This window comes from Amphibalanus amphitrite, unplaced genomic scaffold (genome assembly GCF_019059575.1).
Source record: "Amphibalanus amphitrite isolate SeventyFive unplaced genomic scaffold, NRLGWU_Aamphi_draft 000228F_arrow, whole genome shotgun sequence".
Classification (NCBI taxonomy): domain Eukaryota; kingdom Metazoa; phylum Arthropoda; class Thecostraca; order Balanomorpha; family Balanidae; genus Amphibalanus; species Amphibalanus amphitrite.
In genome coordinates, this window is record NW_024881723.1 from 543,447 (window position 1) to 800,176 (window position 256,730).

Consider the following 256,730-nt stretch of genomic DNA (forward strand, 5'->3'; position numbering starts at 1 on the left):
ACCGAGTATGGGTAACGGCCGGCGTGGCCGCGTGTGCTCGCTGGTGAGAATACGTCATGCCTTCGGGCTGTGCAGCGGGCACGGCAGCTGCCGACCGGCGCGGATACGTTTATGCGTGTTGACTGTTGCTGCTCTGGTCTTACGCGCGATTATCGAGTGTGCAGCCAGCGTGTGCTCGCTGGTTGGGACCAGCTGCCGCCATTCTCTGCACGGCAGCCGTCCGACCGGCACCGATTTTCTGTGGTTTGTGGCACACCGCTGCTATGTTACGCTCATGGGGTGTGGTTTTTAAGTCCTTATTAGATAAAAGATGTTAAAAAAAGTGCGTGCTTTGAGTTGCGTGCGTTAATTAAATTGCGTGCGTGCCTAATAGGGGTAGGTATGCAGGCGTTCCGCATTGTCAGCGGCCATTTATTTCGCATTGCGTTAATTTTACGTATGGATATAACTTGTAATTGAGTTTATGGGGTGCAAAATTTAGCAGTTTAAAATTGTTAATATGGTGCTAAGTGGTGACTTCTTTAATTTTTAGCAGTCATTTAGCACAAAATAACGAACTTAAAACGGCTGAACTTTGGCGCCGAGGGTAGGGTTAGTAAATGCAACACATTAATTAGCACCACGAATAGCAGGTAATTTAGCAGCTCAAGGCTACTAAAATTTTAGCAGGAAGCGATTAACAGGGCTGATAGCAGCCGAAAATAGCAGTTATAAAGTGCTGAAATTTGGCGCGAGAATAGCAGGTGAAACTGCTAACCTTTTTTACAGTGTAGCCATCGAAATTGTCGTCGATGTGGAAACTTGCTCTGCCCGAAAACCTCACGTTATTGATCGGCGATCGCTTACGCTTCATGTAACTGTGTTCCAGCTTGTTGCTCGGTGCAAAGGAGGCAGCTGACCCGAAACGGGGGGGGGGGAGGCGAAACATCTTTTTGCTCCTCCAATAGTTTGTTATATTTATCCTCACCGGCCGAGAAGAAGAGGGGGAGGGGGCGGCCCCCACTACTTAGACGCCTCTCTGCTGCTGAGGTCGATGCTCTTCTGCTGGGATCGTCCCTCTTCTGCTCGGCGAGACTTCTGCTGGTATCCCTTTTCTGCTGGAGTCGCCCGGAAACTGTTATTTTGGCGCCAGGAATGATCTAAACCAAGCTTAAGCACATGGAATCGTGATTTCAACGCTCCTTGCAAGGCCCAATGCTTCATTTTTTAATCGTTGACCTTGCGTTTAGTTTTTCGTCTATTACTCCCTATCAAATTCAGCTAGCGAGTCGGGAAAGCCACCAACGGGTTCGGGGAGACCTGCCAAATCGAATGATATACCTACCATATAGCCTCCTTCGACAAACTTCGTGATCTGAGTGGCTCTGACCTGACCTTGACGCGAGGTCAACACCTAAAGTTGACCTAAATAAAACAAAAAGTATACCCTCGGGCAATTATGACATTTATACGATGAAATCACTGGCGAGGCCCATTTGTGCTGTAAATGAAAATGTTGAATGGTGTGCAATTCCCTGATGAGGAGGAAAGACACGAGGAAATTTCTGAACGGGAGCGTGGTTGAAGCAAGCTTACTACTCGTTGAAGGGTATATGATTCAAGGGTAGGCATGTGGTGTAGATGTCTGCTGACCCTAAAACCATGACCCCCATCCCAGCGCGGTGACCTCGGTGCGGTAGCGTCCCCACCCGCGCCGTCCGCCCGCCCGCCGAGGCCGGTTCCGGTGTCGACTTCTCGCTCGGCTCTGGCCGCCGCCCCCTGTTTCGGTAATCCATTGAAGTGCCGGCTGGCTCCCCGCGGCCCAGTCCGCCGATTTAGGAAGGGTTCTTCCCTAATCCCTGGGACGACCTCCCCGGGTTTGGGCAGACCGGTACCCGTCTCGAGGCCGGTCACCCGGGACGACCCTCCGACCTTCTCATCTGCGACACACTGATCATCCTTCTAACAGCCCATTAGAATTCGCCACGGAAAAACTCCCTTCAGTTTCCCAGTATGTTTTTTCTCATAAGATCAGCTCAGACCGTCTCTCGTAAAAGGAGATGATCCATGTAATCCCCAATCCTCGAACGACCTTCGGCGATTACCATATCCAGTCCCTGGACTGTTAAGTGTTCCTACCGTTCCATGGCCAGGCCCAGACCGCACGCAGGTGGGCTCAAACCGTTTCATAGCTAGTTCCATAGACCTCTGTTCATACACCTGACTGATGTACAGAGGTCTATGCTAGTTCGTTAGCTGTTAAAGGGACTATCCCACCTTTACATTAGGTTTGAGTTGAGATAGCCAAGTTTTCGGCGAGGTTCAGAAACCACTATCTATCTAGGTTGCAACCCCCGCGGCCTCGTGGTGTTGAAGAAATTCGTTCCCTTCATTTGAAAATGGGCCTTGTACAAGGCCCAATCTCTTAACCATTAACGGCATTCTGATGACGTCATTTGCCCTTTGAACACCTCTTACGCATTCGAGTAGAGTATCACTTGATTTACGAATAAGCTGGCGTTGGCTGACTCGGCGCCCCGGCGGCACCCAGCGGCGGCCTCGGCGATAATAATTGGGTTTGGACTTGGGTTTGGATAAATTTACCGTTTGTTTTATTTTTTCAATTTGTTTCCATTTCCTGAAATGGAAACAAGTTAAAGATTTGCTTGTCTAAGGCAGCAAGATTTATAAACATCGCCAAATTTATCATATGCAATTGGAGCTTGTTTCAGTTTTTATAGCAGGGTCAAGAATATGATACAATTTTCTTTCAATGGTAGATTCGTCATGGTACAGTACAATTTCAATGGTTATTTCGAGTAATTTATGTCATTGAATTGAAACTGCAAGTACATCCCACAAAAGAGCTTATCCTCTTCAAGTTTCAGTCTTGATCCGACTGATTTGTCAAGAGTGCGAAAAGTGAGGCGACGAAAGAGAGCTACAGGTTTTTCAAGATTTAAGTGTTCTTGAATAGCAGGTTATACAACATTGTGCTGTGACATAACCACTGGGCCTTGTGCCCCCTGTGACAGAGCCCCTGCATCAGCTGGTCTGACACGGCTGGGCTCGCAAGTCGCAAAGAACGTCTTGGTGCTCTTAATTATGATTGATGCTTGTGCTGTAAAAGAAGGGTACCTACATGGCAAAATACATTTGTATGTAATTTCTCGCCACAGCACCCACCTACATGTACATTTTTGTTGTCTTTGTGTGAAAAATGAATATATTTTAAGGAAATTAAGGCATTTCTGTTTAAAGCATGCAGAAATTCATGTGTGATGCTGTCCCGGTAACTCATGTGGAACAGAACAGGCTGCAGACTCAGATCGTGCTTGAACAGAGACAATCATCAGTTATCTACATATGCGCATGCTTTGTAAGTTCCCTGCCTTTTCCCAGATTCTACTTGCTAGTTGTGAAAAGGATCGGACAAGGCAAGGTACTCATGCCCATGGTGCCACCATATGCAATTACTGACAGGTGAATTCGGTGGCTAAAATCCTTAACGCTCAATGGATAATTATTCTGCTCTTATGTTCAGTATGTTGACATCAGAAACTCACCGAGGTAACCTGCCCTGTGGCATTTCTTAGTTCAAAAATGTAAGCATTACACTCATCAGTCATGTAACTTGTATTTACATCCATGAACAAACAATGTGCAAAGGAGCTACCCAACCAGGTACAAGCAGTAGTGTCTACAGCGTAGCGCGTACCGCCTCCGCAAGGGGCGCGCCCCTCTACAATGGGCATGCGCGAACCCCTTCTCTGCAATGGGCGCGCCGGCGAACGTACGCGAGCGATCACGGGTCGCCACCACCAGCTGGCGAGTGACGGCGCAAGGCCATAAAACTACGACGGCGGGCCCGGCAGCAGCCGGCGCTCGGCAGGCGCTACAGCGCGCGTTGTGGGGGGGGGGAGGCGTTGGACGCGGGATGGGCGCACAGTCGCGCACCACGACCGACGGCGACATCACCTGCTGCGTCTGGCTCGGCAAGCGCAGCTGGGAGCCGGCTGGAACAGACAGAGCGGCGTCACCCGGCGGAGAGACACGCGGGGGACGGGATAGACAGACACACGGGCCGACAAACTGGGAGAGATTCGAACGCCCGCACGGCAGCAGGGCAGGGAGCAAACATGCCCGCTATATTCACGTGTCGATTTTCATGACGTCAGTCTTGAGCACAAGCTGACTTCATCCCTACATCCCGTTTTACTTATAATCATAATTGAGGTCCTGGATCGGTACACCGGCTCAGTCACCTGTTGACGGCGGCGCACAGCGTGACCTACCCGCCCTTCAGCCGGCCCCAGCAGGGTGAGTAGTGAGTACTAATACCCGCCCCCATGCCAATGCCAAAATCACTAGCACTGAGAGTTTTATGGAAAAGCCCTCCTCAGCGGCCGGTATGAGCTGGCCGTGCGGCGGCCGCGACTGACCTGCGGCCGCTGAAGATCTGGTGAGTCGGACGGGCACCTCCGGCACTGTCGGCAGGGCGGCCGATTTGAGCGCAGCGCTGTCCAGTCGGACTGACGGCAGCACAGAGACCAGCTGTCCGTGCAGGCAGTACCGGTGGCCCGAGTCGCTACTGCTGCGGACCCGGCCCGGTACCGGCGCCGGGTGGTGGCCGGCCGCGGCGGGGAGCGGGTCCGCCGTCCGCTCCGCGTCCCCGGCCGCCCCGCCGCCGCTCTCTGGACCGGCCGGAACGGTGACGGTGACCGCGCTGATCTGAAGGCACACCTCCAGACGCTCCAGGGCCGGCAGCCAGGCCAAAGTCGGAGCGGCGGGCGGCGCCGGCGGAGTGGGGGAGACGCAGTGTTCCATTTTTGGGAATTTTGGGTGGAAAATCACACCTAATGGGCAAAATATTTTCATCCCCAAAACCAGGTAAATTGGAATTCTTTCATCTTTGAAAAATGCTCAACGCATGCTCAACAATTAACAGCCAGATTACCAGATACATCTAGCAGCGCCATATAGACAGAACTTACAGGTTTGCTCCATAATACGCAATTTCCATGAAAAAAGATGCTAAATCAAGGCACAAACCCAACAACTCACCCTGACTGACAACGAAAGAAAATAACCTTGCACACTTCCAGCTGTTAATAACAAATATGCGTTGAATGACCTTGATCACCTCAACTGTTTGTAAAAACCAGGCTTGTGTTCTGAATAAATGCTTTTGGATATTCATAACAACTATGATTGGTGGTTTGCTGCCAACGCAAAGCGGATGAGCCGCTGCTTGCGCAAATTAAACACTACCTCTGCAATTCGCTTTTGACTAAGTTACGCAGGATACGCCTACAAAATTTTCATCTTTGGACCCGCAGTCAGCTGGGCACACCCTGGCACACCCTAGGGATGAATTTAAAACTTGGTGGGCTATAACTTGTTTCATATACAAAATAGGGTTATAAGACCGATACCAATTTATTCTACATTCATTTCTGATCCTGTTGTATCAATTTCACCACAAGTTATGTCCGTCAATGGCTTCTAGAGGACTTTAAATCTCGATGTGTCGGGCCTGGCAGAGGTCCAAGATGAGAGAAGCCACCCTGCGCACACCCTAGGGATGAATTTAAAACTCCGCGGTCTCTGGCTGGTTTCATAGGTAAAATAATGTTTTGAGACCGATACCAATTTATTCTGCGTTTATTTCTGATCCTATCGCATCCATTTCGCCACAAATTATGTCCGTCAATGCATAGGCGGCGGAACGATTTGAGACAAGGGGGGGCACCATGGCTCAAGGAGCCAAACCTAGGGTACCCCCAAATCCTGTTTTCTCATCGGATTTAGGCCTCTTATTTTTCGTCACAGCCCTGACACGATGATTTTTTTAAATTTTATTTTTTACTAAACGAAAATGGCAGTTCACCCCCGTATGCAGGGGTGTAATTTTATATCTCTTTGTGGGGGCATATGCACCCACAATCCTGAATTATGTATGCCCACACAATGATGAAAATGCACCCACAAGTCTTTTACAAGGCTGCAAGCGTCCTTTCGAGAGTACGGTGCCCTTCGCATGCTCTAACGGCGTCATCCTGACCGTCTCGCGTTCATGGATAATATAGCGTTTTTAATCACTCGGCGCCCTTCTGGGAGAATGGCGCACTTTTGACAGCACCGCGCCATTCTCATGGTCTAACGGCGCTCTCCTGACCGTCTCGCGTCCTCAGGTCTCTGTTCACCGTGCATCCCTCGACTGTTCGGCGCCCTTCTGGCCTCTCAGCGCCCCTGAACCACATATAGCGTTTTCAATCACTCGGCACCCTTTTACGAGAATGGCGCCCTTTTCATGATCTCAATGCGCCCTCGTAACCATCTGGCGTCCCCACGTCCCCACCAACGTAGCACTACTGACTGTGCGGCGCCCTTCTGGCCTCTTAGCGCCCCTGGACCACATAGCATTTTCAATCACTCTGCGCCCTCCCAAGAGAATGGCGCCCTTTTCATCGTCTCACGGCGCCCTCGTAAGTCGTAACCGTCTGGTGCCTCCACATTTGGTGCCCCTCCTACTGGATGGCGCCCTCTACAGCTTTTTACGTCCTTCCGGTCAGTTTCCACTTTTAAGCGTGTATTTGCTTAGTCAGACACGTCACTTGAAGCGCCATTCGGCTAGCAATGTTATCAAATTCGGTGTTAATTTAGGCTCCCACATAAAGAATATCTATCGCGCCCCAAAACGGCCTGGCGCCGGGCGCCCCTACAGCTGGGCACCCACAATCATTTTAGGAAAATTACACCCCTGCCCGTATGTGTGGTTAACTTTAAGCTGATCCCCAAGTACCTATGTGTTTGTCTCTTCCTTATTCTCGTTTGATAAATTCCATTAATCCTACATGTAACAAATTACCAAGAAGCCATCGCATGGTACTAATCAATGGCGAATCCCAGGGTGGAGGTCACATGGGTCATGACTTAGGGCCTGGGGTCACCACATGCCTGCCAGGAGCACCACAGGCCTGACAGCCGACAGGGGCACCACAGGCCCGCCAGGGGTACCATAGGCCTAGCAGGGGCACCACGGGCCTGTCAGTGGCACCACAGGCCTGTCAGGAGCACCATCGGCCTAGCAAAAGCACTACAGGTCTTCCAGGGGCACCACAGACCTGCCAGGGGCACCAGAGGCCTGCCAGGGGCACTATCGGATTCGCAGGGGAACCACCGGCCTCGCAAGGGCACCATGGGCCTGTCAAGGGCACCACAAGCCTGTCGTTGGCAATTTAGGATTGTCAGAGGCACCACAAACCTGTCAAGGGCACCTGCGTTCTAACAGGGGCACCACAAACCTGCCAAGGCCCAGGGACACCACAGGCTTAGCAAGGACACCACAGGCCTGTCAGGGCCCATGGGCACCTAAGTCATGTCAGGGCCCACCGTAGGCTTGTCAGGGGGCAGGGTAGGTAGGTACCACAGTCTTTCCAGGGGCATCAGCGGCCTAACAGGTGCAGGGGCACCAGTCATCACATGACTAACCAAAAATAAAGAAAATAAAAAAAAACTGAAAATAGGGCACCACCAAAATTAAGTGGCCGAAATCCGTTGAGGTTTTAATTTTGGGCATAGGTAGGGGCACCACTTCGAGTCATGGCACTCCCCTTGGAGTTTTCCCCGAATCTGCCCCTAGTACTAATACATCAAATTTAAGGGGGGGCACCTTGCTATTGGTGCCCCCCTTGCAGAATTCAAGGGGGGGCACGGTGCCCCGGTGCCCCCCCCGTTCCGCCGCCTATGCGTCAATGGCTTCTAGAGGACTTTAAAGCTCGAGGCGTCGCGCCTGGTAGAGGTCCAAGATGAGAAAAGCCACCCTGGGCACACCCTAGGGATGAATCTAAAACTCCGCGGGCTCTGGCTGGTTTCATAGGCAAAATAATGTTTTGAGACCGATACTTATTTATTCTGCGTTCTTTTCTGATCACATTATATCAATTTCACCACAAATTATTAACGTTATTAGTTTTTAGATGTCTTTAAAACGAGGCGTCGGGTCGGGCAGGGGTACAAGATGACTGACACGCCACCCTGGCACACCCTAGGGATGAATATGAAACTCTGTGGCCTCTGGCAGGTTTCATACGCGAAATGAGGTTATAAGACCGGTAATGATGTATTTTACGTTAATTTCTCATGCTTTTGCAATAATCTTACCGTCAATTATTCATTTCAATTAGTTTCTAGAGGTTTTTAAACACGAAGCGTTCGGCCGAGGGAAAGCCAAGATGAGTGAAAGGATACCTTGGCACACCTCTAGGGATAAATTTAAGATACGGTATTCCCAGATCTGCCCAATACATGTTCTGAAGCTGGTAGATTGGATTAAGAAGGCCCTAGCTTTTTAATAAATTATCCCTCGCCCGTATGGGGGGGGGGTCGAGCGAACCACCCCCTCGTTTTTTTCGAGAATAACTCGCGAAAAAGCGGCCGATTGCGACGAAACTTTCAGGACCCTCGAGTCAATAAATTGGACACCTACTCTGAAAATCTCATATTCCTGACCCAAATGACCTTTGACCTGTGACCTATTTCTTGAGGCCATGTTTGGCCGGAATCGCGATTCGGCGTATGTCGGCTCGCATTATGTCCTGATGTCCTGATCAGCGATGCCCTCCGTTCCGTTGCAGTTGCTCTGATCAGTGATCACTGATGCCCTCCGTTCTGTTGCGGGTGCTCTGATCACTGATCACTGATCAGTGACGCTCTCTCACTCAGCACTTACCACGTGACATGATACGTAGCTACCGCTCCGTTTCGGTGGCCGGCCATGAGGTCGGTGGCAACCTTTTATCATTTTTTTTTTGCGTCCCGTTCCGTTCCGATACGGATGCCCTGGTTAGTTGCACACTTTTTATTGCGATGTTGCGCATTAGGTATGCTGCGCAGTGCACATCGTTCCGTTTGGGGTGCCCTAATCAGTGACCCTTTTCTAGTCTCATGTAGTGCACCGTTCCTTTCGAAGAGTTGCGCTGACACCGTTTCCATTTTCACTATGCGTAATGAGTACCGACTATCGCTGGCCGTTCCGGCGTTCGGGCCGGGAGATTCCCGGCGTATGTCATGCTGCATAGTGCGACTGCAATTGCATACTCAATACTGCGTCCCGTTCCGTGTGCTCAGAGCGAAGGCACCATTTCCAGTATCATCCAGCCATTGTCATATCTGTTGAAAATGGAAAGCTCAAAGCTATACTGTGTACAGTCTGTCTTAAAAGTACCGCGCAAAGTGGCGGTGGATCCATCAAGCCTGACCGAGAAAGGTCTGCTTTAATTTGAAAGTCACCGAACCAATTGAGCTGGGGAATGGACGAGAATGTCCATTGCTTCGGTGACCCAAATTTAGCAGGCCCTTCCTCAGTCAGGCTCGATGGATCCACCGCCACTTTGCGCGGTACTTTTAAGACAGACTGTACAGTCTGTCTTAAAAGTACCGCGCAAAGTGACGGTGGATCCATCAAGCCTGACCGAGGAAGGGCCTGCTATAATTTGAAAGTCACCGAACCAATGGAGCTGGGGAATGGACGAGGATGTCCATTGCTTCGGTGACTCAAATTTGGCAGTCCTTCATCGGTCAGGCTTGATGGATCCACCGTCACTTTGCGCGGTACTTTTAAGACAGACTGTACACTGTACGAATGTTACCAGGTCAGATGCGAACGAAAACTACGTACTTATATTGCCGCATATTATCTCAAATATACAGTAATCTTGGAAGCAGTGCTGCCATATTGTAGGCGCAAAACGTCCCAGAGGACAGAACACATGAGTTATACGGTTTCTGGTTTCATAGCGATCAGTTACGACAACAAACTGCCCATCAGGGTATCATGATTACCTAAGATTTTATGTCTGACAGTGTCACAGTGATGACCACGCCTCACGCATTACACAGTCTGAGTCAACTGCACTAAATCAATAATACAGGACGACCGAATGATACCCTTTGCAACGGCAACGACAGGTTCCTTGCCACTTCCTTTGCTTAAAAAAGAAAGAAAACTTATCCACATGGCAAATTACACTACACCAGACCAGATACCTACCTTGACCAGTGACTAGAACCAAAGCCTGCATATAGGGAGAGCTCCCTCACCCGCCCCTCCCCCACCCTCCTTAACCCTATTAGTGGCAGGGGGGGGTTGTTTTCATCCACCCCTCAGGTTTTTCGGGAATATCTCCGAAACCGCTGAAGCTACGATGCTGAAATTTTCTGACTTTTCCTAAAACTAAATTGGGCACATTCCCTGAAAATTTCAAGTTCATAACTTTACCAAGGGCGGCTCCAGAGCACTGGGAATTGGGGGGTCCTATTCGTGAAGCGAGTCATTTGGGCGATGATCACGATGCTGATGTATTATAACTGTATGCACCAGTTTTATCATGTGATAACATATACAAAGTTATTGTGCATCCTCTTTTGACACGTTTTTGCTATAATAGGCGGATCCAGGCGTCCAAAAAGGGGGGTTATGTTTTACCTCCCAACATAGGTGCCCTGACACCGCCTATGCATGACCAATACAATTGTAGTCGTTCTCTCATAAGAAAATTGTAACATAACAAGACCATTACCACCCTTTTTAGAAACAGTACCAACAAAAACCTTATTTGCTATACTTTTTGTGTACCCCCAATCTCAATGATCTGTATCCGCCTATGATTTTTGAAAATGCATATTTTTAGGATCCATGTGAATTCCTGGTTCATTCTTTATCGATCGGCAAAAGTTGCGTTAAGATTGGTTCAGAAACCTGGCCGTGATAAGCAGTCTAAAATGTATCTGCAATTTGCCCGTTTTTACCCCCCCTCAACCCCCCTTTTGACATTTTCTTAATTTTTTTTTAGAAATGTAGATCACGTTGAGCGAAGTCGAATGCCGTTTGAATTTTGAAAATCGGCCCGTTAGATCTCGAGATATCAAGGGGGGGTTGTAAACAGCCCCCCCCTGCCACTAATAGGGGTAGCCAGGAGCCTGCCACTAATAGGGTTAAGATATGACAACAGATTTCAACAGAATCATTGCATCTTCTGCTTCTTAAAGACCTAGTTCGCTCGCATGATGGCGACTGGCGTCGCGAGGATGGAGGTCCGCGGATGATCTTCTTTAGGAGAAATATACAGGCAGAAGGACCGTCCTGGATCCGTGCCAGTAAGCATGAGTAGGAACTTAGCAGATGCTGACGGTAATATCTGCTGTCTGCATCTCAAACGGAAAGGAAGGCATTGATTTAAGGCTAGGAGAAGGATGGCCACTGGACTGTCATTCAATTGTGACAATGCATTTTGACTTGTGAGGAAAATGAAATCTCACTGGTTGAAGTAGGTATTCATTCTTTGCTGTATAAGAGACAAGGGTGATTCTTAAATTCATTAGTCTCAATCAAACACAAATGTTGGGATAAAATGGGACGGATTTAGAAACACTTGGCGATCAGATGTTAAAGCTATAATTCTGCCGTAGATCATCCTTACCTATTTGCATCGTCTTTTTCGGTTAGTTTTGGTGGTCAGGAATGGTATGTTCTTTTATTATCAGCCAGCGTAGCGTTACGCCTTTATTGCGAAAGTGATATAGGTTTTCACTTGTTTTTTTCTCATCCTAGATTTTTTGGTCATCATCGTCACACCCAACCAAAATCCAATTTTAGAACACTGGGGAGACGGCCGCCGCAGCGGGGGTGTTGGGTGACACTGCAGGTAGGACGCCGCCGCCCGGTCCTCCGCTGGCGGCGGCGGCGGCGGCGGCTGGGGCAGTGGCGGCGGCGCCGGGCCACTCAGCTGCTGGCCAGCTGAGTGGCCAGGGACAGCCAGAGCGGTCGCGGCCGAGACCAGCACCGCCTGGTCAGCCGTCACCTGTAGGGCGCACGGGGAAAAGGGATACAGTCAGGAGCCGCGGCCGTAGTTATTCATTTCCAATCGACAATAGGGCATTGGAGCAGTGTTCCCGCCACTTCTAATGAGTAGTTATGTCGAGCCTACCACAGTGTACTTCACAACTAGAAAACGCACTCAACAATAATCACACAACAACGGCACACTCTCAGGGCCATTCTAACAAAACACCCGCGGTTATAATTAGCATTACTGGTATAATGACTGACCGTGCATCGTGTGTGGACGTGGCAGTTGTAGAGCAGCGCAGCGGTCGGCCGGCGCCGCTCAAGCTGGGAGACACACCGGCACAGCCGGGACGGGTACATGGGCTGCTGCTCGTTCCACTGGATCGTCTGACAGCGCAGCTGGAGACGCACCTCACCGGCCTGAGGACGGGGGAACCGGGACAGATAAACAATACACCAGCAATGCTGGGAGACGCACCTCACCGGCCTGGGGACGGGGGAAGACTGGGTGATACAACCGGGACAGACAAATAACACAGCTGCTGTAGACGTATATACCTCCCCGGCCTGGTGACCGCGCGCGGGTGATGCGACCTCATAGATCAACAGCGATCAGCCGGATCATCGGAGCAAAAAAGCACGCATCTCAGGAGCCCATCTCCTTGCAAGTCTGCGATCATATCTCAACGCCTAACTGCAGCAGCTCTTCAAACAATGCAGCTGATGCTGCCTTTTCGAACATCCCCGCTATGCACGGACCCACGCCGCCCAGCTCCCCGTTGGCGGCCACCACTGTCAGCCGCCGCCCCTTCCTCCGCTGCGCGGAGACCCACCTTTTCCAAGTCTCCATGGCCAGCCACCACGGTGACTCGCGGCTCCAGCACCGTCAGCTACAGGCCGCGAGCCGGGGTGTTGGCCTCCAGCGCCGCCGCCTCTCCGTGCGGCACTGGGCCCGGGCGGGCCTCTCCGTCCGCTGCGGGAGAGGGCAGAGGGTAGAGGAGAAGGTCAGGGCGGGCCTCCCCGCCTGCAGCAAAACAGGGGGAAGGAGCGGTCAGGTGGGTCTCCCCGTCCGCTGCAGGAGAGGGCAGAGGGGCGTTAGTGATAGTGGGCAGATGAAACGGAATGTTTATTTCAAAGATATACGCTTTTTCACTAGTACGGCAACTACACTTCTCAGAGGTGAAAATCGCTGATATAATTGGGACGCACTGCCGAAAAAAAGGAACTTGCAAGTCACAAGCAGCGATGGGGACGACTCATGAAGAACAGTGCATCATGTTAAACAACTTCAAGCTAACTCTGAGCGCTACTCAGTACACACTACTCACCCTGCTGGGGCCGGCTGCAGGGCGGGTATTGGTACTCACTACTCACCCTGCTGGGCCGGCTGTAGGGCGGGTAGGTGACGCTGTGCGCCGCCGTCAACAGGTGACTGAGCTGTCAGAAAGTCACACGTCAATAAACGAGTCCTTTCTACACGCTGCGTCTAAATCACTCTAATGGACGTTACAAAAACACGCCAGGATTCTACGATCCTTGTCCAGTTTCTGCAGCAGCAGCGCGAGTCACTGGCAGCGCTGTTGCTGCCAGACGACGGCCGTCGGCGCCCGGCGCACGCGCACCGGTCGGCGTGTCAGCTGGTAGCGGCTGTGCGCTGCCAACGCCGGCGCAGCAGCTGGCGGAACACGACAACCTGGCGGGACGCATGGCCGGGTCAGAGGGGGAGTGGGAGCCGACAGGGTCAGCCACATCACAGTGGATGCCTACCTCACCCCACACTGACAAAGTGCCACCATGCCAGGAAAATGTTTCACCTCAGAACAGCATGAACCTAGAAAGAAAACAGGATTGCATAGCTCCTGTATAGCATAGTCATAGACATAAAGCATAGACTCAAATTATTGAGCCATAGCCAAGATTTTACTGAGGGAGGGGCCACAGGTCGCGGCCTAGCGTTGTACCCCCTCCAAAAAGGAAAACTCGGATTTGGCCCACTATTTTTGGGGGTATGGTACAGCTGTTTTTATTTATCTTTATTTTGTTTTATTTAATTTCTCGCCTTTGGGGTAGACCATGACAGCCGTGGCCACTCCCTTGGCTACATCCCTAGATTGAACGAAGAAGCAAATTGAAGAAGCAGCTTTGACCATAGGCGCAAACATAATATGGAACAGACTACATTTTTATACAGTATGTTATGAAGTCAACATTGCATGCTTTATATAGGCAATCTAATCTTCACCAATCCATTTTGTTAAGCACTTATCTACTTTTCTAGTTTCAATTGATTGGTCAATGCTCGTATACATAATTATCAGCATTCAAATATATGATGCTGAGACATGTTCAATCTCTGACCAACTCCCTGTATACAAAAGAAATAATTGTAGCATTATGCATAGGGTCATAACTTACTGATCACTTTCTGTCAACAGCCTGCAAGCAGCATTGCGATCTTCCCTCCGCAGTGACGGAGACCTCTGTCATGTGCGCATGGTGTGTTGTGTTGTGTTGGCATTCAAGAAATTTCAACAGCTAAGAAGGAAAAACAAAACATTTCTTTAAATACCTGCATGTTTGCTATAATAGCAAGCTAGGATGCAATGAGTATAAAAGTATACAAAAATCCCAATCAATAGGTTCAGAATGGAATAGGTTGTGAGGTGTTAGGTACTGTAGTAGGCTGGTTGGAAGGTTTGTATGTTGTAGACATCTGGCATGGGGGTTTTAGGTTGGTATTAAGGGTATTACAAACTTTTTAGGAAAGTAGGTAAGGTTAGGTCAGGAATGTTGGTTATTTTCATTCAAATTTCACAATTGTTCACTTTAATTGTATTCCAAATTGACACAAATTTTTAAAAGTTATGGTGAAAATATGCTCCTTTCCTATGTGAATTGTGATGTTAGTATTTGAATTTTATATGCAGGAAGTCAAACATACTTACATTGACTATCATACCACCAACTACAAAATGCCCAATCAGAGACACTTTTGTTATTGTATGAGCCGCGTCATATTTGAAAGCAAATATATTTGCTGCCAAGTTTCCCCCTTCATTGGCATGAAGTAAATCCTTCATTACGTCACAGATCCGATCTAAATGACGTCACGATGAAATATAAAAGTCGCAATATTTCAAAAAGTATACAATGAAAACGCGTAAAAACTTGCAGAATTCGTCACAGTGCCCTAAGTAACATTTCCGAATCCTAAACAGGATTTTTTCGAAGGTGGGATAGTCCCTTTAATGCATACATATCACTGAAATTAGAATTAATGCGTTTCTGACCCAATGCACTTTTTTAGGAGTCTTTGGTCGGCTAAACACGCAAGGGTATCAGCTTGTATGCATGCATTGGCACTATAACGAAAAGCCATTTTGTCTCTGACTAGTCTAATGTGAATTGTGTAGGTATTGCATTTTAGCTTTCCATGTCAGTGTAGTGAATATTACTAAAGAACAATTCATATTTCCTTTTCAGACTGATTCTCATTTGCTTCACAACCTCTATATGATGATGGTGCAAGAAGAGGAAGTGCCAAAAGACCTGAGCACTATTAGGAGAAAATGCAAGTTTGTTGTTCCCATTAAAAACCGTCCATGTCGCATGCTGGCCTTGGATGGAGAAGTGTTTTGTGGTGAACATATAGTGCTTGACACGGAGTATTTATCACAGGTCAGTTTTATTTTTCAGTTTAATTATCTTACATAGGCAATTGATGCTTATTTCCATTGTTGTATGATAATCTCTTACAAAAGCAGGTTCCAATAAGTGTGAATCTGTAGAAGCAGCAGGTGCTTAAGAATATATTTTAGAATATGTTTTGCAATGCAAAGTTTTGCTTTATTTTTTAGTATTTTTAATTATAAATAATTGTTTTTGCCCATGATTAGCATGTTCCACTCATTGCTTGGTGAATTGGTGATGGTGTTATTCTATGTGATTTATTTCAGAAAGAAGTTCCAGAGGATCGTCTCCGCATCAAGTGTCCCTTGGACCCTCGACAGTAAGGTCACATGCTTAATTGAGCTTAAGGATTTAGTTGCATCAGTACTTTTTGTTTATCGTTCTTTGTTGTAATGAGTGTCAGTAAGCCATATTTCATCATATTGAGCATAATCCATAATCCAACCATTAAAATAGAATCCATCATATTTGGTGGATAACACTAAAAATTATAGCCGCTGTCATTGGGATGGGCTTCAGATGCATTTTTATAACAAAAATGTAGTCATGGCTAACACTGGGCTTGCATAGCTCCAGCTGGCTAACATTGTTCATGACAATGTTAGCCGATTTTCGATTTTCCAACTCGGAAAGAAAAGGATGCAGGAAAGTGGGGAGGAAGAACCCAAACCCAGATTGCTTCTAGTCAGCCTGAAGAACAAAGAGGATGTGGAATCATTGATGACGAGGAGATGGGAATTGAAGGAGGTCGGCTTTAGCAATGTCTACCTCACACGGGACTTATCCCCAGAGGAAAGGGAGGAACAGAAGAGACTGAGGGAGGAACTGACTAAGAAAGGAAGAGAGAACTACAGAATCTTTCGGGGGAAAGTCGTCCCCAGGTACTAGCACCATAAGTACACCCTGTCAAATGAGTGGTATGTACACAAATGCAAACTGTTTGACCAATAAGCTTAGTGAGTTAAGAGGTAGAATTGATGAGAAAAAGCCAGATATGATAGGCATTACTGAAGTTTGGCAAAAAGGCGACTTTGAGATACAAGGTTACCAGCAAGTTCGGAAGGATAGGACAGCAGGTAGACTGGGTGGAGGTGTGGCCATATTAGTAAGAGACTGCTGGAAGATTGAAGATTGCAAAGATTTAAATGATGAAGGTATTGAAGACTGCGTATGGTGCAAAATAAGAATCTCCAGACATGCCTGTCTGTTGGTCGGTGTGTGTTACAGAACTCCAAGTAATACTCCAGAAGAGAACAAGATATTGAATGATATGCTGAAGAGACTACCAACTGTAGATGCCAGGTATGTTTTGATCATGGGAGACTTCAATTTCAGACAGATAGATTGGGAAAATGAAACAGTCAATGGAAGTGAGGAATCAGAAGAAGCAAAGTTTCTTGATGCAATACAGGAGCTCTACCTATATCAGCATGTGCGCGAACCCACTCGTTTCAGAGATGGCCAAGAACCTTCCAGGCTTGACTTGGTGTTTACAAATGAGCAAGGCATGATTGAAGAGATCAGTGTTGGGGTCCCATTAGGGAAAAGTGATCACGCTGTTCTCTCATGGATCCTCTACTTGGGAGACCGACCAGACAGAATGGCAATGAAAGATAAGGCAAACAGTCTGAACTTTGAACGAGCTAATTTCTCAGGGATAAGAGAAGCACTAGGAACTGTTGATTGGAATGTTCTAAATGATTTTTCAGTTGAAGAAACTTGGCAGTACATAAAAGGCAAGATAAATAACTGTTTTGAAACCCTAGTTCCAAAACACAGGAAAGGACCATGTAAGAAGGCTGCACCCTGGTGGAACAGGAAACTGACCAGGGCAGTGAAGTTCAAACATGAATTCTGGAAAAAATATGCTGCAACCAAATCAAGTGAAGACTATAAAGCATACACTGTGCAGCGTAATGCAGCTACAAGCAAAATCAGGGAGCGGAGACATGAATATGAAGCGGCATTAGCCAAAAGCGTCAAACAAAATCCAAAGAAATTGTACAAGTATGTCAGGGCCCAGCAGAAAGTTAAACCAGCTGTACACGCAGTTGAAGATGGAGCAAGATTGACCTCAAGTGACAAAGAAACTGCTGCTGCCCTGCAGGTCTTCTTCAAATCTGTCTTTGTAGAAGAGGGTGATGCTCCCTTACCAGGATTTGAAGATCGATTGCAACCAGAGGAAGCCATCACAGACATAGAAATAACACCTGAATCAATCAAAAATGAGCTTGTCAACCTATGCGAACCAAAAGCACCTGGTCCTGACGGCATTCCCAACATTGTATTGAAGAGGTGTGCAGAACAGCTGACTCAGCCTCTCCACCAACTGTTCAACAAGTCACTGCAAGAGGGTCAAGTACCGCAGGATTGGAAGGATGCAAATATTGTCCCGATATACAAGAAGGGTAACAGAAATAAACCAGGAAACTACAGACCTGTAAGCTTGACCAGCCAAGTTGGGAAAGTGTTGGAAAGGTTAATTAAAAGGAGTGTAACAACTCACCTCGAGAGAAATGACCTCTTGAGCGAGCACCAGCATGGATTTGTATCCAGGAGGTCTTGTCAATCCAACCTACTCGAGGCTCTAGAGCACTGGACGAAAGCTATCGATGATGGACGAGGAGTTGACATACTTTACCTAGACTTCCAAAAGGCTTTTGACAGTGTGCCACACAAGAGACTTATGAAAAAGCTTTCTGGGTATGGCATCAAAGGAAATGTACTGTCTTGGATATGTGACTTTTTAACAAACAGAAGACAACGAGTGGTGATAGGGTCAGACCACTCTGAATGGTGCTCGGTCACCAGTGGGGTCCCCCAAGGATCGGTGTTGGGACCTGTCTTATTCATTATGTTTGTAAATGAGCTCCCAGACCTTGTGCGCAGCAACATGAAAATGTTTGCGGACGACGCCAAGATATATAGACCTATTCAAGTACAACAAGATGCTGAGATACTTCAACAGGACATATTATCCTTGCAGAAGTGGTCCGAAGAATGGCTTTTGAAATTTAACGAATCAAAATGTAAAGTAATGCATTGTGGCTCAAGCAATCCAAATGTTGACTACTTCATGTCTGACGGCACAAACAGTAAAAAGCTGCAAGAAAGTACCTTGGAGAAGGACTTAGGAGTTCACGTGTCAAGTAACTTAAAACCGTCAATACACTGTCAGAAAGCTGCTGCTAAAGGCCGGTCAGCCCTCCGAATGCTAAAACAAGCGTTCGACAGACTCGATCTCGTCAACTTCAAGCCTCTGTTCACCACCTATGTCCGTCCACATCTTGAATATTGTATGCAGGCTGTCGGTCCATACACTGCAAAGGATATCAGGCTGCTGGAACAAGTACAGAGGAGGGCGACAAAGCTTGTCAGACCTATAAGGAACCTACCCTACCCAGAACGCCTCCACAAACTTGGACTTCTTAGCGTGGAAGACAGATTGCGTCGAGGCGACCTCATCGAAACGTACAAGCTCCTAACAGGGAAGGTTAAGGTGGATAGTGAGCAGTTCTTCGAAGTCGACCATGAAGACCGCACTAGAGGACACCATCTGAAACTGAAGAAAGGCAGATCAAGCCATCTGTACAGGCTGAAGTTCTTTTCAAACAGAGTAGTAAACGACTGGAACAAATTGCCAAGAGATGTGGTGGAGGCTCCATCTACAAATACGTTTAAAAACAGGCTAGACCACAGGGCTGCCGAACCTGCCTCCTCGCACCACAATTGACCTCATTCCTAGTCCGGCTCGATGTGAGCACTGAATAGACCTAGTCTACTACAGCTCACTACAACTTCAACTTCAACTTCAACTTCAACAAATTTTGATGATAAGAAATCAAAAATGTATACAATCAATTCTAGTATTTTAAACATGAGGAGCATTTTGGTTTCCAAAGTAAACAGCCATTGACAGAAATGGTTGTAACATTCACCACGTGCCTTTCCCAGCACCTGCTACCTGAAGAAGCTCCAGAAGCATCTGAAGGTGTGTAACGCCCGCGAGAAGGAGCGGCCGCCGTATTACGTGCGAGACATCAACGCCGGTGACAGGTCGGCCGGGCCGGGCGGTCCGACCATCCACGAGCTCTCCGACCAGGCGCTGCTCGACCTGCTCGACAAGATCAGCGCCCTCCACAGCGGTGAGCTGCCGGAGACGGCGGGCGCGGGTCCCTACCGGAGACGGCGGGCGCGGGTCCCTGGCGGATGAAGAGAGCGCATACCTGGTAGATGTAAAGCGCGTGTTACGCTGCTGCTGAATGGGCGTTAAGGTGGCCGTGACTGGCTACGTAACGTTTAACTGGGACCCGAACCGTCTGATTGGGACCCGCGCGGTGTAACAGGAACCCGTACCGTGTAACTGGGACGCGGTCCGTGTAACTCTGTGACCCATACCGTGTAACAGTTGCCGTACTGTAACTGGGACCCGTACTGTGTAAGGGGCCGAACCGTGTAACTGTGGCCCATACCGTGTAACTGAGACCGTACCGTGTAATTGGGACCCGTACCGTGTAACTGGGACCCGTAGTGTATAGCATGGTCCCGACTCCCTATTGTGTAACAGGTGCCGCACTGTGTAACTGGGACCCGTGAGGGACCGTGCCGTGTAACTGTGGCCCATACCGTGTAACAGGGTCACTACTGTGTAACTGGGACCCGTACCGTGTAAAAGGGTCCCTACTGTGTAACTGGGACCCATACCGTGTAACTGAGACCGTACCGTGTAACTGGGACCCGTTCCGTACCGTGTAACTGGGACCCGTAGTGATAACATGGTCCCTACTGTGTAACAGGTGCCGACGCCGTACCGTGTAACTGGGACCGTACCGTGTAACTGTGGCCCATACCGTGTAACAGGTGCCATACTGTGTAACTGGGGCCCGTACAGTGTAACAGATGCCGTACTTTGTAACTGGGGCCCGTACCGTGTAACTGGGACTCGGTCCGTGTAACCGTGACCCATACCGTGTAACTAGGACCAATTCCGTGTAGCTAGGACCCGTTCCGTGTAGCTAGGACCCGCTCCGTGTAGCTAGGACCCGTTCCGTGTAGCTAGGACCCGTACCCTGTCTCTGGGACCCATACCGTGTAACAGGTGCCGTACCGTGTAACTAGGACCCATTCCATGTAGCTAGGACCCGTTCCGTGTAGCTAGGACCCGTTCCGTGTAGCTAGGACCCGTACCCTGTCTCTGGGACCCATACCGTGTAACAGGGGCCGAACCGTGTAACTGTGACCCATGCCGTGTAACTGGGACCCGTACCGTGTAACTGGGACCCGTACCGTGTAACTGGGACCCGTACTGTGTAACTGGGACCCGTACTGTGTAACAGGGGTCGTACCGTGTAGCTGGGACCCGTTCCGTGTAACTGTGACCCGTACCGTGTAACTGTGGCCCATACCGTGTAACAGGTGCCGTACCGTGTAACCGAGAATGGTACCATTTAACCGGGACCCGTACCGTTTGCGCCCGCCTGTGACCGCCGCCGGGTGGCCCGTTCAGAGCACGTCTCGCCGCCGGAGGTGGCCGAGGAAGCGGCGCACGAGGCGCTCTCGGAGAGCCTGCAGAACCCGGCCTTCGGCGCGGACACGCTCAAACACCTGCGCCAGAACTCGTCGCTGTTGGCCGTTCTGCGGGACGCTGGCCTGCTGCAGCCCCACGACGCCACATTCGTCGACCTCGGCTCCGGAAAAGGTGCGTTTTCACCGTCCCTGTCCGAACGTCTCTCTGCAACGTTCTCATTAGCTGATGGACTCCACCTGTCGTGACCGCCTGGCTGGATCAAATTTACCATCGACACTCAACAGCAACTGCAATATGTCATGGCGTCGCTATGAATGTGTTTGAGCCACAGTCACTGCTCTGTAACTCGGTGATCACCGGTGTCGCTATGTCATTGGCAGCCCAGCTGTCGTTCTGGCTGGCGCGGGCCGTCAGCGGTCGCTCCCAGATTGTGCTGGTCGACTTCGCCTCCCACCGGCACAAGGCCGAGAACAAGCTGAAGGACGTTCCGGGCGCCCCCGAGGTGCAGCGGCTCAAACTGGATATCCGCCACCTGAGCCTGGCCGGCTGCGAGGCGTGCCGCGGCCGGCCCGTGGTCACCATTGGCAAACACCTCTGCGGCGCCGCCACCGGTGGGTGACCGGGGGGGGGGGGGGGATCACCGGGGGTGGGGTGGGGCTGGTCACCATTGGCAAACACCTCTGCGGCGCCGCCACCGGTGGGTGACTAGCGGGGGGGGGGGGGGCTCACCGGTGGGTGGTGGGGCCCAATGGTGGGTGGCCGTAAGGGGGCTTATCTGCTAACTAGTGGGTGGCCCGGAGGGGGGGGGGTGCGTTTAACATACCTACCGCGCGATCAGTGCAGAGGACTTAACATGACCATCATCGCCTCACATACCGGGGAGGGCTACAGGATGTCTTCCGATGTGAGCTAATGGTATGCTCGCATTGTGTCTGTGTATGTAGGTATTTGGTTAGCGTGTGTCGTGACTTTAGCAGATCACCTCGGTTCCCCCGCCCGCCGCTAACACCCCTGTCTGTCTCAATTCTCAGACCTGGGCATCCGGGCGGCCACCGTGGCTCCCAGTGACGTCCATCGGACGCCGGCGGGCGTGGGGCAGGACAGAGCAGCGGTCTCTGCCAACACCCAGACCGGGGACCAGAGCGGACCACAGACCGGGGACCAGACCGGACCACAGACCGTGGACCAGAGCGGACCGCCGGCCGCGGACCGGACCGATGAGTCGGGAGAGCCGACCGCCGCCGACGTGCGCGGTATCATGATCGCCGTGTGCTGCCACCACCGAGTCGACTGGCCCAGTTACGTGGGCAAACAGTTCATCCAGGTGAGTCTGCGGCGGGACATATCATCAGTGGACAGACCGTTCCCGTAGGGAAGTCTGCGGCGAGGCATAGGGGACGGGTGGTGCCGCAGCACATGTTCCTGTCGAACTAACCGCACAGTGCACACATTTGCCGCACACATCATAGCCCCACTGACATTGCTATAGCATTCGCTGATGTTTATTGATGACCGCCAGTGACTGCAGAGTAACTGCCGACTCCCTTTGGCCGCTACTGAGCAGAGTAACCGCCATTGACTGCAGTGTAACTGCCCACTCCCTGTGGCCGCTACTGAGGCAGAGTAACCTGTGCCGCAGGATGTGTGCGGGTTCTCGGCGGCCGATTTCGCCGCGCTGAAGGGCGTGGCCGCCTGGGCCACGTGCGGCACGCCTGGCTGGGACCCCGAGCGGCCCAGCAACCGCCGAGGACAGCACGAGGCGCCGCGCAAACGGCGCTACAAGCCCGCCGAGCCGGCCGACAAGAGGCCGCGGCTGGAGGGCGCCGCGCCGGGGACTGGGCCGGCCGGCCAGCCGGGACAGGGGTCCAGCGACCAGTCTGAATCGGCGCCCTTCGACCAGACAGAGTCGGCAGCCGCCGACCAGACAGAGTCGAGTACTACCGACCCGCCGGGGCCGCAGCCGACCGACCAGCCGGGGCCTGAGCCGGCCAACGGACCGGGGCCTGAGGCCGGCGACCAGCCGGGGCTAGAGCCGGCTGACAAACCGGGGCCCGGCTCCCGGGACGCCAGGTGAGCCTCATTCACTGTTTGTTTTGTTGGGTTAGGCCCTTTCGGTCCAATGAGACCATTTCAGAGCCGGGAGGATGATAGGATATAGGGGGAGACATTGGTCAAGTGAGTCGCCGGGGGCTGAGCCCGTCCAGAGGACAGGCCACCCAGCCCCAAGGCACTCACTGCACCCGGCTACGGGGTGCGCTCCCTCGGGAGCAGCGGTGCCGCTCCAAGGGAGCAGCCTGCATGAGATAAAGTTACCTGTCCAGCCCGGAGGTGGGTTGCGGCGTGGAGGAGAAGAACTTCCGTATCCTGAGGATAGAAGCATGGAACGGTGTATTCACTGTCCCGCCAGGCGAGTCTCATTCACTGTCCCGCCACGGCACTAATCCTCGCCGCTGCACCACTGATCCGCGTCCCTCTCGTCTGTTCGTGGCCTGGGCGGTGTTTCACGGGCTGCTGCTACCACGCTGCTATCAAATTGCGCGAGCTGACGTCACACTTGTGGTAGTGTTGGAGCAATGGGCCTGTTGATGTCTCCATGGAAACCCAATTTGACAAGTCGTAAAATCGGCGTGCTGCTATCACCGGTGAAACAGGGCCCTGGTGTGTAAGGTGCCACACTGGTTGATCAGTTGCAGTGAGCCCGAGGCGGGGAGGGAGCACATTCTTTAATCTTTAGCCCGCTTCGGTATACAGGTCGGCTGGCAAGTGAGGCCTGTGCTAGTCCCAGCACACTGTGTCGCCATCTACGTACGTTGTGTAAAACGCAGTTCACACTTGCCCGTAAGGTCTGCCGGTGACGGGCCCGACACCGTCAAAACGGCCGAAACCGACGGAGCGACGGCCGTCAGGTCGACGGGCATGTGTGAACCGGCAGCGATTGACGGCCGGCAACAGCTGACTGCGCCGGCGCCGGACCTGACGGCCGTCGCTTTGGAAAGTTCAGCAATGTTCAACTTTTGACGGTGACGGGCCCGTCGGTTTGAATGTCTGCGTGTTGGAGGAAGAGGAAAAGGAACCTTCTCATGCAGCATGAAGCTTATGTGCATTTTTGAGATCATTTCTACCATTTTCCATCCATTTGTTGAGATGAAAGTGTTTATTACGGCCCGATATCTTGAGATTCGATCCCTGATTTAAACCAGCGAACCGATGTGTCTTTCATTTAAATAAAATCGCAGCATTATTTGACGTAAAAATGTAAATGCGTGGTATTTCATTTCTGCAATTCAAAGAATATTTTTAACCTCTCGGCTTCACCGTCCCCCATCCCCTTCCCCCATCTGCGTCAATCTCGAAAATGGTGCGCCATTTCTGTCACAACATATGGCAGCCAATGGGAGCTACCAAATCTCAACTTTCGTTTGACGGGCTGCAGGCCGTCAGGTCGACGGTGACGGGCCCGACACCGACAGACTGACGGTCATGTGTGAACTGCGTTTAAAACTTGGGTCCAAAATATTGCCGGTGAACCGGGCGCGGGTTGTGCGGCCGAATAGTGGTTCAGTGGTGTCACTGGCGACACAGACACACGGAGCTTATCGGGCTTCCGGGGCTGGATCCTTCATACAGCCATTTATCTAATAAAAGAAAACTGTGTTTATTCCAAAAATCGTTGTTTCGCTCCCGGTTATGATGCTTACCGCCTCGCCTTTATGCATGGTGACTGCATTCTCGCAAGGACGCGAACACCAGCTTGTGACATCACCTATAGGGAACACGCTGCAGCTGTTGAGAAGCTGATGCTCTGGCGGCCCTTGCACGGTCGTGGTTCCGCGATACCCGTGTCTGACATACGTATGGTTTCCTGACGCCATGTTGGGTTGATTGGTCCTCAGATACTCTTGGCCCCCGATGCAGGTGGCTGATGTCTTTTGGTGCCGTGCCTGTGGTCTATTGGTGTTCTGACACCGGTCAGGTCCTCAGATGCCCTAACACCGGTGCAGTGTCTGGGCTGTTTATCACTGACGCCGGTGCATGGTCTGTTGACAACCTGACACCGGTGTGGTCCGTTAATGTCCCCACTCGCAGCTGTCTGCAGTCTGATGGTCCTCAGGCTGGCGCCGGTGTGTCTGTGCCCCTGCGCCGGCCTTTAACAGCCACGGCTGGGTCTCAGCCCCCTGATACCCTGACGCCGGTGTGTCTCTGACTCTGCGGTCGGTCCGGTAGTGTGTGATCCGTTTTTCTCTGACGCCGATGTTTCTCTGTCCCAGCGCCGGCCGGTACCAGCGGCTCGGCCTCAGTCCCGCTGTGTGGTCCTCTGTTCCCCTGACGCCGGTGTTTCTCTGTCCCAGCGCCGGCCGGTACCAGCGGCTCGGCCTCAGTCCCGCTGTGTGGTCCTCTGTTCCCCTGACGCCGGTGTTTCTCTGTTCCAGCGCCGGCCGGTACCAGCGGCTCGGCCTCAGTCCCGCTGTGTGGTCCTCTGTTCCCCGGCCCTGACCCCTGTGTTTCTCTGTCCCAGCGCCGGCCGGTACCAGCGGCTCGGCCTCAGTCCGGAGCGGCGCACCGCCGTCGGCTTCCAGTGCAAGCGTCTGCTGGACGAGGGCCGGCGCCGCTACCTGGAGAGCCGCGGCTTCTGTGCGCGCCTGGTGCGCTACGTGCCGCCGGCCGTCTCGCCGGAGAACGTGCTGCTGCTGGCCACGCGGTGACGGAGGGGGACAGCGGACCCCGGAACAGTAACGGCCGACGGCCCCGAGCGGCGGACAGCGGACCCCGGAACAGTGGCGGACGGCAGCGTCACGGAGCGGCCGACGGTGGGTGCCACACACGGGGAGCGGCTGATTGTTGACCATTGAGGACCGGTCCTTAAACACCGCCGTGTGTCATTGTGTGTTTCAAGACAAGTGTTTTGGTTAGGCTGCAATGCATCCGGTTCACTGTTCATTATTGCAGTCTGATAACGCTTGTGATGTGCAATGGTGGTATTTGAGGGTGGTGTGCTTCTCCACTGGTTTTAGGAGTCGGAGTGACGGTGGGTTAAAAAGTAATTGTTGTGAGCAGTGTTTTTTGACTATGTTAGGAAAGTACAGGGTGAAAAGTACAAAAAAGTGTCACGGTTTTGAACATCTCCCATTTCCTAACTACATGACCTACATCGTTCAAATTTTCCTGAATTAGTGGCAAATAGTATGACATTTTGTGTGGCAGAATTTCAAGTTCTTAGGCAAAATGGTTTTTGCACCGGAACAAAAAATCAAAAAATCTCAATTTTGGGTGCTATAGGAGATGGTATACGTCACTGTCTGCCGACGATTTCGGTAAGACTTCGGCTTTTGCTTGTTGCACCCAGCAACGTGCTCGTCAGTAATTATCTACAACTATAAGAAACAAAAAAAACGCCATGCAAAACAGACAATGGAATCGCAATCACCCATTAGTCTCAGGACAGCGCGGGTGCCATGCCTGACTCTTCCGTCAAAAGCTGCAGTCGCTGACACCGTGCAAAGGACTTGTGACACACTGCACATTGCGCACACCCAGAAGTTCTGCATGTTTGAGTAGGAACTTTAAAACTGTTCATTAGCTATCCTTTCTTCTCTTTATGTGTTTCGGAACAAAACCGAGTAGAGGATTTTGCCATCAAAGATGCCGTCGACTGTCGAAGCATGGAAACTCGCGTCGTCTGAAAATCAATCAGTGTTGATCGTTGCCCATGTTTGTGGCTGTGCTGTGTTTCAGCTTGCTGCTGTGCTCCAGATGGCAGTTGTACACGGTGTTCTTACCTATAAAGGTTTCAAAAATGTATTGATGAGCTTGTTTCTGGATTCATCAGGCGAAAGGGGCCCAGACTCTTCAGGATCGACGGCAGGCCGTGACGTACCACCTCCTACAGCACGAAAATTGAGCTTTTTTTATTTTTTGGTCTAGTGTAAAAACCATTCTGCCTAGGAACTCGTAATTTTACCACATAAAATGTCAAAACATTGCAACTAAATCTGGAAAATTTGAATGATGTAGGCCTTATGGTTACGAAACGGGAGATGTTCAAAACCGTGACACTTTTTTGAGACACCCTGTAATGATACATGCAATCGGAGATGTTTTAATGAGAAAAAAAAGTTGTATTTTTAACTTAAAAATTATATTGCTGAAAGACAGACACTAAAATATAAATTTGATCATGAATATGGAAATGTTTAGCGTATGAACTTTTGAAAGAACTGTGGGTTGTGGGCAGGGGAAAATCCACAGATGAGATGCGATGGCTCAAAAAACAGTCCCAATTCCCAGCTTTCACTGACATGAAAGTAGTAGTATGCTTTTCATGATTCACATCCACTCCTTCAGCAATAACCGGCCGAATTAATGTAGACCGAGCATGCTTGTATCTGCGCTGGTGTCGTCACGTTGTTTCCACGAGCGTCTAATATTTGCCTCACGGCGCCGATGGCACCGGGCTCATGCGCGTCCCGTTCCGCCGCCGCCAGTCACGAGAACACAGTCCCGAAGTGGGCTGGATGCGTCCGGCAGATTTGTGGGCACGATTTGCCGGCGCCGCTGACGGCGGAGAGCGGCCGCACCTCCGGCTGCTGACGACCGTCGTGTACCCCGGCTCTGGGCGCCGTCACGCTGCCGCGGCGGGCCTTCCCCGATTACCGGGGACACGGTGAGACACGGCCCGGCCCCGGACGGTGAGACACGGCCCGGCCCCGGGTGTGTACCGTCGACACGGTGTGAGACACGGCCCGGCCCCGGGTGTGTACCGCGGACGGTGAGACACGGCCCGGCCCCGGGTGTGTACCGCGGACGTTGATTGAGACACGGTCCGGTCCCGGGTGTGTACCGCGGACGGTGAGACACGGCCCGGCCCCGGCGGCGCCGATCCGATCTGCCCGCCCGGCCACGACTCCGCGTCGCCCGTGAGCTGGCGCGGCGCTGCCGCTCCCCGAATCGGCGGGTTGCATCAGCCGGAGCGGATCCAGCGGCCGAGGCGAGCCGTCCGACCCTACGTCCACCGGGCACCGGGGGCGGACGTAGTGTCCCGGACCTGACTACTGGCCTACCGCGGCCGGTTCTGGCCGATCCGACCGCGGCCCGTGCACCACGGAACAGCCCGATAACGACACCGGCCGGGAAGAATGGAAACCGAGCACGGCGATCGCGTCAGATAGCAGGCACCAGGCAGGAAGGGTTCGCGGAAGGCGCGAAACAGGCATCGTTCGTGCCACGATTCACTGTCGTAAGGACTCAGAAAAAACACACCTTGTAACGTGAAGCCAGCTGGAGATTGCAAACTGCATGTGAAAATGCAACATTGCAACATGACATTGTATTGACAATACACCTACTTGCACAAAAGAAACAAAGAGTCACCAGTCAGTGAATCTGACCTTATAATACCGTAGGGCCTCGCGATCAATGGCCCCCAAATGATTATGCTAAATATGCTGCGTCATCGCGACAAAAAGGTCGCGACCATGCCGTGACTCTATACATTCATTTCTAAAGTTATGAGCGTTATTATCATTGACTTTAGAAGTCTCCTCCAACAGTAAATCTTCGTCTCTGTCTCCGGCCGCGGCGTACTGCCGGCGCTGAGCCCTCCGTGAGGCCCACCACGGGACAACACAGTATGTAATGACGGTCAAGTGATAAATGATTACTGAGCTGATGCATCGCTACCACATAAGCTGCCTGATGGCTTACCTTGACGTCTGACAAGTTAGCAACAACACGCTAAAACAAATCCAAAGAGGATTACATGCACGGCGACACTAAAAACAAGCACAGCTCCGCGCGAGGGCCGGCGGCCGACGGTGTGCCGTGCTCCGAGGCCCTCCGAGGCCGCCGCGGCGCGCCGCGCCTCCGGCCGAGGCCGCACGGACGGCACCCGGCCGCCGCCGGCTCCTTTGGCACAGTGCTCTGTCCGCCGGGCCGGACAGACCGGCGCCGACGCCCACCTCTGAGATCGAGCCAGACCGGCGCCCGCGGGCGCCGCGCGCGAATATCATCACAGACAATTGGGGACGGCTCCAGGCGGCGTCCCGCTCCGCACTGGAGTCGGACAGACCCTCCGTTCAGTGGACAGGGTGGCAGAGGACACTGAACGGGGCGACGGGCCCGCACAACCTCCGTTCATCGGAGCTAGAGGCTTCCTTTCTCTGGATGCTGGGACGGCGCCGGGCACCCTATCCATTGGATGCGCCGTTCGCTGGCAGTCCCGCTCGGGAGAGGAGAGCAGTCAACACCATATCTCAGTTCCAGTCGAGACCTATCTCAGTTCCAGTCGAGACGGGTCTTCCAGCAGCGGCCGCCTATAGTGGAGCCGGGTCAGCCCTCAGAGTCGCGGCGCACATTAGCGCGCACAGCCACCAGGTCAGCGGCACCGCGGCGCGGCTGACACCCGAGTGGTCGTCCGGCTCCTGGACGCTGCCGCGTGCCACCGGTCCCCGCGTCACCTGCGCGGGGGGCGGGTCGGCGTGTCCCGCCGGCTCGACCGCCGTGCCCCCGCCCTGTCCGCCCTGTCCGCCCCGTCCGCCCTGTCCGTCCTGCGCGCCCTGTCCGTCCTGCGCGCCCTGACTGCAGCGGTCCGGCGCCGGCGGCGTGCGCCATGCCACGTGCTCGAGCCGCTGGCGCTCCGTGTTGCGGATCTGTCCGTCCCGTGACACACACTTGGGCCGGTAGAACTGTGTGGCGGCGCGCTGCAGCCGCGCCACGCCCTCGGCGTCCACGGGTACTCGACCACGTACTGGAACAGCGTGCTCATCCGGAAGTTGACCGGGTCGATCACCAGGATGTCCTTGAGGATGAGGAAGGGGTCCTGCAGCGCCTCGGGCAGGCCGTGCACGCCCAGCGCCTCCAGGGCGGTGACGTTGTCGGCGCGCAGGTCGCTCATGATGCGCTGCTCCTGGAGCGCCACCTCGTACAGGTGGCGCGCCGTGGCGTCCTGCGCGCTCTCTGGGTCCGGCTCGCCGCCGGCCGGCGCGCCCTCGCGGTCCCATTCGGCGCGCGCGAAGCTCTCCAGGTTGTTGATGACCTGCTGGATCATGTCTCCGGCGCGGCGCACGGGCAGCTCCATGCCGTAGGCGTTGGCCGCCTGGATGCCCAGCTGCTCCATGGTGTGGCCCATGTCTGGCGAGCTCCAGCAGATGGTGAGCGGCACACGCGGGTAGTAGCTGACGAACGCTAGGCACATCTCGTTCTCGGCGCTCAGGCCGCCGAACGTCACGTTGCGCCGGTGCTGGGTGTCGTAGACGCACTCGACCAGCAGCTGGTCGCCGGGCCGCACCAGCACGGGCTGCTGCAGGCTGCGCGTCTGCTGGTAGTTGAACGCGTAGGCAGTCTCCTCGGCGATGGGCGCCAGCTCTGTGCCGTTGGCGGCCACGTGCCGGAGCCGCATCTGGGCGCCGGCCAGGTGCGAGTGCAGCAGCACCGAGTAGACGCGCACGCCGCCGGCCGGCAGCCACTGGCGCGTGCAGCTCGAGTGGCAGAGCCCGTTCACCACGTAGTCGGTCTGGCCGGGCGGCACCATCTGCGTGACGGCGATGTCGTGTCCGACGTTGAGCAGGCCGGCCTCGCTGGGCCGCAGGTGCTCGGTGTAGTAGAGCCGCACGCCCGAGCTGTCCACCACGCCCGGCCGCACGGCCGGGTTGTCGTAGTGGATCTCGGCCATGACGTAGGTAGCGCCGCCGTACTCCTCGCGCAGCGGGATGCCGACGTCGGGCGGCAGCCGCTCGCCGCTGCCGCCCACCGCCCAAACGGCCAGGATGTGACCGCAGCGGCCCCAGTCGGCCGGCATGTTGGGGCTGTAGCAGCGCGCCGCCTGACGCTCCGACACGTACGCCTCGAAGGCGGCGCGCCGCCACTCGGGCACCGTGCACTCGTACACGATGATGTGGTGTACGAACGGCTCGCTGCCCGGCTGGATCAGACCCTCGAAGCCGATAAAGTGCACCTTGCGCGGGAACTCGGGCAGCTTGGTGATGCGGCAGAAGTACATGGTGCGCTCGTCGTCAGGCAGGCGCACCTGCGGCGCCACGATGTCCAGGTAGGGCGTGTCCGGCGCAAAGTGCACGCCGCCCGGCCGGTGCAGGTTGATGAGCCGCGAGCCGCGCCGCGTGCCGTGGTAGGTGAGCCAGCCGGCCGGCCCGCTGCCGGCCGCGCCCGGCGCCACCGGCTGCTCGGAGAAGGCCCAGATGAGCGTGACGGCCCGGTCGGCGGCCAGCGGCACGTCGTCCGGGTCGCACGAGTCGCGCCGCTCGAACAGCAGCTCGGTGTGCGTGCCGTTGGCGACTCCGCTGAGCAGGCGCACGTCCTGGCTGGCGTCCAGCCGCGGCTGCGTCTCGCCGGTGGCGTGCAGGTCCCAGACGGCCAGCGAGCCGTCGGCGGCCGGCGCCGCGGCCACGATGTCGGCGCCGGCCATCCCGCCCGACGGCGAGACGCCGAGCGCCACGTAGCCGGCGGCGGCCACCCGCAGTCGGAACAGGAGGCCGTCGGCGGTGGGCCGCCACCAGAGCAGCACGCGCCCCTCCGAGTCCAGCGCCGCGTGGTGCGGCAGCTCCGGCTCCTCCACGGACGCTGCCGCCGCCGCCGCGACCAGCACACACGCGATCAGCAGCTTCATGTCGGGCCGGCGGCGCGGTGACGGATCACTGGGTGACGGTCTTCGCTCAGCGCCGGGCGGCCGCGGCGCCCGCGTGCCGCGCACTGGCGGCCGCCGCCTGGACGGCACCGCACCGGCCCGAGCGAGCCGAGCGCGCCCGACCAGTTCGGCCCGCCGGCGGCCGGCGCTCAGCGCAGCGCGGCCGGCGCTCACTGCAGCGGCCGCCTCACTCCCATGTATACGGGCAACGAGCGGCCGCTTTGTCTTGTGGCTCGGTCGCATTCCGCGGCTCGGCTCCCCACGGAGAACTGAGGCCACCGGGCGGCTGTGGCCCGCGGCGGTCTCTGAGGGCTCACCTCTGATCCCGGCCGGTCACCGAGAGCCGGCCGTTGGCCTTGCTCCGGCTGACCCCGGCTAAATGCCGGCGCCGACCCGGGACCGCAGCGGCGGCTAATGGTGGGAACGGTGGGACTGCAGCCGGGCCGCGGGCCGCCGCCTCTGCCGGTATTTTCCCAGCGCTCTGCGGCGGCCGGGAGACGGTGGGGAGAGTACTACCGGCTTGTCTCGCTCGGAAACCGCCCGCTGCGCCGGCGGACGGTCGCCACCTGACCCGAACGGCGCGGCGGCGGGATACGTTATCGGTTCTTGTCCCCCTCCCCCCGTTCATATTTCATTTCATCCGTTTTATGGGTACCGCTACTATGCTGCCCTAAATAATTGATAAATCCTGCAATACTGAAGAGCGTTACGCAACATTGAACGTTTTGTCAAAAGTGGACACTTATACTCATATAAAACCTACCGTAACTGTGTCCCGGCGAAGTTGCCATATTTTTCTTTATATGCTTCTCTGAAGTTTGTAAACAAACGTAACTTGACACGGCGGTTGACATTCGACGGCTACTTGTGGCCATTTTACGAGCCCGTTGGGTTCGCTTCCGCTCGAGCTGCGGTGATGGGCCGCTGCCATAACGTCATTAACGCGCGCCGCAGAGGGGAACTGATCCCGATTCCCGAGTAACGGAAGACGGACGCGTTCGGGGCGGCCGTGGATCGGGGAGAGGATCGTCATCGGCAATAAAGCCGCCTAAGGTGAGCCGTGACCACCTACCTGTCCTGTCACTGTTGGAGAGTTCGGCGGTGTCCTGTAGTGCGCTCAGCGGCGCCTGCGAGTTTGTGTCTGCATGGCATGTAAAAAGGAGTGTCCCTTTTTAAAACTTTTTTTCTGTTTTGGTATTGGATCCAGGGAATTCGCTGGCAATGCTCAGAGCTAATATGAATAGCGCTTATGAATTATTGGATAAGATCCTGCTGTTCTTTTTATTATGATGTTTTAGAGACGTTCCCCGGGGGTGATGCCGAATTATCATGCCGCTGCTTTGATGAGGTTTTGTCGGTGAGACGTAGGTAGATGGCATGCAATAGGCACGCGGACAGTGGATACATCGCCCATTAGCACGACTAACTCAATGCGGGTGATGTGTTGATCGGTGAGCGTAGCGTCCCGGCTGCCCATCGTGACAGATCGGCAGCTGTCCCGAGTCCCGAGCCCCGGGTCGGCAGCTGTCCCTAGTCCCGAGTAGAGATGTCAATCGGATACCAACTTTTTGGTATACCGATACCAAACCGATACCAACTCGGTATTTGGTATTTCAATCCTAATGTGTTTGGTATTTTGTTGGTATCATGAAGTATGAACCCTGGCTAATGTTTAAGAGGCAAGAAATCGGTAAAAAGTTGGTATTTTCCTCATGTTCCCATGTTGGTTTGGTTTCGGTATTTCTCCACGGTTTTGGTTGGTATTTGGTTTGGTATCGTTATTCCGATTTTCCGTAATTGACATCACTAGTCCCGAGCCCCGGGTCGGCAGCTGTCCCGCGTCCCGAGCCCCGGGTCGGCAGCTGTTCCGAGCCCCGGGCGGTGGAACAGGCACTGATGAGGCTCTTCCTGGTCACTGAGCGCTGCTCAGAGCGGCCGTTGGCGGTCGGGCCGCGGTCAGTGGGGACGGCGCCCACCCGAGGCCGGCTGGGCGGACGTACTCCGCGGACGGCCGGCCGGCAGCCGACAGTGGCGGTTACCAGCGGCACCCGGCCGGCGCCGCGGAACTGGGCTGCAGCGGCTAACCGGCCCGCGGACACGCGGCCCCGGCCGCCACCTGGCGCGGCGACCTATCGGCCATCGGGACCCTGTGCTCTCCGGACCTAGCCTCCACAGTCGGGGTGCTGTCGGGACCTGCCCTCCACTGTCCAGAACTGTCCGGAACTGTCCCTGCTTCCACTGTCCGGAGCTGCCTTCCACACTCGGGCCGCTGTCCGGACCCGCCTTACACTGTCCGGGACTGTCCGGAATTGTCCCTGCCTCCACTGTCCGGACCTGCCTTCCACTGTCCGGATGCTGTCTGGATCCGCCCTCCACTGTCCGAATGCTGTCTGGACCTGCGCTCCGCAGTCTGGGTACCATCGGGACCTGCCTCGACTGTCCGGACGTGCTCCTCCGGTGTCTGTGGGCCTGTGGTGCCTGGGTCAGTCCACTGCCTGGGGACGGGGATCTGAGTCGTGTCCAACTGCCCACTGCCCAGTGAACAGCCATACAATCTGAGGCTGAGTCACAATCCAGTGTCCAGCGATACGGTGTGCCTCGGTGTCCGAATACACGTTGTGTCGGTGCCCATATAGGATATACACGGTGTGTCGGTGTCGGTGCCCGTATACATGGTGTATGGGCGCCGTCTGCCTGTATATACGGTGTGTCGGCGCCGTCTTCCCGTATATACGGTGTTTCGGCGCCGTCTTCCCGTATACCTATACGGTGTGTCGGCGCCGTCTTCCCGTATATACGGTGTGTCGGCGCCGTCTTCCCGTATATACGGTGTGTCAGCGCCGTCTTCCCGTATACACGACCTGCCGTCTTCCTGTACACACGGTGTGTCGGTGCTGACCGGCGGCCCCCTCCACGGCCGTTCAGGTCCGTGCAGAGACCAGAGCAGCGCATCTCACCGGCTGGCCAAGGTGATCCGGCCGGCCGGCTCACCCCACCCGACCCGGGACCGCCGCTCTGACCGCGTGTATCTCTGCCAAAAATGTCTTTTATTTGATACGCTTTTAGTATTTCTAGCCTTTTATTGGAAAATAAGCACTTATCTAATTACTGTTTACTTAATTTACGCCACGCAATCGGCACCTTTAACGAATGACGTTTGCTAACAAATCGATTTTTATCAAAATTCAAACTGAATGAGGCGAAACAAAGACCTGCGGTCTTCGTGTACCCCAATGTATACTATCATGTATTTTTAGGGGTAAAGTGCATACTAGTTCATCTGTACCTAAACCTACATGATAACCGATATGATATGGCTCCACCACCCCACGCATCACCCACTGTCGCATCGTCCATTCCCAATGTCGTGATGCCACAGTCTATTTAGTCATTATTTAGTGGTCTCAAGTCTCAACCTTCAACTCGTAGCAAGTTCGCCAGAACTGTCGGCAAGACTACAACAACTGAAGACTGTTCAGTTTTTCTTTTTTCCTGCTGGCTGCTTCTGCTGACAGTTTTAACCAATCAAATCCGACAAAGCCTACGCTTGAATGACGTCATATCTTCGCTATATTCTGCCTCAATTCGTGGTTTGGATGGAAAATAGCGTCATAGTGTTAACCGGTCTCGCAGCAGTAGGTAGCTCAAGCTAGGGGCATCAAATGACAATGAACAGCTTTATTTCTGTGGCTGTTGTATACTTATCGCCTATGGCCTCAGCCTTGGAAGGCTTGGAAGTAAAGTGTTTTTATATACCTTGGGAAGTAAGACCCCTTGGAACATAGAAATAAATGTAACAAAGGCTCTGGAAGATTTTGTTGAACGCCTGGGTCTCAATACTACGCGTCATAACCCAGCAACAACAACTTTTGAAGATTTTCAGAAAATACTTGCAGCATAAGAAAGGGACCAGCCCAAGAAGATGGCAGAAACTGATCGTTCCACTTGCAAAACATGGCTGTATTTCATTTCATGTGGCAGTGGTCTTTTTGCTGGAATAGCAGGATGCCTTGTTTTTATATTTTCTTTCAGTAATTATCAGGCTGGGTTCTTGGCATTGTTTTCTGGTAAGTTTGCAGCAAATGTACAAATTGTGATCATTTTTCTTCAGAGTAAACGCACGTGATCACTCAGTGTAGTAAATTTGGTGACAGAAGGGTAGACGTCGCATGAACAGTTGTATGCGTAAATTTTTGTAGATGATGTGATGCTGTGGTAATTTCAGTCTAAGTTAGTTGAAGTACAGAAGCATCTAAGAAAGGTATAATAGTGGCACTTCACCCCTTCGGTTTTTCATGAATACGTTGTGTCAAAAGCAGCCAATCCACACTAAACTTTCAGTCCCGTCAAGTTGATCAATTTTACACCTGCCTGAAAATTGCATGGCCCTGACCTAAATAACCCTCAACCTGTGACCTGTTTCTTCTTCTTGGGACCATGATTGGCCTGAATCGTGATTTGGCGTATGTCAGCTCACACTGTTAGCATGTTTCCAGTTGTTGCTGTTTTTTTTGCAGTTGCTGGCATTCAGACATATGTAATGATGCTGGTCCCATGCATTCTGGTGGGTGTTAAAGGTAGTGTGCCACCTTTGAAAGATTTCCCATTTTATTTTTCCTAGGATAAGAAGCTTCTGTTTTTACCTAATATCGCAAAGAAAATCAAAAATGGGCCTGGAATAGTGCCTTTTTCGCCTAAAAGTTTATCGGTTTTTCGATATGTATAACAACTGTAGTGGGCTGAGCTGCAAACAGGCGTCGGCAACAATCGCGAATGCGGCGCACATGTGACAATAAGCAAAGGTCATTATAGAGTTACAACGTACGGGAATGAGTTATCAGCTGTCTAATCGTAGACAATACAATGTCGAGCCTTAAACTGTAAGCCTGTATTGGTATTGTTTCTTTTATTTGGCTGTCGAACATTATTTATGGTTTGAAATATGATTTTATGTAAAATAATTGATATGAAAAAGCCGTCTCTTAGTTATGACCCCATTTCACCACACGCAAGTGGCAGAAATGACAATGATCAGCTGACGCATTTTTCTTGGCCGAAGTCAGAGCGCGCGGCCCGACGCACCACCACCGCACCACAAAGTATGAGCAGAAGCCGCGCCCAAAGCCAGGGCCCCGGTAACGTGAGGTAGCCGAGTCGGGGCAGCGTGCGCTGACCCAAGCCGGGGCCGCAGCTTTGGGCGCGGTCTACCGCATCCCCGCGGGCAGCCCCGGGCTATCACATGACACCGGGAGGACGCGCGGCCCCGGCTTGGGTCAGCGCACGCTGCCCCGACTCGGCTACCTCACGTTACCGGGGCCCTGGCTTTGGGCGCGGTCTACCGCACCACTTAACAGGCGTGTTCGAAACCGCAGGAGATGATGATGAACGGGTTTATCGAAACTTGATTGGATGAGCATATCGGTAATAGCGATTTCAGTGTGTGCATTTATTGTTCATAGTGGTGTGAAATGTGGTTGGGGTACGACCGACAACCCGTCGGGGCGAATTTCGCACTGGGGTACTCAAAATTTGAAGAATTTATGACGTTTCCATGAGTTTTGAAGGTATGGATAAGTTCTAAAAATCCGGTTCTCCTTATCTGGGCCATTAACTCCATACGGTCCAGGAAAGCTGGCACACTACCTTTAATCATGTGAAGATTAGGTCAAGATCATTAACTGATCATTGACCTTTGGTGACCTTGGCTCACTTTTTCGAGTTGCATGTGACTAGGGCAGTGTTTGGAGCTGATTTTGAAAACAGCACCCATTTCAACAATTACAAAGTAGTTTTGGTGCCTTCATAACATGTTACAAGGTCATCAGTGGTGGTTGACACCTACTATGGATAGCTGGCAGGATGCCTCACCTGACCTGACCCTACATGGCCTAAATGCATGAAGACATCTTTTGTAATGAAAACTAACATGAAATTTGTGATGAGCGCTCCAAAAAGTCCTTTTACAACCTTTTTTTATGAAGTTCTACCAGGTTCCAATTTTCCACACTTTTGGGTCATTGACCTGACCTGGAAGGTCAACCAATGACCTTACCATTGGGTACCATCGGCTTCCTCTCATCCCGGGCAATACGCTCGTTTTTTCGCGAAGATCCAGGTCGATCAGGGGCTGAATAGCAAGCTGGGGATCCAATGCCCCCCCCCCCCCATACGACGCGGGCAAAACTCCAATACGGGCGAGGGTTAATCCTGTCAGTCTTTCTGTGCTTCACCCATGATGGTTTTCCCTTGTTTCAGCTCTGTTGGCCACGCTGTGCCTGCACCTGCTCATGCTGGACTACTACAGTCTGCTGGGAGTGTGGTACACACCAGCGATTCTGCGCCGCATCACGGTGTTTGCCGTGGTGATCCTGGTGGCAGCGCTGGGTCTGATGGCGTGGTACCTGACAGAGGTCGTCACCAAACACCAAGGTCAGACCCGCCACCTGGCACACACTCGCCGGTTGGTGGACACTCGCCGGCTGGCGCACACCTGCCAGTTGGCATACCAAAGAGCAGCTGGACCTTGTGTTATTCATTTGGTTCTTTGCTCAAGGTCAAGTTTTGGTTTGTATCCAAACCAATCAGAATTTCGAATGTTTTTTTGTTGTTAATGTTTTTGCACTCATCTGTTGCTCAATTACGAAATGGAAGGTACACAGCAGACATAAGTCACAGAGCTTTCAGCTACTCAATAGCAATTAGAGTTAAATAGCCAGCCAGAAGTTCTGGTTACTGGTAACACCGCAGAAATAAGGATTGAATGGCCGGACCACTTATACCGCACTGCTTTCCGAAATCCGACGAGCTTTGAACGGTACTACAGTTGCTGCCAATGTCAAAAGGCCGTCCCCGGTCCCGAGCGAATAGTGAGCCCCAAAACATAAACAGATCGAGCTTAGCTCTAACCGCTGGCTGCTCAGGAGACGGGGGGCTATAGGAGCGGGCAACTGATATTATTCCAGTCGATATTTACGAGTGATCAACTTTCATTTTACATGTATTGGAGTGATTATGTCTGGGCGCAAAATGACCACCGCAGTCGACGCGCCCGTAAACCCTAATGAACGAAGGAGTGATTATGTCGCATTGTGGCCGCCGTCCGCTACTGCGGCTGACCTGCGTCCGTTCCGGCCGGCAGGTTTCTACCCGATCGAGACCAGTAACCCGGTGCGCGCCGTCATGAGTCTGATGAACGTCAAGTGGTCGGTGACGCTGCTGGCGCTGTCTGTGTCGCTGCGGCGCCGGCTGCTCGGCGGCCCGGCCGCCTACCGCAGCCTGTCGGGTGAGCCGCCCCGCCCCGCCCCCGCCGGTTTTTACCCCGCCCGCCGCTTGGTTAGCGGTCTGTCCCTGCAATGTGTGTCAGTTTGTGGAGCTGTGCCGGTATCGGGCTGTTTTTGCTGCCGGTGGTGACGGCTGGTGTCTGTGACCTCCAGAGGCGTCTCCGCTCGACCCGGAGGACTCCTGATCTCCCGGAGCTGCAGCCGGTGACCGCCTCCGCCGTCGCCCGGTGCCGCGGGTCGCAGAGCGCTGCCGCCCGGTCCGGAGACCGACCGTGATAACCAGCCTGGTGATATCCACTCGTACCGGGGTGCATGTATCCAATACGTGGGGTCAGTGCTGGCCGCCCGGTGTCCCGCTGGGGTCGTTCGCCGCCCCAGCCGATCATCAGACCACTGGTGCCACAGAGGTATTGGTAGAACTAGACTATACAATGGTTATGGATTAGCGGGATACGGCACAGGCCGGAATATATAAGACATAGGTGATATTTTATAAATAAATTTAGCTCGAATGCTTGAATGCACGGATTGACAGCGGCGGAGCCCACGTGAAGCAGAGCTTGTGGTCTACGGGCCGTATCGTACGGTCGGGCCAGTCCGGGTGACCGGGAGAGTTTAGGGTACCTTGTTTGCCCGTCAAAGTCGGGCATAGTCCGGATGTTTAATGCAATGTTAGTAAATAGGGTTTTAGACGAAGGATGTTGACTGTTGATGCGTAGCCGCAGTGCCGGTCTGTGTACTCAGTGTATATTATGCCCCTGTGAACTGCCAACTGAATAGCGCCAGGCCTTGTCCATGTCTAACCTAGCTGGTTCCCTTACTCAGGCTGTGCCGGTCCGATTGTCTCTGTAGTCACAGTTACGATTACCACATTGAGCAGCGAGGCTAGACATTTTCTGACTGCACTGATGCATACTATGCGCCCGTCAATCCATTATTCTGCTTAGATGCACATGTGGACGTGTGTACGCGCCTAGCTATTGTTAAATCGAAGTCCCGTTCTGGGGTTATTTCAGCAGTGCGCTATTATAACTGAGACGGCGAATCCCAGTAACTTGGTTGTCCTCATGCGCACTGCTATTATGCCAATGATATGACTCAGCCACCCGGAGAAGACGGAGCCGTGAGATATGCTATGCGTCTAAGACGTGTTTCTATTTTTGCTAAATATACCGTATGCATAGACTGTTCTGTTGTCTTTGTTGGGGTCTTAACGCCCGTCCACAGCGGGCTCATACGTCCACGCTCAGCTGTTTGTCTCACTGGGGTTGTCTCAGCGCGTTTGTCTCACTGGGGAGTGGAGCGGTGCCCGCCGCAGTGTCTGAGTCACCCCGTCCGGGCACGGTCTCCATGTCCGTCATCAGTGACAGGCGCCGCGGGCCGCGTCGTGTCCGTGTATTTGGCTCTGTGCGGTACAGGATAGGGCGCGCGCGGCCCCAGTGGCGCGCGCACACAGCCGGACGGCGGCCGCCGGCGCCCGGTCGGCCGGGCCGGCGCGCGGCGGCCGCGCGCCGAGGAATGGGTCGGTGCGACCCCAGCTCGCTCACAGAATAGTCCCGCCACCGCGGCGCGGCGGCCCATCACTCGTCGTACAGAGGCGTCTCGCCGGCCCGCGGCGTCCGTCTCGCGCGGGATGACGGTGTCAAGGGCCTGAAACGGGGACACGGGGTTAGCGCAGCCCGTCGGGACGGGGTCAGTACACACTAACGAGACGGTACGGGGGTCGGCACACTGCGGGGAGGCGGGTCATTATTGGAGTTGTGCGGAATCACTGATTGGATGCTGGACAGGGATCGGCACAGGGGGCGCAGGACGGGCCGGGGTCAGAACACACCGCTTGGGCCGGGATCAGTACACCATGAGAGCCCGCAGCACCTTAGCGACTGGGTACAGCTATACAGCTCTGCCGGATGACCAAGTCAGACCCCTACTGTAAATTACACGCTACTCACTACCAGACTTGTCGCCGGACGCCGAGCAAACTCAACGTGGGCCTACCATCGCAGTCTGAGCGAGCCCGCTGACAGCGGCGGCCGCCCCGCCGGGTGATGAACCCCGCCCGCCCCGACTCCAGACTGCTCTACTCACGGCGGCATATTGTCTCGCGGAGTGCGGCTGCCGTCCCCCCGCGGTGTGAAGCGTCCGTCTGTGCGCGGTGTGCTCCGCCCGTCGGCCCTCGGGGTGCCGCGGCCGTCCATCCGCGGCGTGCTCCGCCCGTCGGTCCGCGGCGTGCTGCGCCCGTCGTGTCGGGGCGTGCTGCGGCCGTCGTGTCGGGGCGTGCTGCGGCCGGGGTCGGCGCGGGGCGTGCCGCCGGGGTCGGCGCGCGGCGTGCCGCGGTTGCCGCGCGCCTTGGCCCAGGCCTCGGCGGCCGACGCCCAGTCGTGCGACTCGTGGCTGACGGACGGCGCCGGGTGCGAGTGACGCCCGCCGGAGGTGGTGGGCCGGCCGGCCGGCGGGTAGCGCGGCGACGCGTGCGGCCCGCCGCCGCCGCCGCCGCCGGGCGTGCGCCCGTGGTGGCCGCTGCTGCCGCCGCCCTGGTACCGCGGCGTGGTGGCGTACGGCGTCATGAACGGGGTCTGGCCGGACGGCGTGTAGGGCTGGAAAAAGAACCGGCGCGGGCGACCGTCAGTGAGGGGCTGGTGGAAGAGCTGGGCTTGTTCAGCGCGGGTCGGCGGGCCTTATAACCAGGGATGCGGAGCCGTGGAAATTTCAGACGGCTCCGGCTCCGGCTCCGGCTCCGGAGAAAAAATCGGCTCCGGCTCCGGCTCCGGCTCCGGGTGAAATGTTATGGCGGCTCCGGCTCCGGCTCCGGCTCCGAGTAAAATGGTCCGGCTCCGGCGGCTCCGGCTCCGGCTCCGACTCCGACTCCGACTCAGTACATCCCCTATGCAATCAATTAAATACGGGTGGAAGAAAAATTGGATTGGTTATACGCGTTACTCTTTGCCATGACCGGCTCATGACCGCGTCCCCGCGCAAACGCACCTCGGAGAGAACTGGCAGAACAAAGGACTAGGAAGCGATGGCATTGGAAACGCAGTCGCCGCGAATCGGAGTTCACTGAACCATCGTAAGCTGACACCCGTCTCGGCAGAGACGGTGCTGGGAGTCGCAGTCCACTGCACTGGCTTGAAAACAATGGCCGTCACCTGATGACCGGTCCTCATGTTCTGGGGATGCAGTAGACGTGGGGGGGGGGGAGGAGCAGACAGGAAGTTGATTGCGTACTGTGGGATACTGGGGATATTCGGCTTTTTTCATTCACTTGATTGCCCATGACGTAAGTACATACCATATGTTTCACTGCCTTGTACTGTCAAACCGAACTAGGTCAATTACTTTTTTTTCCTCTTCAAAAAATAAAAAGGAGCCGGAGTCGCCCCCTTTTTTGGCGGCTCCGGCTCCGGCTCCGGCTCCGGTCTATATTGTTTCACGGCTCCGGCTCCGGCTCCGGCTCCGGGCAAAATATGCCGGCTCCGGCGGCTCCGGCTCCGACTCCGGCTCCGGCTCCGCATCCCTGCTTATAACCAATCACACACACATCGTCACACACGTCCGATCCCGAGTCAGAGGCCGGCCGACCGGCCAGCACAGTCGGGCCGGGGTCGTATCGGCTCCCTCACTGACCGTGTTGGGGTAGTGCCCGGGCGTCTGGTGCGCGGCCGCCTGCGACAGGTTGTGCAGCACATTGCCGGAGAGATTCTGCGCCACGCGCGCCACCGCCTCTGGGTTCACATCTGCCGGGGGGGGGGAGGGGGGTCAGAGACGTGCGGCGCCGCACCGAGCCGGCGGACAGTTATATGGACACATCGACCGGCGGCAGGCTTTAGAGAGCCGAATAAGGATAATACAACAGAAATATTTAGCGATGCAGAGTGATGCGCACTTCCCCGAGAATAGGCCTCAGCGTCCCTGCAGGTCCCCCACGGTACCCCCGTCCAGCCCGGACTCTGGCCGGCGCTCACTGTTGATGTTGAAGCCGGCGCCGGGGGTGAACGGTGTCCGGGCGGCGGCGGCGCGCGGCGTCTGCGGCACCGGGTCCCGGAAGTGGTCCTTGAACCACCGGAACAGCGACGGGATCGTCTCGAACACCTGCTGCCGGAACCGGAACCCCTCCGGCGTCAGCGTGATGAACTCGTGCCGCGGCCGAGTGCGCGGCAGGTACGACAGCATGAACTTGCCCGGGTGCTCCTGGGGGCGGAGAAGAGAGGGAGGGGGTCAGCTCGGCGCCGGACGGCCGACCGCAGCAGCAGGCGGCGGGACGTCAGCGGACAGACGAGACGACCGAGACAGACCGGCTGAACGTCCTGGAGCGCGCTCAGTGTGTGTCCTTAGTACGTGGGCGTCAAGCACAATGTCAACTAACATTGCCACGCGCGCCTATATATTAAACATAGGAATCTATTGCATGGGCCTTAGATCCGGGAATAATCATTTAACTAATTATACCTCGCTAAATACAGTGACAGCCATTGAGTTGAGTGACTTACCTTGGACACGGAGACGATGTAGGGTATTTTCTGCGGGTTTTTCCGTTTCTCCTCGCGGAGGATTTCGTCGGCGCGCGGCCGTTTGCCGCCGTCCGTGTCCCGGTAGTACTTGTAGTTGAGCAGGTCGCGCGCGTGCGCAGAGATGGGACTGACGTGGCGGGCCAGGATCTCGTCCAGGTCCTCGAACTCCTCATTGTCTGTCGGAGCGGCAGACATGTCCGGGGGTGTGAGGCGCCAACTAGGGGAGAGTAGGGCACATTCGTGCCAAAAAAAATAGATAAATCCATATATATGTTCCTTGGTTAGAGCAACGACAAAATTGTTATTTGTAGTATGGAAGGGAACTATTGCAGATATTTTTCCTCTTAAAGTTATCCTTTAAAATTATTGCTTCTATTGGAAAAAAAGGACTTTTAATAACTCTGAACGTTTGCACGAAACTGCCCCACCTATGGAGCACTTTCGTGCAAGGGGTGGGGCACTTCCGTGCACCCTGCAAAGTTCGAGCAATTACCGGGCATTACCAGAACTTTACCAAAAGAAATTGGCAGGGGGTTATTTCACTTGATTTCTTTCGACAAGAATGCATTGCACAACATATGTAGAGAGAATGGGCTGGTCAACAAGAATGCGCCAACTGCCGGCCTCCGTGACCTCGCCAAGGTCGCGTGAAATACTTGTCACGAGGTCGCAAGCAGCCGAGACTGAGTCAGCCGAGCGTCATTAGTGAAACATACTAAAGATAAAGTCATAAATCGCAAAAACGAAAAAAAACATGCACGAATGTGCCCGTAGGCAGTGCATACACGAACCTGCCCCACAACGTTATTTGTAATATACAAATAACTGTATTTCAAAATTTCTTGTTGAAAAATGACACTTTTTCAACAAACAAGTTTGCAGCGGTTCCGTGAATAGTGAGCCTCTTCGCCCCCAATTTTGAAAAGCCGAACCACATTCCCGAGTCACGATTATGAAAATGGATGACATGAGAAAAGTTTGGAAAGCGCACGAATATTACAAATTTGCGTTTTTATCAAGCATGACAGCAGGTACAGTGTTTTCTTCTACACTGTGAACGAAGGGCGGCAATGCTAGACATATTTCCATAATTTACCTGGAGCTCGTGCAGTCACTCGTGTTCCCATAAACTGCTGAAAACGAATGTGCCCCATGCACGAATGTGCCCCACTCTCCCCTACAGCGATCACACCAGCGATGAGACGTCGACAACGATCGACGGTGACCACGCGTCGGACTGAAGGAGCACAGGCCGGACCGACACGTCGGGCAAAAGGGTAACGGCGGACCGCCCCGTCGGGGCGAGACCGAGATGCCCGTCGTCTGCCCCTCAGTGATCAGTAGCGTCTGACTCGGGCTGGAGATAGAACAAACTGGACGGCAGCCTGACCCGGGTTGAAGCGAGGACAGGGTCTGATCCAGACTGGAGAGAGGGCAGAGTCTGTCCCAGGCTAACAGAGGAGGATATAGCACTCATCGATAAGCAGCGTCTGACCGAGGCTGAAGGGAGGGCCTGTATGAGCCAGGCTCAAAGGACAGAGTCTGACCCGGTCTGAAGAGAAACTAATGTACAGTACCCACGTCACTCACCAATGAGCAGCGTCTGGCCGAGGCTGAAGGCGTTCTCCTTGCCGACCTCTTTGACAGCAATGTGCTGTATCACGTCGTCGGCCACCTTCCAGGAGACGGTCAGCTGGTCGGAGCCCTGGCGCGCACACAGGGGGCGAGGGTCAGCCACACACAGGGTACGGTCAGCCCACACACAGGACACGGTCAGCCGACACAGGACATATTGGCAACAGCGTAACGGCGAGGGAGCAGACACCATTTCCGACACAGCTCTCCCCGGGCAGCCGACCAGTCCCGCTGACAGCAGTGAGGTACGGGTTATACAACAGTCGCGGCACAGTGCACTGACGGCGGATTATAACTGGCCACCGGCCGGCCGGCCGGCCGGCACACCCACCTGGCTGCTGGGCCGGATGATGGCCTCGCCCTGGTCCATGGTGGCCAGCAGCCGGCGCGCCTCCTTGAAGTCCACGTTGTGAAAGGCCGGATGCACGATGACGCGCTTCAGGTAGGTCTGCGCCTCCTTCTGCTTCCGAGCAGTCTCGGCGGCGTCCCGGTCGGCCGTCTCGGAGTCGGCGTCGTAGAACGGGTCCCGGGCCGGCCTGGGGAGCACAGAGGGATCACACACCGGTCTGGGGAGCACAGAGGGATCACACACCGGCCTGGGGAGCACAGAGGGATCACACACCGGCCTGGGGAGCACAGAGGGGTGTCACTGGTCGGCTGGTACCACCAAAGCCAGAGTAAATGGGTATACCAAGCATCCAAAGCATAATTTTGCTCTTTCAATCGAGCATGAAAATTGTCACACCTTGTCATTCCGTACGCGAAAATCAGATGTAGTGAGCGCTTTTCAGACTGTATCTCCTCGCAAAGTTGCAGTGCTCAGTGTGCCTCAATGGCCTGAATAAAGTATTAACCCTCGCATGTGTAGGGGGGTCGGATGGACCCCCCCCCCCCCCCAATGGTTTTTCGCAAATAACTCGCGCAAAAAGGGGCCGATCGCGACGAAACTTTCAGTACCCTCGAGTTGATCAATTTTACACCTACTCTGAAAATTTCATGACCCTGACCCAAGTGAGCTTTGACCCGTGACCTGTTCCTCGAGGCCAAGTTTGGCCGGAATCGCGATTCGGCGTGTCAGCTCGCATTAGCCGCGCGTTTGCAAGCTTTTCGTGGTTTCAAACGTTCAAATATGTGATTCAATTTTTCTCCCATGCATTAGGGTGATGTCAAGGTCACCTGAAGGTCAGCTCTGGTCATTGACCTTTGGTGACCTCGGTTCACTTTTTCGAGTTTTACATGTTTCTATGCTAGTTTTTGGAGCTGAATTCGAATTAAGAAACCATTTGAACATTTACGAAGTAGTCTTGGTGCCTTCGGAACATGTTACGAAGCTGTCAGAGGCGGTTGACACCTACTACGAATACCCGTCACGCTGGTTGACCTGACCTGACCTGACCCGACCTGGTCTAAATGCTTAAAGACATCATCTGTGATCAAAACTAACACGATATTCGTGATCAGCACCCCGAAAACCCCCATAGCAGCAACACTTAACGACTTTCTAACAGGTCCCGATTTTCGCGACATTTGGGTCATTGACCTGACCTGGAAGGTCAACCAATGACCTAGGATCTTAAAATTGGGTATCATCGGCTTCGTCTCGTGACGGGCAACACGCTCGTTTTTTTCCGCGAAGCTCTAGCTCGATCAGGGGCCAAACGGCAAGACGGGGGGTCCAACGCCCCCCCCCCCCCTACACGTTAGAAGCTGGCAAACGCCGCACACATGCGAGGGTTAAGCTTGTTAAGTCAAAAATCCCTGTCATGGCCTACCAGATACCCATTAGGATACGAGATACGATCGTCCTCCCAGGTCAGCAAATAGCGATATAACAGCAGCGGCCAGTCGAATTCAATCCCGAACAAGTCGGTGTAAAGGGTGCGTGTACTAATCCAATCAGTGTCAAACTATTTCGCAGCAATTATGCTAACGAACATTGTATGATTTCAAGCTTTTATAAGATAAACGAGTGGTTGCTGAAAAACGTACATTAAACTAGCGAACATTATCTAGTCCGGCATGGCCGCTATTGACTCACCTCCACTCTTTGTTTTTGTCGGCCAGATCGGACGACTTGCAGGTGCACTCCACCCAGAACTTTTCGATGTCGATCTTCACCACGCGGCAGAAGATGGTCTGGCCCGGCTGGACGCGCTCCTCCGGGTTGGTGACACGATTGTCCGAGAGGTTCTTCATCTGAATGAAGCCCGAGCAGCCGTTATCCATTCGGATCCGCACGCCGATGGCCTTGCCCGGACAGGCGTTGGTGTCGAAGTGTGACCACACCTCGGAGAGCTCGGGGAAGTCCTTTTTCAGGCAGAACGGACACTGCCAGAGGCCCGTCTCCGTGTCGCGCACCGGGTTGTCCTGGTTCATCTGCTCCGGTTTCGGTTTGCGCCGCGTGAAGCCGGTGACGGTGCAGAGCAGCAGCTTGCCCTTGTAGAGCGTGTCGGGGGTCTCCTTGGTCAGCATGTTGAACAGCTCCAGCGGGTCGGGCGACACGTACGGCGTGCGCAGGTCCTTGTAGCGGTCGTTGAGCTCGGCGCGGATGTCATAGAGCGTGATGGAGCGGTTGCCGAGCCCCTGTCGCTCTAGCTCCTCGGCGAAGGCGTCCAGGTCGAGGTCGCGCAGCCGTGCCGGGTTCTCGATGATCTCCTCCAGCGCGCCGGCCGGGTTGCCGTCCACGTCATCGTACTCGAGCGCGTCGACGGCCATCTTGCGCGCCCAGTCGTACGTCTCCAGGTGGATGCGCGTGCCGTCCAGCAGGTCCGTGTAGCGGTCCGTGATGTCGCCCAGCGCGTTGGTGTTGATCTTGATGAATCCGGCGCAGTTGGTGAGGATGCGCGGCCCCAGGTGGCAGTCTGTGACCAGCTCGGTGCGGTTGGCCAGCCGCTGACTGGTCTGCTTCAGCGTCTTGAGCAGCGCGGTGGCCTTTCTGACGCCGAGTCCGCATACGAACTGGACGAGCGGCGCGGCGTACGCGCTGGCCAGCGCCCGGTTCACGTCCACGCCCACCTCGTTGGTGCGGTTGATGAACTCGGTCTGCACGGTGTCGAGCAGGGTGTCACGCGGCAGCTGCTCCTGCAGCGGGTGGTAGCGCAGGCACAGGATCTCCTCCTCGGCGTTACACAGCTGCGCGAACTCCAGCAGCGGGTCCTGCATGCGGCGCGCCAGCGACACGGCCTGGCGCAGCAGCTCCGGGTAGTCGCGGAAGTCGGAGACGCCCTTGGTGCTGTTGGCGTACACCTTGGCCAGCTCGTTGTCGAGAATCTCCACCTGGATGGCCGGGAACTGGCTCTCGGTCACCAGCGTCTGCACCAGTGCGCGCAGCTCCTCAGAGATCTGGATCGCCTCGCGCGACTCGCCGCCGATCACGATCACGTGCGGCTTCTTGGTCTCGATGAGCTCGCGCAGCGCCTCCATGTCGCGCTGTTTGCCCAGCCGGTCGGCCTCGCGCCAGGCGTCCTTCCTCTTCTGCAGGTGCTGCAGCTTGAGGTAGTCGCTGACCTCGCCGTCGGCGGTCACCAGGCAGGCGTAGTCGGCCATGTTGGGGTCAGTCTCGTAGGCCACGGCCAGCACGCGCACGCCGTCCGAGCTGTCCCACTCGTCATCGTCGTCGTCGTCCTGCTGGAAGGGCGCCGAGTAGGGCGCGATCGACAGCCAGTTGAAGAGCCGCCGGCGCACGTTGCGCTGCACAAAGTCGCGCGCCTCCTGCAGCAGCCGGGCGCGCAGCTCCTTGCGCAGCGCCGGAAAGATCATCTGAGTGAGCGCCAGCTCGACGCACTCGCCGCGCAGCTCGTTCCAGCTCTGCACCGTCTTGCTGAACTCGTCCTGTCGGTGGAGAGGGCGGGGAGCGGAGCTCAGTCGGACGACGTGGGAGATGGAACATGGGAAGTGTTCTCATCAGACATGACAGCACCAAGAGGGGCCCTTATCTCCATACGCACATCACACTCTACACATATCTATGTTGAGCAGCTGGACCGATCGGCTGGATCGACCTAACCGGCGACACTGACCCTGGCGTAGAGGCCCTTGGCCTCATCCACGTAGTTTTGTCCCGAGTAGTTGGTGATCTTGGAGCCGATGTCGAGCTCCAGCAGCTTCTCCTCCTCGGCCATGTACAGCTTGAGGAACTGCTCGTCGCGCAGCGAACTGACCGGCTTGTCTTTGAGGTACTTCATCCTGCCGGCGGGTCGGCGGACATCAGGCACCGCCGTACCACCGCCACACAGTCAGATCAGCAGACAGGACAACGCGACACGCCGCCCGCGGGGACGGACACCACGGGCCGAGAGACAGCTGGGGACGGTCATTAGCAGAACGACCAGCCAAAGGAGAAGCCTATCAACAACGTAGAAGTCAGTTATAATGGATTGGTAAGACATATTTACAGTATACACCTCACGGAGTGAATTTACACCTGAGGACCTCAAGGGAACGACATCCCACCGGGCAGAACTTAGGGTGAATTACAGGCTCAAGCCAGAAATACCCTCCCTCAGCGTCACCTCATACTAGTCACAGACAAACAGGACGAACAGTTTCTGCCGCACCCTTCCTCACCACTCAGCCCATCTGTCAGCCCCACTGACCAGTGACCGCTGCCGCACAGCCCAGCGCGGTCCAACTCACGTGAACGCGTAGTGGCTCTCGTCGATCTCTTTGATGCCCTTTTTGGTGGGCTTGCAGGAGATGCGCGCCGAGCTGTAGAACATCTCGCGCGCGCACTTGCGCACCAGCGGCTCGCAGGATAGCTGGCTGGCCACCATGAACTTGGCGGCCTTCAGCACGTCCTGCGGCGTGGCCAGGTTTCTGCCGGCGGGGAGGGGGGGGGGGGGGCGTCACGTCCTGCGGCGTGGCCAGGTTTTTGCCGGCGGGGAGGGGGGGGGGGGGGCGTCATGTCCTGCGGCGTGGCCAGGTTTTTGCCGGCGGGGAGGGGGGGGGGCGTCACGTCCTGCGGCGTGGCCGGGTTTCTGCCGGAGGAGAGGGGGCGGCCAGACTCGCCACAGCAGCGGCTCGGGGCGCGGCGCCCACAGTGCAGCGCCGCCACACACCGGGGCCGCGAGCCGAGTCGGTAACGAGCACAGCAACTCCCCGTCGGTATAGCTTTCAACCACAGGGGAGCACTGCCGCTTCAACCCTATTGGCCGTAGTGTCTAACGGTGGCGGCCATATTGCGCAGACCAGGAACCGGCTGCCGCCTGTGTTGAGGAATAGTGAATTCGGGACCTTGATTTATGTTTGCGGCCGCCGTATCTGGTACGTTCAAGTTACGTAGATACGGAACCCAGCATCTTACGCAGAATTGAGTGGGGAAAACGATCGTATCTTCAGAATTCCTCAAATTCACTCGCCCGACCTACATTTCCCCGGCCGAGAGGGTTGATTGAACCCACCTCGCTAATGCGCCGCTAATTTAACTAGAATTTAGCGGTTAAGTGGTCGAATGAGGCAAAGAACAATGCAGAGTGACTGGTACGAATCCGCTTTAAAGGTCTCAGGTCAACCGGTGACCTCTGAGGTCAGGTCATGTGACCTAAGGCACGGGTTCGGTTTTTGGTAAATAACTTCGCCAAAAATGGCTGTAGAGCCGCGATTTTGGCATCATTGTGTTCAGCTAGCTCAGGCGCATCGAGTGATATACTTTTTGTTTCGGTTAGGTCAATTTAAGGCATTGACCTCGTGACAAGGTCAGGTCAGAGCTCTCAGGTCACGAAGCTGGTCGAGTAAGGTCATGTTGCCTATCATTCGATTTGGCAGGTCTTTCTGAGTCCATTTGTGGCTTTCACATATCGCTAGCTCAATTTGATCGGGAGTTATTGAAGAAAAATTGTGGCCCTTGTGACGTCACAAATGACGTCACGCAAGGGCAACAATGTAAATGTGAAGCATCGAACCTTGCAAGGAGTGCATGAAATCATAATTCTATATGCTTGAGATAGTTTCAGATTATTCCCGGCGCCAAAATAGCAATTTTCATATTTCCCCATTGACTTATAAGGGTTTAACGTGTTAGTTCCTTGTATCTGAGGATTTTTTTTAGGATTTCATCTTGTTCTCCACTCAATTCTGCGTCAGATGCCGGGTTCTGTGTCGACATAGCTTGAACGTAACGGATGCAGCGGCCGCAAACGTAAATCGAGGTCCCGAATTCCCTATTCCCCAACACAGGCGGCGGCCGCTTCCTGGTCTGCGCAACACGGCGGCACCGTTGGACACCATCTGGCGGCCGATGCGCCTTCCACATTATAGAGTTCAGTGCTTTCAACACTGAGTTACAACACAGCACAGCACCTCTCCGTCGGTGCAGCTCTCCCGTCAGTCATGGCCGGCGGAGAGTCCCGCGGCGGACACGGCGGACAGTCCCGCGGCGGACACTGACCCACGGCGGACAGTGCGCGGCACCCACCCGGTGATGTACTGCTGCGCCATCTCCTCCGGGTCGCTGGGCAGCTGCTCCACCTCGTGACGCTGGTACGTGTCGCGCAGGTTCTCGGCAAACTGCTCCGGGCTGAGGCCGAACCGGCGCGACAGCGGCTCTGGCGGCGGCCGACGCGGCAGTCAGTGCGATACGGCATTCAGTACTCAGGAGGTACAGCAGTCAGTACACAGGAGATACTGCAGTCAGTACACACCGAACCGGACACTGGTATGTTGCATGTCAGTACGCCCTAGAAAGTAATGGTGGAGTCAGGTCGCACCTCACCCTATCAGTATCAGTCCAGGCGATCCTGGTACAACCGGACACTTTGCCGCGGCCTGCACAGTGCACATACCGGTCGGTGTCGGTACACGCCGGTGACTGGTGTAGCAGTCCGCGTATACCAGCCAGGGGGACACGTCAAACTCAAAACTCGACGCCGCCCCCGGGTGGGCTCGAACCACCAACCTTTCGGTTAACAGCCGAACGCGCTAACCAATTGCGCCACGGAGGCCGCCGGCCCATCCCGGACTCTTTTCTCGTCAGAAACTTCTCATCTCGTTACCATCTCCATCCTCCACTGTGGCTATTACCTCCCGTTGCACCCCGTTCGGTCCCACCGAGGCCGGGCGCCACTCACCGAGTCCGTTGCGCTTGCAGAGCTCGTAGGCGCCGGTGCGGACGGCGTATTTGATGAACTCGCGGTCCTCGTCCTCGTCTTCGGCCTTCTGCTCGGCCTCGTCGTCGGTGACCTCGACCTCGACCTCGACCTCCTCGCCGTCCTCATTGGTCTCGGTCCGCGTCTCCTGCAGGGGGGGGGGGGGCGGTCAGCGCCTCCTGTCCAGGGGGTGATCTGCTGCCGCACGGTCGGAGTGGCACGGCCAGCTGGTGCCCCGCTCACAGCGGCTGTCATCCATAGGCTTCGAGATACATACTCTAACAATTACAGTCCGCTGTAGTGAATAAAAACAATGTGCACATTCATAAGCTAAGCATTAATACTAAATACGTCTGGCCGCACCTCAAGAACGCAACAATTACGAGAGCCTTAATTAGTACCCACTACCCTGCCCTAATCCCGACCGGGCCATTCTCCCCCTTTGCCCACCGGCTGCCCGCACGCCGGTCAGGGCGGCCGTGACTCACGATCCGTTTCTTTTTGGGCTGCAGTTTTTTCTCCTCCTTCTTTTTGTTGATTTCCTGTTCGTGCATGGCGGCCACGTCCTGTCCATAGTAGAGCCGGAAGTGCAGGTAGATGTCTTGCAGCTCCTCGGGAGAGTCGGCCAGCCTCACCCTGACGGCGCAGAGGGGGGGGGGGGGGACACGACACGGCGGGTCAGAGACACAGACACACTGACACACCGATACAGACACACCCTGACGGCGCAGATGGGATGAGAGGAGACACAGCGGGTCAGAGACGCACAGGCACAACGACACAGACACACTGACACGGACACATAGGCACAGAGAGAAACACCTACATGGACACACAGACACACCCTGCCGGCCGGCGCGGGAAGGGGAGACACGACACCAATCAGCTTCCCAAGTCGACCCACCTGTCGATGTCCTCGTTGGAGAGGACGCGCATGCCCTCCGGCAGCGCCGCGTTGATGTCCTTCATCACGATGTCGCCCTGGAAGGTCTGCATCTTCTCCAGCAGGCGGACCATGTTCTGCTTCCGCTTCTGCAGCTGGCACCACTGCAGCGAGGCGCGGGACGGGGTCAGTGATCACGGAACAGCTCATACCACACCTACCCGGCCTACTCGTGTCGTATTGCTCACATTAATCGACATAATTACACTGATGACATCGCTGTACTCGCAAAACGTATTTTGCAAGTAAGCGGTATTCATCATTTGTTACTACCTGACATTATGCACGAATTGGCAGCCCCGGTACCCTTCAACCAAAAACGCCACAAGTCCATCTGCAGTCGTGCCGATATTTCTAGGAGAGCGGCGCGCCACCCTGAACACTCACCTTCTCGTCCCATTTGTAGATGCACCAGAGGGCGTTGGAGGTGAGCTCTGGCACGATGTACTCCTTCTTGTAGGAGGCGATGAAGGGCACCTCCAGCTGCTTGTTGCGCATAAAGTCCAGCGCCGACCTGATCTTGCTGACGGACGAGCTGCTCTGGCGGATCTTGTCCCGGAACTCGTCCTCCTCATCCTTCGACTGGCGGCACGCACAAAGTACGGTGTCACATGTACACACCGTCGGCACACAGACTACACACTGTAGTGTACACACGGCGTCACATGTATGTTCACACCGTCGGCACACGCAGTGTACGCACGGCGTCACATATACACACCGTCGGCCGGTACACCGACTACCTACACACTGCACACAAGGACACTAGGCTGCTGTAACTCGTACTTCCACTGGCGGCAGACACACACGCCCAAGGAAAACTCGACCCACAACAACGGCCAACATAGCGTAAACCCGGGTGGCTACCAACGGGAAGCGCACAGCATCGACATGGCGCGAATTGAGGTTGAGGGGCGGGAGGACCCGGCTCCGGTCCCGGTGTCCGTCCGGTCGGGTCCCGGGGTGTCCGTCCGGTCCCGGTGGGCGGGTGTCCGTCCGGTCCCGGTGGGCGGGTGTCCACGCGGTCCGGTGGGCGGGTGTCCCTCCGGTCCCGGTGGGCGGGTGTCCCTCCGGTCCCGGTGGGCGCACTCATCTCACCTGGGTGCTGATGGGCTTGTCGTTGAAGGCGTGTTTGAAGATCCACTCGGCTTCCTGGTCCAGCTCGGGATCCTCGGAGCCAAGCTCGGTGGCGGTGACGGGCACGGCGCGCAGCTGCATCCGCTCCGGCACGTCCGTCTTACGGATCTGTCAGCGGTGACACACAGCCGTCAGTGACGGACAAGTCCGTCTTACGGATATGTCAGCGGTGACACAAAGCCGTCAGTGACGGACGAGTCTGTCTTACGGATCTGTCAGCGGTACCACGCCAGTAACGAGTTCGTCTGACGGATCTGTCAACACACCATCAGCCACGGAATATTTGCACCTGAGACTGATCAGGCCGCTCCAAACACTCGTCAATACGCAGTCATGTTCACTAAATGACAGTTCTGTTATTGACGGCCAGCCATGGCAGACCGTCACATCCGTCTGACATATGTCAACATATGACCACCAACATAAGCCGTCAGTGTGGGGCGAGTCAGTCCCAGTCGGCCGCCACACCGGCTGGGGACCGCGCAGGAGACCGCTGAGGCATCTGACCCACCCTCCCACCCACCCACCCGCCGCGACCGCGCGCTCACCGTGTTGTCCAGGTCGGTGAAGTGGCCGCGCTCCAGTTCACTCGGCTCGTAGATCTCGTATATGGACTTCTTTTTGGCGGCCTTTTTGCGCGCGCGGCGCCGCGGCGCGTCCGGGTCGTCCTCCTCGATACCCTCGTCGTCGGCATCGCTCTCCTCCTCCACGCCGTACTTGTCAAACTCGTCAAAGTCGAAGTCGACGCCGAAAATGTCCTGCGCCTCCTGCAGGGCCCTGCGGGTCGCCAGAGCAGGGTCAGCCAGATCATGTGTACAGAACTGAGTCAATCCGTGCGACTTCTGACAGTCACAGAACACTGGTCTCCGTTGTAACAGGCGCCCTAGGAAAACATGATGACGCGATGCGGAACACCGAAAATACAATAACACAAGATAGGAACAGCAAACCGTTACTATTGTGCACTGATCAGCCCGGATATCATCAAAGTCCATTTATGAAATAAAACATGAACTCGCAAAACTTACGCGTCGGCGAAGATGTGTTTTTTCTTCTTGGGTCCCTTGGAGAGCGGCTTTCCGTCCTCGTCGACCAGGAAGTCGTCGACGTCCTCCTCGTCCTCGACCTCCTCGTCGTCGGGCTCGACGCCCTCGCCGCCGGCCGAGCGCTCCTCGTGGTCGGCCGGCTCGCGGCCCTCCGACGACGGCCGCTCCTCCTGCACGAGCGGCGGGAGAGCGAGTCAGGCCGGGCCGAGCGCGGGCGCCGGGCGTCCGCACAGCCTCAGCACAATCGGCACCCGCGGGCACTAAACAGGAGCCCTCCGAACGACGCACTCATAGCGAGAATGTGTAGTAGGTAATCATACACTGTATTCATACTATCATGATATCTTGCCTATCCTTACAGCCCGAGACGACGAACGCTCATGGAATGTCTATTTGTACTCAGCATAGAGAAGGACTATTGAGTGAATAATGTGAAGACTGTAATTCCCTGTACGACTCACATCCCCAGAGTCGTCGCGCTCTTTGCCTCCTTCGTCAGAGTCAGAGTCCGAGATGCGACGAATCCGCTTCAGTTGTTGTTTCTGAAATCACACGCAGATTAATGATACGAGTGCATCTTAGTGGGCACTCCACTTAATTGTGCTTTGTATTGTAGCCATTAAAATACAAAAAGAGATGAAAAGGAAAGCGTTTCAACGAAAAGCGAGCAGCGCAATACGACGAACATCTGCCACCAGCCTGTTCACGAGTCAGGCTCTAATCGATTAGTCTGGCCATCCCGGCCGGCGGCGCTGACTCACGCGCGACACTTTGACGCCCAGGTTCTCCTCGATGAGGTCGTAGTCGTCGTCCTCTAGGCCGTCGTCGAGGTCGTCCTCGCGCGATCGTTTGCGGGCGCCGCGTCCGTCGCCGCCGGCGCGCTCGTCGCCCGAGCCGTCGCCGTCCGAGCTGCTGCTGTCGTCGCCGTCCTCCTCCTCGATCGGGTTGTCGTCGATCAGGTCCTTCATCTCCTCGCGCATCGCCTCCTCGTCATCTGTCGGCGCCGGGGACCGTTACAGGCCGGGAGCCTCACAGCATCATCTGCCGCCGTCGGGGACCGTTACAGCGGGGGAGGGGCTCCTTGTCATCTGCCGGCGCCGGGGACCGTTACAGCGGGGATGGGGGGCTCCTCGTCATCTGCCGCCGCCGGGGACGGTTACAGGGGAACCTTGCATCGCCTCCTGCTGACACAGCTATCCTGTCTGAATAAGGAGCATTCGTTCACATACACATCCATAGTTAAGACCCTGAATTAAATTGAAGTCATCTAATGCTAAAAAGCCGAATGAGGTGTTATTGACCATCTTACATCCAACATCTGAAAAGTAGCAGGCATACAAGGCAGGGGCAGTTTACCTTCTTCCTCCTCTGAGGAGTCCTGCAGTCTGTTTTTGTTCATTTTCTTCAGTTTCTTTTTCTCGCGGGAGGTGAGTTCCTCCTCATCCTCACTCTCAGACGCCTCTGAGTCGATGAACTCAGACATGGCGGCGGTTGGGGGCTGGGGAAAGGAGACCAGCTGTGAGCACAGCTCCCTGCAGCATACTGAATGGCACTGCAGCACACACTTCACACATCGAGCCTGAGGGTTGTCATACGGCAGAGTTCACATTGCAGCCTCAGCCCTTATCAAATGGGTGTACAACAGGCACATTACCAGGCCCAAACAATGCTTACCTCAAGGAACTATTGAAAGTGCCTAGTTAGTCATGATAATGATAAGTGACAGCAAATTCTTCATTTTTAAGAACAATAGAAAATTTTATGATGTTTGGAATGAACCACATTCAAGCAGCACTTGCCACTTGAATAGTAAACTGAGGAAAAAAGTTGTTTGGAACTGAAAAAAAAAACATTTACCATTCCTGAATTCTGCATCAAATGAAGATCCAAACCCCTGCACCCAGGAAAAAGAATCATCTATTTCCCACCCAGGAAAAAGCTTCTATATTAATTCCAATATATATAATTATTCTATATTAATTCTATATTAATTCCAAAGAATTAATGTAATGCTATTATTGAGATCATGGATAGCCAATTAAAAAACAGGCAGGTGTATGACTTGACAAGGAAAAAAGCTATAAAAAGTGTGCCTTTGCACAGGCCTCATGCCTTTCTAAATATAGGTACAGGCAGTAAATTAGCTAGGTAATATTTAATCAGATACTTGCTCCTAGGAATAATGCATGTTTCACGGCATGTAAGAATCTATGCATTCATTGATATCTGCAATGTATTTTCTCTTTGCTGCTGCACCACATTCCCACCTAGGGCCCTGTTTCACAAACCCCATTGTATGATACCACAGGATCTACCAGGTTTCTAATTTCTGTGGTAGGTAGGTAATGCAATCAGAATCACCAATTTTTGCTTAAATTTCCATTAAATTGAGTGTCAATACCTGATGCTTCAATACCTGATAGGCAATAGCATCAGGTTGAATCATGCGCTGAAAGAGGGTCCAAGCAAGTCATGCAGTATGCACAGTCACACATTCAGTTCATGCCATTCTTTGTCCATGCGACAGAGCCATCCATTCTAGACACCCTGCAGGAACATGTTGACGCAACAGCAGCTCTGCACATTGTCACCAATCCCAATCCCAAGAACACAGACCAGTTTTACCAACAGAAAATAACCACCTGCTGGAATTTTTTGCCTAAAGACCGCGGTATATGTCAAGTTTAGGTCCTAACTACAACTGTGGCGCTTTTGATACGAATATGAAACAGCAAAAATTCTAGGTTTTAGGTTAGGTTAGGTTGTAGGTTTGTAGGTTTTAGGTTGTAGGTAGGTAGGTTTGTAGGTTAGGTTAGGTTAGGGTAGGTTTGTAGGTTGTAGGTTGGTAGGTTATAGGTAAGTAGGTAAGGTGGTATTTATTTACTTTAGGACCGGCAGCCTTTACTTTCGTCGCGAACCCCAAGTGATAGTAAGAAGCATATCACATGACATAATTTGACCTTTTGATTTCATAGCTGATAGTCATTCATGGCACAAACAAGTTTAAATGCACCAATACAATATTTACCGTCACCGCCGTAGATCCCCACTGACTGCGTACTCCACCGGCCACGCACTGCGCTCCAAGGTTTAGTGAATACATAATAACGATGCTATTCAACTGTGAGGAAAGTGACGTCATTAAATTTCTCGTTGCGAAGCAGCGGCAGTGCCGAAGGCAATGCCTTAGGAGAGATTACAGGCAATGGTAGGTCAAATATTTTTAGGTTAAGTGGTTGTGTATTTGGCTTCAGGCCGAAGGCCTGAAGCCTAATGCACAATCACTTAACCTAAAAATATTTGACCTACCATTGCTTGCAATCTATTCATGCCGGCAACTTTTTCCTTATCCCCGGGTAGGCAAATATCAGTAGGTCAGGTTAGGTAAGGTTAGGTTATGTTCTGATAATTTTTTCCGTGTTTAATTTGCTATTCTACCCCATTTGCTCCCCCACCCAAAAACCCCAGTTCCCAACATTTCCCCTATTTTGTTTGGTATTATGACGTCATTTTCATTGAATTAAACATGCAAACATTTTTCCTTTTCGCAAATGGCAACGGTGCAACCACGTTGTTTATCCTAATCGCCGCATTCGTATAATTTCGTCGGTGTACGTTACGTGACGCGGGGTGAGATGACTGGATTTTATCAAGTTTTTGTGTGACTTTTTGCAGTTTTGGTGACATGTAAGTATCATTTCTTGATTTAGGATGTCAAATAATGGAAGATTGTCGAAAATTTCCCTTTGAAAAAGTGTGCCGGTCCTAAAGTAAATATTTACCGATAAGGTTAGGTCAGGTTTGATTATGTTGTTTTCTTTTATTTGCGAGACATATGAGTATCATTTTTGGATTCAGGATGTCAAATAATGTAGAAATATGAAAAATTTATCAATGAAATCTTCTTAGGACTTTAACTTGACATTTACCAAGACCGCTTCACATACAGAGTGTGAGAGTGTGAGCGGTAAAGCCCGATCCGCTTACGTACCCATCTCGTTTACGCTCTGTTAGAGAAGACTTTTACCGCAGTCTTATGCAAAAAAAAAAATCTGGCAGGCAGTTATTTTTCTGTTAGTAAAACTGGCCTCTGATCCACGCTGCAAGCCAGCCAGCTCAAGCTCTGGAGTGAATAAGACTAATCTAAGTTCAGCCCCCAAACTACAGAAACTTGAAAGCCCGTCAAAACTCTTAGGAACGGACGCCATTTAATTGCGTCCCAGAAAAGCTATTTCTGGCACCTAAAAGCTGACTTGCCCCAAAATTGGTCCTCAGCACCTATTTGGTGGATACCAGCACCAATCATGGAAAATGACCTTAATTAGCTGTTTCTGGCACCTATTCATCGGTACGCCTTACTCTTTTTTCTGAATCTGGCACCTAAATGCTGAGCGTAGCACCAATCTAGTAGAAAAATGAACTACTGGCTGGTAGAATCATGTTGTTCTGGTATAATGACCCCTGGAGTCTAGCCTAAAGGTTGCCAGTGCAGCTACACTCTAAGACAGCCCCGTAGTGATCTCAGCATTGTATATGACGTTTAAGTAAGCAAATAATATTGATTTGTTTGAAAAAACAATGTCATTTAAATATTTAAAAGTATTTATTTGTAATGCTTAAAGGGAAACATTTTTGTGAGTAATTGTCTCGATTTTGACCATTAAAACGGGTATTGTATTTTTTGACGTCATCAAATAGCTCCAAAAAAGAAATGTAATGTTTTCATTCCGTTCAAGGCCGCTGAAGAAACGCGGGATCTTGCATAGGACATTGTCCGTTGTTTGCCGAGCAGAGTTGTGCCGTGGTTGTGCCTTTTTCATCTGTTTCTTACTTATGTCATATGTGTGCATGAAGCTTTGATTTTGTTTTTGGTTATTGTGTGGCCGGTCAGTCAAACGCCCCTGTAGAAACCGGATGCTGCGTTTGATCGAGATGAAATCAGACGATGATTGCAGAAAGCTAATAATATTGAAAAGAGGGCCGGTTGCGTGGCATGTCTGTTCAGAGTTGACATTTTGCTTTACTCCAGTTTATGACCTGAGAGCCTGGCTGGAAGTGACGGATCCAAACTTTTCACGTTAAAATGGCTGAGGGTGCAATAATCTCTAGTCTCTACATAGCGGGCTGGTATAGGAGCGTCTTTGCTATGCTGCACCATAGCTGGCTAGTGATTCTCTTTTGGCTAGAAATGGCATTAATCATTATCTCCACTGGCGAAAATGGCACTTGACATCACCGAATGCAACGTTCATGTTGTTAGGATACATAAAATCAGGAAAATTACGCGAATTAGGTAGGCAAACGTGGAATAAAATAGATGCTGGATGTTTTGGTTTTGGTGCTGAATCAGCAAACAGCAAATACGGAGTTCAACTAGACGATCTGGCAACTTTAGGCTGTGTGGAAGCAATTAGGTGCCAGATTCAGATATTAGGGTCGAATAAGCATTTTGAGGCTGATCAGCAATTAGGTGCCAGAAACAGCTTTTTAGGGACCAGAAACAAATATTCCCCCTTAGGAACTGCCCCTTGGTCCACTCCCTTTGCTATCGAAAAAAAAATGCATTTCAAACAAGCACATTTAAAACTCTTGCTTTACCTCGCCGCGCCTTCAATAAGATGGAGAAATTGAAATAAAACACGCGAACACACACAGACTGCGCGGAGAGGCAAACGGGGCAAACGGCAAACGGCAAACGGCAACAAGCAAATGAAACGCACTGGAATCAAGGATTGCGAAATAAGGTCTTTGTGAAACTTACTAAGTAACTGCAAAAAAGGTAAAAAACAAAGCCTTAGCTCCAACTTGAATTTTTCTTTTTCTTTTGATGAAAAAAAAGTTTTCGAAGATGAACAAAATATATAAAGCCCATAAATGATCGGAAAACGAAACATTTAGTTGACATGTTGATGAAAAGTGGAAGGTGGACTGAATAAATGCAGCAAAGACATAAAGACCTTTATCACCATGGATAGGTACTCTAAATCGTCATTTATCGTAAATTGTTAATCGTTTATCGTTAAATTAATATGAAGTCAAAATTTGGCATATTTTAATTATTGTGTCAAATTTTTACTTGTTAACGATACGACTTAACGATAAACAATTTGCGATAAATAACGATTTAGAGTAACGATTAACGAAAGGTCTTTGCTGCATTTATACAGTCATTTCGTTGACAGCTTATGTTCAAATTGAAAAAAGCCAAATATCTATATGATATACTATTTGTTTGGTATCATTTGTAATGCCATGTCTGCCATATCACCATTTCTAGGTACTAGTCGGTTGCGCCGATCATTTTTTCAAAGAAAAATGATCAAACGTGATGTGTTTCAAACCTAAACTAGTTATTGCGTCAATCATTAACGCAATATAATTGACGTATCCATTGATAAAACGAGTGTTTTATAATTACCTGCCCTGAGCCTCCGTTTACGTCTGAGTGCGCAGATTTGAGTACTAAGCGCAGCGCCATCTGAGCCCCCGCGCCGCGCGTGGGGGAGTTCGTTGTCGATTGATATTCAACGAGAGCGCGCCCTAACTCTTCAACAACAACAACATATTCAACGAGAGTCAGAGCGGGATAAGTGCATTAGTATTATTTTCTGTAAGTTTATTTTATTTTGAGACCACATAACACTTTTTTTCATCTTCAGCTCACTTGTTGAGGTAAGCTTGGGTTTGTTCCCGTCGCTCCTCTAACCTCCTCCAAGCTCCTCTAACCTCCTCTCGTTTCAAAAAGGGACCGTGTATATCACACCACGGTGAGATTTACACAGTACCGGCCATTTGTGTAAATCACACCCACCCCGGTGTGATATACACAAAATCTACTACGTAGTGTAAATCACACCCGGGTGAGGAATACACAGAGAGGGCAGCTGTGTGTATATCTCACCACGATGTGACGTCATAGCAACGCTGAACGTCCATTGGTCAGAGCAGTGACTCTGCTCGCCCATTGGTCAGATCAGACTAAGCACTACGAATATTCCGGCGGGATTCCGGGCGTCCTCTCTCTCGGAATCAGCTGACCGCCTGGCCTAGTGGTGAAGGTGCTTGCACCATGATACGAATGTTGCGGGTTCGAGTCCCGTCGGCGCGGGCGCTTTTTCCCGCATTTTCGCTTTTCCTTGGTAGCGGTGGGTTCGCTGCCGACCGACAAGTTTAAAAGCACCAATACAATATGGAAAGCGACGTCTGAATGCTCGTGGCGAAGCGGTGCAGTGCCGAAGGCAATGCCTTAGGAGAGATTACAGGCAATGGTAAGTCAAATATTTTTAGGTTAAGTGGTTGTGTATCTGGCTTCAGGCCGAAGGCCTGAAGCCTGATGCACAACCACTTAACCTAAAAATATTTGACTTACCATTGCTTGCAATCTCTTCATGCGAGTAACTTCTTCCTCATCCACGGGTAGGCAAAAATCAGTAGGTCAGGTTAGGTTAGGTTAGGTTAGGTTAGGTTAGGTTAGGTTAGGTTAGGTTAGGTTAGGTTAGGTCAGGTCAGGTCTAAGGTTTGGTTAAGTGTCTTGTTACCGTGCCTACTGTGTAAATCTCACCCAGGTGCTGCGTGGTTTGACACCCAGGTGTGATTTACCCACTACCGAGCACACAGTGTATATCACACCCTGGTGAGATTTACACATTGGCTAGGCCTACTGTGTAAATCACACCCAGGTGCTGCGTGGTTTGACACCCAGGTGTGATTTACACACTAGGAACACATTGTGTATATCACACCACGGTGTGATTTACGCATTTGCCGGGCCTACTGTGTAAATCACACCCAGGTGCTGCGTGGTCTGACACCCGGGTGTGATTTACACACTAGGAGCACATTGTGTATATCACACCCCGGTGTGATTTACGCATTGCCGGCCCACTGTGTAAATCACACTCCGCGTGGTGTGATATACACAGGAGTAGTGTATTGTGTAAATCACACCCGGGTGAGGTTTACACTACAGTGCGATGCATTATGTAAATCTCACCGTGGTGTGATATACACGCGTCCTTTCAAAAAATCGTTCCCGTCGCTCCTCCAAGCTCCTCCAAGCTCATCTTGATTTCACATCTCACCACCACTATTTGCCTCCTCCCTCATCCAAAACGGAAGTTGGTTTTTTGGAGGAGGCTCTTGCGTAGACATATTTGGCGCACGTAATACAAATGTGAATTGTTTATAAATGAGATTTGAGGGAAGTGGAAATGATTTTAGTGATTGATGACGATTGGATATCTTTAAATAGTAATGTTTGATATTAATCTAAGGTTATTTTATTAGAAAGCGATTATTATCTCTTGATTTATGCTTGCGCGCCATAAATCGCCGACCGTTACAGCCCGCAAACAGCTGATTTCCTCGCGAAAATGTTCCCGTGGCTCCTCTGAAACGGCTCTCCTCCAAGCTCACGTTTATATACTTAGCTTCAAATTCAAATTCAGATTCCAAATTCATATTCGATGGAAAAAATGATAAAAACGGACCCCTTAGAATCTCACCAAATTTACACCAGCCACTCACCATGACCTGGTCATTACAGAATAAAATTATCTAAGCTCGGCAAGCCCTGCGGGCTGAGATATCAGGGGTCAAAGTTCAAGGTCATTGAGGGCGGACCCCTCAGAATTACCTCAAAATTTGCACACAGATGCAAGTTGACCTGCTGAGCACGATGGGCATAAAATCTAAGCCCGGCAAGCCCTGACCTGGAAGTTAGGTCAGGTCAAAGTTTGCAGCCACGTGGAGGTCACGTGACCCTTTTACAGCGGACCCCTCAGATTTTAATGAAATTTTGTGAGCTGATGCATCTAGACACCCTTATTAATATCCTAAATTATCTAAGTTCGGCAAGCTCTGGGGGCTGTGATATGAGGGGTCAAAGGTCAAGGTCATTTGAGAGCGGACCCCTTCAATTTTTGTTAAAACTCAAATCACCCCTCAACTTTGTCTTCTGAATTTAATGGTAAAAATTTCTAAGCTCGGCAAGCCTTAGAAAAGCCAGAATGAGTATTTTGAAAACGAGCATTTGTATTCCAATATGGCTGACAGGTAGGTATTGTGGCGCATCAATGACAAAACTGACGCGTAAAATGTAAACAAACAACATGCTTCCAAATGAAGCAATTCCTTTACAAATCGATCGATTTTACTATTTCCTTCATAGATAGTGGCCGTTTAATGTCTATTGATGGATTACGAGTCTACGACCTCATACTTATCTTCCTTCATAACGGGCCAGTGACCCCTGATATAAGCCCTTGGTGGATGAGTGACCTCTAACCTTTTCCAGTACCTACAGGTCACACACATTCGACCTATCCCCGAAGATCGCTGACCATAGGTGTCACTTCAACTTGAGCTCTCACATCTCCTAAGTCAGATCTGACCTGAACTGAGATGAATGACGCGTCACGGGCCGCTGACCTCCGTTATGTGGGTCATTGACCTTTGACGTACCCAGAAAGGAATCACTCACCTGACATGTTAAAAGGACCAGTGACCTCTGATTTGTCTGAACTCTCGCCCGTGTGCGGTGTGCGGGTGAAGGGGCCGGAGGTACGTTGGAACCCCGCCCGCCGCCGTTCGGGCCCCTGATGGAGTTAGAGCTTCGCGGAAAAACGAGTGTATTGCGAGCGTTACGAGTTATCTTAGGATAACCAGTTTTAGTCCTGGGTTAGTGACCTCAGTTGACCTCGTATGACCTGCACACCAATATGACCTGCTTTCACATACGTCACAGACATTTTACCATAAAGATGACTGAGTCGTTTTCATCTCATTGTCGCTTTGTAGGTCACACCATTTATTGATGAACCAAGTTAGATAACCCGACGACTTCACGTGAGGATCCATAGTAACATGTCACAATCGGCATTAAGCAGCCTCGCCTCGGCAAACACTGACGAATAGAAAACACTCCGCAGTCCCCACGCCTCCGCCAGTGATAATAAAGCCTACAAAACGTTAACTGGTCAACTCCGAGCAGTCGCGCAGCACTAGTCAGTCAATGAGTACATTGCGACGCCGTCAACATGGGCGGGTCCCGTGGTGGACAGTGACAAGTCGTGCTTAGCTACGATACGTAACATAAGATACGGCCGCGCCCGTACAGATCACCCGCGCCGTACGGCCCCAAACACGACCAAACACTGGCGGCGGTACACGGGCTCGCTCGGACCGCTCCAGTCGCTGCTGGGTGACTGAAGTCACTTCAAGCTGAGCTCAACACATCAGAGATCCCACCTGAGCGTCCGGCGGCGACGGCGAGGTGCCGTCTCACCGGGCTGGCCAGCAGACTGAGGCAGCTGGCGCACGGCAGCGTACCGTGCTCATATTGCGCCGGCACTACGCCGATGGCACCTCGCATTTCGCAACACGAGCTGATTAACAGCTCCGTCCGGTACTCGAGCACCTTGCGGCTGTCGCGGTAGCGTTTGAACACATTAAATGGGTTCATGTCCGTCTGTTGTTGTTGTTGTTGTTGTTGTTGTTGTTGTTGTTGTTGTTATTGTTATTGTTGTTGTTGTTGTTGTTGTCTCCCTCCAGCCCTAGGGCGTATCCTGCCGGCTCTGGAGGGGGACGAAGGCGGCCCCTAGGGCCGCCACTGCGTCGATGCTGCGCAGGTCCTCGTGGGTCGGGTGTATAGTTCCGAGCACTCGGAACCGGCAGTTGCACCAGGGCGGGACACCGCATCAGCACGTGGGCTGAGGTGTCTGCTTCCTCACGACAGAGCCCGCACCGGCAGTTGGCGATACCAGCCGTCGGGCCAGGCCGCTATGGTCCTCGCACGCGCCAGCCTTGCCGCTGCTCTCTGGATCGTTCTGGTGTCCAGTGGTGTGTGTCTGAGTTCTGGTCCAGGGCGGAGGCCTCCCCCGCCAGGGTGTCTGCCCTCTCATTTCCAGGAAGGCCGCAATGCGAGGGGACCCACTGGAGGTGAATGGGTCGTCCCAATGAGGCCAGGGAGCGCAGGGCTCTCCAGATCCCGACTCCGAGCGATGTCGACTGCGCCGCTGGTCCCTCGCGGAGCCGTGAGAGTGCCGCCATGGAGTCGGTCAAGAAGATGATCGACATGATGAGGCGGACAGTGACACCCCGCAACACGTCCTGCTGCGCTGCCCGTGCCTCTGCGGGGCCCGCCTTCTTCTTCTTCGTCGCACGTCACGTGGACGCGCCCGCAGGCGCGTCGGACGGGGGCTGGTCGAGCGGCGGCTCGGACCGCCCCACCCGCCGAATGTATTCAACTATCTTGCCGGCCGGCCCGGAGAGGACCTCGTCGAGGGATGGCAGGGGTCCCCCCCAGAGCCGGCGTCTCGTGGTGGCGAATGCTGGGCACTCGGTGAGGAGGTGGCAAACGGTGTCCTCGGCACCGCACTCCCGGCAGAGAGGGTCCGGGGTGAGCTCCAGACGGTGGAGCGTCGCTCGTGCCAGGGGGCAGTAGCCGGTCCGCAGCTGCGACACGGTCACTTGCCCCCAGCGCGGGAGGTCTTGGAGTCCAGGCGTGGGCTGGGGGTGCGGGTGCCGGTGTGCACGCGTGGCCTGCATTTCCCTGGCGCGCTGCCGTATGGCGGTTCGGGCGCTGGCCAGATCGATGGGCGTCTCCGATTGGGCACACTCGGCCGCCGCACGGTTAGCCAGCCTGTCTGCCGCCTCGTTGCCGGCGATGTCGGCATGGCCTGGGACCCACTGGAGGATGATGGCCGTGTTCTGTTCCCCCAGTGAGCCCATCGCGGCCCAGACGCGCTCGGCGAGGACCAGCTTCTGGGCCTCCGGTCCGCGCTGGAGTAACTGAAGGCCGGAGAGGGAGTCGGTGCACAGCAGGCATGTCTTGATGCGGCTCCTGGTCTCTCCCGGTTGTGCCAGCAGGCAGGTGAACGCCGCCAACATCGCTGCGAGTTCGGCCCGCATGCTGCTGCAGACCGAGCCCGCCGGTACCAATGTCTCCACTTCGCGGTTCTCCCGGTGCAGCTGGATCAGCGCACCGCCGCCTCCGTCCCTGGTGCCGGACTTGGCGGAGCCGTCGGACCAGATGGTGCAGTCCGGGTTGACCATGGCTATGGCCTCGAGGGCGGCAGCTTTCCTCACGGCGGGTGGGTCGTCTCTTCTGGTGGCGCGCGGGAGGGAGAGGCGGAAGGTGACCGCGTCTGCTGGGTTGGTCCACGGCGGCTGTTCCGGGACCAGGGCCAGCGGTTCCCGTGGGAGGTCCGCTAGACCCGCCTCCTTGGCCATCCACTGACTGACCCGCCGGAAGCACGGTTTGAAGGGCAGCGCCGTGTCCTCGCTCGGGGGGTCCGGCGGCGGTTCGCCGCGTCTTCTGGCCTCAGTGCGCGCTCGCTGCCAGGCCTCATGAGCCCTGTGCTTGAGGCGTGGGCGGACGTGTCGCTCGGTGAGGGCTCTGGCGGGGTCTCCTGGCGGCAGTCTGGCGAGTCGCTCCTGCTCCATTGCTGCTATTTCCCAGCCTCTCACTGCGAGTGGTGGCAGGCCGGCCTCGGTGATGAGGGTCTCCGAGTTTGTGAGGCGGATGCAGCCAGTGATCACTCTGGCGCACTTGTGCTGCTCTGCCTCGAGCCGGGCCCGCACGGAGGGTGCAGCGTGGGTGGAGTAGAGGGCAGCTCCGTAGTCGGCCACGCTGCGGATGTACGCGATGTAGGCCGCGCGCAGCGTGGCTTGGTCACAGCCGTATGACCTGCCCGCCAGAGCTGTCAGACAGCATCGGCGCTGTGCCATCCTCTTCTTCACTTCCTCGATGTGGTTGGTGAAGGTGAGCTGGCTGTCCAGGGTCAGCCCCAGGAAGGTCGGGTTCTTCTCGTGCGCGAGCTGGTCGCCTTTGAAGGTCAGTGTCGGGACGACCTTTCCGTTGACCTCCTTGGCGTGTAGCGAGAAGGTGGTGAAGACGCACTTGCTTGGGCTGGCCTCGACCTTCCACTTGTCCAGCCAGCGGGCGACTTGGTCCAGATCCGGTTGCAGCTGGTCGGCGCACGCCTGCAGCGAAGGTCCAGTAGCCAGGAGGGCGGTATCGTCCGCGTAGAGAGAGCGGGTGGTGTTGGTGTTGATGTCTTCATCGAGGTCATTGCAATAGATCAGCCACAGTAGCGGCGCCATCACGCTGCCCTGCGGGAGGCCCTCTTGGAAGACGCGCTGTGATGAGCGGGCGTTTCCCCACCTGACACGAGCACGCCTGTCCGTGAGCAGGGCCTTCACCCACCGCGTGGCGCAGCCAGGGATGCCCATCTTCTCCATCTTGTGGAACAGGCCGTCCCGCCATACACGATCGTAGGCCTTGGCGAAGTCTAGCAAGACTAGGATGGCGCGATGGTGCTTCGGTTGTTCGAAGGCGTCGAAGATCGATTGGGTGACTCGGAAGAGCTGGTCGATCGTGCTGTGTCCCTTGCGGAAGCCGGCCTGGTTCGGGTTCAGCTTCTTGTGTCGCTCCAGCCAGTGTTGGAGCCGGTTCTGCACCAGTCTCTCGGCGAGCTTGCTGATGGTGTTGAGGAGGCTGATTGGCCGGTAGCTGCTTGGGAGGGCCGGCGACTTGCCCTTCTTGGGGATGGCGACTATCTCTGCGGCGCGCCAGCTGGCGGGGACCGTGCCTTCGGTCCAGCTACGGTTTAGGACCCGGAGCAGCTCCGTCTCGCCGGTAGGGCTCAGTTGTCGGAGCATGTCGTTGGACACCATGTCCGGGCCGGGGCTCTTTCCGGGCTTCAGCTTGGAGAGGGCGTGTTGTAGCTCGCGGCGGGAGAAGGGGGAGCAGAACCCTTCCTTGGTGTCGCCGCACTCGCAGGTCTTCCCGGCGCGGCGTGAGCTGAGTTTGATGGCATGGTCTTCCTGCTTCCGTTTGGGCAGTCTCGAGACGGCAGCGTAGGTCTGGCAGAAGAGGTCGGCCTTCTCTCTGTCTGTCACCGCCGCCTTGGTCGGTGCTGTCTGACCGGCTGTCGGTGGTCGTTGTATGGGGACGGCCGGTTTTGCTGGTGGGACGCGGCCGTCGAGGATCTTGATGGTTCTCCAGAGGTCGGTGTCAGCTCCCATCTCCTCGGGGCCCGCCTCCTCGCCATGAGCAACATTTACGGACGCTCCACCGACTTGAGACGGGACGACGTGGTGGCGGCCTTGGCCGCCGGCTTTCGGTCCTTCCAGAGCCGAACGACTACGCCCCGGTGACGGGCCGAGGGGAATACAACAACAACAAAAGATGATCGCGTCCTCCAAGTGTGCGGGGTTGTTGACTAGGTGGTTGACAGCTCTTTGGGGTGCGATCATCTCCGCTCTGTAGCTAGAGCAGAGGCGGCCGGCGGCGACGCGGAGCGTCTGTCACCTCGCCGTCCGGCCTCTTGATGAAAGCACCCGCTCCTCCGTCGGTGATGCCTCCGGATGCCGATCCGTCGGTCCAGCACCACGTGGCGCACTGCTGGAGCGATGCCAGGTGGTGTGTCGCGGTGGTGTGTCTTTGCTGGGCTGATGGTGCTGGTGTTAGCGCCGCACCGATATCTAGCCGGAAGTTGATCGGACCTGTTGAGGCCCATGGAGGCTCTCGCGGGGGGAGTAGCGGCTCGATGGGGGGAGCGACCCCGATCGCCGCCAGGACCTCTCCTCCCACTTGTCGCCATCCAGTTGTCCTCAGTCTGCTGGGTGGGTTGCTGGACGCCACGACACGGAGCGGATCTCCCTCAGACAGGGCGAGGGCCTTCGCCAGGAGTCGCACCGCCAGGACTTGGCGGCGTTCCACCACCGGGGCGAGGCAAGCCTCCGCCATGACAGCGTGTGAGGGAGTCGATAGCGGGCACCCGGTGATCACTCGCGCCGCTGCACGCATCTCCCTCTCCAGGAGGGTCGCATGAGCGGGTGATGTGGCCGGGAGCCTGGTGATGCATTCGGGCACCAACCACCAGAGCGAGCAGACTGTGATCCGGTGGTCATCAATCTTCACTGCTCATCATCCATGGGTCGTGAGAAGCAGCGACGTTTCCCTGCGAATAAAAAATACAACACTTATCACTCTCTATTTTTGAGAAGTTCCACAGCCACCACACGAAGTCACCACACAGAAGGCGGGTTCGTCCCTAAAGCATCTCTTCTTTACCACTCATGTGGGACTCCAGGGCAGCGTTGGTTGTCACAGTGCTGGAGAGAAGCTGACTACACAGAGGGGCGAGAGGCATCACGCTGCATCACACTTCCCAACAGACAGGCGGGTCAGAGGCTACTGAGATCCGCGTCGTCGGACTGGAAGGCATGCTGCAAGCAGACTGAGCACCATGCGACAAAAAGAACAGAAAAACACGATAGCAAAATACACTTCTTAGCGCATTTTCGTCTATAACAGCGTTCGCGCGTCGTTTCACCTTGAGTTTGTTGTCGTAAATGATGGCGTGGTTGAACTCGACCGGCTGGCTCTGCTGCGTGCCGGCCACACCCTGGTTGGGCAGGTTGGAGCCGGCGCCGCCGACGAGCGCGGCCGACGCGGCGGCTGTGGGCGCCGCGGACGGCGGCGGCTGGTTGTACGAGTGGTGCGCGGTGACGTGGTGGCCCCCGACGCCGGCCGCCGCCGCACAGCGTGCGACAGGATGTTGTTGCCTGTTGGTGCCATACCTGATCCTGTGGCAAGCAACAGAATCATAGCGTCAGCAGGGGCGCATGTGATCAACAACGCTGGATATTCGCATATTATTTCAACAGGCAAAGAAAAAAAAAACAGCACAGGAGAAGAATGAATAGCAACCATAGCAGCCCTTTCCCTGACGTCCACACGCATGTAGTTGGATTCACCCTATCTGAAGGGTCAGGCCGCCAGCTCACCTCGGTGGGCGGCTGGTGACTCGGTTTGGGCGGCGCGCCGGGCGCCGTCGGCAGCGGCGGTGGCGGTGGCTGCTGCAGCTGGGGCTGCGGCGGCGGCGGCGATACTATCGTGTCCGTGTAGGTCTGGAAGCCGCCAGTGGGCGTGTACACCGCGCTGTGGTCATCTAGCCCGGCGCCATCATCCAGACGTGTAGGTACTGCCGGCGAGAGCATGCCAATTAGCGTCATGATGGTTGTATGAGCAGTGGCGAAACGAAGCTTACGTAATGAACAATACGGGGTCAGTTAATCAGGCCATATGAAACTCAGCAGAACTAGAATTTGCATTTCCCTACAAGATACAAAAACAAAACAGCTTTAAAACACAATTTTCATCAAAAGTCACTACAGACAGGTACACAAAACTACCATTAAATCGAACATCTCAACAAAAGTCAGTTTAGATGACTATATTGCGCTAAAAAATGACTATATTAGATTGACTATGCAGAGAGAAACGGGAGTCAGACACTCGACAGGGGACAGCGGCGGCTGCAGGACAGGGAACGGCGGCGCTCGCCGCTTGGTCAAATTAAACGTGCTCAAAATTGCGTAAGGTGACGTTCGTTTTTGCAGACGATACAAAAAGCAAATAAGTAACTGAGAATATGTAAGAGCAAGAACGGCATAAGTATGACATAAGAAAGCGGCCCAGCTTTAACTTACTTTTGCGCCTTGAACTCCTTCATGATATTGAGGAAGTCGTTGTGGACCTGTGGGTTGTTCTGGAACTTGGACTTGACCTGGTCCTGGTAGGAGAGCACGTCCTCCACCTTGAGTCGGTGGTAGCTGGGCTGAACGGCGCCGGCATCGGCGTCGGCGGCGGCAGCTTCCCGTCGCTGTCGGCACCCATCACCGCAGGGCAGGGCAGGGCAGGGCAGTCAGGCTGCGGCCATATTCGGCTGGTGGGCGACCAGCCGAATATGGTCGTCTGCCTGACAGGAGGTACGGTACATACGGGTCGGAAGCGGTTAGAGGAGAAGACAGCGTCAGGTAGGGCGGTTGGGCGGACGAGGGTCGCTCGAACAGTGCAGGATTCATGTTTCGGCTTTATCCGAATAAGCCATCGGTTCCGCAATTTGGCCAAAAAAGCTGCAGACAGAATGCATGAATATCCAGACATTCACCGGATCAACCAGTTACATATCTGAGTCTGCTTCAACACTCAAGCAAAGCCGCATATCCCACAGCATTACGAAATAAGCATGAGTGTGGGATTGGGGCCCAGACCAACTAGGGACCACGTCCGATCCTTCAGTCTTGGGCGGGACTCTTTTCAGCGCGCTGACACTGTGGAGTAGCCGAGTCGGCCGCCGGGACTCACCTGGGGCGCAGAGGAGTGCGGCACCGGCCCAGCGGCGGTAGAGGCCGGTTCTTCGCTGGCGCCGGCAGAGTACTGCAACGAGCCACCGCCGCATTCACTCTTCACCTATGCTGGTTCTACATGATGCCGTCTAAGGCGCCGTCAGCCGCGCCAGGCTCGGCTGGGCGGCCAGACTGGGCGACGAGAAGGGGCGGCTCGGCGGGAGAGCGGCGCACCGGCGGCACCACGCAAACAACGGCTGACGAGCCGTCACTACTCTCCGGCGACTCCTGGCGCTTCATCACATTCTCGACACGGCACAGGAACTGCGGGCACACGGACACGTACCGACCACACGTCAGCCGTCCGGCGCCGCCGCTCTACCGACCACAGACACCTGACAGGAACTGACTGACAAGGAGCTAAGAAGCTCAGGAGCCAGGGCAGGGCAGGGCAGGGCAGGGCAGGGCAGGGCAGGGCAGGGCAGGGCAGGGCAGGGCAGGGCAGGGCAGGGCAGGGCAGGGCAGGGCAGGGCAGGGCAGGGCAGGGCAGGGCAGGGCAGGGCAGGGCAGGGCAGGGCAGGGCAGGGCAGGGCAGGGCAGGGCAGGGCAGGGCAGGGCAGGGCAGGGCAGGGCAGGGCAGGGCAGGGCAGGGCAGGGCAGGGCAGGGCAGGGCAGGGCAGGGCAGGGCAGGGCAGGGCAGGGCAGGGCAGGGCAGGGCAGGGCAGGGCAGGGCAGGGCAGGGCAGAGCGGTGAGAGGCTGTGACATGAAGTGAGAGGCGGCGAGGGGCAGTGAGAGACAGTGAGAGGCGGTGAGAGGCAGTGAGAGGAAGTGAGAGGCAATGAGAGACAGTCAGTGAGCAGAGGCAGGCAGTCAGAAGCAGGGCAGGAGGCAGTGAGACGCAGTGAGAGGCGGTGAGAGGCAGTGAGCAAAGGAAGGCAGTCAGAGGCAGGACAGGAGGCAGTGAGAGGCGGTGAGAGGCTGTGACATGCAGTGAGAGGCGGCAAGAGGCAGTGAGAGACAGTGAGAGGCGGTGAGAGGCAGTGAGAGGAAGTGAGAGGCAATGAGAGACAGTCAGTGAGCAGAGGCAGGCAGTCAGAAGCAGGGCAGGAGGCAGTGAGACGCAGTGAGGGGCGGTGAGAGGCAGTGAGCAAAGGAAGGCAGTCAGAGGCAGTGAGAGGCGGTGAGAGACAGTCAGTGAGCAGAGACAGGCAGTCAGAGGCAGGACAGGAGGCAGTGAGAGGCGGTGAGAGGCTGTGACATGCAGTGAGAGGCGGCGAGAGGCAGTGAGAGACAGTGAGAGGCGGTGAGAGGCAGTGAGAGGAAGTGAGAGGCGGTGAGAGGCAGTCAGTGAGCAGAGGCAGGCAGTCAGAGGCAGGAACGGAGGCAGTGAGAGGCGGTGAGAGGCAGTGAGAGGCGGTGAGAGACGGTGAGAGGCAGTAGAGGCGATGAGAGGCAGTCAGTGAGCAGAGGTAGGCAGTCAGACGCAGGGCAGAAGGCATTGAGAGGCAGTGAGAGGCGGCGAGAGGCAGTGACATGCAGTGAGAGGCGGTGAGAGGCAGTGAGAGGCGGTGAGAGGCAGTGAGAGGCGTCGAGAGGCGGCGAGAGGCGGTGAGAGGAAGTCAGTGAGCAGAGGCAGGCAGTCAGAGGCAGGGAAGGAGGCAGTGAGAGGCGGCGAGAGGCAGAGAAAGGCGGCGAGAGGCGGTGAGAGGCAATGACATGCAGTGAGAGGCAGTGAGAGGAAGTTAGAGGCAGTGAGAGGCGGTAAGAGGCAGTGAGAGGCAGTAGAGGCGATGAGAGGCAGTCAGTGAGCAGAGGCAGGCAGTCAGAGGCAGTGCAGGAGGCAGTGAGATGCGATGAGAGGCAGTGAGAGGCGGTGAGAGGCAGTGAGAGGCGGTGAGAGGCGTTGAGAGGCAGTGAGAGGTGGTGAGAGGCAGTCCGTGAGCAGAGGAAGGCAGTGAGAGGCGGTAAGAGGCGGTGAGAGGCAGTGAGAGGCGGTAGAGGCGATGAGAGGCAGTCAGTGAGCAGAGGTAGGCAGTCAGAGGCAGGGCAGGAGGCAGTGAGAGGCGGTAAAAGGCAGTGAGAGGCGGTTAGAGGCGGCAAGAGGTGGTGAGAGGCAGTGACATGCAGTGAGAGGCAGTGAGAGGCGGTAAGAGGCAGTGAGAGGTAGTCAGCGAGCAAAGGAAGGCAGTCAGAAGCAGTGAGAGGCAGTAGAGGCGGTGAGAGGCAGTCAGTGAGCAGAGGCAGGCAGTCAGAGGCAAGGCAGGAGGTAGTGAGAGGCAGTGAGATGTGGTGAGAGGCAGTGAGAGGCGGTGAGAGGCAGTGAGAGGAAGTGAGAGGCAATGAGAGACAGTCAGTGAGCAGAGGCAGGCAGTCAGAAGCAGGGCAGGAGGCAGTGAGACGCAGTGAGAGGCGGTGAGAGGAAGTCAGTGCAGAGGCAGGCATTCAGAGGCAGGGAAGGAGGCAGTGAGAAGAGGTGGGAGGCAGTGAGACGCGGGGAGAGGCAGAGAGGCGGCGAGAAGGGGTGAGAGGCAATGACATGCAGTGAGAGGCAGTGAGAGGAAGTTAGAGGCAATGAGAGGCAGTGAGAGGCAGTGAGAGGAAGTGAGAGGCAATGAGAGACAGTCAGTGAGCAGAGGCAGGCCGTCAGAGGCAGGACAGGAGGCAGTGAGACGCAGTGAGAGGCGGTAGAGGCGATGAGAGGCAGTCAGTGAGCAGAGGTAGGCAGTCAGAGGCAGGGCAGGAGGCAGTGAGAGGCGGTGAGAGGCAGTGAGAGGCGGTTAGAGACGGCAAGAGGTGGTGAGAGGCAGTGACATGCAGTGAGAGGCAGTGAGAGGCGGTGAGAGGCAGTGAGAGGTAGTCAGCGAGCAAAGGAAGGCAGTCAGAAGCAGCGAGAGGCAGTAGAGGCGGTGAGAGGCAGTCAGTGAGCAGAGGCAGGCAGTCAGAGGCAAGGCAGGAGGTAGTGAGAGGCAGTGAGAGGTGGTGAGAGGCAGTGAGAGGCGGTGAGAGGCAGTGAGAGGTAGTCAGCGAGCAAAGGAAGGCAGTCAGAAGCAGTGAGAGGCAGTAGAGGCGGTGAGAGGCAGTCAGTGAGCAGAGGCAGGCAGTCAGAGGCAGTAACGGAGGCAGTGAGAGGCGGTGAGAGGCAGTGAGAGGCGGTGAGAGGCGGTGAGAGGCAGCAGAGGCGATGAGAGGCAGTCAGTGAGCAGAGGTAGGCAGTCAGACGCAGGGCAGAAGGCATTGAGGGGCAGTGAGAGGCGGCGAGAGGCAGTGACATGCAGTGAGAGGCGGTGAGAGGCGGTGAGAGGCGGTGAGAGGCAGTGAGAGGCGGTGAGAGGCAGTGAGAGGCGTCGAGAGGCGGTGAGAGGCGGCGAGAGGCGGTGAGAGGAAGTCAGTGAGCAGAGGCAGGCAGTCAGAGGCAGGGAAGGAGGCAGTGAGAGGCGATGAGAGGCAATGAGAGGCAGTGAGAGGCGGTCAGAGGCGTTGAGAGGCAGTGAGAGGTGGTGAGAGGCAGTCCGTGAGCAGAGGAAGGCAGTGAGAGGCGGTAAGAGGCGGTGAGAGGCAGTGAGAGGCGGTAGAGGCGATGAGAGGCAGTCAGTGAGCAGAGGTAGGCAGTCAGAGGCAGGGCAGGAGGCAGTGAGAGGCGGTGAGAGGCAGTGAGAGGCGGTTAGAGGCGGCAAAAGGTGGTGAGAGGCAGTGATATGCAGTGAGAGGCGGTGAGAGGCAGTGAGAGGCGGTGAGAGGCAGTGAGAGGCGGTGAGAGGCAGTGAGAGGCGGTGAGAGGCAGTGAGAGGCGTCGAGAGGCGGTGAAAGCGGCGAGAGGCGGTGAGAGGAAGTCAGTGAGCAGAGGCAGGCAGTCAGAGGCAGGGAAGGAGGCAGTGAGAGGCGGCGAGAGGCAGAGAAAGGCGGCGAGAGGCGGTGAGAGGCAATGACATGCAGTGAGAGGCAGTGAGAGGAAGTTAGAGGCAGTGAGAGGCAGTAGAGGCGATGAGAGGCAGTCAGTGAGCAGAGGCAGGCAGTCAGAGGCAGGGCAGGAGGCAGTGAGAGGCGATGAGAGGCAATGAGAGGCGGTGAGAGGCAGTGAGAGGCGGTGAGAGGCGTTGAGAGGCAGTGAGAGGCGGCGAGAGGTGGTGAGAGGCAGTGACATGCAGTGAGAGGCAATGAGAGGCGGTGAGAGGCTGTGACATGCAGTGAGAGGCGGCGAGAGGCAGTGAGAGGCGGTGAGAGGAAGTCAGTGCAGACGCAGGCAGTCAGAGGCAGGGAAGGAGGCAGTGAGAAGAGGTGAGAGGCAGTGAGACGCGGGGAGAGGCAGAGAGAGGCGGCGAGAAGGGGTGAGAGGCAATGCCATGCAGTCATAAGAGGCAGTGAGAGGCAATGAAAGGCAGTGAGAGGCAGTGAGAGGCAGTGAGAGGCAGTAAAGGCGGTGAGAGGCAGTCAGTGAGCAGAGGCAGGCAGTCAGAGGCAGGACAGGAGGCAGTGAGAGGCGGTGAGAGGCAGTGAGAGGCGGCGAGAGGTGGTGAGAGGTAGTGACATGCAGGGAGAGGCGGTGTGAGGCAGTAGAGGCGGTGAGAGGCAGTCAGTGAGCAGAGGCAGGCAGTCAGAGGCAGGGCAGGAGGCAGTGAGAGGCAGTGAGAGGCGGTGAGAGGCAGTGAGAGGTGGTGAGAGGCAGTCCGTGAGCGGAGGAAGGCAGTGAGAGGCGGCGAGAGGCGGTGAGAGGCAGTGAGAGGCAGTAGAGGCGATGAGAGGCAGTCAGTGAGCAGAGGTAGGCAGTCAAGAGGCAGGGCAGGAGGCAGTGAGAGGCAGTGAGAGGTGGTGAGAGGCAGTGAGAGGCGGCGAGAGGTGGTGAGAGGCAGTGACATGCAGTGAGAGGCGGTGAGAGGCAGTGAGAGACAATGAGAGGCGGTGAGAGGCGGTGGAAGGCGCTGAGAGGCTGTGACATGCAGTGAGAGGCGGCGAGAGGCAGTGAGAGGCGGTGAGAGGAAGTCATTGAGCAGAGGCAGGCAGTCAGAGGCAGGGAAGGAGGCAGTGATAAGAGGTGAGAGGCAGTGAGAGGCGGCGAGAGGCGGTGAGAGGCAGTGACATGCAGTGAGAGGCAGTGAGAGGAAGTTAGAGCCAATGAGAGGCGGTGAGAGGTAGTGAGAGGCAGTAGAGGCGGTGAGAGGCAGTCAGTGAGCAGAGGCAGGCAGTCAGAGGCAGGGCAGGAGGCAGTGAGAGGCGGTGAGAGGCGGCGAGAGGTGGTGGGAGGTAGTGACATGCAGTGAGAGGCAGTGAGAGGCGGTGAGAGGCGGTGAGAAGCAGTGAGAGGCAGTGAGAGGTGGTGAGTGGCGATGAGAGGCGGTGAGAGGCGGTGAGAGGAAGTCAGTGAGCAGAGGCAGGTAGTCAGAGGCAGGGAAGGAGGCAGTGAGAAGAGGTGAGAGGCATTGAGGGGCGGCGAGAGGCGGTGAGAGGCAGTGACATGCAGTGAGAGGCAGTGAGAGGAAGTTAGAGGCAATGAGAGGCAGTGAGAGGCGGTGAGAGGCAGTGAGAGGCAGTGAGAGGCGGTGAGAGGCAGTAGAGGCAGTCAGTGAGCAGAGGCAGGCAGTCAGAGGCAGGGCAGGAGGAAGTGAGAGGCGGTGAGAGCCGGTGGGAGGCAGTGAGAGGCAGTGAGAGGCAGTCAGTGAGCAGAGGAAGGCAGGGGTTACATAACGCCTGGAGTTACAGCATCCATATGAAAAACTCATGCAAAAATTATGTGTGAATCAAGATTATTTGACAAAAGCTGCTCATCTTTATCAACTACCTACTTTGCGGGCTGGTACAGTTTGTTATATGTCACATCACTCTAGGCCCTCTTAAAGCTAGTTAGGTCAGGTGCGGCCGCAACATTTTCTGCGAGGCCATTCCAGATGACGATGAGAATACATTGGGTGGAGAAAGATTGTAGACGAACATCTGGTGTAGCATGTGGCACGCATACCTTGTGACAATAGCCTTGAGTACAGTTCCAAAATTGGATTGTCTGCACATAGGAGCCTTCCTGCAACTGAATACAGAGGGGTGTTCGCGGGCACCGTAAACTGCTGAGTTCACTGTGTGTGGTATGTACAGCAAGCTTAGGGGTAGGGGAAGGGTAACTGGTTCTGATGTCACAGCTGCATGCCATGCGGTGGACGGCCTGTGGCCAGTCCCGACCGACCACAGTGGTTGCTGTGTGCGGTGACGGAAGAATGGCTTAGGGACGCAGTGGGCGGAGCTTAGAGCTTGTGTATGGTCCGACTGCACACAGGGCCCGTGGACAGCCCTCAGATAGGTCATAGGTATGCATAGGTTTCAAAAGTACCTAGGTACCTAAAATAATCAGCCAGCATAAAAACTCATTCTAGGAATTGTGGCTGATAACCCTGATTCTGAAGCCACGCCCATTCCATGGATCACACATCATATCACCTTCACCTTAACTTACACACCATGGCATGTTCTATCAATAGGTATGTTATATGTATATACCTACACTCAAGGCCCTATATACCCTTACCCAAGATTCTTACCCTTACCTTGCCCTTACCTACACTACAAAATAAAATGAATATGGCGCGCTGCCTATTTACACGCGTCAATTATGTCGTTGATGCGCCACAATACCTACCTGTCAGCCATATTGGAAAACAAATGCTCGTTTTTCTAAATACTCATTCTAGCTTTTCTAAGGCTTGCCGAGCTTAGAAATTTTTACCATTAAATTCAGAAGACAAAGTTGAGGGGTGATTTGAGTTTTAACAAAAATTGAAGGGGTCCGCTCTCAAATGACCTTGACCTTTGACCCCTAATATCTCAGCCCCCAGAGCTTGCCGAACTTAGATAATTTAGGATATTAATAAGAGTGTCTAGATGCATCAGCTCACAAAATTTTATTAAAATCTGAGGGGTCCGCTGTAAAAGGGTCACGTGACCTCAACGTGGCTGCAAACTTTGACCTGACCTAACTTCCAGGTCAGTGCTTGCCGGGCTTAGATTTTATGCCCTTCGTGCTCAGCAGGTCAACTTGCATCTGTGTGCAAATTTTGAGGTAATTCTGAGGGGTCCGCCCTCAATGACCTTGAACTTTGACCCCTAATATCTCAGCCCCCAGGGCTTGCCGAGCTTAGATAATTTTATTCTGTGATGACCAGGTCATGGTGAGTGGCTGGTGTAAATTTGGTGAGATTCTGAGGGGTCCGTTTTTATCATTTTTTCCATCGAATATGAATCTGGAATCTGAATTTGAATTTGAAGCTAAGTATATAAACGTTCCAAGCTCATCCAAACTCATCCGAGATTTTTTGGGAGGAGCGACGGGAACAGACGTATATCATAACGTTTCACGGTTTGGTTTCATTGGTTCGTGATAAACCGACAGATTGATAAGTTTGTCCCGTTTCAGTTTTGAATTTTGACCGGTTTCCGATTTTTATTAAAATGGTCTTTTATGGTGTAGGTTTGAAGCTGGGTAGGGTAAAATCCATTAGGGTAAAATGGATTTTTCAACTCAAGGTTTGCCACTTATGCTCTGTTACTGTGGCTTTGAGCTCAAAGTTCAGTCGGTGACACAACAGGGAAATAAGCTAATATTAGAGCGCTCTATTTATTGCTCCCGCTACTTCACTGTCTCCCATAGGGCCCTGTGTTGAGCTGGTGTCGAGGCTCTAAAAATGACGCCGATTTTTGCACCCTTCTCACGAAAACCGCTCGGACCGCCTGGAAACTAATTGTTCCGCTTTAAAAATTTCATGATCGACGGAAAAATGAATGAGGAAAAGATTGGTCCTGAAATAATTCTGAACTCCCTGTAGAACATATCGAAATATGGCTGCAAACTAGGAGCATGTCAAAATCGGCAAAACAATACAAATAAACTTACCGGGATTTTTTTTTATTTTCCATGCATCTGTGTATGAAATCAGTCGGTTTTTCGGAAAGATCATCTTCTGTTTAATAAATAATTCCACAATTGAAATCGAGAAAAAAAATCATTTCTGCTGTGACAGCAGTTTTGGCATTTTGCCAGTAGCCCACAATGTGAGCTATACTTATAGGGTTATTGTAGTTGTCCAGTGACCAAGGCCAAACAATATTGGCCGAAATATTTGGACTTGCATACGCAATACAATCCCAGTGAATTCCGATAAAGTTTTATATCTACAATAGTGATAGTGTTTTGTCACTTGTCAAGTTGTCAGTTGTGCATGTTGCATGTTTCTCTCCCCTCGGCCTTCATTATCAGTTAAGTGGTGAATTGGCATCACTCAGTCTCCTCAGATCTCCATTGACTGTCTGTCAACCACCTAACTTGAGACGGTATTTGCTAATAGTGTCGAAAAGAAGTGATTGTAGACATTTTAGGAATATGAGCTCCGCTTCATGCGTGTTCCAGTGGTCATTTTGTCACATGTACCATAGTGTAATAAATGGAAACTGTTGTTCCCTTTTGAAGGTACTCGCGGATGCAGAAAGCGTTGGGCCTAATTATTAAACGCACCCTCCTATCAGCGACACACGAAGTCGACAAATATCATCCTTTTTAGAACAGGAGGAAACGAAAACTTGTGAACATAGCTGTACCTACAACCAGGGCTGCGGAGTCGGAGTCGGAGTCGGAGTCGGTCGGAGTCGACAGTTGTGGTCGGAGTCGGAGTCGGAGTCGATTTTAGAAACCCGAGCCGGAGTCGGAGTCGGAGTCACCGAAAATCTGTCGACTCTGCAGCCCTGCTAGGTCTGCGGAGTCGGAGTCGGGAGTTGGAGTCGGTCGGAGTCGACAATTCTGCCCGGAGTCGGAGTCGGAGTCGGAGCTGGTTTTTGAAAGCCGGAGTCGGAGTCGGAGTCGGAGTCGCCGAAAATCCATCGACTCCGCAGCCCTGCCTACAACAGTGCATAAGGAATTGAAATTCTGGGAGTTTTTGAAATTCGGAGAAACTCAAGTTGTCGACAGGTAGGTATGCCCCCTTGTACGTCAAAGACCGCCTTAAAACAAACGTCTACAAATGAAGGCAGTATTCGTATGTTCGTTGTAATTGCAGCAGCCTAGCAACATGCATTGCGGTCCGATGGCGAATTACATTCGTGCTAAAAAAAAAAACTATGCCGGCAACTGCCAATGTACTTAGGTCATAGGTGAGGAGAGGAAGGGTTATGTCAAATGTCAACATCATAGAAATGGCTTCATCTATTGAGCATTGCCTATTGTGCATAATTCAACCAATCAATGCATTTCGTTTCTTGCAATCTACTCATGCTTTCACTCCAGCTTCAGAGTAATCATCCCATATTGTACGTCTAAAGATATTGATTTCTATGGCGGTTTGCAATTGCTAGCCACGTCTTATCTCAGTTTGGTGGCCCCGCATCGGCCCACTCGTCCGCTCTAAAATTGACTTACGGAGGAGGATGGTGGCTTTTATTTTAGCTTCTCCGCTGACTGCGGGGAGCGCCGTCGCCGAGGTAGGAGCAATAATTAGCTTATGTTTGGGACTAATTTCCACGCTTTATCAACATTTTAATGTTATTTTAATTAATTCATGTTAATCTTTGACGCATTCTCTTTCTATTGATGCCATCCACCGGTCTGAGAAGTGCTGCCTTGCTGCGTAAGAGCCGATAAAAGATCACACTTTTAGGGGTATCTCTTCAACATGGGGCAGGAGCAATAAATAGAGCGCTCTAATTTTAGCTTATTTCCCTGGTATGTCACCAACTGAGTTTTAAGTTCAGAGGAGAGTTTTACCAACAGAAAAATAGCTGCCTGCCGGAATTTTTTGCCTGAACACCCCTTCACATACAGAGTGAAATGGTAAAGCCCTATTACATGCCCTATGCTGTCGCATTTACGCTATGTATGTGAAGCGGTCTAGCCAAAAAAGTCTGGCAGGCGGCTATTTTTCTGTTGGAAAAGCCGGCCTCAGAAGTTAATTTTTGTTTCAATTTTATGAACCTGTGTCACTGTTACCAATCCATGGTTGTTGTTTTTTATCTGAAGGATGCTAGCTTGGCTTGCTCACATTTCTTGGCTTTTCATGGGTGAACTTCACTTGGTCCATGCAGCATGACCAATGAGAGGTCAAGAAACACCAGCAATGAATTCCCATTTATGAAAACTAGCAATGTGCTGATATGAACAGTAACCAGCTCTTCGTTTAGGAGACTTAAAATATTAAGTGCTTGATTTGAATGTCTACCAGTATGAAAACTGAGCAGAAACCATGAACTATTGGCCATGGCCCATGGGCCATAAAGTCAACTCATAAGTCATAATTTCAGCTCATTCTTTAAACACTTGATCCAATTACAGGTTTTAGAAGCAAAATAGCGATACTAAAGCAGCATTAAGAAAATAATCATTCTGAGTTACCTATGGATAGGGTTGTTAATTATCCAGCATCACCATCTAGCTAGTATCTTTAATCAAGTAGATTGAGGATTTGTTTATTTCAGGTCAAATCAAAGTTATTAAAATATGGCAAGTAGTTTTTCACAGTGCTAATACCATCTACACAGTGTAGGAATTTAACCATACAATATTATTTTTTATTAGGGCTGCTGCTTTGAACAGTCTTAACCCTATTCCTGGCGGGGGGGGGGGCCTCAGGAGCCCCCCCCCCCCCCTGAGGTTTTTTGGTTATTTCTCCCAAACGCGTTGAGCTAGGAAGCTCAAATTTTCTGACTTTTCCTAAAAGGCTTCTACGCAACATGTCTGAAAATTTTGAGTTGATCTGACCTCAGGTCAGGTCACCAGAGGCGGTTTGGTGACCTTACCTCAGAAAAGTTTGCAATCACGCCAGAGCTAGAGTTTTTGACCGATCAATTTCTTCTCTTCAGGCTTTAGTTAGGGTACCAGTATGTGCAATTTGTATATCTCGGAATTTTGATATCGGTGACCTAAGGTCAGGTCAGTTTCGCGACCTCCCCATTATAAGTCAATGGGGGAAAAATCAACTCCCTGTTTTTAGCACTAAAACGGGTCGGAATGGCCCCATATACCATACATGACTTCATATACGATCAACCTTCACTACCTTGAGGTCTGTTTTGCTGTTGGGCAGCTGTGAGGTCATGTGACGTCATCAAAGGTCACCAAAGGTTTTTGGCCAATAACTCCGTACAGGAACAAGATACAGACGCGTGGATGGTCTCATTGTGTTCAGCTCGTCAAGACGCATCGAATGATATACATGATGACCTCGAGGTCACGTGACCTGAGGTCAACCTTTGACCTTGACCTTTCGAGGTCAACATATATATCATTCGATGCGGATTGACGAGAGGATCACGATGATGCCCTTAGTTTGTTCCTATCTTGACTAATTCGAAAGTTATTCGAGAAAAACTCTCCATATCTAGCGCCGCCATTTTGACTTTTTCGACCCCTGTGACGTCATCTTTGACCTGACCTGAAAATGACCTTAGTAAAAATTGTAGATCTTGACCGTGCGTATCCGATGCCGTTTACCGTTTGTCGCTGCGATGTGTAGTTTTTTAGATCTGAAGGGGGGCCGAATCGGCCCCCCCCCCCGCCAGTTTCTTGTCCCGGCGGAGCCCGCCAGGAATAGGGTTAAGATGTTAAGCTTATTATTTCATGTGAAACTAGTCAGCTGCAAGTGTAAGAAAGGTTGTCTATAATAACATCAGGTTCAGATGCTTGTGCCTTATAAATAAGATCCTAATTGAACAAGTTTTCTTACTTAGAGCTTGAAATTCAGATCACTACTAGTGTAGTTGCCAAGTTAAGCCAAGTAAAACATCAGCTGTCAGTATTGAAAAAGTAGCTATTATTCTCTGTGATGGATGTGCAGATTTCTAGTCACTCCAATGGCCACTGCAAATAGACAGATTATGTCTTGCAGGCACGTCCGTCGTCCACTCAATAACTTGAAGATTTGTCAATTAGGATGCCCAGCTGCCCCCATCCAGTAGGTGAGTCCATTTGATTCGCTGCTGTGCTGTGCTGTGCTGTGCTGTCGGCCTGGCAGCTGACGCCGCCCGGCGCCGTTCCAGGCGGCGCGCGATGCCGGCCAGCCCGGCGGTGAGTATGTCGTTCTCTGGCGGGCGGCCGCTGGCGCCGGCCGGTGCCGGCCTCCAGGAGGCCCTGTCGGCCGCCGGCGCCACGCTGGAGCGCCTGCTGGCGGCCGACACGCAGTTCCCCAGCCTGGCCGACCGGCTGCGCATCGGCAGCCAGCCGTGCCCGACCGTCAGTGGCCTGCACGAGGCCGACTACCCGAGCCTGGGTGCCGCCGGCGGCCGCGGCGGGCTCGGCCTGCGCCAGATCAGCGCCGGCAAAAAGGTGCCGCTGCCCGCCGAGCTGGTGGAGCACTTCAACCACCTGCAGTGCAACTGCATGATGGGCCTGTTCCCCGAGCTGGACCGCGCCTGGCTCACCATCGACAATGACATCTACGTGTGGCTCTTCGAGACGGGCGCCAACCTGGCCTACTACGACGGCCTCAGCGAGACGATCCTGGCCGTGGGCCTGGTGCGGCCGCGGCCGGGCGTCTTCCAGGCGCACATCCAGCACCTGCTCTGCCTGGCCACGCCGCTCGAGATCGTGCTGCTCGGCGTGACCATGTCGCGGCCGGCGGCGCCCGGCGGTCCGGCCGAGATGCACGTGCTGCCCGAGCCGCTGTTCTCGATCGCCAGCGACGGCGCGTACGTGACGACGGTGGTGGGCACGCCGTCCGGCCGCGTCTTCCTGGGCGCCAAGGACGGCTGCCTGTACGAGCTCGTCTACCAGGCCACCGAGAGCTGGTTCTCGCGCCGCTGCCGCAAGATCAACCACTCGTCGAGCGCGCTGTCGGTGCTGGTGCCGACGTTCCTGTCCGCCGCCTTCTCGGACGAGGACCCGCTGCTGCAGCTGCAGGTGGACGCCTCCCGCAATGTGCTCTACACGCGCTCCGAGAAGGGCACCGTCCAGGTGTACGACCTCGGCGACGACGGCCAGCAGACGGTGCGTGTGGCGGCGCTGTCGCAGTTCTCGATCGTGCAGGCGGCCGAGGGCGTGGCGCGCACGGTGGACCCGTCCAACTTCCGGCCGGTGCTGGACATATCGCCGGTGACGGCCGCCGAGTCGGCGCACGTCCAGCTGGTGGTCACCACGGGCGCCGGCGTGCGGCTCTACTTCAGCACGGCGCCGACGGCCGGCGGCCGGCCCACCTCGCTGCAGCTGCGCCACATCCGGCTGCCGCCCGGGTTCGCGGCCAACGCCACACAGCGGCCGGCGGCGCTGCACATGGCGCGCTACTCGGACGGCACGGCGCTCCTGGTGGCCGCCCAGTCGGAGGAGCTGGACGTGCTCTGGCTGCTCAGCGGCGACGCCTTCCCGGCGGCCGGCCAGCTGACCGAGCTGCAGAGCACGCTGGCGCTCGACTGGCACACGTGGGCGCTGCAGCCGCTGCCGGAGCGGCCGCTGGTGCGCTGCGAGCCGGCCGGCGCGCCGCGGCCGCCGCTGGTGGTCACCCAGCACGCGCGCCTGCCGCGCCGCTACGTGGCGCTCTCGACGCGCGGCGTCCAGGTGCTGGAGCAGCTGCGGCCCGTCGACCAGCTGCGCGCCCTGCTCGAGGACGCCGGCCGGCCCGACTCGGACGCCGTGCGCGCCTTCTTCACGCTGCACACGGAGGCGCAGGCGTGCGCCACGTGTCTGATCCTGGCGTGCTCGGACGCGCCGCAGGACGCCCAGCTGGCGGCCTGGGCGGAGCGCGCCTTCCTGCTGTACGGCGGCGAGCCGCAGGTGGTGGCGCCGCCGGCCGGCGCCGGTCACCCGTCCTCGCCGCACTCGACCAGCCTGCTGGGCGCCAGCTTCCACCCGCAGCAGGTGTCGACGCCGCAGCCGAGCCGGCCGGCGCCGTTCGCGGCCGGCTCGCCGCCGCCGGCGCTCTCGGCGGCCGTCTCTCCGGACACGTCGCTGGCGGCGGCGCCGGCCGAGGTGCTGTTCTCGGGTAAACACGACGGCCTGTACCTGTACGCGGCGCGCCTGCTGCGGCCCGTCTGGGCGAGCCGCGTGGTGCGCGAGTTCTCGCCTGGGCCGGGCCAGGTGCACCTGGTGTCGGCGGCCAGCTCGGAGGAGCTGGGCTGGCTGAGCGGTCAGCTGGAGCTGCTGAGCCGGCTGCTGCAGCGCCACTCGCCGCTGCAGCCGCCGTTCGCCGACACGGTGAGCACGCAGCAGCTGCAGCAGCGCATGAACTCGTACCTGGAGCAGGACGAGGGCGGCCGGATGGCGGCCGGCCGCGGCCACCACCTACACCACCAGCAGGCGCTGCAGGCCGAGCGACAGAGCCTGCTCCACCTGCGCGAGCTGATCGCCTACACCAGACAGGTACGACGCACCGCCGCAGAATCATTACGGCGAATGTGTGGATTGATCAACTCTATTTACAGTTGAATTTCTTAATTGCATCTTCTCAGTAAATGTGTTGCTAATTAAGCGCAAGAAGTCTAATGGGTGATTTATTTTTCTGAACAATTTTAGTCTTTCACCTTTTCCACTTGTGCCGAAGAAGCAATAGTTTATTTGATAATTATCCTTTCTTGTGTAACCCGGAGCGTTGACGGTAGTTTTCCCCCTCCGTTGGGCAGGTGCTGGGACTGGTGAAGATTGTCACCGACCACCAGACGCACGTGGTGACGGAGGCTCTGAGCAGGGAGGACCAGTCGGCGCTGCGGCTCATGACGTTCCGCGACCTCACGCTGTCGGGCCGCACCATGTGCACCCAGCTGATCGCCGCGCTCATCGGACGCTACCTGAGCGACAACGGCAGCACGGAGGCCGTGTCGGCGCAGCTGCGCGCACTGGCGCCGGCCGTCTTCAGGGAGGAGGACGCCATCAGCTCGCAGGCCAGCGAGAAACTGATGGCCGCGCGCAACGCCAGCTCGCCGTCGGAGCGGCAGCGACTGCTGGGCGAGGCACTGGCGCTGGCTAAGCGTGTGGCGGGCCAGCTGCAGTTGGCGGCCGTCTGCCAGCAGTTCCAGGCGGCGCACGACTACGAGGGTGTCGTGGAGCTGGTGCTGGCCGCCGCCGAGAAACGAGACCCCCAGGAGGTGGCGCTGCACTACTACCGCAACGGAGAGCCGGCCGAGGACCTGCAGGGCCGCCAGGCGTTCCGCGAGCGCGACGAGTGCTACACGGTGGTGCTGGAGATGCTGTCAGCGCTGGTGCGCGCCTCGCACGGCCAGCGTCAGTCGCCGGTGCCGGCGCGGCCGGGCGCGCCGCCGGCCGCCGAGCCGGCCGACCAGCCGCAGCAGGCGCAGCGCCAGGCAGAGCGCGTCATCGACGCCGTGCTCAAGTCGCGCGACGAGCTGCTGCACGTGGCCGTCTACAACTGGATGGTGGTGGAGGGCATGTCGGAGCGGCTGCTGCAGGTCAGGTCCCCGTACATCGAGCCGTTCCTGACGCGCAGCTCGGGCGCCGCGCCCGGCGTCCAGATGCTCGACCTGCTCTGGAAGCACTACGAGCGCAGCGGCAACCACCTGGCGGCGGCCAAGGTGCTGGCCAAGCTGGCCGAGCGGCACGGCACCGACGTAGACCTGGCGCGGCGCATCGAGTACCTGGCGCGCGCCGTGCTCTGCGTCAAGTCGAGCCAGATGCAGGTAGCGGCGGCCGCCTCGCAGGGCGAGTTCCTGCACGAGCTGGAGGAGAAGGTGGAGGTGGCGCGCGTGCAGTGGCGCGTGTTGGAGGCGGCGCGCGGCCGCTCGCCAGAGGCCGAGACCCGGCTCAACGCCGACCTGCTGGACGTGACGGCGCTGTACAGTCTGTGCGAGCGGCTGGGCCTGGCGCGCTGCCAGCTGGCCATCGTGGTGTGCGCCGGGCACCGGGACGCGGCGCTGGTGCGCGACCTGTGGCGCCGGCTGCTGGCGGCGCTGCTGCAGCAGGCCGGCTCGGCGGAGGCGGCGGCGCCGGCCGTCACGGAGCTGGCGCGCGAGTACCGCGGCCAGCCGGCCTACTGTCCGCTGGACACCATCGTCCGCCACCTGGAGGAGCACTCGTGCCGACACTCGATGACGCCGCCCGAGTGGGCGGCCGCCGCGCTGGCCGAGGCGGGCGTGTCGCTACCCGAGCTGCTCTCTGTGTACCAGGTAAGACCGAGCCGCCGGGCCAGAGGGAACCAGTAATGACTAGTGAGTAGTGACTGTGCGCTGAGGCTGGGGTGGCCCGCTGTAGACCGTGTTTCAGTCGCTCGCGTCGGTGGAAATTTTAGGGTACTCACTACTCACCTATGTCCTATGCTCAGCTGAAATCGCCATGCAATTGTGAAATCTTTGTAAAAAGTCCCTCAGCAGACTTTATGTTGTGACTATTTTGTTAACTGTGTTTCAGTCGGTGTACAGCCAGGATGACCCGGTGTGAACTGTGTTTCAGTCGCTGTACAGCCAGGATGACCCGGTGTGGACTGTGTTTCAGTCGCTGTACAGCCAGGATGACCCGGTGTGAACTGTGTTTCAGTCGCTGTACAGCCAGGATGACCCGATGTGGACGGACCTGCGCCGACCGCAGCACCTCCTCCAGGCCATTCACTGGATCATTTCCCGGTTCAGCGAGCGGCCGGACTCGGTGGCCGCCAGAGACAGGTACGGTAACCCCCGGCCGGACTCTGGCCGCCAGAGAAAGGTACGATAACCTCCCGGCCGGACTCCGTGGCACGTACGGACCGCTCCCAACACCAGAGACGATACAAACGGACCGCTCCCAACACCAGAGACGGTACCTACATACGGACCGCTCCGAACACCAGAGACGGTAGCTACATACGGACCGCTCCCAACACCAGAGACAGGTGCAGACCGCTCCCGGTCGGAGCACAAACGCCCAGGCCACACTAATCAGGCGTGAAATTATGTTATTTTTATCGGTTTCTGTTTCCATCAGAGTGCTGCTGGGCTCGGTAATCGTTTCCGTCAGACTCTGTCTGTATCGCTTATTTGTGCCGCGTGAATACCATCCCGCCACTGTGTGTCTGGAGCGCAGGTGGCGCCCGGCGGCCCGGCTGAATGTCTCCCCCCGCAGCCGTAATCGCTGTGCGATAGGCGCCCCGTGGCTATCGCGTTTCCGTCCGGTGTTCCTGCCGTACCTGGATGACTATGCAGTTTTTAGGAGCCGCGAGGGATTTTAGGAAGCACTCACTCTGGCTTAGAGTGATAGATGGGTGGGTACTGATGTAAGCTTACTGGTAAGTGTTTTCCTTGTTTCTTCGCTTATTTATATATTTTAGCACACGCTATAGACGATCCGTCACTGGTAGCTCGGTGGCTGATGGGCTCAGGCCTACCGAGCTCCGGTTCTATTCAGTCTGACGCTCTTGCGGGGTGCGGACTGCGGAGTACCTTCTCTTTACTCAGCATTTGCCAATGTTGTTCCGCAATCCATTGACGGAATCCGCTTCCACCATCTACCACGTGTGAAAGGTAGATTGCTGCAAGCCTTCATGCCGGGACTAACGTTACTCAGTACTCGATATACAGTGTTCGTTTCATGTTTTGTGACGGTGTAGTTATGGTCCAGTCAATAGCACGTGCAGCTGTGTATTTACGGCACATGTAGCTATGTATTTACGAGACACATATAACATGAATCCAGCATCCATCAATAATCGTGTCTCCGCATTCCGCACATCCGATTCACAGCCTCCCAGCTGTCTGCAGAGTTGAATTCAACTGGAACGTTAAATAATGCATAATTAAATACTACAGTTATTCCCCTGCAAAGTGCGAACACCAATGACTGTGTGTCATAACGACCTCAGCTACGGCTGTTGTCGCCAAATTTTTACCAAGCAATGCCGCTGGTCCCGACTCAAATCACGTCGATGGTCACTGCCCCACTGGCTTGGAGCGGGCGAATGGTCACTGCCCCCGGAGGGGCCATACGGTCACTTTGGGTACCGAGCCAGGTCCGCTCGGTTCGGACAGGGGACGCCGCGACACGGACGTTGCCGCGACACTGAGCCCGTCAGCTCCCGGAGTACCCCGCGCCTGTGTCCGTCAGTCATCCGCTGCTGAATCCGCTGACGGAGTGCCAGGCGCAGCGTCCGTCACTCTCTCCCCAACCCCCGGATGGCGGTCACCGATTGTCCAACAGTCTGACGGTGGTCCCTGTTCGCGGAACACCGTGGGTATCGGAGGGGTGCTGCTCCGTCACTGTTTGCGGAACACCCTGGGTATCGGCTGCTCCGTCACTGTTTCTGGAAGACCCTGACGGCGGTCACTCCGTCCAGTTTCATGGTGACAGTGAGCTGCGAGTCGGTGAAGTGGCGCACCACCTCTGGCTGCTTGCCGTCGCCGGAGCGGCGCTCCAGCAGCGTGTCGCCCTCCTTGGTCACCACCGTGGTGGCCGTCTTGCCGGTGAGGGTCTTGACCTCGCGCGGCACGCCGATGTCGAACTCCATCTCGTTGGAGCGGACCTTGTTGTCCTGCTTCAGCTTCCAGTGGTCGCCGCTGACGCTGACGGTGATGGTGGACGTGCCGGACGTCGCCGCCTTGCGCATCAGCATGTTGAGGCCCATGGCCTTCAGGAACTCGTCAAAGTTCTCTGAGGAGACCAGCTTGTAGACGCCGTTGTAGTCGGGCATGGCGGCGGTGCGTCGGGTAGCGAGTGGCGGTGAGGAGCGGCGATCGGTGGCACGACTGAGACTGCGGGCCGCGCCGGCCGGCGCCCACCTTTATCGCCGCGCGCCGGCCGCTGTTGTGTGTGGAGGGAGGATGGGGGGGGAGGGCGCGCTATCGGCGCACCGGCCAAACTGCGGCGGCGGAGCGTTTAGCAGGCGTGTGCTGACTGGCCGGAACGCGGACCGGGCCGACCGCGCCCCCGCGGCGGCCGCCATTGGCCGTCTGATCACACGGGCACTATCAGCCGAGCAGAGAGACGGTGCTGTTTTTGTTTGTCTACCGCGCCATCGCCGTTATCAACTCTGTGGGCAGTGCGGGATGGTCGGCTCCAATTGGCAGTCGCTCGGTCACGCTGACTGTCGCCCTCCCCTCTCTCCCTCCCTTCCCGGCTAGCCACTCGCGGTGAGTGATCAGTCCTGAAGCTGTTCAATGTGGTGGTCACTGTTCAGCTGCTCTACTGCTGACCCCGACCAAAGCGCTCGGCTCATCAATCAGAATCGGGAAGGGAGAGATGAGGGCAGGGTACGGGGACCCGCAGTTGCTTCTGTACAGCGACCCTGAGTAAATTGTCCCAGCACCCTCACAGGGAACAACGATAAGCTGTCAGAGGGCACGCACAGAAAACCTCAGCTGCTCTTATACAGGGACCGGTAGTCGATATCAATGTTATCGGCTATTACTGGACAGGACAAACGGCTAGAGTTGGGGTTCGTGTACAGTAGCAACTGCGGGTCCCCGTACCTACAACTAAAGGTTACAGAAATCGACGCACTGAAAATTTGTGCTTTTAGTGAAATGAATTTTATCATAATTTTACCTAATCCAATTTTCAAGCAAGCCCTTTTACTGTGTTGTTTTCGTCGATTATTTCAGGCACACCGGGAGCTAGCGGCATGCGAATTTGTCACCAAATATCCGCTCCGTAAGCCTCTCTGGCTAAGATTCGTAGTGCTTACCAAGAGAAGTACCCGGAAACGTTTTCCTACGATATTGTCTTTAAACAGTCTGAAAAAGATGGATCACGAAAATACACGTGCTGCATGGTATTCATTCATCAAACTTGTAAGACGGGGCACTGCTAGTGCCAGTACCGATTCGCAAAAGTGGTTGTTTGATTACTGACATGTCTGTGTGACCTGACGCCGATGACGTGGGCGCCACATCCGGTGCCCGACCGCCGGCCGCCTGTGACTGTCTGCCATTCCACTGACTGACTGCCGGCCGCCTCTGACCGTCTCCCCGCCTCCGCTCGGCAGGCGCGCCTTCATCAGCACGTGCCAGGACCAGCTGGCCAGCTACCTGACGGATCTGCGCGCCAGCTCGGACCCGGACGCCGGCCTGCTGGCCGCCCGGCTCAAGGACACCAAGGCGGCGCTGGAGCGGCTGCGCCAGGCGCCGGCCGCTGCCGACTCGAGCGGCCTGGGCGCGCTGGGCCTGGGCCTGGGCAGGTCCCCGGCGCGCCGGTGATGGCGCGGCGCGGCCCGCCGGGGACAGCGCCGCAGCTCTGCGGGATCCGGAGCTTCCTGGCCGCGGCTCGCGTCAGACGGGCAGACCGTGGTACGGCGGCACACCGCCAGCCAGCGGACAGACGAGTCAGGTGGAGAATCCCGCTGTGGGGTGTGGTAGATGTCAGCCATTCAGCCATGTGTCGATTTGGGCTGACCGTTTCGACCGTGACCTGCTCCGCGGAGTGGGTAAAGAGGAGAGTCCTTTGGAGGGGGTCCTCCTGTATCACTGTGGGCGAAATGCTGCTGCTTGTGTCCCATTAATGCGAAGGTCTCGGCTTGTGGAGAAAATAAACCAATGTTTACCTTTCGCCAGTGTGTGCAGTGCCTACCTGTTTCGCCAGTAGTCGGTCGCCTGGGCCGCGGATCGTTCGACGCCGTTCCAGAACAGGTGGCCGTCCCATCCGAACAAGACACTAGTGAAGGTATCACCCGACGCTGCTGCTGCAGTGTCGTAGTGACACGCTTTCTGGTGTTCCTGGGTTCTTAGGTCCACTAAATGCTAGGGTGAATGTAAAAGAACACGCACACACACACAGTATTCCAGCTTCCGAACCCTTTTACTTTTCCCCCTATCTGCTTGTATTGCAAATAGTATCCGACGTGCATAGGTACTGCTTGGGTACTGCATAGACCTTGACCTCAATTCATGCCTCATGTTGTTGAAGTCAGCCGTCATCAAACGAGCACCCGTTTTCCGTAATCGGTGTGAATAGGTTTCCAGAATGGTTGAATAGCGAGCTCCTGTCACGACAGTTCCAGACTCGTTTGCCAAACTGGGAACACTGGTATCAGAGGAGCACCAGCGCCAGCTTACGACCACGTCTGTGTCAACGACTCCTCTGTGGTTCTGAAGAACGGAACAAAAGGGCTGTATTTACGGCAAGTTCCGCTAATGTCACAGACATGCGAGAGGCTACATACATGTCTGCTTACAAAGCCGTGTCTGACAAAGACGAAGCTGGAGAGAAAGGAATGAAAGGATGCTGTGGCCTGAGGGCTACACCCTTTGGCGCCGTGGTCCGGGCGGCTGAGCTCTGCCGTGAAAGGTGGATCCGCGCTTGATTTCCGCCCAGTGTGGCATGACATCGATCAGAATTCAGATGCGCCGGCCGGGGAAACCCACGGCGATTCACACGACCGAGTCATGCTGCGTCTCCGACCGGCGACTGACGAGTGACGACTATCGAACCTCGGTCGAGCCAGTCATGCACATTCTGAGGTAAATATGCACGTGTATTTTCGGACACCAGTATCGCGTGTCAGCATTTAGGCGTGCCGAACAGTTAGCCCACAACTTCTGCTTCTACCACCACACATACACTAGCTGTGTTTTGGACCCCATATTTGTCAGTATTTTGACTTGTGAAACGACACTTCCAAGATGGCCGGAGCCGACGCTTCACTGTGGAAAACTCGTCACCAGGCCGTGGGAATGTGTATTAAAAAGAACAGCACAAGTTTGAAGTGGCTCCGGCGCGGCGCCTGTCCCGGCGGACAGCCCGCCCGGGCGCCGACGCTGCGGCGGCCACCCCACCCCACACACACACACCCGCTCCCAGCCCTCTCAGCGAGGAGCGTACCACAGGCCGTTTGAGAGCTCGCCCGCCGGCGGCGGACGCTGGTGCGGTGCTGGTGACGGGCGGCCGGCGCCCCCCCCCCCCGGCACACCACACCGCCCAATCACCACATCGCGCCGGCAATCTAGGATTGGTTAGAAAATCGATACACCAGACACCCCGCTAACAAAATTGACTGTACGTTCACATTAGGACCGGGGATTTTAGAGTGCTGTGATCGTGCGGTGCACTGATGGTCGCCCCAGTTTCCACCGCCCGGCGCGGCGGAGGAACCCACGCCCTCACTCCACCTCCCCGGCGCCAGGGTGGCCAGTGAGGCGCACACGCACACACACAGAACTCCCTCACCCAACGGGGTAACGAAAACGCGCCTCTGACCGGACACACACAGGCACACAAACACCAGCGCACATGGCGGGCGACAGGCAGGCAGTGGACACACTGAGGAGGCGGCCGCCGCTCCCACTGACAGGTCCGCGGCAGGTGTGGGCCGCCCGCAGACAGTCCTCGGCGGATCCCCGAGCGGTCCACAGGCCGGTGCGGGCCGCGCCTCCGCACCGCGCTCCGGCACTGACTCGGCCGGCCGGCGAGCGACTCTGACTCGGCCGGCCGGCGAGTGAGTCTCTCCACGACTCTGACTCCTCCGGCCGGCGAGCGAGTCTCTGAGCGACTCGGCCCGGCGGCGGCGGCGGCGGCGTCTACAGGGACGCCACGACGGCCTCCATCCGCTGGACGGCCTCCTCCTTCTTGCGGTTGAGCTGCGCCTCCTGCTCGACGAACGGCGGCTTGGCCAGTTTGCCGGCCAGCAGGCGCTCGGCGATGGTGGCGTGCTGCGTCAGGTGCTCGCGCAGCGTCCTGAGAACACGGACGGACGGCGCGGCGTCAGAGCAGCGACGTGCATACAGCACGGTGAAGGAGCATACATTATATATAATTGCGGCATGGTAAGTTATACCCGCAGCAAAATGACGACAAAGAACCAGGAACCGAGCCCCTCCCCCGCAACCTACAGGGCCACGCACAGAGGCTGTCAGGTGGTAAATATGAATATCTATGCTAGTATCGGACACAACAAATATTAACCATGCAAACATCTCGCGTCTGATCTCGCAGACCGCTTCAACGCGTGGCGTCCCCATTAAGTCGCTGTTTGCCCAACCGCATTATGAGCCTGAGTGCGTGTGCCAGCGCCGGTACCCGCACTGACAGCTGCGGCACCTCAGACCGGTCCGGTGCGGCCCACTGCCGTCCGGTCCGGTCCGGCCCACCGCCGTCCGGTCCGGTCCGGGCCTACTGCCGTCCGGTCCGGCCCGGCCTACTGCCGTCCGGCCCGGCCCGGCCGCCGCACCACTCACTTGTCCTGCCGCTGCAGCTCGGCGATCCGCTCGGCGGTCTCTGCCGCCCCGTCGGCGCGGATCTGCTCCTGCAGGCCGGCGATGGCAGCCGCCTCCGACTTCAGACCGGCGCTTAGCGTCTTCACAATCGCCTGTCGACACACGGACGGATTAGAGCCGGGCGAGCGGCCGGAGCCGCCACAGCCCACAGACACCGGCCCGACCTCGCCTACCCGTCCGTGTAACTCACACAGTGGTGCTAGGTGACTGAACCAAGAGAAGCCGGAAGGTAAACCGTTCGCATTCTCAAAAAAACTAGACGAAATTTTATGTATATCTCGCTAAAAAGTTCCGTAGCTACATAACAATTCGTAGCCACTAACCACTGATCATACATTGCTCTAATAAGGCCTTGAAAACTTCTTAAGGGTATCAGAAAAAAAAACATGTTTCACGTAGGAATCATGTCCTACTACCGCCGGGGCTGGCCACAGTTACCTGGAGTGCGCCGGTGTCCTTGCTGGTCTTGGCCTTGGCGATGCTGTCCTCCATGTTCTGGTAGAGGCCGCAGCGCGTGTCGTGGTGCGCGCGCACCTTGTCACACAGACTGGCCACCTTCTCACGGACGGCCGAGCCCTCCTCCTGCGCGGCACAAACAGGCAACGGTCACACGAGCACCGGCGGCCCCCGGCCAACGGTCACACGAGCACCGGCGGCACGCGGCACAAACAGACAACGGTCACACGAGCACCGGCGGCTCGGGGCCAACGGCGGGCGGGCACAGCTAGGACGGTACGGGCCGCGGCAAACGGCGGACGGCGGGCACAGGGACGGTGCAGCTTGGGGCGAACGGCCCGCGGGGCAACGTAACCAGACACTCTGGAAAACTCTGTCCATACTTACTTTCTTTAGATACAATGAGCCAATGGATAACACAGTCACTGGGTGAGCCGAAAACGGCACCTGGCCGCGGACTCTCCGGCTCTCCCGGGATGTCACGCGGTCTCCGGCGCGTCTTAGGAAACATCCGTCAGCCTGGTGAGGATTCTAAGCCGTACACTACACCCCACCACTGACGCAGCTGGGGCCAGCGACAACTCTGAGCGGTCGGCGCCGGCCGCACGTCTAGCTACCGCCCGCTGGGACGGGACGCACAGCGCGCGGAGGAGCGTACCTGGCTGATGGAGAAGTCGAGCCGACTGAGTACGGGGTACTTACACAGCGCGCGGAGGAGCGTACCTGGCTGATGGAGAAGTCGAGCCAACTGAGTGCGGGGTGCCCAGCGCGCGGAGAAGCGTACCTGGCTGATGGAGAAGTCGGCTCACAGCGCGCGGAGGAGCGTACCTGGCTGATGGAGAAGTCGAGACGCACGTAGATGATGACGAGCAGGAAGAGCAGCAGGAAGGCGACCACCACCATGAGCGGCTCGCGCACCGTCATCCAGACGGGGAAGCGGTAGCCGATGCGGAACTCCTGGATGTGGTTCTCCACCAGGTTGGTCTTGGTGACGCTGATGACGGGCCGGCCGGTGATGTCCAGGTAGGTCAGCAGCAGAGAGTCCTAAGCAGCGGTCAGACACAGTTATATCAGCCCCGGAGACGTCAGCGACACACGGTCACCCACACCAGAACGTACCGTGCTGCAGTCTCAGTCACCACACAGTGCTCTTCGTTCAGTCATGGATAGCGAACAGAGCGCCAGATACCGATACAGTGTCTCACGGTGGTTGGCAACGGATAGAGGTAAAGACACGACACCGGTAATCGGAAATAAAGAGCAGGCATTGATAAATCGACCCATTATGTGAGCAGACAGGTCGAGGCAGCGATGTCAGCGGGACGGTAGGGCAGCGGACCACAGTCCGGCGCCCCGGCCCCACCACACAGCTACAGCGCTCACCGGCCGGCGTGTGACGGGGTAGGGCGTCTGCAGCTGCACGTCCGAGGCGCCCTCGGGCAGCACCACAGACACCTGCAGCTCGTCCACCACCATGTCGTCCAACACGTGGTCCAGCAGGCGCATACTCAGCACGTAGTTCTCGCCTAACCACGGACGGATGGGACAGACGTCAGCAGACGGATACACCCGCACAGAGACGATACAGAACCTCAGAGCGGACATAGAGGACGAGGCCACGGACGAGGGGAAAACGAGCGCCAGGTCCGCCCGCAGCAGGAACTTCGCATGGAATTATTCGCCGCATATCGCACAAAACAGAACAATTATACGGTGAACGACGTGAAGGCTACTAAAATTACCACTGCATTCAAAACATTAAACCGGAAAAATAATAGCCACGAAAAATGTCGTGCATCACTTATAAACAGCTGAAAAACATGACTTAGAGATGACAATAATTTTCCGCAAGAGCCAAGGAAGTGAATTTCATGAAATACCAGCAAAATTAAATACATTAGATCATAACTTGCCAGCACTAACGAAGCACAGTAATTGCTAAAAACTCTACCGTCGCCTCTGCCCGTGAGCGGTGGCCAGTCGGGAGCTCACCGCTGCGGAACAGGTACTCGTAGACGGGTACCGTGTATCCGATCACGTAGTGGGTGCGCCAGCCGCCGAACAGCGGGAAGCGCGGCCGCAGCTCCAGCTCCACCTCGTCAGGCAGCACGCGCATCCGCGACGTGCTGATGTTGCCGATCTCGTCCCGGTAGTAGACGCCCTGGGCGGCGGCCGGCAGCGACGTCTGCCGCACACAGCTCAGCGGTTAGAGGTCCGGGGTGGAAAGCGGCAGACCATACCAGACACTTCGGGCAATGGCTTAGTGAGAACCGGACCGTGACGGAAAAGGCAGACCACATCAGACACTTCGGGCCAGAGCTCAGTGATTAGAGGGTAACAGACTGCATTAGAGCAGCTGACGCTCCGGACAGACCATACCATACAGTTCGGACCAGAGTTCAGTGAAAAACGGTTCCCGGACGAACCGGACACACGGTCAGTAGTCCGTCCCGCCTCCCAGGCCTACCGCCACGCCCACCTTGAACTGCTGCACGCTGGAGACGCCGCTGTTGTGCTCGCGCTGGTAGTCGAAGCGCGAGAAGGAGCCGCGCAGCTTGGCGCCCACGTGACGCACGTCGACCGTCTCCTCGACGGAGATGTAGCCCCAGTGGGAGACCTCGATGTGCCGGGTCAGCCGCGTCACCGCCAGGAACGGCGAGTTGTTCTCGGCGTGTACCACCAGCTCGCTCTGTCGGCGCCGCAGACCGACGGTCAGTCAGTCACTGACAGACGCACCAGCAATGTGACCCGGCCCGCGCCATCTGGACACTGACGACAGCTGAGAGCGCCGTACCCGCCCCGCGGTCACTGCCGACAGACAGCGCTGCCCGGACACTGACGGCAGAGAGCGCTGCCCGGCCACTACCGACAGACAGCGCTGCCCGGCCACTACCGACAGACAGCGCTGTCCGGACACTACCGACAGACAGCGCTGCCCGGACACTGACGGCAGAGCGCCGTATCCGCCCCGCGGCGCCCCACCCGGCCAACAGTGACAGACAGCACCCCGCGGCCACTACCAACAGGCGGCGCCCCCTTCATACACTACCGGCAGGCGGCGCCGCCCGGACACTGCCGACAGACAGCGCTGCCCGGACACTGCCGACAGACGGCACCGCGGTACCCGGCCACTGCCGACGGACGGCACCGGCCGCGGCCGTGCACTCACCCGTGAGTACTCTGGTACGTTCTCGTACGGCCCCAGGGTGATGGTGGTGTCTGTGAGCTGGCTGGGCTTCAGCTTGGTGTAGCTCTCCACGTTGGCAGAGGCCAGCAGCACCTTGGTGGTCTGCTGCTGCACCGGGTACGGCGTGAACACGTAGTGGTTGCCCACGAAGCGGACCAGCTGTTTGTCAGCCTGGCTGATCTCTGCCGGGAACGGCTCCAGGCCATGGCTGTACACCTTCTCCACCTCAACCTGCAAAATAGAGTGATGGCACAAGGTGAGAAAATGTCTGACTGGACAGGGTAAAACAGACCAATCACAAAATCAGATATATGAGTCACAAACCAGAATTGCTGGGCAACCTAAGACAGGATTGGATTTTGCATTAGGATTTTAGCATTGGAAAACAAACAAAGCAAAAACACTGGGATACCTGAGCATATTGGCCTCAGATGTGTAACTTTGAGACATGAGCCAAATTTTATTATTCATGCAAAAAGGATAAAGCAGCATTGCTGAAGTTAAGATATATGACTCATCTATTTATTGCCAAATAGTTATTCCACTTTTCAAGCAAATATGTGTTGACAATCTTCATTAACTCAGAAACACATCAGCTAGCATCATCATTCAACATGCTAAAAAAATGTTATAAAAAAGAAAGACAGTTACTCAATGAGACTCCATCAGAAGAGCCGCTGTGGGATTTTAATGCATCTGAATTTGAGTTAACACTATACCTTGACTGTTTGCCCCTGAGCCAGGGGCTTGGGCAGTGTGGCAGAGAAATGCTTCACACCTGGCTTGCTGGAGATTTCAATAGGCTTCACATCCAATGCCTCATTGCCAACCTGCAATATAAGGTGATGTGCCTCTAGTTAGTCAATGCTTAATTGTATATACTCTTATACAGTCTAAAATGATTCATAGTTTTGTATCTCCTTCAATAACAAATAAATTCATTTACAACCTGTCACTTGACACATTCCATTAAAATATCTAAGGATAAAAAATCTAAGGATTCTACTTTGAATGGAGTTAAATTGTATTGTATTTAAGTATGCTACTTATTTTAATGATAGGCAAACATACTGAAAACATTTAGAACAACACCATGCATATATTACAAACACTTTTACACATTCATTTGCAGGGGAAAAACTTTCTAATCTACACATTGTTTCCTCTTCTTCCCACCTCTCCCAGCCAAAAGTGGTCAGCAAGGATATTGTTTTGTATGGTAAGGCCCCTTAATTAGGGGGAGACAATGCCTGGTCTGGGCCGGCACCTCATCCTTCACTGGGGATAAGCCCATCACATGGATCAGCTAGCCACCCTGCAAACAGTCATCCCACCACACATGGGCCTGCTCTTAAGGAGCTGCTCATGTCAGACAAGGGGGATGATCACACCTAGATCACAGGGCAATGGGCATGAGGCATAGGTAGGTACATAAGGATTTGACTGCCCTGATTAAAAATGGAAATGATGGAACAGCAGATGCCAGAAAATCTGAAAAGTGAGTTCTAAGTATCTTGAAGTAGCATGCTCTTCAGATATATCATTGAGAACCAGCTGAACCATTGTGCTTATGAGTCACACGCAGTTCACACTTGACCGTCAGTCTGTCGGTGTCGGGCCCGTCACCGTCGACCTGACGGCCTGCAGCCCGTCAAACGAAAGTTGAGATTTGGTAGCTCCCATTGGCTGCCATATATTGTGACAGAAACGGCGCACCATTTTCGAGATTGACGCAGATGGGGGAAGGGGATGGGGAGGCCGAGAGGTTAAAAAATTATTTGAATTACAGAAATAAAATACCACGCATTTACATTTTTATGTCAAATATTGCTGCAATTTTATTTAAATGAAAGACACATAGGTTCGCTGATTTAAATCAGGGATCGAATCTCAAGATATCGTGCCGTAATAAACACTTTCATCTCAAAAAATGGATGGAAATTGGTATAAATACTCTTAAAAATGCATATAAGCTTAATGCTGCATGAGAACGTTCCTTTTCCTCTTCCTCCAACACGCAGATATTCAAACCGACGGGCCCGTCACCGTCAAAAGTTGAACATTGCTGAACTTTCCAAAGCGACGGCCGTCAGGTCCGGCGCCGGCGCAGTCAGCTGTTGCCGACCGTCAAACGCTGCCGGTTCACACATGCCCGTCGACCTGACGGCCGTCGCTCCGTCAGATTCGGCCGTTTTGACGGTGTCGGGCCCGTCACCGGCAGACCTTACGGGCAAGTGTGAACTGCGTTTCAGACCTGCTCAACAAATGCATTCCATGAATTGCCAATTGCCCACTCACCTTGGCAGCAATGAATGACAGGTCACCCTTCCACTCTGGATCAGATGAGAATAGGATTGATGATATCGGTTTTGCATCACTGTTTTCATAAGTAATGATTGCATTGACTTTTATGAGCTGAGAAGATATGTCAATTGTTCTTTCCGCTTTTTTGATAACTACAGATCCACTTCCGGAGACAAGCGATACTCCGATAAGGATTGCAAAGACTTGTACCACTTTTGAAACGTGTTTTAACATTATGTTAAATTCTTCGACCAGAAAACTACGCAAAAACCAATTAATCCGTAAAGAAAAAGAACTAATCGAAATATATATTTCACGCCTGCAACATGCCGCCTCGGCAGTGAGAGCGGTCGCCGGTCGGTTCTTGTGCGCAATATTTGTCTATCGCAATTCCAAGTGCCTACGAGGCAATCTAGTATATGTATTGTAGCGATATCCTCAAGAATATACTCATTCTAGGAAGTTAAGCAAAAAAATTATTAAAATCTTTAATTAAAAAATAAATAATAATCAAATAATGAGTCTAGGAGTTACAACATTCTCCGCTGCTTTCAAAAAAATTTCTACCATAATTTCTTCCAATCAGATTTCAACCATATCTAGTTTATACACGTAGTTTTCTACCAAACAGCACTACATAAAAATAAAAAACAATTTTTTCAATAACTTCAGAAATAAGGTTTCTTTTTGGTTTGCTACAAGATAAAATTATCTTGAAATTTTCTATCACAAAATTTATTTTTAAATTTCCAAACTACCGAATAAAACTTGCAAAAATAATCACTATCTCTGTAAGACGTTTCTTACGCACTGATGACAAAATATAAAGCAGCAAAAAGTAAACAACTGCTTCATGCTTGCGGCCTTGCGTTGTTCAATGATCGGTGATAAGATACGCAATACCGTATTTTGACTTTTTCAACCTTTATTTTACGCTATTGATTATTGAATTAATTGTACCAAGGTCAAGCAATCCTGGTGCCCTGGTTAAGGTCAAGGTGAAAACCAAAGGTCCAAGGGGCGTGACATCTGAGGCGTCATCATCTGAGGCGTGCTGTGCTGAGCGTGACCAAACAAAAAGCGAGGGCTGCAGCAGGGGATTGAAAACGTCTGTGGTCTGACCTCTGACCTAGCTCTCATAGTCTAACAGCAAATAAAGCATTGAAGTGTGCAACCAAGTGCGCAGCAGCAATGGCATCTGGTGTTGAGTTACCAGCCCCGAGCAAGCTGCCACACATTGTGCCTCGCACCATACCAGGCGGCAGCCTTCAGCCAGAGATTCGGGGTGCCATGGACTGGTGAGTTATTCTGCCAGTAAGCTTCAGTAATCATATACCTCAGCTGGGTCTTGTCTGCTCTGAATGAAGTACCTACATAAGGACTGGGCAGAGTAGAATCTATTTGATTGTGTGGTCAATCTCTGGGTATAGTACCTCTCCTTGGTTGCAAAAATGAAAGTGTGATGCCTTCTAAACTACTACCCAAAATTGAATGTCTTTTTGGGTTCAGACAGTGAAGAATCCTTATTGACTTGTCAGGCCCTTAAAATGCTGTCTGAATTGTTGCACAGGCCAGTAGGCGGAACTATGGTCAAGCGTACCCATTTTCGGGAACGTATTTTCGTTCCCATGTTTGGGAACGATAAACCCAAATATGGGAACGCCATGTAGGCATTATTTAAAACAAGAAAAAGAACCGTTAAATGACATCCAAAAAATATAAAACGATCGTGAACCGCCTGATATTTGTCTCAATATTGTTGGGAAAGAGTTTGATATTGTAAGGCCCATCGTAGTTTCAACTCGTTCCCCTATTTCTAAAGCAGTCCATCATCCGGGCCGCGAGTCCAAATTTGGGAACGCTCTCGTACACTGGCGCTGCGAGCGTTCCTTATTATGGGAACGGCGTACCCAATATTGGGAACGATTTCACCGACGCCTTTCAGGGGCTCTTTTCATTAACAAGCATCACATCCAACGCCGCAAATCATTGTTAACACAACAATCATCAGATGACCTTTCCGGCAAGACCGTCGCATGTTTCGCCCGGTCTTCTGCGCTTTTATTCCCGTCGATCTCGCAGCGGGCACGCCCCCCTCTGCAGGATTACGTAATTCACAACGCTCAGCGATGTTCAACAAGGTCTTCCATACCTATATCCACCGTCCGCGCCGAGGGTGGAGACATGTCAAGCACCTGTCTGTTTATCACCGATAGTTGACGAGCACAAGGAAGTATCCAAAAATGGGAACGCTGAATATGTTACACCCTCAAAACACCAAGTCCCAATGAAAATCTAGTTTTTTCCTTTCTTAATGAGTGTAAGTGGCAAAAGGCCTGGTAGGATGGGCACGAGGAATGATCGAAATCAGCATTAAAATTATAAATAAGCCACACAGAGCGACCTATATAAGAGAAATCCCCCCAAAACGATCATGCTTAGAAACACGGAAGACAAAAACCACGCTCATGACGCTCCTTATAAAACAACGCTAAACAGCTAGCATCTAAATAAAATATGTCTTTCCGGGCTGAAAAAATACAGCTGAATAATTTTAAACCACTGAAACTGAGTTTACAACAGTAGTTCGGTAAAATCACTGACGTTCCACGCGGTCGTGCGCCCCGACACCAAAAGTCAACAATATTACCTCGGGACTGTCCCCGTGTTCGCTTGCATATGTCAGCACCTGGTGTCGCTAGTATGAAACTTCATAACCAGGCGAAAATTATTATACTTGACCTCAAAATGTAAAAACGCTTCATTTTCCTTAAAATTGCATGTTAAATGTAGTATAACCCATGTTTTCACCATTCCGTCATTTCAAAAAATCATTAAAAATATCATTCGACGGTCAATTTCCTTGTTCAACGGTCAGATTAAAGATAATTTTATAGAGATTCAGTAGATATTTAAATTAGCGTGCACTTTTTTGAGACGTGGTGCACTTCTGAGTTTTAGTGGGCGTACGGCCGAAAAATTACCTTCCGTTCTCATAAATGGGAACGCCCGTTCCCATATTTGGGAACTCCGTTCCCAAAAATGGGAACGTTCCTATATTTGGGTACTAATGACCATAGTTCCACCTACTGAGGCAGTGAAGATTCTAGGTGATATCATATTCATATGGTATCTTTGCCATCCAGCAGAATCTGAATCTGATCTAAAACTTGTAGCATTATCATTGGTTTAGCTTCAGTCCATTGAGTCATTGTATGAAATATGATTTATGCTCATCTCATCTCCTTGACGTACTGACTGATTTGGTGCATGCTGTTTGTTCTCAGGGGCTGGCAGGGTCTGCTGGCATACAGCTGCAACTACACAGTGGTGGTGATTGACCCTTTGACGCAGCAGCTCGTACAGACCCTCGACAAACACAAGGCCCTCGTCACCAAGGTAATATAACAAGAGAACAGAGTTTCACCTAACCTTCGTCTATCTCGTTTTAGCAGTGACTGGTAACATTCAGTTGCATATCACAGGATCAGTGCCAGTCAATTGGATTATTTAACAGTGTGCCACTGTTTAGTTCCATGCAGCAACATGTCACTGTGCGCCTACTAACCATCCATTGGTCATCACTGTGTGTTGCAGGTGAAATGGCAGCGCTCTCAGCTGGATGCCCGGTTTGCCTACCGCGCCGTGCTGGCGTCAGCTGATGCCAGTGGACACATTGTCATCTGGGATGTCAAGGAGGGCTTCTTCACCATGGTCCTGCAGGACAGCTGGCGTCCGGTCTCTGGTCAGCAACTGAATGGATGGGCGCTGGACCAGTGGAGTTTTTATTTGCCATTTGTCCAGTTGTAGGATGTGGTAGTGTGATTTTGTCATGTAACCCCTGCACTCTGCAGTGGCTCTTTGATCCATGGAGTTGGCCGGTCTGGCTGTGTTCACTCGGTCCAATTTGAGTTCCTCCTGCTGTTCAGGCTGCTGTACGGTCAGACAGACAGGCTGAGTGCGCCACCTGTTACAGACATGAGCTGGGTGTACCACACGGACGGCTGCGGACACATGCTGCTGGCCGCCCACCCGCCCAACTCGCTCGTCCTCTGGGACACCGACAACGGAAACAAGCTCTGGAAAAAGACCTACAATGAACAGATTCTGAGCTTCGACCTGGATCCGTTCGACCCGCGCAAACTGGCCTGTGAGTATGATATACCCACGAACCATTCCATCCTCGTGCTCCCTGGGTCACGAAAAAGGCCCTGATGTTAGATACTGCTGACCAGGGCTGCGGAGTCGATGGATTTTCGGCGACTCCGACTCCGACTCTGACTCCGGCTTTCAAAAACCAGCTCCGACTCCGACTCCGACTCCGGGCAGAATTGTCGACTCCGACCGACTCCAACTCCCGACTCCAACTCCGCAGACCTAGCAGGGCTGCGGAGTCGACAGATTTTCGGTGACTCCGACTCCAACTCCGGCTCGGGTTTCTAAAATCGACTCCGACTCCGACTCCGACTCCGGTCACAACTGTCGACTCCGACCGACTCCGACTCCGACTCCGACTCCGCAGCCCTGCTGCTGACAGTGCCCTGATGGTAAATATCGCTAAGTTAATGTGGCGGTCAATGCCGGTGTGAGCACGCTGACGGTAAATACTACTGTGATTGTCCTGACGGTAAAAAATCGTTGTTAGCTGTAACGGTAAGTAGCCCTGGCGGTAGGTTAGGTTGTAGGCTAGTGCCGGGACGGTAAATACTAAAACTGCTGTATGTTGTGACGGTAAATGCCGCTGTTCTCAGTGACAGTAAACACCGCTGTGTAAATGTGACGGTAAATGTCGTTATTGTGAGGGTGCTCCTCTCGTCACCCGCTGACCGGGCCGGGCCCCGCCCGCTGTACCCGACAGTGCTGTGTCCGTCCTCGGTGCTGATGGTGGACGACTTCGCCGTGGCCAAGTGTCCCAGCTCGGGCGGCACCAGGGTGCAGCTGTCGGCGCTGCGCAGCTCGGCCGGCGGCGGCGGCGGCGCCGCCTCCGCGCCCAGTGAGTGATCACCCCTGCTTCTCAGCTCCCAGCTCTCGGGTGAGGAGCTGAGGCCTGAGCACATCAGCTCCTCAGCGCCCACTGAGTGACAGCGTCAGCCCGTCAGCCCCTCAACCCCTCTGCGCCCATCCCGATCAGCAACCAGTGACTTAACTAGTTTCCCGCCAGTGGCCAGTGAAGGCCTCAATATTCCCTCAGATTACAATGGGTGTCGCAGTCATATGTCGCAGTTTTCCGGTTTTCCGTCTGCTCTAGTGAGTGGTCCGGTCTCCCCGTGTTCCCAGTGATTTGGTGCTCTGAGTCTGGGTGCTCTGGGACTCGGCGCCCTGGTATTCCTCGGCATGCAATATTGCCCTACTGTTCTTCACCCAGTGAGCTCTCCAAGGTCCCTCGTACTGGCTCCCTCAATGAGTACTCGTATTGCCAAGAGAAGTTCATTTCGCTCTTCTGTTCGCACTCCCCTTATTATAGCTTTATATTTCTTTGCATTTTTCTTTCTTCTTTTTTGCCGTTTTCTTTTTTCGATTTGACTCACTCTTTTTTAGTTTGCCCTGTTCTTCATTTATACACTGATACTGGCCTGACGCATTTTCTCGTCTTCATTATCCACAGCTACACCAACCTATGACGAAAAGTCCACGAAAGATAAGCTAAAGAAGAAGGTCCTCGATCTGGTCACTGGCGACATACCCGGGTAAGGCGATAATGAAATGTTTCCGAATAATTATTTTCTACGATGTCGTGTGCCACTTGGTGTCCTTTTTGTGTCCTAGAAAGAGTAAAATAAGACATGCCATTGCCGATGGGCCGACCGACCTTGAGTATATGTGGGGCTGCTGGTTTGGCAAACCGAGTGTGGTGATTTATATAGGTGGGCTCTCAGCATTGACTACCGGTCAGACTCAGGTCGGTCGTCACACTGTGAGCGGGGCCGGTCGGTGCTCAGTGTGATCTGTCGGTGAGGAAGGGCTGGTCGGTTCTGTGTGGTTGATATGTCAGGCCGCTCGGTCCTTGTTGCTGCCTACCGGTGGTTCAGACCGCTCGGTTCTCCGCTACCTGCCGGTGAGGAAGGGCTGGTCGGTTCTCTGAATGGTTGATATGTCGGACCGCTCGTCTCTCGGTGCTGACTGCCGATGGGGAGGGGCTGGTCGGTTCTAGTGTGTGGTTGATATGTCGGACCGCTCGTCTCTCGGTGCTGACTGCCGATGGGGAGGGGCTGGTAGGTTCTGTGTGGTTGATATGTCGGACCGCTCGTCTCTCGGTGCTGACTGCCGATGGGGAGGGCTGGTAGGTTCTGTGTGGTTGATATGTCGGACCGCTCGTCTCTCGGTGCTGACTCCCGATGGGGAGGGGCTGGTCAGTTATATGTGGTTGATATGTCGGACCGCTCGTCTCTCGGTGCTGACTCCCGATGGGGAGGGGCTGGTCAGTTATATGTGGTTGATATGTCGGACCGCTCGTCTCTCGGTGCTGACTCCCGATGGGGAGGGGCTGGTCAGTTATATGTGGTTGATATGTCGGACCGCTCGTCTCTCGGTGCTGACTCCCGATGGGGAGGGGCTGGTCAGTTATATGTGGTTGATATGTCGGACCGCTCGTCTCTCAGTGCTGACTGCCGATGGGGAGGGGCTGGTCGGTTCTGTGTGGTTGATATGTCGGACCGCTCGTCTCTCGGTGCTGACTCCCGATGGGGAGGGGCTGGTCAGTTATATGTGGTTGATATGTCGGACCGCTCGTCTCTCAGTGCTGACTGCCGATGGGGAGGGGCTGGTCAGTTATATGTGGTTGATATGTCGGACCGCTCGTCTCTCAGTGCTGACTGCCGATGGGGAGGGGCTGGTCAGTTATATGTGGTTGATATGTCGGACCGCTCGTCTCTCAGTGCTGACTCCCGATGGGGAGGGGCTGGTCAGTTATATGTGGTTGATATGTCGGACCGCTCGTCTCTCAGTGCTGACTGCCGATGGGGAGGGGCTGGTCAGTTATATGTGGTTGATATGTCGGACCGCTCGTCTCTCAGTGCTGACTCCCGATGGGGAGGGGCTGGTCAGTTATATGTGGTTGATATGTCGGACCGCTCGTCTCTCAGTGCTGACTCCCGATGGGGAGGGGCTGGTCAGTTATATGTGGTTGATATGTCGGACCGCTCGTCTCTCAGTGCTGACTCCCGATGGGGAGGGGCTGGTCAGTTATATGTGGTTGATATGTCGGACCGCTCGTCTCTCAGTGCTGACTCCCGATGGGGAGGGGCTGGTCAGTTATATGTGGTTGATATGTCGGACCGCTCGTCTCTCAGTGCTGACTCCCGATGGGGAGGGGCTGGTCAGTTATATGTGGTTGATATGTCGGACCGCTCGTCTCTCAGTGCTGACTGCCGATGGGGAGGGGCTGATCTGTTGTGTGTGGTTGATATGTCTGACCGCTCGTCTCTCAGTGCTGACTCCCGATGGGGAGGGGCTGATCTGTTGTGTGTGGTTGATATGTCGGACCGCTCGTCTCTCGGCGCTGACTGCCGATGGGGAGGGGCTGGTCAGTTCTGTGTGGTTGATATGTCGGACCGCTCGTCTCTCGGTGCTGACTCCCGATGGGGAGGGGCTGGTCAGTTATATGTGGTTGATATGTCGGACCGCTCGTCTCTCAGTGCTGACTCCCGATGGGGAGGGGCTGATCTGTTGTGTGTGGTTGATATGTCGGACCGCTCGTCTCTCGGCGCTGACTGCCGATGGGGAGGGGCTGGTCAGTTATATGTGGTTGATATGTCGGACCGCTCGTCTCTCAGTGCTGACTCCCGATGGGGAGGGGCTGGTCAGTTATATGTGGTTGATATGTCGGACCGCTCGTCTCTCAGTGCTGACTCCCGATGGGGAGGGGCTGGTCAGTTATATGTGGTTGATATGTCGGACCGCTCGTCTCTCAGTGCTGACTCCCGATGGGGAGGGGCTGGTCAGTTATATGTGGTTGATATGTCGGACCGCTCGTCTCTCAGTGCTGACTCCCGATGGGGAGGGGCTGGTCAGTTATATGTGGTTGATATGTCGGACCGCTCGTCTCTCAGTGCTGACTCCCGATGGGGAGGGGCTGGTCAGTTATATGTGGTTGATATGTCTGACCGCTCGTCTCTCAGTGCTGACTCCCGATGGGGAGGGGCTGATCTGTTGTGTGTGGTTGATATGTCGGACCGCTCGTCTCTCGGCGCTGACTGCCGATGGGGAGGGGCTGGTCAGTTCTGTGTGGTTGATATGTCGGACCGCTCGTCTCTCGGTGCTGACTCCCGATGGGGAGGGGCTGGTCAGTTATATGTGGTTGATATGTCGGACCGCTCGTCTCTCAGTGCTGACTCCCGATGGGGAGGGGCTGATCTGTTGTGTGTGGTTGATATGTCGGACCGCTCGTCTCTCGGCGCTGACTGCCGATGGGGAGGGGCTGGTCAGTTATATGTGGTTGATATGTCGGACCGCTCGTCTCTCAGTGCTGACTCCCGATGGGGAGGGGCTGGTCAGTTATATGTGGTTGATATGTCGGACCGCTCGTCTCTCAGTGCTGACTCCCGATGGGGAGGGGCTGGTCAGTTATATGTGGTTGATATGTCGGACCGCTCGTCTCTCAGTGCTGACTCCCGATGGGGAGGGGCTGGTCAGTTATATGTGGTTGATATGTCGGACCGCTCGTCTCTCAGTGCTGACTCCCGATGGGGAGGGGCTGATCTGTTGTGTGTGGTTGATATGTCGGACCGCTTGTCTCTCGGCGCTGACTGCCGATGGGGAGGGGCTGGTCAGTTCTGTGTGGTTGATATGTCGGACCGCTCGTCTCTCGGTGCTGACTCCCGATGGGGAGGGGCTGGTCAGTTATATGTGGTTGATATGTCGGACCGCTCGTCTCTCAGTGCTGACTCCCGATGGGGAGGGGCTGATCTGTTGTGTGTGGTTGATATGTCGGACCGCTCGTCTCTCGGCGCTGACTGCCGATGGGGAGGGGCTGGTCAGTTATATGTGGTTGATATGTCGGACCGCTCGTCTCTCAGTGCTGACTCCCGATGGGGAGGGGCTGGTCAGTTATATGTGGTTGATATGTCGGACCGCTCGTCTCTCAGTGCTGACTCCCGATGGGGAGGGGCTGGTCAGTTATATGTGGTTGATATGTCGGACCGCTCGTCTCTCAGTGCTGACTCCCGATGGGGAGGGGCTGGTCAGTTATATGTGGTTGATATGTCGGACCGCTCGTCTCTCAGTGCTGACTCCCGATGGGGAGGGGCTGGTCAGTTATATGTGGTTGATATGTCGGACCGCTCGTCTCTCAGTGCTGACTCCCGATGGGGAGGGGCTGGTCAGTTATATGTGGTTGATATGTCTGACCGCTCGTCTCTCAGTGCTGACTCCCGATGGGGAGGGGCTGATCTGTTGTGTGTGGTTGATATGTCGGACCGCTCGTCTCTCGGCGCTGACTGCCGATGGGGAGGGGCTGGTCAGTTCTGTGTGGTTGATATGTCGGACCGCTCGTCTCTCGGTGCTGACTCCCGATGGGGAGGGGCTGGTCAGTTATATGTGGTTGATATGTCGGACCGCTCGTCTCTCAGTGCTGACTCCCGATGGGGAGGGGCTGATCTGTTGTGTGTGGTTGATATGTCGGACCGCTCGTCTCTCGGCGCTGACTGCCGGTGCGCGCCGCCCGCAGGCCGGAGGAGGCGGCGCTCGGCCAGCAGGAGTGCGTCCAGCTGAGCTACCACCGCGCGCGGCGCCACCTGCTGCTGCTGGTGTTCGGCAGGCAGGTGCTGCTGGTCGACACGCAGCTGGGCCGCGCCGTGGGCGCCGTGCCGGCCGACAAGTCTGGCTCGCCCTTCACCCAGGTGAGCTGTCCCCGCCGGCCGGACGGACGGGCCTGACCGGTGGCCGGCCGGGTCCGCGGTGGGACAGCCCCCAGTCTGAGCTCCGTGGTGCTCGTTGTGACGTGGAGCCACTGCCCTACCGGCGCGCCGATCTCTGAGCCACCCGCTCTCCGCCAGCAGGTCGGCTGAGCTGATCGCTGAGCCGATCGCTGAGTCGCCCGCTGTCTGCCCACAGCAGTTCGGCTGAGCTGATATCTGAGCCTCCCACCCTCTGTCCACAGGTGATGAGCCGATCTCTGAGCCGCCCGCGGTCTGTCCACAGTTCGGCTGAGCTGATCGCTGATCCGCCCGCTCTCCGCCGACAGGTGATGAGCTGTTCGCGCGCCGACGCCCTGCTGACGGTGTGCGAGTCCGGTGTAGCGGCGGTGCGCACGCGGGCCGCCGGCGACGAGCTGTCGTACGAGTCGCGCGGCCACACGGACGCGCCGCGGCTGACGCGCCACCTGCGTCTGTCGGCGGCGGCACTGGACCCGGCCTCGGAGGCGCGGCTGGCCGTGCTGCTCTCGGACGGCCGCTCGCTGCTCTGGGAGCTGGGCGCCGGTGGCGGCGGGCGCCGGCCGCTCTGGCCTTGGCCACCGGCGCGCCTGCTGCTCGCCGGCCTCCTGACACCCGGCCCGGCGACGCCCACCGTGCTGCGCATGTGCCCGCCGCTCACCACCAAAAACTGGCAGGTCGGTGCGCCGCTCTGGCGGGCTGGGGGTGACGCGGGATCGGATCAGCGCGCCGTGGCAGTCGGTAGTTGATGTTTTGATGCCGAAGATCAGCTTAATGAATTAGGTTGACACATTTTTACATTGTGAAAGTTGCGCTATATTTGTGAGTCGGCCAAGTTAGTATTTCATAAATTTTGTCAAGGCCTTGCTGCAATGATTAGGCCGATGCCGTCCATTTCGGCTTATTGTCATAGCCAGTGCCACCCTTACCGGTATGGCTCTTTTTTTTTTTTGCTTAGAGATCTGTCTACCATATCGTTCGTCCATTTTGGTCCGTGGTGTCGTTAGCCTGTGCCCGCCCCGCGTATCGGTCGTCCTGTGAGCGCTCTGACGCCCCACTGATGTGCGCAGGAGTTTGTGCCGCGGCTGGCGTGCGGCACGGCGGCCGGTGCGCTGTTGGTACTGGACGTGGCGCGCGGCTGCGTGCTGGCCGAGCTGGCCGCCCACTCGGCCGCCGTCGCCGGTATCGAGTGGTGCAGCCTGACGGCGCTTCTGTCCTGGGCGCGGCCGGCGCCGGCCGGCGGCGGCGGCGGCGGCGCGCGCAGCGAGCTGCTGCTCACTGACGTGCGCACCGGACAGTCGGTGGCACCGCGCGCCGAGCGCGCCGACTCCGAGCCGATCGGCTCCGTGCGCGTGTCGCCGCTCAAACAGTACTTTATCGTGGTGTTCCGCGAGCAGCCGGCCGAGCTGTGGGAGCTGAGCTCGCTCACCCAGCTGCGCGCGCTGCCGGCCTCGCTGCCGCCGCTGACGGCGCTCGAGTGGTCGCCGGTGCACAGCGCGCGCCGGCGCGCCGGCTCCGGCGCCTCCGAGACGGACGGCGCGCGCGCGCTGGTCAAGGAGCACTTTGTGTTCACCGACCCGACCGGCCAGATGTACCACTTCTCCGTGGAGGGGAACCAGGTGCGCGACGGCACGCGCATCCCGGCCGACCCGGCCGTGGGCACGGTCACCGGCATCGGCTGGAAGGGGGAGCAGGTGAGTGATCTGCCGGCCGCTCCGCCGCGCCGACCCGGCCGGTCACCAATATCGGCGGGGAGGGGATCAGCTGAGCCTGCGGACCTCTCCGCCGCGCTGACCCGGCTGGTCAGCCGTGCCTTTTGTTTCTTCCTTTGGATATTCATATTATCTCGTTTGGCCCATGAATATTGCTAGTAGGTAGTATCTTTCAATAACTCATGCCTCCGAGAAGATAGAAGCAAAACCAACGTGTTATGAACGAAATGCCCGTCATGTTCATAGCTCGTTTACATAACCACTTATATTTAATTGGCCCCCAAACAGTTTTATTCGTACAAACTGGCTGGCGTAGGAAGTCGGCCCGACCCGTGTCGATCAGACCTGATTGAGCGACAGATGATTGAGGGCGCAAAATGACCTCGTAGTCGGCGCGCCCCTAACCCCCAACAAACAAACAAACCTGATTGAGGGCGGCGCTGCCGCTGGCCGGTACCGGCGGGCGGTGAGGATAGAACACGGACCTGATACCGCCACCCCCCCCCCCCCTCCCCTCCGCCGCTGCAGCTGGTGCTGGGGGACGCCGAGGGCCAGCTGTGCATCTGGGACCTGGCCAAGCAGCTGTCCCACACGGTACCCACCCACCGCGGCGCCATCAGGAAGCTCAAGTTCGCGCCCGGCCGCGGCAACATGAAACTGCTGGTGCTGTTCGGTGACGGCGTGGACATCTGGGACACCAGGACGGTGAGTGGGACATCTGGGATATATGGGAAACTCAGTGGGACATATGGGACACCAGGACGGTGAGTGGGATATCTGGGACACCAGGACGGTGAGTGGGACATCTGGGATACCAGGACGGTCAGTGGGACAGTTGGGACACTGGGACAGTCAGTGGGACAGTTGGGACACCAGGACGGTCAGTATATCCGGGTCATCTGGGACGGTCAGTGGGACAGCTGGGACACCAGGACGGTGAGTGGGACAGCTGGGACACCAGGACGGTGAGTGGGACAGCTGGGACACCAGGACGGTGAGTGGGACAGCTGGGACACCAGGACGGTCAGTGGGACATCGGAGATATCTGGGACGGTCAGTGGGACATCTGGGACGGTCAGTGGGACATTAGGGATATATGGGACGGTCAGTGGGACATCGGAGATATCTGGGACGGTCAGTGGGACAGCTGGGATATATGGGACACCAGGACTGTCAGTGAGATATCTGGGATATATGGGAGAGTCAGTGGGATATCTGGGTACATACCTGGCTGTGTTCGTCTAAGGTCGTTGGCTGTGTTGACCTGGGTCGCTCGGTCGGCTGACAGTGCCGTCCTGTGCCGCAGGACGAGCGTCTCTCGCAGCTGCGGTCGCCGCGCGACGGCCACCCGGTGCACGACTGCGACTGGGTCTCCTCCGACAAGCCAGTGCTGCTGACGGCAGACAACTGCGTGCGCGTCATGGACCTGGAGCTGCGCCAGGCCAGCTCTCCGACCGACCTCTACCAGTACAGAGGTGGGTAGAGCCGACCTCTACCAGTACAGAGGTGGGTGGAGCCGACCTCTACCAGTATAGAGGTGGGTGGAGCCGACCTCTACCAGTACAGAGGTGAGTGGAGCCGACACCCGACCTCTACCAGTATAGAGGTGGGTGGAGTCGACACCCGACCTCTACCAGCACAGAGGTGGGTAGAGCCGACCTCTACCAGCACAGAGGTGGGTGGAGCCGACCTCTACCAGCACAGAGGTGGGTGGAGCCGACCTTTACCAGTTCAGAGGTGGGTGGAGCCGACACCCGACCTCTACCAGTACAGAGGTGGGTGGAGCCGACCTTTACCAGTTCAGAGGTGGGTGGAGCCGACACCCGACCTCTACCAGTACAGAGGTGGGTGGAGCCGACACCCGACCTCTACCAGTATAGAGGTGGGTGGAGCCGACACCCGACCTCTACCAGTATAGAGGTGGGTGGAGCCGACACCCGACCTCTACCAGTACAGAGGTGGGTAGAGCCGACCTCTACCAGTACAGAGGTGGGTGGAGCCGACCTCTACCAGTATAGAGGTGGGTGGAGCCGACCTCTACCAGTACAGAGGTGAGTGGAGCCGACACCCGACCTCTACCAGTATAGAGGTGGGTGGAGCCGACACCCGACCTCTACCAGCACAGAGGTGGGTAGAGCCGACCTCTACCAGCACAGAGGTGGGTGGAGCCGACCTCTACCAGCACAGAGGTGGGTGGAGCCGACCTTTACCAGTTCAGAGGTGGGTGGAGCCGACACCCGACCTCTACCAGTATAGGGGTGGGTGGAGCCGACCTCTACCAGTACAGAGGTGGGTGGAGCCGGCGCTGTTCGACCCGTGCACGGCCTGTGTTTGGTCGCTGCTTCCTGATCACCTCGCCGGAATCAGTGTGCCACCCGTCGTGACTCCGCAGTGTTATGTACCGTGCTCGCACTCCTTCCCCTCAGAGCCGGTGTGCCACCCGTGTCTGATGAGTCTGGGCTCCGTCTCGGCTCTGGAACAGTACCTGTTTAACAGTACCTCCCCCCCCCCCAGAACCGGTGTGCCACCCGTGTCTGATGAGTCTGGGCTCCGTCTCGGCTCTGGAACAGTACCTATTTAACAGTACCTCCCTTCCCCTCAGAGCCGGTGTGCCACCCGTGTCTGATGAGTCTGGGCTCCGTCTCGGCTCTGGAACAGTACCTGTTTAACAGTACCTCCCTCCCCTCAGAGCCGGTGTGCCACCCGTGTCTGATGAGTCTGGGCTCCGTGTCGGCTCTGGAACAGTACCTGTTTAACAGTACCTCCCTCTCCCCAGAGCCGGTGTGCCACCCGTGTCTGATGAGTCTGGGCTCCGTCTCTGCTCTGGAACAGTACCTATTTAACAGTACCTCCCTTCCCCTCAGAGCCGGTGTGCCACCCGTGCCTGATGAGTCTGGGCTCCGTGTCGGCTCTGGAACAGTACCTGTTTAACAGTACCTCCCTCTCCCCAGAGCCGGTGTGCCACCCGTGTCTGATGAGTCTGGGCTCCGTGTCGGCTCTGGAACAGTACCTGTTTAACAGTACCTCCCTCTCCCCAGAGCCGGTGTGCCACCCGTGCCTGATGAGTCTGGGCTCCGTGTCGGCTCTGGAACAGTACCTGTTTAACAGTACCTCCCTCTCCCCAGAGCCGGTGTGCCACCCGTGTCTGATGAGTCTGGGCTCCGTGTCGGCTCTGGAACAGTACCTGTTTAACAGTACCTCCCTGTCCCCAGAACCGGTGTGCCACCCGTGCCTGATGAGTCTGGGCTCCGTCTCTGCTCTGGAACAGTACCTATTTAACAGTACCTCCCTTCCCCTCAGAGCCGGTGTGCCACCCGTGCCTGATGAGTCTGGGCTCCGTGTCGGCTCTGGAACAGTACCTGTTTAACAGTACCTCCCTCTCCCCAGAGCCGGTGTGCCACCCGTGTCTGATGAGTCTGGGCTCCGTGTCGGCTCTGGAACAGTACCTGTTTAACAGTACCTCCCTCTCCCCAGAGCCGGTGTGCCACCCGTGCCTGATGAGTCTGGGCTCCGTCTCTGCTCTGGAACAGTACCTGTTTAACAGTACCTCCCTGTCCCCAGAGCCGGTGTGCCACCCGTGTCTGATGAGTCTGGGCTCCGTCTCTGCTCTGGAACAGTACCTGTTTAACAGTACCTCCCTGTCCCCAGAGCCGGTGTGCCACCCGTGTCTGATGAGTCTGGGCTCCGTCTCGGCTCTGGAACAGTACCTGTTTAACAGTACGGGGCCACCCGTGTCTGATGAGTCTGGGCTCCGTCTCGGCTCTGGAACAGTACCTGTTTAACAGTACGGGGACCCGCAGTTGCTACACGAACCCCAAGTCTAACCGTCTGTCCTGTCCAGTAACAACCGATAACATTGGTATCGACTGCCGGTCCCTGTACAAGAGCAGCTGAGGTTTTCTGTGACAGCTTATCGTTGTTCCCTGTGAGGGTGCTGGGACAATTTACTCAGGGTCGCTGTACAGTAGCAACTGCGGGTCCCCGTACCTCCCTCTCCCCAGAACCGGTGTGCCACCCGTGTCTGATGAGTCTGGGCTCCGTCTCGGCTCTGGAACAGTACCTGTTTAACAGTACCTCCCTCCCCTCAGAGCCGGTGTGCCACCCGTGCCTGATGAGTCTGGGCTCCGTGTCGGCTCTGGAACAGTACCTGTTTAACAGTACCTCCCTGTCCCCAGAACCGGTGTGCCACCCGTGCCTGATGAGTCTGGGCTCCGTCTCGGCTCTGGAACAGTACCTGTTTAACAGTACCTCCCTGTCCCCAGAACCGGTGTGCCACCCGTGCCTGATGAGTCTGGGCTCCGTCTCTGCTCTGGAACAGTACCTGTTCAATGCCGGCGAGGGAGACTACACCGGCGACGACAGAGGTCAGTGACCTGTTAGTAACTGTGGGACAGAGGTCAGTGACCAGTTTGTATCTCTGTGACAGAGGTCAATGACCTGCTAGTAACTGTGGGACAGAGGTCACTGACCTGTCGGTGTCTGGGTACTCTCAATTGGGACGTGTCCGTATGACAGAAGCTAGTTTCCCGTTGGTGTCCGTACCTTCAAAAATAGTTTTGTGAGTGGTTTTGTAATTTGTAAATTTGTGCAGACGCTGCTGGCAGGTGTGTGTCAGTATGTGTCAGTTTCTGCGGACGCTGCCGGCAGGTGTGTGTCAGTTTCTGCAGACGCTGCCGGCCGACCTGCTGGCCTGGCTGCGCGCCGTCGATACGCCTCCTGAGCAGCGCGGTCTGGTGGCCGCCCACCTGCTGGGGAACGAGTCGGCTGCGCGGCTCTGGAGACTGGCCTGCCACCATCTCAGCCGGCGCCGGCCCAGCGCGGTACGTGCTGCCCTGTACTCCCGCGACCTAGCCCGGGACTTACTCCCCCGTACTCCCCGACCCAGCGCGGTACGTACCAAGATACCTATAAGAAACAGGTAGATCCGATGTTTGAAAGTAAAGCCCCAGTCACAAATTTGACGCACCTGTGACATTTCCTGACACCCACGTGACTATTGTATTAACTTTTGTGTTTTGCGATGTTTTGACCTTATTTGAAGTACTGAAAGCTCAAAATGTATGGGTAATGTTGTTTAAAGCAGCATATTAATAATTATGTTTGTAAATTATCGATAAGCTGCTTATAGCAGGTCACGTGATTGCTACCAGATTATGTGCTCAGAAAGCATCTTTTCAACTTCGATTTTGAACAATTTTTACCTCCTTTGAGGCCAAATGATGGACGGTTTGAGGCACACGATGAAATGCTGAATCTATTGATGCCAAAATTTGTTCGTTTTTTGCATTTTAAGACTAGTATATCCTGGCTCAAACTTTGACCAGTTTGTGTGTAAACCCTATGGTGAAGGGAAAACTTCACGCCCAGCAGGCCTCATTATAGTGCTGCCAAATCGTGTTTGGTGGGGGTCGGTACGTACTGCCCCGGCCGCTCGGTACCTACGTACTCCCCCGACCCAGCGCGGTACGTGCTCTGCGGACCCAGCTCGGTACAAACTGAGCGGACATCGCGGCGGGCAGGAGAGACGCGGGCCGATCCCACAGCTGCTCTGCCGGCCGAGATTGCAATGGGATCTGGGTCGGGATGATTACTCGTGCAGTCCTCTTTACGTGAAACGTGAACCTAGTACCTACCGTGAACTACGATTGTGTTGCACACGCATAGGCACATACGCGGCTATGGAGACGGTTCCATGGCTGTTTGCGCAATGAACTCGGAACTCGGAAAGAGCCCCATCAGACTGGTATTCAGTGTGGTTTACTCGTGTGCTACATACTCTTTCCCAGAAGATATTCGTCGCGTCTGGATGGCTGTGTGCTGTATCACGCTGTGTATGGCGTATGGCTCACTGCTGGTCCGAGGGCTGGTACCTCCCTCCGGTCGCGGCGATGTGTCTGTCCTGTTGACGCTCTGACCCGCCATGCCCGTTTTCAGGACGGCAAATACACCGACTTTATCGGGCCTGATTTCGACCTGCTCTGCGACTCGGAAATGTATCTGGTGAGTGGGACAGGGTGGCTTGTGATGACCTGTTCGTACTTCAGCACAGATCGAAATGCATCATGAAGTCGCTGTTACCTAAGCGTTACTGTGGTGTCCCTGATGCTGTCTGTCTGTGGCGCGGCTGCCCCTGTGCCGACTGACCCGGTGTGTGAGAGATAACGGGGCCAGTGCTCACCCCCTCCCTCCGCTGACAGGAGCAGCTGCGGGACCGGGTGGCGCTGCGGCTGGGTCAGTGGCCGGCCGCCGGCGCCGCAGACGAGGTGACCCGCCAACTGGTGGCGCTGGGACAGCCCGAGCGGGCGGCGCAGCTGCTACTGGAGACGGAGCCGGCCGACACGGGCTTCTACACCAACTGTCTGAGGTCAGTGAGACGGACCAGACCTACACCAACTGTCGCAGGTCATTCGTGCCGACCAGGCCTACACCAACTGACTCAGGTCATTCGTGCCGACCAGGCCTACACCAACTTCCTCAGGTCATTGTATTGAGAGTACGTGAAATTCCACAATAGAAAGATCAACGTCGTTGACGAGGTGTCAGCTGGGTCGTGTGTGGTGTGTGGGCTTCCCTTCTCGGCCGTGACTGACGACTGACCGACCGCCCCCCTCCCCTCAGGGCGTGTGTGCTGACCTCGGGACCCCGCGCCGGCGACGGCAGCGGCGTGGCCAAACTGGTGGCCACCAGCCTGATCGCCGCCGGACACGTGCACAAGGGTGAGTGTTGCGGACCAGATACAGCGGCTGGCGGGGGTTAGCGCGCCGGCGGGTGGCGGCCGTGTACCGCTCAGCAGCGGTGCTCCGTCCGATCAGATGTGATGTGCCGTTTGGAGATGCCTGTCGCCGGTCTTGGTTGCGCCTTGTGATATGCTCATCGCCCAGCTGACCGCTGGCAGGCTTTGTCTGACGGCTGACGGTCGTCGTCCACCGGCTCTGACGCCGATTGTGCGCCGTTCAGGTGTGGAGATTCTGGTGGTGGCCGGCCAGGCGGCCGACGGCTGCCGCTACCTGCAGGCGTCCGGTCTGTGGGAGGAGGCCCTGCTGCTGGCGCGCTGCCGTCTGGCCGCCGCCGACGCCGCCGCCGTCATCGGAAAACACGCCGACCACCTCATCTCGGTGGGCAGAGAGGTGAGACGACGCCGACCGGGCGCTGAAGGCGGTCCCGAGCTCCCGGTCCCGGGGGTCTAGGCCCGGAGACAGTACGGATGCCCGTAACTGGGCCCGGAGACCGTGCCGAATCCCCGGTCCTGGGGGCCTGGGCCGGGAGACAGACCTAATCCCGCGGTCCTGGGTCCGGAGACGATCCCCCGGTCCTAGAGGTGGGACTGGGCCCGGAGACAGACCTAATCCCGCGGTCCTGGGTCCGGAGACGATCCCCCGGTCCTAGAGGTGGGACTGGGCCCGGAGACAGACCTAATCCCGGGCGGTCCTGGTGACGGACCGGGTTCGAGGCTCCAATACTCATCAAAATAAATATAACATCTCAATAATATTATTCCAAGACAAAGAAACGTAAGGCTTTGGCTTTGAGGTGGCATGTGGAGCAGTTGCGTAGCTGTTGACAACATTTCGCATTGAATTTTTTTTTTTTTAGCATATCTTCCTTTGAATTAACACTGAACGACTCCCTTGGCCAGGCTGCTGGGAACGAATGCGTTTTCCGCCTCTTTCGCTGTGTGTCCGTGTGTATCATGTGTCGGTGTGTCGCTGTGTGACCGTGTGTGATATGTCGGTGTGTTACCATGTACGATGTGTTGGTGTGGTACCGTGTGCGATGTGCCGTTGTGTGACCGTATGCGATGTGTCGGTGTGTGACCGTGTCTGCTGTGTAGGTGTGTTACTGTTCGATGTGTTGGTTTGCTACTCTGCGATGTTTCAATGTGTATGTGTGCTACCGTGTGCTACCGTGTGTGGAGTGCGATGTGCCGTTGTGTTACCATGTACGGTGTGTTGATGTGTTTACCGTGTAATGTGTTGGTGTGTTACCATGTGTGCTGTGTCGGCATGTGACCATATGCGATTTGCCGGTGTGTTACTGTATGATGTGTCGGTGTGTTACTGTACGATTTGTCGATGTGTGATCATGTGCCATGTGTTGCTGCGTAACCGTGTGCCATGTTTTGGTGTGTGACTGTGGGCGGTGTGTCGATGTGTTTAAAGCGTGTGCGATTTATCGATGTATGACCGTGTGCGATTTTTCGGTGTGTGATCGTGCGCGATGGTCCTGCATTACCGTGTGCGATGCGTCTGTGTGTAACCGTGTGCGATATGTCGATGTGTACTGTTTGTGATGTGTCTGTTTGTGATGTGTCGGTGTTTGAGCGTGTGCGACGCCGACGTGTCCGTTTGTTACTGTGCGATGTGTGGATGTGTCGGTGTGTGACCTGTGTGATGTGTCTTGTGTTACTATGTGTTTTGTGTTACTGTTTGCGATGTGTCGTGTCGGTTCGTCGGTGTGTGACTTTGTGCGGTGTGTCCAGGTATGTGGCCGTGTGTGGTGTTTTGCTGTGTGACCGTCTGTGATGTATGTGTCGGTGTGTTGCCGTGCTCGGTGTGTCGCTGTGTGACCGTGTGTGATAGGTCGGTGTGTTACCGTGTGCGATGTGTCGGTGTGTGACTCTGTGTGATGTGTCGGTGTGTGACTCTGTGTGATGTGTCGGTGTGTGACTCTGTGTGATGTGTCGGTGTGTGACTCTGTGTGATGTGTCGGTGTGTGACTCTGTGTGATGTGTCGGTGTGTGACTCTGTGTGATGTGTCGGTGTGTGACTCTGTGTGATGTGTCGGTGTGTGACTCTGTGTGATGTGTCGGTGTGTGACTCTGTGTGATGTGTCGGTGTGTGACTCTGTGTGATGTGTCGGTGTGTGACTCTGTGTGATGTGTCGGTGTGTGACTCTGTGTGATGTGTCGGTGTGTGACTCTGTGTGATGTGTCGCTGTGTTGCAGCGCGAGGCCGTGCTGTTCCTGATCTCGGCCGAGCAGTTTCCGAGGGCGGCGGAGCTGGTGCGACGGCGCGACGCCCCGCTCCACCGGATCCTGGAGACGGTGGCCGCCCGGGGCTGAGGGCGCCCGCTGACAGAGCGTAGGGGCGCCCCGCTCCACCGGATCCTGGAGACGGTGGCCGTCCGGGGCTGAGGGCGCCCGCTGACAGAGCGTAGGGGCGCCCCGCTCCACCGGATTCTGGAGACGGTGGCCGCTCGGGGCTGAGGGCGCTGATGGCGGTGTGTAAGGACGACCTCCCCTGCATACCAAACACGTGAGCATAAGGCTGACTGGATAGCTTGGTAGCGAGTCACTGGTGTGAGAAAGAATCGATCGAAAGGAGCAATGTAAGTTCTCTATTGCACTGTCGCTCTATTTTCAGTACAGTGTGCTCCCTGTCATGAACGAGTGGTTCTTTTCATGCAGATATGATTGAAATGTGCATTTTGTGAATCGTCTGAATGGGCACCAGACTGTCTGTACTGCGCTGATGGCAACACTGAACCAGTCCGGCTAGCTGGTCCCGCCGGGGGCAACAATAGCCCGGCTAGCTGGTCCCGGCGGCGACCACCGCGACGCTCGGCTAGCCCTTCGGTTATCGATTGTCAGTGGCTTATTGTCCAAATCAGGGTGTTGTTGTGTTTGCTGATTTCATCATTACCATAGTTTATGCCTACGTATGAGTATAACGATAACGTGTGGCGTGTGCGTCGTCCCCTGCTCTTGTGGTCGGGATCGGTTGCGGTGCTCGGTGTGCTCGTTGGGTGCGCTGAACTCTGCCGGTAGCCGGCCGCCGGCGGTCAGTGTGTGTCCGATCAGCCGACCCTCCGTCGGGTCAGTGTGTGCCGGATCAGACGGCCGGACGGCAGTCACTGCTCGGTACGTACTACCGACCCGCCGTCGGGTCAGTGTGTGCCGGGTCAGACGGCCCTCCGCCGGTCAGTGTGTGCCGGGTCAGACTGCCCTCCGTCGGGTCAGTGTGTGCCGGATCAGACGGCCCTCCGTCGGGTCAGTGTGTGCCGGATCAGACGGCCGCCGTCGGGTCAGTGTGTGCCCGATCAGACGGCCCGCCGCCGGCCTCAGTGTATATCCCATCAGACGGCCAGACGGCAGTCACTGCTCGGTACGTACCACCACCGACAGTGGTGTTGGCTGCTTGGCGTCAGACCTTCACGCTCGTCGAGTGCGTGATGCGGCATATTATTGCAATGTTGTTATTGCATCCGTAGAGCTATTAGCTTCGAGTACGCAGATATGGCTGCGAATCAAACTAAAATAACCGCTAATTGAGCCATATTTTTTATACGCTTGGGCCGTGTTACCACATTCCGGAGCAAGCAGCTTTTCCTGGTGACATTGTCAAGTGTTACCGCCGTCCACTGTGCGGAACGCGTGCGGTCCGTACGGAATTTAACACAGAACCCTATGGGCGCATCCGGTCCGTACGGAAATCGTGTGCGCTCCGTCCGGACCGCATCCGAACGGCAATCAGCTGTTGATTTTCCGTCAGCTCTCCGCATGCGTTTCGGATGCGGTTGCTACGGAGACGGAAGAGTGATGTCCGACGCGTTGAACTTTTTGCGGAAAACGCATCCGGAACGTCCGGAACAGACGTGGTTTGGGGCCGTATCGGAGGCAAACATTGTGAATTGTACGAAGAATTGGAACACGATCATCATGAAGTAAGTAAAAATTATTTCCTTAGAATGGCAAGAGTATTCGCTGCTGGTTACTTGCAATATTTTATTTGATAATAAGTGTTAGGAAACATTTATTAGCTCTCCGCATCCGGACCGCATCCGGACCGGATGCGGCCAGCGTGCGGCGACATTCCGGACGGACTCCGGACGGAATTCCGTCGCAGTGGACGGCGGCCTTTAAGTGTATATGCATTATTACGCCGCGTATCCGGATATAGTCGGTATGTGATTCGGTATCATGTGATGAACAATGAATTGACCCATGGGTGGGTTATGCGGCTATGACCTTGTTGCTGTGTGTGGGTGCATTTATTTTAGAAATTACCGACATTCGACAGTTGTCTCGGAGTATGTCCAACATATGAAGAAGTATTTAATATATGTGTGTGTTTTCAAAGTGCCTTTTCATCGGTCTCCGTTTTAACCGAAACTTTATGCCGTTTGGTTTAACCTATACTATAGGTATTAATCTTTGATGTTAGTGTGTCGCTCTTCAGTTTTCTTATTAGCGTTCTAGGGAAAGGTGTTACAATAGGATTAGCAAGTGCTTGTACTGGTCGCGCCCTCGTAGATCTTCTACATACCTACATAGTTTACGAACTGCGGCTTCGTTTGTCGGATGTTGCCGTTCTCAGTCGTAAATCTTATATTTGTCCCCGTCGAGGCCATTTTGACATTAGCGAAAATGTCAACATATTTTGACGGTTTTTAAATGTCGTGTACCGCTCCTTGCTATATCGCTGAGTTACCGAGGTCTCCGTAGGCAGGTATCCATCTCTGCCTGTGCATAGCTGGCTCAGATCCGTCTGACCACGTGTTAGCGATAGACCTGAAAAGGGACACATATGACTATGAGAGAGCTGATCTCACAAGTCACCATTCTCATTGACCTGAGACCTGACGCCTCCCTAATCGATAGGTTGTGTCCTCAGGCATTTTTTTCGGGAGGTAACTAAACTATTGTATATACCACGCTTAAATTTACCGTACCCAACTTTTGATTTAAGCCGAATCTTTCGCCCCTCCAGCCTGCTCCAGCCACGAACCGCTATCTTGGGTCAGGTCGGGTTAATCACATGATCTCCCCATTATAACTCGAGATATATAGGTACCGCGATAAAAGGCACGGAAACTGCATTTAAGCGCCGCAAATGATTCAATCCTCCCTCCAACACTTATTTATTTTATTTTGAGTTCGTCAGCTCAGGCCCTTAGTTCAGCGGGGTTTGATAGCCGATGTCAAATTTTTGCGTCGAGGTCATTTCATGTCATCGGTACCACTATAAATAATCGGTACTAGACGGCGCCGTCTCCCGACTAAATTGAAATCGCGACTTTTTTACAGTCGAGATTGAGAACGGTAACAAAAGATCAGAATCGTTGAATCGAATGCTATGCGTGATTAGCATCCTTGACGAGCTTTCTCAAGTTACCGGATTGATCTGACCTTGACCTGAGGTCACTTACCCTCTGATGCGGCGGGACATATGTATGGCAGGGCGACGGGCGGCGCTAAATCGCTCTCGTGTAACCATTTTCAAAGAAGCCGGACAACTACCGGACCGGACTCCGAAACCCTAGCGGCCAGCCCCGCCCCCTTTCCGTCCGTCAGTTGTCTGCTCTCGCGCCTGCGCACTGCTCTCCGGCCAGCTGATGCTTCTCCCGGCGCCAGAGCTCAGTGACAGTTATGGCGCTGACGGGTCAGGTCCCCTCCCGCGCGGTCACAGGAGCGATCGGCATAGGATTGTTACGTGGGTTTTTGTATTTTGTGGTCGTAGGAAGCGCGTGCGGTAGGGTACTCAGTGATGAATCATTGTCAGAAGCAGTTTTTGGAGCACAGGTCAGAGAGGTCGAGCATCACCAACTCGGTACGGATGACCTCGGACCTGACATCGACATCAGACTCTTTGCTGAAAAGTTTGCTGCACCGAAATTTCGTCAGCTAGCATTGACTGAAAGTGTGAAGAACAAAGGAGATATTTGTTCAGTAAGTGAGCTTCAATCTGTGCCAGTGAGAACTCATGGTGTGTTTGGAAATGCTTCCTCTGGTGATGTGAGAAATGGACAGGGAATAGCGGTTGGACGAAGTGGCTGCACAACATCATATCACTTGTGTGCATGGGAGGCAGACAGAGAGAAAGGACATTTAGACTGGATTCATCTTGGAAAACATTCCGTCATTGACATAGGACGTCCGTGCAGCAGCGATGACCTCGACAGTTCAAGGTGAGATGGCATTGTTTATTCACTTTTTGGATTGGCATGGCATAGGTGAGCTTGTCTACACTATATGGTGCTTATCAACTCATATGAGTGTATGTTGTGCATGCTGTAGGCATTAACTTTGCAGCATTTTCAGGACTGTCCAGGAATTGGAATAGCCTTACCTTGTTTCTTAGTTCTTACCTACCTATCTCATCCTGATCCAACAAGCCATTTATTATTTGCAATTAAGCTCAGTGAAGTCTTTGATTTCAAAGGACAGCTTTAAGATATATTGACCTACTTATTGAATTTAAGATAATAAAAGTGATTAAGCACTGTTTTCATTCATTTCACAGCTGTTACCTATAGGCTATAGCTAAACCTTTGCACCTTTGTTTGGAATCACATGGCCCTTCCAGAGGGCTGTTCACGGGCCCTGTGTGCAGTCGGACCGCACACAGCCTCGGAGCTCCGCCCACTTCGTCCCTACGTCAGCCTTTCGTCACCGCACACAGCGATCGCTGTGGCCACCGGCCAACAGCGGACCGTCCACCGCACGCAGCCGTGACGTCAGAACCGCCTACCCATCCCCTACCCCCACGCCTGCTGGACGTACCGCACACACCGCACGCAGCAGTGTGCGGTGCCCGTGAACACCCCTCTGCTTACAGGCATCCTTCTAGATTGCCCTGTAAGATTGTACAGCATGACTCCTGATATCAAAAGTTTCAGATAGGTAACCAACACAGGGGCCATGGATTTTGTCTTGTGCAAGACAAGTTTGAACTCTGCAATTGAAGTACAAAATGTGGATTGCTGGAAAGATGTATGCACTTACTTCTAAACATATCTTTGTAACAAGCTGGAGGATTTCTAGAGGCTGACTGGAGGACATATCAACCTGGGACCTTCTGGAGGAGTATTGAAAGCTGAGACCATTGCTCCTTCAGGCAGAACAGTTGCAGCTTGGCTGGAACAGTATACTGTTATAGAGGTACACTGTTACAGTATACTGAGTTATACCTCTGGGAATGGGACACTATGTCACTGAGTCAGCTGGTGGGTATCATTTTGGCAATGGCTGCTGTACAGAGCCTTGGCCATATGATCTCTTTGACCTAAGCTCAATTCAAATGGTAGAATACACCATGACTGGAATTGGAATGTGCCTACCACTAGTAAAAAATGTCAGTTGCCTCAATCAAGATCTGATAGTGTCAATCTGACTATGTCAAGTCCTGTTCCCAGATGTCATGTGTTTTTGTGATCCACTGGGAAGGCTTCCCTCCAAGACCTTAGTGTACTACCCATAATCAGTTGGTGATTGGACAATGGACACTGCAGAGAGTTAGACAGGAAATGTCAGAGAGGAAACCCTGATTGCTTGAGCAGTTTTACCATAAGGCCTAGAAGGTGTTAATGAATTGGAGAAAAGTGCTGGAGAAAGTATCTGTGGATGGTACAGCTCTTCTAAGTACGGTTCTCCAGGGTATTAGTCGTTGGTCGCTCGGCGAGCGGGAGGGCAACCAGTTCCGCCCCTGTATCGCGTGACTCCTTGCTCCGCCCAGTTACGCACGAGCGTACTCCACGCCGCGTAGTAGTGTGGGGAGGGGAGGGTTAGGATGGTAGCATGTGTAGAGGCTAGAACCGGTTTCCACCGCCATGCCACCGCCCAGCGACATGGAGCGGAGTCAGTGACCAGGGCGCAGGGAAAGGTCAGAGGTCAGCTATAACGTAGAGCTTTGTGTCTCCCTCCCCTCCGCGTGTAACGACGCACGACAGCGGCCGGCCGCCGATCAGGCTTGACATGTCAAGGTCACCCGCAGCCAACGGGCTCAAAGGGTTGGTCGAGTGCGCGTCCGTGGCTGACGACAGTCTCGACCATGTGCTATGGTGCCGATAACTAGACTAGCGTGGGTAATAAGTTTTTGTTCAGTGCATATGGCTGCTGGGGTGTGTCACCTTGATATGATGCCTTGTAACGTGTAGTTATGATACGCTTAAAAACCTCGCTGGCAGTGGCCGAGAGGGGGGGGGGGGAGGCGGGTGCGGGGTGGCGGGTGCCGCCTCCACATGTTTATTTTTGTTGATAGCTGCGAAAGCTGAAATTTGGCAAGCCTGACCTTTGCTTCCAGCTGAATTTCTATGACAGCAGCTGTATTTTCACCCTCGCCCATATTGGTGTTTTGCCAGCGTCTATCGTAAAGGGGGGAGGAGGGTCCGTTGGACCCCTTTGCCGTTCAGCCACTGATCGAGCTAGAGCTTCGCGGAAAAAGAGCGTGTTGCCCGTGACGAGAGGAGGCCGATAATACCCAATTTTAAGGTCCTAGGTCATTGGTTGACAGGTCAATATAACTCAAAAGTCGGGGAATCTGGACCTGTTATAGCTTCGTAAAGTGAAGCTGTTATCCGGGTTTTGCGGGGTGCTGATCACGAATTTCAAGTTAGTTTTGATCACAGATGATGTTTTCGTGCATTTAGTCCAGGTCGGGTCAGGTCAGGTCAGGTCACATGTTACGAGGGAACCACAACTACTTCGTAAATGTTCAAACGGTTTCTAAATGCGAAATCAACTCCAAAATCTACCCTAGAAACATGTAGAACTCGCAAGAGTGAGCGAAGGTCATCAAAGGTCAGTGACCTGACTGACCTTCACGCGACCTTGAAACCCATTAGAATCCATGGGATCAACATCCTTTCACATGTTTGATCGCTTAAAGCCACAAAAAGACAATAAAACGCGCTCTACTCGAAATACGCCAAAACGCGATTCGGCCAAACATGGTCTCGGAAAACAGGTCACAAGTCAAAGGTCTTTCGAGTCAGAGTCATATAAATTATAGGGTAGGCGTAATATTGATTAACTCGAGGGTACTGAAAGTTTCGTCGCAATCAGCCGCTTTTTGCGCGAGTTATTTGCGAAAAAACTGAGGGTAGGAGGTCTGTTCGACACCCTCCGACTACAAGTGCGAAGGTTAAGGTCAGGCCGTTGACCAATGACGTCAAAAGTGAGCCTCTGTAAGGTCCCAAAATGTCGCGACGTCGCAGCACCCTTAGTGCCAGGGGACTTTTCAACGGGGAATGAAGCTTATATGATCTAGTACTACCTCCCAGAGGCCTCACAACTTGTATGTAGCTATCTCGTGCGACAGGTCGGTCACGCAACCTCACGATTATCAATCAATTGGGAAATATGAAAGCTGTTATTTTGGCGCCGGGAGCCATCTAAAGCTGTCTCAAGCGCATTAATTCGTGATTTTATACAACCTTTGCAAGCCCCAGCATTCACTTTTCCATTCTTAAAGTTAGGCGACTTAATTTATGACGTCACTAAGGTCACAGGAGTTTTCACCAAAAAGTCCCGATCAAATTGAGCTAGCGAGTCGGGAAGCCACCAGTGGACTTGTGAGGTCCTACCGAATCGAAGAAGCTATATGACCTCATTGGGCCAGCTTCGTGGCCGGAGTGGCTCTGCCCTGACCATGACCTGATGTGAAAACCTTAAATTGACCTCGACAAAAATAAAGCGTATACTATTCGACGCGCTTGAACATGCAAAACTCGATGGTGCCATTATCTTGGCTCTGTAACCACTTAAGTGGTGAAGTTGTTTACCAAAAACCGATCCCGCGACTTGGAGCACTTAGGTATACTGACCTCAGAGTTTATCGGTTGACCTGAGACGTTCAACTCGGGTACCCATTTGTTGCATTTCATACGACGCACGCGCTCAGTTTTATCCACAAGGCGCTAGCTCAATTAGGGGCAAAAAGACGGAGAGGGGTGGTAATCGCCCCCCCCTCGGCCGGGGTATATGCAGAAAACCCAAAATTCCGTTGAGGGTTAAGCACTGAAGTGATATGATGTGAGAAGGTATAGGTCAAAACAAGTATGCACACGAGCGGGTGTGAATAAAACTGTGTTCCAGGTATGCCTTTTTTATTATACCGCATTCGATTTGCTTTAGTTATTGGTAAGAACAGATACAACCAACTACCAAGAAGAGCGCCCCTGAAGAAAAGGTGGCGCACCGGACGGGTGCGATTTTAAGGTCTAAGGTCAGTCGGGGACCTCTAAGTTCGAATCAAGCGCTGCATGTTAGGGGTAAAAAAAAAATGGAGTAAAAAAGTATCCCGATTTTGGCAGCATCGTCATGCTTTGTCATGGCACTCATCCACTCCCTTGGCCGAAATATTATTTCCTTTTTGTATGAGTTCTGGCATAATCCCGCATATTATGCTGCATGTTGTTTGCCATGAAAAAACAATACATGTTCAGCTACGCACTAACCTAGCCGCCATCCCATCATCCACCACTAGCCACCATCCCGTTCTGTGCCCCCGTCTACCCCACACGAATCAGCCGAGATGCTAGTCAGTCGGGCTAGCGCTATCCTATCCTCCCTTCCTGACTGCACAGCGCTAAAACCCAGAGCCGAGACTTCCCGAGCGCGACCTCTGACCCCACGCGGTCCGAAGGGTCGGCCGATGCCTAAGGGCGCGCCGCGCGCCAGCCACCCGGATAGCCTCTGCCGAGTCTCCCTTTCATACACCGTTTACTACGCGCTCGATTCATTCATGATACTGTGTTTCCGCGTTCCTCTCGTTAGATGGCTCCACTGATGTCATAGGCGATCCCAGGAAGATTGCGGCCAGAATACCCCAAACGGCAGAAAATGAGGTTTTTGGTGAATATCTCGGAAAGTATTTGGCATACAACGATGCAATTTCACAGTCTCGTGGTAAATGTGCATACACATAATTCGGGTTGATACTTATGCAGTTGAACATTAAATAGGACCAGATATGTCCGAAAAAGCAAAACCAACAAGACTTTTACTGGAGAACCGTACCTACCCCTGCCAGCCCCATCAGCTTTCCACACATACTTCGGCCAAAGTGTGTGTGTGTGTGTGGGGGGGGGGGGGATTACGATCCCTCGCCGTTTCGTTCATAATTGAGCTCGTGCTTCACGGGCTGATTTAGCGGGTTGGCAGTGTGGCAGTGGCATTGGCACGGCAAATGATATCAAATTTTAAGCTTTCATGTCAATTACTGTTGACCTGCGAAAATGGCGATGTCAGAGGAACGACCAAAAGGGCGGTTTCTCTTCTCGTTTCTCGTCAATATCTTGGGCGAAAAGTTATGCGGAACAACTACCTATTCTGGTATCATTGCGCCTGTCATGTCAAGGCGCTTCCAAAATAAAATGTAGTTTTTGTAGGTCGATTTACTCTAGCCGAACCTATCGGTTTTCTGCAATCGACCCGTAGGAGGGTTGGATGGGGTGGTGGACCTCCTCGGCGTTTCGGCCCTCATTGAACTAGAGGCGAGTGTTGCAGAAATAACGACAGTGCGGGTGTGCTGTTATGAGACGCAGCGACTGGTACCCAAATATAAGGTATCGGTCAACCGATGACCTCTGAGGCCGGGCAGGGGCCGGGGGGTAGTTGCAGGGGCTCGGTTTTTAGTGAACAACTTCGCTAAAAATAGTCACAGAGCCGCAATTTTGGGACGGTCGTGTTGGTCATGATCATGCGCGTCGAATGATGTGTTGCTTGGTTAGGACAGGTCAGCTTAGGGTGTTGACCTCACCTCAGGGCTCAGGTCAAGGTCCGACCACAGTCTCCCAGATCATGGAGCTGGTCGAAGGAGGTCATATCGCATATCATTTGATTCGACAGGTCTTCCTGAATCTAGTGGTGGCCTTGTCGACTCGCCACCTCAATTTGATCGAGCTGCCGACGAAAAACTCCGATAACCTTAGTGGCGTTACACGTGACGTTACTTAGGTCAACAATGCAAAGGTTACTTACTTAAGGGTTAAAGGTACTATCAGGTTAAACAATAATTGTATGAAATCACGAATTCATCTGCTTTTGAGAGTTTTCTATCATTTTTACCCCCCCCCCCCCCCAAAAAAGGAATAGTCATTTTCATATTCCCCCAATAGCTTATAAATGTAATGGTGAGGTAACGTGATCTAATTTTAAGGTCACCAATAGACCCGTTTGAAAGAACGTCAAAAATAATGACAATTACCTCCGTCAGTTATTAAGTCAGGTCTAAGGTCAGGTCACCGGAGGCCATCGAAGGTTAAATTTTGTCAATACCCAGGTCAAATTTCGACAATTTTAAACAAACTGGAGCATAACTCGAAAACGGATGCAGCTACAAAGCCCCTGGAAAGCGCATTTGATAACCCTGTTAACGCTCTTTCTGTGCACTGGCTTTAGATTTGACCACAAAGGTCAACGGTTTCGCCTGCAGAGTGCAAAAACTGCCAAAGTTGAAACATATTATTTTTGCTGAAACGCTTTTTCTGCAATAACTTTGGACTCAAAGCTTGCACGAGCTCACTTTTACCGGCATCGTGTTCCTCTCGTCAAGACGCGTCGAATGAACTATACTTTGCCCTTGAAAGTTCAACTTGAAAATTTGACCGCAGATCAAGGTCATAACCTGACTGGAAAAGGTCGTGTTGGATATCAGTCGATCCGTATCGTCCGGTCAAGCTGAACATATCTAAGGTATTTACATCGCTCTAACATGCCTCTATCAAAAGTTATTTGCGAAAAAAACTGTTGCATACCTTTCGTAACCTGAGATGACCTAAGGGACATCAGGAGGGGTCACGGGTGCATTTTCCGGTTCAGTGTGTTATGTTTACTTGGAAGTCGGTGTTTGAGAGTGTTTAGAATGACGTGCGTCCAAAAGAGGCGCCTTTCAATTTTATACCAATGATGGAGAGGCCGCAAAGCTGACTTACCCCTCGTTCGGAGTCTCTCGAACGAGGAAGATTCTACGTCGTCCGGCCAATCCCGTTAAGGTCAGCTGGCTGCGGCTGCGGTTATGGAACGGAATTGGCCGGACGACTTAGAATCTTCGACTTCGTCGTCCAAGAGACTCCGAACGCGGGGCCTACCTTAGGTCACCGATCTCGAAGTTCTGTGATGTACCCCACGTTCGATGTCTCTCGGAGCTATAGTTTGGCCGAAAAACGAGTACAGCTATGTGTACGTGTTGTCACGTGTGACGCGACACAGCGATTGATATGGAATTCTAAGGCTTCAGGTGAACCAGTAAACGAGAGAAGCCAATTATGCGAATGGTTGGTCCTTGTGTGATTGGTAAATGACCTCGACAAATCTGTTTGCAGTCTACCAATTTTAGCATTATGACTTTTGTCGTACTCGTGTCGATCCAATTTTTATTCTTCTTCCTCTCCTGAAGGCAGGATGTCGGGAGCCATTGTTTATAACGGTGCCGCCCGACGCGCGTGTAGACCAGCGCGGCGGCCGGCAGAACACCAGCCGCGTGTGTGACCCGCCCAGCGCCGCGTGTGTGACCCGCCCAGCGCCGTCTGCGTCGTCTGTCCAATGTCCCGCGCTGGCTCCTGACCCGGTCTGGGACGGCCTCGCACCTGCGTCCCGTCCTGTCCGGGCGCCCTGTCCTGTCGCCTGTCGCGCGCTGTTTCCGCGCCTGGTCCCGGCGTGTCACGCGCCGGGTGCGGGCGGTGGCTGCGGTCGGCCGTATCCGGCGTGTGCTCCCTGTGAGACGGTCCGGCCCGGCCCGGCCCGGTCCATGCAGGTATATAGGACAGGCGCCGGCCGGCCGGACGTCTGTACCGGGGGACGCGGCGCCCGCCAAGGCCTTTCTCTCCGCCCCGTGTCGCCTGTCCTCGGCTCGGTACGCGTTACTCAACCACCACGTGCCCCCTGTCGCCGCCTGTGGCCGCGCCGCTCGGCGCTGCTGTCAGATCGCCCCGAATGGAGCGAATCAGACCGGAGATCGGGAAATGGCGATGCGTATTGGCCACCTGTGGTCAGGTCAGAGCGCTGGCCTACGTATCAGTAAGTAATGCGAAATTGTCAATTCGACATTTCCATGTGTCATTTGCTCTGTCTAGTGCGCTGGCTGAAACTAAAACCTGAACTAAAAGTGGTAGTTACTTTTTGTCATTTTTGATGCAAGATGGAGCTCCTTTCGAAGAGCAGAACCTTTTTGACACCGTTCCCCGCACGTCGCCTCTGCTTATACGAACCGGAACGAGGATTCCAACTGCGGGACCAGGCGATGCCGCTAATCACTTTGAAATAATAGCACTAAGTGCATATTATGTTTTGCCTTATATCATATCCCCTTGTCCACGACCGCCTACCGTCTTCAGCCGTCCACCGTTCTCTATACGCACAGGGCCGTCCACCGTTCTCTATACGCACAGGGCCGTCCACTGCCCTATACGCACAGGGCAGTGGACAGGGCCGAGCGGACGTCGCCGGAGCCTGCCGTCAGTCGGCCGACGCCCCCCCCCCCCCCCCCCCCCGCCCCCTGTTCTGTGTCCCGTTCGCCTGCTGTATGTACTGTTTACCTGACCCAGATGCGTGGATTGTGTCCCTTTCTGGCCCGTTTCGGAGGGGCCAGCCGGAGACTCGACTGGTTCATGTCGGTCAATCTGCTGCTGTTCCTCCGATTTATAGGTCATGGCGCGATCCAGTCCTGGTTCTATTGCCTCTTTTGTTTGGCAGCATTCCTGAAAGGACTTCAATGGATCTAGGTTATTTTAATGTTCGCAGTTATGTATCTGAGATCGAAGTGATTTATGCATCCCGCCCTATTTTTTTTTTTTTACACCAACCATGAGTAATGGTAGGGCTTTGATGATTAACCTTAAATTCAAACAGTTGACCTTAGTCTTGCCTTAGGTCACCATGGCGCTTATTCAAAGTGCCAGGCTGCATATTGCATAAATAGACTGACACCATGTTTGTAATTTTTATCGACAAAAATGTTCCACTAGGCCGGTGTGTGTTCCCTGGTGTCCCGCTGGGCCGGTGTTTGTTGTCTGTTGTCTCTCTAGGCCGGTGTTTGTTGTCTGTTGTCTCTCTGGGCCGGTGTGTGTTCCCTGGTGTCCCACTGGTTTGTGTTTGTTGTCTGGTGTCCCGGTGGGCGGATGTATGTATGTTGTCTGGTGCCCCTTTGTGTGTTGTCTTGTGTCCCACTGGGCCGGAATGTGTTGTCTTGTGTCCCACTGGTTTGTGTTTGTTGTCTGGTGTCTAGTGGTGTCAATCGGAACTTGAATCTTCGGAATTCCGATTTTGTCCAATGTCCAATTCGGAATTTGGTTGGACAATGACAGCAGGCTTTGGACAACTTTGGACAATCGCTTGCTACACCTCAATTTTTTTCATAAATTAATCGTGTTTAACATTGATTGGCCATTAGAAAGCTCAGTTTTCCATATGATTAACACTTTTGAGCTGGTAACGATACATTAAAAGCGAATTAAATAACGGTGTTGAGTGTAAACTATTGCGTAGATGTCGGACATCTTTGGACAAATGGCTGGCTTGGACATTTTTGGACGGAGAGTCGACGTAAGTATTGGACATTGGACGGACATTAAACATACGTTTTCTGAAATTGACACCACTACTGGTGTCCCGGTGGGCCGATGTAAGTTGCCTGGGGTCCCGGCGTGTGTTGTCTGGTATCCCACTGGTTTGTGTTTGTTGTCTGGTATCCCACTGGTTTGTGTTTGTTGTCTGGTGTCCCGCTGGTTTGTGTTTGCTGTCTGGTGTCCCGGTGGGCCGATATAAGTTGCCTGGCGTCCCGGCGTGTGTTGTCTGGCGTCCCACTGGTTTGTGTTTGTTGTCTGGTGTCCCGCTGGTTTGCGTTTGTTGTCTGGCGTCCCGCTGGTTTGCGTTTGTTGTATGGCGTCCCGCTGGTTTGCGTTTGTTGTCTGGTGTCCCGGTGACCGCCAGGCTGTTGGCGGCGGCCGCCGCGCCGTCTCCTGACCGCAGCTCTCACGGCCCGCCTGTCCAGTGTCGGTGTACGACCCCTATCGATTCGTCAGTGCCGCCGGTCACTGCGAGCTGGCGCTACGAGCAAACCTATGCTGGACACGCTTGGCTAGGACCGAAATTACCATGCGGTTATGGGGACGGACGATTTCCCCCATCGGTCCATTGGCTCGCCCGTGCCCGGTCTCGGACAGGCGTCGCGGTGTTTCAGACGGGATGAGTTGTATGTCGGGCGCACCGGTTCACATCTGACACGCCGTCACCCAGGCGAGGCTCGGTAGGCGTACCGGTGGCGCTGGTTCTTTGAGAACTGTATCCACAGCCACATGGTAATTTTAACTACCGGTCGCACCGAGCCAGCGGTGTGTACTGGCCTGCGGACATTTGTGCATTACATCACCACGCTGGAGTACTGAACGTGCACTGGGTCTGGGCCTCTTACATGCCCCGATGGAGAGAGATCTGACATGGCTCGGCCCGGGACAACCAGCGTACGCTTGTTAGCGGAACATGGCGAAACTTTGAGTCCTTAGTTGGCATAACTCACTTGAAACCCTGATTATAGGTTAGCGTGTGTGTGCACTCTGCGCGGGATAGTCTCCAGTCTCCACAACCACACCACAATATGATTTATCATTACTGCTTGTTACTCTGTGTTACCGTGCCCTGCGCGCCGCAGCAGCTGTGGCTGATTATTATCGGCGGCGACAAACAATTTGCAGATCTTCCGCGCCTATTTCGGAAGAACTATCATACTCGTTCGGAAGAACTATCATACTTACCACACTCGTCTGTACCAGTCATACTAGCCGATCCGTGAAAGCGACTGCGTCGGATGGGACTGATTTGCGGAGCGTCTCGGATCGTGCCGGTGGGCAAGCTCTAAGATCACGATCCTTGAACTTTGGATCCCTTGCTTGATTTTGCTAAATTTTCCCAAAGAAATACCGCGGCGACGGATCAATATGTTTCTGGACAACCCTCTCGTATTCTGTGGATCTATTTTTTTTTTTGTGAAACATTAAGTTCACACTTGTGGTCAGCGATCTTGTAGGTCGCTGATAGAAAAGGACATTTACTTAATTCGGGGCATTTCGAATCTTTTTGTAGTCGCTGCTGTTGTGTGGCTCCGGATTTGTCGTAAGTGCTCTTGTCTCGGTGTATGACCCGAATCGACCAGACCTGACGGTCTAACTGACCTGACCTGACCCAACATGACCTTATCTGACCTGTGCCTGAGGTAACCTAACCTGACCTTACCCCACCTGCCCTGACCTGACCTGTCTGACTGCAGACTGCGGCGTCAGGCGGTGCTGACCGGCACTGGCCCAGCGACGGTCGCCGATGGCCCAGTGCCGGTGCTGGCAGGCACTGGCCCGGTGCGGGTCCCCGCTGACCCGGAGCCGGCTTTCGGTCTCCCGGCTCCGGTGCTGGCCGCCACTGGGCCGGGCCCTGCCGCCGCCGCCGCTGGCCCGGACCCTGCCGCCGCCGCCGCTGGCCCGGTGCTGGCCGGTCTGCGCGTGGAGGCCTCCTACAAGCCGCCGGACATGGGCGCGGACGGCGTCATCAGCGTGCTGCAGGACCGCGAGGCCACGCTGCGGCTGTTCGGGGCCGGCCTGGCCGACGGGCTGCGCTTCAAGTTCACCGGCGACGCGCTGGAGCCGGGCGCCAGCTGCGAGCAGAGCCAGACCACCGTGGCGTTCGAGGTGGGTCCGTCGGTCCGTCTGGGACCGATGAAGTTCTAGCTGTAACCTTGCAGTATCTCCGAGCGGTCCCGACTGACCGGTGCGGTAAACTCTGTCTATACTGTTCGTGCAGTCCTGTCGGTAAGCGATGCGGTACATCTCCCTGCAGTCGTGTCTGTGTACCCCGCGCGGTAGGTCTGTACCCTGTCTGTAACCGGTGCGATACATCTCCCTGCAGTCGTGTCTGTGTACCCCGCGCGGTAGGTCTGTACCCTGTCTGTAACCGGTGCTCGGTGTCTGTCTGTCCGTGCTGCAGCTGAAGTCGGTGGACGCGGCCGGCACGTCGGGGCTGCTGACGGTGGTGCTGCCGCAGCTGCCCAGCGGCGCCGAGCGGTTCTACGTGTGCGGCCAGCCGGCCGGCGGCGGCCCCTACACCCACCTGGGCTCTGAGCCGTACCTGGCGATCGGCACGTTCCCGCCGCTGCTGCCGCTGGCGCTGCACGTGGTGCTGCTGGTGGTCCTGCTCTGCCTGTCGGGCCTGTTCTCCGGACTGAACCTGGGCCTGATGGCGCTCAACATCACAGAACTGAAGCTGGTGCTGTCCACGGGCACGGACAGCGAGAAGGGCTGGGCGCGCACCATCATCCCGGTGCGCAACCACGGCAACTACCTGCTCTGCACCCTGCTGCTCGGTAACGTGCTCGTCAACTCTTCACTCACCATCCTGCTGGACGAGCTCACCTCGGGCATCGTGGCCGTCATCGGCTCCACCCTGGGCATCGTCATATTCGGCGAGATCGTGCCGCAGGCGCTGTGCTCGCGCCACGGCCTGGCCGTAGGCGCCAAGACCATCTACCTGACCAAGCTGTTCATGATCGTCACGTCGCCGCTGAGCTACCCGATCTCGCTGATCCTGGACCGGGTGCTCGGCGAGGAGATCGGGAACACCTACAACCGCGACCGGCTCAAGGAGCTCATCAAGGCAAGTGGCCCGATATCTACTCCTCCCCCACACTCACCCAACCCAACGCCGCGACAAACCACAAGGACGTGCGCGCGCACCAGCAAAATCCTGATAGCTTTGAAGCCTTGCATTCTAGAGAGCAGTTTTTTCTAGTGCCTAAAATAAACGATAAACGTTTCGGCGTAACCGCAATCAGCATGTCCAATGGTATCTTCAGTGGGTACAGTTCGCCTGTATCTCCGGAAATCCATTGGGTATAACTGAAAGGAGGAATTTGTGTTCGTGAAAGGATGGCAATCGCCAAACAATGCAAAACTGTATATTGAAACTGCATTTATTACGAGCGAGCGAGCGCAGCGAGCGAAGTGAGTCTTTTCAATATAACGGAAAAATCTCAGTATGAGCGGCCCGGCCCGGCCCGGCCCGGCCCGGCCCGGCTTGTAACGCTTTTGAGAGGCTTATATCTCAGCAACCGCTGGACCGATTGACCTGCGGTCTTTTTTGCTGGGTAGCCCCATCCCTTCTACCCCGTAATTGACTACTTTTGATACATCTCAGTGACCGTCGTGGCACGTGCCACGTGAAAAGTCAAGGGTGTTCAAGCTGTTTTGCAAAAGTATTGATTTTGAGAGGCTCATATCTCATCAGCCGCTTGGGCGATTGACTTGCGGTAATTTTTGTAGGGTAGCTGCATCCCTTCTACCAAAGGTCGGATTCTCTTGATCTATGTGAGCGACCCCCACTGCACGTGCAAAATACAAAAAGAAGAGGTGCCAAATTTGTTCCCATTTCAGTAACTCGGTAATTACTGGGGCGATTTTGCTGAAACTTGGCATACAGGTAGGCACCCACCAGGCAATGCGTTCCCATGTGTTGCGGTTAGGGTGCTACTGCACGTGCGCACGTGCAGGGGGCGTTTCCAGATCTCGAGAATGGCTGGGCCGATGGCGCTCAAATTTGGTACACGGTTGGGGACCAGTTAGTAGGGTGCAGTGCAAGTCATTTTGGACCCCGTTTGCACGTGCGCACGTGCAGAATGCCGCTTCCAGATCTCAGGAACGGCTGGACCGATTGCGTTCAAATTTGGCACACCGCTAGCGACCGGTTAGAAGGGTGTTTTGCACAAGCCCGTTGGAAGTACCCTCTCGCCCTTCCGCACGTGCAGGGCTTACTATCTCGCTCGCTCGTTCTTCGCCCGAAAGGCGTTTTACTGGTTTTTCCTTTTAATTTACCTCGCTGTAGGTACTGCAGAAGCTTATTCTTATTGATGTCTGGATGGGGCCCTAGCGCAGCACGTTGTCTGGATAACCTTTGGCAGCGCCAGCAGAAATTTGCTCCTGTGAAGCAGTTGAAAGTTATGTTCTTAACACATATTCACATTCGTCCTATCTAGTTCGACCTGATCAGGTGACAGTTGACACTTGTAGCGCAGACCCAGTGGCGTTGATACGATTACGTGTGATGCCGTACGGCGTGAGTGCCGAATTACGGCGGTTGCGCCGATTGCAGCCGTGTGACGTGTCGGTGTGTGGTGAGAGGCGCGCGGTGGGGCCGCGCCGGCGGCGGCGCGGCTCGATAGTGCGGGTGGTACGGCCGGGACCGAGCCGACGGGGCGCCCCCCGCCCCCGCCCCGGCCTGCCCCGGCCGACCGGCGGCGCCGGGACCAATCCCGAACGAGACGCGCAGCACTCGGCCGTCAGGGAACGCGTGTCAGTCTGTGTGCACCTGAGGCTGATTCTGTGGAACGGGCTCATGCGTAGAAGGAGATAGCTTCCACAAAAGTTCCACAGCAGGGGAGTCTGATCGGTCGATAGTTTAATCTGCCTTCCGCTGGTAGTGATTTTGGGACGCCTGTTTCCCTGTCGTGTCTGGCCGACCTGATCGGGCCGCGAATCGATGTCGAATCCCCGGCGGCTCGTCCGGGCTGGCTGAGCGGCCGCCGAACGCCGGTTCGGGGCCCGGCGGTGGCCGGCGCGCCTCAGACTCGCCGCCGCCGCCGCTCCGGGCCGGCTCCCTCGCAGTACCGGGTGACCCACTGCGGTACCTGGGGGTGGCCGTGAGGCGCCGCCTGCCCGTCACCCGTCACCCGGCCCGTCCGCGCTCCGCTCCCGATGTAAATCACACGCGCGGCTCATTGTTGCGCGGGCCGGCGCGGCGCCGATTTGGCAGTGACGGGCGCCGCGCGGGGGACGTCGGCGCCGTACGAACCCAGACCTCCTGGAAGCGCGCCGGCGGCCGCCGGCTAACGGTTGTGCCGCGACCTCCATTTCCCTCGCCAGGGTCACCCGTGAAATGGGAACACTTGCAAATGGCTCGGTACATATTCGCCGAATTGACAGGAGGCGGTACCGTTGGGGTGTGGAAATCGGGCGCACCACCAGCACCACTTCACTAGTGGTTCTGCTTCCGTTTGCGGCACCCGACTGCTTCACCGTGCCGGGATCCGACAGTCTCCCCGGCTGGGCATTTGGACCGCGACCCCTCCGCAGCCGGAGCGTACCGCCGGGAGCGGTCCCCATCCGACTGTGCCTCTGGGAGCGGTCCCCGCCAATTATACACGTACCACAGGAAACGGTCCCCAGCGGCTATGTATGTCCCAATGGGAACGGTTCTCACATCTCGCCACTAGGAGTCCATGACCTACCCGGCCCTGTCCCCCGCAAGAGGCCTTCGGAGGCGTGCTCTCCACTGTCGCCGCCCTCTGAGTGCCCGCTGGTGTTCCAGGAAGACCTAGCTGTCCTCCGGTGACCCGCCGCTGTCCTACGAGGACCCGTCGCTGTCCTCCGAGGACCCCCCGGCCGTCCTGTCACGTGGTGCCGCCCGCGCCGGTGCGGCGACTTTCTCCACAAAGGCGGCGCGGCGGCCTCGCCCGCCTCGCCCTCTCCGTTCCGTTCAATACGCGTGCTGTTGGCGGTCGGCCAGCCGGCAGCCAAGGTCACCAGACGGCCGCGACGGTCACGGCAGGCGGTGGGGGTCCGTCGGCGCCCGGTCAGCTGACCGACGGGGAGCACCTCCCGGCAGCAGATCCCCACACTGAGGGGAGCACCTCCCCGGCAGCAGCTCCCCACACTGACCGGCGGGGAGCACCTCCCGGCAGCAGATCCCCACACTGACCGGCGGGGAGCACCTCAGCAGCTCCCCACACTGACCGGCGGGGAGCACCTCCCGGCAGCAGATCCCCACACTGACCGGCTGGCGGAGAGCACCTCCCGGCAGCAGCTCCCCACACTGACCGGCGGGGAGCACCTCAGCAGCTCCCCACACTGACCGGCGGGGAGCACCTCCCGGCAGCAGATCCCCACACTGACCGGCGGAGAGCACCTCCCGGCAGCAGATCCCCACACTGACCGGCTGGTGGGGAGCACCTCCCGGCAGCAGCTCCCCACACTGACCGGCGGGGAGCACCTCCCCGGCAGCAGATCCCCATACTGACCGGCTGGTGGGGAGCGCCTCCCCGGCAGGAGATCCCCACACTGACCGGCTGGTGGGGAGGTGGACTCGGCCGGCGGCCGTCGTCACCGCGCGGTCACAGGCACAGCCCGGACCCCAGGCGGCCACGTGTAACGGCCGGTCTCGGTGACCCCTGGCAGACTCGGCACCCGCTCCGTGTGCCAACGAGATCAAACCCTTCCTTGTTGATGCTGTCTCAGTTGTGCCCTTACCCTCTCCGTTCGGCTGTTGAGAGCATGTCGCTCCCCTGATCCTGTGCGTTTGTGTTATGATAATGCCATTAAGCCCAAATTATGTGGCTTTTTATAAATATGGCTCCAAATATTAATTTGTAACTGGAAAACTAAGCAACAACGATGTCGTGCGTCGTAAAGTAGGGCAATTAGAATTAGAACGGAACTTTACCAGATTTAATCGTTGGTTGTATCAATGATATGATCGATTTAGCAATAAATGCCCCGCTACAGACTGGGATATTGGAGCGGGGGAGCGTCCCTGTAAAGGCATATGGGTAATGACACATGATGCAAGGTCAAGGTCAAGGATTTGCCAAGTCGAGATAGTAGGACAGGGGGGCATGAACCATATTTTGAGCCCCTGGGCGTACTTATGTACTGAGAAGCTGACGCGCAGATAGTGGGTCGGACTCGGGACATGACCCAAACGCCCCGGGAAGGGATGTGAGCCATGCCGCAGTTACAGCGAAGCAGACGCCAGGCCGAGCTGGCGGGTGTTGTTCAGTCGGGACCCAGTTTAGCTGGCCGTTACTCGTCTGCCTGCCACTGCGAGCGCAGGGCGGTCGGCGGCCGATCGGCGCGGCCGCCAATAGCCGCAGAACGCTCACGTCGCGACCGACGGCAGGTATTTTAGAATACCGCCGACGCGGACGGTCGGGCGGCCTGGCCGGATGCCCAGCTTCCGCCGTAAACACGGCCTGCTCGCCTGTCGGTGTGTGTGGCTCGGATGCCAGTGGAGCAGTCGGGTCGGGGGACGGGTGCCAGTCAGCCGCCGTCACCGGCAACAGGGGGTGGCGGTGTCACCGTCGGCCCGGAGCGCTGGCTGACGCACCGGCGGATGTCTGGGACACCTGCCTACGACCCGCATCCAACACCTCCGACCCGCGGCTCGGCCCGCCCGGCCGGCTGCGGGCCGCCACCCGCTCCAGCCCCAGGGCGCTGACGTCACGGCCGAAACTGAGAGCGGCGGCGGCGGCCGTGGCCGTGACCGGGCGCGCCGCCGCTCGGTGGGCGGCCGGTCGATGGCCGACTCCATGGCGAGCCGGGTAACGCCACGGCCGCGGCCGCAGGACGGCCCAAACAGCTGGCAGGCGCCGCGTGTCACCTGATGACGCCACAGCAGAGATTGTAGGGAGGGGGCTACTCCCTTTCACACCACCTGGGTGTGTGTATTGGCGTGATGCGGGTCCGGTCCGTCCGAGCTGACATGGCCCGGGGCCGGGGAAGCCCCGCGGCGGACCGCCGTCGGTGCCCTGCCGGTCACTGTCCGACTTCCGACCGGCGCCAGAGTCCGACGTCGACACGCTCGGGCAATGACGCGGGCCGGGCGACGTGTTCCGGCTCAACCTGTCATCGGCAGAGGCCGCAGCGGCTGATCGATCGACGATGGACCGCCACGCAGTACGCAGAACGCGCCCGGCCCGGCTCCGAGAGGCCAGGCAGGACTGAGGGTTTTCTGGTCTCCGGCCTCACGGGGTGATGCCGCCGCTCGGTCGGCGGACGGGGCCGCCGCCGGCGTTTGTGTGTGTGTGTGTGTGTCAGTGTGCTCCGGTGTCCTCTGGTGGGTACGGTCGATGGTGACCTGGTAGATGGGTCGATGGTGACCTGCCGTGCGGGCGTCGGACCGGCTCTGGCGGCCGCGATCCCCGGCCGTGGCACAAAGAAGCCGTACGTTACAGCCAGCGTAATAGCGGTGTCTTCCGCGACACTGGAGAGATTCCCACTGATATGTGGTGTGGGCCCTGCGACCCGCCTGGCCTCGATTTGGGTGCCGCTCTGCCCCAGTGTATGCTGTCCAGTCGGGAGTAGGGCTCTGCCCAGCCTGTTTTGTGTATATCATTGGCGTTGTATATACTCTCGGATTATTTCTCCGTGATTATAAACAGACCCAGACAATTTAGCTGGTCCTATGCGGTGGGGCGCCGGTCGAAACTGCGCGGTGCTGCCCGCTGGCCGCCGGGGTCGGGTCGACGGCCAACGGCCTACCCTCATTGCTGTAACCTGACGGTGGCCGTGATCTGACCCGCCGTGATCTGACCTGACCTGACCGTGACCTTTGTGTCCCTGCAGCTCAACAAGGACGACATGGGTCTGGAGAATGAGGAGCAGAACATGATCGTGGGCGCGCTGGACCTGAAGGCCAAGACGGTGGCAGACGTGATGACGCCGCTGGAGGACGTCTACATGCTGCCCTATGTGGCCATCCTCGACTATCAGACCATCTCAGAGATCATGGAGCAGGGTGAGTGGCGGCGGGGCGCCGGGCATGCCGCCCACCGCCGGCGCGGCAGCCACCCCTCTCCAGCCGGCCGCCTTATCCGACCTGCGCCCGAAGCCAGACGCCCTCCAGCGCTCGATGAATGCTGAGTGATTAGATTGGCGTGAGCGGATGCATATAACATTGGTAACGGTGTAGTGTTTTGTCATTGTTTGCTCCCTGGATCTATTCCGTGTGTCGGCCGGCGGCGCTGCCTCCCGCGGGGCTCGGTGCTGCCCTGCGTCTGACGCCCGGCCCCTCCCCACCCCAGGCTACTCGCGGATACCGGTGTACGAGGGCGACCGCTCCAACATCGTGGCCGTGATGCTGGCCAAAGACATGGCGTTTGTCGACCCGGACGACTGCACGCCCATCAAGACGCTGTGCCACTTCTACCAGAACCCGTGGTCGTTCGTCTTCGAGGACGTCACGCTGGACGTCATGCTCCGCGAGTTCAAAGAAGGTGGGTGTGGGCCGGCCAGCGCCTCCAGCCGGGCCAGACCGGGCGGCGTCTGCGAACACTGGTCTGTGTTTAAAAGTTAAAAACAGTGTGCTGACAAGCTTCTTATCTGCTGTTTACCTTAAGTGGTGGATTTGTGAATGGCGTAACCTTTTAATCATATCAGTGGCTCAAGGAGCGATGGACATGCTCAGGTGGCTTGTGATATGATTGTCGTATAGTTTCAGTAACTGAACGGTGTATGTATACCCAGGGGCGTATACGGTAACAGTAGCGCCGGGCAGTCTGTGTGCCGTGGGTAATTAATCACAGATGGCGTACCGCCGCGGACTCGAGTCAGCCAGCGCCCAGCGACCCCCGCCAGGCCACAGGGTCACTGAGACGTGTCCATTATCATTTGGCTTGCAACTGGACCAGATAGGATTTCATCAGCAAGCAAAACCAGGTGGCATCCATACTGTGCATTAGAAACTCGCAGCGGCTGCCGCTCATCAGAAAGTGCTTACCGCGGGGCGGGAGGCCGGCCGGGGCGGAAGGGCTGTTTGTTTGGCGGGGCCCCATCTGTGGCTCGGGGAGAGCCGGTCCGTGACGGGGCGGTGCTGGCCTCAGCTGCAAACAGACGGCAGCCGCGGAGGGTCGGCGGGCGGGACTCTACCCGGGCGGGTCACCGGGTCCTGCCTGCCGTTACACTGTACAGTCGCAGTATCGGATCGCTCCAAGGTCAGTATTCATGACCTCAGCGCGCTGACGTGTGTGCCGCGCCGTTCACAGGCAACAAGGGCCACATGGCGTTCGTGCAGCGGGTGGTCACGGAGACGGTGGGCGACCCGTACTACGAGCTGGTCGGCCTGGTCACCCTGGAGGACGTCATTGAGGAGATGATCCAGTCCGAGATCGTCGACGAGACGGACGTACTCAGTGAGTGGCGAGTGCCCCGTCCAGGGGACATGTCCCTCCCCTCCCCCTCCCCGGGACCAGACGGACGTTCTCAGTGAGTGGTCCCCCCCCCCCCCCCCAGCAGCGGTCTGAACTCCCTCAGCGACTCCGTGCTCTCCCAGTAGAGCCTCTCTCCCCGTAGAGCCTCTCTCCCAGTAGAGCCTCTCTCCCCGTAGAGCCTCTCTCCGAGTAGAGCCTCTCTCCCCGTAGATCCTCTCTCCCCGTAGAGCCTCTCTCCCAGTAGAGCCTCTCTCCCCGTAGAGCCTCTCTCCCCGTAGAGCCTCTCTCCACGGCACCGCCATTTGTTCGACGGTGCTCCGACCGTCAGTGACCGTGCTGCGCTTTTCGGAATCGTTCGTGCCGTATAGTTTTTTCCCGAGTGTATTTCCGCCCGGTTCGGTCCGTTCTTTTATCAGGAAATGTGGTTCCGGACTTATCCCGCGTATATTGCGTGAGTCACTGCTCGCCGCCCACCTATGTGACTCGTGTGATTCTCTGGACTCTAACGGTACTGACATAAATCCCACGCTGTTTCATCTCATCGAGTCAGTGAGCTCTCAGTTCTCACGATTCTGTCTGTGTGCAATCCCACTCCGCTAAGAGCGACACATTCCTTACTCATTGGTCATGTCCGTCTGCAAAATATCTGCACCGGCATCAAAATCACACGCAATGTCCGCTGCATCTGCTCCTGATGGCCATCTCCAAGTGCTGAGCTTTCTGTCACCCATTGGACTGCCCCTCCCCCTGGATCTGGATACCCTGCTCTGTGACGCGTCCATAACCCTTTCCCGGCCCACCGTTCGCCCCGGTACGTTTGGAGAGGGTAGTGTATATGTTTGGAGAGGGTAGGGACCGGTTTCATCTGGCCGCGGTCCCGGCTCCACTCTGTCCGTCCGCCGTCAGCCCCGGCCGGTCTGCTCCGCCGCCGCTGCACCGCGCCGGTCGTCAGCGAGCGGCTCCGGTCGTGTAGCACCCACGGCGTTTTTACGGCGGCCTCCCCTGTGGTCCCGGTCTCGAACCGGAGACACATGATTACTCGGTCAGGGGGGGGTCGGCCGCTCCTTTCCCAAGAACCGCCCGGTCGCGCGCCCGAGACCTGATGAAACTGGGGTGGGGAGGGAGGGAGGGGCGCCACGCAGTCGCGGTGGCACGTCGGTCGGAAGTCGGGAGCGGCGGCACCGCCGACCGTGGGAGGGAGGGCCTCCGCTGACTCCGGCCAGACTGCCGGTGACGGGCTGCGGTCGCTGCGCTCAGTGGTACGAGATGGCGCCGATCGCGGGCCGCTCTCGGTGACATGGGTCGATGTGTCATACGTCCGGTAAACCTGCCGGGGTAGCACCGAGTGCATGTGTCATGGGGTCCAGTAGCAGCCGGCGGGATAGGGGGATACCGAGCGTCCGGCGGCAGCCGGCGGATAGGGGGATGCCGGACGCCTGTGCCTCCAGGCCATCCAGCCGCAGTCGGCGGGATGTGAGGGGGGGGAGTACCGAGCGGGTTGCGTCACACAGTCCAGCCGCAGCCGGCAGACTGGGGATACCGAGCGCCTGTGTCACACAGGCCGCCCTGGTGCCGGCCTTATCACCTCTACTGCCGCAATATCACCCTGATCAATCGGCGCCTTGTAGCTGCGACAAACAAACGTCCGAGACTTCCGCCGGCGGCCGCTCCCGGCTCCGCGAACCGGGCCGGCGCTCGGCGGAACGGCGGCGGCCGCGGTGCAAGGAGTGGCCGGTAGCGCGAACTGCCGGGTGTGGCGGCGCCCGGCGGATAGAGAGCAGCGCGGGGCGCCGGGACAGGGCACGGCCGGGTGGGCAGACCCGGCACGGCTGGGACTGATACCCTGGTGGGGCCGCCGGTCGGACTAATGCCGTGCTGTGTAGAGGTACCCCGGGGGGGGGGGGGGGGAGTGATAGTTCGTACAATGTGGGACAATCGGTTAGGCTGATACCGAGTTATGGGCCATCGGTAGGGCTGCCTCCATGCTGTGTGCCCGACTCCGTCGGTACCTCAGTGGTGTATCGCTCAGTGAGGGTGCAGTTCAGGAGGCCCGCTCGCCCGCGACACCCGAGCAGCGGGGCGGCCGAGGCCGCGGGGGCCCGGCGCGGCGGCGCCCACATCCGATCGGCCGCCGGCTCGAATTGTATTGATCGGACGCCGGCGGCGGACAGACTGCGTAGTTGGGGAACGGGTGGCGGGTACTCGTGGACGGGCGGCGGGGGCGCCGCCTGACCTCCCCTCTGACCCCTGACCTCCCCCCCCCCGCAGTCGACAACAAGACCAAGAAGCGCCGCGGGAAGAAGCGCCGCATGCCGGACCCGATCGCCTTCGCGCAGCCGACCAACAACCAGATTCACATATCGCCGCAGCTGGCGCTGGCCACCTTCCAGTTCCTTCAGACAGGTGAGGAGACTGTGTGCTACTCCCCCTCCCCCTGCCTTACAGGTCCTTCAGACAGGTGAGGAGACCTTACAGTTTCTTCAGACAGGTGAGACGACTGTGTACTAAACTAACTCCTTCCCCACCTACCAGCTCCTTCAGATAAGTTAGTAGACTGGTCACCTTCGAAATGGTGGTTGTTTTTTCTGTATTATATCTGTATCAGCCATTCCATATAGCTTCTTTTTTCATCTCATGTACAGCAATCTGTGGTGGTATTATTTATCGCCCGGTCTGAGTTCCGACGGTCCACATTCCACGGTCGTTCGCTGGGTTTTGTCTGCTCCCCCTGTTCTTGGCTGTGATGTGACCGAGCTCAGTGCCGTCCTCGGTGTGCCGGACAGAGAGACGGTGCACCATTGTACACCCCTCACCAGGGCCCAATCTTACCAAATGCCGTGAATGCGCATTCACGGCATTTGGTAACTTTCAGAACTATTCCACATTCACCAATTCATTCGTTCAGGCAACATTCATAATCATTCACGCTATCAAAATCATTAGCCAAGATTAGCTGGATGTAAATAATAGGACGTCTTTGATATCAGTGCCGTTAACTCCGCCCAGTGCTGCCAAATCCTATTCACGGCATTGGTAAGATTGGGCCCAGGTGCCGACCGTGAGCCGGCACTATCGGTCCTGTTCGCACTGTGCAGTCTTTGTGCCGTCATATCTGTCACCGTGTTTGTTTTTGCAATGCTAGATAGTCAACACTTGTGACACTGCTGCACGGCTTATCTCGTTTTTTCCTCCTCCTACTCTCTCCCGCTCCCCCTCTCTCTCTCTCTTTCTCTCTCTCTTCTTTTCTCTCTCTCTCTCTCTCTCTCTCTCTCTCTCTCTCTCTCTTTCTCTCTCTCTCTCTCTCTCTCTCTCTCTCTCTCTCTCTCTCTCTCTCTCTCTCTCTCTCTCTCTCTCTCTCTCTTCCCTCACCCGCTTTCTCACCACTTCATCATCCCCTTCATCTCATACCGCTCCAGGGACAGTATTGTTGTTTACTACCGTGCCGCGCTGGTCGTAAATGTGACTATTTCTCCTCGTACTGCGCCGGTCGTCTGACGATCCGTTCCCCCTGTGATCCGGGCAGTGGAGCCGTTCAAGAACGAGTTCATCTGCCCGTCGGTGCTGAAAAAGATGCTCGAGCGCGACGTCGTGCGCCACATCAAGCCCCGGGACGACGCGAACGTCTACATCTACGAACGGGTCAGTTAGCTGCTACTGGTGGTCAGTAATTAGCTGCTACCAGGGGTCAGTTAGCGGCTACCGGGGTCAGTGGCGGTTACGGGGGGAAGGGGGGAGGGAGGTGTCGAAGGGTGGGGGTGTGCGTGCTTGGCTCAGTAGCTGGCGAGAGTTATTAATTGATATCGTGCTGTCAGTGCACACTGTACAATATGTTGAGTGTCAGTGATATTTTATTTTAGGTCAAATGGTGTAATCGTAAAGGTAATAATACTTTACCGGGTGTTAGTATTTTTGTACTCTGAACTCCTGAAATGCAGGAGGTTAGTTTCGCCACTTCCACAGCAGTACTTCACTATTAAAAAGAATAACATTTCATGTAAAATTTGACAAGTTACATAGTATATTCTGCTATCTGAAATATTTAGGTGTAAGAGTTGGTGTCTGATGACAGAAGCTTACTGGAGGCAGACCTTCCTTTTCTGGTTATTTTCGTAATTAATCTGACTTTATAAAAGTTTTGCTCCACGAAAGATGGTTTCCATCTTTAATCTATATGTTGTCTTTGCTTATTTTCATGATATACATTGTCTCCATTTAATTAATTAAGCTTTAGGTATTTGGAGAGGCAAGCTTAAATTTGGCCTGAGCTTTGACCTCTGGAAAAGTCGGCATTGCATTTTAAAATATTTGGATTCATAGGACGGGTTCATTGGGTCCGCTGTCTTGGGCCCCTTGAAATTTGTATGTTCACAACGAAGTAGTGTTTGCCCGGTTCTGTTGACAGCTGGGAGAGGCATACTTAGCGTTCTTAGACAGCTTTACGACGGTTTTCTGGTTCGTTGTGATGACGAATTCCGTCGGTATTTAATTCGGATTAATCTCGCGGCGATCACGCTGGTCCGTGGTTATACACGTTATTCTTCCCACTAGCTGCGGCGATTTCGTCACCCTCGCCGCAGAGTTGGTATATGTTGGATGTCACGATAGCGTGGCGGCGTGATCTGCAGCTCGGAGGTGTGCCCGGCCGGCCGCGCGGCGGGGAGATTTCCGCCGCCTCAGCTCAGGTGTGCGGGCCGGCCGGTCAGGTGGGCCGCCGGCCCCGCCGGAGTCGGCTCTGCGGTCGTGGTCGTTGGGTGACTGCTGCTCTGAACACTCGTCACTGCCCGTGTGTCCGGTGTTCGTCCGGCCCGGGCCGGTCGGCTCGGCAGACTGGGGTCGGCAGGTGCGACCACACCGCTCCTCCGGGGCCCGTGTCCACGGCGGCCGTGCCGCGGCGCTCTGCATGCCGCTGCTGTCCGCTTCTGTGTGCTGACGGCCGGCTGCGGTCATCGTGTCACGCGCTCTGATAGTGCTACCGTGGGACGGGGGGAGGGGCTGGGGTACCGGGATTGAACACACAAACTCTGGACGCGGACCCGGGTAGATAGGGAGATGCTGATGAGTGGGCCGTGCGTATGAAGTGTTTATGTTACAGGCAAAGTGAAAACTCGGGCATTTTGCAAAATGCCTAGGCAATTTGCAAAATGCCTGACCGGCTAGGCATTTTGCAAAATGCCCAGGCAATTTGCAAAATGCCTGACCGGCCAGGCATTTTGCAAAATGCCTAGGCAGTTTGCAAACTGCCTGACCCACCAGGCATTTTGCAAATTGCCTAGGCAGTTTACAAAATGCCTGGCGGGTCAGGCATTTTGCAAAATGCCCGAGTTCTGATTGATTTGTTTTACCGTTTTTGTTGACGGCACGCGTTGACCACAAATGTTCCCATGTGCCTGAGCCCTAACACATTCAATATTTACGAATATACTCACGTCTTGCGCCACTTTCGTCGAGATGGAACTAGTACCGAATGGACTGTGTAGATTGAGCCAACGTCTCCCTACCTTTCGTATACGGAGTTGTAGCCGTGTGTATGAATGCTGCGATGGGGCGCGGAGCAGAGCACAGAGAAACATGGACATGGAAAAACGGCGACCGGCCGAATATCGACCCGACATTCCTCGCCTCCCGTGCTTACATCACGGCAACGGAGGGCTGCAGCGACATGGGGTTGCCACCGATCGATAGAAGAGATAAGCGTATCCAATGAGCATTTTTGCATCACGTGTCATGACGTGGAAAGAAATAGTCTATATCTTGAGAAATCGGCAATTTTTGGTGCATTTCAGGAAAAGCATTGGCATTTAAAAACAATGCATTGTAATGTAATGAGATGAAATGCATTCCATGGACTTCAAGAGCATGTGTCTTTTCAAGAAATGAAGTTTTTGGTCGTCCACGACCCCCGTGCATTTATAATAAAAAGACGCTTACTTAGGTATTTCAAGTTTTACATGCAACGGGTATGTTCATCATTACACGGTCATAATGCATTGATACCTAATGCAGACGTGTGGCCCGCTAATCAATCTACCATACATCGGAAGCACATTCTCGCTATCTTGTCTCACTCACACGCACTTCTTCATCAGACGGACTGTATTGGATCACGGCCGGTCAGAGAGTGACCATCAGTCGGTCAGCGGCGGTTCGTCTCGTCCCGCCCCCAGGCAGTCGGTCGGTCAGCTGCGCCGAGCGGCGGCCCAGCCGCACGAATCGGGCGGTCACACGAGCGGTCACACGACCGGCACATGCAACAATTAGACGGCGCTCACAGCAATTCTTTTCTGATTAATATCAACCAAAAGTATTTTCAAAAAGTCACCAAGGCTCTTAGAAATAATGAACCGTGTTTAACGCGTGTTTGCCGATAAAACCGCGCAGCGCGCCCGGCAGCCGGCGCGGAGGCCGGGCCGCTGTCTGGGGCTCAGTGACCTTGAACTCGGCAGCGCTACCCGGAGAATGTCTCACTGTGCGTCCTCCCACTTGGTGCGCATCGCTTGTGATAAACCTCTGTAAGCGGCACTTACAATGATGCTAACGCATCGTCGCTGGTGTGAGTTCGATGTCAGGCATTTTGCAAGCTGCCTGGGAAAATAATTTCAGGCAGTTTGCAAAATGCCTGGTGGGCCAGGCAGTTTGCAAACTGCCCAGGCATTTTGCAAAATGCCTGACGGGTCAGTCATTTTGCAAATTGCCTAGGCATTTTGCAAAATGCCTGGTTTTTCACTTTGCCTGTAACATATATAGTAAAATCAGAAAGCCGGCATTAGTGGTTAAGAGGAGTTCAAATATTAACCGTCTCTATCTTTGTCGTGGCGTAAAAAATACCCAGCTAACCTGCTTAAAACCGTTGACAGGCCTTACCGTTAGCTGGTAGCGCATTTATCGTCTTCTAGTCTGCGGGGATTGCCGTGGTTACTAGGATGAGATCAGTGACATTTAGGTACTCATGTCCCTTGTGTTTTTATATCGGGGACAAATGATCAGATATATGTGGCCATAAAGCCGCACCAGGCTGCCAGTGTCGCGTCCCGGCCCGGCCCGTCAGCCTGTCTGGCTTCTGTGCGGGCCGATCCTGAGTCGGCGGTGGCGGCGGGCGGTGGCGGCGAGCGGCGCCGGCCCGCCGCCGGGGCCTCCCGGGCTCCCCAGCTGCCGTACTGTGCCGCGTCAGTGAGCGTACCGTCAGTGGTCCTGACGTCAGTGGTACTGTACCACGTCAGTGAGCGTCGACTGGCGTACTGTACCGCGTCAGTGAGCGTCGGCTGGCGCATTGTACCGCGTCAGTGAGCGGCGCTCTCACTGCCATTCCTGCACTATTTCCGTACATAACTCGTCATGCGGTGTCAAATATGAATGGTCACATATTTATAAATGCGTAGGTACACGTATGTTGACTTTGTTTCAACTTTCCGCCCCAGACGCCTGTTGTGTTTAACAACCCTGTCGATAAGGTGCTTACATCACATGCTTACCAGTTTGTGTATATAAGGCGAACTAGGCTGACCGGAAGATGATTCTTCCTCGAACTGTGGTATGAAGTTCACCAGTAGCAGCCTTGTATCAGGTTTCTTCAAGGTTTGGATTTCTACTTACCTCCCCCGCGGGTGACGTGGCTTCCTCTGAAGTTATTTGTTTGTGTGTTTCACAGAATAAGCCGGTGGACTTCTTCTGCATGATTCTGGAAGGTCGCGTGCACGTCACCATGGGCAAGGAGAACCTGGCGTTCGAGAGCGGGCCGTTCAGCTACTTCGGCACCCAGGCGCTGGTGATGCTGCCCTCGGAGTGTGAGTTGGACGTCGGAGGCCACAGCAGTCCGTCTTCCCCTGCCTCTGATATCCACCCACGGTCTGCGTATCTGCGTATGCGGCCTGTGATCCGGGCGTCTCAGCAGCGCACCGTGCCGCATTGAGGCGGGTGTACCGTACCCACCGTACCGTGTACCGTAGTATTGATCAGCTCTCCCCTACCGTGTCAGTTTAAGGGGTCTCCTGCTGCGGCCAGCGTACCGTGCCGTATTGCGGCCCGGTTATGCCGTGCCCCCGCCGTTCTGTGAGCTGTAACTGACGCGCGGCGTCTGTCCTCAGGCGAGGCCTCGCCGCAGCTACTGCGCGGCTCGGCCCACTCGCTGGACGGCGGTATGCGCGCCAGCTTCACACCCGAGTACTGCGTGCGCGCCATCACCGAGGTCTACTACCTGAAGGTGCGCCGCTTGCACTACGTGGCCGCGCGCAAGGCGACGCTGGTGGCGGCGCAGCGTGACCCCTCCCGCTCCGTGGACCACTCGGAGTCGCTGGCGCACGACATGGCCGCACTGGTGAGTCGGCGGGGACCGGAGGCGACTGGTGAGACGGCGGAGACTGGGAGACGACTGCCGCGCTGGTGAGACAGCGGTGACGGGAGACGACTGTCCTGATAGGGAGTCGTTTGTGATGACTTCAGTCTGTAACTGTATTGACGGGAGAGGCGGCCGCCACTGCCTCTTACGTCCAGCACACGGTGCTGAGTGTGGCGCTCTCCCCGATATGCGGTACTGCTAGCCATGACTGTATGCGACACAAACCCACACCGACGACGAGGGGCGTTCAGGGAAGGGAGGGGATTGGCTCAGCGCGGGCAGTGGGCTCTTGACTCCCCAGTCGTCATTGGAAACTTGCGGCTGAATTAGAGGGAGAGAGAGGGGCGGGGGCTCACCGACTGTAGCTCAGTTGCCTGTCAAGTAGTGTGTGGTAGGGCGGTCCCTCCGTCCTGTGCCGCTGCCTATCGGGGAGGGTCGTGACCGCGGCTGTCAGGCCCGCGGTGTAGGCAGGACCTCGCTGACCGGGGGCCGGCTGTGTCGGCAGGGCTCCCGGACGGACTCGCTGCGCGACTTCCACCTGAACCCCAACAACACGGTGAGCCGCAACGGCGGCGACTCCAGCGCCACGCTCGTCTCGATGCCGGACGGCGCGCCGGCCCAGTCTGCCGGCGGCGGCGGCGGCAGCGACACGGAACAGTCCGAGATGAGCTCACTGCTCAGTGTGCCGGCCACGCCCAGCGGACCGACCGCCCCCGCGCGGCACGTCAACTTCGTGGAGGTGCGTCAGCGCAGCGCCTCCCATCCGAGCGAGGGGTCGGCCGCCGAGCAGCCGGCCGACGGCGACGAGCCCAACTCGGCTGCCGTGTGACGCACCGCGCCGGCGCCGACCCCTCTGTGCAATAGGGACAGTATTCGCAATACGGTTAGGGGCGGCGCCCCATCCCTAGATATTCTAAGTGAGAGTGCTGTATGAGTGCTGGCTGCAGGCTGCCGCTGCAGTCGCTGGGAGGGTAGCGTGGGAACAGACTAAGACAGCCGCGCGCGCGCCTGAATACATGTCCCGAGACGTGGACCCTTGCTCATCACTCATGTAGACGTACCGCGCGTTTATTTTTAGCCCGTGTGTTGGCCGTGTGTAGGCGCGGTCCCGTGCAGATGATGTAGGGGCGCCGCGCATACTGCGCCGATAATCAAAGTGTAGGATTGCCGTCTGTTCGGAAACTGCTTATCTTGTAGATGAGCAGCAATAATGGTTAATGTTAGCTACTATTTTATTTTTTACTCTCACTGACCATCGTTAGCCAAATCAATCCTTTCCTTGCTATTGCACGGAGCCCCTCGTGCTCATTATCATTGCCTTTTAACGTTTTTGCTCGCTAATTCTGTATGGGGAGGTCGTTAGGTCGTTAGTGGGGTATGGGACCGGTGCGGGGCCGGTGACCGGGTGACCTTCCCTGCCCGCCGAGCCCGTCCTGACCGACCGTGACCCAGCCGTCCGTGTGCCTGCAGGCCGGCCTGTCCGGCAGCGATCCTATCGTCCGGCCGGGCGGCCGCCGGCACCGGGTCGGCTTCCAGCTGTCCCCGCCTCCCGACCCGGGCCGGCCTCGGACCCGCGCCTCTCCCGACTTCGGCCGGCCGCCGTCACCCCACATCGCCACGCTGTGAACAGCCGCGCCTCTCCTGATATCGCCACAGCCGCGCCTCTCCTGATATCGCCACTCTGAACAGCCGCGCCTCTCCTGATATCGCTACAGCCGCGCCTCTCCTGATATCGCCACGCTGCGCCTCTCCTGATATCGCCACAGCCGCGCCTCTCCTGATATCGCCACAGCCGCGCCTCTCCTGATATCGCCACAGCCGCGCCTCTCCTGATATCGCCACAGCCGCGCCTCTCCTGATATTGCCACAGCCGCGCCTCTCCTGATATCGCCACGCTGTGAACAGCCGCGCCGGACCGCGCGTCTCCAACATCAGACCTGTGTATATCTCCTGACATCACCTGGCGGCCTGTACCCGTCCTGACATCACTCGGTGGCCTGTATATCTGACATCGCCTTGCGACCTGTGCACCTGTTTCACCCGGCGGCCTGTACCTGTCCTGACACCGCCCGGCGGCCTGTACGAGTATAGTCGACTACAGAATGATGTTCCACTTTTCACAGACCATTATTTGCCTGGCGTGGTAGGCAGTGCCGCATCACATGGGCTGAGTTCACAAATTATAGCTTTGTCCCAATGCTCACAATCGACACGCTTAATTGCGTGATAAACGGCACAACTTAGCGCTCCGGTCAACTGATAGCTTCTGAGGAGTGGAACATTATTCTGTAGTCGACTATACCCGTCCTGACAGCCGGTAACCTGTATATCTCTCCTGACGTCACCTATCCTGACATCAGCCGGCGGCCTGTGCACCCATGTCACCCGGCGGTGTGTCATGTCCTGGCCGAGTTCCAGCGCGTGTGCGCGTGTGTGGGAGGTAGCGCCTGTCCAGGGTCCGGGCGGCGCCGCCTGTGTAGCGGTCGTATTATAGCGGCCCGCGGCAGCCGGCTGGTCAGCTGAGCAGCTCTCTTCTTTTGATAATTTGTTTTCAAGACAGGTGTGGTATCGCCGTGACGAACTAATTAGTGTATCGGCGGCCGACTTGGTAGTTGCTGGGTTCCTTTTCTAGTTATGATCTGTTCTTGAAGCAATGAATACACGGAGATACGTGAAGGCGGTGCCGTTTGGTGAATCCTGACGACATATAACTAAATGGTTGGTGAGCAGAGCCAACGAGGCACGAGTCCGAACCAGTGCTCCGTGCGAGCTTGGTCGGCTGATACATTACGGCGTCAGAGCTCATACGAACCGCGCAGATTAGCAGAGCTCAGCAGGTTAGCAGTTTGTCATTGAACAGAACCCCTGTCAGACCCGAATACAGGAACCAACGCTATAGAGTATAGAGCTCCGCAGGAATTGGGAGTGGTGAGCGTGTCACGTAACATCGATAGAAGTCTGATAAATTACCACGCTGTCCTCCGAATGGCGTCCAGCACGCAAAACTCCGCCCGCCATGCTGTGAAGTTGGGTATCGAGTGGAGGGGATATTCATAGATCAGCCGACGTCAAACGACTGGCGGCTGCTGACCTCGCCCATTGCGCTGTCTGGATCAGTGGCTTTCAACAGAGTGAGGCTCTCAGCGCTCCCGGATTTCTTTTTCTATTTTGCAGAATACGCAGAATGTCGAACAGTGATTTTGGTCTCGTCTCTGAAAATTATAACACCACTAAGAGACCAATTAGGTCTTGCAATTGTTACCACCTGGAGACCATATTGCCAAGCCAAACTTCGGCCACCGACATGTCACATTGAATTGGAGACATGTCTCTGCGAATTCCCACGTCCATGCGAGCTAATGTATAGTTTTGGGTAAGCCAGACCACTTTGAATTGCCGTCACCATTGTCCCGGATAGTTCAGAGCTCTATCTACCACTATTCAAAGTTATAAATTCACAGACCACAGGTCTGTGCAGCGTGCACCTGCCAAACGCAGTCGCATTCCCTCGCAGTCACGTACCTAACTTCAGCCAAACGATTTGGCTGAAACTGACCTGGAGCTAAATTATTCGCTCGTACACGTAAAAGATGTTCGATGAGACGTGTCAAGAATAACGGCGCTTTCCACCGGAAAAGGTAAGTCCTGCATGATTGGTGGCTGTGGATATCGTCCCGTCACGTCTCACCAGACAGCGCCGGCCGGCGGCGCGCGCGTCCCCCAAAACACCCTGGGTGTGCGCGGTCGTGTATTGGCGGCGGGGACCGGGTCACACGCGGACGGCCCGCTCTGACTAGGGGCGGCACCTCTGTCACACACAGGCGGCCCACAACCGTCCAACACCGGCCGGCGGAGCGGCCACCGGCAGCAGTAGTCACAATTGCACACGAAGGAAAGCCACCTGGGAGGGAATAGTTCACCTGCAGCCCCGGCTCCTGACTAGATATCATGGCAGCGTGTGAGTTGTGAGTTTCGCAGGCTAAGTTGAGTTTCTAGAGATTCCATGAACATCCCTAAGACAGTAGTTCTGTACATAGTACACGTGGGGGCTGATTGGTTAGTGAGCCACTATTGCCTGCAGACAGTATTCGCGTTCGGTCAGTCCACCTGCTGACCGAACGCTCGGCCCGTCCGGGGGCAGACGACCGCTCAACAAAACAAGAAAACTGCAAGTGCATCACCCAATCGGTAACATTTAAAGGAATGGTTTTAAGGCGGAACGTAAAGTCTGTTAATTATCTTAATTTTATATGCATCATGTTTGCCCCACCAGGCTAAAGTAAAGTTAATATGAAAACCATATCTCCAAGTCCGGTCATTGTAATAAGATTAATCCGTAACAAAGGCTGCCTTGAATGAGTAAGTGGATTGTCGGCTTTGCTTCTCGCTGGCTGCCTGATAAAACTCGATCCCGAGTGAACTATTCCCCGCGCAGAGGCTCGCAGTATCACACGGTTACCGGGCAGAGCTGGCGGCCACTTCTGTCAGCACTATCCCGGCCTCACTAGCCAGTGGCGGCTGAACAAACGACTATTTTGTCCCAACACCCCAACCACCTCAGCGACGATAAAACGGGTCAGTCACACAGTGATTCACTACAAACGCAAACAGTATAGAGCATACGGCAATATCACCCGGGTTAAACACTCAACACAGGTCCGACGGTAAGGACTCGGCAGGCGTCAGGGCACGCACCAGCCAACACTCCAATCCGTCCCACAGCTACCGGCGCATATTGTGGCCCAGGTCCAGGCTGGGTCGGGGACCACACACTTCACCCCAGAGCTACCCGCGCAGAATAACACTGGCCACAGACTCCTGCCCGGACTGGTGGACGCCACGGACAGGCCACAGACTCCAGTCCAAACTGGCAGTCGCACGCCAAAGACCACAGTCCGGACTGGCAGTCACCAACGGTCAGACTACATACATGCTCAGTCTCAGACCAGTTATAGCTGCTACGGTCCGAACCCTCACTGCAGTCTAGGCTAGTGGTTGCCACGGTCAGGCTATGATACCACTGACTCAGATTGCGGCTGGTCGTCGCCTAAGACAGACCATAAATCACTGCTCCGACTGAGGCCTGTTGGCCTGGCGCGCTGCCCGCGGGTCCGGCCCCTAAGCTCACTCAGCCCGTGTCTCAGCCCGCTGTGTCTGTCGTACTGCAGAGTCCTCTCAGCGGCCGCCGGGCCCGGGCCGCAGCGCCAGCCCCAGCGCCAGGCAGAGCAGCGGCAGCGATAGCGGGCCGGCGGCCGTGCCGGCGCCGCCACACGCCGGCTGCTCCTGCGCGGGCACAGACACGCCGTCAGGGGTCGAACAGTGTCCCGGTCCCTGCCAGAGACAAACAGCGGTCTCCCCACCAGCAGCATAAGCAGCCCCAGCACCAGCAGTTTCTCAGACCAGCCCGACCCGACCTCTCCAATAGCCGCACAATCGGATTCCCTGGCTAGCGTCACAGCACAACGTCCCCGACCAGCGCGCTGGTCGATACACCGCTGCAGCGGTGTACCTATCGCAGCCCCCCCCCCCCCCCATCGGCCGCACAGCCCGCAGGTCAGCCTTCCCGGATCAGCAGCAGAGGAACACACGGACAGCTGACCTATGAGTATATACAGTGCAGGCGGTCGCGGAATACTCACGTTCTCGTGTGTGGCGAAGCAGGTGTCGGGCCGTTTTCGGAACGGCGCCGTCTGGTTGACGCTCTCGACGCAGCGGTCCGGGCCGATATCTGCCGAGGGGGGAGGGGCAGTATCAGACACACCGTCAGACATAACAGCGGTCTGGGTCAGTATCTGTCTGGGGGGGGGGGGGAGCACTGTCAGACACACTGTGCGTGCAGCGGTCTGGGTCGGTACCTGCCGGGGGGAGAGCTGTGTGACACTGCCCGGACCCCGGTCAGACCTGTGAGCCGCCCACAGTCCTCCCTCGTCCACTGCAGTGCTCACCTTCAGCGGGCTCGTAGGCGGGCCGCTGTCCGTAGAGAGGTACCCCTCCCCTTCTCCTCAAATACTCACCTTCAGCGGGCTCGTAGGCGGGCCGCTGTCCGTAGAGGGATGCCCCTCCCCTTCTCCTCAAATACTCACCTTCCACGGCTCGTAAACGCCTCCCTCCGCGCGGGCCGCTGTCCGTAGAGGGGTGGTACCTCTCCCTCCCTCTCTAAACTCTCACCTTCCACGGGCTCGTAGGCGGGCGGCTGTCCGTAGAGTGTGGTACCCCTCCCCTCCCTCTCTAAACTCTCACCTTCCACGGGCTCGTAGGCGGGCCGCTGTCCGTAGAGGAGTCCCCCTCCCTCCCTCTCTAAACTCTCACCTTCCACGGGCTCGTAGGCGGGCCGCACCTGTCGGGGGCCCCTCCCTCCATCTCTAAACTCTCACCTTCCACGGGCTCATAGGCGGGCCGCTGTCCGGGCGGCGGCGGGCAGCCGCACGGCAGACCGGACACCACCAGCAGCAGGTTCGTGTCGTCCACCAGCGCCGCCTGACCATCGGCAACAGAGGGATGAACGTCAGGACAACCGACCAACGGCACACCTGTCGGCGGGCTACCGACAGACGTCACCGCGAGACAAAGACAAACCTCGCACCAAATAGCGCTGCCTGACCGCGGGCTGACAAAGGTCAACGCTAGACACAGACGCCTACCCACCCTGAAGCGGCGCGTGCAGTCGCCCTCCTCGGGGCAGCTGGTCTCGCCCTGGTAGGGCCGCAGCGCTGCCACCAGCTGTGTGCGCGTCTGACGCTGAGTGCACGAGTGGTTGTCGGCCTGGATCTCGAAGCCGAACTCGTCCAGGGCCGAGACAGGCGCCGTCTGTGCGGCCAGCAGCCAGCTGCAAAGCCGAAACTCGGTCACACAGCAGCCGGAGCGGCAGAGCACACTGACACCAAAGGGACCAGATGTTTCAACAATGTTCTCAGTCACTTGTTCTCAGACAAGTCATGACGAAACAATGACCATTCCGATGAGAAATACCTCGTCAAAGCAGAACCTTATCATTCACAGCGGGACATTACAACACTGCCATCCCCACGGAGGCTCACCTGACCAGCAGGTAGCGCAGATAGTCGAGCCAGCGCAGCAGGCCGTACGCCGAGTCGAACAGCAGCTGCGCGCCCAGCCAGCGCAGCGACGAGCCGGCGCTCGCCTCGCCGCTCGGCTTCAGACACACGCCTGCGCGCAGCGACAGCGGTTACTAAAAGCAGGTACGGCATACCCGGGTCCGATTTATAACACAATGTACAGAGTAGCTCACGGGCCTTCCCGAGGGCCTATCGACAGTTCTCCAAACTGTCAGGCTTTGTAATTCCTAAAAATAAAAGGTCAACAGATGTTTTGTGATGAGAGCGGAGGGTCATGATTCATCTATCATGCCACTCTCCGAAATGCCACCCTGAGCCCTCACCCAATATAGTCGTAGCTGTCTACTGACTCTCGTGTCTGTACTTTGACGCTGGCAGTTGTCCACTGAACCTGGTAGTTGTACGCTGAATCTGGTAGTTGTACAGTGGTCAGGGACCCTGGCACCTGTCCACTGACCCTGGTAACTGAACATTGGCCCTGGTGGCTGTGTACTGAACCTGGTAGCAGTCATGACTGACCCTGATAACTGAACATTGACCCTGGTGGCTGTCCATTGACTCTGGTGGCTGTCCACTGACCCCGGTAGCTGTCCACTGACCCTGGTAGTTGTACTCGGTGGTCTGGCGGTATACGCCGGCCGCCACCAGGGCCGCCATCAGCTCTGGGTCGCCGGCGCCCAGGTGCGGCCCGCCCCGGTCGCCCGTGTCGTTCCTCAGGGGCGGCAGCTCGCCGCTGGCGTACACCACGTGACCGCCCGTGTCGAGCAGCCAGCAGAGCAGGCCTGACTCGGGCGAGCAGGCCGGTGCCGCCGAGCCGGGCTCGGTCAGCACACCGTCGGCCAGCGACCACAGCCAGCCGCTGCTGAACTGGACACCGGCCACTGCAGACAGACAGACACATAGACAGACAGTCAGGGACCACAGCCAGCCGCTGCTGAACTGGATACCGGCCACTGCAGACACACAGACAGACAGTCAGACAGACAGTCAGCGACCACAGCCAGCCGCTGCTGAACTGGACACCGGCCACTGCAGACACACAGACAGGCATGAACATTCACAAAGCGCGCGCTAAGGTGTGCATCGTTTAGTGCACGACTACGTCCGACGTTCTATTCTGACTACTTCCGCATCTCAGAAGTGGCTGGAGTTGGGTTCGTTCCGCCCTCCTCACCGGCCAGAGTGTAGATGTCTCCAGTACGGAGTCTGTGGCCCGGTTTACACCCCTCCCCTCTTACCGGCCAGGGTGTAGATGTCTCCGGTGTGGAGTCTGTGGCCCGTTCGGACACCCCTCCCCTCTCACCGGCCAGGGTGTACATGTCTCCGGTGTGGAGTCTGTGGCCCGTTTCGACACCCCTCCCCTCTCACCGGCCAGGGTGTACATGTCTCCGGACGTGTGGAGTCTGTGGCCCGGTCTGCACCCCCCCCCCCCTCCCCTCTCACCGGCCAGGGTGTAGATGTCCCCGGTGCTGTTGGTGACGGCGATGCGGCGGGCGGCCAGCAGCCGGCGCGAGCCGGGCCGCGGCCGCACCACCAGGTCGTCCACCAGAGAGGCCTGCCGGTACAGACTGCTGGTGTACGGCTCCGTCTCCCGCAGCAGACCGGCGCCGCTGCAACACGGCGGAAACGGCGGCGCGTCAAGAGGGCGGCCGCTGCGGCATGGGCGGCGCGTCAGACAGTCAGACCGTCCGCTAGGAGGGACAGGGGGCCGACAGACACACCGACCCGCTCGCCGAGATGATGGGGGGGGGGACTGACTGACACACCGACCCGCCAGGACTAGGAGGTTCTAACCTGTCGGCAGGATGGAAGCGCGTCAGGCCGCCGTCGGTGACGAGGAAGCGTCCCAGCACGCCGGCGGACTGGTTCCTGCTGTTGTTGTCCCAGAGGGTCTGCGCCACGGCCGTCCAGTTGACGTCCCAGAGCAGGTGCTGCACCAGATCCTGAGAGCCTGCCGACACCGGAGTGGACAGGTGGGCCGCATCAGATGGACGGGCGGACGGACAGAGACGGGTAGGGAGACATAGAGACAGACAGCAGCCACATCCAGCTGCTACCTAACTGAATACAGGCACACAATTTTCGGTCAGTGAGTTACCCGCGCGTACCCAAAAACACACGCACGCAGAGAGACAGACACGTCCGCTGATAGGACAGAGCGGATGACGTAGCGGAATTGCATTATCACCATGGAACCACCTCAGAACATAGGCGGCGGAACGGGAAGGGCACCGGGGCACCGTGCCCCCCTTTGATTTTGGCATTTTAACACTAGCCCTATGGGCGTTGCATGGAAAGAATGGGACCAAAAGTCGGCAGTGCCCCCCCCCCTTAATTGAAGGTGTCCCACCGCTACTGCCTCAAAAAGCAAACCTTCTACGGACAGTGAATGTCAGTGACTTGTAAACGCAGGTTCTCCCGAGACGTAGCATACCGAGAGCCCAGCTTAAGTCCGGTGGACGCCCGCCAGCTCACAGTTCCGCCGGGGCACTGGTAGTGAGGCACTCGGTTTTCACAGTTCAGTAGGGTACTCACAGTTCTCAGCTCCCGCCTGCAGCCGCTCCGACAGCTGGCGCCACCGCTCCGAGGCGTTGCCGCTCAGGCCCGGACAGAACTGCCAGGAGGGTGCCAGCAGGCAGGCGTCGCAGTCGGGCAGGCCCTGGCGCACGTTCTGGCCGCTCACCACCATGTGTTTGTGTGTGACGGGCAGCGCCAGGCCGAGACTGCCGGGTCGGGCACACACCGCGGTCACGCACTGCCCGTCAGGGTGCTGGCCGGCGGGCAGCGGAGCAGACACAACACCGACGAGAGGACAAAGACAAAAGCTAGCTAGAGAACAGAGGTAGACACATTTATGGTTGAGCTTCAACATCCTATATCCCGGATTTATGTAAGAGGAGTCGAGGCGCCGCGGAGCGTATGACCAGGTGTCGGGTGACTGGACGGGGATCGGCGGTCGGCGGTGGTAGCCAGTTAGCGGCGGACGGCGGTGACCCACCTCAGCGTGAGGTGTTGTCCACCGGCCGCCAGGTGAAGCGGACGGCGGTAGGACTGGGGACGGTGGGTGTCTGACCCACCTCAGAGTAGTGTTGTCGACCGGCCGCCAGGTGAAGCGGACGCGGCGCAGCTCCACCTGGTGGCCGTCGTCCAGCGGCACCAGCTGGCTCAGCTCGGCCGAGTCCGAGTTCCGCCGGATCATCTGAGTGCGCATCTCCACCACCTTGTACGAGTCGCCCTCCAGCTGCACCAGGTCCAGGTCGGGCGGGTCCTGCGGCGGCAGCGGCGCGGCGTCACCGGACGGTCAGACAGCACCCCCACCCGGCCCGGACGGTCTGACAGCACCCCCCACCCGGCCCGGACGGTCTGACAGCACCCCCCACCCGACCCGGACGATCTGACAGCACCCCCCCCCCCACCCGACCCGGCCCGTCCGCGGCGCGCCACTCACCTCCATATAGTGCAGCGGGTTGCGCAGCCGCGGGTGGAACACCACGATGCCGTTCGGGTTGATGGCGAACGTGTATCCGAACGGGCCGAGCTTCTTCCACGGCGAGTGGCGCAGCAGCTCCTTCATACTGATATCCACGCCGGCCACACCCATCAGCGACTGGCCAGACTTCTGCGGAAAGGGGAACACACTGGGAGCGTCAGAGTCTAACCACGACTTCTGGGACGGGAAACAGACAGGAAGCGCATCCTCCCAACACCGACTTCTGGGGACTGGGAACATATGGTCATCAGAGACTGGTCAGACTTCTGGGGACAGAGAACAGAGAATGTCAGAGACTGCTCAGACTTCTGGGGGATAGTGGGGAATACAGGGCTATCACAGACTTGCCCAGACTTCTGGGAGGCAGAGAACAGACAGAGGCTGACCCGGGTTCTGGGGACGGAGAACACACAGGGAACGGACGGGGACAGAGCAGACTTCTGGGAGACGGGAAACAGACAGGGAAAGGACAGGAAACAGACAGCTGAAGCAAGCCGTCTGCTCCGCAACTTTTCAACACATCATTGCCAATGTCCCCAAAATGTAGAGACATCCACCCACAGTTGCACTGACTGCAGGCCTGGTGGACAATCCCTGACACAGTGTTACAGCCGTGTGGACACAGTGTTGCAGTGTTACACAGTGTTACACCGTGTGGACACTGACAGTTCCACTCACAGTCAGTGTTAGAGCCGTGTGGGCACAGTGTTGCAGTGTTACACAGTGTTACAGCCGTGTCAGGACACTGCCAGTTCCACTCACAGTCAGTGTTAGAGCCGTATGGACACAGTGTTACAGTGTTACACAGTGTTACACCGTGTGGACACTGACAGTTCCACTCACAGTCAGTGTTAGAACTCACCGACTCTGCCGACCGGTTGAACACGGGCATGGAGAGAGTGGTCACGTAGCCGAGCCCCTGTGAAAGGCGCCAGTCAGGGCACACACCAAACTCCAGCGAAACAGACCAGAGCGACCATGTCACACACCAGAAGGGCTTCTATATTATAGCGGCTTCAGAGGCCATGACCAAACTGAATGCACAGAACAACTGCATACAAAACATTCACATGAATGATTGCTGGGCCAGTGGCGGTATCGCTGGAATCAAACTCTGAGCTAAGTGGGTCACCAGCAGTTTCCCATGGGCATCCCTACTAGCTGTTGGGGTTATCATTGCGGGGTGTCTAAGGGATGAATCTCCCCAAAACACCACTTCGAGCAACTGTGGGATGGTCCCAAACATACCAACTGAGAGGGGCGGGGAGTTGTTGGGCGGCCAATAGAAGTATCCCCAGGCACACTAAATAAGATGTGTGAGGCGTTGGGGGAAGGGGGTTGGCCAATAGTAGTATCCCTAGGCACACCACACTAACTGAGAGGGACAGGGAGTTGTGGGGTGGCCAATCGGTAGTACCCCGGGACCGCTAACTGAGGGGTGGGAGTCCGGTTTAGGGGGGGGGGGGGGGCAGTCAGTGGCCCCAGGCGGCGCCGCGCAGGGCCGGCGGCCGGTCGGACTCGGTCCGCGGCGCCGTCAGCCGCAGCAGTCATGCCAGCCACACTCCACCGGCAGAGCGGGGGCGGCGGCGGCGGGGGCGGGGCCGCCCTCTACACTGCGCTACCAGCCGAACCTTCACTAACCATGCTCCGCCAGCACACAGTTGCAAAGTAATGCATAGCGCACACACCTCCAGCACTGCACTACGCCACAACTCGCATGCTATTCTGGTGCGCAGCAGTTCGAATTTAGGAGCAAATGCCATAAACGCATTGGCATGCGTTCGGCAAGGCGTCGTTTTTATTTATTTATTTGTTCTTAAGAACTGAATTTATCCAAATTCGACACCCAATCGTCTAAAGGGGAGGGGAATTTTGTAGGCGCTGACGGCATTTTCACGCGGTGACACTCAGCATGCTCGTTCGTCTAGGGCGCCGTGTCTGGAGTTGTCTACTGGCGGTGCGCCGGGCGGCTGCAGACTACTGCCGTGTGCGCGGCTCACCCCACGGTCGAAATGCACGCTGCCCGTGTGCAGGTAGTGCGGCGGGACGAGCGCGCCTAGCCGCTCGGTATAGGTCTGCGGGCACGGCCGGCGCGGTCAGCCGGCGGCCCCCGTCACAGGAACGGGAGGGCAGGGGCGCGGCCGGCGGCCCCCGTCACAGGCACAGGGGCGGGAGGGAAGGGGAGGGGCGCGGCCGGCGGCCCCCGTCACAGGCACAGGGGCGGGAGGGAAGGGCAGCGGGCGACCGGAAGAGGAGGGAGGGAAGACACTGAAAGGAGGACAGGTCAGGGAGAACGGGACAGGAAGATGCAAACGGGAATGGGGTGTGCGGACGAGGAATGAAAGGGCGGATAGTGGAGAACGGGACGGGATTAATTAGGAAGGCACGCACTGGACAGGACGGGACGAGACGGGACGGGACGGCGGGGCGTGGTGACGTATTGAGTGACCAGGGACCGATTCGCGTTGGCGCACTAAGGCCCTAGTGACACTTGATTTCAAGCGTCACTATGCGATTTCGGTTCGCGCTGAGCCACTAGCCGATTGGTGTAAAATACCGCTTAGTGTCACTACATTCAAGTGTCACTTGGCCGCCTAGTCTTACTAGCTTCCTAGTGCGCCATCTCGAATCGGCCCCAGGGCGTGCTCGGGCGGTTCAGGAAGGCACGGTGTACTCACTGGCTCAGCCGGGCAGACAGGGTCTGGATGAGGAGCGGCGGGGCCGGCGGGTCTGCTGATCAGGACCAGGGTAGGAGCGGTCGGCGCCGGCGGGGCTCCTGTGAACAGCGCGCCGGCTCGTCAGCGGGGGACGGGGGGGGGGACGGGGGGCTAGTTACCAGGGCGTCCGAGTAGGGCGAACTCTCGGCCAGGTGGTGCGAGTTGGAGAGCGCCAGCGGCTTCCCCAGCACAGAGAGGTACGACTCCTGCCGGTCAGACGGGTCACACACGGCCCACCGGGCGACGGGGCACGGGGGCAGAGGGGCAGGGGGACACGACTCCAATACACGCAAGCACACTACCAACACATCCATACAGGGCAGAGCAACACATCCAACAGAGCTATTCAGCATTCACCTCACACCTCGCAGAGCCGCAAGACGCAGATTCAACAATGTTATGGAAAATGTCATCGCTTCTCTCCTATTTCAATACCATTTCATACAAGAAACGAAATAAAAAATGCCAAATACGGCCATTTGCTACCATGGGCACCATCCACACTATCCTCGCAGCACCACAATGGTGGCATACAAAGAAACGACGTGCTCGCGGTGCATATTCGTCCGTCAGTTGAACCCCGTCCACCAGTACGTCTGCCAGCCTCTCCCACCGGTCCCGTCGGTCTCGCCTGCCCCCCCCCCCCCCATCCCCTCCCCGGTCCCGTCTGCCCCCCCCCCCCCGTCTCCCGCGGGCCCCCTGGCCAGTATGCACGCACACGATCCATCCACTCGGCTCAGATGGACGATCAATGGCGGCACGCGACGACCCGCCCCCGTCCGGGCTGGGACGGAGTAGGTAAATTGACGACACGACACTCGGGGCTACCTCCACTGTCCCGACGACACGCCCGTCGGGGGTGGGAAGGAGCCAGGGGTGGACAAATGTGCTGAATTGGGGCAGCACGAGTCTTCCCAATTCCACGCCGGCTGCGCCCGCTTGGCTTTGGAGCCGCAACAGACAGCGGAGGTCAAGGTCACCGCCAGGGCGGCGGCGGATGTGCTGCGCCCGTGCAACCCCAACTCGGCATATTTCTCCACCCCTGGAAGAAGCAGCGGTAAAAAGACGACAAGCCGACTAGGACTATCCCTGCTGTCCCTGTCAGCGCGTCCCGAGGTGGGAGGGAGCAGGTACAGTGATGGTATATACAATCTCCCAGACAGCCAGCCTCTGTCCCCCACGGCGCCCAGGACTACCCGCCCCGCGCCGATTGTCCTCAGAGGATTACAGCGCTGTCGGGCGGCAACGTCGGCTCAGTCGGCGAATTCGGCCGGCCACCGCGGTCAGCCGGCGGGTCAGCAGAACGACTGCGGCTGGTCAGCGCAGTCGGCACAACGACCGGGCCACTCCGGTCGCCGCCGAATCGATAAGGGACACGTGCCACCCAGACCGGGGCGCCGGCCCATCTTTTTTTTTATAAATTTAGCTCGAATGTTTGAATGGACGGATTGACAGAGCCGGAGCCCACGCTAAGCAGAGCTTGTTGCGTAGACCCCGACCCCTACCGTCCGATCGCGCAATTCCGGGTAACGGGAGAATTTAGATGCCAAAGTTTAACGTGCCCTTCAAAGCCGGACACGGCCTGTCCCACTCAACTGACTTCAACTGGCTGCGGCTGCTCCCACCAACCGCAGACCATCCCCGTCAGGAGTCTCTAATATCGAGCGCCGGAGCGTCTCGAACCCGGGCTCTCACTACCGGGAGTCCGATGCTCTACCAACTGAGCTACGGGACAGGCTGTGCGTCCTATCCGTCCGATCCGTCCATCTGCCCGTCTGATTCGCTACTGTCTCCGCGGCTCCAACACTGAGGCCTACCGATTACCTACCAGATGATGTAAAAAAAGAGTTGCGGGATTGGACAAAGCTGTCGCGCTTACTAGCAGTGAAAAATACAAGCTCAAGTACGTGACACATTGAAATGCATGGCACGGAAACGTGTGTGCATTCTTGGCATTGTCAGGAATCAACTGATAAATGGAATGCCGCGTTCCCTAACACTGTCTCCATTGCAGCTGTTCCTGGATGACACCATTTGGTGAGGCGCCAGGAATGGTCGGGACGGACACCGCTGCACTGCCCCGGGCCCCCGGCACGGGTCCGGCAGGCCGTGGTCCGGCCGGGGGCATCGATCGCCGGCCGACAGAGGCCCTCGTCGGCCAGGGGGTCGTGCCCCGACTGACCGCAGTGATCGGACCGCCTCCGAGACCATATGGATCGGTTCACATCGTGCCTAATCTAGGAACCATCTTGAGTTCGGACTTGAGCCTATTCAGTTCGGAATTATTATTTGATGAAATTGAATAGCCCAACCATATTCTTTACGTAGCTTTACAATTTTACGTCTATTTAGGATAGGTAGTTTCCATTGAATATTTTGCAGTAAATATCACGCAGCTGTCACCGCAGGCAGCTTGCTAATGAGTCGAATGGTCGCCGCGACACACACGACACGAGTTGATAAATATCGCGCGGCAGACACTGCCTGCTGGCAGGCTAACCTACAGCTGCCGGCCGCGACACACAGCGGTCGGTAAACACCGCACCAGACACGGCCGGCCGGCCCGCTAATGAGTCCGCTGGACCATCCCCGCGACCGGAGACGGTGTCACGACCAGCCGCCGTCGGACCGGTCAGGGGCCGGGACAAACGACAGCGTCATAACGAGCTAGATACAGACGTCGAGTGATAGAGACGAGGTGACATGTTCGGCAGAGCATTGTGTTACCCGTACACTGAGATTATTGGAATTATTAAATTAAATTACTACCTAAAAATGGCAAACTGCACCATAGAAAATACTGATAATGGCTGGTTATCAAAGCAATTGACAGAGTGACACATCATCAGCATTCTACGGAAACAAGTGTACAGAGGTGCGGCGGAACGATCCGCCCACAGGCCACAGTCCCACCGTGCGCCACCGACCGGCGCCGGGAGGTGGCCGTCCGTCCGGCCGGCCGGCCCACTCACCTGGATCGAGGTGCGGATGGCGCCCGAGGCCACGATCACAGAGAACGATCCGCCGTTCTCGCAGGCCATCTTGCGCATTATGTTGGGCGGCACCGGGTGCGGCCCGAGCGCGTACGCGAACAGCCGCACGTTCTGCCGACAAGAGCGCACCGCCCGGTGAGGCCGCACAGTGCTATACGTGCCGCTAGTTTATCCATTTATTGGCATTATTTACTTCGCTCTTAAGTACCTCTCCTATTTCCCATTTTCTATTTCCATTCTACCACCAAGCAATGTGCCTGTTAGCGGTAAGACGGTACGTTAGTGTCCCAGCGGTACGTTTCAGTAAGCCCACGGCTGCCGATATGTGTGTCTGCGGGGCGGTATGGCGGTGGAGCGGTGTGTGTGTCTGCGGGGCGGTGTGTGTATGTCTGCGGGGCGGTATGGCGGTGAAGCGGTGTGCGTGTGTCTGCGGGGTGGCCGCTCACCTCAGTCAGCGTCTCGTTCTTGTACTTGTCGATGACGTGGCCGGCCCACTCGGTGCCCCCGTCGCTGAAGAACATGATCAGCTTGTGGCACTTGGCGCCCGCGTGCTCCGGCTCCGTGGTGTAAAACTGCGCGCGACATGCACCAGTGGTTACAGTGGTAAAACTCCCGCCTCCCTCCCCGGCAGTTCCCACCCGGCCCCATCCGGCGGACCACGCCCTTCCCAGTCACTCGCCGCCTCCATCTCCGGCTTCCCTCATCATCAATTTATCATTGACGAGCCAAGACCATTTTAAGTCGTACTCTACCAAGTATCAACATTTCCGTGATAACCTATCATCACTGATATTGACGTCCTTAATTATTGACGCACCGAAAAATGTCATTGGTATTGAGCAATTACGTCCCCGGACTACATTTTCCAGCTGAATGTCGGCCGTCCCTGATTGGACGGCGCACAGCCCGCGCTAACTCCCGCCGGTGAGCGGGGGACGTGGGTGTCTGAACAGCTCGGCGGCCCGGCCCGGCCCACTCACGTCGATGAAGGCCCGGTAGGCGAAGTCGAGTCCCTTGGACCAGTCGGACGTGTTACGCGCCTGCAGCGAGTCGACGGCGGCGGCCAGCGCGCGCTTGTTGATCATGGTGGCCGGCACGAGCCGGTTCAGGCACGGGTTCACCCAGCCCACCTGGTTGGTCGACTGCCGGGGCACGGACGGCACGCGTCAGTCGACACACACCGCACACACATTCACAGCGGCCAGCAGGACAGCGCTCCGCGCCTACAGCAGCTGGTGACAGCAGCAGTAGCATCGAACAGCAGCGGTCAGCATTAACGGCTCAGTGTGAGTGGAAGGTGCTCGACAGCGCGCTCCTCGTGACGACACAGAATACAGGCGCCATCGAAGCCCAACATGAGCCGTTGAGCACTCCGCTCCGTTTAGGCAGTAGACTAGTCCAGAGACACACAGATTCCGGCCCCTGTACGACGTATGCCCTGTGTCCCGCCCCGCAGTCCGCCCCGTGCCCCGGCCCGCCGGCGACACTCACCCAGGCGATGTTGACGTAGTCGTTCTCGCCAAGCGTGTTGAGCACTGTTTTGACGGCGATCTTCATTATCTCAAAGGTCTGCCCGTGGACACTGCCAGAGCTGCCGACACAAGACTATTGTCACATGTCAGTGTCACTTTGTACGAAGGTGTCAGGTCCACTTGGTCCAAGAAAAGCCTACCCTATTCTTATGTTTGAACGAACAAACCGTCTCGGATTTCGGAATGAGCTGATTCCGACCCACGACAACGAACTCCGTAATGTATATATGTACAATACAAGACAATACACGGCCCAGTACGACAGCGAAAACTCGTTACATTTGATGCAGTCAAAGGCAGTAGTGATGACTGTCTAATAGATGACCCGTGGTGACTATAAAGACCGGGTCCTTCCCAGAACGAAGTGCGGGTAGGACTCAGGGTCTGGCTCAGTTCACAACCCCCGATATCGGACCGTTCGGCTCGAGACCGCCCCGGGTGAGTGGCGCACGGGCGGCGCCTGCTCACATGTCCATCAGGATGACGACGTCCTTGGGCGAGACGGAGCCCTCGATGTACCAGGGCCGGCGGCGCACGTCGTAGAGGTCGACGTCGAGCGCCGGCCGCGGCGGCTGCCACCAGGTGGCCGGGTAGACGCGCAGGAAGCCCAGCTGCGTGCCCAGGTACTGCCAGCTCATGTGCGGGTCGCGCGCCGCGTTGGCGCGGAACGTCTCGTCCACGCCGTCCGTGACGCGCAGACCGTTCAGCACGTCCACGTCTGCGCGCGCCGGGCGGACGGTCAGGGGACGGGCGGAGGGCGGGCAGGGGGGGGGGGCAGGGGCGGCCAGAAGGGCGCGGGCAGGGGGACGGGCGGAGGGGACGGGCAGAAGGGCGGGAAGGGGGAAACGGTCAGAGGGGCGGGCAGGGGGACAGCCAGAGGGGTGGACAGATCACTGCTCAGGGCGGGAAGAGAAAGTGGGGAGACAGTGAGCTCATGACTGTGCGCGCGGAAGTATGTAAGGCGGGCGGTGATGTCTATGGTTTAGGCCCGGGAAGGAGGGAGCAAGTCAGCAGCTCAGTGCCGCGCTGAGAGGTCCGGCCACGTCCCGTATGTCGGGTAGAGAGGGAATGGGACCATCTCTGCTGTGAGATGGGCGTGGGGAGGGGGAGGGGGAGACGGCAGTCACATCACCAACAGCCATCGGCATCAGTCACACAGTCAATGTCTTCATTACGTGCTACACTCACTGCTGCTCAGCTCATTACCCAGTCCTGATAACAGAATAGCACAGGTAACACATACATGATAGGATTGGGCGTTGATGCTTTTAATTGCCACGATGCATTGCGACCTCTAACAGTGATGTAGCTATGACGAATTTCCGAAGAGTTATGGATGCTTTAAGACGCAAAAAGACATATACTTTAAGCACAACGATTTCGCTTGTTAGCATTTCTGGGATAGAAAGGTAATTAGTTTACGGAGAGTGCACCCAAGAAGGAGAGCTGGCGACTCCTCGCTGCCTTGAGCGCTTACGTTTTTAACCAAATTCATTCCAGGGTCAGTCAATCAACCAAGTTCCCGATCTTTAAAAATCAATTACTGGAAACCCATCCATGAAACCAAACCCAAATTCTAAGTAAATGTTCAGAAAAGGGAAAACCAGGCCTCGTGCAATTCAGGACGCCTAAATTGGGGTATGCGTGCATTTCTCGAGAAACCATAATAAGCAAGCCAGTGTATTTCACAATCGTAGGCTTATTCGGCACAATCTGAGTTAAATAGACTTAGAGACATGTTAGTGTGGAGAGCAAATAGATATTATAGGATTAAATTGGACTTACTCCACAAGAGAATCGTTTTCGGTCGGAGCTTTCGACATGTATTACATGTCCTCTTCAGCGAAGGTCGGTAATCGGGGCGAAAATTAAACGTTCGGGTCGAATCGAATCGCACAAGATGTCGGATGTGGTCTACGTCGCCGATGTGGTCTACATCGGCGAGACAGACCGTGAGCTGGGAACCAGAGTCAGAGAACACCGGGAGAGCTGGACTGGAGCTGTTCGCTCGAGAGCCAACGCATCGGCCTTCAGTGCTCACAGGGATTGTTCACCTGCCTTCGATGAGGTCAAGGTACTAAATCGAGCCAGCCACTACCAGATGCGACTGCTGCTCGAGTCGGCGTACATCCGGACTGTGGGACGGCGGGAGGCCGTCTTGGTGTCGCCTAATGATGCGAATGTGAACAGAAACTCAGGTGCGCTGCTGCAAGACCGCTGGCTGCCAATAATTCGTCGTGTTTGCCAGTAGTTTTATAGTGTTTTAAACATTTATATCGTGTGATAGTGTTTTTTATATTGATCTCTTTACACTTTTGTACCCCACCTGCTTTAGCATCTTTGTAGTTTTTAACTTTTGTGGTATTTATAGGTATGTATAACGTTTTATATTTCTGTACCGAGATAGTATGTATTGATTTCTATATTTTTTAGGATTTTATTAGTGTGGTATGCGTTCGTGTTTTTTTGGTAGACTTTCTCATTGAGTGTACTCTTATTGTCGTCACGTGTTTCAGGCTTGCTTATTTTATAATTCAAGCGGCCTGAAATAACTCTGCGCAGCTCACCGACATCTTGTGCGATTCGATTCGACCCGAACGTTTTATTTTCGCCCCGATTACCGACCTTCGCTGAAGAGGACATGTAATACATGTCGAAAGCTCCGACCGAAAACGATTCTCTTGTGGAGTAAGTCCAATTTAATCCTATAATATCTGAGTTAAATTTAACCACAACGATTCCTTCTTAGATTTCAATTGAGCATTGTTTAAGTCCTGTGCCGATCTTTGGAAACAAATGTTGATGCAACAAGTAATCATGTGACATGACATCGTAGGAAGATACTTGGTCTCTAAAAGACTGTGCACTCAGCAGGTGATTCGACTTAAGTTTCACTGGGATTCCGTACAGATAGTCTAATACAGTGAAACAAGTAACTACGGTAACACATCAAAGGATCCACATCAACTATAGTGACACATCGATGAGGCCGATCGTCCACGGGCACTGTGACACACCCAGGGGCAGGGCAGGGCAGGGCAGGGCCGGAGGCGGCGGCGGCGGGCTACCGGTGCACAGTGGTACATCGAGCGCGACACGGCACGGTGAGACAGGCATCAGTGCAGCGGCGCCGCTGCCAGGGCCGGGCGGCGCGGGACGGCCACACACCGACGGCCCGCAGCTCCGACCGGCTCCAGCTCACCGGGGGGGGGGGGGGGGGGGAGCCGGAGGTCAGCCGGCCAAGACCGATGTGTACTGTACACAGCCCGGGGCCACGAGAAGGAGGGTCGTCAGCCCGCCCGGCCCCCGTGCACGGAGGGGGAGGCGCGGCGTGGGAAAAAATGTGCCCGAGGTTTGTGAGGGAGCCGTAGTTACATTTTGATGAAAATCTGCCATATTTTATCCATAATCCATAGGTCAATCATATTCGCTGAATGGGCACCCCAAAGTTACAATAGTCTGGCCTATTTTACGTTAAGAAGATACCTGCTCTGGAACATGAAGATTGACGAATTTTGTAGATACTTGCGGGCATATGGTTCTAAGAAAAAATCATTTCGTCTTTTTTGGAGCTCTTTGGCGAAGTTTAAGCCAGGGTGAATTCAATCAATGTCAAATTTGGAGAATTCATCAATGGATGCAACCAAACTTCTGATTAACTGTTGAGTTTTCAATGCATTCATCGTTGACTTTTGTAGATTGTACGCATTGGTATACCACATCGCCGATAAATTGCATGTAATGGCCGCCGTCCACTGGTTGAGTCCCACATCGTCCCCCCCCCCCATGTGGGCCGCCGTCCCATACCATCACCCTCCACAGCTATCCGACCCGGCGCGGCGGGCGGCCACCTGGCAGCACTTAGGCGACGGGCGACACCATCCCACAGCAGTGCATTACGGTGGCAGGAGCTGGCAGGACAACTCTGTCCGCGATCTCCCGCCCCCCCGGCACTGTCTATTTAACCCTCGCCGGCCGAGGGGGGGGGGCGGGTGCCGCCCCCCCCCCCATAGGGTTTTTTTTCGCGATAGCTCCGAACACGCCGGCAGTAGAGAGCTGAAACTTGGCATACCTGACCTTTGATCCAAGCCGCATCTTTTGACACCAACCGCATTTTTGGGTCAGGTCAGGTCACTGACCTATGACGTCATAAGTGAACCTCTGCACGGTCTTCAGATGTCGCAACTTCGCAACGCCCTCACTGCCAGAGGAGATGTCACAGGGAAATGAAACTTGCAGGATCTAGTATCCATTATGAGTCTCACAACTTGTATATCTCGGATTTTTCCTAAAGGTCATATGAGGTCAGGTCATTTTCGTGACCTCACCATTATAAGTCAATGGGGAAAAATCCAAACTGCTATTCTGGCGCCGGGAACGATCTCCAACTATCTCAAGCACACAGAATCGTGATTTGATGCACTCCTTGCAAGGTTAGATGCGTCACTTTTGCAATGTTGACCTTTCGTGACGTCATTTATGACGTCATCAAGGTCATATTAGTTTTTCGTCAATAACTCTTGATCAAATTGAGCTAGCGAGCCGGGAAAGCCACCAATGGACTCAGAAAGACCTGCCGAATCGAATGATATGCGACATGACCCCTTTCGACCAACTTCGTGACCTTAGGGTGCTGACCTGACCTTGACCTGAGGTCAACACCCCAAGTTGACCTGACCCGAACAAAAAGTATATCATTCGACGCGCCTGAGCGAGGCGAACACGATGCTGCCAAAATCGCGGCTCTGCGGCCATTTTCCGCGAAGTTATTCACCAAAAACTGAGCCGTACCTTTGGGCACTTGACCTGACCTCAGAGGTCACCGGTTGACCTAGGACCTTAAAATCGGGTACCAATCTCTGCGTCTCGTAACGGCGCACACGCTCGTTTTTTCCGCGACGCGCTAGCTCCACCAGGGGCGAAACGGCGAGGGGGGGGGGTCGTACCCGCCCCCCCCCCTCGGCCGGGGCGTATGTAGAAAACCAAAAGGTCCGGCGAGGGTTAAAGGGACCCTCCCACCTTAACATTAGTTTTGAGTTGAGATAGCCAAGTTTGCGGCCAGGCTCAGAAACCACCATTTATCTTGGTCGCAACCCCCGCAGCTTTATGGTGTTCAAGAAATTTCTTCCCTTTACTTGCAGGGTGGGACCAGCGTGGTCCCTATCTCTTAACCATTACGGGAATCTGATGACGTCATCAGGCTTTCGAACGTCCGTTAAATGTTTGACTAAAACGTTTTGTAGCACGCGGTGGTATATGCTGCTTTGCGCGCAACAAATGCCGCACTTTGAAATAAAGTCGCTAGGAACAGCGGAGATCCCAAAAAGTAAACAAAAGTAAAAGTCTAATATCTTGAAAACCGGTGAATATTTTTCGATGAAATTTGGTAGATATTCGTTTTTGCTCTTTCTGAACCGAGCAACATCACTTTCATGCCAATTCATTAACTTTTTTGAAGGTGGGAGGGTCCCTTTAACCCTCGCCCGTATAGGGGGAAGGGGGTCGAACGGACCTCCCACCCCTCGGTTTTTTACGAATAACTCGCGCAAAAAGCGGCCGATCGCGACAAAATTTACCGTACCTTCGAGTTTATCAACTTTACACCTACCCTGAAAATTTCATGAACCTGATCCAAATAACCTTTGACCTGTGACCTACTTTTCGAGACCATATTTGGCCGGAATCGTGATTCGGCGTAATTCGGCTCGCATTAGCCGCGCGTTTGCAGTCTTTTCGTGGTTTCAAGCGTTTAAACATGCGATATGATGTTGCTCCCATGCATTAGGGTGGGTGTCGAGGTCACCTGAAGGTCAGGTCAAATCATTGGCCTTTGATGTCCTCGGTTCACTTTTTCGAGTTTTACATGTTTCTAGGCTAGTTTTTGGAGCTGAATTCGAATTAAGCCACCATTTGAACATTCACGAAGTAGTTTTGGTGCCTTCGTAACACGTTACGAAGCTGTCTGAGGCGGTTGACACCTACGAATACCCGTTAGAACCCCTACCGGATGACCTGACCTGATCTGACCCGACCTGGCCTAAACGCATGAAGACATCTTCTGTGATCAAAACTAACATGATATTCGTGATCAGCACCCCGAAAAAAACCCACAGCAGCCACACTTTACGACGTTCTAACAGGTCCTGATTTTCCCGACTTTTGGGTCACTGACCTGACCTGGAAGGTCAATCAATGACCTAGGACCTTTAAATTGGGTATCATCGGCTTCCTCTCGTCACAGGCAGCCCACTCCTTTTTTTCCACGAAGCTCTAGCGATCAAGGGCGAAACGGCAATGGGTGTCCAACGGACCCCCCCCCCCCTCCCCTATACTTTCGCAGCTGGCAAAACAGCAATACGGGCGAGGGTTAAAATACAAAGGCTCAAGACCAAAAGGTTGGGATATGTATCGAATAATGCTCAGTGAAAGTGTTTCAGCAAATGGATGCAATGAATTTACACAGGGTGCAGACGATATTCGTATTTTGTACGCAGGTTTTAGTTCACAAAATTTCCTACTTAAAGATTGACTTTGACCGACAATGTGTATGGTTCTACAAAGGATGCATTCATATTGCATTTATACGAGTATCGAACAAAAACATCTATATGGAGATATGAAAACTCCAACTTCTTTGAAAATAAACGAAGCAAACTTTGCTCTCTGCGTCGAGAGTTCGGGAAGTTTGAAAGTAATGCGTGATTTAGGCAACATAAATTACCTCAGATATTGTCAAGTTGTAGGACTTGTTAGCTGATTATGTGCGAAAGACGACATATTGCTTTGGATGTGATTATGAATGAGCGTGGGGTGAGCACGGTCCCACTGTTCGGAAGGGCGCACGACTAGCGGTCTCTGTACGAGGGGCGGCGGTTAGAAGTGTCCCAGGGCGATCGATCGCCGGCCCGACATGACCTAGCTGTGCGCGTGTGTGAGGGACGCGGTGCCACCGTCTCCGGACGTCACGGTCAGCGGTCGAGCCACAGTCTGCGGGCCGGCTGCGCGCTGCACACCCGGGGAGGGGAACACTACTGGCGGCCCGCGCGGCCGGGACACAGGACAGGCTGCACTGGCTACAGGGGCCGGGTCGGGCCGGCACAACGTCACCGACCGGGCGGCGGCGCATGCGGCACATACCATCCATGAATACAAGTTGGCGCTTGTACTTGGCAAAAAACCCTGGGGCAAGACGGGGTCGGTTAGTACTGGTATGGGTCGGCGGCACCGGCGGGTCCGGCCGACGGTTCACTGGCGGGGGAGGCAGTGGAGGGGGCCGCGGCGGGAGGCAGAGGACTGCAGAGCAGGGGACAGAGGACTGCCGAGCAGGGGACAGTCCGGAGAGAGCAGTGAAGCCGGAGTCGGCGTCCGTTTCGGCGGGGTCAGAGCAGTGAAGCCAGAGTCGGTGGTGTTGGTGGGGAGACCGAGTGGCCCGTCGGCCGCTGCTCTCTGGGTACTCACATCCCTCGTAGACCTCGAGCGGGGTGTGCACCCCCGAGCGGCTCGTGTTCACCTCGCGGCCCAGCGTCTCGCTGGGCGAGAGCTGGCCGCTGTCGGCCGTGTGGTCCGCCATTTTGAACAGCGGCGCGTCGAGCACCGGCCGGCCGGCGCCGTCCTCGATGACGCCCTCGTCGCTCAGCTGCAGGTCCTTCTCGTAGCGGTAGGTGAGCGTCAGACTCTCGGCCCGGTTAACAATGTCCTGGCGGCGGGCGGCAGGAGTGAGCGCTCAGCGGCGCTCCGGCAACAAACACCGGCACACATCCGTCAGAAACAGTGGTGGTAGGTGAAATAGAAAAAAAAACACAATTTACTCATGTGTTTCCTGCCTCACACACCTAGTTTATTCAGTCGTGCTATGATGCAGATTATGTGCAGCATGTACCGACTACCGAAGACGACGTCAATGGGCAAACCACTTGATTTTATCGTGCACCATTGAATATTACCGGCGAACTGAAAATCTTACGCAGAGAAGGTGGATATAACATACCTACCGAGTACACATGCGGTCAGCGGCAGTGGCGGCGTTACCTTGAGCGCCTGCGTGCGCCGGGTGAAGATGGTTGTGATCTGGGACGCCATGAGAGCCAGCTCCTGTTCGGGCCGGACAACGTCGAACCGGACGCTGTGGCGCATACTGTGGCCGAAACTCTGCCGGGCGCACACACGGCCGCACCGGTCAGCGTGTCCCAACGACCCGCAACACCTCCTCCCGACCACATACAAACACACACGGCCGCACCGGTCAGCGTGTCTCAACGGGCAACGACCCACAACACCTCCCGACCACATACAAACACACACGGCCGCACCGGTCAGCGTGTCCCAACGACCCGCAACACCTCCTCCCTACCACATACAAACACACACGGCCGCACCGGTCAGCGCAACACCTCCCGATCACATACAAACACACACGGCCGCACGGTCAGCGTGTCCCAACGACCCGCAACACCTCCTCCCGACCACATACACACACGGCCGCACCGGTCAGCGCAACACCTCCCGATCACATACAAACACACACGGCCGCACCGGTCAGCGTGTCCCAACGACCCGCAACACCTCCTCCCGACCACATACAAACACACACGGCCGCACCTCAAATCGTTCCATAGTTAGCCCATGGGCAGTTGGGCTCAAACTCAAGCCGTTCTATAGCTACACTGAGAAAAAAAAATTATTCCCCTGGAACACCTTTAAGGGTGTGTACCAAACTGCACCTCGCTGGGGTGTCAGACGGGTGTCACTTTTGACACCAATACAGGTGTCATTGGGAATGAAACACCGGGTGTCTGACACCCTTTTAGGTGTCTGACACCCTTTTGGGTGCACACCCAAAAGGGTGTCAGACACCCGGTGTTTGATTCCCAATGACACCTGTATTGGTGTCTTAAGTGACACCCGTCTGACACCCCAGCGAGGTGCAGTTTGGTACACACCCTTAAAGGTGTTACGAGAGTGTCCATTGGATGCCAAAAAAGGTGTCGACACATTCTTACATTTATTGGTTCAAACAGGCATAGGTATCGCATACAAACATGGCATTCCTATCTTGTATACAGCAACAAACTATAAAGTGCAAAAAAATATGGGCTCTATATTTATGGAGAAATCCAATGAAAACTCACCGAAACACATCGGGTCCATTCACAGTGAGAAGTTGCTCGCATTTCAACAATGATAATTAACCGTCGATTATCTCCAACCAGATGTTATTCCGCAGTTCACTTGCTTTCGTTTCCATGGTGCAATGCTGTGTTGTCATCCTCACTCCAGACTTCAAATTTCACCGAGTACCGCCCGCCTCGTCATTTGAATAAACACGGAGCAAGCTACAAATAAAAGCTAAACATTATCATTAACGCACAATCACTTGAAGAAGTACACTGCGAACAACGTTCGGCGCCACTATATCCACATAAATTCAAAAAAGCCCTGCCATCACTCACACCGCACACGCACCACGTGGCCAGCCGCCGCCAACTGAAATCTAACGGCTTTCCTGCAAGGTGGCGCTTTTTGATCTTCGCATGGTTGACGCCGTGACCGGCACACAAATGACGTCACACAATGCAGCTTGCTGATTGGGTAATGATTCAAACCACTGGACCTGCTGTGGTTTCTAGCAGTGCTACGGAGTCAGAGTCGGAGTCTGATGGAGTTGGCAGTTCTGGCCGGAATAGGAGTCCATTTTGGAAGACAGAGCGGGAGTCCGAGTCACTGAAAATCCGTTAGACACCGCATCCTTGGTTCCTAACACAAGTGACGTCAGAACAATTTATGTGATGATTTGGGTTCGAATACACGACAGCTTTCAAACATTTCATGACTCATGCTGGAATGTTCCTCAACAAATGACAACACACGTGAAGGTATCACGAGGGTATCAGATCCCTTTTAAGGAACATTTTTTTACACCTTTTGAAGTGTTGATGGTTTAGGGTGTTTGACACCCGAATGGATGTTGGTGTAGGCAGGGCTGCGGAGTCGATGGATTTTCAGTGACTCCGACTCCGACTCCGACTCCGGCTTCCAAAAAACAACTCCGACTCCGACTCCGGGTAGAACTATCGACTCTGACCGACTCCAACTCCGACTCCCGACTCCGCAGCCCTGTCAGGTCTGCGGAGTCGATGGATTTTTCGGTGACTCCGACTCCGACTCCGGCTCCGGTTTCCAAAATCGACTCCGACTACGACTCCGACTCCGGTCAGAACTGTCGACTCCGACCGACTCCGACTCCGACTCCGACTCCGCAGCCCTGGGTGTAGGACACCCATTAATGTGTCGTTCTGAATCCCACGTGTGTTTAAACGCTGCACTTGAAGATTGTCATCGTGGTGTTGTACACCTCCATGATTCCCAAAACAACATTTTTGACACCAATCTGGGCGTTATATATGACACTGCAATGATGTCCGACACCCGTGAGACACCCCATGGGAATATTTTTCCTCATTTTTTCATGCTGTTTTTGGTGTCAGATCCTTTTGCAAGTGTCAATGTGACACCTCTAGCAGTGTCGGACACTTTTAACATTCCGCTTTAATAAATGGCAACACCTGTGAAGGCATCATAAGGGTGTCAGATGCTTTTAAAAGAACATTTTTGACACCTTTTAGGGTGTTTGATACCTTAGAGTGTTTGATACCCGGATGGGTGTGGGTGTCTGACACCTATTAAGGTGTCATGCTGAATCCCATTAAGGTATATCTAAACGCTCGCATGCGAACGAACACTTGAAAGGGTGTCATCGTGGTGTTGTACACCTTAATGATTCCCTAAACAGCATTTTTCAACACCAATCTGGGTGTTCGATGACACCTCCAATGGTGTCTGACACCCGTAAAACACCCCTGGGGAATAATTTTTTTTCTCAGTGTAGTTCATTAGCTATTAATGCTAACCCGCAGTTAGAGGCATGCCCCATTATTTGGATGCCAACGGCCTGGTGCGGATGCTCGTATTGCTACGCCTAGTAGGTACTCGCACTCACCAGCTACGGACGGTTATGACTCTCCAGCCCTCAGTGGGCCTTCAGTCGCTCTCCTTACCCATCAGATTCCTGACGCCCGATACAACCGAGTCCCCTCAGGAGTCCGGAGTCGCCCGACAACCCACCGGAGTCCTGGCATCCCCAGTCGCTCCCAGGAGTCCTGTTATCTCTCCTCATCGCCCATCGCATCCTGTCCAGATTGTCCCTCTATACAGGCCCTGTCGCCGCCCGCTGGGTGGGGCCCGTCACCCACTGAGTCCTGTCGCCCCTGGCCCCCAACATCCACAGAGGCCCTCTCGCCGCCCGCTGGGTGGGGCCCGTCACCCACTGAGTCATGTCGCCCCTGGCCCCCAACATCCACAGAGGTTCTCTCGCCGCCCGCTGGGTGGGGCCCGTCGCACCCGGCCCAGAGAGGACGAGTCATGACAGGTCAGTTGATGTGTTCGCACACTTGGTAGCACTGTTTGGCTTCTATGATCTTATCCATATATACCGGTTTTCACTAACTTGATTCGCCTCCCCCGATCTATGGATGCCTACAAAAAGGTGACCTAGTTTACAGCGCGTTCCACCCCTAAATGCCGCCATCCGGTTAGGGAGGGTACGGGATATCGGGAGTATCCACCCGTGAGAACGCTCCTGTCGATCCCTATATAAGGATATCGGTCCTAATATGAGCCTCATCCTCGCGGCCCACTGGCTTTTCTCGCATGGACTACGGTTTAAACCCCCTTAGCCCATATTCTTTTTCATCACCCCATAAGGCCCTGTACAGTGAACGTGTTCCGTATCGTCCGGTACCGATCACTCGCTGCAGCCCTTTGTAGCCCGAACCCATGTTCCCCGCCACAGCCCTGGAACACGAGGTATGACGACGGAAAAACACTGGCGATCTAAGGTCGTGTGTATTGGATAGTGACGTTGGCGGACAGCTCGGTAGCAGAGGCGGCCCGCCCCAGACACAGACAGCTCCCAGCACCGCCGCACGCGCGCAGAACATATGTAGTAAGCCCGGCCGCGGCCGCCGACCGGTCGCGGACGGCCACCGGCCGGGAGAGACGGAGAAGGAGCGGCGCCCGGCCCGCGCGGCACTCAGACGTGCAGCTTGCACAGGTAGCGCATCTGCAGCATCTTCACCTCCTCCTGGTCCAGCTTGACCACGCCCTCCGGGTGGTCGATGGAGAGCAGCACCCCGCTCGCTTCGCGGTCCTCGCCTGCCGACAGGGTGCCAGGTCAGGTCAGGTTAAGTAAGTGAACGGCCAGGGTAACCCGTCATCGCCTGCCACAAGGCGGTCAGGTCAGTTTCGTTAGGTAGTTGTGGTTTCACGGGGCCGTCGGCCACGGGATCATATGCGCCCGGCGGGTCAGGTTCCGTGAGTGGAGGGCCAGGGTCACCTGTCCTTCGGCCCGTTCTCACGGTGTGGTCGGGGGCACGGGGTCCCCCGGCAGCAGCGGGCCGGCGCGGACTCACACGCCGGGCCGGCGGCAGTTCCCCTGGGACTGGCGGCGGCGGGTCTGCATCTGAGCCTTGTGGTACCGCTGGGACCGAGCCGCTGCCCAGCCCAGCCGCGGCGCCCGCCGAAAAACCGCCACCGGCAGCAGCGACAGCCAGCCGACAACCCGACGGCCTTATAATAATGCGCGCGACACAGCCGAAAAAAGATTGAAGACCAATGCGCTGAAAACGACGGAAGTCTTGGCGCACTTCAAATAACAATGTGTCTGTATCTCATTCAAAACGGTGTGTGAAAAACTGGCCCCATCATTGGTGCACAAGGTGAATGAAAGAGCCGGCGCTCGTGCATTCACTACGCGCAGTATCCGCGGGCCGACGCGAACAGACCTTCACCTCCTGAATTGGAGCTGATCCGTCCCAAGGCAATCGCAGCGGTTTTTCTCCCGGCTGCACGGCACAGTCACCATTGTGGTCATTTGTTTGTTTGTACTTTATCAGACTGTTTGCAGCGACGTTTTCTCGCGAAACGGGCAGATAGCGGGGGGCGGCTGAAATTTGGGCCACTGCGCAGGTCGGCGGCTCGGCGTTTTTCCTTCCCGGAGGCGCTGCCCAGATGAAGGTCTCGGCCACTGTGCCGTGCAGCAGGGCGTTTTTTGGCTCCCCGCGTGGGTGGCGGCCGCGCAGACGGGTGATTTCTGCTGGATTTTGGGGGAGATTTCCTCCTCTCGGCGGTCGCACATACCGCGGTAAGGTCAGGGTCCCGTGAGGGGGCCGGCCCGCGTCGGAACGGGACCGGCTGAGATCGAGCACCAGCCGACCGGACACTTCAGTTTGGACAACACTTTTCACAGCGATTCTGGCGGCAAAAGTGTTTGTAACGCATATATAAGTGTTTGTCGGCTCGTTTGAGGACTAAAAAAGAAAATTAATTTCATCAGTAAAACGCCTTTTGCGGCGACCAACGGAGCGAGCAAGAGGGTGGTCCTTGCATGTGCGAAATTGCGAGGGGGTACCTCCAACTAACTTGTGCACTGCACCCTACTAACCGGTCCCTAGCGATGTGCCAAATTTGAGCGCAATCGGCCTAGCCGTTCTCGAGATCTGGAAACGGCACCCTGCACGTGCGCACGTGCAAAATGAGTCCCGATTGACTTTTGCACGGCACCCTACTAACCGGTCCCTAATTCCAGTAACCACGTACCAAATTCCAGCGCAATCGGTTCAGCCGTTCTGGAATCAAGATCTGGAATCGACCCCTGGATGTGCGCACGTGCAGCAGCTCCCCAACTTTGACACATGGATGTGCATTGCCTAGTGGGTGCCTAAAGCCTGAAACATACTCTTTTCGCAGTTTTCGCATGCCAATTTTCAGCGCAATCGGCCCAGCAGTTACACAGATATTGCAATTGTTACAAAACTGACACCTCTTCGTTTTGCACGTGGCATGTGCATAAGGGGTCACCCACATGCACCTGGAATAGTCCAATGCTTGGTAGAAGGAATGAAGCTACCCTACAAAGACTATCGCATGTAAATTGGTGAAGTGGTTGCGGAGATAAAAGCCTCGCAAAAACGTGAACACGGCCGGCCGGCCGCTCATACTCAGAAATTTCCGTTAATCTACGAAAGGCTACGCTCGTTTCGCTCGCTCCGTAATCACTCAGGAAAATCGATGGACGGCACGGCCAGAGCACGGCCAGCCGATCGTAAGGAAAGAGAATGACCAATTGCCATTCGCCACTGTTCAGCACAAACCACAAGGACTGGAAATACACGGTCCGTTCCAGTGTCCTGTAAAAAAGAAATGTAATGATGATACACCAGATATTAAAACATCAAACGAATGTATAACATTGTTTTACGATTGTTAATTCAAGCAGGACATAACTGGATTCAATAACGACCAAAGTCGAAGAGATGGACATAATTTGATCTTCGCAAAATCCCGAGAAACGATTGAAATGACGCGCAATAATTCGGACCGAGGTATTCTCGATGCATTTCATGAATGGCCAAAAGGTACCATCAATCATGCAGCGGCCTGTCCGGTGACACCAGAGGGGCACCCGGCTAGCTATGACTAAAATTCGGCGAGAATGGCAGCCTTCGCCAGAGTCTCGACGTCAGTTGCCAGTTCCAGAGAGTGCGGTGCCGGCGAGGTCGGGTTGCCGGCGCCGCTCGGCTCGACCTTGCACCCGTCGCCCCTGGCTGGGTCGGCTGGACGCAGCGGCGAGCGGCGCCCGAGCGCGGCGGTCACACCCGAGCCGACCCGACCCCGCCCGGTCACACCCGAGCCGACCCGACCCCGCCCGGTCACACCCGAGCCGAGACGACCCCGCCCGGTCACACCGCTCTGAGCCGACCTGCTCCGGTTACACCGCTCTGACCTGAGCCGACCTGCTCGGGGGTATACCGCTCTGACCTGAGCCGACCTTGCATGGGGTCACACCGCTCTGACCTGAGCCGACCTGCTCGGGGGTATACCGCTCTGACCTGAGCCGACCTGCTCGGGGGTATACCGCTCTGACCTGAGCCGACCTGCTCGGGGGTATACCTGGCCAATCCTGTGCGGTGCACGGCCACGCCTGGGCGACCTGCCCGACCACACCCTGGCACGCAATCAGGGCTGGTGTCGGGTCAGTCCAGTCGTACAGCGCTGGCCCGCTGCGTGGTCAGCTCTCACAGGACGGCCATTGACACGCCTCAGACAACGTCCAGTACGGGACGATCGACCCGCCGGCCGTCACTCGCCGACCCCGGTTCTCGGACACGGCAGTCTCAACATCACACCACACGGCAGACACGAGTGGCAACCTGTCGAAACGTGGACGGTGACTCACAAACGGACACTGCAGTCTCACAGCGCAGCGATGGTGTGCAGTGGCCTGTGCTGTGACCACGATGATAACAGGAACAAAATCAGCCTGTGCACAAAGCCAATTGCACAAATCCGCGTGTATTATCTGCGTCGACATCTGATCAAAAACCTGACCTCTGGCAACAGCTTTCAAATGACATACCTCGGTCTATTCGTGCCACTCAATTAACCCCGTGTATCTAGCCAAAGTGCCATTATGTGGACTCGGTCGCCGGCGCGTTATTCGTTTGACACCTAACCAGGCCACCGGTGCTCGACGGAGCGCGCTCAAACGAGCCGCCGCCACCGCCGCTCGTAAACGGCTCACGGGCGTTTACCCAATTTAGCGGCACTGTGACACCATCTATAACTCGGCGACAGCCCTGCCCACCCTGCGGAACACCGAAATCAATCAGGGCGCTGACCGGAACGCTCGTATGCTCGGTCGCCGCTCTCAGGGTCGGCGCCCGTTGCAAGTCACACCTCTCGAACAGTTGGCAGAGCGCGTCACTCGGTCACACGGGTCACGCCCCGGACCATCGGAATGTCGGCCCTGGTGGAATGAGCCGGCGACGGAACCGAGTACCAACTGGCTCTGAGACTCGACGAGGGGGCTGAGGAGGGCAAGGGCAGAGCTCGGCGCCCGAGTAGACACTGGGAGGGGGTGGGAGTGGCTGGGAGTGGGCGAGAGCGCTGCGGAGGGCAGAGGGCACAGCGCAGTACCTGAGTAGACACTGAGAGGGGGTGGGACTGGGCGAGGGAGCTGGGGAGAGCAGGGACCACCACTCTTTGATGGACAGACCCTTTGATCAGTCGGTCGGCGGGGCGGATCATCAGCCGCTCCAAAACAGCCCCGGGCCTCCTACCGTACTAACGGGTATGTACTAACTATGTATGTATGTAACTATGTAGTTAACAGTAGCGGACGGAGCGGACAGTATGAAATAATGGCTGTCAGTGTGTCCCAGGCCTCAGACAGCCCGTCAGCCTGAGTATACCCACAGAGTTATCTGCGCGGCTCTACCGGCCGGCGCCGATCGACCCCCGTTTCGACAGCGGACCTCGCGTGTTTACTGCGGCGCACGGCTGACCGCGGCGGCAGACGCGGACGGGTGCAATCCCAGCCGAGCGGAGCTATCTCCGGCGGGTGTCCGTGCGCGCGCCACGCCCCGGGGTTGCAGACAGGGGTGGGCAGTCAGTACCCCAGCGCAACGAGCGAGGACCCGCCCAGTTACCTTAGCTAAGTTATCTACCTTAGCAAAGTGACAGACAATGCCGCCATTGGCATGGCATGGTAGCGAACAGAGGCGATGTGTCATTCCAATAAACAACTTACATAAACGTTTACTTGCATCGCACTCACTCGTGCGCGCATATAGACACGACAATGCCGCGGAGCAGATAACCGCACAGTGCACAGTGACGGTAAGCCAACCACAACAAAAGAACTGCGATTGTCGGGCCGGCTTTCCCGTCACGGGGGCTGCGCGCCGGCGCCGCGGCGGGCACCTGCTGCAGAGGAGCGGACCGCGCGGCGCAGAGCGGCGCCGCCGGCCGTGCAGATCGACCCCGGCGGAGCGCGGCTGCAGCGATCACAGAGCGCCGACAGCGGCCAGACCGTGTGACGGGCGAGCCGCGGCCCGGGAAACGCCGCCCCACACAGGCCGATTTGTCAGCACGTCTTTTTGGACCGGCTCGGCGAGAAAATCACCGTGTGGACAGCGAGTTCGGCCGAACTGTGGGGGCGTGGTCCCGAGTGGGGGAAGAACAGCGCCCGCACTGGCCCGGAGACAAGGTCGGGGCCGCCCCATTGGCCACTGACAGCTGGGTGACAGGTAAACTCGACTGCTAACGTCCGTCCGTCACCCAAATATCAGCGACAAAAACCCCGTCAGCCGGCAGACAATTATTTGCCCTTCCAGTCATGGCTTTTAAATGACCTGGGTAAAACGATGCATGACAAGCAAACAACCTGGCAAAATGTCGCCCAAAAGCCAGGTTATCAGACAAACTAATTCAGCCCAGTTTTTATCGGGCAATCATTCCAAAAATGACTATCTCCGGCGTGCAATTTCTTTTCCGAACGGTCCGATCCAAAGAAGTGACTTCCATCACCGCTCATTCACTGGTGGGATGCGCAGCCATTCACTGGTCGGATGCGCAGCCATTCACTGGTCGGATGCGCAGCCATTCACTGGTCGGATGCGCAGTCCACCGGCAGCCCACCACGCCGGCCGGCCGCCCGCCCACCGAGTGTTTTCCCACCGGGCCTATCCATCGGCATCGAACTCATTAGTTGAGCCGACCTCACAGACCTGTTCGACCGAGCTGGCTGTCCTTCAACTGTGACCCGCGACCGGCGCCGTCAGGACAAGCACACCGGCCCGACAATTGGTACAAGCATGGCTCGACTCGATGGCCAGATGGCCTTCTGCGTCCAGAGCGGTCAGTTTTTGGAGGACGTGCTCGGTGATACCGCAATGCACTGGTGCTTGCGCTCACCTTTTGTATTGATAAAATGTCACATTGCAATGGTAAATGAATGTGATCGGAGCAGCTCCGTTCGATTTTTCCGCCCCTATCGAATCTATAACAATGACGAGTGGAGCGATCAGCGAACTACGTCAAGCGATAACCAGTTGGGCGGTGGACGGTGGGCCGCCGTGTAGAATTGTGGGCGTGCCGCGGGACGGCGGCGCCGTGCCCCCGGCCGGGTCAGCGGGCACCCCCGGCCGGCGGACCCACGGCGGACTGCACCCCGGCCGGGGGCCGACGCACCGTCCCCAGCCGGTCAGAGCAGCTCGTCCGCCCATCGAGGACAGCGCCTCCGGCCGGCCGCCAAGGACCAGGGGCCCGGTGCAGGGGTCACACGTTGAGCAACGCCGGCCGGCCAGCCGGCGAGCCGCCGCGCCGGGTCACGGGTCACGGGTCACGGGTAGCGGCAGACCCCGCCGACCACGGTCACGGCACGGACGGCGCCCAGCCGACCGCCTGACCCCACACCCGATCCAGACCACCGCCCCACCTCACACCTCATTCATCTGCCCGGCCGCCCGCGACCGGGTGCGTGTCGGCCTCCCATTAAACGCCCAACATCTCAAACAGCGCGAGCAGCGCAACGCCACAACAGCACCGACCGACTTGCGTTTGCGGGTTAATCCAATTACACGCCGTAAGGTAATACGTACGCAAAATGGAGCGTATGTCGCAAAGGACTGCTATCATTTACAGACGTCGTTAGCGGCGTTGTGCAACGTTTCTGCCCAAACTTGTCGAATTGCAGGGGGGCCGGCGGGCTGAGGCAGGGGCCCGGCGCCGTGGCCAGGGAGGAGGCGCCGCCGGTCGGCTGGTCACGGCCCGCCGCCGCCGCTCATGGAGCGAGCACCACGCAACGGCTGGGGGCAGCTGGGCGGCGCGCGTTGCACCACCGTGCACCCCGCACAGTGCACAGCCGCGGGCGGGGGGCAGAGGCCATCTCCCGCACTGGCCAGAGGCCCTCTCCCGCACTGGCCAGAGGCCCTCTCCCGCACTGGCCAGAGGCCATCTCCTATACCACTCCGGCCGTCGGCAGCCGTCAATGGGCCGGCGTGGCCTACAAACGGCGACGGGCGCCGCGCCGGCTGGACCGGTGGCCCGCCCCGCCCCGCCCCGCTCCGCCCTGGACGAACACAAAATGACCCGAAACTGTCCCGGGAAGGTAACTGAATAAAACATCAGAGGCTCTCCACGAACAATGGGGTTGCCGTCTCGCCGAGTCTGTCCGGTCGGTAGTGGGATAGGTCACAGTATTCTACAAGCCGTAGAATACTGTGCCGTATTCGCAGCAAAACACACGCACCCACTCACGCACAGCTCCCCCTCCCCTCCCCCACACACTCCCGGGGTGGGGGACGGCCGGCGGCCACTGACCTAGGATGACCTTGACGCCGTCGCCGCGCTGCGGCTGCACCGGCTCCAGCTGGTCGGCCGTCAGGTTCACCACGCGCTCCTCGTCCGGCAGAAACAGCGAGCACATGGCGCCGGTCACGCTGCGCACCACGCCCGTCTGGCCGGCCAGGCCGGCGTCCTCGTGACCGTCCCGGATACGAACCTGAGGAGAGGCGAGGTCACAGGTCACAGGCCACGGGTCACCAACAAACGCGGACAGTATGGTTAGGGTCACAGGTCACCACCAAACGCGGACAGTACGGACCTGATGAGGTCACATGTCCACTACAAACACGGTAGTATCACTAGTACGAAACGGCGGTCAGATGAGGGTCACAGGTCACTAAGATGCAACGACAGACACACAGACGTATTGGCAGAACGATACACCAAGTAAACCGGTACGAGGTAAAGGCAAATAACCTGAGAACTTAACAAAACCATCAGAATGTAGGAAATGACATTACACACCAAGTTCATGAATAGCACAGCTATTACCCACATAGGCTACGCCGTTCTTTTCCAGAGGGTAATGGTCGGCTTGGGGCGCCGCCGCTACACCTCCGGTATCATCATTCCCCGCACACGATGCACACCCTGATAAGGGGGTGTATGGCACCGATAGCGTCGGACGGGTTCTGGGGATGCCGATTGTCCAACGCTGGCCTTTGCGGGGTAATCAGTCCATATTTCAGCCCTCCCCGCTGCGGTCTTTCGCTGCAGCGGCGTTTCGCCATGTAAGTAACCACGTTCTGTATGCCGGTGCGGTGCTCTGAGCCGACCTGCGCGCCCCCGAGGTGGCCACGCTCGGCTGCTCTGTTTCGCCACACGCTCATAACGCTGCACGGCCAACTGAGCGGCCGGCGGCGCCGTGCCGATCGGCCGCGCCCGCCGCGCCGCCAGACGCTACGGCATACGGCCCAGCCTCGCCCTTCCCCTCCCCCAGACGTTACGCGGCCTGGCCAGGAGACGTTACGGCCCGGCCGTATCGCCAAGCGTTACGCCCCCCCCCCCAGACGTTACGGTAAAGCCACGCCCTTTACCCCCCCCCCCCAGACGTTACGCCCCCCCCCCCCTCCACAGACCGGCCGCGCCGCTCCACTCCGACGGTTTTACACCGGCCACGGCGGTAAGCCAATACAGTCATTTCGACAGCCGCACCATACATACGTGCCGAAAATACAATCCGAGTAGATCTATATTGTGCCCATTTCGGAATAACTAGTTCACAGCTGGCAGCTCGGCTAACAGGCCGTGACGGTGTTCCCTAACGCCCCGTTATTTATCACGTTTGGATTATCATAGTTTTGGACTTATTTGAGGCAGCCGGTCGGCCTTGGCAAACTGACCCAGAAACAGAGGGGTCCGGGTGTCCCTGTATCCGGCGCCGGCCCGGTTGCGCCCCCCCCCCCCTCTGAAATGGGCGCGCATCATCTCGCCAGACGCCGTCACTCATCAGCGGCGCTGACCTGCGTGTACGAACCGTTGCGTCAGAGGGACGACCCCGGGGCGGGGCAGCTGCTGCCATTACTGGGGAGGAGTCGGCCCAGCCCCCGACACCGTCCCCGAGGCCGACTAAGGACAGCGGCCACACACGGACCGGGGCGCGGCGCAGGACGGCTCGTCGGCAGCCGTCAGCTGGCGGACGGGCGGCTGTATGCCCTGTGTCGTCCTCTAATCGTAACACCAGGAAAGTCCAATGGGAGGCTGCGCCGTATTTTAATCCAGCGATTCCTAAGGCGGTGACCTTGCATTAGTATCATCTCGGCCGGCGCCGCTGCCTAAATTGGCCGGGGGAACTGCGCAGCTCCGCGAGCAGTCGTCGCCGCCGCCTGCAGAGGCCGCCGGTGGTGTGAGCAATGACACCATGGGCAGCTGCTGGCACAATCCAGAGCGTCGGACGAAAACTGTTAAAGACGGTCGCATTCGCTACGAACTCCCAGCAGCGCCACACGAGGTAAAACGGCGACTGATAGTTATGCTCCCAATGCAAAGACACAGAGCAAGGGCAGGGCCGAAAGGTGCCATTGATGTAATAGCCGTGGGAAAACACTTTCCACATTGCAATCCAGATGTGACATTTGATGGAGACGATTGTTTAGACCAAGGGTAAGCTATCTAACTGGTTAGCCCATAAGGCATTCTGTACCACCACCCATTCTGCAATAGGCATAGCTGATCAGAGCTCACATGATCTTCAGGCTCCGATGGTTTCGATTAAATATTCGACCCAAATGCCAGTTAAGGCATCATAACAGATCTGGAGTCGTAGCCAAAAGTTGTAAAAGTCTTTGGAGCTGCGGTAACCTGCTTGCGATAACTAATGACAAGTCCCTTTCCCGCAATAAACCACCTCGGCAATAGACCACCTGAAGGCATGGAGACCTGCCCGGCCAGCCCTAAGCTGGGCGGTAAGTCCGTCCACCCCCGGGCGACTATAGCAGATGCGCCGCTCCGAGAAGCCGTGCGTGGGCCGGGTCGGGCGGCCTGTCGCCGTCAGCGCCCGTCCGACCCAGGCCACCAGTCCGGGTGTCCCGCCGGGGTCGGTGGTGCTCCGCCGGTTGGTGGTGTCCACTGGGTGTCCTTTCTCATTACCGACGGGACAAGGTCAGAAGGCCGCCCCCATCAGCAGCCACCGGCGGAGCAGTTTGGAGCCCGAGGGAGCGGAGCCGCCCACGGGAGCGGACGGCACGGCGCCCTCACCACGGCCGGGACAGGTTGGCCGCGGCCCTCTGACCGGATCCCGAGGTCAGATGTGGCCCTCACAGAGGTCAGATACCGCCCTCTGACCGAAGGCACGTCCGAGGCCCTGTGACCGCAGTCACGGCCGATCTCTGCCCCGATCGGATATCGGCCATCCATCGCGGCACGCGGCGCCAACAGGGTCCGGCGTCACGGGCCAGCGGCGGGCCGGCAGCCGCTCCGGCCGGGACCCGGCCCGCCCCGCTGCAGAGCAGACGCCGCGGCCCCGACAACCCCGGCTGTCGGCCACCAGCCCAGCCGCCGGCCACTGATGACCCATCATCGGCGGTGGTGTAACTCCAGCGGCGTGGGAAACGGCGGCGGGATGACGGCGCCCAGGACGGCGTCCCCGCGCACACGGTACAAATTAATAAATGCTGGACCAAATAGGACTACCGTCGAGCTTGTAGCTCAGCTAAAAGGGGGAAACCTAACGAGTACCCCAGGTCACAGCAACGTGTGTGTTAAGCTCGTTGCTTTTGCAACACTCATTGCAACGAGGTCATTGCAGTAAGACCAGGCGTTAGTCTCATTTCTCACTGACAGCAGCCGGAGACCCCGGGGACTGCTCCCGATTCTGACAGGACGGCAGAGTCGTTCGACACGTCGTCGCTCAGGTGAGCAGACGAACGACAGCGCAGCAGCCCCTTTGACGCCACAAACGGGGCTCATTGACGACCCGCTAATTGTCGGCGGAGTGACGGTGACACAGACGTAACGCAGGCGGCCACCCGGGCGCGCACCAAAAGTGCCAGTCGGCGGAGTTACGGCTGGTCTGGTCCGGAGACCATGACCCGCAGAGTCCGCGGACCACAGTCGGCGGACACCGACGGCGCCGCGCCGCCGGGGTTTCCCAGCTCATAAAGAGCGCCGATCAGCGCCTGTCCCAGATGGGGGCGCACTTGTCGGCCGGGCCATCAGCGCCGAGCCCGCCGGCGCCCACCAAATCGGCACGGCCTCCTCCTCTTCCCGTCTCGGCGCGGCACAAGGCCAGCGCCCGGGGCGCCGCCGCCGGCATCCACGGCCACCACATCTCGCCGGGCGTACCCAAACAGCTGCGGGGGCGTCGGCCGTGAGCCGGGGATCGGGGAGCATGCCGAGGATGGCCGCCGGTCACCAGAGGTCGCAGTCGGGTGGCCCGAGCTCCGCCCGCCGCCGGGTGACTCACCGGGGATCAGTGGCATTACACGGGCGGGGGTGCTCCGCCCGCCGGCGGCTGGGGTCAGCGGGCACCAGCGAAGGTGAACAGGGGTCAAATGTCACGGGGTCACCGCGGCCAGAACACATCAGCACCGAGAAGACGGCACCCGCCGCCGGCCGATATGTGTCCCGCCGAGGCCATCGGGGATTCCCCCCGGAGAACCGACTGTCAAGGACGCGTTACGACAACGCTCAGCAGGGACGCCCTATTACAATTATTACATTGCAACAGCGCGCTGCGGCGGGCCCATGGCAGCGGCTCGTCCCCGCGCCGGGCCCCGTGTCCTCCGGAGTCCTCCTCTCTGTGTCCTGCGCAGCGCGAACCGGCCCGCTCCGGCTGACCGGCGCCGGCCGGCGGACTCCTGTCCTGTGTGCAGGGGCCCGGCCGCCCGCGGGGGCCGACAGACCATCAGGCCAGGTCGGCCGGCTTGCTTCACGGCCGGCCTCCGCGGCCATGCAACTGCTTTGCAGACTCGGTGAAGCAACTCGAGCTGAGGTCAACCGTGCATCTTCAGGCAAGAAAACGCCCATCGGAACCCCTTTATCCGCCAGCACAGTACCTGCTATTGCCTTTTTTCACGAAGCAACAGCTACCTGATATTACTTCACAAAGACTGGGCACTGGGCAGGACAGGGGTTGGCCGTTGGACGCTGTAACATATGCTCAGGGGCGGGACGGATGACTGGGCACGCAGCTACGTGATGAACTCATTGCGCGCTCAACAGCACGCAAAAGTCGCATTCACGGATCGGTTGGCACTGGGAGCCAGTCATTGGTATATACCAGGGCACCAACGACGGAGAGCTACGCGGGACACTACACATGGCGCGTAAGGCCATCAGTTTTTTCTACCCGCAATTACTTTGATAGCACCAGGCGATGCAATCGCCCCGAAATTGTTACTGCTATGCGAGGGACGCGCCCAACATTCGTAATGTGATTGCGCAAAAACTGTTTCACAAATGTTAGTAGACCGCTATCCTGAAGAGCTCTGTTAGTAGGCTGATCTGTATGCCAGCTTTTGTTAGTCAAATCCACTTGCAACATATCATATTGGTCCAAATGTTTCGTATATAGAGGTAAAAAGCACCGGAGTTTTGAATGGTCTAAACATTTATCTCGAGAGAACTGCTCTTTAAATACAAGTTAGAAGGTCTACCAACATCAAAAGACAACAAACGCGGGTAATGTAACGAATGAGAGGGTGGTGGCCGATAATAGAGCGAAATCAATAACTCGCGCTGATACGTTTATACTTCATACGTTATCTTCGTACATACAAAACGCGGAGACAAACCAAGAGAAAATTAAGGGACAAACAAAACAAACACCGTACACCTGCGTTTCCATTTAGTCCCATATAAGTGCTACCGTTTCACAGGCGCCCCGTGAGCCCTGACCCGGACTGGGTGCTCGGAACGGCGCGCCTTGTCGCCCGCGGTTTGCGCCCGAACGCGGCCCATTCTGGCGGTCGACACCCGTGGCTCGGCTGTCGCGTCAGTCCGGAGGTTACATAACGTGACAGCTCTGATCGCGATTAACTGAACCCAAGGCTCGGCGGTGACCAAGAAAAGGATTCAACGTCAGCTTTGTCACACCTGCGCAACACAAACGTTTCTAGAAGACGATCAGAAACTTTCGCAATCGCTTCTGGCGATACATATACTTACATCCCGTGGCATTCCGCTAAACGACTATGACCCCATCCTGACTCCCTGCTCCTTCTATGGCATTGCACAATGCACATCCGTGCGAATTTTACGATACCACTCATGGCGCTGAGCGGTACTCAACCAAGCGTGGAAAATGAGTCCCGTGTGGTAACGCATATGCTATAGTGGATATCATTTCTTTACGGATGAGTAGGCGAAGATGGGCTTGCACCCATCGGCGTACAAAGAAAACCACGCAACCGCTGCATTAAGCCGCTAAATAATTCATGATTTGTTCTACTTCATGGCCAGCGTGCAGCACGTTCGGACAGGGGGCAGCCGATGACCCCCGTGGGCCGCGTGTGGTAACCGGCGGCCAGTCCGCGCCGGGCGGAGGGCACCGCTCGGGTGGTGAGGGCCCCTGCTGGTGACACAGGGAGGAGCGCCACGGGCGCCTGCTCACCCACCCCGCGGCGCCTCAGACAGAGCCACCGAAGGCCGCGGCGCGCGCACCAAATGCAGAGCAACTCGATGGAGCGATTCGCGCCTGCCAAGCGCGCCGTCGGAGTAGAGGAGCGGCGCATCCTCAGATTGGATGCTCAGGATTCGAGCGTTCCGAATCATGAGGCCCTGCTATTCATTAGCAGCACGTCACGTTTCAACAGCCTACCAGTCTTGAAGAAAATAAAACGCAGCCCCGAGAAAGGTCCAATAAAAGCTCTTAGCGAGATAGCATTACCTAATCAGCCTACAAACCTGGAGGCATGTTTATCTTTCTTGAAAAAAAAACTCATGACTCAGGACTTAACCCTTGCACTTATGGGAGAGGGGGTCGAACGGACCTCCCTCCCCTTGGTTTTTAGTGAATAACTCGCGCAAAAAGCGCCTGATCGCGACGAACCTTTCAGTACCGTCGAATTAATCAAATTTACACATACCCTGAAAATTGCATGACCCTGACCCAAACGAACTTTGACCTGTGAATTATTTCTCGAGATCATGTTTGGCCGGAATCGCAATTCGGCGTATGTCGGGCCGTCGGCTCACGTTATCCGCGCGTTTGCAGTCTTTTGTGGTTTAAACGTTCAAACAGTGGTTCAAACACGTGAAAAGGTGTTGATATCGTGCATTATGGAGGGTGTCAAGGTTACGTGAAGGACCTTTGATGACCTTGGTTCACTTTTCGAGTTTTACATGTTCCTAGGCTAGTTTTTGGAGCTGAATTACGAATTTAGCAGCCATTTGAAGACTTACGCAGTAGTTTCGGTGTCTTCGTAACGTGGTACGAAGCTGTCAGTGGTGGTTGACACCCACTATGAATACCCGGCAGCACCCTTACTGGTTGACCTGACCTGACCCGGCCCGACCTGGCCTACATGCATAAAGACATCATCTGTGATCAAAACTAACATGATGTTCGTGATCAGCGCCCCGAAAACCCCATAACAGCCACACTTTACGACGTTCTGACAGGTCCCGATTTTCCCGACTTTTGGGTCATTTGACCTGACCTGGAAGGTCAATCTATGACCTTGGACCTTAAACTTGGGTATCATCGCCTTCCTCTCGCCACGTGCAGCACGCTCGTTTTTTCAGTGAGGCTATAGCTCCATCAGGGGCCGAACGGCAAAGGGGGGTGTATCGTGGATCCGCCCTCCGGGCGGAGCCTCACGAAATAGTGTGAAACACGAAATAGCTCGTGATACTAAAATAATCTTACTTATGATGCATTCAGTAAATACAGTCTCGTCCCGAATCTCATAGCTGTTTATCACAACTTGATACATGGCGCAGCCGGCAGGGTTTCGTTTTATATAAAAACAATAATTTAGCCATAGTTTTGTTTAATGATTAGCTGGTGATATAAAGTAAGCGAGAAGTTAAGGTACTAACATGTTTTTGAATTGCATGTGCATCTTTTAGACAAGCGCACTCTGATTGAAAGATTAGTTGACAAACGAATGTAAACTTTGACTTATCACTGAACGCTGCTTTCAAGTGTCGAATAGTTTAACACTAAGCTTTGCGGCATGCCAGGAGTATTCCGTCCTCCAGATGAATTTGACTTCACGACGCCAGAGCGATGGCCAGCGTGGAGAGATAGATTTCAGCGCTATCGGCTGGCATCTGGCCTCCACAAGGATGAAGATGACATTCAAGTCGCCGCCCTGATCTACGCAATGGGACCACAAGCAGAACACGTCGTTCATACACTGAGCTTGCCGGCAGAGGAGGCAAATAACTACAACATACTAGTAGACAAGTTCAATGACTATTTCATCCCTAAGCGCAACTTCATAGCCGAGCGCCAGGCGTTTGAAAAAAAGATGCCAAGCAGCTAATGAAAGCAGCGAATGTTTCATGCGCAGCTTGTTTGCTCTGGCCGAGCACTGCAACTTTGAAAACAAGCAAGAACGAATCCGGGACAGGCTCATCGCTGGCATGAAAAACAAAGACTTATCTATGAAAATTCAGCTCCGAGCCATGGAAGAAGACATAACCCTGGATAAGGTCGTGACAATGATGCGTAACATGGACATAGTGAGCAATGGACAAGAAGCACAGCAGAATGTGAGCAATGGACAAGAAGCACAGCAGAATGTTGATCGTATCGATGTGCACAGGCCGCCATCGGTACCATCTCAGCAGTGCAGGCGCCCCCAAGCGGAAGTCGAGCGCTATGAGCACAGTGGCAGCAGAAGATTTTCTGGCGGAGGTCAGCAGACCAGAGGACAAGGTGCATGCAAGTACTGTGGCTATGACCGCCACGCTCGCCCCCGAGAATGTCCCGCGAAAGGCAAAACTTGCAACAAATGCGGAAAACGGGACCACTTCGCTGCCGTGTGCCTCTCTCGTATATCAGCTCGAGAGGTGAACTGCGAATGGCCATCTCCATCCGTGCAGGCTGAAGAAACCGATGAATATTCTTTCGTCGGGGATGTTGACGAAGATGTCATCCCACATTGGACCATCCTAGCGGACATGAACAAGCAGAAAGTTAAGTTTAAAGTCGACTCTGGTGCAGATGTAAGCATCCTTAGCTGGAACGACTACGTGAGACTTGGCCTACCGCAGCTGCAGCCTGCCAAGAACACTTTAAGAAGTGTCAGCAGAATCCTTGACGTTGAAGGCAAAGTGAAAGCTCGCGTACACTACAGAGGCAAAGTTCTCCACTCTGAGGTGTTCTATGTTGTGAAAACATGCTCAGAAAATCTACTGTCACGCTCGGCTAGCTCCCGGCTGGCAGTACTGCAGTTCACTGGCGAAGTCAGCAAGATCAGTGAAGGCGTGTTTGGAGAAACGGGGCTGATGAAGACTACTCCAATCACCATAAAGCTCGCTGAAGGCGCAGTGCCTAGCGCTGTGAATACAGCACGGAAAATTCCAATTCCTCTGCTAGAGGGAGTCAGGCGAGAATTGGAGCGCATGGAACAGCAAGGCATCGTGGAGACAGTGACCGAGCCCACTGACTGGTGCGCGCCTATGGTGCCGGTTCAAAAAGCCGATGACAGAGTGAGGATCACCGTTGACTACAAGAAACTGAATCAAGCCATCAAAAGAGAAGTGTACCCAATTCCAACACTGGAAGATCTCACTTCAAAGTTCAACGGCGCGACTAGGTTTTCAAAACTGGATGCCTCCTCAGGCTTCTTTCAACTGCCGCTTGACCCTGAAAGCTCACTGCTCACCACCTTTATCACTCCTTTCGGACGCAAGGCCTTCACTAGACTGCCAATGGGCATAAGCCTGGGGCCCGAATGCTTCCAGCGGAAAATGCATGAGATGCTGAAAGACCTACCTGGCGTCCTGTGCTACATGGACGACATCGTATGCTACGGCGATGACAGCACACACGACGTCCGTCTGCAAGATGTCCTGAAGAGAATCGAAGAGTCAGGGCTGAGATTAAACAAGAAGAAGTGCCAGCTGAAGCAAGAAGAAATCAAGTTCCTGGGTCTCCGGATCAGCAAGCACGGCATCCAGCCCGACGAAGAGAAGGTCGAAGCGATCACAAACCTCCCGGCTCCCAGAAACATTGAAGAGCTGCGGTCGCTCCTCGGCATGATCAACTATCTAGGCAGATTCGTGCCTAACATCCAAGAAAACCTTCGACCGCTCTATGATCTGCTAAAGAAAGATACTGCTTGGATGTGGACAGCGGCACAGCAGGATGCACTGGACAGAGTGAAGCATCTGCTGACATCAGCACCCGTGCTGGCCTTCTATGACCCGACAAAAGCAACCGTTGTCAGTGCCGATGCCAGCAGCTATGGTTTGGGAGGCTGTATACTACAAAGACATGGTAAGGAGCTCAAGCCAGTAGCATACTGCAGCAGAACGATGACAGAAACAGAGAGAAAATGGGCGCAGATAGAAAAAGAGCTTCTGGCGGCCACCTGGACTTGCGAGAAAATGCACATGTTTCTGGCGGGTTTGCCTGAGTTTGAGCTTCAGCTTGACCACAAGCCTCTGATTCCTCTAATCAACTCGAGGAATCTGGTAGAGGCACCTCTCCGATGTCAGCGCCTCCTGATGCGACTGATGACGTACAATGCCCGCGCCAGCTACGTCCCAGGAAAACAGCATGTTCTTCCGGATTTTCTTTCAAGATTCCCAGATCGCACCAAGGAGGACGAAACAAGCTCCGTCATGGTCAGCGAGGTCCACCAGTACTGTGCAATGATATACGAAGCGCTTCCAGCCACCCAGCAGCGTCTGAAAGAAATCAGCGAAGCCCAAGCAGCAGACAGCGTACTCCAACAAGTAGTGAGACAAACACTCAGCGGCTGGAAGGAAGGACTGAAGCACCATAGTCTTAGTGAATACTTTGCTGCAAGAGGACAGCTCACTGTTATCTACACCACATTCGGAAAGCTTCTGATGCACGGCAGGCGTCTCGTGATTCCGCCAACGCTTCAGAAAGAGATGCTGCGACGTCTGCATGACGATGGACACTTTGGACTGCATAAGTCAAGAGAAAGAGCAGAACAATCTGTCTGGTGGCCCGAAATCAGCAATGATCTGAAGATCTATGTGACGCAGTGCTCCTTCTGCCAAATCAACTCACCCAAACAGCGCAAAGAGCCGCTCATCTCCACACCAGTTCCAGAGAAGCCGTGGTCCCACGTGGCAGCAGACATATGCCATTCTGGTGGTTCCATCTGGCTGGTAACCATCGACATCTTCAGCAGATATTTGGAGATCCAGCGCCTTACCAATGTATGCAGCACAGGCGTGATAGCGTGTCTAAAAACACTGTTTAGTCAGCACGGGTTTCCAGATCTTCTGACAACCGACGGAGGTACACAGTTTACTTCTGCGGCATTCGAGGAGTTCAGGAAGTCCTACGGTTTTCAACATCGTGTGACTGATCCACACCACCCGTCGTCCAACGGAGCTGCTGAACGTGCGGTACGCACCGCTAAGTGGATCCTAAAGCAAAAAGACTGGCACTTGGCTCTCCTAAACTATAGAGCTACCCCCATAGAGGCTACTGGCTGTTCGCCTGCAAAACTGCTCATGGGACGCAACCTGCAAACTAGACTTCCGGTGGCACAAGCCGAGCAACATGAGTATCAAGCAGCTCGTGAGAAGGATGAAGAGGGGAAGAGGAAGATGGAAAAGTACTTCAACCAGCGGAATGGGGTTAGACTACTTCCAGATCTCAAGCCTGGTTACAATGTTCGCATGAAGACCGACAAAGAATCAGATTGGTCGGCGTCAGCGAAGGTTCTCAAGAAAGCAGGCCCAAGAAGCTACATAATACAGACCGGAGGAGCTACTTACCGACGCAACCGTTGTCATCTAAAGCTCTGTGAGCATGAAGAGCCCAAGCACCAGCGCTCTCCGCCTCCAGCACCAGCCCGCGCTGCAACAAGATCGATGAGCCCGGCACACCTACCAGCTCTGCTGCAGTCTCATCCGTCGCGTCGTGACCTGAAGGTTCCAGCACAAAGGGCGCTCACTCCGCCGAGAAGCATCCAGACCAAAGAGTCCAGACCTCCGAACGAAAGGCGGTCTTACACTCGGAGCAGAGCCGACAACAGGACAACGACTTCAGATGGTCATGGGGAGGTGAAATCGTCCTCTCCCAGAGTGACCCGCAGCGGAAGATGCTTCGGACCGTGACGTCCGTCTCGCCAAAGGAGGGAGATGTATCGTGGATCCGCCCTCCGGGCGGAGCCTCACGAAATAGTGTGAAACACGAAATAGCTCGTGATACTAAAATAATCTTACTTATGATGCATTCAGTAAATACAGTCTCGTCCCGAATCTCATAGCTGTTTATCACAACTTGATACAGGGGGGATCCAAGGGACCCCGCCCTCCCCCCTATATGTTCGCGATTGGCAGAACACCGATACGGGCGAGGATTAACCCACCCTGGAACTGGTAGAAGGGCTGCTGTATCCTAAAGGCTTTTCGAAGTTGGCGTAATAAAATCGGCACACACTCCAGTCTCCACCCAATTCGGTAAACTATATGATATATGATGTTCGTGTTTATACATACGACATCGGAAAATATGTTTACGTTTAGTCCTGGCCACCGAAAATCAGGTCATAAGTTAAAAATATATATTAAACGGTGCAAAATCGGGTTCTATCTCGAATTACCTGTGGTCGCCTTATAGCAAACAGCTTTGGAACTTATTCTTTCAAAGTGGTTCAAATGATGTTTTTAGCTTTCCAATTTCTACATACAACAGATATTTCGCTTTTAAATGCAGTTGATATTGAATCAGCTAGAAATTATAATTTCGTTAAGATAAGACCGATTTCGAAAAGCTCTGATTGTGAAAGACGGCCGACATCCGCACTGTTTCATTTTTCATGATGTGCAGTGTCTCCTTCTGTACTATTTAATACCTAACAAAGTTTTGATAGGTGTGCTTATTATTGAAATACAAGAGAAGGTACGGGAACTAGGGTCGAATTTCATTTTGCTAACAACTTTTCATATCACACAGAAGAGCTTCGAAAGGTACTGACTGTTGGTGGGTTCCTCTTGACTAGACGAGTGACCGAGTCGAATGATAAGCAACAGAAACACCAGTCAAACGTCCTGCGCTTATTCAGTTTCATTAATAAAAATCAAAGTGGACTTGGAATTTTGGATGCTTAGCGAACTTGGAAGCCATATGATAAGTGAGCTTCGAACTTTTGATGTTCACTTAACACACACATCATTTGTCGCGCATTGTCGTACTGGGCCCGCCGCACGGTAGGCGATCGGGCCGGTCTAGCCTCGCGAAACCTCAAAGACGCTTTTTTCCGAAAATTGGAAAACAACGCATACTAGTCGACAGAAAATTCATCAAAGATTACGATTAGTGCATTTGCATGGCTCAGGAGACATTTTTTCGTAGACAAAAGTATCGTTAAAGACAGCGTTCCGTAACACTTCATAAGGGGGATAATCACAGCCGATTTTTACGCTCTTTGAATATTTTGCGGAACGATGAAATTGCTAGGTGTTGAGCATCCATTTTGCATGGAAAGTGAAATTTAGGTGTTTAGACGATTCCGCCATAGAAAGCAAGTAGACAAAATCAGTTCAAAATGTCTTATAATTAGGTTAAATTTTTATATTTTTTTTCTACCACTGAACATTACGTTCACTGAATTAACCAAGCCCAGCAAAAAAAAGTTTTACGAGGATGAACTGAAAATAATGCTGTATCGCATGCACTAAGACACTATCTATTAGGGGAGCCAGTGAAAATTTGCAGCCACTTGCAGCCCTGGCATCCAGACACTTTTTTCTTCTAAGGGTTGGCCGTGGCTTGGTGCACTTGAGCACAAGGGGTAAATGCCCCAAAGGGTGTTTTCGCGATAGCTCAAAACACCCAGGCAATAGAGAGCTGCAACTTGGCATACCTGACCTTTGATGCACGCTGGATCTTGTGACACCAACTGCACTTTCAAGGCAGGTCAGGTCACTGACCTATGACGTCATAAATGAACCTCTGCACGATCCTTAGATATCGCAACCTTGCAACGCTCTCAGTGCCAGAGTAACTTTCACAGGGAGGTGAGACTTGCAGGACTTATTGTCCTTCAGAGGTCTTACAACTTGTATATCTCAGATTTTTCCTAAATGTCACAGAAAGTCAGGTTGGTCACGTGACCTCACCTATAAGTCAATGGGGAAATATGAAAACTGTTATTTTGGCGCCAGGAATGATATTCAATTGTCTCAAATACATGGAATCGTTACTTCATGCACTCATTGCAAGATCTGATGCTGCATTTTGGCATTGTTGACCTTGCATGACGTCATTTATGACGTCACTAGAGTCATACTAGTTTTTCGTCAATAACTCCCAATCAAATTGAGCTAGAGAGTCGACAAGGTCACCAATGGACTCCGGAAGACCTGCCGAATCGAATGATATGCGATATGACCTCCTTCGACCAACTTCGTGATTTGAAGACCTCTGACCTGACCTTGACTCGAGGTCAAGGTCAGGTTGACCTTACGGTGGCCTCACCTAAACAAAAGGATACCATTCGACGCGCCTGAGCAAGGCGAACACGACGATGTCAAAATCGTGGTTCTGCGGCCATTTTTTGCGAAGTTATGTACCAAAGTACCAAACCCGCTGCTTGGGTCACGTTATGAAATGGGGTCTTGCCGGGGGAGATTTACGCTGTTTCATGATATGTATAAATTGCCAGGGCATAATCGTTTGAATAAAAAATTGGTTTGGAAGCAATTTTCTATGGAGGTACACACCATTTCAATGTCCTACCCAGCTCATATCGTCATAAATTTCGACCTACCCTCAAAAGTATTCATGCGTTATTCGAGCAGCAATTAGGCAAATTGCAAGCTCGCCACAGAGCACAAATCCTATAAGAGATAGTCCTTATTTAAAACATATGCTCATTGGATATTCAAGAAGGTTGCTCCTAAATATTGTGGTTCTAGCTTCAAAAACATGGATGTTATGAATGCCGATAGGTTTCGCGAGGCTACACCGGCCAGATCGCCCACTGTGCGCCGGTGCTGAGCAGTGGCGCCTCTGCCGGCAGCCGGCGGAACCGTGTGTTTACGGGTCTGCCGGACCGCCCGGGCGGTAGAGGACGGACGGTGAATCAGACTGTCGGCTGAGGTGGCGGCGACTGCATGCACCTGAGCCTGCCCCCCCCCCCCGCCAGTCTGCCAGATACAGAGGGACGGGGGGTGAGCGCTGTCGGTCGGCAGAGTGGACGGCGCCCCGCTGATCCGTCTGCGGCGAGACCCACCTCGATGTCGGTGGTGAGCCAGTCGAGCCCGGCCAGGTCGGCGCCCCCGGCCGGCGTCTGCGGGTTCAGGCCGGCCGTGTGCGGGCTGTAGCCGCCCGTCGGCGACGGCGCCGTGTACGCACTGCCCGGCGACGGGCTCGGCTGGTAGCCCGACGCCGGCGACGGAGTGCCCGCGTACGGCGACGGACTGGCCGCCGAGCCGGGGCCCGCTGTCGGCGGAGCACACCCAGCGTCAGACTGAGACACAGCAGACTGGGTATATCAGACTGAGACATGACGGACTGGCCGCCGAGCCGGGGCCCGCTGTCGGCGGAACACGCCCAGCGTCAGAGTGGGACAGATTGGACACGGCAGGCTGAGACACGACAGACTGGACACGACAGACTGGACACGACAGACTGGGACACGACAGACTGGGACACGACAGACTGGACACGACAGACTAGGACACGACAGACTGAGACAAGACAGACTGGACACGGCAGGCTGAAACACGACAGACTGAGATAAGACAGACTGGACACGACAGACTGGGACATGACAGACTGGGATACAACAGACTGGGGCAGGTTAGAATGAACACATTTACGTCAGTATGTCGCGCAGCTGTGCGTGTCTAATAAGTACTCACAGGCGTTGTGTGCGCTGCTCGGACTCGGAGACGGCTGGTACGGGGAATAGGCGTTGAAGCCGGGTGTACCTGGAGAAAAGACAGACAATGTGAGCAATAACCAGTACAGGAGCAGGGCAGCACACAGCTCCAACAGTACACCAGTGCAAGGGATACCAAGTCCTTCAGCACAGGAGCCGGCAGCCCACCCCGCCCCGCACCGCGCCGCCCCTCTCCGGCCGCGCCGGCCGCTCACCGGGGTTGTAGTTGGCCGCCGGTGACGGCGACGCCTCGTCGAACGAGTAGTCCTCGAAGTCGGGCCGGGCCGGCGTGTTGCTGATGGACGGGTCCCAGGCGCCGCTGCGGCCCGGCGTGGCCGAGCCGTCGTGCAGCGGCGTCTGGCTGCCGTACTGCGGCGTCCGCGAGCCGTCGTACTGCGGCGTCTGGCTGCCGTACATGGGCGTGCGCGAGCCGCCGGCGCCGTACATGGGCGTCTGTCCGCCGCCCGTGTACAGCGGCGTCTTGTTGTAGGTGGAGAGCGAGCCGGCCTTGGGGCCGCCGCCCACCACCGAGACACGATTCTTGTCCACTGAGATGGTCTGACAGTTGGAGTGCAGCTCCACGCGAGCCGTCGTCTCCGTGGCGTCCTTGACCACGCCCACGTGACCTGGACGCACGGTCAGACGGGTCAAAGACCTGGGATACACGCAGCACGGGACACGGACAGAAAAGGCAGACCAATAGATGACAGAGCAGTGGCACGGTAGTAAAACGGAAGACAGTCATTAAATGTGTTTTTTTACGGTGAACTGAAACGTTTTATGTAGAATGGCAAAACATAATATCAAGCGAAACAATAAAAACTAAGCAAAACTCGTGTTCAGCCAGATCCTAACATATAGCCTTTCAGCTCAAGCACCCCCACACTGCAGCACACACCGAGAGGCAGAGCTGGCGGTATCGGTACGGCACCCACCCTTGTTTAGGCCCCTGTGTGATTCTGATGGGCTGTCACCCACCTTTGTAGGGCCCCTGTGTGATTTTGATGGTCTGGCCGATGAGGTCGCGGTCGCGGCCCATCCTGGCACCCCTGCCGCGGCCCCTGCCGCCGCCGGCCGCCATCCCCCCGCCGCCGCCGGCACCGCCCCCGGCCGGGTGTGCCGGGGAGGAGAGCCGCGGCGACATGAAGCCGGCGCTGGCCGTGTTGGTGCCGGCGCCCTGGCGACGCGAGGATGGTCAGCGCGGCACGGGGAACGGGGGACAGTCAGAGCTGGTCAGTGCGGCACGGGGAGGGGACATTCGGGAACGGTCAGCGCGGCACGGCAAAAACTGGATACAGGGACCGACAGAGCATCTTGCCTCTTGGAGGACCGAGCGGGACAGGGGGACCGGACGGGGGAACGTCAGGGATGTTCGGCGCGGCAGGGGAGGACGGGACGGGACATGACTGGGGACAAGGGGCCGTAAGGGCTGGTCGGTACGGCAAAGGGACCGGGGGCCGTCAGAACTAGTCAAATCGACAGGGGAAGGAGTGGAGAGAAAGGAGAACAGGGTACAGGACCTGGTCCACTCGGACGGAGGGTTCGTTAACTGGGCGCATGGGGATAGGAGTTGCGCAGTGCAGAACATGAACCACTCGCTTTGAATAAAGCAATCGCCAACAGACATATGGTAGCCATGGGCAAATTAATTACAAATTATGTTCAATCCCTAGAAGATCAGGGCAAAAATGTATACTCGTAGAGAGCTGCTAAGATTGGCAATGCTACAACACCTCACAGCACAGTACGTTTATGTTAATATGCTGATTTGAGAGCAGAGCTCAATTTGACCTTCCAGCGCTAACTAAGGCCGTGTACCGTCCCGGCTCTGGGCAGTCCGCTGGCGCGTACCTTGGCGCCGCCGGCCAGCACTAGGTGCCGCGTGCGGCACACGAAGATGCCGCCGTTCTCCAGCATCATACGTGAGTAGAGGAAGGCGAAGCTGCGGAACAGGTGCTTGATCTCGCCTTGCCGTCCCTGTGGGAGCAGAGGGGTCCGTGAGCGGGCGGGCGGCGAGGGGAGGCCGGCAGTGCAGACCACAGAACGGCGGCAGAGGAACTGGACAGAGTGACAGCACCAAACAACATTGGTGTCCTCCCCCCCCCCCCCCCCCGGTGGTATCAAACAGTGCGATAATCAGTGATCCATTATTTTTTCAGAATTATGGGAGGAAAATCAGGCTTAATGGAAAAAAATGTATATTTTCATCCTAGAAATAAAGAAAAATTGCATTAATCCATCTGAGAAAAAATGTTTCAAGCATTCGAATAGCCAGGTTATACATGACTTGACATAATGCACCCACATCCTTTTATTTCCAATCCTGTCAAGATCCTGACATAAAGTCCCGCTTTATCAATTGGCGATAAAAATGGTGTTACGCCCTTTTGCGGAAATACTATTGGTATTTACTTCCTTTTTTTAATCATAACAATTTTTCTTCATCGGCATACCCAAACAAAATCCAATTTTAGAACACTGGAGACAATCCCCCGGTACCCAAGGCGAGTGCATGACCCTGTATGACTGACATGACAGATTAAGTGCATTGGCACAAGAGTAGTACACACGAGCACGCAAGCCCCGCGTATCTGGTTCTGTCCGGTACGGATTTGGCAACTATCCGCTTCTGACCGGTTTGAAACGTTTACAGGCCCGCTCAGCTAAAGCCGTCTCGCTCAGCTGAGCCATCGTGTTACAACTGACTTTAAACGCAACACTAAATAATTACAGCACGGTTGCCCAATGTGAGCCCGTTTCGAGACCCGTCAAAACACACTTACGGTCGTTGCTCGGCCCTCGCGGCACCGGTCCGGCCGGCGAGTTAGTAATACGACGGAGGATTACACGCAATGTTCCGTTTTTAGGCCAGGTCGTTGTTGCGTTTGTTGGGTAAAGCTTAAAACATACCTACTTTGGACTGAAGTTGATATTTCACAGTCAGGTTCTGTTTTCTTTGTTATTAAGTTGAGAAATGAAACAAACGTCAAATAAAGAAGTCAAAACCTTCCCGGCCCGGTCCTAAAGAAGCAGTCTGGCCCGACCTGCAGCTGCTCCTACACGCCCGACCTGCAGTCCCCACACGCCCGACCCACAGCTACAGCTATCCGCCCCAGCCCACAACCCTACAGCACACGCCACACGCCAAACACGCAGCCGCTGTCCTGGTCGACCTACCGAGTGCGGTCCGTCCACCACCTTGACGATGTCCTTCTTCTGAATGGTGTTCTGCTCCGTGTCCAGGGCCACCGCGTAGCGCGAGTCCTTCTTCTTGTGTACCGCCTGCGGCTTCACCTTGATGATCTTGCCGTGCATGTTGAGTACGTGCAGGTTCTCGCGCTCCAGCCGGACAATCACACCGACCGTCTGGGGACTGCCGGTACACGTCAGTGGAACAACAAACTAACGGTACACGTCAGTGAAACCATCCCACCGTCTGGGGACTGCGGCATGAGGGACACGTCATTTAAACCATCCCGCTGTCTGGGGACTGCGGCATGGGGGACAAGTCATTAAACCATCCCACCGCCTGGGGACTGCGCCATAGGGGACACGTCATTTAAACCATCCCGCTGTCTGGGGACTGCGGCATAGGGGACAAGTCATTAAACCATCCCACCGTCTGGGGACTGCGGCATAGGGGACACGTCATTTAAACCATCCCGCTGTCTGGGGACTGCGGGTACACGTCAGTGGAACAACAAACTGCCGGTACACGTCAGTGGAACCATCCCACCGTCTGGGGACTGCCGACACGTCAGTCAAACCACCACACCCACCATAAGGGGACTGTAGCGGCAGGACACGTCATCAACCCCTCATAATATTAACTCAGTCTGCAGTCAGTAAATTAGTCAGTCGAGCCAGCGAAATCAACCGCTGGGGACGCGGATTTACGAATCACACAGAAAGACCAGCTGACACTCATCGGGACATTATCCCACATAAAGCTCCCAGTGCCGACAGAGGTTACACTTATCTCCCCAGCGCCATCTGAGCCCAGAGCAGCTCCAACGCCTACCCATTTCCCTGCGGATCGGCCGACAGATGGCCGGAAAACACCTCTCACCCGTGTCCCACCCGTATCTCCCCAGTCCTGTCCCCTGCCCTACCCTGACCCCTCATGACTCACTCGAGCTGCACCATGTCGCCGTACTGGAACTGGCCCCCGTGTGTCCCTCCCCCCCCCCCCCCCCACTCACTCCCCTCACGACTCACTCGAGCTGCACCATGTCGCCGTACTGGAACTGGGCCCCCGTGTGTCCCTCCCCCCCCCCCACTCACTCGAGCTGCACCATGTCGCCGTACTGGAACTGGCCCAGGTGTGTCCCTCCCCTCCCTCACTCACTCGAGCTGCACCATGTCGCCGTACTGGAACTGGCCCCCGTGTCCCTCCCTCCCCCCTCCCCCACTCACTCGAGCTGCACCATGTCGCCGTACTGGAACTGGCCCCCGTGTCCCTCCCTCCCCCCTCCCACTCACTCCCCCCCCCCTCACTCACTCGAGCTGCACCATGTCGCCGTACTGGAACTGGCCCCCGTGTGTCCCTCCCCCCTCCCCCACTCACTCGAGCTGCACCATGTCGCCGTACTGGAACTGGCCCATGTGTGCCCCTCCACCTCCCCCTCTCCCACTCACTCGAGCTGCACCATGTCGCCGTACTGGAACTGGCCCCCCTGTGTGCCCCTCCCCTCCCCCCCCCACTCACTCGAGCTGCACCATGTCGCCGTACTGGAACTGGCCCATGCTGTCGACGCCTGTGGCCATGTCGGAGCAGAGCTGCAGGTCCTGCGGCAGCACCTTCAGCTCGTGCATGGTCAGGTCGGAGAAGAGCACCGCCATGGCGTCCTCGACGCGCACGATCAGGCCCGTGTCGCCCTCGTAGCGGCCCGAGATCACCTTCACGTGGTCGCCCATGCGGAAGTACTTTTTCAGCTCGTGTGCCGGGAACTCGAGCGGGTCCTGGAGGCGGCAGCGGGGCGCAGAGCTGGTCAGCGGGACACTGGCGGCGGCGTCACGGACAGGGCACGGGCGTCTATCGCGGACAGCTTTACACGGAAGAACACCATTAACCGACCGGGTCTAGCTCAGACGACCGACCTTATACAATAGCACAGACAGCCGACTGACCATGGACGGATAGTCTATGCCCCATAGATAGATAGCCCCACCCTCCGGGTGACCCCAGCACTGCTGCCGCCCTACCCACGCCCGTTCTGCGGGACCACCGCTGCTTTGACGGTCACTCACCTTCAGATCCTCGTGTTTGGGCATGATGGTGACCTTGGTGCCGTCGATCTTGACGATGGTGCCCTGCAGGTTGATGAGCTCACCCTCGATGACCTCGACGTTGTCCCCGGGCGTGAAGAGGTGCTCCTGTTCGGCCTTGGCCGAGCGGGCCAGCTCCACGTCCATGCCCTCAGGCTGCTCCTCAAACTTCTCCAGCTCGGACAGCGTCGGCTTCACGCCTGTCAGTGGTAGAAAGTCGGCACTGTCAGCCTAGTCTCACCAGCCAGTGCTACCGTTTTACTATTGATTACAGCAACGTATTGCTGGACTGACGAAAATAAACTTAAGAGAGAATTGGCAAACAGTACAAGCGGCCAATTCCTGTCAAAAAAAAAAAAAAAAATGTCGCTGCATTCATCAAGTTTGCTGGCAGTATGATATCCTATCAGGAATTCTCCATTGAACGCGGAGGTCAGACGCCTATCCAGCGCCTGCCACAGCGGGCACGCGCTGGCGCCTCTCTCCCCCTTACAGATACATCCCTCATCCTTACAGATGCATCCCTCATCCCAACAGAGGCCTCCCTCACTCTCACAGGCGTGTCACTCACCCTCGGCCTGGATGGCGCTCATCACGAAGCTCTTGTAGAGGAAGCCTTTGCGCGAGTAGCGGTTTCCCTCGAAGATGATGAAGTCTCCGTCCTGGCTGATCTCTCCGCCGATGGCGCGCACCGCCTCCATGTCGAACAGCTTCTGCGGCGGCCGGTGGCGCCGCTTCCGCTTCACCTCGTTCTCCTGAGAAGGGCAGGCGATCGGCCCGGGTTCAGCGCCGGGCCCAGGGAGTCTGCACACAGCCGGGCAGTTGGTGTACGGAGGTCCGTACAGTGACACAGCTCACGTCTACAACGGCATGGCATTACGGAGAGCCGGCATAACTAGAGACATCTGACTGCGCAGTGGGCAGTCGACGGCGGGTGCCCTGCAGAGACGGAGCCCCTTACCTCAACCGAAAAGCCCAGGGTGAGAACTGTTCGCCGCTGGCCTCACCTTGTCGCGGAGGGCGCCGCGCATGCGCGAGTAGTCGATGCGCGGCACCAGCTTCAGGTGCACGGAGCTCTGGCCGGCGTCCACGTAGTCCACCTGTGCGATGTCGTCCTTGAAGATGCCGCGCTTCAGGCGCACCCAGCAGCCGCGCTTCAGCACCAGCTGCTCCTTGATGACGCGCATCACGTCTGTCATCTCCTTGATGGGCACCATCTGTGGACAGAGACCGGGTCAGTCAGGTCACCGAGGTCAGACACCGGGTAAGTCGCGGTCAGGGCACGAGCATAGTGTCGACGTAACAATAACAATAACAACGTATAGGTACCGCGGCATATTTAGGTGTACACACAATTTTGTATAATATAATTAACCTAGCCTGAGAAAAGAAAGCCCATGACCGGTACAGCCGATCCACTTATTTTCCGCTCATTAGATAAGTCAGTCAATATGACCGTCGTGTGTACGGACCTGCTGCTGGTACAGTCCCATGCGGAGGTTGCCGATGCCCTCGATGGCCTGCTTGACGTGGGTCTGCTTGTAGGCCTCGATGTAGATGTAGCCCTTGACGCCCTCGGGCGCCACCACCGACTTGATCTGCAGCGGCTCGTCCTTGTTGGAGAGCGTGATGAACTTGGCCATCAGCTTGAGGACGGTGGCGCGCTCCTCACCGATCCGGCACTTGACCATCCACAGGTTCGGGTCCCTGGCGGCGGGCGGCGGAGGTCAGACAGCGGCCGAGACGGTACAGCACAGCCAACGGCGCCAGCACATCAAACAGACGGCGTCAGTGCAGCCCAAACGGCCGGCGCCAGCGCACAAAACAGACAGTGTCAGCACTCAGTGCACCAAACAGTCAGTCTCAATACACCTAACGAGCGGCATCAGACCAAACAGATGCCGACACCACACCACACCACACCACATGATGAGCAGCCCGTCAGCAGGCGAGCCGTCGTCGGTACTCACTTGACGCCGGGCAGCAGCGTCTGCTGGGTGATCTCGTCCGACATCTCCTCGCCGCCGTCGCCAAAGTGGCGCGAGCCGGCGCCCTCCTCGGCGTACTTTCGCCGGTAGTACTCCTCGATTTCGTCCTCGTTCTGTGTGTCCCACATCATCTGGGTGCGCCGGCGGCGCTGCTCGATCTCCTGGGCGGTGGGCCCCACCTCGCCCTCCTCGTTGGCCATGATGTCGTAGTTGTCCATCTCAGTGTCCCACTCCTCGTCCTCGTCCGCCTCGCCGTCTTCCTCGGCCTCCTCCAGGATGAAGCCACCGAACCGGTCCTTCTTCTTCTTGCGCTTCTTGCCCGAGCGGCGGTCGTCATCCTCGTCCTCCTCGCTGTCATAGTCCTGGGGGAGGGGAGGGGGGAGGTCAGCAGTGGACTACCCGCTGTCAGCCCAACTGAGCACCCGCCTCATAGTCCTGGGGGAGGCAGGCGCCGGTCAGCAGTGGACTACCGGCTGTCAGCCCAACTGAGCACCCGCCTCATAGTCCTGGGGGAGGCAGGTGCCGGTCAGCAGTGGACTACCGGCTGTCAGCCCAACGGAGCACCCGCCTCATAGTCCTGGGGGAGGCAGGCGCCGGTCAGCAGTGGACTACCGGCTGTCAGCCCAACTGAGCACCCGCCTCATAGTCCTGGGGGAGGCAGGCGCCGGTCAGCAGTGGACTACCGGCTGTCAGCCCAACTGAGCACCCGCCTTATAGTCCTGGGGGAGGCAGGCGCCGGTCAACAGTAGACTACCGGCTGTCAGCCCAACTGAGCAGCCGCCATACACAAATGGGACTATTCGTAAGGTGAACTCATGGGTAATGCGAACTGCAACATGCATGGAATAAACAATAGGCAACTCTGGTAGTTTACATTAATAGCTTGCGAGTACCATGAAAATAGGTCATGTGTGTGACGACATCATTATGAAAATGCCCGATTCTGGAATTGATCCGCAGTTGGTGCACACGATGGAAACACATTATCAGCTGTCGCTGCATCTCCTACCAGAGTTTATCGACACCCGTCGTTAAACACGAGTTTAACGACAGAGTTTACCGACACCCGTCGCCTGCACCCGTGTGTGAGCCGGACCCCGTGGCCGTCCCTGTCCCCCGGCCGACCGGTGCCGCCGCCGCCGCCGGCCCACTCACGCTCTTGTCAATGTCCTCGCCCTCTGGCTCCGAGTCTCCGGAGGGCTCCTCCTCGCCGGGCGCCGCCTCCTCGGCCTCGTCGTCGGCGGCCGGCCGCTTGTAGCTGGGCCCGGACGCCTCCGAGCCGGACAAGTCGTCGGCGTCCTCACTGTCCGACATGGCTGCCTGCCGGACCGCCGGCCGACCGGGCACGCTCAGCAAACAGACTGGCGCACTCGGCATTGCATACTGTGTGACAATCTAAATGAACAGTGAAGTACAGTACACTAGAGACTAGGTCTCTTCAAAAACAAAGCCTCTCAAGAAATGGATGTGAAATTAATTTTAAAATTATAAGTGCTTAGAAGGCAATGACAAACATCATTGGGAGTGCCTAAACCATGTTTCATTTTTCCAGCATATGGGGCAGCAGCTCCTTGGTTCTTGGAGAGACATCTGCCTGCTGTGATACATCTCTCTGTATGGTGTTTATTAGTGATATTATCGATTTTCAATTAGGTTTGCTTCCATAAAAGATGACATATTGATGGATATTTTCCTTCCAACAATATAAGCTTCATTTCTTAACCTAGCAATTGATCTTAAACAGCTTTATCATATATAGGCAATGCTATCTCCAAAAGTGGATCAAAGATTTCATGCTGCAAATTATCAGCACGATGCACGCAGGGTATACAACCTTCAGGCTTCAGTAGTAGTAAAGCAGGCATCACATTTGTCTTTTGCAACCAAGGAGAGGCAATGTAGGTTAGGTTGTAGGTTGTAGGTTTTTGGCTGTAGGTTGTAGGTAAGTTTGATCAGGTTTGGCTTAGTTTGGTTTGGTTTGATGAGAAAGCATCTCTGGGTATAGTGCCTTTCCTTGGTTGCAAAAAAAAATGTGACAGCTGATGCATGCCTACTTTATGACTACCCAACCTACAACCTACAATCTGCTAACTTACCAACCATACTTGATCTACACACATGCCCCTACTTTTAGATGTTTGATTGTACTTTAATTGGTGAACAGCATTAATATGATGAACTTTATTTTACTAGCCATAAAATTTTTCATTGTTTTACTTTACTCATTTATACTATTTTCTTTTATTGAAAACAAATGCAGCTTAGTATTACACCAATATTTATGAAAAAAACACTTTGGAGTTGATCATATATGTGCATGAAAAACTAACAATTTTGGGTGATATTGACCCCAAATGCAAGACACAAAGTAACATGCTGATAAAAATGGTGTTTAAATGGAAGTTCAGATCTATCACAACCAACCAAAGTGACAACGTCCAACCATACCTAGTGTGTTTGGCATTTCTAAATGAGGGATGATTTTCTGGGATCACCAATAATTATCCTGCATCACATTCAGTATCACAAAAATGGGAAATTCTAGCTGCTAATTTTCCAGTGCTGGAGAGAATCAAAATCCTCAGAGCAGGGCCACGGGGATGTTCTTCGTTTGCCGTTGCATCAAAGATCCACTAACATAAAGGCCTATCACTATAGAACAGTGGCCAGTGCAGCCTCAATATTGCGGTCATAGCAGTGAGCTCTTGAAAAAAATGAAGGATCGATGAAGCAATGCAACATGAATTGATCCAAAAATATTTCATAATTTGTTTGTTTGTTTGTTTTGTTGGGTTAGGCCCTTTCGGTCTGAAGAGACCATTTCAGGACCGGAAGGATGATAGGAATTAGGGGGAGACATTGGTCTGGGCAGACACCCTACTCCCTAGAGAGTCGCCAGAGCTGAGCCCGTCCAAAAGGACGGGCCGACCAGCCCCCCAAGCACCCTCTGCACCCGGCTACGGGTTGCGCTCCCTCGGGAGCAGCAGTGCCGCAGGCTGCTCCAAGGGAGCAGCCCGCATGAGATAAAGGTGCCTGTCTGGCCCGGAGTGGGGGTTGCGGCATGGAGGAGAAGGATTTCTGTGTCCTGAGGATGGAAGCGATGGAACGGAGGATATTTCATAAAATATTGCGCAATCTTTATATAGGTACGACGCTTTATCTCGGTAGCCAATCAAACGTTATAGGTTGTACCGGAGTTTCTAGCCAATCAGCAGAGCCCAAATAGAGCGTTAATAAAACGTAACAAATATAACGTACCAGGCAACTGTATAGGACAATTAAGTAGGTATTTGATAATAATAATAAACAATATTGTTACGGCCGGTGCAACCCGTGCAACAATCGCAACAATCGCAAGCAACAATAAAAAACTTTTTCTGCGTCAGAATGTGCTGCGCCAAATATCGTCATGTGTGCAGAGTTTAAAAAATATCTCATTCGACATGAATCATTTTTACAAAGCATTGTTGTAAAGTATCAACGAAGATTCTAAATATAAAAAGCAATTTCATTTATCTTTCGCGTATTTGGAATTTCCGACCTCGACGAGCGTCTGTGGTAGAAAACCACCACTTTGGTAGGGGAAACTACTGCTGTCTGCTACAATTTGCACTGCATGTCAAGCTATTGTAGCGACATCTATGCATATACATTTCCGACCCCGACGAAAATCTCGCGGCGCTTCGCGCCGACCCGCGCCGCCCATTCATACTGGAGACCAAAAGAGATTATGAGTTCAGAGTTGTGACAAATACCTAAAGCAACCACTACGTATGATGTATACATTAACAGTTAACTATCAGATTGACGGCATGTGTCAACAATTATACCCTGATAGAAGACCGGAGGCTCTGGTTACCAGTGTAAAAATGAATACTTCAGACCAGGGGCGCGGGAACTACTTTCCGACTGGGGGGGGGGGGCACACTTTAACCCTATTCCTGGCGGGGGGGGGGGCCTCAGGAGCCCCCCCTGAGGTTTTTTGGTTATTTCTCCCAAACGCGTTGAGCTAGGAAGCTCAAATTTTCTGACTTTTCCTAAAAGGCTTCTACGCAACATGTCTGAAAATTTTGAGTTGATCTGACCTCAGGTCAGGTCACCAGAGGCGGTTTGGTGACCCTACCTCAGAAAAGTTTGCAATCACGCCAGAGCTAGAGTTTTTGACCGATCAATTTCTTCTCTTCAGGGTTTAGTTAGGGTACCAGTATGTGCAATTTGTATATCTCGGAATTTTGATATCGGTGACCTAAGGTCAGGTCAATTTCGCGACCTCCCCATTATAAGTCAATGGGGGAAAAATCAACTCCCTGTTTTTACCACTAAAACGGGTCGGAATGGCCCCATATACCATACATGACTTCATATACGATCAACCTTCACTACCTTGAGGTCTGTTTTGCTGTTGGGCAGCTGTGAGGTCATGTGACGTCATCAAAGGTCACCAAAGGTTTTTGGCCAATAACTCCGTACAGGAACAAGATACAGACGCGTGGATGGTCTCATTGTGTTCAGCTCGTCAAGACGCATCGAATGATATACATGATGACCTCGAGGTCACGTGACCTGAGGTCAACCTTTGACCTTGACCTTTCGAGGTCAACATATATATATCATTCGATGCGGATTGACGAGAGGATCACGATGATGGCCTTAGTTTGTTCCTATCTTGACTAATTCGAAAGTTATTCGAGAAAAACTCTCTCCATATCTAGCGCCGCCATTTTGACTTTTTCGACCCCTGTGACGTCATCTTTGACCTGACCTGAAAATGACCTTAGTAAAAATTGTAGATCTTGGCCGTGCGTATCCGATGCCGTTTACCGCTTGTCGTTATCTTGCTTCGTTCTCGAGATCTCAGGGGGGGGGGCCGAATCGGCCCCCCCGCCAGTTTCTTGTCCCGGCGGAGCCCGCCAGGAATAGGGTTAATAGAGATCAACCTAGGGTATCCCCAAATCTAGTTTTCTCACCGGTTTAAGGCCACTTATTTTTCACCCCTCGGCTTTTTCAACAAAAAAGAAAACATTTGCAAAAAAAGTGTGGTATTCCGTCTCAAAGCTGTGGGGGCACCGCCCCCACGGCCCCAGAGCCGGGGGGGGCAAGCTGCCCCCACTGCCCCCCGGCTCCCGCGCCTATGCTTTAGACGCGTACCGCGTAGGAATTCAGCCCAGTATCGTTGAACAGATAGTGCATCGGCCTGAAAAAGTACGGTAACGATACCTAATTTTGGGTTTTTAGTCGGCCGATCCGTCCCCCCTGTCGAAAATCTGTGGCGACGCCCCTGGCAAGTGGCAGGTAGGACAAAAGTACGTATCGCAAATGTTCGTACAGTATATAAAGTACGCATGGACAAAACTACGTCAAGGACAAAAGTACGCATGGCAAAAGTACATACAGTATAAAGCACGAATGGATAAAAGTACGTCAAGGACAAAAGTACGTATCGAAGAAGTACGTGGTGCATTATTAAGTACGCATGGACAAAAGTACGTCAAGGACAAAAGCACATATCGTAAAAGTGCGTACAGCATAAAGTACCTACGCATGTACAAGAGTACGTCAAGGGCAAAAGTACGTATCGCAAAAGTACGTCGAGTATAAAGTACGTATGGCATAAGTAGGGGAGAGTGGGGAAAGATGCCCAGGGTTTTACTATGTCATATATTATTCGAAAATGACGATCGGAAGGCAAAAACTTGGAGTTTCAACAGAAGCCGACATCATTTTTCTCCAAAAATATCACAATTTCGTGCCTGAACTATGATAACTTTTTTTGCTATTAAGCATCTTCCTGAAGAAGTGAAAGGGGGCATCTTACCCCACAGGGTGGGAAAGACGCCCCTGGCGTTGGGTAAGATGCCCCCTGCACTATAAGTGACATAAATGGGCACGTGAATCGCCTGAACGAATCAGTAGGCCCTTCGAGCCTGCAGTAGACACCAAACGTCATCGTAAGGGCCCTCAAAAGTAGTCGTAAGGGGCTTCAGAGGTCATCGTTAGGGCCAGCTTAGTTCAGCGCGGCCAAACAAGCCTCCGTGGTGGCGTTCGGAGACCGCTGTGGGGCCCTTATAGGTCTTCATGATGCTTGAGGGCCCTCGAGCCCATCGTGGGGACCTCAGATGCCAGCGCGGCCCGTGGAGCCAACGTGGGAGCCCTCAAAGGATGTCGTGAGGGGCCTTGGAGCCAATAATGGGGCCCACAGAGGCCGTCGTGAGGGCTCTCAGAGTCAGATGCCGCCCAAAAAGTCGCTGTGTGGGCCGAGAGACTGGCATGGGGAGCACCCGACCGTACTGGACTCCCAATAGTCCCAGATCGGCTTTTGTCTCTCATCACAAGTATGTAATAAATGTCTTCTTAGTGCTTGTGCAAGGAGCATTTGTACTTTAAAATACTTTGTGAATGACCTCTCCTTGAAATTGTATGTAGGATATATTTTACAAAAAGTCAAATACAGAAATGATAAATTTTCGATCACGGATCTTTGTCAAATCACATTCAAAATTCAAAAAAATTCAAAAATTCAAAATTTATCATTTCTGTATTTGACTTTTTGTAAAATATATCCTACATACAATTTCAAGGAGAGGTCATTCACAAAGTATTTTATGTAATAAATGATTTGACGGGCTGCTTGAAGGAAAGCCTACGGATTTAGGGGGCGTCTTTCCCCATCAGGACAGGGGGCATCTTACCCCAAGGTACCGAAGTAACATTAAATCAGTACAATTTGTTAGCCATAAAACTACACCCTGAAACAAACTGTTTGGGACACAGTACAAGCATGTTAATGTATCACGACTATAGCAAGGGACGCAAAAATTATCTACCTTCTTTGATATTTACAGTGTTTTGACACCAAAATATTTTTTGAAAGCAGCAAATAAAAAACATGCAATCACCAGCCAGCCGTTGCCCAACTGAGCTTCGCAAATTTTTGTGCAGTTAACAAGGCAGGCTTCCGCTTTACGCTAAGAACATTAATTTCCAGGTTCGATTCTTTGTTTCGCCGCTAGAGGGGGTGGGGCGTCTTTCCCACCCTGGGCATCTTACCTTACTCTCCCCTACGTCAAGGACAGAAGTAGGCGTATCGCAGAGGTAGGTACGTACAGCACAAAGTACGTATACCTAGACAAAAGTACGTCAAAGAAGAAAATACGCATCGAAGAAGTACGTAAATTATAAAGTACGTATATCGCTAAGGTACGTACCCAATTGCATAGATGCCGCAATCGGTCGCAACTACAGCGAGACATGCAGTGCAAACGGTAGCAGACAGCAGTAGTTTCCCCTACCAAAGTGGTGGTTTTCTACCACAGACGCTCGTCGAGGTCGGAAATTCCAAATACGCTTATCTTTCGCAGCAAAGGTTAAAAAAATTACTGCAAATATAGCAGAATTAAAGGAAAATTAGTAACCTTGAGACAATACAAATATTGACGTTTGATTGACAAAATTATTTATGTTCATAATAAGACATTAGCCGGTTTCTGTCAACGCGAGCAGCAGTCATCATAATTCATCGAATCATAGGCCTGTTCCAGCGCCTCCAGAAGAAATTCTTGACTGGAGGCTCTACCAGAGGTTTTACTCACAGTGTATATAAATACAGTGTCGGCAAATGAGCCTGGTCACGTGACCGGCGGACTCGCTGTTTTTCGAGGGATCCGCACGTGCGGTTGTGGCAGGGGCACCTCCCGGTAACTGTGGTGCCGACTCGCTCTCGGCCCCCATAGGGATACAATGGGACCTACTTTTTGATTAGCTCTCCTGACTAAACTAGGACGGATTTTTCAAAGATACAACTAGCACCACATGCAGTCGTGTGTAAGCTGTCTAACGGTACCAAAAATATATTTTTATCGGCAAAATTGAATAAGTACAGGCCCATTTTAGGTTCGATTCGCGCTTATGACGGAAGAGAAGCCACCACTAATTATAAATACAACGAACAAGTGTTGGAAACCGGAGTATAAATGCAGTTTTGAATTACATTAAAGCCATTTTCAGTCACTGCAACCGATGAGTGGAAGTGATCGGTGTATTAGGTCACCCGTTACCGTTAGGTATTACTTTTTAACTACCTACCAACAACACCCATAGGTATTGTTCTGATCTATTCCAGACAACAAACTAAGGTTTTGTGTTGAACTGTGCCAGAAAGAGCAGTTAGGTCAAATATGGATACGAAGGTAAATAGGACTATACGAGCATCCATGTTGATACGTTTATGCTGGAGCTAGTAGTTGATAGGTGTTCCGTTCTATTGATGCGGGCAAACAACGAATCGGGGTTGTCATGGGCGAATCTATAGGTATAATTGTGTCTTGTATGAAACATGCACAGTATCTGCAAATACTAGAATGCTGCTGCTAAGCTGAAAGTAGGCTCAGCCGGACTTTTATACTATGAACCGGCCATGTTAAGTTTATGCCGGGCTCGAGGGTGCAGTGTTCGTCACGGGCCAGCCAACCCACAGAGCACAGCCCAGCCCAAGCGGGGCCCATGGGCGCCGAACCCAGCACAGCTCAGGCCCATTGAATTTCACACGCTTTTGAGGCTTTTATGGCGGTCGCCGGAATAGGTAAATGGTAGATCAACTCTTCAAAAATTGTTTCAATATCTACTTCGCTGGGAGGCAATGAGCTTTGATTGTCAAAAAATGCAAAACTTTACATTTGTTACAGGCACAACATCCGAAATGCAACATGTGCTTATAGTTGTACGCCCGTCCTTAACATGGTTGTCATGAAAGTTGGGGGAGGGGGGAGGCGGCCGCACGCTGAGGGGTCACAGTCCGGTATTTTGACGCCCCCCCCCCTTTACCGCCTGAACGGGAACCTTCACTCCATCCCGTCCCGTCCTCTGTATTAACCGCCTTTAAGCCCGCCCGATGACCCTGCCGTTTTCAAAGCCAACCTGAGCTGAGCAAGATAATTCGGTGTAAACGTCGACAACTGCAGTGAGTTGTGTGCAGTCCCGGTGTTCCGCTACAACATTATTGCACCTCTCGTTTTCGCCATCATCGACGCCGTGCACTTCCGAAACATGGATGCTCCGGGACAGTTTGAAACAAGTAGATGTCCTACACGGACGCTTTGCACATCCAGTGTCTGTACATATTTCCATATTTCAAACAAATCGAGCAGAAAATATTATAACGAAACAGCGGCGTACAGCGTACAGCGTGCAGCGGGGATATCTGAACAATGCACCATACATGACGAAGAGCCAGCAGACCCTGGTGCAGCTCAAGACGGCGGTCGTTGATACCACTCTTGTGCCTGCGCCCAATGCGCGCCAACGTTGGCGGGGGGGGGGAGCAGTGAGTCATTCAATACGTTGAGCTACTTTGAACATGTCCCATAGCGGCCTGACAGTAGCAAATGTGTGTTGGCTAGCTGCGCAACTGAGTAAATTTTCACACAATTTTACTTCCTTTGATTTGCAAATCCTTTTATCTGGTAAACATGCTTGAAAGTAGAATGATAATGAAGTGATTCAGTTTTTGGAAACGTTTTAGAACAAAACATATTAAAACAATGTCTCATACGTATTATCAGAATAACAACAAAGACCGCCGGCCATCGGTCATGAACACCGTTCACCTGTCACTATCACTGCCAGTGGAAACGCACACACACACACGCGCGCACACGGACACACACGTCAGCCGCAGTCAGTTACAGGTAAGCTCCCAGAGGCCTCTCCGACGGCGGCCGGCCGGCTCCCAGAGGCTGCTCCGACAGCGGCTGGCCGTGGCTCCCAGGGACTGCTCCGACGGCGCGGCGGCTGTCGCTACCAGGGGCTGCTCCGACGGCGCCTGGCGCGCCGCTCGCAGATCCTCCTTGCAGTTCTAGCGCGCTGATGGTGGCTGTGTGATCCGCTTTCCCTTTCTGAGCTTGGTGTAGCACAGGCGACCTGAAACCACATCACAAAAACCGAGTTTGTGAATTTGAATCAACTTTGAACTGAACCACAACTATTATGTTTTTTATGAAGATTTACCAAACCAACAATTTCAACTTCCACACTGCGCTGACAGGTATACACATAATACACAAATAAAGGCTAAAACCGTTTTTCCACTTCTTCCACTTGTCATCAATACATTTTGCCCAACATATGAGTGTGCAACAAGAAATACATATGACTAGCCTGCTGCATCGCTTTGGTGGCTTCGTGCAAAATGTAAACCTAAAAATTTCGCTCTTTCTGATTTATGGTACATCACTTTTATGCCAATTTATTAACTTTTTGGAAGGTGGGATTGTCCCTTTAACACAGGCAAGCCCTTGCCGAGCCCGGCATATGCCCGGCCTCCTCGAGCTTAGGCCCGGCAAAAGTCCGGCGGGTCCGAATTTAAGCCCGACACCGGGTCCCTGTTTCACCGGTGATAGCAGCACGATGCTTTTACACGTGTCAAATTGGGTTTCCATGGAGACATGAACAGGCCCATTGCTCCAACACTACCACAAGTGTGACGTCAGTCGTCAGCTCGCGCAATTTGATAACAGCGTAGTAGCAGCGTCCCGTGAAACACCGCCCGGGCCCGTAGGCTCAAGACTTGCATCATTACTATGCATATGCTGGTATGGTAAGCAACCTGGCATATGAGTTGGACTCAAACAATGAAGTTAAGTGGCTAGTGCTTACCGGAAATGAGCAATCTGGTACCCGTTGTACTGGAAGAGTGTTGGGATGCAGCTGCCCTCCTCAAAATGACAGGAACAGAGCTGGGAAGTGCTCCTGGGAACTGCATCTGCACGTCTGTAAATGACAGATGCAACAAATGTAACAACTGGCATACTGTTCTTGCACGTGGACTTTTACTGTGTGTTACTGCCTTGTGTTTAGAGGTAAGACATTGACTCAGACAGCACAGCCACAGCTTCTAAACAAGATGGTATCACTGACACTGTATCATGTTATTTTGGCTCCAGAATCCAGAATCAGAAGGTTGACATCCTCACCTAGCAATCAAAATGTAGCTAATTGGCTTTATATCAATGTGAGGTGCTAAGAGTGAACAATTATGATTATTTACAATGCTTCAGAACATGGTCAAACCTTAACTAACCCAACCTACAGTGGTTCGCTAGCAACATTCGTAGCACGTCTTTTTTGTACATAGTAACTGGAATATATGCTAGGTAAGAGTACCTACATCTTCCCAGCTAACAATTTGCCGTTGTTACAACGTCGTTTAAACGTTGTCAAATGGTTACCACAACGTCCCGATTTATCGTTGTGACAACGTAATTTTGTAGACTCCAGACAACGGCGTGACAACGTCATCCGACCATGCATTTGAATGTCATCACAACGTTTCTGTAACGTGGCCGTGACGTCCCAAAACTGTTCGTACAACGTCCCGCCAACGTTATGAAATGTTTTCTGTAACGTACCAACAGTGTTTCTGGAACGTTGTCACCGCGTTTCCGCAACGTGACTACAAGGAGTATAGAACGCTTTGGCAACGTCTCTGCGACGTTTTTATCACGTGCGCACCACGTTGCCGCTACTTCGTATTGCCGTCCCTGCGACCCTTAGTAAACGTCCTAAACATTTTCGCAACGCCCTCTCAACGTGTTCGCAACATACTCAGAATGTGTTTCCGACGCTCTCTTCCCGTTCTCTAGACTTGTAAAAAAGGCATGTAAGAAGTGTATATTTCAATACATCATACAGGTCAATTTACAAAAAAAAAAAAAAAAAACGACGGCGGCGGCATCGGTGATGGGGCATGGGGCCCAGGGGCGCCCCCATGGGGGCGTGGGACGGAATTGGGTTCTACCGGCTCTGGCGCTAGCCGCTAGCACGCCAGAACTGGTGGAAGTTCACTTCTTCACTAACCCTCGCTGGGAGGATCACTCGGCGGACCGTTAGGCACCGGCTCATTTGCGGCCTCGATGTCCCTAGGCAGCTGGCAGTGCCTGACTAGACGGTCTGCGCACCCCCCGTTCCGGTCGCAGCTTCCGGACAGCCACTTCGCTACCGCATTGCCGACAGTAGGCCTGCCACAAGGCGCGCTGACGAGTTGCAGGAAGTCTGCGGGAAGACATGGGGGAAAATCAGACATTCAATTCATGAAAAAATCACAAAAATACCTGCACCACTTTCCGTAACAGTCCGACAGGCCAGATCAAACATGTCAACACCTTAGAGGCTAGAGCTACAATGAACTATAGCCTAGACCGCACGATATTACAAGGCACAATCTTGCAAATGCTACTCGTAAATGGCACTTTGACTTACCAGTCAAAGCAACAATCGCGTCAAACGCAGACAACTGGCGCTATCTTTCATCTTCCAGCTATCTCAGCCGCGCCCGCCGCCGGCCCTCACTGCTCGCTCGCGCCGCGCAGACTGCGGCTCGGCCGGCTGGCTCTGAACGCCGGCCGGTGACACTGACGTCACGGCCCCTCAGGCGAGGTCAGGGCGCGAGCCACCGTTCGCCTGAGTGGCGGCCCGCGTGGCTTGCTGGCAGCCGCGGATAACAGCCGCGTTTACATAGGGATAGTTGCAAGCCTCTAGCTCCGCCTGTGATGTTGCAAAACATGCCAATGACGCTTTGCAATTTACACATGTTATATATATATATATATATATATATATATATATATATATATATATATATATATATATATATATATATATATTAGAGAAAGATAAAGAGAAAAAGGTATCAGAATTTACTTGTAAAAACACCGCTAATTATTCAGTACCTATAATGTCAAGGTTGTGCAAAACCGTTTTAACAACGTGTTGGCGACCACCAGCTGACAACGTGAACAGTCCAAGTGTTAAAATATGTCAAATTTAACGATGAAAACTGAATATGCGCATTGAAAGTCAAAGGAAATGCATTATATGGCCATATATGTCACCATGCATTATCAAAATATAATGCTGCAAGTGCGCGGTTGCTGCAACGTACCAATAAAACGTTGTCACGACGTTTCACCACGACTTTCGGACCAAACCATGGCTTCACAACGTTCAGAACGTTGCTACAACGTAATTAAAACGTAATTTCGCAACTTACCGAAACACGACGTTGTGACAACGTTGTAGTAACGTTTCCTGTTAGCTGGGTTTTCTTTTTTTTTGTTAAAGAGGTATGCATTTGGCCTGTAGCCTATAACACACCTCTTCAACCAAAAATATTTTCCTTACCCATCCCAACACATCCCTTAGAGCTGCCTGCGGCATTACACTCAACGGAATACCAGGTCAAAGCATTACCTTCATTAGGTAACTTGTGATAAATATGATAAGCTTTTAATGGATTTCATGTTCTCTTTCCTGTAATTAGTTTTATGCAATGGATTTGATTTGTTATGCTCATTATGATCAGCACAAAAATAAAACCTTTATATAAACAATATTTTCTATATTTTAATAAAAGAAGAACTATATTTGGTAGTAGTAAAGCAGGCGTCACACTTCTTTTTGCAACCAAGGAGAGGTGCTGTAGGTTAGGTTGTAGGTTCTAAGTTGTACAAAAAGTTGTAGCAACAAAAAGCAACAAAAGCAACAAAAAGTTGTACCTAGGTTGTAGAGTTTAGGTTGTAGGTATGGCTAGGTCAGGTTTAGTTAGGTTTGTTTTGGCTTGGTTCAATTAGAAAGCATCTCTGGGTATAGCACCTCTCCTTCATTGCAAAAAGTAGTGTGACGCCTGCTTTACAACTAACCAATATTCTATAGAAAATATTGTTTGACGCGGAAGCTTGCATTGATTAATCATGTTGTAAAATTCAAACCCATTGGCTGTTAGCAGCATGCTGATTAGCTGACGATGACATGGCTGCATTCCTCAGCAAAGCACATATTCCTCAAGAAGGCACTTTTCAGGACGAGAAATGGAATCTTTGCCTATGGTGATCATTGGGCTGTAAAAGCTCCTGGTTTGTGCTCGTCATTACATAACATTTATTACATTTATCATTACTACATAATGTATTGCATTTATCATTACAGCTAACAAGGACACATCTGGATCTTACCTGACAGCCCTCACCTAAGCGACCCTCATCTTCTCCTCTCTTGGAAACCTAAATGTACATCTTGCAGCGCTGTTGTGGTGGCTGCACCCAGATGCAAAACACCCTGGCATGCTGCTTGCTAACACAAAACTGAATCAGAGTAAGAGCTCTGCAATCTGCAATAAAATATTATGGCAGGTCACAGCAAAATCAAAATACAAGAGAAAAGATTGCAAATCTGATACAAGCTTAAAATTGTATAAGATTTGGAGCGGGCAGTTTGTTGACGCCATCAAATGTATCAACCGCGCAGTATTTGTCATCAAATTTTGGTGCCGAGTCAAGGTCAAATGTCACGTGACATTTGGCCGACAGTTGGTTTTACTGGAGGCGCTGGAACGCAATCTGGAGATTTCTGGAGATTGGCGTCATAGATACCAAAAGAATGCCACGATTGTTCTCTCTTGAAACGCAAAATTTGTTTTCAATTTTAGTTAAAAAGATAAATAAAATTATAGCAATGTAATTTTCTTTACATTCAAGTTGTAAAATTATCAGTCAAATGTCCTTTGTTTACATTCGTGATTGTCACATGTGCGCCATAATTGTAGACCAGAGCCTCCAGAGAAATTTGGACCTCTCAACTCTCTGGAGGCTACTGGAGGTTTCTGGAGCTTTGGCAAGAGCTTTCTGGAGCTTTCTGGAGGCGCTGGAACGCTCTCTGGAGGATTCTAGAGCTTTCTGGAGCTTTCTGGAGGTTTCTGGAGGCGCTGGAACAGGCCCATATACAAGCAGGAGACTGCAGAGCCAAAGGAAGACACTACTGAACAGCTTTCTCATGCAACACTTGACACGTGCGTTATACAAAAAAATGATAATAATAATAGCCAAACTCACCTCGTGGTTAATGCATACATATCACTGAAATTAGAATTAATGCGTTTCTGACCCAATGCACTTTTTTAGGAGTCTTTGGTCGGCTAAACACGCAAGGGTATCAGCTTGTATGCATGCATTGGCACTATAACGAAAAGCCATTTTGTCTCTGACTAGTCTAATGTGAATTGTGTAGGTATTGCATTTTAGCTTTCCATGTCAGTGTAGTGAATATTACTAAAGAACAATTCATATTTCCTTTTCAGACTGATTCTCATTTGCTTCACAACCTCTATATGATGATGGTGCAAGAAGAGGAAGTGCCAAAAGACCTGAGCACTATTAGGAGAAAATGCAAGTTTGTTGTTCCCATTAAAAACCGTCCATGTCGCATGCTGGCCTTGGATGGAGAAGTGTTTTGTGGTGAACATATAGTGCTTGACACGGAGTATTTATCACAGGTCAGTTTTATTTTTCAGTTTAATTATCTTACATAGGCAATTGATGCTTATTTCCATTGTTGTATGATAATCTCTTACAAAAGCAGGTTCCAATAAGTGTGAATCTGTAGAAGCAGCAGGTGCTTAAGAATATATTTTAGAATATGTTTTGCAATGCAAAGTTTTGCTTTATTTTTTAGTATTTTTAATTATAAATAATTGTTTTTGCCCATGATTAGCATGTTCCACTCATTGCTTGGTGAATTGGTGATGGTGTTATTCTATGTGATTTATTTCAGAAAGAAGTTCCAGAGGATCGTCTCCGCATCAAGTGTCCCTTGGACCCTCGACAGTAAGGTCACATGCTTAATTGAGCTTAAGGATTTAGTTGCATCAGTACTTTTTGTTTATCGTTCTTTGTTGTAATGAGTGTCAGTAAGCCATATTTCATCATATTGAGCATAATCCATAATCCAACCATTAAAATAGAATCCATCATATTTGGTGGATAACACTAAAAATTATAGCCGCTGTCATTGGGATGGGCTTCAGATGCATTTTTATAACAAAAATGTAGTCATGGCTAACACTGGGCTTGCATAGCTCCAGCTGGCTAACATTGTTCATGACAATGTTAGCCGATTTTCGATTTTCCAACTCGGAAAGAAAAGGATGCAGGAAAGTGGGGAGGAAGAACCCAAACCCAGATTGCTTCTAGTCAGCCTGAAGAACAAAGAGGATGTGGAATCATTGATGACGAGGAGATGGGAATTGAAGGAGGTCGGCTTTAGCAATGTCTACCTCACACGGGACTTATCCCCAGAGGAAAGGGAGGAACAGAAGAGACTGAGGGAGGAACTGACTAAGAAAGGAAGAGAGAACTACAGAATCTTTCGGGGGAAAGTCGTCCCCAGGTACTAGCACCATAAGTACACCCTGTCAAATGAGTGGTATGTACACAAATGCAAACTGTTTGACCAATAAGCTTAGTGAGTTAAGAGGTAGAATTGATGAGAAAAAGCCAGATATGATAGGCATTACTGAAGTTTGGCAAAAAGGCGACTTTGAGATACAAGGTTACCAGCAAGTTCGGAAGGATAGGACAGCAGGTAGACTGGGTGGAGGTGTGGCCATATTAGTAAGAGACTGCTGGAAGATTGAAGATTGCAAAGATTTAAATGATGAAGGTATTGAAGACTGCGTATGGTGCAAAATAAGAATCTCCAGACATGCCTGTCTGTTGGTCGGTGTGTGTTACAGAACTCCAAGTAATACTCCAGAAGAGAACAAGATATTGAATGATATGCTGAAGAGACTACCAACTGTAGATGCCAGGTATGTTTTGATCATGGGAGACTTCAATTTCAGACAGATAGATTGGGAAAATGAAACAGTCAATGGAAGTGAGGAATCAGAAGAAGCAAAGTTTCTTGATGCAATACAGGAGCTCTACCTATATCAGCATGTGCGCGAACCCACTCGTTTCAGAGATGGCCAAGAACCTTCCAGGCTTGACTTGGTGTTTACAAATGAGCAAGGCATGATTGAAGAGATCAGTGTTGGGGTCCCATTAGGGAAAAGTGATCACGCTGTTCTCTCATGGATCCTCTACTTGGGAGACCGACCAGACAGAATGGCAATGAAAGATAAGGCAAACAGTCTGAACTTTGAACGAGCTAATTTCTCAGGGATAAGAGAAGCACTAGGAACTGTTGATTGGAATGTTCTAAATGATTTTTCAGTTGAAGAAACTTGGCAGTACATAAAAGGCAAGATAAATAACTGTTTTGAAACCCTAGTTCCAAAACACAGGAAAGGACCATGTAAGAAGGCTGCACCCTGGTGGAACAGGAAACTGACCAGGGCAGTGAAGTTCAAACATGAATTCTGGAAAAAATATGCTGCAACCAAATCAAGTGAAGACTATAAAGCATACACTGTGCAGCGTAATGCAGCTACAAGCAAAATCAGGGAGCGGAGACATGAATATGAAGCGGCATTAGCCAAAAGCGTCAAACAAAATCCAAAGAAATTGTACAAGTATGTCAGGGCCCAGCAGAAAGTTAAACCAGCTGTACACGCAGTTGAAGATGGAGCAAGATTGACCTCAAGTGACAAAGAAACTGCTGCTGCCCTGCAGGTCTTCTTCAAATCTGTCTTTGTAGAAGAGGGTGATGCTCCCTTACCAGGATTTGAAGATCGATTGCAACCAGAGGAAGCCATCACAGACATAGAAATAACACCTGAATCAATCAAAAATGAGCTTGTCAACCTATGCGAACCAAAAGCACCTGGTCCTGACGGCATTCCCAACATTGTATTGAAGAGGTGTGCAGAACAGCTGACTCAGCCTCTCCACCAACTGTTCAACAAGTCACTGCAAGAGGGTCAAGTACCGCAGGATTGGAAGGATGCAAATATTGTCCCGATATACAAGAAGGGTAACAGAAATAAACCAGGAAACTACAGACCTGTAAGCTTGACCAGCCAAGTTGGGAAAGTGTTGGAAAGGTTAATTAAAAGGAGTGTAACAACTCACCTCGAGAGAAATGACCTCTTGAGCGAGCACCAGCATGGATTTGTATCCAGGAGGTCTTGTCAATCCAACCTACTCGAGGCTCTAGAGCACTGGACGAAAGCTATCGATGATGGACGAGGAGTTGACATACTTTACCTAGACTTCCAAAAGGCTTTTGACAGTGTGCCACACAAGAGACTTATGAAAAAGCTTTCTGGGTATGGCATCAAAGGAAATGTACTGTCTTGGATATGTGACTTTTTAACAAACAGAAGACAACGAGTGGTGATAGGGTCAGACCACTCTGAATGGTGCTCGGTCACCAGTGGGGTCCCCCAAGGATCGGTGTTGGGACCTGTCTTATTCATTATGTTTGTAAATGAGCTCCCAGACCTTGTGCGCAGCAACATGAAAATGTTTGCGGACGACGCCAAGATATATAGACCTATTCAAGTACAACAAGATGCTGAGATACTTCAACAGGACATATTATCCTTGCAGAAGTGGTCCGAAGAATGGCTTTTGAAATTTAACGAATCAAAATGTAAAGTAATGCATTGTGGCTCAAGCAATCCAAATGTTGACTACTTCATGTCTGACGGCACAAACAGTAAAAAGCTGCAAGAAAGTACCTTGGAGAAGGACTTAGGAGTTCACGTGTCAAGTAACTTAAAACCGTCAATACACTGTCAGAAAGCTGCTGCTAAAGGCCGGTCAGCCCTCCGAATGCTAAAACAAGCGTTCGACAGACTCGATCTCGTCAACTTCAAGCCTCTGTTCACCACCTATGTCCGTCCACATCTTGAATATTGTATGCAGGCTGTCGGTCCATACACTGCAAAGGATATCAGGCTGCTGGAACAAGTACAGAGGAGGGCGACAAAGCTTGTCAGACCTATAAGGAACCTACCCTACCCAGAACGCCTCCACAAACTTGGACTTCTTAGCGTGGAAGACAGATTGCGTCGAGGCGACCTCATCGAAACGTACAAGCTCCTAACAGGGAAGGTTAAGGTGGATAGTGAGCAGTTCTTCGAAGTCGACCATGAAGACCGCACTAGAGGACACCATCTGAAACTGAAGAAAGGCAGATCAAGCCATCTGTACAGGCTGAAGTTCTTTTCAAACAGAGTAGTAAACGACTGGAACAAATTGCCAAGAGATGTGGTGGAGGCTCCATCTACAAATACGTTTAAAAACAGGCTAGACCACAGGGCTGCCGAACCTGCCTCCTCGCACCACAATTGACCTCATTCCTAGTCCGGCTCGATGTGAGCACTGAATAGACCTAGTCTACTACAGCTCACTACAACTTCAACTTCAACTTCAACTTCAACAAATTTTGATGATAAGAAATCAAAAATGTATACAATCAATTCTAGTATTTTAAACATGAGGAGCATTTTGGTTTCCAAAGTAAACAGCCATTGACAGAAATGGTTGTAACATTCACCACGTGCCTTTCCCAGCACCTGCTACCTGAAGAAGCTCCAGAAGCATCTGAAGGTGTGTAACGCCCGCGAGAAGGAGCGGCCGCCGTATTACGTGCGAGACATCAACGCCGGTGACAGGTCGGCCGGGCCGGGCGGTCCGACCATCCACGAGCTCTCCGACCAGGCGCTGCTCGACCTGCTCGACAAGATCAGCGCCCTCCACAGCGGTGAGCTGCCGGAGACGGCGGGCGCGGGTCCCTACCGGAGACGGCGGGCGCGGGTCCCTGGCGGATGAAGAGAGCGCATACCTGGTAGATGTAAAGCGCGTGTTACGCTGCTGCTGAATGGGCGTTAAGGTGGCCGTGACTGGCTACGTAACGTTTAACTGGGACCCGAACCGTCTGATTGGGACCCGCGCGGTGTAACAGGAACCCGTACCGTGTAACTGGGACGCGGTCCGTGTAACTCTGTGACCCATACCGTGTAACAGTTGCCGTACTGTAACTGGGACCCGTACTGTGTAAGGGGCCGAACCGTGTAACTGTGGCCCATACCGTGTAACTGAGACCGTACCGTGTAATTGGGACCCGTACCGTGTAACTGGGACCCGTAGTGTATAGCATGGTCCCGACTCCCTATTGTGTAACAGGTGCCGCACTGTGTAACTGGGACCCGTGAGGGACCGTGCCGTGTAACTGTGGCCCATACCGTGTAACAGGGTCACTACTGTGTAACTGGGACCCGTACCGTGTAAAAGGGTCCCTACTGTGTAACTGGGACCCATACCGTGTAACTGAGACCGTACCGTGTAACTGGGACCCGTTCCGTACCGTGTAACTGGGACCCGTAGTGATAACATGGTCCCTACTGTGTAACAGGTGCCGACGCCGTACCGTGTAACTGGGACCGTACCGTGTAACTGTGGCCCATACCGTGTAACAGGTGCCATACTGTGTAACTGGGGCCCGTACAGTGTAACAGATGCCGTACTTTGTAACTGGGGCCCGTACCGTGTAACTGGGACTCGGTCCGTGTAACCGTGACCCATACCGTGTAACTAGGACCAATTCCGTGTAGCTAGGACCCGTTCCGTGTAGCTAGGACCCGCTCCGTGTAGCTAGGACCCGTTCCGTGTAGCTAGGACCCGTACCCTGTCTCTGGGACCCATACCGTGTAACAGGTGCCGTACCGTGTAACTAGGACCCATTCCATGTAGCTAGGACCCGTTCCGTGTAGCTAGGACCCGTTCCGTGTAGCTAGGACCCGTACCCTGTCTCTGGGACCCATACCGTGTAACAGGGGCCGAACCGTGTAACTGTGACCCATGCCGTGTAACTGGGACCCGTACCGTGTAACTGGGACCCGTACCGTGTAACTGGGACCCGTACTGTGTAACTGGGACCCGTACTGTGTAACAGGGGTCGTACCGTGTAGCTGGGACCCGTTCCGTGTAACTGTGACCCGTACCGTGTAACTGTGGCCCATACCGTGTAACAGGTGCCGTACCGTGTAACCGAGAATGGTACCATTTAACCGGGACCCGTACCGTTTGCGCCCGCCTGTGACCGCCGCCGGGTGGCCCGTTCAGAGCACGTCTCGCCGCCGGAGGTGGCCGAGGAAGCGGCGCACGAGGCGCTCTCGGAGAGCCTGCAGAACCCGGCCTTCGGCGCGGACACGCTCAAACACCTGCGCCAGAACTCGTCGCTGTTGGCCGTTCTGCGGGACGCTGGCCTGCTGCAGCCCCACGACGCCACATTCGTCGACCTCGGCTCCGGAAAAGGTGCGTTTTCACCGTCCCTGTCCGAACGTCTCTCTGCAACGTTCTCATTAGCTGATGGACTCCACCTGTCGTGACCGCCTGGCTGGATCAAATTTACCATCGACACTCAACAGCAACTGCAATATGTCATGGCGTCGCTATGAATGTGTTTGAGCCACAGTCACTGCTCTGTAACTCGGTGATCACCGGTGTCGCTATGTCATTGGCAGCCCAGCTGTCGTTCTGGCTGGCGCGGGCCGTCAGCGGTCGCTCCCAGATTGTGCTGGTCGACTTCGCCTCCCACCGGCACAAGGCCGAGAACAAGCTGAAGGACGTTCCGGGCGCCCCCGAGGTGCAGCGGCTCAAACTGGATATCCGCCACCTGAGCCTGGCCGGCTGCGAGGCGTGCCGCGGCCGGCCCGTGGTCACCATTGGCAAACACCTCTGCGGCGCCGCCACCGGTGGGTGACCGGGGGGGGGGGGGGGATCACCGGGGGTGGGGTGGGGCTGGTCACCATTGGCAAACACCTCTGCGGCGCCGCCACCGGTGGGTGACTAGCGGGGGGGGGGGGGGCTCACCGGTGGGTGGTGGGGCCCAATGGTGGGTGGCCGTAAGGGGGCTTATCTGCTAACTAGTGGGTGGCCCGGAGGGGGGGGGGTGCGTTTAACATACCTACCGCGCGATCAGTGCAGAGGACTTAACATGACCATCATCGCCTCACATACCGGGGAGGGCTACAGGATGTCTTCCGATGTGAGCTAATGGTATGCTCGCATTGTGTCTGTGTATGTAGGTATTTGGTTAGCGTGTGTCGTGACTTTAGCAGATCACCTCGGTTCCCCCGCCCGCCGCTAACACCCCTGTCTGTCTCAATTCTCAGACCTGGGCATCCGGGCGGCCACCGTGGCTCCCAGTGACGTCCATCGGACGCCGGCGGGCGTGGGGCAGGACAGAGCAGCGGTCTCTGCCAACACCCAGACCGGGGACCAGAGCGGACCACAGACCGGGGACCAGACCGGACCACAGACCGTGGACCAGAGCGGACCGCCGGCCGCGGACCGGACCGATGAGTCGGGAGAGCCGACCGCCGCCGACGTGCGCGGTATCATGATCGCCGTGTGCTGCCACCACCGAGTCGACTGGCCCAGTTACGTGGGCAAACAGTTCATCCAGGTGAGTCTGCGGCGGGACATATCATCAGTGGACAGACCGTTCCCGTAGGGAAGTCTGCGGCGAGGCATAGGGGACGGGTGGTGCCGCAGCACATGTTCCTGTCGAACTAACCGCACAGTGCACACATTTGCCGCACACATCATAGCCCCACTGACATTGCTATAGCATTCGCTGATGTTTATTGATGACCGCCAGTGACTGCAGAGTAACTGCCGACTCCCTTTGGCCGCTACTGAGCAGAGTAACCGCCATTGACTGCAGTGTAACTGCCCACTCCCTGTGGCCGCTACTGAGGCAGAGTAACCTGTGCCGCAGGATGTGTGCGGGTTCTCGGCGGCCGATTTCGCCGCGCTGAAGGGCGTGGCCGCCTGGGCCACGTGCGGCACGCCTGGCTGGGACCCCGAGCGGCCCAGCAACCGCCGAGGACAGCACGAGGCGCCGCGCAAACGGCGCTACAAGCCCGCCGAGCCGGCCGACAAGAGGCCGCGGCTGGAGGGCGCCGCGCCGGGGACTGGGCCGGCCGGCCAGCCGGGACAGGGGTCCAGCGACCAGTCTGAATCGGCGCCCTTCGACCAGACAGAGTCGGCAGCCGCCGACCAGACAGAGTCGAGTACTACCGACCCGCCGGGGCCGCAGCCGACCGACCAGCCGGGGCCTGAGCCGGCCAACGGACCGGGGCCTGAGGCCGGCGACCAGCCGGGGCTAGAGCCGGCTGACAAACCGGGGCCCGGCTCCCGGGACGCCAGGTGAGCCTCATTCACTGTTTGTTTTGTTGGGTTAGGCCCTTTCGGTCCAATGAGACCATTTCAGAGCCGGGAGGATGATAGGATATAGGGGGAGACATTGGTCAAGTGAGTCGCCGGGGGCTGAGCCCGTCCAGAGGACAGGCCACCCAGCCCCAAGGCACTCACTGCACCCGGCTACGGGGTGCGCTCCCTCGGGAGCAGCGGTGCCGCTCCAAGGGAGCAGCCTGCATGAGATAAAGTTACCTGTCCAGCCCGGAGGTGGGTTGCGGCGTGGAGGAGAAGAACTTCCGTATCCTGAGGATAGAAGCATGGAACGGTGTATTCACTGTCCCGCCAGGCGAGTCTCATTCACTGTCCCGCCACGGCACTAATCCTCGCCGCTGCACCACTGATCCGCGTCCCTCTCGTCTGTTCGTGGCCTGGGCGGTGTTTCACGGGCTGCTGCTACCACGCTGCTATCAAATTGCGCGAGCTGACGTCACACTTGTGGTAGTGTTGGAGCAATGGGCCTGTTGATGTCTCCATGGAAACCCAATTTGACAAGTCGTAAAATCGGCGTGCTGCTATCACCGGTGAAACAGGGCCCTGGTGTGTAAGGTGCCACACTGGTTGATCAGTTGCAGTGAGCCCGAGGCGGGGAGGGAGCACATTCTTTAATCTTTAGCCCGCTTCGGTATACAGGTCGGCTGGCAAGTGAGGCCTGTGCTAGTCCCAGCACACTGTGTCGCCATCTACGTACGTTGTGTAAAACGCAGTTCACACTTGCCCGTAAGGTCTGCCGGTGACGGGCCCGACACCGTCAAAACGGCCGAAACCGACGGAGCGACGGCCGTCAGGTCGACGGGCATGTGTGAACCGGCAGCGATTGACGGCCGGCAACAGCTGACTGCGCCGGCGCCGGACCTGACGGCCGTCGCTTTGGAAAGTTCAGCAATGTTCAACTTTTGACGGTGACGGGCCCGTCGGTTTGAATGTCTGCGTGTTGGAGGAAGAGGAAAAGGAACCTTCTCATGCAGCATGAAGCTTATGTGCATTTTTGAGATCATTTCTACCATTTTCCATCCATTTGTTGAGATGAAAGTGTTTATTACGGCCCGATATCTTGAGATTCGATCCCTGATTTAAACCAGCGAACCGATGTGTCTTTCATTTAAATAAAATCGCAGCATTATTTGACGTAAAAATGTAAATGCGTGGTATTTCATTTCTGCAATTCAAAGAATATTTTTAACCTCTCGGCTTCACCGTCCCCCATCCCCTTCCCCCATCTGCGTCAATCTCGAAAATGGTGCGCCATTTCTGTCACAACATATGGCAGCCAATGGGAGCTACCAAATCTCAACTTTCGTTTGACGGGCTGCAGGCCGTCAGGTCGACGGTGACGGGCCCGACACCGACAGACTGACGGTCATGTGTGAACTGCGTTTAAAACTTGGGTCCAAAATATTGCCGGTGAACCGGGCGCGGGTTGTGCGGCCGAATAGTGGTTCAGTGGTGTCACTGGCGACACAGACACACGGAGCTTATCGGGCTTCCGGGGCTGGATCCTTCATACAGCCATTTATCTAATAAAAGAAAACTGTGTTTATTCCAAAAATCGTTGTTTCGCTCCCGGTTATGATGCTTACCGCCTCGCCTTTATGCATGGTGACTGCATTCTCGCAAGGACGCGAACACCAGCTTGTGACATCACCTATAGGGAACACGCTGCAGCTGTTGAGAAGCTGATGCTCTGGCGGCCCTTGCACGGTCGTGGTTCCGCGATACCCGTGTCTGACATACGTATGGTTTCCTGACGCCATGTTGGGTTGATTGGTCCTCAGATACTCTTGGCCCCCGATGCAGGTGGCTGATGTCTTTTGGTGCCGTGCCTGTGGTCTATTGGTGTTCTGACACCGGTCAGGTCCTCAGATGCCCTAACACCGGTGCAGTGTCTGGGCTGTTTATCACTGACGCCGGTGCATGGTCTGTTGACAACCTGACACCGGTGTGGTCCGTTAATGTCCCCACTCGCAGCTGTCTGCAGTCTGATGGTCCTCAGGCTGGCGCCGGTGTGTCTGTGCCCCTGCGCCGGCCTTTAACAGCCACGGCTGGGTCTCAGCCCCCTGATACCCTGACGCCGGTGTGTCTCTGACTCTGCGGTCGGTCCGGTAGTGTGTGATCCGTTTTTCTCTGACGCCGATGTTTCTCTGTCCCAGCGCCGGCCGGTACCAGCGGCTCGGCCTCAGTCCCGCTGTGTGGTCCTCTGTTCCCCTGACGCCGGTGTTTCTCTGTCCCAGCGCCGGCCGGTACCAGCGGCTCGGCCTCAGTCCCGCTGTGTGGTCCTCTGTTCCCCTGACGCCGGTGTTTCTCTGTTCCAGCGCCGGCCGGTACCAGCGGCTCGGCCTCAGTCCCGCTGTGTGGTCCTCTGTTCCCCGGCCCTGACCCCTGTGTTTCTCTGTCCCAGCGCCGGCCGGTACCAGCGGCTCGGCCTCAGTCCGGAGCGGCGCACCGCCGTCGGCTTCCAGTGCAAGCGTCTGCTGGACGAGGGCCGGCGCCGCTACCTGGAGAGCCGCGGCTTCTGTGCGCGCCTGGTGCGCTACGTGCCGCCGGCCGTCTCGCCGGAGAACGTGCTGCTGCTGGCCACGCGGTGACGGAGGGGGACAGCGGACCCCGGAACAGTAACGGCCGACGGCCCCGAGCGGCGGACAGCGGACCCCGGAACAGTGGCGGACGGCAGCGTCACGGAGCGGCCGACGGTGGGTGCCACACACGGGGAGCGGCTGATTGTTGACCATTGAGGACCGGTCCTTAAACACCGCCGTGTGTCATTGTGTGTTTCAAGACAAGTGTTTTGGTTAGGCTGCAATGCATCCGGTTCACTGTTCATTATTGCAGTCTGATAACGCTTGTGATGTGCAATGGTGGTATTTGAGGGTGGTGTGCTTCTCCACTGGTTTTAGGAGTCGGAGTGACGGTGGGTTAAAAAGTAATTGTTGTGAGCAGTGTTTTTTGACTATGTTAGGAAAGTACAGGGTGAAAAGTACAAAAAAGTGTCACGGTTTTGAACATCTCCCATTTCCTAACTACATGACCTACATCGTTCAAATTTTCCTGAATTAGTGGCAAATAGTATGACATTTTGTGTGGCAGAATTTCAAGTTCTTAGGCAAAATGGTTTTTGCACCGGAACAAAAAATCAAAAAATCTCAATTTTGGGTGCTATAGGAGATGGTATACGTCACTGTCTGCCGACGATTTCGGTAAGACTTCGGCTTTTGCTTGTTGCACCCAGCAACGTGCTCGTCAGTAATTATCTACAACTATAAGAAACAAAAAAAACGCCATGCAAAACAGACAATGGAATCGCAATCACCCATTAGTCTCAGGACAGCGCGGGTGCCATGCCTGACTCTTCCGTCAAAAGCTGCAGTCGCTGACACCGTGCAAAGGACTTGTGACACACTGCACATTGCGCACACCCAGAAGTTCTGCATGTTTGAGTAGGAACTTTAAAACTGTTCATTAGCTATCCTTTCTTCTCTTTATGTGTTTCGGAACAAAACCGAGTAGAGGATTTTGCCATCAAAGATGCCGTCGACTGTCGAAGCATGGAAACTCGCGTCGTCTGAAAATCAATCAGTGTTGATCGTTGCCCATGTTTGTGGCTGTGCTGTGTTTCAGCTTGCTGCTGTGCTCCAGATGGCAGTTGTACACGGTGTTCTTACCTATAAAGGTTTCAAAAATGTATTGATGAGCTTGTTTCTGGATTCATCAGGCGAAAGGGGCCCAGACTCTTCAGGATCGACGGCAGGCCGTGACGTACCACCTCCTACAGCACGAAAATTGAGCTTTTTTTATTTTTTGGTCTAGTGTAAAAACCATTCTGCCTAGGAACTCGTAATTTTACCACATAAAATGTCAAAACATTGCAACTAAATCTGGAAAATTTGAATGATGTAGGCCTTATGGTTACGAAACGGGAGATGTTCAAAACCGTGACACTTTTTTGAGACACCCTGTAATGATACATGCAATCGGAGATGTTTTAATGAGAAAAAAAAGTTGTATTTTTAACTTAAAAATTATATTGCTGAAAGACAGACACTAAAATATAAATTTGATCATGAATATGGAAATGTTTAGCGTATGAACTTTTGAAAGAACTGTGGGTTGTGGGCAGGGGAAAATCCACAGATGAGATGCGATGGCTCAAAAAACAGTCCCAATTCCCAGCTTTCACTGACATGAAAGTAGTAGTATGCTTTTCATGATTCACATCCACTCCTTCAGCAATAACCGGCCGAATTAATGTAGACCGAGCATGCTTGTATCTGCGCTGGTGTCGTCACGTTGTTTCCACGAGCGTCTAATATTTGCCTCACGGCGCCGATGGCACCGGGCTCATGCGCGTCCCGTTCCGCCGCCGCCAGTCACGAGAACACAGTCCCGAAGTGGGCTGGATGCGTCCGGCAGATTTGTGGGCACGATTTGCCGGCGCCGCTGACGGCGGAGAGCGGCCGCACCTCCGGCTGCTGACGACCGTCGTGTACCCCGGCTCTGGGCGCCGTCACGCTGCCGCGGCGGGCCTTCCCCGATTACCGGGGACACGGTGAGACACGGCCCGGCCCCGGACGGTGAGACACGGCCCGGCCCCGGGTGTGTACCGTCGACACGGTGTGAGACACGGCCCGGCCCCGGGTGTGTACCGCGGACGGTGAGACACGGCCCGGCCCCGGGTGTGTACCGCGGACGTTGATTGAGACACGGTCCGGTCCCGGGTGTGTACCGCGGACGGTGAGACACGGCCCGGCCCCGGCGGCGCCGATCCGATCTGCCCGCCCGGCCACGACTCCGCGTCGCCCGTGAGCTGGCGCGGCGCTGCCGCTCCCCGAATCGGCGGGTTGCATCAGCCGGAGCGGATCCAGCGGCCGAGGCGAGCCGTCCGACCCTACGTCCACCGGGCACCGGGGGCGGACGTAGTGTCCCGGACCTGACTACTGGCCTACCGCGGCCGGTTCTGGCCGATCCGACCGCGGCCCGTGCACCACGGAACAGCCCGATAACGACACCGGCCGGGAAGAATGGAAACCGAGCACGGCGATCGCGTCAGATAGCAGGCACCAGGCAGGAAGGGTTCGCGGAAGGCGCGAAACAGGCATCGTTCGTGCCACGATTCACTGTCGTAAGGACTCAGAAAAAACACACCTTGTAACGTGAAGCCAGCTGGAGATTGCAAACTGCATGTGAAAATGCAACATTGCAACATGACATTGTATTGACAATACACCTACTTGCACAAAAGAAACAAAGAGTCACCAGTCAGTGAATCTGACCTTATAATACCGTAGGGCCTCGCGATCAATGGCCCCCAAATGATTATGCTAAATATGCTGCGTCATCGCGACAAAAAGGTCGCGACCATGCCGTGACTCTATACATTCATTTCTAAAGTTATGAGCGTTATTATCATTGACTTTAGAAGTCTCCTCCAACAGTAAATCTTCGTCTCTGTCTCCGGCCGCGGCGTACTGCCGGCGCTGAGCCCTCCGTGAGGCCCACCACGGGACAACACAGTATGTAATGACGGTCAAGTGATAAATGATTACTGAGCTGATGCATCGCTACCACATAAGCTGCCTGATGGCTTACCTTGACGTCTGACAAGTTAGCAACAACACGCTAAAACAAATCCAAAGAGGATTACATGCACGGCGACACTAAAAACAAGCACAGCTCCGCGCGAGGGCCGGCGGCCGACGGTGTGCCGTGCTCCGAGGCCCTCCGAGGCCGCCGCGGCGCGCCGCGCCTCCGGCCGAGGCCGCACGGACGGCACCCGGCCGCCGCCGGCTCCTTTGGCACAGTGCTCTGTCCGCCGGGCCGGACAGACCGGCGCCGACGCCCACCTCTGAGATCGAGCCAGACCGGCGCCCGCGGGCGCCGCGCGCGAATATCATCACAGACAATTGGGGACGGCTCCAGGCGGCGTCCCGCTCCGCACTGGAGTCGGACAGACCCTCCGTTCAGTGGACAGGGTGGCAGAGGACACTGAACGGGGCGACGGGCCCGCACAACCTCCGTTCATCGGAGCTAGAGGCTTCCTTTCTCTGGATGCTGGGACGGCGCCGGGCACCCTATCCATTGGATGCGCCGTTCGCTGGCAGTCCCGCTCGGGAGAGGAGAGCAGTCAACACCATATCTCAGTTCCAGTCGAGACCTATCTCAGTTCCAGTCGAGACGGGTCTTCCAGCAGCGGCCGCCTATAGTGGAGCCGGGTCAGCCCTCAGAGTCGCGGCGCACATTAGCGCGCACAGCCACCAGGTCAGCGGCACCGCGGCGCGGCTGACACCCGAGTGGTCGTCCGGCTCCTGGACGCTGCCGCGTGCCACCGGTCCCCGCGTCACCTGCGCGGGGGGCGGGTCGGCGTGTCCCGCCGGCTCGACCGCCGTGCCCCCGCCCTGTCCGCCCTGTCCGCCCCGTCCGCCCTGTCCGTCCTGCGCGCCCTGTCCGTCCTGCGCGCCCTGACTGCAGCGGTCCGGCGCCGGCGGCGTGCGCCATGCCACGTGCTCGAGCCGCTGGCGCTCCGTGTTGCGGATCTGTCCGTCCCGTGACACACACTTGGGCCGGTAGAACTGTGTGGCGGCGCGCTGCAGCCGCGCCACGCCCTCGGCGTCCCACGGGTACTCGACCACGTACTGGAACAGCGTGCTCATCCGGAAGTTGACCGGGTCGATCACCAGGATGTCCTTGAGGATGAGGAAGGGGTCCTGCAGCGCCTCGGGCAGGCCGTGCACGCCCAGCGCCTCCAGGGCGGTGACGTTGTCGGCGCGCAGGTCGCTCATGATGCGCTGCTCCTGGAGCGCCACCTCGTACAGGTGGCGCGCCGTGGCGTCCTGCGCGCTCTCTGGGTCCGGCTCGCCGCCGGCCGGCGCGCCCTCGCGGTCCCATTCGGCGCGCGCGAAGCTCTCCAGGTTGTTGATGACCTGCTGGATCATGTCTCCGGCGCGGCGCACGGGCAGCTCCATGCCGTAGGCGTTGGCCGCCTGGATGCCCAGCTGCTCCATGGTGTGGCCCATGTCTGGCGAGCTCCAGCAGATGGTGAGCGGCACACGCGGGTAGTAGCTGACGAACGCTAGGCACATCTCGTTCTCGGCGCTCAGGCCGCCGAACGTCACGTTGCGCCGGTGCTGGGTGTCGTAGACGCACTCGACCAGCAGCTGGTCGCCGGGCCGCACCAGCACGGGCTGCTGCAGGCTGCGCGTCTGCTGGTAGTTGAACGCGTAGGCAGTCTCCTCGGCGATGGGCGCCAGCTCTGTGCCGTTGGCGGCCACGTGCCGGAGCCGCATCTGGGCGCCGGCCAGGTGCGAGTGCAGCAGCACCGAGTAGACGCGCACGCCGCCGGCCGGCAGCCACTGGCGCGTGCAGCTCGAGTGGCAGAGCCCGTTCACCACGTAGTCGGTCTGGCCGGGCGGCACCATCTGCGTGACGGCGATGTCGTGTCCGACGTTGAGCAGGCCGGCCTCGCTGGGCCGCAGGTGCTCGGTGTAGTAGAGCCGCACGCCCGAGCTGTCCACCACGCCCGGCCGCACGGCCGGGTTGTCGTAGTGGATCTCGGCCATGACGTAGGTAGCGCCGCCGTACTCCTCGCGCAGCGGGATGCCGACGTCGGGCGGCAGCCGCTCGCCGCTGCCGCCCACCGCCCAAACGGCCAGGATGTGACCGCAGCGGCCCCAGTCGGCCGGCATGTTGGGGCTGTAGCAGCGCGCCGCCTGACGCTCCGACACGTACGCCTCGAAGGCGGCGCGCCGCCACTCGGGCACCGTGCACTCGTACACGATGATGTGGTGTACGAACGGCTCGCTGCCCGGCTGGATCAGACCCTCGAAGCCGATAAAGTGCACCTTGCGCGGGAACTCGGGCAGCTTGGTGATGCGGCAGAAGTACATGGTGCGCTCGTCGTCAGGCAGGCGCACCTGCGGCGCCACGATGTCCAGGTAGGGCGTGTCCGGCGCAAAGTGCACGCCGCCCGGCCGGTGCAGGTTGATGAGCCGCGAGCCGCGCCGCGTGCCGTGGTAGGTGAGCCAGCCGGCCGGCCCGCTGCCGGCCGCGCCCGGCGCCACCGGCTGCTCGGAGAAGGCCCAGATGAGCGTGACGGCCCGGTCGGCGGCCAGCGGCACGTCGTCCGGGTCGCACGAGTCGCGCCGCTCGAACAGCAGCTCGGTGTGCGTGCCGTTGGCGACTCCGCTGAGCAGGCGCACGTCCTGGCTGGCGTCCAGCCGCGGCTGCGTCTCGCCGGTGGCGTGCAGGTCCCAGACGGCCAGCGAGCCGTCGGCGGCCGGCGCCGCGGCCACGATGTCGGCGCCGGCCATCCCGCCCGACGGCGAGACGCCGAGCGCCACGTAGCCGGCGGCGGCCACCCGCAGTCGGAACAGGAGGCCGTCGGCGGTGGGCCGCCACCAGAGCAGCACGCGCCCCTCCGAGTCCAGCGCCGCGTGGTGCGGCAGCTCCGGCTCCTCCACGGACGCTGCCGCCGCCGCCGCGACCAGCACACACGCGATCAGCAGCTTCATGTCGGGCCGGCGGCGCGGTGACGGATCACTGGGTGACGGTCTTCGCTCAGCGCCGGGCGGCCGCGGCGCCCGCGTGCCGCGCACTGGCGGCCGCCGCCTGGACGGCACCGCACCGGCCCGAGCGAGCCGAGCGCGCCCGACCAGTTCGGCCCGCCGGCGGCCGGCGCTCAGCGCAGCGCGGCCGGCGCTCACTGCAGCGGCCGCCTCACTCCCATGTATACGGGCAACGAGCGGCCGCTTTGTCTTGTGGCTCGGTCGCATTCCGCGGCTCGGCTCCCCACGGAGAACTGAGGCCACCGGGCGGCTGTGGCCCGCGGCGGTCTCTGAGGGCTCACCTCTGATCCCGGCCGGTCACCGAGAGCCGGCCGTTGGCCTTGCTCCGGCTGACCCCGGCTAAATGCCGGCGCCGACCCGGGACCGCAGCGGCGGCTAATGGTGGGAACGGTGGGACTGCAGCCGGGCCGCGGGCCGCCGCCTCTGCCGGTATTTTCCCAGCGCTCTGCGGCGGCCGGGAGACGGTGGGGAGAGTACTACCGGCTTGTCTCGCTCGGAAACCGCCCGCTGCGCCGGCGGACGGTCGCCACCTGACCCGAACGGCGCGGCGGCGGGATACGTTATCGGTTCTTGTCCCCCTCCCCCCGTTCATATTTCATTTCATCCGTTTTATGGGTACCGCTACTATGCTGCCCTAAATAATTGATAAATCCTGCAATACTGAAGAGCGTTACGCAACATTGAACGTTTTGTCAAAAGTGGACACTTATACTCATATAAAACCTACCGTAACTGTGTCCCGGCGAAGTTGCCATATTTTTCTTTATATGCTTCTCTGAAGTTTGTAAACAAACGTAACTTGACACGGCGGTTGACATTCGACGGCTACTTGTGGCCATTTTACGAGCCCGTTGGGTTCGCTTCCGCTCGAGCTGCGGTGATGGGCCGCTGCCATAACGTCATTAACGCGCGCCGCAGAGGGGAACTGATCCCGATTCCCGAGTAACGGAAGACGGACGCGTTCGGGGCGGCCGTGGATCGGGGAGAGGATCGTCATCGGCAATAAAGCCGCCTAAGGTGAGCCGTGACCACCTACCTGTCCTGTCACTGTTGGAGAGTTCGGCGGTGTCCTGTAGTGCGCTCAGCGGCGCCTGCGAGTTTGTGTCTGCATGGCATGTAAAAAGGAGTGTCCCTTTTTAAAACTTTTTTTCTGTTTTGGTATTGGATCCAGGGAATTCGCTGGCAATGCTCAGAGCTAATATGAATAGCGCTTATGAATTATTGGATAAGATCCTGCTGTTCTTTTTATTATGATGTTTTAGAGACGTTCCCCGGGGGTGATGCCGAATTATCATGCCGCTGCTTTGATGAGGTTTTGTCGGTGAGACGTAGGTAGATGGCATGCAATAGGCACGCGGACAGTGGATACATCGCCCATTAGCACGACTAACTCAATGCGGGTGATGTGTTGATCGGTGAGCGTAGCGTCCCGGCTGCCCATCGTGACAGATCGGCAGCTGTCCCGAGTCCCGAGCCCCGGGTCGGCAGCTGTCCCTAGTCCCGAGTAGAGATGTCAATCGGATACCAACTTTTTGGTATACCGATACCAAACCGATACCAACTCGGTATTTGGTATTTCAATCCTAATGTGTTTGGTATTTTGTTGGTATCATGAAGTATGAACCCTGGCTAATGTTTAAGAGGCAAGAAATCGGTAAAAAGTTGGTATTTTCCTCATGTTCCCATGTTGGTTTGGTTTCGGTATTTCTCCACGGTTTTGGTTGGTATTTGGTTTGGTATCGTTATTCCGATTTTCCGTAATTGACATCACTAGTCCCGAGCCCCGGGTCGGCAGCTGTCCCGCGTCCCGAGCCCCGGGTCGGCAGCTGTTCCGAGCCCCGGGCGGTGGAACAGGCACTGATGAGGCTCTTCCTGGTCACTGAGCGCTGCTCAGAGCGGCCGTTGGCGGTCGGGCCGCGGTCAGTGGGGACGGCGCCCACCCGAGGCCGGCTGGGCGGACGTACTCCGCGGACGGCCGGCCGGCAGCCGACAGTGGCGGTTACCAGCGGCACCCGGCCGGCGCCGCGGAACTGGGCTGCAGCGGCTAACCGGCCCGCGGACACGCGGCCCCGGCCGCCACCTGGCGCGGCGACCTATCGGCCATCGGGACCCTGTGCTCTCCGGACCTAGCCTCCACAGTCGGGGTGCTGTCGGGACCTGCCCTCCACTGTCCAGAACTGTCCGGAACTGTCCCTGCTTCCACTGTCCGGAGCTGCCTTCCACACTCGGGCCGCTGTCCGGACCCGCCTTACACTGTCCGGGACTGTCCGGAATTGTCCCTGCCTCCACTGTCCGGACCTGCCTTCCACTGTCCGGATGCTGTCTGGATCCGCCCTCCACTGTCCGAATGCTGTCTGGACCTGCGCTCCGCAGTCTGGGTACCATCGGGACCTGCCTCGACTGTCCGGACGTGCTCCTCCGGTGTCTGTGGGCCTGTGGTGCCTGGGTCAGTCCACTGCCTGGGGACGGGGATCTGAGTCGTGTCCAACTGCCCACTGCCCAGTGAACAGCCATACAATCTGAGGCTGAGTCACAATCCAGTGTCCAGCGATACGGTGTGCCTCGGTGTCCGAATACACGTTGTGTCGGTGCCCATATAGGATATACACGGTGTGTCGGTGTCGGTGCCCGTATACATGGTGTATGGGCGCCGTCTGCCTGTATATACGGTGTGTCGGCGCCGTCTTCCCGTATATACGGTGTTTCGGCGCCGTCTTCCCGTATACCTATACGGTGTGTCGGCGCCGTCTTCCCGTATATACGGTGTGTCGGCGCCGTCTTCCCGTATATACGGTGTGTCAGCGCCGTCTTCCCGTATACACGACCTGCCGTCTTCCTGTACACACGGTGTGTCGGTGCTGACCGGCGGCCCCCTCCACGGCCGTTCAGGTCCGTGCAGAGACCAGAGCAGCGCATCTCACCGGCTGGCCAAGGTGATCCGGCCGGCCGGCTCACCCCACCCGACCCGGGACCGCCGCTCTGACCGCGTGTATCTCTGCCAAAAATGTCTTTTATTTGATACGCTTTTAGTATTTCTAGCCTTTTATTGGAAAATAAGCACTTATCTAATTACTGTTTACTTAATTTACGCCACGCAATCGGCACCTTTAACGAATGACGTTTGCTAACAAATCGATTTTTATCAAAATTCAAACTGAATGAGGCGAAACAAAGACCTGCGGTCTTCGTGTACCCCAATGTATACTATCATGTATTTTTAGGGGTAAAGTGCATACTAGTTCATCTGTACCTAAACCTACATGATAACCGATATGATATGGCTCCACCACCCCACGCATCACCCACTGTCGCATCGTCCATTCCCAATGTCGTGATGCCACAGTCTATTTAGTCATTATTTAGTGGTCTCAAGTCTCAACCTTCAACTCGTAGCAAGTTCGCCAGAACTGTCGGCAAGACTACAACAACTGAAGACTGTTCAGTTTTTCTTTTTTCCTGCTGGCTGCTTCTGCTGACAGTTTTAACCAATCAAATCCGACAAAGCCTACGCTTGAATGACGTCATATCTTCGCTATATTCTGCCTCAATTCGTGGTTTGGATGGAAAATAGCGTCATAGTGTTAACCGGTCTCGCAGCAGTAGGTAGCTCAAGCTAGGGGCATCAAATGACAATGAACAGCTTTATTTCTGTGGCTGTTGTATACTTATCGCCTATGGCCTCAGCCTTGGAAGGCTTGGAAGTAAAGTGTTTTTATATACCTTGGGAAGTAAGACCCCTTGGAACATAGAAATAAATGTAACAAAGGCTCTGGAAGATTTTGTTGAACGCCTGGGTCTCAATACTACGCGTCATAACCCAGCAACAACAACTTTTGAAGATTTTCAGAAAATACTTGCAGCATAAGAAAGGGACCAGCCCAAGAAGATGGCAGAAACTGATCGTTCCACTTGCAAAACATGGCTGTATTTCATTTCATGTGGCAGTGGTCTTTTTGCTGGAATAGCAGGATGCCTTGTTTTTATATTTTCTTTCAGTAATTATCAGGCTGGGTTCTTGGCATTGTTTTCTGGTAAGTTTGCAGCAAATGTACAAATTGTGATCATTTTTCTTCAGAGTAAACGCACGTGATCACTCAGTGTAGTAAATTTGGTGACAGAAGGGTAGACGTCGCATGAACAGTTGTATGCGTAAATTTTTGTAGATGATGTGATGCTGTGGTAATTTCAGTCTAAGTTAGTTGAAGTACAGAAGCATCTAAGAAAGGTATAATAGTGGCACTTCACCCCTTCGGTTTTTCATGAATACGTTGTGTCAAAAGCAGCCAATCCACACTAAACTTTCAGTCCCGTCAAGTTGATCAATTTTACACCTGCCTGAAAATTGCATGGCCCTGACCTAAATAACCCTCAACCTGTGACCTGTTTCTTCTTCTTGGGACCATGATTGGCCTGAATCGTGATTTGGCGTATGTCAGCTCACACTGTTAGCATGTTTCCAGTTGTTGCTGTTTTTTTTGCAGTTGCTGGCATTCAGACATATGTAATGATGCTGGTCCCATGCATTCTGGTGGGTGTTAAAGGTAGTGTGCCACCTTTGAAAGATTTCCCATTTTATTTTTCCTAGGATAAGAAGCTTCTGTTTTTACCTAATATCGCAAAGAAAATCAAAAATGGGCCTGGAATAGTGCCTTTTTCGCCTAAAAGTTTATCGGTTTTTCGATATGTATAACAACTGTAGTGGGCTGAGCTGCAAACAGGCGTCGGCAACAATCGCGAATGCGGCGCACATGTGACAATAAGCAAAGGTCATTATAGAGTTACAACGTACGGGAATGAGTTATCAGCTGTCTAATCGTAGACAATACAATGTCGAGCCTTAAACTGTAAGCCTGTATTGGTATTGTTTCTTTTATTTGGCTGTCGAACATTATTTATGGTTTGAAATATGATTTTATGTAAAATAATTGATATGAAAAAGCCGTCTCTTAGTTATGACCCCATTTCACCACACGCAAGTGGCAGAAATGACAATGATCAGCTGACGCATTTTTCTTGGCCGAAGTCAGAGCGCGCGGCCCGACGCACCACCACCGCACCACAAAGTATGAGCAGAAGCCGCGCCCAAAGCCAGGGCCCCGGTAACGTGAGGTAGCCGAGTCGGGGCAGCGTGCGCTGACCCAAGCCGGGGCCGCAGCTTTGGGCGCGGTCTACCGCATCCCCGCGGGCAGCCCCGGGCTATCACATGACACCGGGAGGACGCGCGGCCCCGGCTTGGGTCAGCGCACGCTGCCCCGACTCGGCTACCTCACGTTACCGGGGCCCTGGCTTTGGGCGCGGTCTACCGCACCACTTAACAGGCGTGTTCGAAACCGCAGGAGATGATGATGAACGGGTTTATCGAAACTTGATTGGATGAGCATATCGGTAATAGCGATTTCAGTGTGTGCATTTATTGTTCATAGTGGTGTGAAATGTGGTTGGGGTACGACCGACAACCCGTCGGGGCGAATTTCGCACTGGGGTACTCAAAATTTGAAGAATTTATGACGTTTCCATGAGTTTTGAAGGTATGGATAAGTTCTAAAAATCCGGTTCTCCTTATCTGGGCCATTAACTCCATACGGTCCAGGAAAGCTGGCACACTACCTTTAATCATGTGAAGATTAGGTCAAGATCATTAACTGATCATTGACCTTTGGTGACCTTGGCTCACTTTTTCGAGTTGCATGTGACTAGGGCAGTGTTTGGAGCTGATTTTGAAAACAGCACCCATTTCAACAATTACAAAGTAGTTTTGGTGCCTTCATAACATGTTACAAGGTCATCAGTGGTGGTTGACACCTACTATGGATAGCTGGCAGGATGCCTCACCTGACCTGACCCTACATGGCCTAAATGCATGAAGACATCTTTTGTAATGAAAACTAACATGAAATTTGTGATGAGCGCTCCAAAAAGTCCTTTTACAACCTTTTTTTATGAAGTTCTACCAGGTTCCAATTTTCCACACTTTTGGGTCATTGACCTGACCTGGAAGGTCAACCAATGACCTTACCATTGGGTACCATCGGCTTCCTCTCATCCCGGGCAATACGCTCGTTTTTTCGCGAAGATCCAGGTCGATCAGGGGCTGAATAGCAAGCTGGGGATCCAATGCCCCCCCCCCCCCATACGACGCGGGCAAAACTCCAATACGGGCGAGGGTTAATCCTGTCAGTCTTTCTGTGCTTCACCCATGATGGTTTTCCCTTGTTTCAGCTCTGTTGGCCACGCTGTGCCTGCACCTGCTCATGCTGGACTACTACAGTCTGCTGGGAGTGTGGTACACACCAGCGATTCTGCGCCGCATCACGGTGTTTGCCGTGGTGATCCTGGTGGCAGCGCTGGGTCTGATGGCGTGGTACCTGACAGAGGTCGTCACCAAACACCAAGGTCAGACCCGCCACCTGGCACACACTCGCCGGTTGGTGGACACTCGCCGGCTGGCGCACACCTGCCAGTTGGCATACCAAAGAGCAGCTGGACCTTGTGTTATTCATTTGGTTCTTTGCTCAAGGTCAAGTTTTGGTTTGTATCCAAACCAATCAGAATTTCGAATGTTTTTTTGTTGTTAATGTTTTTGCACTCATCTGTTGCTCAATTACGAAATGGAAGGTACACAGCAGACATAAGTCACAGAGCTTTCAGCTACTCAATAGCAATTAGAGTTAAATAGCCAGCCAGAAGTTCTGGTTACTGGTAACACCGCAGAAATAAGGATTGAATGGCCGGACCACTTATACCGCACTGCTTTCCGAAATCCGACGAGCTTTGAACGGTACTACAGTTGCTGCCAATGTCAAAAGGCCGTCCCCGGTCCCGAGCGAATAGTGAGCCCCAAAACATAAACAGATCGAGCTTAGCTCTAACCGCTGGCTGCTCAGGAGACGGGGGGCTATAGGAGCGGGCAACTGATATTATTCCAGTCGATATTTACGAGTGATCAACTTTCATTTTACATGTATTGGAGTGATTATGTCTGGGCGCAAAATGACCACCGCAGTCGACGCGCCGTAAACCCTAATGAAACGAAGGAGTGATTATGTCGCATTGTGGCCGCCGTCCGCTACTGCGGCTGACTGCGTCCGTTCCGGCCGGCAGGTTTCTACCGATCGAGACCAGTAACCCGGTGCGCGCCGTCATGAGTCTGATGAACGTCAAGTGGTCGGTGACGCTGCTGGCGCTGTCTGTGTCGCTGCGGCGCCGGCTGCTCGGCGGCCCGGCCGCCTACCGCAGCCTGTCGGGTGAGCCGCCCCGCCCCGCCCCCGCCGGTTTTTACCCGCCCGCCGCTTGGTTAGGCGGTCTGTCCCTGCAATGTGTGTCAGTTTGTGGAGCTGTGCCGGTATCGGGCTGTTTTTGCTGCGGTGGTGACGGCTGGTGTCTGTGACCTCCAGAGGCGTCTCCGCTCGACCGGAGGACTCCTGATCTCCCGGAGCTGCAGCCGGTGACCGCCTCCGCCGTCGCCCGGTGCCGCGGGTCGCAGAGCGCTGCCGCCCGGTCCGGAGACCGACCGTGATAACCAGCCTGGTGATATCCACTCGTACCGGGGTGCATGTATCCATACGGGGGTCAGTGCTGGCCGCCCGGTGTCCCGCTGGGGTCGTTCGCCGCCCCAGCCGATCATCAGACCACTGGTGCCACAGAGGTATTGGTAGAATAGACTATACAATGGTTATGGATTAGCGGGATACGGCACAGGCCGGAATATATAGACATAGGTGATATTTTATAAATAAATTTAGCTCGAATGCTGAATGCACGGATTGACAGCGGCGGAGCCCACGTGAAGCAGAGCTTGTGGTCTACGGGCCGTATCGTACGGTCGGGCCAGTCCGGGTGACCGGGAGAGTTTAGGGTACCTTGTTTGCCCGTCAAAGTCGGGCATAGTCCGGATGTTTAATGCAATGTTAGTAAATAGGGTTTTAGCGAAGGATGTTGACTGTTGATGCGTAGCCGCAGTGCCGGTCTGTGTACTCAGTGTATATTATGCCCCTGTGAACTGCCAACTGAATAGCGCCAGGCCTTGTCCATGTCTAACCTAGCTGGTTCCCTTACTCAGGCTGTGCGGTCCGATTGTCTCTGTAGTCACAGTTACGATTACCACATTGAGCAGCGAGGCTAGACATTTTCTGACTGCACTGATGCATACTATGCGCCCGTCAATCCATTATTCTGCTTAGATGCACATGTGGACGTGTGTACGCGCCTAGCTATGTTAAATCGAAGTCCCGTTCTGGGGTTATTTCAGCAGTGCGCTATTATAACTGAGACGGCGAATCCAGTAACTTGGTTGTCCTCATGCGCACTGCTATTATGCCAATGATATGACTCAGCCACCCGGAGAAGACGGAGCCGTGAGATATGCTATGCGTCTAAGACGTGTTTCTATTTTTTGCTAAATATACCGTATGCATAGACTGTTCTGTTGTTTTGTTGGGGTCTTAACGCCCGTCCACAGCGGGCTCATACGTCCACGCTCAGCTGTTTGTCTCACTGGGGTTGTCTCAGCGCGTTTGTCTCACTGGGGAGTGGAGCGGTGCCCGCCGCAGTGTCTGAGTCACCCCGTCCGGGCACGGTCTCCATGTCCGTCATCAGTGACAGGCGCGCGGGCCGCGTCGTGTCCGTGTATTTGGCTCTGTGCGGTACAGGATAGGGCGCGCGCGGCCCCAGTGGCGCGCGCCAAGCCGGACGGCGGCGCCGGCGCCCGGTCGGCCGGGGCCGGCGGCGGCGCCCGCGCGCGAGGAATGGGTCGGTGCGACCCCAGCTCGCTCACAGAATAGTCCCGCCACCGCGGCGCGGGGGCCCATCACTCGTCGTACACGAGGGTCTCGCCGGCCCGCGGCGTCCGTCTCGCGCGGGATGACGGTGTCAAGGGCCTGAAACGGGGACACGGGGTTAGCGCAGCCCGTCGGGACGGGGTCAGTACACACTAACGAGGACGGTACGGGGGTCGGCACACTGCGGGGGAGGGTCATTATTGGAGTTGTGCGGAATCACTGATTGGATGCTGGACAGGGATCGGCACAGGGGGCGCAGGACGGGCCGGGGTCAGAACACACCGCTTGGGCCGGGATCAGTACACCATGAGAGCCCGCAGCACCTTAGCGACTGGGTACAGCTATACAGCTCTGCCGGATGACCAAGTCAGACCCTACTGTAAATTACACGCTACTCACTACCAGACTTGTCGCCGGACGCCGAGCAAACTCAACGTGGGCTACCATCGCAGTCTGAGCGAGCCCGCTGACAGCGGCGGCCGCCCCGCCGGGTGATGAACCCCGCCCGCCCCGACTCCAGACTGCTCTACTCACGGCGGCATATTGTCTCGCGGAGTGCGGCTGCCGTCCCCCGCGGGTGTGAAGCGTCCGTCTGTGCGCGGTGTGCCGCCCGTCGGCCTCGGGGTGCCGCGGCCGTCCATCCGCGGCGTGCTCCGCCGTGGTCCGCGGCGTGCGACCGTCGTGTCGGGGCGTGCTGCGGCCGTCGTGTCGGGGCGTGCTGCGGCCGGGGTCGGCGCGGGGCGTGCCGCCGGGGTCGGCGCGCGGCGTGCCGCGGTTGCCGCGCGGCCTTGGCCCAGGCCTCGGCGGCCGGACGCCAGTCGTGGACTCGTGGCTGACGGACGGCGCCGGGTGCGAGTGACGCCGCCGGAGGTGGTGGGCCGGCCGGCCGGCGGGTAGCGCGGCGACGCGTGCGGCCCGCCGCCGCCGCCGCGCCGGGCGTGCGCCCGTGGTGGCCGCTGCTGCCGCCGCCCTGGTACCGCGGCGTGGTGGCGTACGGCGTCATGAACGGGGTCTGGCCGGACGGCGTGTAGGGCTGGAAAAAGAACCGGCGGGCGCGACCGTCAGTGAGGGGCTGGTGGAAGAGCTGGGCTTGTTCAGCGCGGGTCGGCGGGCCTATAACCAGGAGCGGAGCCGTGGAAATTCAGACGGCTCCGGCTCCGGCTCCGGCTCCGGAGAAAAAATCGGCTCGGCTCCGGCTCCGGCTGGGTGAAATGTTATGGCGGCTCCGGCTCCGGCTCCGGCTCCGAGTAAAATGGTCCGGCTCCGGCGGCTCCGGCTCCGGCTCCGACTCCGACTCCGACTCAGTAAATCCCCTATGCAATCAATTAAATACGGTGGAAGAAAAATTGGATGGTTATACGCGTTACTCTTTGCCATGACCGGCTCATGACCGCGTCCCCGCGCAAACGCACCTCGGAGAGAACTGGCAGAACAAAGGACTAGGAAGCGATGGCATTGGAAACGCAGTCGCCGCGAATCGGAGTTCACTGAACCATCGTAAGCTGACACCCGTCTCGGCAGACGGTGCTGGGAGTCGCAGTCCACTGCAACTGGCTTGAAAACAATGGCCGTCACCTGATGACGGTCCTCATGTTCTGGGGATGCAGTAGACGGGGGGGGGGGGGAGGAGCAGACAGGAAGTTGATTGCGTACTGTGGGATACTGGGGATATTCGGCTTTTTCATTCACTTGATTGCCCATGACGTAAGTACATACCATATGTTTCACTGCCTTGTACTGTCAAACCGAACTAGGTCAATTACTTTTTTTTCCTCTTCAAAAAATAAAAAGGAGCCGGAGTCGCCCCCTTTTTTGGCGGCTCCGGCTCCGGCTCCGGCTCCGGTCTATATTGTTTCACGGCTCCGGCTCCGGCTCCGGCTCCGGGCAAAATATGCCGGCTCCGGCGGCTCCGGCTCCGACTCCGGCTCCGGCTCCGCATCCCTGCTTATAACCAATCACACACACATCGTCACACACGTCCGATCCCGAGTCAGAGGCCGGCCGACCGGCCAGCACAAGTCGGGCCGGGGTCGTATCGGCTCCTCACTGACCGTGTTGGGGGGTAGTGCCGGGCGTCTGGTGCGCGGCCGCCTGCGACAGGTTGTGCACACATTGCCGGAGAGATTCTGCGCCACGCGCGCCACCGCCTCTGGGTTCACATCTGCCGGGGGGGGGGAGGGGGGTCAGAGACGTGCGGCGCCGCACCGAGCCGGCGGACAGTTATATGGCACATCGACCGGCGGCAGGCTTTAGAGAGCCGAATAAGGATAATACAACAGAAATTTTAGCGATGCAGAGTGATGCGCACTTCCCCGAGAATAGGCCTCAGCGTCCCTGCAGGTCCCCCACGGTACCCCCGTCCAGCCCGGACTCTGGCCGGCGCTCACTGTGATGTTGAAGCCGGCGCCGGGGTGTGAACGGTGTCCGGGCGGCGGCGGCGCGCGGCGTGTTGCGGGCACAGGGTCCCGGAAGTGGTCCTTGAACCACCGGAACAGCGACGGGATCGTCTCGACACCTGCTGCCGGAACCGGAACCCCTCCGGCGTCAGCGTGAAACTCGTGCC

At 55.2% G+C, this 256,730-nt stretch overlaps 12 protein-coding genes, 3 long non-coding RNA genes and 1 other non-coding gene across 33 annotated transcripts; 6 read left to right on the plus strand and 10 right to left on the minus strand.

Annotated features, from left to right (window-relative positions):
• Window positions 1-3,597: 3,597 nt before the first annotated feature.
• Window positions 3,598-5,179, minus strand: LOC122385717 (verprolin-like). The gene is made up of 3 exons (XM_043374165.1): window positions 5,044-5,179; window positions 4,422-4,835; window positions 3,598-3,995 (listed from the first exon to the last, which is right to left on the minus strand). Exons 1-3 carry the CDS (start codon window positions 5,177-5,179, stop codon window positions 3,652-3,654), a joined length of 894 nt encoding a protein of 297 aa, XP_043230100.1. The 3' UTR covers window positions 3,598-3,651.
• A 4,468-nt stretch (window positions 5,180-9,647) lies between these two features.
• Window positions 9,648-14,818, minus strand: LOC122385699. 4 transcript variants are annotated; one of them, XR_006257253.1, is made up of 5 exons: window positions 14,776-14,818; window positions 13,205-13,523; window positions 12,664-12,803; window positions 12,092-12,250; window positions 9,649-11,843 (listed from the first exon to the last, which is right to left on the minus strand). It is a non-coding gene; the product is annotated as an uncharacterized LOC122385699 (long non-coding RNA). The 4 variants fall into 4 exon arrangements; XR_006257252.1 differs by lacking the exon at window positions 14,776-14,818 and adding an exon at window positions 14,246-14,674; XR_006257251.1 differs by lacking the exon at window positions 14,776-14,818 and adding an exon at window positions 14,246-14,753 and having other exon boundaries at window positions 9,667-11,843; window positions 13,159-13,523.
• Window positions 14,819-15,106: 288 nt separating this feature from the next.
• LOC122385720 (tRNA:m(4)X modification enzyme TRM13 homolog) lies at window positions 15,107-27,227 on the plus strand. Of its 2 annotated transcripts, XM_043374172.1 has the most exons (9): window positions 15,107-15,165; window positions 15,314-15,508; window positions 15,787-15,839; window positions 19,475-19,665; window positions 21,027-21,218; window positions 21,428-21,658; window positions 22,079-22,371; window positions 22,687-23,117; window positions 25,564-27,227. In XM_043374172.1, the coding sequence occupies exons 1-9, from the start codon at window positions 15,124-15,126 to the stop codon at window positions 25,748-25,750; spliced, it is 1,815 nt and encodes a 604-aa protein (XP_043230107.1). In that variant the 5' UTR covers window positions 15,107-15,123; the 3' UTR covers window positions 25,751-27,227. The 2 variants fall into 2 exon arrangements, with proteins under 2 accessions (XP_043230107.1, XP_043230108.1); XM_043374173.1 differs by lacking the exon at window positions 15,107-15,165 and having other exon boundaries at window positions 15,176-15,508.
• A 7,998-nt stretch (window positions 27,228-35,225) lies between these two features.
• On the plus strand, window positions 35,226-40,151 carry LOC122385729. Of its 2 annotated transcripts, none has more exons than XM_043374188.1 (4): window positions 35,226-35,239; window positions 37,939-38,112; window positions 38,822-38,965; window positions 39,117-40,151. In XM_043374188.1, the coding sequence occupies exons 2-4, from the start codon at window positions 37,971-37,973 to the stop codon at window positions 39,146-39,148; spliced, it is 318 nt and encodes a 105-aa protein (XP_043230123.1). In that variant the 5' UTR covers window positions 35,226-35,239; window positions 37,939-37,970; the 3' UTR covers window positions 39,149-40,151. The 2 variants fall into 2 exon arrangements, with proteins under 2 accessions (XP_043230123.1, XP_043230122.1); XM_043374187.1 differs by lacking the exon at window positions 35,226-35,239 and adding an exon at window positions 35,370-35,750.
• Window positions 40,152-40,344: 193 nt separating this feature from the next.
• On the minus strand, window positions 40,345-63,721 carry LOC122385724 (transcription elongation factor SPT6-like). Of its 5 annotated transcripts, none has more exons than XM_043374178.1 (22): window positions 63,311-63,721; window positions 56,674-56,815; window positions 56,079-56,311; window positions 55,779-55,859; window positions 55,300-55,487; window positions 54,820-55,048; window positions 54,233-54,379; window positions 53,522-53,716; window positions 53,096-53,238; window positions 52,680-52,827; window positions 52,174-52,339; window positions 51,522-51,651; window positions 49,745-49,924; window positions 49,129-49,294; window positions 47,148-48,940; window positions 45,441-45,645; window positions 45,065-45,179; window positions 43,454-43,650; window positions 42,929-43,154; window positions 42,591-42,700; window positions 41,052-41,560; window positions 40,345-40,613 (listed from the first exon to the last, which is right to left on the minus strand). In XM_043374178.1, exons 2-22 carry the CDS (start codon window positions 56,798-56,800, stop codon window positions 40,544-40,546), a joined length of 5,358 nt encoding a protein of 1,785 aa, XP_043230113.1. In that variant the 5' UTR covers window positions 56,801-56,815; window positions 63,311-63,721; the 3' UTR covers window positions 40,345-40,543. The 5 variants fall into 5 exon arrangements, with proteins under 5 accessions (XP_043230113.1, XP_043230111.1, XP_043230112.1 ...); XM_043374176.1 differs by lacking the exon at window positions 63,311-63,721 and adding an exon at window positions 61,736-62,015; XM_043374177.1 differs by lacking the exon at window positions 63,311-63,721 and adding an exon at window positions 60,916-61,053.
• Trnan-guu lies at window positions 51,974-52,047 on the minus strand. Its single transcript has one exon. It is a non-coding gene; the product is annotated as a tRNA-Asn (tRNA).
• LOC122385725 (nuclear pore complex protein Nup155-like) lies at window positions 61,880-92,865 on the plus strand. 3 transcript variants are annotated; one of them, XM_043374183.1, is made up of 5 exons: window positions 61,880-61,989; window positions 84,455-86,765; window positions 87,026-88,522; window positions 88,890-89,014; window positions 92,305-92,864. In XM_043374183.1, exons 2-5 carry the CDS (start codon window positions 84,465-84,467, stop codon window positions 92,513-92,515), a joined length of 4,134 nt encoding a protein of 1,377 aa, XP_043230118.1. In that variant the 5' UTR covers window positions 61,880-61,989; window positions 84,455-84,464; the 3' UTR covers window positions 92,516-92,864. The 3 variants fall into 3 exon arrangements, with proteins under 3 accessions (XP_043230118.1, XP_043230116.1, XP_043230117.1); XM_043374181.1 differs by having other exon boundaries at window positions 61,880-61,927; XM_043374182.1 differs by lacking the exon at window positions 61,880-61,989 and adding an exon at window positions 79,764-79,807 and having other exon boundaries at window positions 92,305-92,865.
• On the minus strand, window positions 69,362-79,041 carry LOC122385727. Of its 2 annotated transcripts, none has more exons than XR_006257258.1 (6): window positions 78,985-79,041; window positions 72,476-72,780; window positions 71,818-71,990; window positions 71,113-71,309; window positions 70,659-70,911; window positions 69,362-70,283 (listed from the first exon to the last, which is right to left on the minus strand). It is a non-coding gene; the product is annotated as an uncharacterized LOC122385727 (long non-coding RNA). The 2 variants fall into 2 exon arrangements; XR_006257257.1 differs by lacking the exon at window positions 78,985-79,041 and adding an exon at window positions 78,408-78,744.
• LOC122385726 (fatty acid-binding protein-like) lies at window positions 89,950-91,083 on the minus strand. The gene has a single exon (XM_043374184.1). The coding sequence runs from the start codon at window positions 91,009-91,011 to the stop codon at window positions 90,616-90,618; it is 396 nt and encodes a 131-aa protein (XP_043230119.1). The 5' UTR covers window positions 91,012-91,083; the 3' UTR covers window positions 89,950-90,615.
• A 1,109-nt stretch (window positions 92,866-93,974) lies between the features above and the next one.
• On the minus strand, window positions 93,975-101,868 carry LOC122385728 (dolichyl-diphosphooligosaccharide--protein glycosyltransferase subunit 1-like). Its single transcript, XM_043374185.1, has 10 exons — window positions 101,469-101,868; window positions 99,890-100,000; window positions 99,153-99,401; window positions 98,463-98,672; window positions 97,976-98,168; window positions 97,367-97,509; window positions 96,812-97,027; window positions 95,966-96,109; window positions 95,489-95,619; window positions 93,975-94,988 (listed from the first exon to the last, which is right to left on the minus strand). Exons 1-10 carry the CDS (start codon window positions 101,706-101,708, stop codon window positions 94,832-94,834), a joined length of 1,794 nt encoding a protein of 597 aa, XP_043230120.1. The 5' UTR covers window positions 101,709-101,868; the 3' UTR covers window positions 93,975-94,831.
• A 481-nt stretch (window positions 101,869-102,349) lies between these two features.
• LOC122385722 (WD repeat-containing protein 11-like) lies at window positions 102,350-123,398 on the plus strand. The gene is made up of 21 exons (XM_043374174.1): window positions 102,350-102,772; window positions 104,762-104,873; window positions 105,072-105,219; window positions 105,451-105,624; window positions 106,333-106,467; window positions 107,080-107,161; window positions 111,139-111,310; window positions 111,655-112,020; window positions 112,414-113,037; window positions 113,584-113,760; window positions 114,362-114,530; window positions 115,482-115,550; window positions 115,920-116,249; window positions 116,356-116,772; window positions 117,057-117,419; window positions 117,703-117,875; window positions 118,990-119,055; window positions 119,253-119,419; window positions 119,674-119,771; window positions 120,013-120,182; window positions 122,000-123,398. Exons 1-21 carry the CDS (start codon window positions 102,666-102,668, stop codon window positions 122,114-122,116), a joined length of 4,236 nt encoding a protein of 1,411 aa, XP_043230109.1. The 5' UTR covers window positions 102,350-102,665; the 3' UTR covers window positions 122,117-123,398.
• Window positions 123,399-125,400: 2,002 nt separating this feature from the next.
• On the plus strand, window positions 125,401-156,739 carry LOC122385709 (unextended protein-like). 2 transcript variants are annotated; one of them, XM_043374154.1, is made up of 12 exons: window positions 125,401-125,961; window positions 137,037-137,448; window positions 137,744-138,409; window positions 144,148-144,319; window positions 144,606-144,797; window positions 145,566-145,712; window positions 147,999-148,133; window positions 149,254-149,369; window positions 153,376-153,511; window positions 153,812-154,041; window positions 154,568-154,801; window positions 155,533-156,739. In XM_043374154.1, the coding sequence occupies exons 1-12, from the start codon at window positions 125,423-125,425 to the stop codon at window positions 155,686-155,688; spliced, it is 3,135 nt and encodes a 1,044-aa protein (XP_043230089.1). In that variant the 5' UTR covers window positions 125,401-125,422; the 3' UTR covers window positions 155,689-156,739. The 2 variants fall into 2 exon arrangements, with proteins under 2 accessions (XP_043230089.1, XP_043230090.1); XM_043374155.1 differs by having other exon boundaries at window positions 154,568-154,618.
• Window positions 156,740-157,797: 1,058 nt separating this feature from the next.
• LOC122385710 (voltage-dependent calcium channel subunit alpha-2/delta-1-like) lies at window positions 157,798-180,037 on the minus strand. Of its 2 annotated transcripts, none has more exons than XM_043374158.1 (20): window positions 179,899-180,037; window positions 179,329-179,566; window positions 172,339-172,588; window positions 171,830-171,929; window positions 171,319-171,480; window positions 170,785-170,910; window positions 170,318-170,449; window positions 166,629-166,703; window positions 165,491-165,547; window positions 164,587-164,757; window positions 164,216-164,406; window positions 163,674-163,861; window positions 162,933-163,089; window positions 162,582-162,748; window positions 161,738-162,019; window positions 161,100-161,229; window positions 160,708-160,888; window positions 160,437-160,539; window positions 159,702-159,790; window positions 157,798-159,345 (listed from the first exon to the last, which is right to left on the minus strand). In XM_043374158.1, exons 1-20 carry the CDS (start codon window positions 180,001-180,003, stop codon window positions 159,238-159,240), a joined length of 3,012 nt encoding a protein of 1,003 aa, XP_043230093.1. In that variant the 5' UTR covers window positions 180,004-180,037; the 3' UTR covers window positions 157,798-159,237. The 2 variants fall into 2 exon arrangements, with proteins under 2 accessions (XP_043230093.1, XP_043230092.1); XM_043374157.1 differs by lacking the exon at window positions 166,629-166,703 and adding an exon at window positions 167,465-167,551.
• A 3,719-nt stretch (window positions 180,038-183,756) lies between these two features.
• LOC122385718 (transcription elongation factor SPT5-like) lies at window positions 183,757-221,092 on the minus strand. 3 transcript variants are annotated; one of them, XM_043374166.1, is made up of 16 exons: window positions 221,065-221,092; window positions 215,015-215,179; window positions 213,842-214,221; window positions 213,344-213,578; window positions 212,879-213,088; window positions 212,443-212,626; window positions 211,854-212,071; window positions 211,312-211,565; window positions 209,781-209,976; window positions 208,455-208,580; window positions 207,582-207,780; window positions 206,819-207,229; window positions 206,584-206,652; window positions 205,953-206,161; window positions 191,089-191,269; window positions 183,757-184,080 (listed from the first exon to the last, which is right to left on the minus strand). In XM_043374166.1, exons 2-16 carry the CDS (start codon window positions 215,171-215,173, stop codon window positions 183,959-183,961), a joined length of 3,153 nt encoding a protein of 1,050 aa, XP_043230101.1. In that variant the 5' UTR covers window positions 215,174-215,179; window positions 221,065-221,092; the 3' UTR covers window positions 183,757-183,958. The 3 variants fall into 3 exon arrangements, with proteins under 3 accessions (XP_043230101.1, XP_043230104.1, XP_043230102.1); XM_043374169.1 differs by lacking the exon at window positions 221,065-221,092 and adding an exon at window positions 217,318-217,332; XM_043374167.1 differs by lacking the exon at window positions 221,065-221,092 and adding an exon at window positions 217,118-217,214.
• Window positions 221,093-222,934: 1,842 nt separating this feature from the next.
• Window positions 222,935-228,153, minus strand: LOC122385730. Its single transcript, XR_006257259.1, has 3 exons — window positions 227,863-228,153; window positions 224,510-224,623; window positions 222,935-223,774 (listed from the first exon to the last, which is right to left on the minus strand). It is a non-coding gene; the product is annotated as an uncharacterized LOC122385730 (long non-coding RNA).
• A 604-nt stretch (window positions 228,154-228,757) lies between these two features.
• Window positions 228,758-240,897, plus strand: LOC122385719 (tRNA:m(4)X modification enzyme TRM13 homolog). Of its 2 annotated transcripts, XM_043374170.1 has the most exons (9): window positions 228,758-228,835; window positions 228,984-229,178; window positions 229,457-229,509; window positions 233,145-233,335; window positions 234,697-234,888; window positions 235,098-235,328; window positions 235,749-236,041; window positions 236,357-236,787; window positions 239,234-240,897. In XM_043374170.1, the coding sequence occupies exons 1-9, from the start codon at window positions 228,794-228,796 to the stop codon at window positions 239,418-239,420; spliced, it is 1,815 nt and encodes a 604-aa protein (XP_043230105.1). In that variant the 5' UTR covers window positions 228,758-228,793; the 3' UTR covers window positions 239,421-240,897. The 2 variants fall into 2 exon arrangements, with proteins under 2 accessions (XP_043230105.1, XP_043230106.1); XM_043374171.1 differs by lacking the exon at window positions 228,758-228,835 and having other exon boundaries at window positions 228,846-229,178.
• The last annotated feature ends 15,833 nt before the right edge of the window (window positions 240,898-256,730 follow it).

Excerpts from the sequence above, each read along its gene's own strand:
- LOC122385726 (XM_043374184.1), bottom strand. The coding sequence starts at position 91,011 with ATGCCCGACTACAACGGCGTCTACAAGCTGGTCTCCTCAGAGAACTTT.
- LOC122385710 (XM_043374157.1), bottom strand. The coding sequence starts at position 180,003 with ATGCGCCACAGCGTCCGGTTCGACGTTGTCCGGCCCGAACAGGAGCTG. Across the intron at positions 171,481-171,829 it reads ACTACGTCAACATCGCCTGG|TCGACCAACCAGGTGGGCTG; the intron begins GTGAGTGTCGCC and ends GTGCCCCGGCAG. Across the intron at positions 162,749-162,932 it reads CGCTTCCATCCTGCCGACAG|CGGCGCCGGTCTGCTGCGGG; the intron begins GTTAGAACCTCC and ends GCCGTGTTGCAG.
- LOC122385728 (XM_043374185.1), bottom strand. The coding sequence starts at position 101,708 with ATGTTAAAACACGTTTCAAAAGTGGTACAAGTCTTTGCAATCCTTATC. Across the intron at positions 97,510-97,975 it reads CGAGTACCTGTTCCGCAGCG|GCGAGAACTACGTGCTGAGT; the intron begins GTGAGCTCCCGA and ends GTCCGTGGTTAG. Across the intron at positions 96,110-96,811 it reads TCGACTTCTCCATCAGCCAG|GAGGAGGGCTCGGCCGTCCG; the intron begins GTACGCTCCTCC and ends TGTGCCGCGCAG.
- LOC122385718 (XM_043374166.1), bottom strand. The coding sequence starts at position 215,173 with ATGTCGGACAGTGAGGACGCCGACGACTTGTCCGGCTCGGAGGCGTCC. Across the intron at positions 213,089-213,343 it reads TGGGACTGTACCAGCAGCAG|ATGGTGCCCATCAAGGAGAT; the intron begins GTCCGTACACAC and ends CTCTGTCCACAG. Across the intron at positions 207,781-208,454 it reads TGCTGGCCGGCGGCGCCAAG|GGCGCCGGCACCAACACGGC; the intron begins GTACGCGCCAGC and ends TCGCGTCGCCAG.
- LOC122385719 (XM_043374170.1), top strand. The coding sequence starts at position 228,794 with ATGCACTTTTTTAGGAGTCTTTGGTCGGCTAAACACGCAAGG. Across the intron at positions 229,510-233,144 it reads TGTCCCTTGGACCCTCGACA|CACCTGCTACCTGAAGAAGC; the intron begins GTAAGGTCACAT and ends TGCCTTTCCCAG. Across the intron at positions 236,042-236,356 it reads TGGGCAAACAGTTCATCCAG|GATGTGTGCGGGTTCTCGGC; the intron begins GTGAGTCTGCGG and ends CCTGTGCCGCAG.
- LOC122385725 (XM_043374183.1), top strand. The coding sequence starts at position 84,465 with ATGCCGGCCAGCCCGGCGGTGAGTATGTCGTTCTCTGGCGGGCGGCCG. Across the intron at positions 88,523-88,889 it reads AGCTGCTCTCTGTGTACCAG|TCGCTGTACAGCCAGGATGA; the intron begins GTAAGACCGAGC and ends ACTGTGTTTCAG. Across the intron at positions 89,015-92,304 it reads TCGGTGGCCGCCAGAGACAG|GCGCGCCTTCATCAGCACGT; the intron begins GTACGGTAACCC and ends TCCGCTCGGCAG.
- LOC122385720 (XM_043374172.1), top strand. The coding sequence starts at position 15,124 with ATGCACTTTTTTAGGAGTCTTTGGTCGGCTAAACACGCAAGG. Across the intron at positions 15,166-15,313 it reads GGTCGGCTAAACACGCAAGG|ACTGATTCTCATTTGCTTCA; the intron begins GTATCAGCTTGT and ends TTTCCTTTTCAG. Across the intron at positions 21,219-21,427 it reads CGACCTCGGCTCCGGAAAAG|CCCAGCTGTCGTTCTGGCTG; the intron begins GTGCGTTTTCAC and ends TGTCATTGGCAG.
- LOC122385722 (XM_043374174.1), top strand. The coding sequence starts at position 102,666 with ATGGCATCTGGTGTTGAGTTACCAGCCCCGAGCAAGCTGCCACACATT. Across the intron at positions 104,874-105,071 it reads ACAAGGCCCTCGTCACCAAG|GTGAAATGGCAGCGCTCTCA; the intron begins GTAATATAACAA and ends TGTGTGTTGCAG. Across the intron at positions 105,625-106,332 it reads CGACCCGCGCAAACTGGCCT|TGCTGTGTCCGTCCTCGGTG; the intron begins GTGAGTATGATA and ends TGTACCCGACAG.
- LOC122385717 (XM_043374165.1), bottom strand. The coding sequence starts at position 5,179 with ATGAATATCCAAAAGCATTTATTCAGAACACAAGCCTGGTTTTTACAA. Across the intron at positions 4,836-5,043 it reads TTCTTTCGTTGTCAGTCAGG|GTGTGATTTTCCACCCAAAA; the intron begins GTGAGTTGTTGG and ends TTTGCCCATTAG. Across the intron at positions 3,996-4,421 it reads CAGATCTTCAGCGGCCGCAG|CCGGCTCCCAGCTGCGCTTG; the intron begins GTCAGTCGCGGC and ends TGTCTGTTCCAG.
- LOC122385729 (XM_043374187.1), top strand. The coding sequence starts at position 35,606 with ATGGCAGAAACTGATCGTTCCACTTGCAAAACATGGCTGTATTTCATT. Across the intron at positions 35,751-37,938 it reads GTTCTTGGCATTGTTTTCTG|CTCTGTTGGCCACGCTGTGC; the intron begins GTAAGTTTGCAG and ends CCCTTGTTTCAG. Across the intron at positions 38,966-39,116 it reads CGCCTACCGCAGCCTGTCGG|AGGCGTCTCCGCTCGACCCG; the intron begins GTGAGCCGCCCC and ends TGTGACCTCCAG.
- LOC122385724 (XM_043374175.1), bottom strand. The coding sequence starts at position 58,420 with ATGTATTCACTAAACCTTGGAGCGCAGTGCGTGGCCGGTGGAGTACGC. Across the intron at positions 45,646-47,147 it reads GACAAAAACAAAGAGTGGAG|GCCGGCCCGGGACCCGTTCT; the intron begins GTGAGTCAATAG and ends TGTGCTCCCCAG. Across the intron at positions 45,180-45,440 it reads TCATCCGGCCCAGCAGCCAG|GGCTCCGACCAGCTGACCGT; the intron begins GTGGGTGTGCCG and ends TGTGCGCGCCAG.
- LOC122385709 (XM_043374154.1), top strand. The coding sequence starts at position 125,423 with ATGGCGCTGACGGGTCAGGTCCCCTCCCGCGCGGTCACAGGAGCGATC. Across the intron at positions 144,798-145,565 it reads GCTCCGCGAGTTCAAAGAAG|GCAACAAGGGCCACATGGCG; the intron begins GTGGGTGTGGGC and ends CGCCGTTCACAG. Across the intron at positions 153,512-153,811 it reads GGTGATGCTGCCCTCGGAGT|GCGAGGCCTCGCCGCAGCTA; the intron begins GTGAGTTGGACG and ends GTCTGTCCTCAG.